Source organism: Pseudochaenichthys georgianus, chromosome 14 (assembly GCF_902827115.2).
Source record: "Pseudochaenichthys georgianus chromosome 14, fPseGeo1.2, whole genome shotgun sequence".
In the NCBI taxonomy this organism is placed as follows: domain Eukaryota; kingdom Metazoa; phylum Chordata; class Actinopteri; order Perciformes; family Channichthyidae; genus Pseudochaenichthys; species Pseudochaenichthys georgianus.
Window position 1 is genome coordinate 11,606,832 of NC_047516.1, and position 288,358 is coordinate 11,895,189.

Consider the following 288,358-nt stretch of genomic DNA (forward strand, 5'->3'; position numbering starts at 1 on the left):
ACACACACACACACACACACACACACACACACACACACACACACACACACACACACACACACACACACACACACACACACAGACACACACACACACACACACTCTTCTGAAATCTAGAACTTGTTATCGTTAATCCATCTGAAATGTTCCACCAGGCCTCACAGTGAAACCAAAGCCATTCTCACCCAGGCTGAACTGCATTATGCTTTTAACCTATAATCCAGAGCACAATTCTAACTGTGTTTTTGTATCAGTACAAAAAGGCAATGATTTTGAATCATAATGCGAATCTTAAAAGCTAATTCATGTCATACTTGATAACATGAGGCACATGTATAATGTAGTAATGTTATGTCTTTCTAGCTGGTTTCTATTGGAGCAACATCCAGAGAAATGCCATACCTCTTCTCTTGTCCTCACCTTAATTACTACTATCTGGAAACAGTGTATTTTCTGGAACACAAAGAAAAGACAAAGAAAGACTGAGGCTGTTTTGACCCAACTAACAACTCAGCCATTAAGAAGCCATTATAATGGACAATAAATTAGCCTTAATCTGAATATGGCTGTTCCATAATTGCATCCCTGTTAACAGAGTGATGCTGTTGAGTTTTTTTCCCTCCTCTCTCAGTTTGAGACCAGCTGCCTGAAAACTGCTCTTCTCCCACTGCTGACAATTTCCTGTATCATTTGTGAGTATCAGCCTGGGGAGCATGTCGACAATGAAAGCCCAGACTTGCACTTGCAGAAACGTCAGCTTTAGTTTACTTTGACTGCTTCATTTTCAGCTGAGAGGTTTGGCCGCAGGTATTGTTACACAGTGGTGCTGAAAGGACAGCGACCTAGAGTACAGCTCCGTCACCTTGGGAACCTGTGTTACCTGCACACCTGCATCCAATCAGTTGATTAGGATATCAGATTGCAGATGATTGGATCTGCTAAACATTGGCCACTTATTATCGTTGTATTGTTTAATTTCAAGCTGCAACACAATATTGTATGTTACTAGGCTTTTTACTCGGTATTCTGACACGTTTGTTTTTTCAAAGAGTCAACCTACTCTCTTATTCTAAGGCCTTTGTGTTTTTGCTTGCTAATTAAAGTACAGCCAAAAACACAAGTTTATTTAGGTCCACTTATTTTTTAAATCTGACATAAACCATATGTTACCCTTGCATCAGGAACCACAGTGCCACTTTTGGCTTTGACTCAACTGCTGAGTACTTGTCTGCTCACGCTTCCTTACACACACACACACACACACACACACACACACACACACACACACACACACACACACACACACACACACACACACACACACACACACACACACACACACACACACACACACACACACACACACACACACACACACACACACACACACACACACACACACACACACACACATGCCTAACCCTAACCCTAACCCTTACCCTTAACCTTACCCTTACCCTAACCCTAATCCTAAACCTAACCAAGTCTTCACCCTAAAATTAATGATTCCCCTTATGGGGACCTCCATATGGGGACCTCCATAAGGGAAGCCAGTCCCCACACGTGACTATGTAAACAGATTTAGGTCCCCACAAGTATAGTAATGCTAGACCACACACACACACACGCGCGCGCGCACACGCACACGCACCTTACCACTTCAGCGCTAGTTTAGCCGTCTTTATCGGTCACTTGTGCAGGCTCCACCATGGCAGAGCGTAGGGGAAACTGGGACAAGGCAGAGGACGACCTGCCGGTTTACCTCGCCCGGCCTGGCACGGCTGACCAGGTGCCCCGGCAGAAATACGGAGGCTTGTTTTGCAATATTGAGGGCGCATTTGAGAGTAAAACCATTGACTTTGATGCCCTGAGCGTCGGCCAGAGGGGGTCCCGCACCCCGAGGACCGCCCGACGGGAGACCGGTCAGGAGGCGCGGAGCCCGGACAGTGACAGGAAGATCTCCCCTGTGGAGGAAAGCCCCGCAGCCAGCAAGCAGGGAGGGAAACACTCACCTCGGGTTGAGTTCAGTACCAATGGCAGTAATGAAGTGCTGCAGAACCTGGGGGATGAAAAGGTAAGAAAGTTTTTGCGTGAATGGCAACAGACATGACGCAGCATGTGTCAATGACAGGAGTGGTTTCTGAAGTGTGTATCACTGTTAGTATGCTTATTTTCTCATCCTGTACCCTTTTCTTCGTTGTTGCTGCAAAACATATTCCATATGAATTATAAAACAATACTATGAAGATAATAAAAAATGGAGACTGTAGAGTATGTATACTTAAAACATTTTTGCAATCGCAGCCCTAGCACATCCACCTTTTTAAAGCCTGTAATACCGTATACGGCTAGATATATGCTTAATGCATTTTATGAACTGATGAGATACTAAATTGTTATTTGTAAATTTGTCACAACTCACACACCGCCCCATCACTATATTACATCAAAATACTGATGGATAAAAATAAATCTGAAAAACAGCATTTTGGAATAAATTCAGCCCCTTAACAGTTCATCATCATACATGTATAATGTATATACATTGCAACCCAAAGAGTATGAACAAAAGATTCAAACAGCTACAAGTGGAGCTGAAGTGTTGTTCACACATTTTGGGATGTGTCACTATAGGCCAATTAAAGCAAGAAGCCACACATATGAACAAGTGATATCATCATAAGGTACTGAGAGAAATCATAGTAGTATACATTCTAATTAGTAGTTTATTGCAATGTGCACACATATGATTGCTAGTAATACTTATCCAATGCAATAGGTAAATATGAGCATTTCCTTTCTCTAAAAAAAAAATACACTTCTAAAATGCGTCTGGCGGCTAACAACCTGGTGCTGCCGAAGAAATCTATTAAAAGTTAAACCCATGCCACAAACCTTCTACTTAATTATAAAGAGCATTACAACATTTGTATAATATGTTGCATACAACAAACTGTTTTTTAAATGTTTTTGAACAATTTTGAAGGAAAAGTTGCAAAACGATACTGAACTGATTTAGGGCAGCAAAGTTGGAAATGTTGATACACTTAATTATTTACGTACAAAAAAGCTATACCATATAACTTATTCAACCTGATCTCACCAGAATGCGTGACTCCACCACGACTCCTTAACACCACAATGCGTGGTGGAGTCACGAACTTTGTTACATTTGCTGTCGGCACCACGCAAACAACCCCAATGTAAAGTGAATGAGGCTCCTTTGTCGTGGTGCACACACGCATTTCTACAACGTGCATTGTGTGTAATGCAACTGTTATTTTTATTAAATTAGTTAGTTTTTAAGGAAGGCCAGAGCTGCAGCTGTGTCAAATAGATTGTTCCCTTCAGTTAACGTTATTTAAAAGATAATGATCATGTCCCCTGTATTGTATTCTTTACGAGCGTCCATTCCCATTGGATAACGGAGAATTTTACACCCGGAAGTAAGTAGCCTATTCTCCTTACTGTCGATTGATTTTACAGTGATATCTGCACTACTCATCGACTAAAAAACACCAAATTGTCCTTGTTAATTACACAACATTGATTGGTTTGAATTGTGTACAATGCTTTTGTATTTTCCCCCTTCGATTCGGAGAAACAAATATATTTTCGGAGTTTTTGGACGGCAGAAGACACTACACTACCCAGAATCCTCAGCTATCGTTTGGGACTACACCATGTGCTTAGCTTGACAAACCCCGTGATCAGTCCTCAACCTCTGTGATTGGATGCGCGACGTTTACACAGAGCGTCCAAAAGGACTTTGAAATGGAATGAAACCCATCTACGGCACACTATTCAAAACAGGAATCGAACGTGTCCTACCCCCCTCCCCCCCTTAGGTCACAGGCTCCTCCAACAGTGCTACGCAATAAAACAGATGCACAGAAAAAATAGTGAAATAGTGCAATAAGAGTCTATATACAAGTGATTGGAATATGATATATTAGATAAATAATTTCTAAGTAGCAGCCAGATGAATGTTATTTCTAAGTTCAGGTGTTTAATAGTCTTCTGGCCTGTGGGATGAAGCTGTCTCTATATCTGGTGGTTTTAGTCCGAATGCTGTGGTACCGCCTGCCAGACTGCAGCAGACAGAACCGTTTGTGGCTGGGGTGATGGTGGTCTTTTATAATCCTGAGGGCTTTCTTTAAGGTTAACCTGGTATTTTTAATCCACTACATTTATTTTAGTTACTTTACAGATTTGGATTAATGATGTGAAATATAAACAACCCTTAAATCAGACTTTAGTTACACCTGAATGAAATTCAGTGAAGGTGATTGTCAAGTGCCAACAATCAGGCGAGATATTTGATAGTTGGTGCTTGAGAAGACTAAATATTTATCTGCAGATCCGTTTAAAGCATATTCATTACTCGTTATTCTCTAATACTTCATTAAAGACTGTATATAATTGCTATTTTGCACATCCCTTTCAAGATTTCAAGATTTTCTAAGGTTTATTGACATATCATATACACAACAGTGTAGTTATGCAATGAATGAACAACTTGGGTCACAGGTTCATCAACAGTGCATTACAAGACATCTATCAATGTGTGTATACTTCCACCATTACACTGTCGTATTCTGCACGTTTCTTTAATTAAAGCCTTATTAGTTAGCACATCCTCCTATCAGGCACTAAACTGTTTTACTCTAGATATCATTTGAGTATCTTCTTGATATTTTCTATTCTATATTTATATAATTGACCTTCTACTTTCCCACTATTTTGTATGTACTCTTAATATTTGAATGTTTTCATAAAATATAACACATTCAAAAGTGCGTTACAAAAATGAAAGACATTAAGAAAAAGGCATTTTAAACAGTCAATCTTCCTGCATTACAATTACTCTAAACGTGTAATAACGTGCTTTAACCAGTAGGTGGTTTGGGTTAAAAGCTATGGTTAAAAGCATAGGTTAAAAGGCTGTCAAGTGTACAGTGTTAACAAAATAAAATATACTGCTGTTTCCGGTTTAGTTTACGACGAATATTATTTTGTTATTGTTTTGATATTTGTAACACAAAAGCCATGGAAAAAACCCATAGCAACCAAAAAAAGATGGTCTTAACATGACCCAGTCGTCTAGTAGTTAATAAAAAACAATAATATCAAAACAAAATATTACTACTAACTTTATTGTGAAATTAAAACAGAACGGTAAAAGAATAGTTTCCGGTGTATTCTGATGCCCGATCTCTGTAGATAAATAAAGAACTAAGACAGATGTGTAATATTTAATGCAGCCAAACCATTTATTACAATGCATTCATGTGATGACTATCAAAGAGTAAAGCAAGCACTGCTGAATAAAGTATGATTTTCTCTTTTACGAAACGTTTTTTTTCATATGGAATGCAGTTGGAGGTCAACCAATCAAAGAACTTGAGGACTGATCACGGGGTTCATGGTGTAGTCCCAAACGATAGCTGAGGATTCTGGGTAGTGTAGTGTCTTCTGCCGTCCAAAAAACTCCGAAAAAATATTTGTTTCTCCGAATCGAAGGGGGAAAATACAAAAGCATTGCACACAATTCAAACCAATCAATGTTGTGTAATTAACAAGGACAATTTGGTGTTTTTTAGTCGATGAGTAGTGCAGATATCACTGTAAAATCAATCGACAGTAAGGAGAATAGGCTACTTACTTCCGGGTGTAAAATTCTCCGTTATCCAATGGGAATGGACGCTCGTAATACAAGACATGATCATTATCTTTTAAATAACGTTAACTAAAGGGAACAATCTATTTGACACAGCTGAAGCTCTGGCCTTCCTTAAAAACAAACTAATTTAATAAAATGAACAGTTGCATTACACACAATGCACGTTGTAGAAATGCGTGTGTGCACCACGACAAAGGAGCCTCATTCACTTTACATTGGGGTTGTTTGCGTGGTGCCGACAAGCAAATGTAACAAAGTTCGTGACTCCACCACGCATTGTGGTGTTAAGGGGTCGTGGTGGAGTCACGCATTCTGGTGAGATCAGGTTGAACTTATTAGTATGCCACCTGTTTTGATTAATTATATTCACATAGGGATACACTTTATTTTGCCTGAGGGTGAATTTGTCCTGGGCACAGTGTTTGAATCCATTGCCTTACTTAAAAAACATCACTCAAACTGAACATTAAAGACATTTACATCGTGAATCTTTAAACCTTGTGCATTTATTGCACTATTCACTGGGATGATTTTATTTGTATGTGTTGTCAAGCTGGCACACTAAATATTTACTACACCGGCTGCTAAATGATATTTGTGTTGAGCAGGAACGTTTTCTCTTCTAATGCCAGAGTGAGATCACTTTCTGGGCACAGAAAGATGATGATTCATGTCTCTCTTTCTCTCCCTCTGGCTCTGACACACACAAACACACTCACAGTTTTGGCTCAGAGAGAAAAGACGACATTAGACAAAGTGAGGATAATTACAAGTTAGTCATTGGGCTGGCCACACATAAATCCTGTACTCATTTTATCACATGAATGGAGCTAATATATTTTTTATAAATAACAGGAAAGAGTTAAATATATTTGAATTATCTGACGTATTACAGATTGTATTTATTTAAAGGCAGCTGAATCTATAATTTCGAAAAACCTACAAAAAGGTGAAACATTATATCAAATACATATACCATCATTATAACTAACACCCTATATTTCAAAGCCCACTTTGTGTTTCTACAACCTTTTGCTTTATCCAAGTCTAATATTAGAACAAAAATGTCTGCTGCTGTTTCTGCTGTCGACAAGATTTATTAGGAGACTGTATGAAAATAGTTGTTAATTTGTGCAAAATAAGCCTTAACTGGCATAGTCTATCATGATCTAAACTGTTTAAAAGATTTTTTTAAGTATGTACTGTACTGTAGGCATCTTCAAAATGGCATGGAACAAATGTCCCCCCTCATGTGGCCTGACAGTGAACTGCAAAACTGTGACTCCTGACTCCTGAGGGACAGATGATTCAGCAGAATCAACAGTTTTTTGCTTTGTATTAAAAGTGTTTGAGAACATCAGACTGACAACAGAGTCAGGACATGCTTTCTCTTCTGACTGTCTGGATGTTCGTCATGGCTAACCTGAAATAGTTTATGCAAACTAATCAAACGCTGACTGATGTCTGACCCTCATAGTGTTCCAAGCTTCAAGATGATTTTAATGAATTCAACATGATTTTACATCATAAGGCTGCAGTCTTTTTAAAAGCCTGTTAATTGTTAGGGTTCATATGGGAATATTTGTTGGCTTTGTTATATAATAAAAATTGGTTTCCTGTCCGGTAAGGTAATTAGTGCAATCAGCTGCTCTAATGGTGTGAAGAATGGGGAGTGGGTAGCCAGATGTCCGGATGCCCCCCCCCCCCCCTCCTTTGTTATCCTGCGGGGTGGCGGTCAGACTGGGAGGAGCAGAAAAATCGATAATACTATCGTGTAATATTGGAAAAACCTGCGTTTAACCAGTAAAACAAAGAGTGGTTGTTGAGCTGCATTATGGGATATGTAGGCTACAGGGACAAAGGATATCTATGCTTCAGTGTTGAGTATAAGGAACACTTTAATTGCTTACCCATGTATAGGGTTAGGGTTAGGGTTAGGGTTAGGGTTAGGGTTAGGGTTGCTCTTTCAATTCAACCAGAGCAGAGAAAGTAATTGCATAATGTAAAATTCAAAAACATCCTATTGCTCGCTGTTCATGCTAATGTGATTAGTTAATGATGTAATTCAATGTGATCGCTGGTTATTTAAGGGAATGAGTACCTTTTCCTCTGGGGACATCAGGGTGCTGAGTCTGCTGGCGCCGTTATGATGACCTGACAGTGTTTTCTGCATCGTTGATCTGTCTGCGCCCTGTCTGTCTATCTGTGTCAGCTGCTTAATGTGGGCTGCAGCGGTAGCAGGTCTGCAATCTTGAAGTGTGTTGTTAATGCATTCTCAAAGTCCTGTGAATGCTGAGGTAATGCCTTACTAACTCCCCGCCGTAAAAGGACATGTCAGTATGCAGTTGTCATCTTGCAGCCAAATGCAGGAGGAAAACACGGGTTATTAAGCCATATTGAAAAATAATATTGAATCTCCTCCTAACATTTGTAATTGATTATGCACACACACTTAAAGCATTGCCACAAGTACATATTTGATCAAATGACGGACAAATCATGAAACGTTTCTGTTTTGATTTGAGGCCTTAGCCCTATATTTGTGAATATATTATCATAATGTTAAACTATAAGGTCAAATACGCTGCATCCTGAAAGTAACACAGATTTATTTAGTGTTTGTTGAATGTTTGTAACTGATAATGATTTCTGAAATATATGCATCTGATAAATACGGTTGGTTTTTACTTCAAAATGTACAAAATAAATCATTAGCTTACACATAAATCAACTATACTTGCTAAACTTATGTTGTTTATATTTTGCTTAAAAACCTTGAAATGTATGAAATTAATTAGCGTATCTAAGTGATGGTAGTACACAAGACTAACACACACACACACGCACGTGCACACACACACACACACACACACACACACACACACACACACACACACACACACACACACACACACACACACACACACACACACACACAGGCAGGCAGGCAGGCACACCCTGAGTCACGTGCGTGTCTTGAACCTCATTATGTGTGCATTAGTGCTGAGAGAAGGAGTGGTGGGGCAAATGACTAGAGTGAAGGGGGGGTCCACTTTAGGTCCAAACAATAGAGACACATGGCTGGGTGGGGACATGCAGTGTGTGTGGTGAGTAGACATGTGGGGTGTGTAATGCGGTGGGCAGGCTCTGTGACAGCTGCTACACCATTTCTGCCCCTCCTTTATGTTCAGAAAAACTAAATCTGTAGGTAATCATTTGTAAAAATGAATTTATCAATTGAATTATTGCAAACATTTTACAATTTCAAAATCCCTTTAAGACATAAATGTAGTCATTTATTGTCCGTCTTATTATACACAGCCTATTCATTCAGTACCTGACTTAATATAGTAATTTTATAAATAATTCCACCTACTCAATAACTAGAATGATGATGGTGATTTACTGCAGAGTTTAGAGAGTCCTGCTTGTGGTACTTCCTATGAACATAGTGCAAATTCTCTTCTAACACATCTTTATTTATTCTATTCTGATTAATTAACTCCTTAAGGGCTTTCACACTGATGAACTTATAAAGAATAGAGCACACACTGGTAAATGTAAACCTTAGTTCAGATACAAAATTGCAGATGATGTCACATATATGTGCAAGAAAAATGTGTGACAGCCCAGTAATGCAGACAACTGGATGCAGACTGTTGAGCAGCTGCTCCACTGCGCCCTCCAGTGGAAAGATTGTGACACAGCTTCTCCCCAATTGATCATTTGAGGGAGGGGCCGGTGACTGAAGAACAGACGCTCCAATAGCACTCTGCGAGGCACTTTACATCGCACTTACACAGGGGCGACCATTCCCTGCAGCATCCGAAGAGGGGGAATACCGTTTTTCAAAGCTTGATTTTGAAGGTGGAATCGGACGAAACATGTCTTACCAAGGAAAAAAGAACATCCCAAAGATCACAGTGAGTAAAAGCGCTTATTTATGCTTCATTAAATGGCACACTTTAAACCCATCTGCTGCAAATCACTGCGTTTCAGTGTCTCGCGCTGCCGTTTCACAGCGATGTATCATAAACATAAATACAGCTACCAGCACGACTCGGGTCTTGACATTTTAATTTTTATTGTCAGACTTGACCGCATGAATCCGCAGGAAAAAATACGCACCGTGAAATGGCACGAGTGGCTGCCATAGTGACAGGCAGGCGGAGAGATGAGGCGTTTCCTTAAAGGTGTCCTGCATCTTCTTTGTTGAGAGGATCCATGCGTGGGGCCGAGCCGGCTCGCCCATAAAAACCCTTGTAGTGTTTGTGCAGTGACTTCTGTGCATAGCTGTTAATTATGCAGTAGGCCTATACAGTTGGGTGGCATGTCATTAATGTGCATATTGCATTATTGTGGAACTACATTAATTATATCCCACCTACATCCCAATTACATTTTCACAGAAAAAAGACAAGGTTGATATAAAGATTATCATTATGTATTATTTCCTTAATCCTGCTGTAGCCTTTTTGACAAAAATGTGTTTCACATTTAAGGAGATTGTTTAGGGCCTTACATGCATGGGAGACAATTGATCAGTAATGGGACTATCATTTTCAGTTAGCTTCTCTGCCATTCTGATGTTTTATGTTTTTAGTGATGTACTGAAGTATTCTTATAATAGACTTCATTAGCCTTATTATACTCTCCTGTAGCTATGAGCTGGCAAACAAAGACACACACATGGGTTGTGCGAAATTACTTTGCAATTCTTGGGCTTCAGATAACTGTTTCCACAAAGTGTCCTATTTATTTTAATGAAAATAACTAAACGTGTTCCACCTACAGACAAGGCCTACTGTTCATATTGCACGCTGGTGCAGAGGAGAGTGAGAGGAGAAAAAAATTCACGCCCATTTGCAATGAGCTGGGATAAGCTGGCCTTGTGATGGGGCGCTTGTATTTCTGCATCATGGGAAGAAGGGATATTCAAACTGGAGGCAGAGCATCAGGTTGAATATGCAGGTTGGTGTAACACAGCCAGCCGGGAGCTGGTGTGTGTTACAACTGCGGAGAAACCTCTCCCTCTCTCCTCTCTCTCTCTCTCTGTGTGTGTGTGCGTGTGTCATGCATGCCTTCCAGTTTCATTGTTGCAGCACAGGCTGCAGTCTGGGGTGTGTTGCCTGGATGTGGGAGACAGCCTTTGTCTCGCCTCCTCAGCTGATATTACACCAAAGGGGGTGTTTTTGGTAAAACCTGGGTAGCTTGAGCCTGTAGAGGTCCTGCATCTATATTCTGAGAACAGTATCTGTATATCATTAGTCTTAAAGTAGGCCATGGCCCTATAACATGCTAAAGTGGGCCAGATTTTTCCATGGCAGGTTTTACACAGTCATTAGGGATGGACATTTTAACAACCCCCTACAGAGGTTGCTTTTTTTCTCAAGCCTTCCTTTATGGTAGAATTGAAGGATGGTTACATGCAAATGGCATGCAATTTAGGCCAACACTCCCATATTCACAGAGTGAGGGATGCTGCAGCAGAAAGAAATAGGCTCACCACGAAAAGATAATGTGAACTCGCCATAGATATTTGGATATATACCTGTGTACTGTGGCAAAAACCAGAAAAGAGACATTTGTAATATGAGGGAATGATGTTTGATGGCCTTGGGATACATGCCTCTGGTTACAGAAGTAAAAAACGTCAGTACATTTTGTCCTGGTCTTATTTAGTTTTGGCTGTTTGGGTGTCCCTGTACTTGTTGTACTATCACTTAAATACAGATAAAAAAAAAGATATCAGTGGGGAGATTGTTGTAAGATTTACTTCATTCCTTTATAACCAACATGTGAATTAGACTGCAATTTAGCTGTTACCAAATACGAAGTATCTCATTGATGAGCAGCGATAAAGCGGCTTAACATTGACCGCTCAGTGCAGAGGGAACTATTTCATTGGCTTTCAAACATGATCTGATGACAGAGGCCATTTTATTTTGGCTTTACCAACTAAATCAGTATTTTCCCATCATATCATTGTATCCCGTATTTTTCCTACGAGTTATAATCCTTGACATAATTCCTTGTTGAGTTTATGATACCTGTGGACTGGTTTCTAATGGTCATGGCAAGTGTGTTTAAATAGACATACAAATAGCAGATTGCTCTCTTATCATCACATTTGGAGGACTTATCATCCACCTGGAGTTACTAAAAAATACACCATAATAACTATATCATGGGTGTGCCCAACGAACTGAAAGGATTAGGAACGTTGGTTCAGTAATAAAGACAGCAATGTCATAAACATTACTTAAATTACAACATCACCAACTGTTGTCTTCTACATCACATTGAGTATGTGCATTAATCCTCTCTGTAAATCCCTTGTGCGTCAAAACGCAATTTGAATCCTGCGCAGGAATGCAGTCTCTGCCACTAACAGTGAAAACCACTATATAAAGAAGCAAAACCAGAATAGAGAGAATGCTGCTTGCTCCATCACTGGAAATCAGATATAGTATTTCTTTATTCATGTTAAATTCAACAAGATACCAGTATGTATTGCAATACACCCCAGTAAGTAAAACAGTGGTGGTGTTATAACCTATTTACACTGCACCAACAACCTAATATCTGCTCATAACCCCGCTCCCCAGATTTTCCTTCTGTATTTCCATGCCTGCCCGTTCTATTCCAGCTGTTTCCTTACATCTGCTCTCTGCCAGTGGCTCTGTCAGATTTCTAGGCGTGGTTCCTCCTTTCCCTCATAGCCACTCGCAGCAGCCTCGGTGTTGTTCCAGGCCAGTACATGTCATCAGTAATCCCTCCAGCTGGAAAGAGCATCTGCGGGCATGAAACAGTGCCGGCAGACGGCGGCTCTGCACGGGAAATGAAACCGGTTCCCCCTGTTGAATCACCACAAAACAGAGCCCCGCCACACCACAGTGTGGCATTACCACGTCGCGCGGTGCAGCAAAGTGGGCTTGAGTGCAAACAAAATACCCCGTGGCTGTCCAGGCGTTGCCGTGCGACTCACCATGGCGACCAACATACAGTTGCGATGGCAGGAAAATACAACCTCTGTTTGTTTGGTTGTGTGGGGATGTGATCTGACACACATTTCAGTCACACTCACACACTTCTCCGGGAGTTTATAATTCAACCTGGCTGGCTCAATCAGATCCATATGGAGTTTTCGTTTTCATGTTGCCATGGTAACATGGTTAAAACTATACTCTAGCCCTATCACATGAACAACAACATTCCAGACAAGCAGGATTTTTATATGACCCCGGCTGGCTGGCCTCCAAAGAATAATTTAGATTGATAAGCCTCATTGTTTTCACTTTTCCAGAATGTGAAAAAAAACCTTGTGCAGTTTTGGGTAAAGAGTAAATATTTTTGCTCGCTAGGCAACAGGCCTGAAGCAAAGCAACTGGTGCACATTCAGGATGACTTCCCTCTTCCACTGGTCCGCCGTCTGCCTCCCCACGGCTCTCCCCACGGCTCTCCCCACCCACACAAGGGTCTCGGTCAGAGCTCATGGAGGTTCTCTAAACCCCTGTTTCGTAGACACACACTTTTACAGGACTGCTTATTAAGCACTGAGGAGTGGCTACTTATAATTTGCATCATAGTTTATGAGCTTCTCTCTCCAGTCTGGTTGGAGTGGAAAAAAGTTGTCAGCATTCAGTAGTCGTACAAGAATAACATCCTGTCTTCTATTTTAGATTATTGGCTTTTGTAGCAGAAAATGACAGCTTCCTGTGCAGCGAGAGTTGTTTTCTTTTTGGTTCTTTGTTCTCCCTAAGTGTTGAAAGACATAATTTTTTCTTCCACCAGTCCCGTATTCTCCTTTGTTGTGAGACATTTATAAGACGAGGTGGTCAGCAGTAGAGGGATCAGAAGCAGAAAGTGAAAATACTTTTTTCCAATAAGTTTATATTTTAAAATGCATCAGAGGGGTAAAGCAGGTGGCAGCACACACTTTACTAAACCACTTAGATGTAAAGTGTCATTAAATATTAACGACACACGCTAGCTTTTATAAGCATTTGTGATTAACCTCAGTTGGGATGACTGCGTGACGTGTGTTAAAGCTAATCCTCAGACTGTCCGAATTTGACAAAACACCAAATCCTCTCTCCTTACCCGGCGCCAACAAACTGTCACCCACGCACACCCATGGAAAGGAAGATAAGTAAGAAACAATTGTGATGGATAGAGCCATAACAGTCTGCGTAAAGTTACTGTTTTACATTGTTTTCCCCGAACACACATACATACATTAGTTTAGTGTTTATTACCCATACAAAATATAACAACACAAAAACCCCTCTTGAGCTGTCTCAATGCTGCATTTATTTTCCATGCTACCACCATTCAGGTGGAACAAAGGCACGATTGCATTATAATTCAATTGGAAGGTGCAAACGAAATGTTTCACTTTATAACTCGGCTTCATAGCACAAATGTAGAGTTTGTCCCAGGTGGATATTTGTTTGTACAGCTGGTACACAACATATTTGTATAGATATGCACAGAGCAAAACAGCAACACACAGCGACAACACAGACCTTTGAAGAGAAATTAGAGAGACTGAAGGAAAGTAAAAGACTCAAAGTTCATAGTGAGTCCTTAGTCTACTGCCACACAGACACTCAACAACACATCTGTTGTTAGATAGCCGACTAGCGACTTACCTACTGCTAATGCCTGTACATTCGATATATTGGCTGTTTTTGGCAAACAAACACAGCACAAACTACAATGACCTCATTGTGCTTCTCATCATGGGAGTTTATTTCTCCCTTCCAAAAACTGGGCGCTGTTACAGCGACATGATTGATAGAAGAGGACATTGTCATTGACCATGGTAGGTCAGAGCAAATCAGGATCAACATCTTGTGGGAATATTCTATCCCGTTAGCTTATAGCAATCTTTGTGTTGTAGAATACTACACAGTGTACAAACTATTAAAATGAAGTTTTTTAGAAAGAAAAATATGTCAGCTCTTCATTTGACCTTGATATGCTATTTGGCAATACACAACCATCTTCCTGATGTTAATGTAGGAGCTCAACTGGTTGAAATCAATGTCCAAGTAGGATGAAGGAGAAAGAGTGGACAACAATTAACTGAAATCAATATCTATTAGGGTTAAATGGCTAGAGACCATGGTCAGATCATGCATTTGCCACATCCTGTATACACGTAAGAATGCAACATTACAAAACAAAGTAGAATATCATTTTTGCCATTACATTTTCATTGCCAACATTAGGGCTGAAACTATTGAGGTAACTCCAAAAACCGCATGATATCACCATGAATTTAACTTCCAAAACTCAAGTTGAGAGGGTTTCCTGGTGGTATGATTTCCAACACATGCACAGGAAGACCCATTTTACTATGTGTCATATCCCTGATTTTATTTTATTTATAGTCGAAATAAGGCTGAAATGCTGACCTATCATTTTCAGAAGAAATTACATAATCGTGAATACATTATGAAACAATAAACAGTCTCTTGGCACATATTAATAATTAAACCATGGTAAATTGGGGAAAAGCATGCTGTCACTTGTTATATTATCTAATAAATGTTGGAAGTGTAACATTTTGCTGTTTGTGGTCAAATTCCATGAACACTCGGACAATTAGCAGCCTTTTTGTCATAGATTCATGGAAAAGCCACAATTGAAATGTTCAGTCTGTATATAGTGATATATTTATGAAGTGAGATAAAGTAGGGATAATGAAAAAAACTCCTCTTAGATTATGTGTCTTTGAAAAGCTTGACAGTTTGGTGCCGCATACTGCCTTGACAAATACTACTAACACTTCAATTTAAGTTAAGTGTTAAGTGTTTTTGAAATGTCTCGACATCTAGTTTTCAACTGACTGGCAAAACTCACGTCTGGTATCACAGTCATAACATTTCATTATTCATGTCACTGTCGGATGCTCTAATTGAGAAAAACTTAAATCAGCAGAGTGACAGATGCTGGGATGTAATGGAAATGGAAAGCTATTGATTGTCAAATGATTGTCTTCTCTTGCATGCTGTCATGGGCTAGCGGGGAGAGTAGGCACAAATGGACAAAGTGTGCTTGTGTGTGTGTGTGTGTGTGTGTGTGTGTGTGTGTGTGTGTGTGTGACGTGTGTGTGTGTGTGTGTGTGTGTGTGTGTGTGTGTGTGTGTGTGAGAGAGTGTGAGGGAGAGAAAATGCAGAGGCACTTGAGTTAGGCACCCATGCATGAGGGCACACCCCCTTGCTGCAGTACATCAGAAACACATCTTTACATGTCTGATGCCAGTAATCCATCTCTTGATTTTTTTTCTGAAAAACATTTAAAATTTACAATTATTAAATAACACAGAGAAAAGCAACAATTCAACAAATCTTCGAAACTGGCAACAGTGGACATTAGGTATCTTTACTTGGTTTATTTATTAATTTCTAAACTTAACTAATTAATAATTCATTTCCAAGTATTGGCACTTATAATTTTAAATACTGACTTATTTTTGTATCCAAAGGGTTTATTTTATTCAGTCAGACTTCAACATCTATAAGTGTTTCCCTAAAAGAGATGAAGTCAGGCGAATGCACTCCATATTCAAATCCAAAAACTGGATTATAAAGAAATAATCTCTGAGATTCTGTAATAGGCGACCGTTTCAGGGCTCTACAGTATGATCTCTGCTGTGCTCCAGCCACTGATGACTGTGCGTTGTAATGTGTTGCTTCAGGGTGTGGTTTCCAGGGAAAGCTAGGCTCTGTTTCATACTACTCCATCACCATCTCTATCACACACACACTAACACAGAGACACCAGAATACACACACACATGGTGTATGATTATGAGCTCAGCAGATATCATTACATTTGAATCATTACAAAACCATATTGTGCTTTTTCTTCCAGTTTCTGTTGTTTGAGGGAGTGGCTGCAGTTTGTTATAGTGATGAAACAGCGGTTGCAAAGCCAGGCTGTAAATCACTGCACACATGTGCTGTTGGGAAAATATGGAAGTGTGTCCCTCTTAGCAGGGTGCAACCTGAGCCCTGCTGTCTCAGAGTCTGTACATGTATTACAGAGACTATTGTCAGTGAATAACAATATTATTTAAAAAAACGAGTTATTCCATAAAGGTGGACTTACATTTCAGACAGACGTTTGTTTCTCCATAATGAAGCAAGTTTAATTTTGCTTTGAATGAATTGTCTTCTTTATATGTGCAGATCATAGATATTCTTCATATTGGGCTCTAAAGAAAGATTCGACTGTAAACCAAAAAGCATTTAACTCAAAATGACGTGACAGAGATTTTCTACGGTTAATTGTTTGGTTTAGGAGATATAAAAGACGGAAAAAAACAAAAGATCAAAAGCTTTAGGTGACGTCTTCAAGTATCTTTTTTTGGCCTAACCCTATCCTATTACCCAAAGCAAATCAGCTTGAGTCGATTACTGAATCGATTAATGGACATAATGGTTTAATCTCTAGACACTTTTGTCCTCTGAATTATTATTTTATCTTCACGTTGAACCAACCCTCTATATCTGCATCCCTTCTCATCGTTCAACAGCCTGAGGGAGCTGTCCAACCAGTCAGTAATACCGGCCGCCCAGCCTCCCCTCCTCTTTAGTCTGTCTTCCTGCAGTCAACACGTCGTCATGACAACGCCCTGCTAGAGTCAGCCCTTGGTGCAGCAGCAGAAGATTCGATGTCTGACTGTGTGGCGTCATGACTACGCCCATATCACACCACATTACGAAATGTTAGGTTGAAAAGCCGATCAGATGTGACAACGTTTTGTAGTTTAATTTTAGCGCTGCAAACACACTCAGTGATAGAGATTGCTCTTTTCTAATGCAGATTATAAAATATCCTGCTTCATAAAATAATGAATTTTGGCGAATGCATTTGTCTGTTGGATAAAAGGATCGGATATAGAAAATGACATCCATGGCACAGTTGTTGCATAACTAAATCAGGATATACTTGGTTAAGATGTTAATCCATGATCAGTCCTTAAAAGCAGCTTCAGTTTCCTTCCAACAGCAAAATGTCATCCTGCCAAATGTTATCACCATGAAGGACCCAGGTCATTTTACTGCAGAATGTAGGTTAAAGTTGAAGCTGCACGGTCTATCTTTATGAATACCTTCTCCTGAAATTAGATGTAATACTCATAATTCCATCAGTAAATATTGTATAGTTGTCCAAATAATCGATATATTATTTTTTATTGGAATAAAACTAATGATTTACACCCCTGAAAACAACTATAAGTCACTGCATTGGTTATAGACATACTACACATTGTCTGTTGTGGAACCGAGCTTGATGGGGCAATGCTTTTATTTGATAGACTCTCTACACAACAATGTAGGAGAATGTCGAAGCAAATACGGGTCACTTGCAGGGGGGCATCAAATCACGTTACTGCACAAGACCAGTGGGAGCCGGACAGGCAGACCCTCAGGGTTCATAGCTCAACTGTACATGGTGTGTTTACATGGGACAAGACTGAGACACATGTCTCTTCCTAGATATGAATGAGTTAGACATGGTTCATCTCTTCAAGCTGGCAAAAAGGACATAATCTAGCAACAGAGAAATGGAAAAGCTCTGAATTATCAACAGAAATTATCTGGTTTAGTAGACTGTCCTCTAATTAGACTCGCTCACTTGAAAGTGTCTAAGCCAAACTCAGTCTATCTCATTGATTTAAAATATTTGTGTTTCTTCTTGTCCCTCCCCAATCTTTCCTCTACAGAGCGAGAGGCTTCTGGTCAAAGGAGGGAGGATCGTGAATGATGACCAGTCCTTCCATGCCGATATCTACATGGAAGATGGCATCATTAAGTGAGTCCTCCTTTCCACTCTGCCTTTATTCATTCCCATTTTCTTTCATCCCCCCACTCACTATGAGGTTCTTGATCTGTTTTCTACCTTTCATTCAAGTTATTTGGAATGTAATTGTTACTTCCGTCATTTAGCTGTTTCCTTCTTATGAGAATGCAGATTGTGGTTGAAAATGTTTTAACGTACACAAAATCCTTATTGTCCAGTTTGAGTTTTCCAAAATCAATCAAAACATTTGAGGAGATTTGGGACATCAATAGCAGTTCAAGTAAACAGCTTTCCAACATCTTTACAATCACAGTTTATTTTAATTTGTCAGTAAATTAACCACAGAAAGTATTTATTAAAAAAAACCAACCTAAATGTAGCAGTCTAATAACTCCCCCAGCAGAATCCGTGATCTGGAGACTTTAATGAATAAATGCATGAGCACAAGCTGCTTGATCATGCACTCTATGTCCTGCACTCCTTTTTCCATTGGGTCAAAGACATGGTGACAACAGCCAGTCTAGTCCACAATTCCATGTGCTAATATGAGCCTGTCTTCGTCCCACCAGACAAGGCGAGGGTAGTGTGGGTGAATTCCTCTCTGTGTCTCCCTCACTCTCATTCCCCCCAGTTATTTTCTCACTTAATTATCCAGCTATAGGGCTTTTGTCCCCTGCTTCCCCTTAGTCAGGCAGCTCAGGGAGAGACACCCATGGAGGGCCTGGTGTTGCATAATAATCACCCAGATGCCTGCTAGACCATTGGGCTGTTGGCAAACTCACAGAGGCTTTGGCTTGTTCCCGCCTCTCTGTCCGTCTAGCACGTCCCCTCTATGAAATACAAAAAACAGGATTTTGTTTAGCAGGGGTGAAATGTTGATGGGACAATGTGCTGTGTCAAGCATGGCCAATGTTTGGGGTCAGTCATAGTGAACACATTTTGAAAGTCATTTTGTGACATCCCAGATTCAGATTAAATGAATTCTCTTTGCATAGCACCAACAGTGATAGGATAAGACAAAACATATATTTTAAAGGTCCCCTATTATACTATTTTTCATCAATATATTATAGTTCTCAGATATATACAGAACATGTCTCTGAAGTTTTTGGCTCAAAATAGCAAACAGATCGTTCATTGCAGCATCCCATAAACCCCTCTGTTTCAGCCCTGTTTCAAAAGTGCTGATTCTCTGTCTGTTACTTTAGATGAAAATAAGGAGCCACGCCCCTCTGCGAGATATTTGGTTAAAAAGAACACAATGGTGCTCTAGGTCTAGGAGGAGATTCAGGTGATAAGGTGGGCAGGTGTTACCTTGGTTGGTTATTGGCTAATGGTAACAAGCCAAAACATCGTTATGAAATCATAAAGTGGCCAAAATCTGATCAGCTCATTTTCAGAGTTTTTATATAAATGGATCAGGAGAAAAAGAGAGCGAAACTTTTTTCCTGAAACGTTCAGAATCTCTTAATGCATTAAAATGCGGACACACATTTATGTATAAAAGACATGAAAAGTGGATTTTGCATATAGGTGACCTTTAAACTTTATTTTGTGGATGCAACATCCTATCATCCAATAATTGTGACACCATCCTTTTTGTTCCACAGGCAGATCGGCGACAACCTGATCGTGCCTGGTGGGGTGAAGACCATCGAGGCCAACGGAAAGATGGTGATCCCTGGTGGCATTGACATCCACACCCACTTCCAGATGCCGTACCGTGGAACCACAACCGTGGATGACTTTGCTCAGGGATCCAAGGCTGCTCTTGCCGGTGGCACCACCATGATCGGTAAGCGCTGTAGGAAACTGTTGTGCCCACAAAAAGTTAAAGGTTAGATAGAGACTGGAGCTAAAAAGAAGAACAAAAAGAGAAGGAGGGCCGGGACCAGAACAAAGGACGAGAGAGGGGAAGCGATTTTGGTCCGCTTTTGGGCAGCTTTTCAAAAGAGGACCACACAAAAGACTGACTATAAGGGGGTAGGATCAGGAGGGGGGGGGGGGGCGGCTAGATTGAAACACTGCTCCCAGGGAAATACAGCACCAGTGTCTGCATGCTTCTTGTCTTTGTACAGCATGGGGGTGTATGTATGTTTCATGTAGCTAACAGACCAGACGCTATCACGGCTAACAGCTGCTAGGCCCCACAGTCTGATTCATACTATCAACTTATTTTGAGCCGGCTGCTGCTCTGCTGCTTGTCTGGCAGTGCGTCGCTGTGTTTAAACGGACACATTCACTAACAGACGTGCTACTGTAGTAAGCCCTTTTCAGGGGCTCCATTCATTTAGCGATTATATTCCAGGGGGTGATGAGCGATAGAGAAAGTGAAGACTGTGTTTTGTATCCGCCTGTGTGTATTGTATACTTACGTCTGTCATCACCATCAAATTATGTTGTGTTTGTGTGACGGTGAACAAAAAACGCCAGTGTTTTTTTTTAACTGCCGTTTCTAGCTTTACCCTATTAACATGCAAAGGCCAGATAAGGAGATTGGCCCATCTTTAATAAGATAAAGATGGCAGTCAGCTGGTGAGCCAGCGGGCCGTTTTATTTTTTTTACGAGTCAAATTAAGAGGGATTTTGTGCACAATGATACTGTTGTGCTCCATGGGGATAAACCTTCAATGAATGATTTAATTTAAAACCGACAAAAGATGTTATAAAAATAAACAACACTGACATTTATAGAATAAAACCTGTATTCACTGTATTTTTAATATACACAGTAAATTATTAAAATGTTCACACATTATAAACTTTTTTCTTGTACTTTATGTGTTGTTATTGTAATCTTATGTGCTTGAGCATATTTCTTATCAATCATTTTGATCTTCTGTGAAGAATTGTCTTTGAATCTGTGACGGATAAGAGTTGTAATCAATTTAAGTTCTATATCTATTAAACTATTGTAATAAAAATGTCAGGCGGTAGGTTTGTTCTTGGAGGATTATTAGTTTTAAAGTGTTCACTTAATCCTACTGCAATAGACCAAAACTGTAACACAAGAACTCCCATATGTTTCAGAAACCAAAAGAGTGGGTGGTCCCGTTGGAAAAAATCCACTTAACTTGTGTGCCAAATTCTAATCTAACAAAAAATGATCATGGTGACATAACAAAAACAAAAGTCTAAAAGTATCCACAGTTGGAGCCACCCCACATTTGTCAAGGACACCAGCACCCAGACAAAGATGATGAAAATGTAATGTGACATCTGACAAGGTCAACCCCAATGGCTGAGCGCTGCAGGAACACACAGCTGATTATGCAAGATAAACAATCCAGGAATAAAGTAGAAACACAAGCAAAGACAAATCCTGACAACACCCTGTCACAAATGACATTCCCCACCCCACTCTATCACGTGTTTACCATGAATTCAATTTCACCTGCTTCTCTCCTCTCCACTTCCATCACACCCCCCCCCCCCCCCCCCCCCCCCTCCTCCAGTGGACCACGTAATCCCAGATCCCGGTTGCAGCCTGATGGAGGCCTATGACCAGTGGAGGCAGTGGGCCGATGAGAAGTCCTGCTGTGACTACGCTCTCCACGTAGACATCACCCACTGGAACGACAGCGTGAAGCAGGAAGTGGAAAGCCTCATCAAGGAGAAGGGTAGGGTGTGATGGTGTACCTTAACATCTGCGTATCAGTTTTATATCCACCTTTCAACTTTTCAGGTAGCATTTTTCTCATGTTTGTTTCTATGTGTTGATTTCTTTGGTACAGGTGTGAACTCTTTCCAGGTCTACATGGCTTACAAGGACTACTACCAGATGAGCAACAGTGAGGTAAAATAGGCTACTTGATGTATTTTTTGTTTAAGATATTATATATTAAAGATGGGCACAAAATCCAAAGGTCTTCTTTTGTGAATAAAAGCACAACATACAACAATTAGAGGCTTCTACACTCAGATTTAGTTGTACGACAAAATTCCTTTTTGGTTTCAATAAAACTCTCACTTGCAGCTCAGCAAGGAAACAGTCAGTAAAGACACACAGCAGACTAATTTTGGAAGATGTCCTCTTAATTTAGCTATGTAAGGGAGCTGAAGCCCTAACATTAAACATGGAACACGTGGAACAAAGAGTTTGTTCTAGTGTTATTAATGGATCTCTTCATGGACAGCATGAACAGGGAAATTATTACAGCGTCCAAAATCTCTTTAAAAGTAGATAAACCGTTCATATAAGTATTTTTTAAGACAGACCTATGAAATCCTTTACTTTAACATCTTCAGTTAAGTGTTTATGTTCACTTCAGCATTTGAGGCTGCACCAGAAATCCAAAACATGGGTTCACATTATCTTGGTTTCCCCCTTATCCTTTTTAAGTAATCCAATAAGAGCAATTGAGAAGGAAAGACTGCATAGTCAGGAAGCATGAAAACATAGCAATAGCTTAACACAGTGTCTAAAAAGTGTGTAATAATGACCTTTAGTTTGTGTCCACCATAATACACAATATGTCCAGCTTAGTGCAAAGTTAAAGAAAAACATGAATAATTGTTCTCCCTTCAAACACACTGTCCTTACTGTATGTAACTCGTAGCCTGTGACGCTTGTGAGTTCGAATACTGTATGTTCATACTGTAATCTAGCTGGAAAATGTAGAAAAACAAAGTCCAGACGGTGTGAGGGAAGACTCTTCGTGTTTCTCATGCAGCCATAGCTAATTTGATCGTTTAGTGGCGCGCATTAGGTAACTGAAACAGTCCAGCTTGAAAAACTGATGTCATGCAGCTCACTAAAAACTGTGGCGGAGAAACATTACAGCAACTGCAGCTCATCCCACATGAGTTTCACCTTTTCTAGAGACCACACACAGTCATTACAGCGTGTCATGGACATCATGTTAATTGTGCGCTTACTTACTTGATATAGTGGATTGAAGGGTGACCCCCAGAAAGAAAAGGAGTGTCTTATTATTGTGTAAACAGCCAGGCAGGATTTGAATAGTGTCACTGTACATTTTAACTTTTTCTCTGTTTTTTCTCCAGCTTTATGATATCTTTTCCTTCTTGGCTGAGAGGGGAGGCATTGCTGAGGTCCATGCTGAAAATGGCGAGATCATCGCTGAGGTAAACATAAAGATAAATACACAGACAGATACAGCTCCTCCTCCCATTTCTCCCCTACTATAACCCTCTCTTTAATTACTAAACTGATGTCCAACTCAGTGATCTGTTTTGATTTAGTTCACTTGAGTTCACCTTTCTGGCTGAGCATTATCTCCACCACCTACACAGACTAAACACACTGCCACTGATGAGAGGGGGAATATGATTTCTGCAGGACAGTAATGTGTGGGTGTAGTTTACACAGGGCTCTGCTTTGGACAAATGAAAGTGAATGAACCGTAATAGTTGGTGGATTGAGAGGGTTGGTTATAGTCAGAGTTCCAGACCATGCCTGGATTCTGTCACTGGGTGTGCATTTGTGTGTGTTGGCTCGGATTCATCCCAAATCCCAGATCTCCTATCCAGTCTTAAACTAGGATGTTGTGGGAGTCTGATTTACATCAGCTTTAAAACCAAAATTGTCTAAATACCCAGATTATGTCATGACCTGATTTTTAAGATAAAGAAGCCTTGTTGAAACCTATGTGCGATAAATAATGTTAGTGCTGGCACAGAGGACATGTTGTAACCAAGTTACAATCACCATGGATACATGCGGAAAACATTGACAACGTTTCTGAAAGTACAGTTCCTCTCAGGATCATCAGATGCACGCTTTAAGAAATCTCTGACTTTCGCTACACTTTCTCCATGAGTTTACACAACTCTAGTACCATTATTTTTAACCAGCGTTCTATTTTTATAACTATGGCTTTTACAATTGGTCATGCTTACTTTCTTTAGAAATTCGAAAAATGTAGAGGGAGTTATTGTGGGCAAACAGTTAAATACAACTGAAGAAGGGGTGTCATTATAAGAGGTTGAAAATACCGTCATTTACTTTCTGGCAAAGCGTGTCATTGTGAAGCGTCCATGAGGACCTGACCGTTTTTTAAAGGTAGATAAACAGTCAGGTTCCCACAGTCCTCTGTGTGTGGCCTGATGTAGATGATAAGACTGTTGCTCATATCTTTCACACAGGCAAGGAATAGAAAAAACTTCATAATATTTTGGAGTGTGACCAAGACAAATCAGCCCGAGGACTGAAACCGCTGAACAATAAAAAAAACATTACCGATGAGCTAACAGCCTCCTTTGTGCTTGTTTTTTCAACAGGAGCAGGCCCGCATGCTGCAGATGGGAATCACTGGACCGGAGGGACACGTGTTGAGCAGGCCAGAAGAGGTACGATTCCCACGCTGTATACATCTTTGCACTAATACAAATAAATGATTGTTATGATTGAAATAGTCAAGTTGGAATTGATACTTATCCTTACCATTCTTTTTTAGATATCACACTCACATTGTCCATGATACCGTTCTTGGACTTGCCTTCACACACATTGTTTTAATTTCACACATGTGGTTTAGGGAGAAAATGTTCTGGTTTCTCCCAATTCTTGCAGCTTATGTTCCTTTAACAAACAGTGACATAAAAGCCACGTTCTTATCTCAGCAGCTCGTCTGCCTTTAAGTAGACTGGGTTTAGTAGTTTAGTGGAGTCTTAGGAACAAACATCTTCGGAAGTGAGCCGAGACCAAGATGGATTAGTGTTTTCTCTGTGTTCGGTTTAGTTTTATGTTATTGCTAATTGGACCCAGGTTGAGGTTGTGGTCTAGAACACAATAACACAAGTGTGGGGCATTAAGGAAACCCTCTCAACATCTGTATCTGTAATCATTGGCCCTCTACTGGCAGCTTCTTCACCATTTTATGTTGGATGTTCTTGCTCAATCACAAATAATATAAGATATAATTGGACATCTGAGACATCTAATATTAACAATACATTACCCCAAAACAATTAAGCATGATGCATTACGACCTCAACTAAGATTGTCTTTGCAGTTGTTTCCTAATATAACAGACTTAAACTGATTTTAACTCAATGTAAATAAATCCCTAGCCTCTCCAATTTGATGTTAACATTATAAGCTTCCACTTTCATTTTTGACTCCAACAATAGATTGTCTGCTGAGGTTAACATATTTGAACTATTTTTGTAAACCACATATCCTGTCCTTTCTGTAGCTGGAGGCAGAGGCGGTGTTTCGTGCCATCACCATCGCCAGCCAGACCAACTGCCCTCTCTACGTTACCCGCGTCATGAGCAAAAGTGCTGCTGACATCATCTCACAGGCCCGGAAAAGAGGTAAACATCAACTTTAAATGTCAACACACATTGCAAAACATATCTAAACCCGGTGTTTATATCCAAATGTGATAATCTAAAAATTATACTTTACTTTCTTGTTTTATTTAGCATGATATTTACATCCATGTTTTGTAGAAAGTTACTTTACTCATACCATGTGAACGACATCATCACTAACAGCAGATTAGGCAATACAAATTGGAAAATGAAGGAGCACATGTGAGAAGCCCTTAGTTCAGTGTATATTGCTTAATGCTGATCATCATTTCCGATTTATATTTGGGTATTGGCCATGTTATTTTGTGACAGCGGTGCTTTATTCCATTGTGTATTTCAGTAAATCACTAATAGAGTAGTGTTCATCTATCTCCAAATAATTTTCAATGCACGTTTCCCCTTAAAATCAAACAAAACCATCCATCCTTCCATACCTTCTCATGAATTGTTTTACATCATGTATTTCTTGTATTGTACAGCTTAAATGATGTGAAATATTGGCAGTCCAATCAATTAAAAAACATAAAGAAGCTTCTCTTTAAAATAATATAAATCTAAAAAAAGGACATTCAGTCTGCTCATTGGTTTCTGTCTTTCTGTCTGATTTCTGAGACATTTGGAATTCTTCCCTTATTAGATGATTTTACTATCCTTCCTGAAGCTGCTGAGATACACAGAGCTTGGCTCTGTTTGACATCATGAAAAAAGATGCTATTCTCAGTGGAATTTTCAGATGTGTCATTCAAGTCTTTTTTAGTGGTTGAGCTGTCACACAGGCCATTCCTCACAGCCCCAGGAAAGAGCAGAGGTGAACCGAGAAGCTGCCTGGCTCTGAGGGTTGTGAAATATACAATATTTGAGAATGGAACAGGAAAGCGTGAGAGGGAAGAGAAGAAGAATGTGTGTTTGGATGTCTTTGGCGAAAGGCCACATGAGGTTTTAACAGGCTGACCTTAGAACGACTTGAAGTCATGACATGTACACCCTTTATGGGCTCGACTCCTTTGTTTGAAACTTTTCCAAAGCATGTTTCCTTACATTTAAACCAGAAAGGACATCAGCAAGGTGTGAGAGCAAAAGGCAATGCAGAAACACAAAGATGTTAGTGACAGGAATCCAACCGACACTCATTCATCGAAGACCAAGCTTGACCACAAGAGAATATACAAAGGGAAATCTGTATATTGAAAGATGATGTTTGACTTTTTAGAAAGGCATGGTTTATCTCCTGCAAACCCAATTTCACACACTTTGAATTTGATACTTTGAACACATTTGACCGTTATCACTTTTCCAGGAAATGTTGTGTTTGGGGAGCCAATCACAGCCAGCCTGGGGACTGATGGGACACATTACTGGAGCAAGAACTGGGCCAAGGCGGCTTCTTTTGTAACATCACCTCCTCTTAGCCCTGATCCCACCACTCCAGACTATCTGAACACAATGCTGTCCAGGTGCGTATCACAGCTGCTCTTGCTAAAATCTTTTAGCAAGAGCCATATTGGAATATGTTCATACTTGTTCTGTTTGTTCTGTCTATGCTAAAGTAAATGAACGTTGTTGCTCAAATATACTTGTGTACACATATTGGGTGGTGCTGGTGTAATTCCCTCATCCTAACTCTATATTTACGTGTTTCTTTGTCCCGCAGTGGAGACCTGAGCGTGACTGGCAGTGCTCACTGTACCTTCAGCGTGGCCCAGAAGGCCATCGGCAAGGATGACTTCACTCAGATACCAGAAGGTGTTAACGGAGTTGAGGAGAGGATGAGCCTCATCTGGGATAAAGCTGTGGTGATTTTTTTTTCTTTTTTCATAGACTACAGAAGAGAGTGAAAGACAAAAATCTATCAAACAATGTCAAATGAAAATGAAGACTTACACCAGAGCAAAACTCCTGTGTTCTCTTTTGCTTCTTTTATCTCTTTATTTATGTCTTTTTTGTTACTATTCATTCCTCTCTTTCCAACTCTTTCCCACTTTGATTCTTCGCCTTGTTGTCTCTGCCTTGCTTTATCATTTCCTTTTCTATCTGCACATCTGTCCTTTCCTTCACCTCTGGATACATAACTCTAGTACCATTATTTTTAACCAGCGTTCTATTTTTATAACTATGGCTTTTACAATTGGTCATGCTTACTTTCTTTAGTAATTCGAAAAATGTAGAGGGAGTTAAAGTGGGCAAACAGTTAAATACAACTCAAGAAGGGGTGTCATTATAAGAGGTTGAAAATAACGTAATTTACTTTCTGGCAAAGCATGTCATCGTGAAGCGTCTCTCTTGTTATCATGGGATCAGCAGTACAGACACATAGAATGTAGCTTGAGATAGCCTCTGGAGTGCTGTGCTTCCTGTACTGTATAGTGATGATGGGTTTTGAAATGTTGCACTGAATCTTTTTCCTTAGGGAAGTCACTTAAAGTCAAAGCTAGCACCAACATTTATTTGTCTCTCTTTTGTACAACACTGATGTAGCTATTACCCTATTTGCCTCATTATTCTTAGCTTGGATGCCAGCTTTCTGAGAAGAGCAAGAATCCTCAGATACATTATTTCTTTAATATTGTATTCTATTTTCTGATGTCAGGTTATTAGTTCTCCATTTTATCAATGGGATAAAGGAAAGATTGTTGAACAGAAAATGACGTCCAACCCGAGTTACATGTATCCATTTCCATCCGGGGTTAATGGATACTAAAGAATATGATAACAAGTGAAACTATTTATGAAGAATGCTAACTATTTCCTGCGTATGCTTGTTTCCCTCCCAGACTACAGGTAAGATGGACGAGAACATGTTTGTGGCAGTCACCAGCACCAACGCCGCTAAGATCCTGAACCTGTACCCTCGTAAGGGTCGGATCGCCGTGGGCTCTGATGCTGACCTGGTCATCTGGGACACAGACTCCATCCGCACCATCACTGCCAAGACACACAACTCTGTATGTTGTATTTCATGTGTTGGGTCATACAGTATCAGCTCATTATGTACATATCAGTGAAAATAACTTTAACTCAAACCCAGCATTTAGGCTTGTCTTAGTTGGCTCAGTCGGTTTTACCTGGCCAGAGTGGATTCATTCAGAGCAAGACAAGCACAGCAAGACTCATGGGACTTTTTTTGTGTAATGCCAATGTGATTGGCTGTATAAACAGTAAATGCGTGGGTGAACAAAGAGAAAGAAAAGGAACAAGGGATAAATGAAAAAATAGATTAAAGTGTTAGATTTATTGTGGAAACAAAACAATCAAACACATGAGATAAAACGACACATGAGATACACAGAAAACAAGATAAAAGATAATTGTGTACATCTGTGTGAGAGAGTGAATAAGAGCATAAGGGAGAGAGAGAGAGAGAGCACAAGTGTCTAGAGACCTCTCAGTTCCTCGGAGAATGTTCACTACTAACAACACACATACTGTGCTCGTCACATGACTAGAACCATATCAAGTTGAGCCACACTACATATATTAACCCTCAGCCTTGACTGAGGTAATGTGTAGGAGAATAATATGGGTTATTCAAATTCACAGGACTATCCAAATACCATACAATGATGTCAGTAATGCAAAGGTTTTCCAAAATGGCCATAACAGTCCACTACATTCTCCTCTTCAAAATCATCTCAAATATCTTCATGATTGTAAAACCACAGTGGGTTCAAAGAATGTAATTCATTACACAGGACTATGAAACAGTAACAATCAATAGATTTAGAATCTGTGTACACATTGCTTCACATCTCATGATTACAAACTGCTCTAGTTATTAGGCTTTTGATCTCATGGGAAACATCTCCTGCAATCTGATTCAGAACTGTGTCGCATGACGACCATCTACTCCATCCCCCGCCTGCAATTTTGAGGATCAACTAATATTTGGAAACATTGATTTACCTGGCAGTAATTTAAAAGTGTCACCAAATCTATTGCCTGCTAGCACTGATTTCTTTTGACATTGTACTTCATAGTGACAATCAATGCATCCTCCTGTAGTGCAGTTTCTTTAAAAAAAGTTAAGCTACATTACATATTTTATATTTGTACGCGCTCAATCATTTGCAAGGGCCTCATACACATTCTTTCTGACTCTCTTTTTTAACACATTTACATAATGAGGGTTCTACTATTACACTCGCATCAGAGGATCCCAGGCATGCCACCCGGCAGCAGAGGAAGTGTCCGCACAGGAAATGAAGGCTTCACCAGCCTAGCATTAATCCTGCTTGCAGAAATACAAGAGTGAGGGAAGAATGCTTTTACTACATATGTGTGTGGATTGGATTTAGGAATAATGAAGTGGAGTGTTTAGATGTTGTATATGCTAAAGAGCTAACAGTGGCTGTTTATTATGAGAGAAAGAAAGTTGTCTCCAGGTGGAGGAATGGAAAGAGACAGAGAGACTAATAATACGCCTTCTCCAAATGTGGAGTACATCCACTGAGGATCCTTGGGTTCTTACATAATGATGTCACCCTCTCATTTCCTGCTCGTCATCCTTCCAGATAAAACAGCAGGGAGCAGAGCACGGCAGTTTACAGCATAAATCTACCTTAATGGATAGTGTGACGCAAGGCCAAACAGGAGCGACCCTGTTTACCAGCATGTTGTGTTATAATACAAAGTAAATAGATAAACATTAGGAATCGAGTAAAGCAGGCAGCAAAACACACACACACACACACACACACACACACACACACACACACACACACACACACACACACACACACACACACACACACACACACACACACACACACACACACACACACACACACACACACACACACACACACACACACACACACACACACACACACACACACACTCAGTAATGACATCATGTTTGGCATGTTGTGGGTCTTAGTTATGTCCTGTTCTGGCCTGAATTTGGACGGCAGCAGAAAACAGGGCCGTGTGCAGAGGAAATAAGCAACAATGGAATGAGGGGAGGGAACCATTACAGATCACAAACATGTAGAGAAAAGAAAGCTTGCACTCGAGAAATCAGACTAGGAGGAAAAGTTATCAGGTTGAACAAAATACTAAAGTTAAACAAGAATGGATGAGGGCGATAAAGACCGAGAGAAAGGGGGATAAATGAATGAAGGAGACAGACAACTGGTATGAGAGAAGGAGAGAACGAGGTAGAGAGTGAGAGTAATGGAAAGAGAGTGAGAAGTACTATAAAGGCATTAAGCACCAGCTGGATGGTGGCAGCTGTTGGTGCATGCCAAACAGACAGTGTAAGAAACAAGGTGATGAAAGATAAAGTATGGGAGAAAGTGAGCATGAGGGAATAACAGAGTTGAGCAGACATAAAGTTGATGCTTCAACTTCCTGTCTCCTATTCGATCCTTTCATAACTCGCCCTGTTGTGTCTTCCAAATCTCCTCAGCCCCTTCATCAGTCCCTAGGGAGAAGCTTACAGGAGTTTTATTTTGGACGGTTTGTTTAAAATTATATTAAATTGAACACATTTGATTTCATTTAATCAAAAATGATCCTTAAGCCCCATGATAGACTAATTTAATTCTTACTTTCAGTGGAGTTATTTGTTCAAACTTTTGCTTCAGATATGAAAGATAGGCCTCTATCGTCCCAGTCATTATAGACCGTGTGTTGACTGTTAAAACTTTGATTTATGAGATGAATGGGATTTTGGATTGTTCTTCTTCTTCAGCGTATGCACATGTCTCTTACTACGAATATGGTTCACATTTACAAATCATATGTATTAGTGTCAATGTACCTGCTTTTGATCATTTTACATAATTCTATAACTGTAAATATAGTTATTGTGTATACATGTTTTGCATAATTTCTCCTAAGTTATAATGAGTACTGCTTCAGTATGTGATGTATTACCTTTTGTTTCAAGTATCTAATAGCTGTGTATCTGTTCTTCAGGCTGCTGAGTACAATATATTTGAGGGCATGGAGCTGCGTGGAGCCCCACAAGCGGTGATCTGCCAGGGGAAGATTGTCGTGGAAGACGGGACCCTCCATGTTGTCTCCGGCGTGGGTCGCTTCATCCCCTGCTCTGCCTTCCCTGACTTTGCCTACAAGCGCATTAAAGCCAGGAAGCAGGTAAACACTGGCTCTTCTTCTGAACATGTTAACATTTTGTTAAGAACGTGTGACACACACAATGCAGTGAGAGAAAATTATAAAATAACTGTGGAAGGTAGGAGTCAGGTTCTTTGGTTTGGGAGTGAGGATTTATTGGGGTTTGGGCTCAAGTAAAAGTTACAATGGTGGGGAGAATATAGGGCAGTGAAGTGGGATGCAGGGGAGGTACAATAAGTCTGACATCAGCCTCCAAGGTTCAGCCACAGGGCGCTGGCTGCTTCTACACTGTAGAACAAAATGTCAATGCAGTGAGGGTGGTCTAGGCTTAATCGTCGTGGTTTAAAAAAAGGATGCATTGAGTTTGGCCTTTCCAGAGAGACCTATCACATATAGCAGAGTCAACATTGTTAACAAAGTCTACAATTAGATTTAGTTCCAAACTAGTGCGGAGCCCCTTTAAAATGTACTGATTGCTTGACATTTGTGCATACTACTTATACTAAGTCGATCCAATGAACGGTTGTCGAAAGAAATCCAAGATCTCACATACATGTACAGACAGATACAGATTTACAACTTACTGTAGTTTAACAAGACTTATTTGATTCTTAAACTATTTAGGAATGCCACTTTTAAATCAGTAAAAGCTACAGGAAATGGGTTTGGAAAATGCTTTCCCTGCAACAGATACATTCAAATATGAGAAGAGGAATAACATTGTGGGCTTGAAGTGTGTCATTAAATATGACTGATGCATTCATAGCAGTCATATTTCTGTTACCACAAAAGCCTCTTTAAAACACTTTCAGTTCATAATGGTCCATCCATCCATCTTCTCCCGCTTATCCGTGGTCGGGTCGCGGGGGTATCAGTTCCAGCAGAGAGCCCCAAACTTTCTTTTCCCTGGCGACATCAACCAGCTCTGACTGGGGGATCCCAAGGCGTTCCAAGGCCAGCGAAGAGCTATAATCCCTCCTAGGTCCTAGGTCTACCCCTTGGTCTCTTCCCAGCTGGACGTGCTTGGAACACCTCCCTAGGGAGGCGCCCAGGTGGCATCCTAACTAGGTGCCCGAACCACCTCAACTGGCTCCTTTCGACGCGAAGGAGGAGCGGCTCAACTCCGAGTCCCTCCCTGATGACCGAACTTCTCACCTTATCCCTAAGGGAGACACCAGCCACCCTGCGGAGAAAACCCATCTCGGCCGCTTGTATCCGCGATCTCGTTCTTTCGGTCATGTTCATAATGGTGGCGCCCACAAATAAAGACTCTCAGCTTTACCTCAACAGTATAAAAGGAATAAAAAGGATATTCCTACCACCTTCATTACATCAACTGGTTAACAGTTACAGTTGATTTAAAACTATTTAAACTCAAAGCAAACCCTGCTGTCTGCTCTCTTGCCTTCTTATTTCATGGGCCAAAAATCTCATTGTTTAACAATTTCCTAATTTGCAGCTGGCTGTCGATGAAAAGAAATGAGCTGTATTAACAGTGTGCTGTTTATCTTGGTAGCAGTCACTGTTATGCTTTCTTCATTCACAGATGTCTCTTTTTAACTTTTTAGCTTCCAAGATCCAAGAAGAGTCATGCCACTGAAAGACAGACTGTCATGTACAATGGCTTGTTTATTAGCAGCCTCAAATTTGAATTTGCTTGAAAAACAAACAAATAGTGTATAGTTAGCTTTTTTTTTGCACTAGTCTATAAAAGGGTTTGCTTACTTGTGCTAGTATGTCTATGTTTGTGCGGTGATGTGTAAATCTGAAAGTGGTTGTGTGCAGGAAAAAGGCTCTGAATATATAATTCAGAGACAATCTGTTACACAAACAACTATATAATGCGAAACACATTTAAATAAATGTCTCTCTGTGTTTCAACCCATCTCTTCTGTTATTATTTCTCCTGTAGCTGGCGGTCCTGAGAGCAGTGCCCAGAGGAATGTATGATGGCCCGGTGTCTGAGTTCTCCATGTCCCGTGGTGGCACTCCCTCAGCTTCAGCACGCACCTCTCCCACCAAACAGCCTTCCAGAAACCTTCACCATTCTGGATTTAGTCTAGCAGGTAACCCTGCACAATGTGGTGAGCTCCACTTCTCAAAACACACCCAGCTCTATCACCCAGTCCTTCTTTCATCTGTTTATGGTCTGAACTGATTTATACTGCATATAGAAACATCAAAGGAGCATGTGCATCAGTCAATCCACCATCCTGCCTAGCCTTTATCTTCTAGACCTTTTCTGCTACGTCATGCTGTGAAGTACAACAATCATGTGATTTTTAGCATGCTTTTGCTCTGTATGATGCATTCACAACCCTGGGCGATAATCATCAAGCCTATGAAGTAACCTAATAATCTCTTACTATCCTGTTTCATACTTTATGATGCGCAAAGAATGACATGCATTTTTGTTACCGTGTTTATATGGCAATGTGTCTGTTCATGCAAGGCATTAAGTGGCCAGCTTGAGCTCCTCAGAGTTGTAATGAGGCACACAGTGCACACAGCATTGAGTTAGATTTATGTACACAATCAGTTAGCTATATTTTTGCTTTACTGTGGTTTGACATGAAGTTTTATTCCAAATTAAAACCACACAAAAAGTACAAAAAAGTACTTTTGTATTTCTGTATTATGCACATTGTACTAAGCAAATGATGGCTTCTATTATCATGCATTCTCAATAGGAAAGTCACAATATCAGATTTTCACTACAAGGGAAAAGTAATCCAAATAACTGTTCTTTGTCTTCTTCTGGCAAAATGTTGCCTTTAGTATTTGGAGAGGCAGTCTGTAATCATTTATAAGGCAGATGATTAATTACACAGTATTATTATTGTGTATTTTTAACACGATATAAACATCATTTTTTTAACATCACAGTTATCGTTAACATCGGTATAATCCAACACCCATAATTCACATGAACATATTATGTGCACTAATCTTATTTGTTTTATCATCCTAACTCTGTTAGATCATATCTTCTCTTTAAGGAATCATCTCCAAAAAATGCACCAAAGATCCCTCTGTTGGAGTATATCAAGAAGAATATTTGTTAATGCTCTTTAGGACACTGTGACCCCTAACTTCAGCCTTCTTGTAATGTCGAGCTACATTACAAATTAAGTGTTTTCTACAGTTACACTTACTGTAAGACTTGCTGGATATGAATATTGGCTGAAGGCCCAAAACATACTGCATACAAGATTTTGGGCCAGGCATCTGGACACGGCCTATTAAAAAGCCTATCTAATGTGAGAGGTCATAACACTATGTATTCACATTCAACATCTGTTCCGTTAGGCAGAGCTGCTGAGGGACAGCCTGATTGTGCCCATATGTATGTTCAGCTTTGGGTTAGCGTTTTAGAAAACAAGTGTGGGATTGATTTAGTCAGGCTACTATGCAGTGACACGTTGTACATTATGTTAAAGTCCTGAACCAGTTAGTCAGTGTTTCCACTGTTTAATAATCAAACAGAGACAGCATACAGTAGCTATTACTGTAGCAGTCATTATGTCCTCCAGTCACATTGAATGTGTAAATCAATGGGAGCAAATCTCTCACCAGCTGTACTCACCCAGGTATTGGCTGTCTTCGTAAATGCATGTAGTATTTTGAGTGGTTGATAACTCATTTTGAAGGACCACAGAATGGTGTTTGGTCTTAGGATGTATTAAGCAACCTGTCTTTACACGTTTAGCTCATGGCTGATACCTCATTGATGACAAAAGATGATGACCTTCTCTGGAAAGAATTTCCACTTTTAAGTCCTTGAATTTATATGGGAGTAAGGCTGCTCCTGGTTTCCCAGGCTTTGTAATGGTTGTGTGTGTTTACTCGTAAGCGTGCATGCATATGTGTACATATTTGGAGTTTTTCCAGGGACACCACCTGCAGAGTTGATTTACTGAGATGGGAAGGCTTGTTTGCCTGGATACAGTGTTTCATAGTCTAACATCCTTCTACTTTCCATTTATATACTCGCTGATAAATTGCTGCAACAGGCGCCATGGCTCATCCTTTGGAAACAATTGATGTCAAACTGTAGCTCCTTTTGTTAATGATTCAGCAGCACTCACAAAGGACACGGTCTGCTGAAACTGTAATTCCCCTATCATCTCAGTGATACATGCCATATATCATAGACAACAATAATGTGACTTGAAAAACCTCTAGTGACTGGAAAGTAATAATGTGAGTGTATGACGACAATTACTTGTGGGCTATGACAGAATAAAAGGAGTAAGTAATAAGTGGATTGACAAATAGGACAATTTCTAGCTTTAAGAGCAGGGATGATTTACAGTAGAATAAATGTTTAGCTACGTTAGTTCAAACACAATTTCGACGTTTGTTTACATGTCGGTGAATACATCAATTAATTGGGGAAATATCAATCATCGTTTGTTATAAATTGTGTGCATGGAAATCCTGTCTTTATTAATTCCTTGTGATTGTGTATTCTGCAAAGATAAGAAATATATGGAAACCCCTCAGACCAGCATGAATACAAACCACAGTTTTTTTTTTAAATGCCTCCAATTAATTATCTCCTTTTCCTGGTTTTCAATTTGCATGACTTTTTCTTTCTCCCCAATTACTTCTGCCCAACATGTTACATGCCTTTTTCTCTTTTTCCATGTAACTCACTTTATCTTTCTCTCCTTTTTTCTCTGCTCAGGTCCCACCATCCCAGATGACATCCCCATCAGGCCTGCTGGCCGCCGTATTGTAGTGCCCCCTGGTGGTCGTTCCAACATCACATCCCTCAGCTAAACAGCAGAAAGACAAGGGGAGGCATCTGGAAAACAACAGCAGCCAGAGAGCAGGATTGAGGGTGGGAGGGATGAAAAAGGGGAGGGGGGAGCAGATGCAGAGGACCATAATTAGTTACAAGTAAAATAAAAAGCAAAACATTGAATCCTCATGCCTTACCTGTCGCTAATTGACCATGCTCAGATGAACTATATCCATTTCCCTGGGTAAATTGAATTGAATTGGTTAGACATGGTTACTAATAGTTAAAGTTACCCCCATCCCACAGCGCAATTCACATCACTAGTATTTAGCCTTCTTACCTCTCAGTTTAGAATATACCACAAATGGTTTCATAATGGGAACACACGACAGTCATACCATCACATCGAACCAACTGTGTTCCCAAAGGGAAATGGATACTGATTTTTCTCACAATGATGCTATGGTTCTTTCATCCTGTTTGGCTTTTAATGTCACCCCCTTTTTACTTGTCTGCTTTCTCATTTGTCAGCAAAACACTAGATCCCACATTAGCCATGTATTATCATGCAGTACCATTGATTAGCTCTAGGTGGCATTGTGTATACAGTAGATGTAATGTAGCTTTGTGAATGATGTTGCTGCAGCCTGTTGGTGTTTACTGGACCAAGTCAAAGGTATTTATCAAGTCTCAGAGCAGGAGTGCTGTTGGACATGGAGCTGCCTGGGCCACAATAATACGAGTGATGTGATTCATGTCCCCCCCCCCTCCTACTCTGAGGTTACTTGATGAATACCATCCCCATGATGTATTGATTGAATAATTATGGATGTTAAAAAAATAAAATAAAACAGACTTGTCTGCTTAAGAAAAGATTTTGCGAAACAACAAATGTAAAAGTTTGACATTTTAGGAAGGGTTTTATAATCTTTATCCCTGAAAAGTTTGTGTGAGTTTTTATTTTACCTGCGTTCCATGATGGCTGTGTAAAACTAAATATTGTAAGAAACCGTCCTTTGCATTTGCTTCTAGCTAATTGGCTGCTACTGTTATCCTAAAACCATCATGACAAAGATAAACGAAGAGAACGAAGGAAGGGTAAAAAAAAACAAAAAAAACAACCTGATCACAAGAAGTACGAAACATGCAACTGTCTCTGCAGCCCACCTGCAACTTTTAACTATGAGCTTTGCAATTGAGGGAAACAAGGAAAACCAGATGCAATTAAATGAATACGCAACAAATGCCTGCTTTCAGATAACAGCACTTCACCTTGCTTTACTTTTTCATTCCTAACAAACTGGGCTCTGATTTTAAGACAAGAGGAATACCATCATTCCTTTGTCCCCCCAACAAAGTCCCTTTAATGTAATCCTGACCAATAGTTATTTATCACCAGCCTGATTATATCTAGGGCCTAAGTGAGTTGACCTGAAACACTCTGATGCTGTTGGGGGACCTTAGAGCCTTTTATGTCTGTGCTATTTGTTGACAAGGCAGAGGATTGCCGTGCAGTAAGGGAAGCTTTTTCTTCACTGTCCCACTGTGGGGGAGGGAGGGGAGGAGATCGTGTTTTTTTATTTGACAGTGGTAGGGCAGACTCTGAGGCAGGCACGAGTAGTGGTTTGTTGTATTTATGTTAGTTTGACAACCTTTGTTATTGTTTTTACGTTGTTTCTTTTTTACTGTTGTATCAAAATCCAGAGATGGCAGGTCAAAACTAAGGTGTGTTGTGGAGGTATGATTTGTTTTCTGAATAAACATGAGTTGCAACTGAGTGACTGAAATATCTCATTTACATTATTACATTTAACAACAAGGCATATGCACTAAGGATGGACATACGCAAATAACAGTCGGGCTGTCATCCAAAAAAGAACCCATTAGTCAAAAAACACTCATACAGATGTGTCGATATCAATCTCAATCAATGTGTTATCTCTCCATAAATAATCATGTGAAAGCACTACATACATCTTATACAGAATGTGCTCATAAGTGTCCTGGAAAAAATACATTTTAAATGAATCCATAGCATTTTAGAATACCTTTTTAAACTAACGATTAATTTGCAGATGCAGCCGTGAAAGTGTAAGTGGATACACTATATAAACACCATCTAGGCTGAATAACTTGACATATTTAGTCTATAACAACCTAATTGTAATTTTTTCAATAAACCAGAGTTTCCACTTATTGGGCTCTATATCCCTCTTCATATTTGTATGATGACTTGTCACTTTATTCAGACAATGAGTTACTGACAGAAATATACACATGAAATGTTGAATCAGCAGAATGTGCAATATAAGCAACATCATGCTTTATTTAAAAGCTCTGACACATCCATAATCTCAGGCACAATTGACCTCATATGTCCGAGCCACAGGGTTGTCAAAATTAGGGTGACCATGCAAGATGTATCTGTATTTTAATAGACAAGTAAAATAAGTATATAAGAATATTCTTTAAAATAAACACTGGGTCATTGACTCCTTTTTGCTGCATTAAATAACATTAGCTAAAGTGTAGTATTGCTATGTTGATGCAATCCATACTATGGTTAGACTCAGCATTGAGCTAGACATTCACTGCTTCAGAAACACTTAAGTGATAGTTTACACCTCATTGGTACGTGGTTGAATCACATTTAAAAAATGTTTCCAATAAGCCACTTTATTCGCCTCCCTCAGGAAGCCTACAGGATTGTGCTACTTATAACAGTCTTGAAAACTAGCTCAACCTAAATAAGCTAGTTTATTTGGTAGTGTTAGCTAACTAAAATCACATTAGCACACATCTACTAGCAAACAATTTCCTCCGACTGAGGAATTTGACTTCAAGGTAATTGCATTCATTTTGTGACATGTGTTGTTTTAATTTGTCAAAAACAACATTCATGCCAATAATCATAAAACTTTCAAAAACGATTACATAATTCTTGGATTAGGAAGATAGTCTACCAACATTGTCATGGCTTGCAGTTTGCCCTGTTGATAGTGTTTTCCTTGGATACGTTTTAATTTGAAATGATTCATAAAACACTTCCTGGGGCCTATACTACGAACCTGGTTCAACCTAACCTGGATATGTTTGAGTTAGCCGGTTGGCCTAATCCTAATCCAAAACATACGCGCTGTCGCTAAACTGTACTACGACGCGGGTTATCAAGTGGATCGCTCAAGCCAGCCGTGTCCTATCTAGTTTGGTGCGCGTTCACATGAAAGGGGTGGTATTTGGAGCATTCGACCAATCACAAACATGGAGAAGCGCACTGACAGCGCAGCGTACTTCCTGAATGAAAAGTGAACTTTAATACTAGTCAAAAATGAAGAAGTTAAACTTTAAACATCCATGACTTAAACACTTTATCCAGGATCAAAGCCACATAGCTGCACCTGCAAGGTGAATGCTCTGGCAAAAGAAAAAGTGTTTGAATGCGTACATTAAACTCCGCACACTGAGCTCTGATTGGTCAGCAGGCGGTGCTTTCACTGAGTTGAGCTCTTAGCCTGCAACCTAACCTGGTCCCGACCAGGTTAGCTGCTTAGCATATATTACCATGGAGATCTAGCCTGCTAAAAAGAGAACCAGCTTCGGATGACCGGAAAGCCGGAGTTTTCCCTGAATTTAGCCGGCTAAGCGAAAATCCTGCTTCGCAGTATACCCCCCTGCTGTTGCTGTTTAACAATACACAGCTTAGGCCTTCTTGTGCAAAGCCTCTTCGGCCTACTGTATATAGCTTTTGTGAACATAATGATCAATTAATAAATGTTCTGGGTATAAAAGAACAGTAAGGTTAAGGTTATTTTTGCCAACATTTCAGGAAGACATTTCAAAATAACCTAGTGTGAAGATACAAGATGAAGCTGTGTTCAAACACATACTTATGGCAGTTTGGGTGAAGGCCAAAACAGCAGTTCACAAAGGTAAGTCACATGTCTTACCTTTTCCTGTTGTATGGATAATCATTAGGGCTGAGATGGGAGAGGGATCATATTTGTCACGAGATGTTATTGTCGTATCTGAACTATGTATATCTTTCAATATAAGCTACTGATAAGAAAGGGTGTACATTTTAAAACAAATAAATGTATGACTATCCTGTGTGGTCTAATGACTAATGTATCCACTCAGTCCTTTTGTGTTTCTTAGTAGTGGGAGTTACACATAGTGTGGTCCAACAGTAAAACTGCTGCAAGGTCCCTCAGGCATTGTTCAATGTTGAATAGAAAGTTGATGACAATAATGACAATATGTCATCCTGTCCGATCGCAGAGTGGACAACCAGTAAATGCAGACTATCTGGATGAAGAGATGAGTCAGCAACTTTATTATAAACAGTGATGTGTGCGTGTCGATTACTTGTTGGCATTGGTTACAGAATGAGAGTGTATGACTGTTATGAGAAACATTTTCAGAAGAGGATAAGTGTATAGGCTATGTATGTATGTGTGTGAAGCAAATGTATATCAGAATATATTAACTTTCATGTGATAAACCAAGGTTTGCTGCTTTTATCTGTTGTGATTCTAAGCAGAATGGGGACGCACTTATCAACTGGAGTCACCCCTCAGATCAGATATTAATGTGCAAATGTGCTGCCTCATCACAGCCCACTGTGTCTAAAAGAGGACTTTGCCTTCTAGATGACCTAAGTAAGTGATGGACGAAAATCGGTTGTGTGTGTGTGTGTGAAAGAGAGAATAGGAAAAGCATATGGTGCATTTCTGATGCTGAGCGTGCATTATCTAAGAATGCCCTTGGACACATTGGAAAAGAGAGTGCTTTCTAATCCTTTGCTAAATTAGAACCAATTACATTTGAAGATAAACAGCAGCCATTACAGTTGAAGATTACACATCAATTTTGTTTCCATTTGTATTCACTTGTATTTAGAATGTGTTCAATGCTCGTCTTTGAGGCTTACTTACAAATTGACTATGGATTGGTATGCCTACTTCTTTATGATACTAACTGTAGTACTCTTCAGTAGCCTTTGGGGGGCAGCATTATCTTAAAGATAGTGGTGAGCAACCAACACAAGCAGTAAATCCACATTTCTTTGAGCCTCATTCAGACATATTTTCTCTTTTTACACCCTTTCACTGTTTTTGATTTTGATGAAAATTGGTATATCAGTGATGTCATCCTTTGTTCAATTTAACTTGTAATCGTTGTTCAATGTAATATGATCATTCAAAAAGACATGAAGTGAAATAAAGCACAAGGCATAGTCAGTTTGTTTCAGAAAAAGAAAGTTATTATTTAAGGCACACCTTAATAGTTTGCAACTCCATCACATTTGAATACAATAAACACACAGTGACAACTGAAGGACAACAAAACCTTAATAGGAATGAGATTCACAGGTGTGGAACAAAGCTGTTCCCAGACCTTTTTTTTAGGTAGGCCAGTTTTGTTGAAAAATGGTTTTAATTAGGTCAATACTATTTCTATTAAATTATTATTGTATACTTTAATTTTTTTTGAAGGGTTGAATCTGTCACATCATTTGATTTTCGCAATGACCCCATCCGATCGATTCCTGTTACATAACAAAAAGTAAGATAATTATTCCCAAATAAAATACCCCAAGAATCTCGGATCACTCCATCTGTTATCCTATCTCACTAAATGTAACATCTTATACAAGAACTTAATTTTGGTTCTGTAAAATGACATCAATGACAACAACAACATCAAACACAACAATACACAGTTTAGTCAAAACATTGTACTAATTCTCAATAGAAAAGTGCCAACAGTAATGAATTGAATAGAGTGAAATATGTTTTAAATGTAATCAAGTATAGAATTGAAGGATTGAGTTGTATTGCAGATAGATAAATCAGACTCAATAGAATGACTAGACATTTGTATAAATCACATTTACTTACTGATTGTGAAAAAGCTCAGGTTTGTACTACTTAGCTACTTACACATAGTTTTAGGGATCAAACTGTGTGCCATATGGTATAAGGCTTCCCTCTGAAAGATTCAGGGGCAGGTTTGGTTTGTCGGACATTGTTTTAGCCTGGGGTATTATTTGTTTCTGTCAATGTTTTCTTATTTACCACTTTGAATGTGAAAATCGAAATTAAGTTTTTTCTCCCGCCGTCAGCTGGTGCTACATTTCCTGTTTTATACCATCTGCACAACAATATTGTCACAGAATGTATTCTTCTATTAATTGCAAATACAAATGTACAGTACAGGCTTATCCGGGGGTACATGTAATTGGTTGTATTCAACACAAAAGAGGAAGGACATAGACACATTATTTGACAACAATTTCAATGCAGACAGTGACTGAAAAATAAATGTTATCTAGGTCTCAGCTTGTCTATAAAAAACATCCCTAAGGGAATAAGTAGTCACTCACAGCTTTAGATTTTTTTTGTCTCTGTGCATAAATGCTACAGTTGATGAAGAAGCATGTGCAAAGCAAGGTTCAGTGCAGAACATATAACATCTACCAGTTACCTTTTCTACGTTTTCATAGCGATAAACCTTTATTTGGAGACGCCGCTGGTCATTTGCAAATTGAGGCAAAGCTTAGCCAACGATGTCAGTGTTTTTAAAGAGTTTAAAACCTCTTTTACAAAATAAATAATCGAAAGGTCCAGTCGTTGTGCCCAGAGCTTTCAACCACATCTGATGGCTTACACTTCATATAGACTTCCAAGGTCAAGAATAGACCTTCAAGGTTAAAGCTACAATCACCATTGTGTTACCTTATTCAGCGATATATTCTTGCCTTAAAAGACTTTTGTTTGAATGAAAATGTTTGAGATTATTTTATGTTAACTGCATTTCAAATTTCAGCATATTAAAGTGAATTCGACCTGTAGCAGCTGTTGCTGATATCTTCAGCTGATGGAGCTGGGACATTGTACCAATGTTGCAGTCCTACCATCTTTTTTAAGCTTTACTAGCAAAGCTAAGCATAATGACTACTACAACCGTGTTTCTGCTGATAAAGTGAGCCATTCGGGCTCAAGTAAACTCTTCATTTTCAATAAGATGAATCTGAGGTTGCTCTGTTAAAAAGAAAGGCCTCATTTGACCTTATTGACCTCTCTGTTTTAAACGTTGTACTAGTGTCATGCTCGGATCTCAAGTCCTGTAAATAACAAGGGAAAAAGCTGTCAAAGTGTTTGTTTTTCAATATAGGGTGCCAACCCAGTTCCTTATGCCAATTATTATTAGGTTCATGTAGCACTGGGAAACCATTGTTGTTTAAATAACTATTATTAACCAGCATATGCACTGCTGATATTACAAATCTGAGTGTCACACCCAAGGAAGCAGCAGCTTGGGCAGGTGTGCCATTGTCTCCTTTTTTTTTGACAGGGCAGTGACTTCCTTTTCACTTCAGCACAGCGCCCAGAGTTGATGTTGAGCAGGCCTCAGAGCACCAGAGTGATGTTAGGGAGCAGGATATGAGCGACACTCTGCTGAGAGACCATTTCTCTCTCATTCTTGTTTGTGAAGCGATGCAGTGGTGCAGGAACATTGAAGGGACGGCCTGTGAGTGCCTGTGCTGATAGAACATAGGTGGCAATTGCTGATCTACAAGCTGTGGGAAGGTGCAGGTGATAAGGGACTACGTAGGGGTCTCAGGTCTTGAGACCTATCCTGATAAGAAGGCCACCGGCTCCACATTGTTGTTCTGTCCATCCTCTATTGCCTTGTTCTTCTCAGTCATTGTCAGCCCAGAGGAGTCTGAGTCCACGGCTTTCTTTGACCTATTGCGTAAAGAACATCATCATTAAAAACACGTGATTTTTTTATTCTAGCATTTTAATTTATCCGTTGGCCTGGGATAGGCAAAGATAGTGGTTAATATTAGACATTATTTTTTTACCTTTTCCAAATACTTGTGTTAGCTAAAGATAGCCATTTAACTGTCATGACATTTGACCTACCTTTGTTTGTATTGTTAAGCTATTACTTTAAAGTGGCAAAAAAGGGGCAAAAGTATAAAGTACCCAAATCTTGCTTCCCAACTCCTCAAATCTTATATTTATTTCCATAACCTTGAGGATCTACTTGGTATGGCTTTGGTGTCTCCTCTGTTTAAACATTTCCTCATGCAAATCAACAGCGTTATATCCTTAACTTGACCGTTTTTGGATTAACTTCCAGAAACTCTACCCGTTGCAGAGTTTCTGCTTTAATCACACACCCACATACATGTGCCGGATCTTATGCCACACTTATCTAAATCTAATCAAAAAACAATATAAAGTTATCTAAATCCTATCAAACATAGTATTTATTAAATAATATATATAGTAGATTATATATTCCTTTGATTTAAAAAAAAATGTATCACAGTTGTTTTGGGTTTCACAACAAAGAAAGTTGAAACGTTAAGTTTAGACTACAATGCCAACTAATCAAAATGCAGAGTATTGTGGGAAATGGAGGTTCCTTACTTTTCTCTGTTGAAGATAAGGAAGTCTCTCTGGACGTTATCCATTCTCTGTTGCAACTGACCGTTCTGGAGGAGAGACAAACATAAAACATCAGCAACTCAATGATCAATGCTGTGAAAAAAAACAAAACACAAATTCTGGGCTGATTATTCGTCATTATTGTTCTCGGCTACAATCTCTGAATCATTTACATTGAATGTAAAAATAAAAACTCCTGGCGACAGCGGATAGTGAATAAAAGCTTTGTCTTATAGGCAGTAGACTGTACACACTTTCTTTCCTTATATGACTCTTTTGTTATTTAAAAAAAAATAATAAAGCTTCATGCATTCACACATGTTTGGCTCATTTGTTCATGAGAGAACATCCAGCTCTGTCATGCCAGTGTGTCCTCACACTGCTGAAGGGCCAAGACAAGTACACAGGTGCTTTCTCATTCTCCCAAGGAGACAGTGAGGAGAGGATCATTGACATACGTCATCATTAGGACACTATACCGTGTGTGTGTGTCTGACAGAGAAAAACCAGCAGAGACTCAAGAACACAAAAAGAAAAAATGAACAAAATGGTTCTTTAATTTTCTTGTGCAGATAACGATTCACGATTAACCATACTTTGTGTTTACAGCTTATACTAACCTAAATGAGGTACAACTGTAACATTTAAACTCCAAATCGTACACTTGGGCCCTCCATATGCTTCACTAAGGGCATCCAAGGGCATTCTCCTTATCCTCAAGGAAAATGGTCACATGCAAACGCAAACACACATGGCTCATTATTCCCGAAACACTAGATTGGCACTCAAAACTCCAAGTTCCTGGAAAGCTCTTCAGGAGGCTGACTTCCTTTCAGAGCAGTCAGTCACTCAGAGAGAGGCTGTGTACAGGTGCTGTCACAGTGGGGGGCAGACACTGGCAGACCAAAAGCCATAAACCCAATTAGGGCGGGAGAAAAGAAAATGTAAAGAACAGGAAGTGTAGACTGAGTTGTGTAATAGTTTTGCATGCATGAAGTAAGCGTTTTCCTGTGAGTTCCCGGTTGATGGACCCTTTCACAGCAGTGTCACACAGGACAATTACACATTTTTATGGACACTGTAGCAACACACAACTACACAACCACTAGACACTTAGTCAAGGACAGGGAGATCAGGCTGTCCTTGAGTGTGGGGGATGAAGCCTACCGGAAGGTCAACAAACAACAACAGGCAGACAGAGACAGAGGAGGACTACTATATATCATTTGTCAAACCTCAGTGATAAATGTGATACATAAGTTGTATGGCGAATGAGAGAAATGGTCTGATTTCTCTCTGACGGGGTCATAATGATATATTCTTTGACGGAACCTGATGAAAAAAAGAAAAAATACCACCATTGTCTAACCTTTCCCTATAGACCAGTTCATTTTAAAAGCCAATCTGGTTTCCTGTCACTTCCCTCCAGACTTCAGTAAAATAACTATTTTTTAACCTGCATGCCAGCTAAACAATAACGAGTATTTTTTTTTATAAAAGGGCCTAAAATAAAGAAGAGGTGAGGGAAGAAAAGAAGGAAGGTGATGATGATGATGATGAAGAAAATAAGGAAGTAAACAAGAAACAAAATAAAGAAGGACTTAAGGAAGGGAAAACAAGAAGCAATCAAGGACTTAAAAAAAGCAAGAAGGAAAGGAAGGACACAAATAAGGATAGAAGGACTGGGACTAGGAAGCAATGAGTAAAAATAACAAAAGAGGTGAGAAAGACATTAAAGGTCTTTTTTATTCCTGATATTTCCTATGATATTCTTTCCTTGTTTCATTACCTTATTTGTTGCTTTCCTGGAATAGAGGGATACAACTAGCCGAGAGATGTTATTCTCTCGGCTAGATGTTATTCCTCACTTGTTCCTCCCCCTCTCTCTCTTTCCATTTCCAGCCTTTAAAAAGGCAGTTCAGAAGCTAATTGCTTCAGCTGCGTGATTACACTTTCCATTTAATGAGACAAACCAACAGGGAGTGCTCTGCTGGACGGAAGCCTAACAGGGACTTTTCTCATTGCTGTTATCTTCGCTTTCTGCCCAAACTTAGGATCAGCTTTTGTTTTATTGTGACATCTGAAAATGATTGTAGGTGATCAAGAATTACATGTGGTATTTAAACAATCTATAATACATCTCCAGCTGATCCTGTCACAAATTTGAGCTACAATTGTGACTTCTTCTGGTGATATTTCAGCATTTAGAACTAAAACGAAAACAAGCTCTGACTTATTTTCTTTAAAAAGTGGCACACATGTAGGTTGGATCGGATTTCGAGGCGTAGTCATGGGGGAGGGAGTCTGCAGTTCGGTGGACTAAGGATTGCACCACTGCTTTTTGCAGATGATGTGGTTCTGATGGCTTCATCGGTCTGCGACCTTCAGCACTCAGTGGATCGGTTCGCAACAGAGTGTGAAGCGGCTGGGATGAGGATCAGCACCTCCAAATCTGAGGCCATGGTTCTCAGCAGGAAACCGATGGACTGTCCACTCCAAGTAGGGAATTAGTCCTTACCCCAAGTGAAGGAGTTCAAGTATCTCGGGGTCTTGTTCTCGAGTGAGGGAACAATGGAGCGTGAGATGGGCCGGAGAATCGGAGCAGCGGGAGCGGTACTGCAGTCGCTTTACCGCACCGTTGTGACGAAAAGGGAGCTGAGCCAGAAGGCAAAGCTCTCTGTCTACCGGGCCATTTTCGTTCCTACCCTCACCTATGGTCATGAAGGATGGGTCATGACCGAAAGAACAAGATCGCGGATATAAGCGGCCGAGATGGGTTTTCTCCGCAGGGTGGCTGGTGTCTCCCTTAGGGATAAGGTGAGAAGTTCGGTCATCAGGGAGGGACTCGGAGTTGAGCCGCTCCTCCTTCGCGTCGAAAGGAGCCAGTTGAGGTGGTTCGGACACCTAATTAGGATGCCACCTGGGCGCCTCCCTAGGGAGGTGTTCCAGGCACGTCCAGCTGGGAAGAGACCAAGGGGTAGACCTAGGACCAGGTGGAGGGATTATATCTCTTCGCTGGCCTGGGAGCGCCTTGGGATCCCCCAGTCAGAGCTGGTTGATGTCGCCAGGGAAAAGAAAGTTTGGGGCTCTCTGCTGGAACTGCTACCCCCGCGACCCGACCACGGATAAGCGGGAGAAGATGGATGGATGGACACATGAATCTGTACATACAGCAGCTGGAAACACCCTAACAATAACTGCATACAACAATGAAGCAGCACACTCAAAACATCATAGCAACATCCCAGTGACACACCAGCTACACCTAATCCAAGAAAGTAGTCCTTAACCTTTATTAGAAGAATTAGAAATGATAAACATTTGCATTATTATTGTTATTAGTATTATGGTCATATCTGTTCTTAACTGCTCTGATATGCAAACATATTTTTACTAACCCTAACTTTAACTTTTAACAGCCTTATGGAAGGAGTGTAAGACAAGGCGAGTGTATTTATTTTTGAAGGATAAGAGAAGAGAAATAAGGTTGGAGAGCAGCGGAGGAATGCACAAAGAATGGAGAGCAGCTTTAGGGTAATGAGTGAAAGATGCCCGGGACAGGCATTAGGGCAACTGGCTGACTTCATTCAATATTGATCTGCTATGCTTCATAAATGCTGCACATCTCCTGCCCTCTTTCTCATGCATGCATGCATGGACAAAGACATATCACTATATTTCTTAGCCTCTCTCTTACTTGCACCCATCACAAGTGGCCCCACTGGTACCTTTGTAAAAGGATATTGAAAACAAACCAAAAAACTCACATTTACTACACAGACATTGAAGAGAATATTATCCCAGACAGACCAGGCAGGTCAAATATCACTAGTTGGAATGAATAATATGCACATTAAACAATGTTGAAAGGACATTTCAGTACTAAATGTATATATTGAGTTAATTTTCCCTCTAATAAGTGAAGGAATGAAGCATCATTTAGCTAATTAGCTTGGTGCCATTCACTGGAATTTTAACATGCGTTCCAATACTCAACACATTGCTTTACTAAACAATTACTGACCTTTCCGAGAATACATAACAACATTAATATTTCTTATAATGAGACTCATATAGTCATTTATTGTCAGAAATAATTGAATGGAGTTGCTTTCTCCGTTGTCATGTGAAAGACCTGTACAGCTGAATAACATTAACCCTGGTTGCAACTAAAACTGCATAAATCAAACATTAGCTTGAATAAGGTGATTTCATTAGGAAATGCAAGACAAAAGAGTGGAAAGCCATTTCATTGATTTAATGTTAGAATCCTTTAGTCTGACCATACCCTGTTCCAGTACTTCATCTGTGTCCATAAAAATAAATGTTTCCCTAAAAGGTTTACCATCATTATTTCATTAGAATAGAGACCTTCTCTTTGTCTGAACGGGCGTGGGGATGACGAATGTTGCTTGGCTGCACAGTAAGATACCACTGATATAAACACACAGGCAGGTCTCCACAAGCAGCTGTCAGCCTTCATAAAACATGGAACACTTTGGGCCAGTGCTGAATTCTTACTGCAAGCTGTCTAGACAGCACAAATTGCTTTACTTCTATTAGAAAACAGTCCCATAAACTGTTGTAATGTGCCATCGAGTGGGAGAGGGTCCAAACTTATTAACTTTGTAATGACATAGGTTGTATCTGCAATAGGTTAGGTTGTGTGCAGAGATTTAATGTATGTGTGGAGTGCTAATGGTTGGGCAAAATGTTGTTGGATAGCAGGCAGGCGCTCACAATAGCACAAATACTGATAAAGCACACAAATGAAACCATGATCTGTTTCTTTCTAATCACTGCCGGATCTCTGGGGTCTCACTGTCTCCATGGAAAATAAGATTTAAAATTGGACAGGAGCCCAGAAGTCAGGGTGGTTCTTCCCGCTGTAACAATCAATGGACTCCTGTACTGTAAATACATTTCTTCTGATAAACAAACCTGACTTTCTGTTTTAAAGGTTCATTTCTGGAATCAGTCTTGGGCAAGGTAATAATTCATGAGCATTTAAAGCTGTTAAGTACGTAATTGTATAAGAGAAAGACTATTGAATGGACAGGTGGTGAAACAACTCTCTGTACTACAGAGGTGCCCAGTACATCGACCTCGGTCGACCATGCTGGTAAAGCAAACAGTCATTCATAAAAAAAAAAAATCCAGCTCTGTTAAAATAGACAAAACAGGTTTTGATCCCTCCTCCCTTGGCCTCCCTGCCACTTAATTCAGGAGTTTACTTGATTGACAGAAAAAGCGACCTATCGCTTTCCAGTCTGTTAACCCAGAATGCAAAGCGATACAAAATCAGTCAAATGCCGGGAAAACTCAAATTAAGTTAAAGAGACTAACAAGAGACAAACAACAAAATGAGTGCGGGACCGAGCAAAAAGCTAAAAACATACCACTTCCACCCAGAATGGGAGGAAGAATATTTGTTTGTGATGTCACATTCAAAGGTTATTTGCCTTATTTGTAAAGCAAGCGTCGCTCTGCCAAAGAAAGGTAACGTGAGAAAACTGAAATCACTACAGCATAACTATAGGTTACTTACGTAACCCCAGTTCTAGAGTAACATGTAGTGAGATGTCTCACTATGGGATGCGCCTCATCGCGGAGCAAACAGAAGCATCAATCTCATTACGCCAATCCTAATTGGCTGGTGATCTTAACGTCAGCGTCAGGGGAAATCACCCCCTATAAGTAGCTTGCGCCACGACGCATGCGTCATTCAAAATAAGCACCTCTTCTCGCTTCACCATAGCAAGGAGGGCCGTCTGGTGAGACATCTCACTTCATGTTACTCTGAGTGCTGGGGTTACGTAAGTAACCTATAGTTCTCATTCATAACACTCCAGTCGATGTCTCACTATGGGATATTGTAGCTCCCGTATTGCCAGACGAGCTTATCTCGAAAATCACCGATCAACCAGAATTTAAGGTAGAGTCCCGACTCAACAAGGTGCCCAGCACTGCTCGGGCCACGCTTGGAGCGGAGACGTCTAGCCTGTAAAAGCGGACAAAAGTGAGCGGCGAGGACCAGCTCGCCGCTGCACAGATGTCTTGGATGGAAACACCCTTGAACAAAGCCCAGGATGTAGCCAGGCCCCGAGTCGAGTGAGCCCGCAGACCCGAAGGTGCTTGCAAATTCTGACTCGTATAGGCCAAAGCAATTGCCTCCACGATCCAGTGGGATAGTCGTTGCTTAGTAACAGGCTTACCCTTGTGAGGGTTAGCCCAGGACACGAAGAGTTGGTCATTAAGACGAAGCTCCTTTGATCTGTCCATATATGTGTGTAAAGCCCGGACTGGACACAACAGATCCTGCTGCTGCTCCCCGGAGGAAACCAGCGGCGGAGGAAATGCCTCAATGTCAATCGGGGTACACGAACCAACCACCTTTGGTGTAAAGGCAGGGTTGGGTTTCAACAACACTCTCGTTTGCCCTGGGGCGAACTGAGTGCATGAGGGATGTACAGACAGTGCATGAATATCGCTGACCCGCTTGGCGGATGCCAGGGCCAGTAACAGCACTGTCTGGAGTGTTTCATGTCAGCTCCTTCCAGGGGTTCAAATGGGGTCATTTTGAGCCCATTTAAAACCACTGCCAGGTCCCATAAGAGCACCAGCGACCTGGAGACAGGGAGGAGCCTGCGAGCTCCCTTCATAAAACGGCAAACCAAAGGATGTTGGCTAGCCGTCTTACCCTCAAAGCCCACATGGCATGCAGCAATAGCAGCCAGGTACACCTTGATCATGGAGAAAGCTCTGTGTTTATCGATCAAGTCCTGTAGGAATGATAAAATCACCCCGACAGGACATTGAAAAGAGATGTGTCCTTCTTGAAGGCACCACTCCCAAACACCCTCCACGTACAGTCGTAAAGAGACCTGGTGGAGGAAGCTCTCGCACTCTGAATAGTGCTTATCACCTTCTGAGGGAGTCCCACTGTATTCAGATTGTACCACTCACGGGTCAGGCCCATAGTGCCCCGCGCTCTGGGCGTGGGTGAAGGTTCGCCCCCCCCCCGCCTGAGACAATCTGTCCCTGCGTGGTGGGGGCTGCCATGACTGCCCGCACAACAGCTGATATATCTCCGCCAGCCCGTATATTGCGGGCTAGGGTGGAAACATCAGAGTAAGTGTGTGGCGTTGCTCCTTCACTCTGGCCAGAGTTGGGGGTAACAGAGCCTGGGGTGGGAACGCGTACAGAGGTCCCGGAGGTCAATCGTGTACAAGTGCGTCCCCGCCTAACGGTGCGTTTAAATCGTGCATTAAAGAGAACAGCTGTCATTGAGCATTTTTTCTTTATGCGAACAGATTTGACGCGGCTCCGCCGTAACGCACCCACAGCGGACTCACAATCCTTGGATGAGGAGTCCAGTCTGCATAGAGTGGTGCACCTCTGGACAGTAGTTCTGTCCCGAGGTGCATTACTCCCGGTACCTGTGTCGCTCTCAGAGAGAGGAGACGTCTGGTCTGCCGCTCCAAGGGATCAGTTTGTGTGCCAGTGTGTGTGACTGAGGACCACGCAACCTCCCTTGGCGGTTCATACAACACGATATTGTGTTGTCTGTCCTCACGAGGACATGGTGTCCTCTGAGAGAAGGCAGGAAGCGTTTTAGGGTGGGGAACACCGCTAAAAGCTCCGGGTAATTTACGTGCGCCCGCTGGAGGTCTCTGCTCTAGAGACCTCTCACCGGGCGACCTTCGTAAATACCCTATCAGCCTGTCTGACATGCGTCCGTGGTGACCACCTTCCGTGAAAGGACAGCACCCGTAGGCGCGTCCCGTACTAGAAAAGTTGGGTGTAGTGCCACTACGCATTACATAATAACCAATACTCTCCGCACGCCGTGGCGCGTGGGGGTGCTTTACGAGGACATTTGTCTGCGTAATCTGACTCTGCTCGGCGGGCATTATAGATAAAACCCTTCTTTCTAGGAGAGAGAGGGCCTCTCTCTCCAGAATATGGGTTGACTCTCCGGGCTTGTGAAAACAGATAAAGTATAACTGTTTTGAGAAGCCCAGGCAGATGTCGTGAGTATCTCCTGCTGTATGCTCCTTAGAGCCAGCTGAGATGTCACGCTTACGGCTCCAGCCGGCACTGCGCATGCGCGTGACGGTGGTGCCCTTAAAGCCCCAGCCGGCACTGCGCGTGCGCGTGGCGGTGGTGCCTTCACAGACCCGTCAATAATCCGCCTTTTGAGAGATGCCGTAGCTGCTCTCAAAAGGGGAAGAATTGGCTGGCTGTTTATTGGTTTTATTGATTTTCTTTTCATTTTTTTTGAGCTGCGCCCTCGGCCTGAAGCCTGGATGCGTCAGCGGCAAATGTTTTATGACAGAGGAATCAATCAGCATGTGACATGTGTTTGTGCGGACTTGAGGATGGTGTTTAGGCATCTCTCTAGGCGGTGGGAACACATTCACGGAGGGGAGAAGGAGGGGCTGTCACACCGCTCGCTTCTTCTTCCTCGACTGCTGGCCGAAATTCTGGGTTGGCTGAGCCTGAGCTGCGGCCGGAACCGGAGATTTTCTCGGCCAACTTGCCCTTGTCTCCAGCCTGGGCTGGGGACTCAGGGTGGGCTGCGACCTCTGCGTCTTCGGTGTTTTAAACCGAGGAGAGTTCGAGGCAGCTTGGGCAGAGGACTGCTGCTGCGAGAGCTCCCTCGTCCTCCCTCTTCTTCGTCTCACACCTCCTTTGCATGGCGGCGAGAGCGGAGCCAAAAATTCCCTCGGGAACGATGGGCATATCCAGCACATCCTCCTTTTCCCGGTCTGGGAGGTTGGTGAGGTTGAGCCATCTCGCTCTTTCCTGCACCACCATGATCCCAATTGCCTTGCCCGTGGCCTGGACGGCGCAGCGTTGGACACGGAGACACATGTCCGTGACCACTGCCATCTCGTCCAGAGTGGCTGCCCCCGGGTTACCCGACAGGTCCTCGCAGAGCTCCGCTTGGTAGGCGGTTAGCAGCGAGGACACGTTCAGGGCCCTGGCGGACAACGCTGCCGCTTTGTAGGCCTTTTCAGTCATTGCTGACTGAAAACGGTCCGACTTTGCTGGCAGCGTGGGGTTCCTGCTTGGTGACGGGCCCACCTTTGGTAGAAGGTGAGCCGCTACCAGCGGTTCCATGGGCGGCATGCAGAGCAGGCCGAGCTTCTCCATTCCGTCACAGTCTAGGGAGGAGGCACCCTGGATTGGGACCTTGTTGCTGAAGGGCCGGTCTCTCCATGAGACCGACACCTCATCCAACATCTCCGGGAAGACTGGAAGGAGTTGTCTCTTTTTCCCCGCTGCTTGGGGAAGATGTTTTCCCTCGTAGCGGGACCTGGAGGTCTCCTTGGCCATTTCGGGCCACGGGACGTTGAGTCTGGCCGCAGCACGTTTACACACGACCTGCAGGTCCATGCTCAGACTGGGCGAAGCTGGTGTGCTATCGCCCGGGAGAACAGCACTTGCCTCAGGCTTTGCAGCCTGAGCCGGTGACATGAAGGTGTCCTCTTCCTGTTCATCCGATTCGGACAGGAGGAACGCCAGGGCGTCCTCCTCTTCGTCCTCCTCGTAGTCAGGCCCGAGGACATCCTCCGCGGGTGAGACCATGGTGAGGTCTAACCGGGAGCCCCAGCTTGGTGGAGCGCGGGAAACCGTTCCCGCGTGTCTTGCCGTCACCGGGTCCCGGCCTGCCAGGGCGCGGGATTCCGGTTCTATAGCCATAGCAGATAATGAGGCCCAGACCGACACGGAGAGGGGCTCACTCTCTGTGGCGGACGCCCCCGTGTCCTGACTGCCGGTCGGCGGGTCCGTGGACATGGGGGGGTCCTGTTCCGACACGCTAGCTTGTCGAGCTAACCGTCGGCGGAGGCTCTTAACTGTGAAGCGGACGCAATGTCCGCATGAGCCGGGGTTGTCGATAGCGCCTCGGGCGTGTTCCAGCCCGAGGCAGGACGAACAGACCTGGTGTGTGTCTGTGCCCGATATCTTCAACCCGCAGCCGCAGAGTCGAGCCACCGAGTCCCTGACTCCTCTGGTGTGAGGGAGAGGGGCGTCCATCTTGGCCGCCTCGTGGCGTGGAGAGGGCCCGCTCTCGACAGGTGGGACGGGAGAAAAGATAAAACCACCTTGTCCTTAATCCGGAGAAAAGGACAGTGTGGGTCTTTTATTCCCAGAGAATACTGACTGGTGTGGCAGTATGCTCCTTTTTAATCCTTTTCCCCTCCGTGGAGGAGAGAAAAGAAAAACGTCCTCGCTACCGTGGTGTTGTTAGAGAGGGAGCGAGCTAGCAACAGGTGTGCTGCTAGCTTAAAAAAATCGGACCTACCTTACTTTCCGGGGAAGAGAAGGGCGAGGTCGATTTTAATACTAACTGGTGTTAGTACTTCGTACAGAAGGAGTAGCCGGCGAGCGCCCGTCGACCGAAATGGGTATTTGGGTTCAGTCTGTGGACAGTGAAGCTTGCCTGGCTACTGTAGAGATGTGCTCTGAAGCGAGAAGAGGTGTTTGAATGACGCATGCGTTGTGGCGCAAGCTACTTTATAGGGGGTGATTTCCCCTGACGCTGACGTCAAGATCACCAGCCAATCAGGATTGGCGTAATGAGATTGATGCTTCTGTTTGCTCCGCGATGAGGCGCATCCCATAGTGAGACATCGAACGGAGTGTTATGAATGAGAACTGCTTTCACTATGACAGTGTTTATGAGTGTGAAATGTGTGTGTGTGTGTGTGTGTGTGCGCGTGCGTGCGTGCTGTTCCCTCGCTCGTCGCACTTGGCCGGGTGATCAAATTAACCTTTCAGTGATTTCCTCTCTGTTTTGTATAAACACCCAGACAGCTGATTTATGTGGATGGGGGGGGGAAAGACTCCAGCTAGGAGATTGCATTCTTTGCCTTCCCCATACACACATCAGGTAGGGGGCCCATTTATTCTGATGAAGGTGAGGCAGGACAGAGCTCTAAAATGTGTCCTTAACGTTCTTAATAGCACCCCAGACCCATTTAAAAGACAAACTGAGGAGACACTTGTCACCCTTAACTGGGTCAAATGGAACCAGCGTTCAGCTTTCTCCAAATGAATGATCACGAACACTGAGAGGGAGAGACACCTTTTTAAAAGACATATGCGATCCACAGAGGACAGGATACACATCATAAATTGTGTTGAAATTAAACCATTTCAGTTGTACTGAATTACTGATTTTAGTGTTTCTAGTTGAACGCCGTATGTTAGGAAAAATATCACTCGTCACCGGCTTGGTCTTCAATATCAAGATACATGTATTTATTATCCTTGCAAGAATGGAAGTAGTCATCACACACAGAGCTGCGTGGTAAAACTAGTTCCCAGTAAAGTGTCCTTGACATGCATATACAAGAGAGGGTATTACACAGTCACAAGATGAAGAATACCGGTTCAAAGCAGTATTCAATGTTTACTTCAGATTAGCTAAGGCCTGCGTAAGCAATACACATGCCAGTCATATGTCTAACTCCGTAGAGGCTGAATCATCATGTTAATGGTTGTCACATAGCTATCATGCCTACAAAAGTGTGTTCTGACGCTCTTCTCATACATCCTGTTACGTACACAGCTACGTAGGGCCTTTGTTATCATGTGCTACTCTGGTATTAGAAGAGAACATTCAGTATTTTCCCAACACCTTACCTGTGGGGAGCCATCAGATCCCTGGTCCTTGGTTTTTCTAGCAAGCCTTTTCTTCTTCTTGTGAAGCGGTTTGGACTCCAGGATCATTTCCTCCAGCTCAAATGTGGGGTCACAGTTTAATCTCCGCCTCTACAGAAGCACAGAACCATGCAGGCAGACATTAAAACCAACAGATCAATGGGTCCAAATATTGAATCTCATTCAAACGTAAGGACAAACTCTAAATGCCAAAATATTTCAATGACGGTTATTATAACTGTGTTTCTGCAGTGCACTGTCAATAAGTCAGTATATGAACTATGACTGTAAAGTGCAGTTCATTTTGCTTGGGTATTCTGTTAAAGTAATAGGATCATTGTTGTTGTTTCTGAAAATACACACTTTTGACATTGACAGCAGCAATTTTAAGTGCTTTAATGAGCTGTGTATTGCTTACATTTGTCTTACAGAAGTGTGTACAGTACAAGATGTATGCTTACTGTATGTGATCAAAGCAAAGGGAATACAGAATAATGTGCACCTTTTTAATTCTACACAAAAAGACAAGGCTCAGACAGCAAGCAGGTCAAATCAGACTTAATGCTGGGAAGTTAGGAAACACAGCATCAGGAGAGAGTTCTCCCTTTCTGTTCCGGCATTATAATAGTCTATAAAGGACTAAAGACAGAGGATAGGCCTATAATTAGATAGACACTGTCAATTCCCTATCGATCCTCTGTACTGTTCGTCTGATGTGCCAGCCAGCCCGCTGGGGATGTCCGCTACTCTGCACAGTCACACTCAAAATGTGATAAATTCATTTAGTCATCTTTTCCTTTTCAGAGTCATTATTCTGCATGTATTCAACCCTGGCACTAAAGAGTGACAGTTATGGTCACCTTGCTGCTTCACTAAAACAATTCAGTTTTTGTATTGCTCGATCATTGCTATAATTATCAGTCAGTAAAGTAATCTTCCAACCAAAACTCTGTTTTGGGTTTTTTTTTAAATGTATGTTCATAAAAACAAGATCCAAGATGTTATTTTACACTTAAAGGTGGGGTAGGTACGTTTGAGAAACCAGCTCGAGATACACTTTTTGTTATATTCCATGGAATGCTCTTAACATCCCGATAGCGCTTTGACAAAAAATCCACAAAAAAATGTCATCTGTGGAAGCCGTAGTACTGTAAAAAGCACGACCAATCATTTTAGCCGGGCCAGCTAAAGTAACTGGATGGCCTACCTGCCTGTCAGCCTTCCATCTGTGCACAAACTTATCTCGTGCCCTCATTGGTCATGTGCGCGTTCGTGTGTGTTGGAGGAGGGGCTCTGTAAGGAAGTAGCAGATTTCTTCCGGCTGTGTATTTTCAAATTCCAGTGCACTCAAGCTGGTTTCTCCAAAATTACCTACCCCACCTTTAAGGAAACTGTGATGGGCACTTTATAGTACAGACTGTTTTTTTATTTGTCAAGAAAACAATTAGTAGATTGTAAGTATAATCATTAGATGGAGGCATAGCCATAATGACTGTATCTACTATAATGAATATCTGTGCCCATAATTAAGGAACATTGGTTAGCTCCATGGATACAGTATTTCACAGGAGGTATACATGCAGGGTGATTCAGTATTCCAGTGACATCTGTATTTTTTGTTTATTTCTTAAGGCAGTTGTCAAACTGAATGAAATGAACTGGCCTTTTTACTAGTGTAACCTTTCATTCAGATGTTGTGTCACACCTTCAGAGTTTGCACAGTTACCAGATTTAACTGGGGACATTTAATCAGTGCAGCTAATTTAAAGAGCTGACACTACAGAGAAAGCACAGCCGAGCAGCTACACTCACAGCATGTTGATGTATCGGGCAAACACTATCTTCCCCTTACTCATCATAACAATCCAGAGACCGACCGCAGAGCTGCGGGTAGACATGCAGAGGCTTTCTCTGAGGCGTTTAGCTGTCTTTTTTAATTGTCTTTGTCTCTGAAACCGGATGTTTACACACTCAGTGGGAGATCTATCTAAGCCCAGCAGAGGGGGGTGTCTACAGCCCAAATAGAACATATTAGATGGGGAGTGGGTAGCTCTGGCTTCTTAAAATTCTGAAAAATGAAAAAGAAAATCATGCCTTCATAGTCAAAGATGTAATTTATCGTATTTCTTAATTTTTTGCGAGTGTGGTTTTGTTTTGAAAGCATTGACAGTGCTGTACTTTTTGCCGACGTCAGAAAAACACTCTTCAGATTTGAACATTTTGTTGGGTAGAACACTGAGTTGTAGCTCAGTTTATTTCTGATACTCACATTGGGAATAAAGCCTGGAGGAAGCAGTTTGCTGAGCACAGCGTCCCAGTTGACATCTGACATGTAGTCCAGATCCTGCAGCTCTGCTAGACAGGAAATGCGAATCTGGACATCTATGCACAGCAACTGAGGGAGACAAAAGGATTAGAGTAATAACAATTGTCCACGGGGAGGCATGGCAGAAAAGTTGGAGACTTAGTCCCACTGAGACAAAAGCACATGTTTGCCCTAAAGCATGTGAATGAGGATACAGCGATGAAGAGGATGGGGGTGGAATACTTTAAAGGAAAGGAGAATAGAGGATGGAGAGAGAGGGAGGGAGGGGAAAGCAAAGGAGGAAAAGTTAATGACGAACATATAGGAAGGAAATGGTGTTGAGGAAGATTGAAGGGGTCGTGAAGTGTGAAGGACAAATATATGGAGCATGGAATTCTCCCCTTACATTATCACTTTCTTTACATCTCCCTCTTTTTCTTTAACTCTCCTTTTTCACACACTCTCTCTTTCACTCTCTCACACACACACACACACACACACACACACACACACACACACACACACACACACACACACACACACACACACACACACACACACACACACACACACACACACACACACACACACACACACACACACACACACACACACACACACACACACACACACACACACACACACACACACACACACACACACACACACACACACACACGCCACTGGAATGCCAATGAGGTTCAGGGAGTCTGAGCACGAAGCAATGCAACAGTTTGACTGCAGTGGATCGCTGCCAAGACAAAACCCAAATACTACAGCCACAGTGTGTCTGTTAGCTTTGCCAGTGGCTTAATTGAAACAAAAATAACACTCTTTTGCAGTTAATTATGCATAGGCTGTTAAGATCTAAGGATATGCTAATATACAAGCTTAAATGAAAATACTTCTAAATGATTGTAATTAAGGAGTGAAATGAACACTCGCTTTTTCCAGTGCCAAGATTTGTACTGCCCTGTGTGTTCACACTGTACCTTGTTTCCATCATATAACAATAATACAATGAGTCACAGTTCTTCACTAACAATGTCTTTTTTTGAATACTGATTAATCTAGATTTTAATCATTCTAAAGCAGCACTGCCAGACTTGTTTTGCTTACGTGTACAACACTAGAATACACAGTAGGGCTGCAATAATTAAAGTTACCCTAATTAAGATTCTGGAGATGTACTTTGTGTGCCCAAATTAAATGCTGGTGTCAGGTATGGATAGTTATATTCCCACTGGAACTAAAGGATTCAAGCTGAAGAGCAAAATCCCCCCAAAAGTAGCAGAGGGGCCACTTAGAAAAAGCTATACTCATCAAGATTCGCCCATTGCCTCCCTCGTCTGTTAACTATTTATTACAATAGTACAGTTGTCAGATTGGTCAACATTTTCCATGTCATTTTACAGTATTGTAGTATTGAGTAGTGTGGTTTTGGCTTTTTGCCACCAGGCATAATCTATGTGAAAAGTTGGCAAGTGCTGTTTGAAATAAATGACCAGTTCATTGTGGAGGCGTGGTGGACCAAATTCTAAGAACTATCTGTTGTACAATATGACACCCCCACCCACCCAGTTTGGACAGAGATCAGCCCTACACTACAAAATCACGGGGGGGTAGTCACTCCATGTCCTGAGCTTAAGATGGAAGGCACATATTGTACACTGTACACACCATATTTATTATGTAGGAGTAGCGCATAAGTCGTTGTCATTTCACATGGGGAAGACATATTAACAACAACACTGAAAGGCAGACATTTGACATATTACTGAAGGGATGAAGAGAAACGGCATTGACTAATACGTGATAATCAAATAAACTTTTTTTTTTTTAATAAAGCATGTACTGTATTATGGCCATACTCAGATGCTGCTCAGTGTGGTTTTACTAGATGTCAAACAATACTTTTACAGTAATGTATTAACATTTTCGCACACATGGAAAAATCCACCCCCTGCCCTGATTGTACAGATCTTGTTGAGTCCAATGGCCTTTGGGAAGTAATTGTTGTTGTTTTGTTTTGTTCTGTACATGAGTGGTGGTAGGAGGATAAGTATAAAGTGAAAAAAGGAGAGACCCATCTGCTCCTACAGTATATTGTGCGTTATGCATATATGTGACACGCCACTCGGTTACCTTTCTGAGTAGAGACTTCATCTCCAAAGACCAGGCTGCTTGGTAGCTGGGATGGACCTTGTGAAAGGTCTGCAGGATCTCATTAGCCGGTGTACTTGATCTCATCACATATGGTCTCTGAAAAGAGGGGAGGAGAGGAGACAATATGTTACAGAAAGCTTGTGTTTAGTGTCAGGAGGAGTTTGTTTCATAACAGTCTCAAAGTGTGTTAGAGTTAGCCCTATCTACACTCTGTTCCTCTTATGCTGTACCGAGGGCGACCTCTGTGAAGCCATTTCCTGCACTGATGAGAACAAATGATAGAAGAAACAGAGAATAAAGGACCCTTCTCCAAGAACTACAACTCTTTGCTTTTGATTGTGAGTGGGCAATTTGTGGGTCAGAAAACAAGGGTTAGCCTGTTGAAAGTTCTTATCACCAGTCCTTCTCCACTCTCGAGTCTGGGACGGAAAGACTCCTCTAACTCGAGTTGGAGAATGTCAAGACACAGCTGGGTCAGACTGGTTGAAGGTGGACAGTCCTTCCCTTTGCCTGCGTCTCCCACATTGTTTGTTTACAATACAACCCTGACACTGATTAGTGAGAGAAGGGTCCATCTTCTCAGCAGAGCATGAATGAAGTAAGATGTGGTTACTGGAGCTTAGGAAGAAACAAGTTAAAGTAAAGGCTGAGAAGGGATGAAAAGGCTCCTGGAGCTGGGTAACAGTGAGCTAGCACTCCATTTTCTACAGCCAAATAATTCTGCAGGCTGGTATTTAATGCCCTGAGACTGATTTATACTTTATAGATGATACAACATTTGGGGGAGAAAAATAAAAGTCTTGAAAGGTGTAGTAGAAAGTCCCTAGGATACAGAGGGACGAAGTGAACATAAATGTGTTGGGAGACAGTGAGGAGGGGTGAGAGAGAGGGGTGAAAGAAAGTTTAGGAGAGGGAACTTATGAAAAGGGGCTAACGTCTCTGTCACTCTGGTTAATTTCCAGCTGTTTAAGTGTACGCTCGGCAATACTTTCTTGAATGAGTGAAGATTGAAAGTTCTTGAAAAATCACAGGACACAGCTTTGAGATAAGAGAGAAGACTGGTGTAGGTGTGATGCAGCTTTGAGGTTAGAAAGAGGACAGAACGTAAGCTGTTCATTGGAAGGTGTTTGCTCAAATAAAGCTTTTTCAGTGGGAGTAAGATATAACAGAAAGGACAGAATGCATATTAGAAAGAGAGACAGAAAGTCTTTGGGTAAAATAACTGTCAACGGTTTTATGGATGAGGTTGAAAGTGAGAGCACTTCAATGTTGCAATAGGATCATTGATTTTAGGATCACTTGATGATAGCTCCAGATCAGTTTCAGTTGTTCTGGGTCCTTGTCAGTGTAGACAGAGGGTACTGTAGTTTGAGTAATCACCATCCTGAAACATGAGAGAACATTCTGGAGCTGCAGCCTAAGTTGAGTCCTAAATATACAGACTGTTGTCTAAGACTCTGCCAGATATAGCTGGGGTATTGAGTGGAAGCATTATACCCTGTGTTTATTTTCATGACATCAGAATTGAACTTCTTCAAATGTTACCTGCATGAAATAAATAAATAATACGTTAAAAAAATCAATTCCAATTATGTGGCTAGCTCTATTGACTTATTCTCCTGAACCAAATTGTCTCTCACCATGACTAAACATTTGAACATCATCCTCCACAGTAAGGTTAGCTTGAACTTAAAATTCAATTAAAACGTCACCCCTGCTTTATTTTGTCAAGGCTCAGGCAAATGACTCGCGAATCAATAACACTATTTTAGGTGTCATGTATTATTCACTGCAGAAAGTGTGCAAGGCCATGCTGAAGGGAATTGTGATATAAACAACAGGATATTACTCTGGCCTTATTCAGACCTAGCATTAATATCAGTCTTTTGTGATGTGGTCAAAAGTGGACAACTCGGAAGAATGTCAGTTGACAACTAGCAATATAATTGGTTTCCATTTCATGTGATAGTTCCCACATAAACTAAACATTATATACAGTGTTTGTCTGTGTGTCGATAAGGCGTTCTTTTCTTCACTGGACAACGATATATGTTTGGTAAGTTTGGATGTTTGGGTACATTTTGTAATGAAACCAAAGATCTTGGTGGTTTATGTGACATAAGAAATACATCAAATGAACAGAAGAATATTCTACCCCTACCGACGTCATGGACAAAGCCAGCGAGTTGTCGTTTAGTTTTTCCCATGCCTATAACATCAGTTGAGAAGGAAACCCTTTAATGTGGCCGAGGACACATTTACTAGACACTGCTTGAAGAGTGTCGCCCTATGCTGCCTAGACCACCCCAAAACGGGGTCTCTTGGGTGCATTCACACTTGAAAGCTTGTGATCTCTTAAAAAAGGATGCATGTTCATGTCAAATCAGAACAGGGCCTCTGTGTCTCTTAAGCTCCTTTCATTAACACACTCCAACCTTAAAATGATCTAGACATTATCAGAATGTGGGAAAGCAAACGTCAAAAAATCAGTTGAACACTGATGTTTAGCGGATGTAACCGAGCTAACTTCCAAGTACCAAGTCTGTGTAATCGATCGAGCCCATGTGTGAATACAGCTGCTCATTCGCCAGAGAATTTAAAGGTCCCCTATTATACTGTTTTTCATTATTATAGTTCTCAGATATATACAGAACATGTCTCTGAAGAGTTTGGCTCAAAATACTAAACAGATCATTGCAGCATCCCACAAACCCCTCTGTTTCAGCCCTGTTTCAAAAGTGCTGATTCTCTGTCTGTTACTTTAGATGAAAATAAGGAGCCCCTCCCCACGCCCCTCTGAGAGATATTTGGTTAAAAATACACAATGGTGCTCTAGGAGGAGATTCAGGTGATAAGGTGGGCGGGTGTACCTTGGTTGCTGATTGGCTAATGGTTACACAAGCCAAAAAAAAAATCGTTATTACATCATAAAGTGGCCAAAATCTGATCAGCTCATTTTCAGAAATGGATTAGGAGAAAAAGTGAGCGAATATTTTTTCCTGAAACTCTCAGAATCTCTTTACACAGAGGGGACACATGTGTATGTATGAAATACATGAAAAAGTGGATTTTGCATAATAGGTGACCTTTAAAGTGGTTTGATGGTGTTCATATGACAAAATGGCATTAGTTACCTGTCCTCTTAGTAGCTCATAAGCTGTGACGCCCAGCGACCACCAGTCGACCGAGAAGGAGTAGCCGGGATGGGACCCCTCGAAGGTTTGGAACAGCTCAGGAGCTGATGGAAAAAAATATATACCAGAAAGTGAAATGATAGTATATTTCTTAGTGTGTATATTGTGATCCTTTTTTAGTTTTAAGGGGCTTTAGTCAGGGAGAGTGTATTTGAACTATAGCCCTTTCAGACATGGAATACATAACATAGCTGGCTTCACCCCTCTTTTAAAGTCTTGTCTCTTTGTAATTCAGACACAGTCCTTCTTACATAAATGTTCCATAATGTCTATATTCAGGCATACTGTAGCAGAACTGTTGCAGAAGGAGTTATAGTTATAGTTATAGGAGAATAGTGATAGACTTTAAAACCTGCTTTGCAGTTGAAGAAGTCTTAATTAATGACCATCATTACTGCGCTGGACACTCGTTCCCTCTTCTCACAGTGAATGCCCTCATGAATGTTCTCATCAGGTTTATCATCAGATGCAATTGCCATAGATTAAGGCTGAAATAATAGCTTGGGAGTACTTTGGATGTTGGAAGTGTTACAGAAGTGTTACCAGGCCAAACCCAGTCAGATAATCTTTTATGTAAAAAGATATGTGGGTGTTTATTTATACACAAGACTGATGTGTAACGTTGCTGGCACATTTAAATAACAAGTTGCATGTCTTGGGGTTTTTGAAGCAGAATAGCATGAGCTGTACAGAATATGTAAGACCTGTTGTAACTTCAGCTTCTTCTGAAAAGCTGAAGCAAACTGTTACACAGAATAGGAAACATCTGAAATAAAAGTAACATACATTTCTCCCTTTTTGCCACAGGCAGGTACTGATAATCAGTATCTTATCTGAGCCAATGTAGAAATATAATGCATTTTTTATGAATCATTGATGAGACAAGTTTTTCTGGGATTGAGGAGCTATCAACACCTTTAAATTGGCTGGTTAGGTTTTTCTATCTCCTGAGGAAATGAATAATCTATTATAGGGAAAAGGTGGTTCAACTGTAATCTGGTTTTAAATGGCCAAGATGAATTTTCATCACACACAGCACTTCTTCTTTATCTGCATTACACTGTCAACAATCTTAACTGAGAGAAAGCATACATACTCAGGAACACACACACACACACACACACACACACACACACACACACACACACACACACACACACACACACACACACACACACACACACACACACACACACACACACACACACACACACACACACACACACACACACACACACACACACACACACACACACACACACACACACACACACACACACACACACACACACACACACACACACACACACACACACACACACACACACACACACACACACGCCACTGGAATGCCAATGAGGTTCAGGGAGTCTGAGCACGAAAAGTTTAGTTTATTCACTGAAGCTTCTGAAAGAGATTTCCTTCTTCCAAGTGTACCCATAAATGATCTATTGCACTACAGAGTATTTGCCTGAAATCACACTTGGTTACAAAGTCATTTTCTATCATGAACACAGTCAGCACACACTTAACAACATGCGCACGCACACACACGCCCACGCTGTCTCGTCATTCATTTCCCCCTGAAATCCTGTTAAGCTCCTATCTGATCTCTGAGGAGCTGAATCCACATCAACATCACGTCTGTACTTAAGAGTCATGAAGAGGGCGATGCAGCGTTGCTGAAAATGTTGGTTTCGAAAGGCAATATCTAAAATGTTAACACTACCCTAAGGTTTCCGACTCCTGCATTCAAATTCAACAAAGATGCATACTCTGTTTGGGAACAGAAGAAAGGCACACACAAAAGGGGAATGTATCAATATTGTCTTTATCCAAGCTAATAATTGTAACAAAAGGCCTCCTAAGCATTATTTATTCATTAAGCTCCCTAAGCCTTCAACCTTCACTTTGTGCCTCACAACAAAGTACTAGCATTTTGGTTAATAACCAGCCACTTATTTGTAGCTGTGTCTTGTTCCTGGCAATGGGGCGGCAAATATTGACAAAAGTCAAACTCTGTGAACTTGGCTTTATGGTTTTTAAACGGAAAAAATATATCATGCCAAGTTGAACAGGAGCATGTTCTACTTTTCTTCTTCTAGCTCAAAAATATTTCCTATGTGTCTGTCAATCCATCATTCATTCCTTCATTATTTTTAAATGACTCTTGAATCAAACATTTTGTATTTGAAACTGTAGACAGAATCATAACTTGCTTTCCAAAGCATTTGACACCGTTGATCATCGCATTTTAAAGCAGAGGCTACTCAGTATTGGCATATCCAGCAATGCAGTGGGGTGGTTTGTGAACTACCTCTCTGAAAGGTCCCAATGTGTTCATTTTGATGGACTGTCTTCTGAATGGTTAAACATTTCTAATGGTGTACCACAAGGTTCTGTTTTAGGACCACTTTTATTCTCCATATATATTAACAGCGTAGGTGATAATGTGGATGAAGCTACTTTACATTTTTATGCGGATGATACTGTGATGTATTGTGCAGGTCCCTCCATTCAGGAGACTGTTGTTAAATTACAGGCTGTTTTTAACACTATTCAGACTCAGCTCTCTGAATTAAAGCTTCTTTTAAATGTGGATAAAACCAAGGTAATGCTCTTTTCAAGAGCTAAAAAGACACCAGAGCCTGTTTTAGATATTGTAACTACGCAAGGAACAAAACTTGAAGTTGTTGCCTGTTACAAATACCTTGGTATCTGGCTTGATGATTGTCTCTCTTTTAAACTTCATGTCAATAACCTGCTTAAAAAACTGAGGGTTAGGCTAGGTTTCTTTTTCAGAAACAAGTCCTGTTTCTCGCTTGAGGCCAGGAAAAGGCTAGTCACTGTGACCTTTTTACCTGTGCTGGACTATGGTGATTTGATGTATATGAATGCACCTGCCAATTACCTGAGCAAATTGGATGCTGCGTATCACAGTGCTCTGAGATTTGTCACAAATTGTAAAGCGCTTACACATCACTGTACACTGTATACCAAGGCAGGTTTACCATCACTCTCTGTACGGAGGCTCAGTCATTGGTACACGTTTATCTATAAAGCTTTGTTGGGTAAACTCCCGTATTATATCTGCTCTCTGATAACACAGAGAGTTGCAAGCAGCTATTGTCTGAGGGCACATGATGTAGTCTTGTTAGATGTGCCAAGAGCAAGGACTGTCTTAGGTAAGACAGCTTTTATGTGCGCAGCTCCACTTGCTTGGAACAATCTTCAGCAAGAATTGAAACTGAGCAATCTCATTCCTCTGCATGTTTTTAAAGCTAGGGTAAATGAAATGCTTGCTGATACAATGGGCACTTGTAAATGTCTATAACTATGTATCCTGTAAATATAATGTATAATGTCCTTTATTGTTTTATGTTTCATGTGGAACCTATATGCTGCAGGTCTCCCTTGAAAAAGAGATCTATGATCTCAATGGGACCAATCTGGATAAATAAAGGTTTGAAATGAAATGAAATGAAATAACCTGAATCTGTTCTTAGTGTTGGGCGTTGGCCCCTAACATCAAGTGATGAATGAACAGTAAAAAGTCTCAAAACAGCAAAGGGAGGATGCTTCCTCCAGTGAAAGGAAGCTGGGCTCAACAAAGTTAGTCTCCTCGTTGTCATTGGAAACATAAGCATCCTCTGTGGAGTTTATCTTGTTTCTGTACAGCACATTGTTTCAAACTGTTTCCTTTAGCTTCTGTTTTAAATAATGTGTTTTCTTACCCATGTATGGCTTGGTCCCAGCAATGGATGTCGCTTTCAGGTCTTCTTTTACGATGGCTGCGATGTTGAAGTCTGTCAGATGGACGTGCCCTGTAGAACAGAGGGACGATATTAACTCAAAAGAACACAGACCATTCTCCCTAAATCCTAAAGTGTCACAGAGCTCTATACGAACACCATCAGTATGAAGTTTAAGCTTTTTACTTTGCAATTCAATTCAACCCCAGCTTACACATAGCCAGACTTTAGGCTGCTTATATGAGCGTTAGAGATGCAAAACTCAGGATCATAGGATTTTATAACAAAACGTAATCCATTCAAATAATACGTTTGCCTAAAGCTCACCTGCAATCATGACGCTGACACACTGATATCATTAAAGGGCATCGAAGGCAAATCGTCTGTGGCTTTATTTAAATGAAATACAATGTGTGTTGTTGATTATGTTGTGACGGAGCTGAAAAGGTGTTTAAGCAGGAACCTTCTGTGGTTACAAAGTCAAACCATTGACCTGTGTCTCGCCGTGCTGCAATATGGTCTTCTCCATGCACACTGAGCACACACTAATGAGCTCAATGTATGTGTGTGTGTGGGGGGGTTTGAGAGAGTGTGTGTGCTTCATACTGAGTGTTTGCCGCAGAGTGATTGTTTGGATGAAAGGATGTCCCCACTAACCACAGGAACGTGTGCTAAGTCCACACATAGGCTGAACAGACATACTGTACACTTTTTCTTTAAAGGCAGAAACAAACACAAATAACTGTGTGACTATTAAGCAGAGACAAGCTGGCCACAATCTCTACAGATAAGAGGACACCAATCTCCCTTTCCCTCATTCAATGGTTCCTAACTCTCCATTATCAAACCTTTTCTTTATGTTTTTTATATTCCACCATTTCACTATTCCTTGTGGCCTTCCACATCTTCCTCTAGCTTTGTGTTTTCATTTTCTTTTCCCTCCATAAACCCTACATCTAATTCCTGCTACTTTATGCTCATGCCTGCCCCTCTACCCCTCTGTGTCCTTTACCGTTTGAAATACGCCTGCATGCATTACTCAAAGCTGTGGTGTATGGGTGTAGCCGTGCAGTGAGAGGGGGGGTGCTTTGAGGGGACCATTGTTAATGCAGCCTGATGACTGTGTCAAAGGTGCAGCAGGGCTGAAGCGTCCGACTTTAAGTGAAGCTTGAGTAAGAGAAGAATTTATTTTCTGTTTTCATATTTAATAATGTCTCCTGTCTCTGTTGCATACTTATCTTCCTTTTTTTCTGAGATTTGGAGAAGACAGATTTAGGACAGGAGTTTTACACGGTAGTCAGCAGGAGTAAATGAGAAACCATCATCAAAAATGTAGGCTGCTGGGCCAGAAGTATCAAGTAGTAAAATAAAATGCTTAAATGTTTTACCTGGTGTACTGCAACTAGACATACAGCCTCTGGTGATCAATACAAGGCTTTCAGACTCCTGGGTTTGTTCTTGAATAATGAATTGTTCATTTCGAATAGTAAGAATAAGAGTGAGTGTGTAGTGTAGTTTATTTAAAGAGAGGGCATATATGGTTGTAACAGGACACACATTGCGAGTCCGAGAGATGGAATTAGTAAGAGAGAGATTAAGAGATGAGCTATGACACAGTTTTCAAATCTGCAATATGGAAAATGTACATCACAGTGGCGTTCTCAGAATACTTGTTGGCTACAGTAAATGGCTGTTTAGACATTGCTTCCTGACTGGTGGGACCCATTATCATTGAATCAAAGTGGATGACAGGGAGAGTGCTTTGATTTTAAAGTACCAATTCTCACTATAGAGTGACCATCAGCCACTGTCAGCCTTTGTGACGTCAAATATTTAAATGAAGGCTAGAGGCTGAAAATGACTTCTGTGGTTTTAGTTTTTTTGTCTTGTTCCTTTTACCGTTTAGGATATAAACATGTTATTTCGGGTCAAAGCGGTGTTTTAGAGTGCCTGAATATGACTGGATTATCTGCTTTTGAATGATATTAATGTTTTTAAGCCTTAATTACAGTTCTTTGTTGCATTTTAAATTTTAAATCTAAGCTTCTATTTGACTCTTTTTATGGAGACCATTCACTATGTGTGTGCTTTAAATGATAGCGTCACATTGAAATGTGTCAAATAACACATGTAGGTCAGAGTGGTACTATTCTCTAAAATTCCAACTAAAGGTTTTGATTTAAAACCTTTAGTCAGTAAATGAGATTAACCCCTGATTGCCTTGTCTGCAGTCAAACTGTTCCCTGCGTGTGTGATGGCTGAGCGATGGTACAGCAGGTTCCCTGGTGACTGAGTTATCTAATGTGTTCTACTGGGATTACCTACACAACTGTCAGGGGTTTGATCCTTCGGTTATGTCACGCTACTGCATGTCTCTTCTATTTTTAATTCTCTTGTCACTATCTCAAAACACCCGCAGAACTCAGGACAAATGTGTTACATACATGAGTATTTTAAGACTTTTGAACAGGAATACAGAAGCTTTATGTAACATGACTAAAACTACATTGGCGTTTTATATGAAGCAGGATAAAATGAAGCCACAGAACTCTCCAATGCATTGTCAACACCATGTTAGCCTGCATGTATTGTTCCTATGCATTTCCAATTGTTGTTTTTGTTGTTAAAAGCTATACTCCGTATTTCTAAGACTTTTCCCATGAGTGTGTATGAGCCAAACATATGCACTATCACTGCAGTTTATCAGTTAGAGAGTAAAGGACAGAGCTGTGGTTTTACTTACAATATCGACTCAATGTACCGCATGCTTTTAAAGCATACGTACAGGCTCACAGTGGATAACAAACAGCCTCTTGGAGCTTCTCTCAGCAATGTGGGGCCATTACATTTAACAAAGCAACATTGCATGTGCGTGAGTAAATTGTTTTTGTCTCCATAAAGCAGTTCCCAGAGGAACGCCTGAGCAACGGATCGATTTCCAGGTTGCAAAATTGACATGGTTTGCAAAAGCAACCTCCCCCTCCTCCCCCCGTTGTTTTAGCCTTAAGTAGTGAGGTAAACTAAATATCTGCATAGGATGAAAAAGTGCGAGTAGAATGCATGATGAGGAAATAACTGTTTTTTTAGTTTGCAAGGACAGGCAAGCATGCAGAGAGAGAGAGAGAGAGAGAAATAAAGCTAAGGTGAGCGTCTGTTGTCCTGTGGAAATCAGGATGACAAGGCTGCCTTTCTCCATCTTCTCCCTCTTTATCGCTCATATCTCATTCTCTCTGTGTCTACCCTGTTCTCCCTCCTTTGTCAAATCCGTTTTTTCCAGAAATGTTTGCTCATCACTTTCCTCTTTCTTGTCATGTCCTCGTGGCCCTCCCTGTTATTCTCACTCTGTTTTGCATCTCAGCCCTCTCTTCCTCTCTCTCCGTCTGTCGCTCTTTTGTCTGCTTCCATTTTGTAACGACAGCAGGCCTGCCATCCCACATATCCCCTTAGCAGCTGCCCAGTAACCTCCAAGGTCTCAGGACTTTAGTGAGTGTGTTTGTGTGTATGTAAAACATTTCTGAAAACTTTTGGTCTTGGGTTGTTCTTTCAAGGTCAGGCCAAAACAGTTAAGTTCCAACAAACAAATATCTGAATGCTAACTATCACAACATTGTTTATGCATTAGAACACTACACAACGTGATCATGTTGCAACATTTTCAGGAAAGCGCGGAACATAACCTAGACTCTCTTGTCGGAGTAAATATAGATTTGAGACCTTTTCGGTAATACTCAATTACTCTTTTTGACTTTTGACAAACGTCTTCAATTCTTTATGTCAGTGCCGGAAGAGCACAGCTGTTGTTCAGAAGCTGTAGCACACCCTTCTAGTTTAATGTGCACCTATATGTAATTTAAACTTTAAAGTTCATTCTCAAAGAGTCTTTCACTTCTAATGTCTGTATTCAGCATATGGACAGTTAATTTAAGGTTTAGTCTTGTGTTATAAAATTAATGAAATACCATATATGTCAGCGTAAATTGCTGAATTACTGTTTAACCATCTGTTTTATGAAGCGGGGCGTTCCAACCTTTCAACTCAAGTGAATGTTCAAACAGTCAGTTACAGGTTTAGATAACCTTTTCATGTCTTCATTTTGAGATTTGTTGCTATCTGGTTCTGACTAGATTCTGTTTTTTCAGAGAAAAGAGGGCAGAGAGGGTATAACGGGGCTATTGAAAGTGTGCTGTCAAGCTGACACTATATTTTATTAGAAGTGTGGAGTCGGCTTCCTGGTGCTAGTGCCAGTGCTGTAATAAAGTACCTACTTACAGGACAACAGAGATGGTCCATGAGTTTTTCTATCCATTGTAGCCCAACTGATTATCATGAATATCAGGCAATGCTTTGTTACATGTAAGAACTTGGTTCATTATGTTCCTAGTAAAGTGTGTAGTGATGGGAAAAGTTGGCTTTTTTGTGAAATAAGGTTTCTGCTTTCTAGCAAAGCGTTACATGATAAGATTAAGCACCACTCATATCTATACTACAGTAATATACAGCGGCTTAGCTTGGTGAAACAAGACCAGAAACACGGGGACATTTATATTTCTGTACAAAGGTAATAAATCCACCTACCATCACCTATAAAGCTCACTAAGCCAGTAACAGTTTTGCCACGGTATGACGTTACTACATAAACAAGTTGGAATAAAGCCATTATAACCAGTACTCAAGTTGTAAAAAAAAATCAGGGGGGATGGTGGATTTTATCATATGGGGACATAATTTGTGCTGATAACCCGCAGAGGGTGGGAGACCAACCAGCATAAAGATAATTATTATACTCCTAAAACAACATGCATGTTATGGATGTTCAAATACTCCTTTCATTGCTCTTGACCAAGGCACCTCAGAATTAGAGTCGGTCCCCGGGCTGCCATGGCACCACTAACATTTAGGGTCAAATGCAGAGGACAATTAGTGCAAAATCTTTTTTTCACTTTAATTTAAAGGGGGGGAGGGGATACAACCATTTGGTTATAATAGAAGTCTATGGTACAAATCTTGTAGGTTAACAGTCCCTCACTTATTATTCAGATGGATCAGCTGATTATACTAATAATAAAGTCAAAATAGTTTTTAGAATATTGAATTATAGTGTATTTTTTCAAAAAAGCAGTTACTGGTATACGATCAAAACTGGTATCTAAAGGGTTACATTTTTATTGTAATTAATTAAATCATGTAAATAAAACACTTCATGAACAATTTGAGGAAAAAAATTAGAAAAATATTGATCCGTCATCATTTTATTGCAGTTCAAATACAAATATTTTATGTTAACATTCCCAATGTTACTTTTTTTAACAGGGCATTACGTGCAAATTGAAATTGTTTACAAAATATGGAAATATATTAAAAGATTATACAGATAATACAAAATAGGACCAATGTTGTCAATGGCTGCCTACTCCACTCTCCCCCATCTCATAGAAGTTTCCAAAGATTTTCATAATCATGTTTTTTGGTCTCAATTTTTCTGGCTCTTGCTTTCGGATTGTTAGCTAAGCAATGGCTTTGAAGCCAAGTCTTGACATATACCTCTGGTCTGAACTTGTTCAGTGGAGGGCCAACACACTTGATGAAAAGCAAGGCTGATATGCTTTTTACCTCTAGGGAGCTTCTAGTTGTGGTTAAAAATTAATGTTCATCTGACTAAACCATAGACTGTATATATAAATGGACGTAGGGTCCGTGACGTCACCCATAGGAATCTGCAGAGTTGCCGTGAAGCCCTTAGTAGGCGGAGTCGGCCACTAACGGCTCGACAGTGACGTCAGAGTTCAACTCCCGCCTGTTCCAGCCTGCTCCAAATAAGGGCAAAGAGGCGGAGCCGAGGCGGGACCTGCAGCCACCGAGCTGGAAGTTCCAGAGCTAGCTGAAGCTACCAAGCTAAGCTAACATGCTCCCCATCTGCACACTGCCGTCGCATTTTACGTTTCTAAGGTAAGCGGACATAAAACTATTCAGCAAAACTATAAATAATAATCTAAGTTATTGAGTTTTTAGCATAATACTTCAGAATCTTAAAACCCCTTAATGTTTGTATGCAATTGTGCTAAATTCAACACTGGAATCAAGCAAATATTAATATGTTTGCATGACATTAGTTATTTGTATTTTGATATCACTTAATTATACGTTTAAGTCAAGCTAAGGTACATGTGATGGTAGCTAGTTAGTGCTCTTACCTGTGAGGCCTCATCCAAACAGAATAATAACCAGACTGTATCATTAAAACTAAGTACCAGTTCTAGATCCTTGACTTTAGACAAACAATTCAAAAGACAACATGTATTTAAAGACCAATCTTTATTTGAAGGTGCCTCTTAACCTGAGATATTAGTTATACAGTAATAGTATTGACAATCTAAAAAAACTGAGCAACTCAACAGTCAACTTTATGTTTCTTATTGTCTAAAGCATTTATTATTTTCATTTTCCCCCTCTCATATTCAGTGTGGACGGATTGAGACAGCGTGGTGTCCAGAGAGCAGCAGAGACTTCAGGGAGAAACCTCCATGTGATGGACGTCCTGTCTGTTGGCGTGGAGAGGACTGAGGGTCTTTCCTCAGCGAGGAGGACCAGGGCTGATAGAGGGGCCCATGCTGGGCACAGCTCATACCAACTGCACAGGCCTAGTCTGTCATGTTATTTGACTAAATGTGTTTACTTATAAATGTAATAGGTTTACACCTTCTGTCCATATGTGCTTTTTATTTAAAACTAGGGCCGGGACTTTAACGCGTTAATTAATTACACAAAAATTAACGCATTTTAATCGCACTTATTTTTGCACAGCGGAACGTTTCTCACTGGATGAGTTTCAGGCGTACCGATTATACTGGAGCACCAACTAACGTTCATGACTTCAGCATGGGACTTCAAACAACAACAAACCACGGTGATCAATAGTCAAACATGAACGAACAAGCTGATGAGACCGCTTTGGTCGGCCCCGTGGATGGGACATTTTGTTTTAAAAAACGGACGGATGGAAGCGTCGATAAGAGCATGGTTGTGTGAAAATTATGCAAAAAATAATTTGTATATCACCGCAGCACATCGAGCCTAAAGTATCACCTAAATGCAAAGCATGTAGCAGCTAGCGTGGACGTTAGCCCCACTCCGAGTGCAAGGAACCACACCCTGACCCAACCCACACTCAACCAGATGACTGGTTTCAGGGCCAGGATAAGTAAGTCCACGTCTGAGAAAATAACCAACTCCCTGGCTCACTGGATTGTCACTGGGCTCGACATTAAGGACTGCCCGATGGCCCGGGGCCATCTAGTATTTAGCTCCAGCAATGAAGCATCACCTGCTGGTTGCCCGATCGGGCAATCTATTATGCCAGTATCATGCAGCTCGCGGATCTAGTAATGAGTGACCCGACAGTAAAACTAAACATATCTATAACTAGTTTAGGTAGTTTGAGAGGTAATTGAAATAGCTACGTCAGCCTACGTGTGATATTCTAACCTGAAGTGTGTGTTTTGTTCCGCTCACATGTGGTCATGCATGTGGTCATGCAGAGCTGCGTGTCGAGTCTCGACTCGTCAGCAGCAGCTGATGTCTCTCCCGTCAGATTAGACTTCACTCGCGTTTATGTCCATATCGATCAGATCCAGCTAGTTCTAGCTAATGATATGACTACCTGCTTATTAAAAGACAACTACACAATAAGTGTCGCTATGCAACTGGATGAGGCCACAAAGTATAGCGCAGCATTATGCATTTGTTTACATGCCCACCGGAACCCCGAGGCATTACCAACAGATCAACGCACAATCAACCCATACAGGACATCTCTTTCTCCACATTAAGTGTTAGACATTAGAGTTGACTCTTCTTGTCTGTCACATAAGTGGCGCAACTGAAGCGGTATTGCTCTAAAGGGAAATTATTTTGACCGAAGATATTTATATTTGCCGGCTAACGGGAACTCTGACGTGTGCTTCGCGGATGCGCTCGGCTCCTCTCGACTGCTGCTCGGGTCTGCTCGGTCAGCTTCCGGATGAGGAGGCATTCGTTCGACCAATTTACAGTAGTTAACATTACAAACATTTTTAACAGGGGCCATAATAGTGTAAATAATGTTTGTTTTGGCAGTTATAACTGAATGTAATGTTTTCTACTTTTTAAAGTGTTTTGACCAACAACTTAAGTATTTCTTAAAGCTATGCAGGGCATGCAAGCGAGCAAACACAAACAAGAACAAACAAACAAGTGAAATGAAGAATACAATTTAAATTGTACAATATAATATTGTGGTGGTTCATCTTATAATTCAGTCTAGAGAATGCACCAGACAGCATCTAAGACCTGCAAAAATTAAAAAATGTCTAGGGGGACGGAGGCCCCCCAAACCCTTCGTGCCATTTCGTCCGCATGCATTTTCAGGGCAATCTCTATTGGGCTCAGGGCCATCTGTAAATTAGCTTAGATGGCCCTGTGCTTAAAAATGCGATTTTTAAAAATGCGATTAATTTCGATTAATTAATTACAAAGCCTCTAATTAATTAGATTAATTTTTTTAATCGAGTCCCGGCTCTATTTAAAACATTTGATTAACTTTTGGTTCACATTTCAATAAATTGTATTTGTATTTGCATTCCTTTCGTCCATTATTCTTACTGAAAATGTTAGATTACACATTCACATCTGACTGAAGATTGGCCCCATTTATTTGTGATGTTGCAAACTCTGCGGTACAAGGCACAAGTGACGTGAAGCTCATAAAGTGAGGCAAATAGAAATAATCAGCTGATGGAGTGTCTCATAACATCAGCTTTTAATGTTCCTCTTGGATGCTCTTCTTGACCCTCAGAGAAGGAGAAAATGTCGTGTCTTTCAGGCATGTCCTTTCCTAACAAAAATGACAGGAAACATAAAACATATTATTGCAGAACAAGTGTGTTATTTATGAAAGCGTTGTGTTTGTGTGTTTAGGGGCTGTAGATATAATTATTTTGTAATTGTAATGGTTTTTTGTTTTTTTTAACAGTGAGCAATCAGATTATGAATGAACAGTATGAAGTTCATCAACATTGAAATATATGTTATTATCAAAATAATATTTAACTGTTACAAAACGTAGTGCAACTGTAGAAGCTTGCTCTGTTGTCTCACTGAAAGAATAACTTTTACCACGTTTTTACAGACAATATTGAGAGATAAATAGTAGCAGTTCTCACTGTGTTAAATATCTTTGCCTTCAATACATTAAATTAGAAAGCTGACAAAGTCATATTGCTAAATATCTAAAATGTAACTTTTTGCATGGAATAAACCCTCAACTTAACTGATGTGTAGGTGATCTAGTATTTAGTATTGTTTATTGGAATGTATATCAGTGTATTCAAGTCAATACTTCATTCATTTAAACCAATATCTTTCTTGATTCTTTGTACAGTATGACAAAAGAGTCTTTGTACCTGAGCTGAAGTTCACTGCTGTGAGGAGTCCAGTTCTGTCTCTCACTCTCTGGTCCAGCCTGTCTGCATCACCTGGACACCTTAAACAAACAGATATATATATGTAAAGTACCATGTGTACAAACAATATGACTGATTCTCTTCTGTTGAACATGTTGGATAGTGTATTGTCCGAGTCAGGGTCCTTTTTATTTTACTGTAACTTTGGAAGTTGTGTTACCAATGCTTACTGTTTATTTGATACCCATTTGGTAATGCAATTAATAAAAACAATAAGGTTTGGGTTCGTTCTTCAGATGACTGTGACGTTAACGTGTAAGCTCAATAATGAACTCCAGCTCAATCAACCATATTGTAATATCTAAGTAATCATCTTGAAATATGACATTAATAATTGTAATATACACACCTTATTGTGAGGTTGATTTCACATACACGACATTAGCTTGTCTACATACTTGAGCATAGCCAATTTAAATTAACCTTAGATGCATACAGTTCTACCTACATAATAAAATATCTCTAAATTACAAGGATGTAACCTTATTTTATCAACCTCAAACAGAACCCGTTTGTTCAACAGTATTATCCCACTTAACACTTGTCTATTTCGTTTGAACCTTTATATATACAGTCTATGATTTTAACTTGGAGGCTACGATTAGCATCGTTAGCACCGATGTAGCTACCAGTAGCTTACATGCTAACCAAAGCCTTACCATTCATTACGTAGCTGATTAAAATCATTAATACATAAATAAAGGACTCAAATTTTACTTACCGCATTCATGCACCGTCTGTTTTAACCGCAGAGCGAGTCACAATAGTCCGATATATAAGCATGAAGAACAAACAACCACGGCCGGCTACAAGTTGTGTTTCCTGGATGAGCTGAGCAGGCAGAGTCCCTGTAGCTAGCTTCACGGAGCAGCTAGCAGAGACAAGAAGCTAACAGCGGCAGGCACTTGACAGAGCCGTCACTCAATGTGACCACGCCCTAATTGATGCACAAACTTTAAGACCTAATATAAATAAAAGGGTCGCGTTAGAAAACAATTCACTCACAGATCCATAATCATGAAGGTGGAATCTAACTATATCGATAATAAAATGTATGGAGCCAGGGGTAGAAACATGTTTTTTTCTGCTGTAAAATTGGGCATTTTAACATGGGGGTCTATGGAAATTGCTCCTTTCTGCAGCCATCGCCTATCGGCCAATATATGAACTGCAGTGTGTGGCACTTCCGTATTGGCTTCCCGGCTCTTCCCCAGAGTTTGCCGCTTGGACTAAACCCACGTTCACACTCAGCTGTGGAGATGACCAGAGTGTTCACTGCTTGAAGGAGGGGTTTCAGCTCTTCTGGTGCTGGTGGTATCATTTCATCAACAGTTGTGAGTCTTACCAGCTAGCTAACACGAGTGAAAAACGTAGCTAAACTCCAAACTAAGTTGTTATTGTTGCTTATGTCCATAGATTCCACTTTTGGTGAGTAAAGTAATGAGTAATGACTAAGATTACTGACTCTTGACTTACCTGAAATGTTATTTTTAGTATTTTTAAATATGAAGTCCCTCAGATCGCGTTGTCCTCCTGGTCGCTTGGCCATTGTGATGACCGCTACCTGCGCTTCTGGCATCGATCAAATAGGCGCATCACGGCGCTCTGGCGCCCTCTAGGGCACTTGCATCGCATAGCGTCAGTGACTTGGTAAAAATGTCATTGCGTGTGTGCGTGCTCCCTCGCCCACAGTATTTTACTCAAAATGCGCACAATTAAATTTGAAATAGCAGTAATACCAGTGCCACGTTCATTGATACAATTATATAAGGGATGGAAAGGGGGAATGGCAGTTTTAGAAGGGGGATGATTTTGACCGTTTTTATTTCAGGGGGGATGCCATCCCCCCTCAACTCGAGTACTGATTATAACGATATGAATTTGTCCGTGAACGATATCATATAAATACCCCTGCACGCCAGACTATTTCCTACAGTATGTGCAGGAACTTCCTAGAGTGTTTTTGTCTCTGTGACAGCGACGTGCAGTCAGGGGACGCAGAGTCTCACCTGTCATACTCCAATGTACGGAAAAACAACTAAAGAAAAACTAAATAGTAATGATAATAAAATGTCTCCACTGATCTGTGTTGTAAATTTGATTTATGTATGATTCCAATCGCTTTTTATAGTCAAAATCAACAAATTTGATGAGCTCCGCTACAACTACGGGTAGCGATGAGAAGTGAGGCAGGGACGAGCTCTGCGTCTCGTAAGCCCACAGTAACTGGCTGGAGTGCGGGCACTAATTTAACGCGGGCACTTATTTTGTGAGCGCACTCAAGCCAGTTACTGTGGGGTAAAGTGAGGCACAGATGAGATCTGCCTCATCTCAGAATACGTCACCCCACAGAAACTATAGGTTACTTACGTAACCCCAGGGCTCGGAGTAACATGAAGTGAGATGTCTCACTATGGGATGCGCCTCATCGCGGAGCAAACAGAAGCATCAATCTCATTACGCCAATCCTGATTGGCTGGTGATCTTGACGTCAACGTCAGGGGAAATCACCCCCTATAAGTAGCCTGCGCCACGACGCATGCGTCATTGAAAATAAGCACCTCTTCTCGCTTCACCATAGCAAGGAGGGCCGTCTGGTGAGACATCTCACTTCATGTTACTCTGAGTGCTGGGGTTACGTAAGTAACCTATAGTTCTCATTCATAACACTCCGTTCGATGTCTCACTATGGGATATTGTAGCTCCCGTATTGCCAGACGAGCTTATCTCGAAGATCACCGATCAACCAGAATTTAACAGGTGGAGTCCCGACTCAACAAGGTGCCCAGCACTGCTCGGGCCACGCTTGGAGCGGAGACGTCCAGCCTGTAAAAGCGGACAAAAGTGAGCGGCGAAGACCAGCTTGCCGCTGCACAGATATCCTGGATGGAAACACTCTTGAACAAAGCCCAGGATGTAGCCAGGCCCCGAGTCGAGTGAGCCCGCAGACCCGAAGGTGCTTGCAGATTCTGACTCGTATAGGCCAAAGCAATCGCCTCCACGATCCAGTGGGATAGTCGTTGCTTAGTAACAGGCTTACCCTTGTGAGGTTTAGCCCAGGACACGAAGAGTTGGTCATTAAGACGAAGCTCTTTTGATCTGTCCATATATGTGTGCAAAGCCCGGACTGGACACAATAGATCCTGCTGCTGCTCCCCGGAGGAAACCAGCTGCGGAGGAAATGCCTCAATGTCAATCGGGGTACACGAACCAACCACCTTTGGTGTAAAGGCAGGGTTGGGTTTCAACAACACTCTCGTTTGCCCTGGGGCGAACTGAGTGCATGAGGGATGTACAGACAGTGCATGGATATCACTGACCCGTTTGGCGGATGCCAGGGCCAGTAACAGCACTGTCTTGAGTGACAGATGTTTCATGTCAGCTCCTTCCAGGGGTTCAAATGGGGTCATTTTGAGCCCATTTAAAACCACTGCCAGGTCCCATAAGGGCACCAGCGACCTGGAGACAGGGAGGAGCCTGCGCGCTCCCTTCATAAAACGGCAAACCAAAGGATGTTGGCTAGCTGTCTTACCCTCAAAGCCCACATGGCATGCAGCAATAGCAGCCAGGTACACCTTGATCGTGGAAAAAGCTCTGTGTTTATCGATCAAGTCCTGTAGGAATGATAAAATCACCCCGACAGGACATTGAAAAGAGATGTGCCCTTCTTGAAGGCACCACTCCTCAAACACCCTCCACTTACAGTCGTAAAGAGACCTGGTGGAGGAAGCTCTCGCACTCTGAATAGTGTTTATCACCTTCTGAGGGAGTCCCACTGTATTCAGATTGTACCACTCATGGGTCAGGCCCATAGTGCCCCGCGCTCTGGGCGTGGGTGAAGGTTCGCCCCCCCCCCGCCTGAGACAATCTGTCCCTGCGTGGTGGGGGCTGCCACGGCTGCCCGCACAACAGCTGATATATCCCCGCCAGCCCGTATATTGCGGGCTAGGGTGGAAACATCAGAGTAAGTGTGTGGCGTTGCTCTTTCACTCTGGCCGGAGTTAAGGGGAACAGAACCAGGGGTGGGAACGTGTACAGAGGACCCGGAGCATTGAGCATTTTCTCCCCTTGCGAACAGACTTAACGCGGCTCCGCCGTAACGCACCCACAGCGGACTCCCGATCCTTGGATGAGGAGTCCAGTCTGCATAGAGTGGTGCACCCTTTGACAGTAATTCTGTCCCTAGGTGCATAACACCCGGTACTTGTGTCGTTCTCAGAGAGAGGAGACGTCTGCCGCTCCAAGGGATCAGTTTGTGTGCCAGTGTGTGTGACTGGAGACAACGCAATCTCCCCTGGCGGTTCATACACGATATCGTGTTGTCTATCCTCACGGGGACATGAAGTCCTCTGAGAGAAGGCAGGAAGCATTTTTGGGTGGGGAACACCGCTAAAAGCTCCGGGTAATTTACGCGTACCCGCTGGAAGTCTCTGTTCTAGAGACCTCTCACCGGGCGACCTTCGTAAGTCCCCTGTCAGCCCGTCTGACCTGCGTCCGTGGTGACCACCTTCCGTGAAAGGACTGCACCCGTAGGCGCGTCCCGCACTGGAAAAGTCGGGTGTAGTGCCACTACGCATTTCATAATCACCAAAACTCTCCGTAAGCCGTGGCGGGGGTTTAGTTTTATTATGAGGCCCATGTTGAGCGGGTGCTTTACGAGGACATTTTCCCCCGTAATCTGACTCCGCTCGGTGGGCATTATAGATAAAACCCTTCTTTCTAGGAGAGAGAGAACCTTTCTCTCCAGAATGTGGGTTGACTCTCTATGGGTTTGTGTGTTTTGTGTGACATGTGTTTTGTGCAGACTTGAGGATGGCGTTGAGGCATCTCTCGAGGCGGCGGGGACACATTTAGAGCCGGGGAAGGAACTTCCAGCTCCGTCACGGAGGGGAGAAGGAGGGGCTGTCAGGCCGCTCGCTTCTTCTTCCTCGCCTGCTGGCCGAAATTCTGGGTTGGCTGTGCCTGGGCTACAGCCGGAACTGGAGATGTTCTAGACCAACTCGCCCTCGTCTCCTGCCTGGGCTGGGGACTCGGGGCGGGCTGCGCCCTCTGCTGTCCTGGTACTTTGAACCTAGCAGAGCGCGGTGCAGCGTGGGCGAAGGGCCGCCGTTGCAAAGGCCGCGGCTGGACCCTTCGAGGGAGACAAAGGTGGAGGGCCTTGTCTTCCTTCTTTTTCGACTCGCACTTCCTCTGCATGGAAGCGAGAGCGGAGCCGAAAATCCCCTCGGGAACAATGGGCATGTCAAGCACATCTTCCTTTTCCCGGTCTGGGAGGTTGGTGAGGTTGAGCCATCTAGCTCTTTCCTGCACCACCATGATCCCCATTATCTTGCCCGTGGCCTGGACGGCGCAGCGTTGGACACGGAGACAAATGTCTGTGACCACGGCTATCTCGTCGAGTGGCCGGTCCAGGATTGCTCGACATATCCTCACAGAGCTCCGCTTGGTATGCGGTTAGCATCGAGGAAACGTTCAGAGCCCTGGCGGACAATGCTGCAGCTCTGTAGGCCCGTTCCGTCATGGTAGACTGGAATCGGTCCGTTTTTGCTGGCAGCGTGGGGTTCCTGCTTGGTGGCTGGCCCATCCTCAGTAGGAGGTGGGCTGCCACCAGCGGTTCCATAGGTGGTATGTGGAGCAGGCCGAGCCTCTCCATACCGTCACAGTCAAGGGAGTGGGCACCCTGGATTGGGGCCTTGTTGCTAAAGGGCCGGTCTCTCCACGAGACCGACACCTCATCCAACATCTCCGGGAAGACCGGGAGGAGTTGCCTCTTTGCCCTCGTTGTTTGGGAAAAAAGTTTTCCCTCGTAACGGGACCTGGAGGTCTCCTTGGCCACTTCGGGCCATGGGATGTCTAGTTTGGCCGCAGCGCGCTGACACACGGCTTGTAGGTCCATACTGAGACAGGGCGAAGCTGGTGTGCTGTCGCCCGGGGGAGCAGCCATCGCTCCCGGCTTTGCAGCCTGAGTCGATGACATGAAGATGTCGTCTTCCTGCTCATCCGAGTCAGACAGGAGGAACTCAGAGGTGTACTCTTCGTCCTCCATGTAGTCTAACTCCAGGACATCTTCCGCGGGTGAAACCATGGTGAGGTCCAGTCGGGAGCCCCAGCTTGGTATAGCGTGGGGCCCCGTTCCCGCGTTTCTTGCCGCCACCGGATCTCGGCCTGATATGGCGCGGGATTCCGGTTCTGCGGGTGCCGCTGTCGGTGAGCCCCAGACCGCAGTGAGGGGCTCCATCTCTGCGGCAGATGTCCCCGTGTCTTGATTGCCGGTCGGCAGATCAGTGGACATGAGGGGGTCCCGTCCCGACAGGTTAACTTGTTGCGCTAACCTTCGGTGGAGGCTCTTCACGGTGAGGCGGGCACAATGTCCGCACAAGCCGGGGTTGTCGATGGCCTCCTGGGCGTGTTCCAGCCCGAGGCAGGACGAACAGATCTGGTGTGAGTCTGTGCCTGACAGTGATGTACCTGAACGCGTTCAATGAACGATCGTTCATGAACGCGTTCATATTTTGGGCAAACGTGAACTGAACGTACTGTATTTCCGCTAGATGAACGTAATTGAGAACGCGTTCATTCTCAGCGCTGTATAACGGCGTTCAAAAGTGCGTTCATTCTCAGCACTGTATTATAACGGCATTCAAAAGTGTGCCAGATTTCATATGCCTTTCAGCCGAAAACCCAGTTAAAACACACCGTAAACAGGCTTCAAAATAATGCGGAAAACCACCCAATTTGGCAACAGCAAGCTGCCTGTGACGCGTACGCGCCTGTCACCCCTGGCTGTCGCACTAAAATATAAATATACTAAATATATCAGACTCCTCACAACAAACAATGTGGAACCGCGGAACCGGCGAGCATTGAATGAATGAATGAATGAATTAGTATGGACGAAGCCGAGAGCAGCTGCAGCAGCACTCGCTCAGAGTGAGACTCTCCGGCAGGGGTGGGGAATCTCCGGCCTCCGGGCCGTATACGGCCCGTGAGACAATTTGGTACGGCCCTCGAGGTAATTTATAAACACACGCAAAAAATAAAAAAATGAAAGAAATCTAGACCGCAAAATAATTAAACAAGCAAGTGCCTGTTTTTCCTGGCCAAGATCAGGGTCCTTGAACACACCTAACGTGTCATCACGTGGTATATGTCTCGACTGACAGGGGTGCAGTTCTGACGGAGAGCACCAGAACGCCACTCCAGCACTTCAGAAATGGCAGAAAGTCCATACACATGCCGCAGTTTCTGCGTGTCTGTGTCTTTAGTTGAAAGCCCAGTGGCGATCTGCTCATTTGTCATACAGTCAATAACTTTGTTGTTATCATTAGCATCTGGTTAGCTAGCTATGCTAACGAATATAAGAAGCTTTGTCTACAACCAGTGAGGTAAAGGCACATCTTTCTATGATCATTATAGTTATAAAAAAAATAAGAGAATAAAGTAAACAGGTATAAAATACTATATGACAGTTATTAATAAAGAAGAATACAGTTTGAGCCCATTAACATCGTACAGGAGACAAATAATAGCTCGCAGCAACGTATTGAAAAAATAACTATGAACTATGAATTAGTTCATTTTTGAAACCATGAACTTTAGTTCAACATTTTGAATTATGAACTATGAACTGAACTAGTTCATTTTAAAATGTGTGAACTGTGAACTGAACTAGTTCATGTAGAAAGTGAACTTTCCCAACACTGGTGCCTGACACTTTCAACCCGCAACCGCAGCGCCGAGCCTCCGAGTTCCTGACTCCTCTGGTGTGAGGGGGAGAGGCATCCATCTCGTTCGCCGTGAGGCGTGGAGAGGGTCCGCTCATGACAGGTACGTTCGAGAAAAAAGTGTTTACCGATCTGTCTTTAATCCGGGGGGAAAAGGACAGCGTGGGTCTTTTTTTCTCAAGGATAGTACCTGGTATGGTAATATTACAAGTTAGCGACTGGTGTGTTGCTAACTTGAAGTCAAAACCTTACCTTACTCCAGAGGAAGAACGGCGAGGTTGACTATAATACTCCTCTGTGAGAGAATAGGGTAGCCGGCTAACGCCCGTCGACCGAAAATTAGCTTTGGGTTCAGTCTGTGGACTGTTAAGCTAGCCCGGCTACCGTTCGAGATGTGCTCTGAAGCGAGAAGAGGTGTTTGAATGACGCATGCGTCGTGGCGCAGGCTACTTATAGGGGGTGATTTCCCCTGACGTTGACGTCAAGATCACCAGCCAATCAGGATTGGCGTAATGAGATTGATGCTTCTGTTTGCTCCGCGATGAGGCACATCCCATAGTGAGACATCGAACGGAGTGTTATGAATGAGAACTGGCTGGAAAGCGGGCTCTAAGCGCATGCCTGCACCATCTCACTGTATGTCACCAATGTAATGTTTGTAGATCCCTTTATTACATTTATCCTCGCTATCCATAGTCTCTAAATAACTTATTTCACGTATATATGATATTTAGGCTCGCTGGTCTCATCGTACAATGGCAATGAAAAAAGCACCAGGGGAGGCAGCCATAACCTCTGCCGCACTGAAGGGGGCGCAAGTGAGCACACAGGTTCTTGTTGCTACTGTTAATCTACGCAGAGACGGTAGACGCAAACAACAAACTAGACTTTTGAAACTAGAGGAAGATAAGGAGGACGTTTACAAAAAAGTAATAGAGATTGTTGTCCAGAAGGATAGCATGGACTTCATCTTCAAGTCAAGGTAAGACCCCAATTGTAATAAAAATGGGATCTTACTAAGAGAGAACAATCCAATATTTAGATTTTGGGTATCCTTTTGTTGAACGGTGTAGTGCCGAGAGACGGGAGTCGGAGGCGAGGTATCAAAGTAACATGTGTACATTATACAGTCCATACTACATACATAGTGATGTACATACATACTGTTAGAAATTAAAATCAATGTTGATATGGCCTAATTTTGAATTAAATACACTATTTAATTTAAATCAGTTTTATTCTGAAAAAACCGGAAGTTCACACTAAACTTAATACTTTTATTCTGAAAATTCTTCGCATGTGGCGAAATGCTACGTTTTCAAACCGTGAATCGAAGGTGAAATGACATGTGATGTTGTACACTGAGCACACTGGGATTAGCACTCATTTATTGACGCTGAATAACGTTTATCAGGGAATGTTTAAATAACCACAGACACCAGAATATATACGTAAGTGCTAGTTTTTTTGCGAGTCCAAGTACCGGTTCCCGACGTTCCGGTTTTAACTGGACTTGAACCGAAACTTTTTACAAGTCCAGTACCGGTTCGGCGTACCGGTACGCAGCACTAGTTACAAGCTATACTTTTATAGCAGGAAACGGAAGTGGCGAACCGCCAAATAGAGACCAAGGAGTTCTCTGTCGAAAGCGCTGTACTTGCGCTCCCTGGGAGTCAACTGGCGACTGAAAAAGGCGAGCGGTTGCCAGGCGCCGTCGACCCATTGTTCATGCACCGCGCCCACTGCGTAGTCAGACGTGTCGGTGGTGATAGCGATGGGGGCCCTGTGTGACGGGTGAGCCAACATGGCGGGTTCGCTCAGGGCGGCTTTGGTGGCGTTGAAAGCGACCTCCCTTTCAGCCGTCCAGTCTATGGCCTGGCCGGGGGACTTGTCCCTGAGGGCCTCGTACAGCGGGCGCATGGTGTGGGCCGCCCGGCGGATGAACCGGTGATAAAACGTCACCATCCTGAGGAACTCTCGGAGCGCCCGAGCTCTAGGTGGTCGTGGAAAGGCAGACACGGCCTCCACTTTCGACGGGAGGAGGGCGGCCCCATCCTTGCTGATGAGTTGCCCGAGGAAATGGATGGAGGACAACGCGAACTGACACTTCGCCGGGTTGATAATCAGGCCGTGTTGGTTGAGCCTCACGAAAAGGACCCGGAGATGTGCCTGGTGCTCTTCGGAGGAGGAGCTGGCGACCAGGATGTCGTCTAAATAGACGAAGATGAATGGCATGTCTCTGAGCGCTGAATCCATCAGTCGCTGAAAGGACTGAGCTGCGTTCTTAAGTCCAAAAGGCATACGCAGGAACTCGAAAAGCCCAAACGGCGTAATTACCGCAATTTTGGGGACATCCGAGGGGTGCAACGGAACCTGGTGGTAGCCCCGCACCAGATCCACCTTGGAGAAAACCAGCTTGCCCGCCAGGTGTGCAGAGAAGTCCTGGATGTGAGGGACCGGGTAGCGGTCTGGCGTAGTGGCGTCGTTAAGGCGGCGGTAGTCACCACACGGTCTCCAGCCACCGGCTGATTTAGGGACCATGTGAAGCGGCAAAGCCCAAGGGCTGTCTGAGCGGCGGATGATGCCCAGACGCTCCATGTTCACGAACTCCGAATTGGCAACTGCCAGCATGTCAGGGTTGAGCCGCCGGGCCCTAGCGTAGACAGGGGGGCCTTCAGTGTCAATGTGGTGCTCTACCCCGTGTTTGGTAGTGGCAGAGGAAAAGGTGGGCTGCGTCAAGTCGGGAAACTCACTGAGAAGGTGCTGGAACTTGTCGCCCTGTGAGAGTGAGCTGGAGAGCCCGCTGAATGACGCCTCGCCGCGGGTACACGTGAAAGAGGCAAACGTCAGTGCGTCCACCAGGCGGCTGTTCTTGACGTCCACCAGCAGTCCGTGAGCGCACAGGAAGTCTGCGCCGAGGAGAGCGAAGGAGATGTCAGCCGTGACGAAATCCCACTTAAACCGCTGACCCTCGAAGCACAGGTCCACTGTCTTTGTGCCATAGGTGCGAATAGGGGTGTCGTTAGCGGACGTTAACGGTGGGCCGTGGCCTCCATCGGCAGCGTCCTCCACGGTAGCCGGCAGGACGCTCCACTGGGCTCCTGTGTCACAAAGGAGTCTGCGACCAGAGAGGGTGTCCCTGATGACCAGGAGCCGGTTGGATGTGCCCACGCTCGCGGCCACTACCGAGCGCAGGCCTTGGCGTTTCCCGTTACCTTGTAGGTGCAGGGAGGACGGCACATCTTCGCTTTCGCCCCGTAGCGTGCATGGTAATAACACACTGGAGTTGCTGACGTCAGCCCCGGAGCTTCTGCTAGGTGGCATGCCTGTACCAGGGAAGGTGCCGCTGCGTGGCGGGGCCAGCACCTCTGTGGCAAAACGCTGGGTTGCCAGGAAGAACCGGTCGGCTTCTTCGGCCAAAGCGTGGGGCTCAGTAATAGCCGTGTTAGCGAGCGCTGTCTGTACATGCGGCGGCATGTGCCGAAGAAACAGTTCTATGAACAACAAATTAGGTTCTTCCGTACCCAGCAGGCTGAGCATCATCTCCATGTGGTCAGAAGGCTTGTTGTCCCCCAGGCTATGAATAGCGAGCAGGCGTCGGGCCCGTTCCGACCGTGACAGCTCGAAAGTCTTTAGCAGGAAAGCCTTGAACGCTGCATATTTATCCTGGGGAGGAGGAGATGTAATAAAGCTCACCGTCCGGGTCGCAGTGGAGCTCCCCAGCGCCGAAACAACGTGAAAATAGCGTTCTGCGTCGTCAGTCACAACCTGTGAGGTTGCCAGGCAGTCAGCTTAGACTACTTTTAAACAACAAGTATGTGAAGGATTTCCCTCTAAGTAAAAGCCACACGGACAGTTTCAAAGTAGTTGTATTGTTCATAAATACTTTTGGCCATGTAGTGTATGTTCATACTGTACCATCTTTCTAGGATCTCTGTGTTTATCCCAGATTGATCATAACATAAAGTACTTTAACATTATTTTTGATACATATATAAATGAAGGCATTTACTCTTCATGCCGGGCTGTTTCCCTCCCTTTGACATGCATACAAACGCACACTGTTGGTCATTGTATGTGTGGTAATGTGCATTTGTCTGCTGGTTTGATACTGTAACTGACATGAAAGCCTCTGATGAAACCTAATTAATCATTCAGAGCATGATTTTAACTCACAGCAGAGAAGCAGACATCATTAATATCATGCCGTCCTTCTCACACACTGTTACATCACTCTGTCTTATTTCATCCAATATTTCAGTGGGAAAGAACACCATGTTAATGTCACAGTGCTTCAACCCAATGCAGACTGGCAGTGTGGGCATAAAAAAGTCGACTTCTTTCCAATGTTGCAATTCTTAAAATACGGTATAAGGTATTTTTTATGCTGCAAGCCCTATCTGTGTAACCTGCCTCTGAGTGAGCATTGCATCTCTTTTTGATGTTTGCAGAAGTGATCCCATGGATTGGAGGTTCAATAAATTCCATAGTCAGGAGATGTTCAGTCTTGAATTTAGAAAAACAAGTCAGGTCTCTGTGTGTCAGTCAAATGGTATCATGATATGTCAACAGGTACCAAAACTCAAACAAATCTTATTGTCACAGTCTTTAAATTCCAACCCTGACCCCAATATGAGTGAATTGAAAATACAATTAGAGAAGGGATCTTACCATGTTCATCCAAGAGTATGTTGTCAGGTTTGATGTCTCTGAAAGGGAAAACAGTTCAGTTGGATTAGTATGTTTCCCTGTATATTTGTGGTTTTATGTAGAAAGTAAAACCAGAATCAGATTGTATTTGTCATTCATGAACAGATCTTTGAAATTCGTATTCATATTGTTTGGAGAACAAGCAGTACTGGGATTTGCACATTGCTTTTAGTAGAATAGAGTCAGTGCTCGAGTCTTAAGGCTACAGCAGTTAAAATGTGTAAAGTGAGAATATGAAAAAAGCCAGTCTAGTATAATTAGTTAATACTTAAGCGTCCTTGATATGTATCAAGCTTAAACCTTGGTAATCCAATGCAAAGAAGCCCAGTTTGGTCTTTAAGGCTTTTTCTCATGACTCAAAATGGATTATAAACTATTTAGTATGAGGTAACAGTACAATGCTGTTCCTGTGGGCGTGGCAGATTGGTTATCTTTGTTACATAATTACTTTGACATTGTAGACCAGCCCTTTTAGTTAAAGTAGGTAGAAAATGCAAGGTTTTAGTTGCCTAAATATAAGCATGACATGACACATTATAAAACATGCATACAAGTTGTTTTTGGATCATTTGAATGTACTGACAAACAGCCTGCTTATTTGTTTAAGTATGCAAATGTTTAGTGACACCATAAGACAGCCAGAGGAATTATTTAACACGGCAACTAAATATATGAAAATTCTGCCAGTGGTGTCAGACTGAAATGACGCCATTAGTAACACAAGTCTCATCAGATCATCTCACATCTGGTCCCGTGAGATTCATTATGGGAAATGTGCTTTTAGAGTAGTAATCTTCAAGATCCTTCATTTTGGCTTGTGGTAAAATCTATAATGATAAGCACATATTGTTTCAGCAGCGCTCAGTCCACCTGTGACTCAAACCCAGTGGGTGGTACTTCATATCTCATTTACCGCTGATGACGCTTGAGTTTCTCCAGGTGGCACCCTCATCTTTTTCTGTCCTTCCATGGAGGTTACATTGCTCATATCAGTTTAGTTCTTCTTTTACTTGTTCTTAACAAACCACTTTTTATACTGCTGAAGTAAACAAAACTCCTCCTGTGTGTCGAAAGTCTTACCGAAAGAACTACGTGCTCAGATCATCAAATTCAAAAGCTTCCCCGAGGTGAATGTATAAGTAGGCTGACTCATTTTTTATGATGAGTCATTTCACTTCAGGAAAACACAAAAATGGACATAATACAGTAGATCGAACCATTAAATGGTACTCTGCTGCACTACTTCACCAGGTGGGGAAAACAAATGGAAAAAGAGATAGGGCAGCAGGTTAGGCTGTGGGAGTGGATGAGAAACATGAGAAGAGGAGCAGGTGTAGACTGAAGCTCTTACTGAGGGCACAGCTTCTGCGTCATCTTTTTTTTCCAGTTTCTCTCCGTTTTAAACAGATGTTTTGTCTGCACCTATCTTCTTTCTTTAGATTTATACACATCAAATCCAAATGGCATCCGGAACCAAACCATTCTCTCCAAGTTGTTTTTTTCCAAGTTGTTTTTGGAAGCAGAAAACCAGCTGTACATTTGAATATGTATTTGCTCTGTTTTTAAGACTTCAGTAACTACTTACTTGTTCCTTATTGGAAACAGTGTAGGATTAATGGATTACATTTTCAATAAAATGACATTTAGTTTCCTTACAAACATTTACACAGTCTTTTTTAAATTGTCATAGCCCAGTTCGTGTTTGATTTACTGCATTCCTTTTTCCATTTTCCATCTATCTACTTCTGGATGTCTTTTTTTGTTGTTTTGATGACACATTTGTGGATTGTTGTTCAATTCCCTCCTTTCTGAATCCCTCTATCTTCTCATAAATCGAATGCACTAGGGATAGTCTATTGATTTATCTGCTTTGTAGCGGAACCATAAAAAGTGAATAATAGAGACAATACATTTTCTCAACAGATGTCAAAGCCACACATCCTGTGGATTCCCAAATTGTTACAAAGTGTCATAAAGACACCAGTGATAATACAAACGTCCCAGCTGACCTGATCAGCTGATATGAAGAACAGTTCAGAGCTCAGTGACATCCCTCCTGGCTGTTCATTTTTAATTCAAAGCTAAATTATTCTCTTCTTTCTTCTTATTTCCGCTGATCTTTATCTGCCCTTGAAACGTTCTCTTTCTTGTATGACCTAACACTTTCTTTGCCACCCGGGTTATTCCTTATAACATACGCACTTGCAGTTATTTTAACATTTCACCTTTTTAGTCTCCACCACTGCCCACTGACACACACAGACATGCCTTTACCACACAATTCAAGTTTGAGAGACTGTCAGACTCTGATATTTATTATATTTTTAAAGATTTGTATTTAAGAGTTTTTTCATCCTTCAGTAGTTGAAAGGCTCGGTGTGGTTTTCGCTCCTCTTTGTTCTAGCTTATCTGGAACGTGACCCCACAGATGTAAAGATGCTTTGAACTGGAGAGACAATATTTAATATTCAGAGCCCCTCTCAGATGTTCCACTTGTGCATGATGGTCAAATGCAGTGCTCATTTTTAAATTGACATCAACATTAACGAACGATGACAGTTTAAATTGTTAATACATTAGCAGTGAGTGAAATTAATGTGCTTTTTTCAAGATCATGTTTGAAATATGACAGACATTTTAATCAGGCCAGCAGGGGATTCCAGTACACAAAATAATGCGTAATGCAGATACAAAGGTAACAAAATGGGCCTTTAAAAGTAATCATTAACATGCAAAATATAAATTAATATGCTCTCCTCAAGGACACCAGGCTTGAGTCAGACATCAGTAGATTTACATGACATTAAAAAACAAACAAACAAATTCAGACTCGTCAAAACTATTTTTTGTTTGCCTTTCCACTGTTATTACAATCACCAACTCTGGTTTGAATGAGAGACTGATTAAGTGAAAATTACATATTTTTTAAAATCTGCTTGTGGTGTTAGGGTATGTCTTTGTACATCCTCAGTGTTAGACAGTAGGTGTCTCCTCTAATTGAGTCCACTGCCCTGTAGGACCCCAGCAGCATTTAGCATATCAAAGGCCAACCTGCGTTTTGCGTGTCTGTGTGTGCACAGGTGTGTTTCAGCAACACACTCATGGAGACAACCTGTAGCATGGCGCTTGGCTCTGGGCAGCTTTGGCGGGTTGAATGCGCGGGGGCCCAGGTGGTGGGGAGAAAGGTCGACCATGTAACCCTTAATTAGCTGACATTTGCGTCAAAGGCTGGCACTAGGGGAGAGAGGAAGGGCACGTGTCACGGCTAAAAAAGCAGAACAAGGAGGCATCTTTTCTAGCTAAAGGCCATGCTGCCATTGTCAAGCCACAGGACAAGAGGAGACAACTGGCTGTAGAGATAAAGCAAAGCAGAAAGCCTCATTAGGAGGTGGCGAGTTGTAAAAGCCACGCTGCTGAGGTAGAGGAGATGATGATGATGATGATGATGATGATGATGATGATGATGATGATGATGATGATGATGATGATGATGACCGGGTCTCCTGACAGTGGAGATTAATACAAAACGCCCCTTACTCCTTTAAAGAAATGGGTATAGCCATACTAGTTTGAAACACTAACTTGCACCACCAAGGGTGAGACAGATGGAACATGTCACGAGAGCAGATGTGTCTGAGTGCAAGACATCTGCATTTGCATTAAAAATTCAGTGTGGTTCAACACTGTCAGCTACAGCTCTTGATCACATAATCATGACCTCCTGGTGTCTTCAGATTAACACTTAAAACAGGCAAAGTGACTCTGCAGTAAACTGAAAAAGTGAATGTTGAGCACATTTCAATTTAATATTTGTTCTTTCTGCTAAATTATACAAGTATTGTTTCTACTAATTTTACACTTTTGTTATCCATTGAGATTCGAGGAAATGAGGGTTGATCAAAATCGTGTCAGCCTCTCATCAAGGCTCGTTGCATAAGCCTCCTACAGCTTTCTAAACAAACATGGCTTTTCAATGAAATGTTTCACTTGTCTCTGAGTAAACACAGAACAAAGCTGCCTGAAACTGCAATTATTGGCAAACTACAAAGAGATGACAAATGTTTAACAAGATGCACAAAATACGAAAATGAGATTCATTAAAAACATCACAGAAAAAAAACAAATGATTAGTCTAAGAAGCCTTGGATTTAGAATGTGTAGCGGTTTTGCATAAAAAAGTAAATATTTTATAATCCTTATGGAGACTTATGTGGCTTATTCTTACAGTCACAATCAATACTAAGTTTCTCAGTTTAATAATCTATGAATTAAATTATATTAGGAGGTAATTATCCAGCAAAATAAGTCTTTATATCCAAAAAATAAAGACACAGTGAGAAGTATACAGACAGCTCTGTAATGATGTTGTATGGCTAATATGTTTTTGTTCTTTAAAAGACTAAAGTCTTTGGTTTACCCGTGCAATCATTTTTGATGACTCATAAACATTAGAAACACTTTTGAGAAGGTTTCATAGAAAGGAATTCCATTGATCCATTTTCCCATTGATAGAATGAAGTTGTTAAATGCAGTGTGAATTGGAAATAGACTTTCTTTTACTAAAGCGAAGAGAAGAGTACTTAAAGCTGTCACCTGCTCATTTCAGCTGGCAGTTATGCCCTGTGTTTATTAGCTGGTATAAGTGCTCTGCAGCTTCTATAAGTGAGAGAAACAGATGGATGTGTTGCCGCCCCGGTCACACGGAGCTGTGTGGAGACGGCCTGCTTGGCGAGGTGACACCTCAACCATCTGCAAGCATTTACTACTTGGAACGGGATGCTTTCAGAGGTGACACAACAAAATGGCGTCTAGATAACACTGTCAGAGTTGGATGAGATGAAATGTGATGGAAAAAACTATTTGAGGAGATACTTGAATTCAGCTTCTAAACTGAGATCCTGCTCGGGTTCTGACAACCACCAAATCATGACAGCAATTTGTATTATGTCACTGCAATGCTACCTGAAATTGTTCCACTTTAATGTGCACATCTTGCAGTCAGACTTTCTGTTTATAAGACATTACATCTCAAAATAAGGAGGAACTGTTATAATTTACACCGCTCTTTACATTGAAATTGACAGCTTTGTATGAATCACTTGCTGAGAAAAATAAAATAAAAACAGGTAATAAAAAGGTATAACATTTTTGAAGATAAACAGAAAATAATAACATGTTATGTTTATGGCCAAAATAAGAGGGAACAGGTAGACTAAATAATGCAGACATCTATACTCAACACGTATTGAGTAAGAGTTAAAAAGATATAGGAATACATTAGGAGCTAATGGCACTAGAAGGAACATTTTATAGAAAACAGTGTTTAATACCTTTCTGTACTGATGAACTGAGAGAATCAAATGGAGAGTCAATGAGACAAATTAGATTAAAAGTTAAGAGGAGTGAGATATAGAGCGCTGAGGTAAATTACAAGAAAGAGGAAGAGACTTCAAAAAGCAAACTGAGGAATAAAGTGAGTAAAACAGAAAAGGAAGTAATGCAGGTAAACATTTTGGGCTGTTCTGAGTGAGACGAAAGGCCAGGAGAGCTGGATGCAAGCTGATCCCCTCGGCTTTTCTCTCGGTTGACTGACCCTACAAGCTATTAGCAGGATCTAATGGCCTCATTACAGCCTTCTATGAGAGGTGCAGGAGTAACTGAAGCCTGTACCTGGTCATATGATAGTGCACTGATACTGGAGCGGGCCAAAACACCTGAGAACGGAGGCTTACACACACACGCACGCACGCACGCACGCACGCACACACACACACACACACACACACACACACAGGTCAGGCAACCACACACTGAGAGATGAAGGAAGCATACACATGTCCACACTCACATGCAGAGTTAAAATAAGAACACACACACACACACACACACACACACACACACACACACACACACACACACACACACACACACACACACACACACACACACACACACACACACACACACACACACACACACACACACACACACACACACACACACACACACACACACACACACACACACACACACACACACACACACCTGTAAAGTAAATAAGTTATCATACTGTCAACAGGCAGCCGCACAAGATAATTAAATTAAATAAACAAGCTGACGAAAACATTATTTAAACAAGATTACAGGTTCTAGCAGACATTTGATGTTGGCTTTGTAGTAACTTGAATAGAGCTGCAACCTTTTTTTTATAATCCATTATTACTGAATGTTTTTCTATTTATCAAATAATAGTAAATAGTCTGTAAAATAGTCTGTAAAATGTTAAAAATAAAATATTTTATCTTTGAATGTTTCCTCATAATTTTCTCTAAACCATATCACAGTTTAAAACCCAGAAAATAAATCATTAAAAAAAGTGAAAGATAAATAAATTAGAAGGCAGTTTTGTTTACAATTATGAGTTAAACAATGAACCAGCTATCAAACAGATGCATCTAGTAGAAGACACTTTAATGTATCGAATATTTGTTCTAGCTTATCTTTTTTTTAAGTCATGTGCTAGGACACATTTCAAACTGTACCAGAAGAACTAAGGTGTGTTGCACAGCCCCCTTGTTACATTACTTCTGCCATTTTCCTGTTTTCTATCCTGGGGCAAAATGAAATATTAACGTAATGTTCTGTAAAATAAATAATAAAATGTAAAATATTAAATTAGTTGATTTTTACTTTTTAATCCATAGCTGCTGTGAAATTGTTGTCCTGTTTTTCTGGCCGTAGATTGCTGGCAGTTTAATCAGAAACTCTATTATGGCTGTGCTGCTTTAGTAGCCCTCTTCTCAACTCCACAATAAAATGGAGAGCTGTTTGAGATTGTGCCTCTCCCTCTTGGGAACAATAGAGAGTGGAGTTCTGGAAGCCCTAGCCCACAGCAGCTACATCTCAAAACAAGCAATACACACACATACAGTAAACACACACACACACAAACACAGTAACTCACAGTTTGTGCAAATACACACTCACAGATAAGCACAGTTACAGAATCCCTCAGTTCTAAGTACCCACGCCCACCAGCCATTGAATAGCGAGTCAGACAGCCGCTGCCTTTGAACGTGAATTGAAAACTCAACTAGACCCACAGAGGCTAACTGATGCGTGTCCCGCTCACCCTTTCTTCTCACTGTTACAGAAAAGCAGCTTTGACAAGAGTGAGAACAACACAGGTGTACGCGTGCATGTCTGCCACCCTGTTTACGCACTTCGGTAAATATTGTGTGTGTGCGTAGATGAGAGTAGCAACTCCTGAGCTGAGAGATGTTCATCCCTTATTCATTAACAAGGTTACTGAGTGCGTCTGGTTGACAAAAGTTGGCCTTGACAAGTCCCCAGTCTAATTTGGAGCTGATTTTTGGGAGGCGGGAGAGCGCCGAGCAGACACTGAAAGCAGCCAGTCGGCGCTAAAAAGCCAAGGCCAAAACTTACATCACAATTACCAGTGATTAATAATTCACAGAGTCAGAAACACTCGGGAGTGTTACAAAGAATGCCAGCTCTCTCCTCGCTCTTTGACTCGGTATATCTGCCGGTAGATCCTCCTGTCTGTCTGCATGTCTGTCTTTCTGACTGCTGAGATACAATGATTGTAGCCAAAAACCTTCTCCTTCTTTCTCCCACAGGCAGACACGTGAGTTAGATACACAAGCAGGCAATTAGCGATCTTTTTGTTACAGACTAGCGAGTAAACATTCTCAGACCTCAGACCTCCTCCCATCACTAATCTGCTGGGGTGAGCCGAGGGAGATTGTTCACAACGATAATGCTTAATTCACCATTTTGTTGTGGAAATCAGTGAGCTGGCATCAGCTGGCACCTTATTCTGCATTTATGAAATATAAGTGTATAAATTATCTCTACTCTCCCTCCCTCTTTGTTCATATTTTTCTTCTTCTGCTGGAAAATAAAACATTAACACACTCCATGAATAAAGAATACTTCACTTGAAGACATGACAAACGCTCGCCTTTCCCAGCAGCTGATGGAGAGGAAGAGTAATGACGGAGTCTGCCTCCCTGCAATCTGCAGTGTTGTATATTATCTCTTCATTTTAAGAACCATCCATGACAAGACCCACTGAGACTATTTTTTTGTTACTCTTTCACCTTCAATTATCCAGATAGGTGAATTAAGAATATATTCCCTTTTGGCTGCCTGGCAAAAGGCCGCTAGAAGGGGATGAAGGAGCAAATAAATTATTTGAAGCACAGCTACGCTATGTGCCACTCCCTCGGAGACAAAGAAAGATTCTGCAAAACCAAGAAATAAGGATGAGAGAGAAGAACATTGTGAAGAAATGAAATTATAGTACGTAGAGAAAAAAGGACAAATGGGAGTGATAACGAGAGAGATTATGAGGAATAAGCACCGTGTGTGTGTGTGTGTGTGTGTGTGTGTGTGTGTGTGTGTGTGTGTGTGTGTGTGTGTGTGTGTGTGTGTGTGTGTGTGTGTGTGTGTGTGTGTGTGTGTGTGTGTGTGTGTGTGTGTGTGTGTGTGTGTGTGTGTGTGTGTGTGTGTGTGTGTGTGTGTGTGTGTGTGTGTGTGTGTGTGTGTGTGTGTGTGATAGAGATAGAGATAGAGATAGAGATAGAGATAGAGATAAGAGATCATAGCTTGCAGTAGAGAATCCTCCTTGGCTGAAATAGGCGTGCTGCTGCAACAGCTGGGTCTCAGTACGCTTCAGGAAACTGAATAAATACATTGGACAATTTCCATGAAACGAATAAAACCAACAATGTGTTAGTCCGTCTCTCAATACTTTCCAACTTCCAGTAGCACTCAGCCCGAGCTCATTTGTTCCAGCAGCAGATACAAATCTTAAAAAATGTGTCACAAAGTATGCCCATATAGTTCTATATTTACCAAGCATGCCTATAGACTAAGCTGGGCACTGTAGTTCTTTTTAGCACACTTTAAGTAAACCGGTTTAATAGTGTATTTGTTGGGGACTATTTTCAGCTATGGATTAATACACTGCCAGAAAGTGCATGTGGGGATGAAATGGTTTTGAATTTTTTTTTCACTTAAAGCAAAATATAGATAAACATTTTTTGTATGTGATTTGTTGACAATCAGATCATTTTAAAATGTCAAACTTTTTTCTTTTACTCAACAAATACTTCAAAAATAGTCAAACTAAACACCTTATCTGTAATAATAATTCACAAAAAAATTATGAAAGCACGCTTTGCATCGTAGCTGCAGCACTATCTTGTAAACTGTTGGTTTTATTTAATCTATTTTCTTCAGGTTGTTGAATGAGTCTGTTTTCAAGGCTGTTTGACTTTGATGGGAGAATAATTCTACCACCCAATTTACTACATTTGTGCTGTTGTGAATGTTTCACAGTTGGTCTCACAAGATTAACTTCCATCTTACCTGTAGACTAAGGCCTGTCTGCAGTATCTTCATCCATGTCTGTCAGTTTGATAAGAAGCTAATGATTAGTCCCTTAACCACTTTACTGGGCAGAGTGTTTCTGAAATGAAACAGTAAGGGATATTGACTTTTTAAGAGCATCTGCTGGCTGACAACAAGCAAGTCTTTCCATTATGATGAATCAGTTAGGCAACATAATGCACCTGGGGATTCAGCCTGAGATAATTGTTGTTGATGTCAAAGAGGCTGTGGTGAGGTAAATGTATAGACGCACACACATACCTTCTCTGACACACATTTGCCATTTATCTTTCCTGTTGTTTGGAGAGACCCATTACGTCTCTGGAGATGTAATCTAATTGAGACTCATTCTATTGTCAATAAGGCATACTCCTAAAAGAGCTAGGGTTAAACATACTGACTTAACCTCACTGTATTAAGCTAAAACCACATATATGACCCAGCTACTGTCCACAAGAAACAAGTTTAACAATGCCAAATATATAGAACCCTATTCTTAGATGCTATAATTTGCAGATTTTTTAGGAATGACTGAAATATCTCGGTAAAACAAGACACATTTATTTCCGTTCTCCCTTCTCCTCAACTTTTCCTTCGCCAACAGGGATATTTTGCCGGGAAGAGTTTTCAAAGATAATATTAATCCAGTTAGTCCACTACCTCGGGATACTCAAGCTCGTTTGTCGAGTTGCCTGTTAGCAACATGACTTATAGTGAACCAATCTAAACACAGATTATTTCATTATTGTACAACCATTATTCTTGAATCAACATTAAAACCTAATAATGGCAAACAAATAAAAGCTGTTCTCTATTGCTACTTGGTATAGTTGATTTGATTATAACTTTTTATTTAAAAGCAAACATCATTAAACGTTGTAGGCTTCAAAATAAATCAATTTCCCTCTTAACACAGTGTAATTCAATTAGCCACCTTGCATCATACTGCATGTTCTGAGGCTCCTGTATGTCCCATGATGACGCTGCTGTCTCTTTGATTTTCCATCCAGGCTCTGTCAAGATGAGCCTAACTGCTGTTGTTAACCTCACTGCTGCTCTGTCCCAACTGCCTTGAGATTGCTCATATTTGCCATTCAGTGTCATATAATGCAGGAGCTCATTATTGAAAATAATTGGACCAGCTAATCACAGCGATGTCTGTTGTTGTCCCTGCAGCTGTAATGTTATCATGCATCTCAATATGGATACAGAAAGGGAAGTAAACATTACCTGGACTGGACCGCAAAACCTACATTTCAATTTAGCAGTAAGAACACTAATACAATACATTGAATTCATATTCTTGAATTTAAAAATGTTTTCCCTCTGCTACTGTCTTCTACCCATGTGGGATCAATACTCTTGTTGTTGCCATTGGTTTTAAACATGGACTGTATGGTTTTAGTTGAAGTCCTGAATTAGTTAATAAAGGTATCCAGCAGGGATCACAAATAGGCCCCATGCTATTAACTCTGCACTCTGTAGCACAACTTCTATGGACTTCACAAGTGCACAACATTTTAATGTTCCTCCTCCTTATCATTATCATCATTTCAAGTATTTTGTTGTGTTCAAAGTGAATAAACATGACATCACAGAACAGGTTAGCTAAAATATCTTTCATGCTCTGCTATGCAGTGAATGCAACATAACCTGTATCCAGACTGCTTCTAGGTCCTGTCGAATAAAGACATACAAATGAATAACATTTTTTTTAAATAACATAATGTGGAAATCTGGCCATCATACTGAAACAAACTACTCTCAAGCATATTCTGTCTAAGTCATGGTCAAACTCTTGAACAACATCATTACATTGTTGCCATTTCACATAGGATTAATGTCATTATCTCGATTAATCTCCTCATTATAATCAATATCATCACAGACCAATGGTAGAAGAACAATGTATATCCTGCATTTTACCTACATTTACATGTGCACACTGCACATATACACAACCACATTCTGAAGTGCATCACTTGCTGTACTGAAGTCAGCACGTCCACATCTGATGGAGGAAATTATTTATTCAATTTCCATAGAGATGAGCTGAGAGTTACTTTCAGCCCCACTTCCTATTTGAAGCTAATGAATGCAGATTGAAAAGATGTTGATTCCATCCAAACAAACGCCCCCAACACCTGCACATCAAGTCTGTCCTCTTCAGCACTAAAATAGAAATCATCATTTAAATATTCATATCCCTCAATGGACTCAATAAATACATATATTAATAAACCCTTCTATTAATTGTTCTCTCTCTCTCTTCCTATTAAAGTTGGGAGTGTGGACAAGAGCAAGTGGTCTGCTCTATGTTAAATGGTGTAATTTGTTATCTGGGGGTGTTGATAAATTAGTGTTCTCTGTTGCGGTTTTGTTTTCTATTAGTCAAAACCTGAGAAGGACTCTGTGTTTACCTCATGCTCAGTCAACAGAGTAGAGAACAGTGCCTCATAAATAGGAGCAAAGCACTAAGGTTGTACAATTTAGGTCGTATTTGCTAAAAATGTATGCACTTATACTGAACGGGTCATGAAAGGAATAAAATAATTTGTTATATTGTGCTCTTATAGCCTGCAGTTGTCTATATTTTTTTAATTATAATGTCATTCCAGAATTCCTTTTGTTAATGTAATACTCTCCGAACTTACAATAATAAAAAAAAGATGGAAGACTTAAAGGTCCCATGACATGCTTCTCCGGTTATTACCCATCCCCTTGTGTTATGTAGCTTTTTCTGCATGTAAACGGTCTGCAAAGTCACAAACCCTCAAAGTACACCCTGTAGCGAGTAAAACGCTAACACAGAAAAGACCTGTCTATGCTGCCCCAGAACGCCTCGTTGGATATTTTTCTTTTTCCATTTTTTTCTTCCTGGGTATAGTGACGTGACCAAACCCAAATGGACCAATTGGTCCAAATGGACCAATCAGTGGAGCTCGTCACACACCAGGATCCCTTGGCGTCACTATCAAATGCAGTGGGGGGACCTTTCGCGTAGATTTTCAACTATCAGGGAGTCCCATTGACTTGCATGGAGCTCCCTGAACGTTGGTAATAGAAGAGTTGGGATCGCGGAGAAACACTCACTCAGCCTTATCTTTTCTCAGGCTGTGAGTGTGTGGCGAACAGCCTGGCTGTGAGTGTATGTGTGTGCTCAGGCTGAGTATTGCGATGTCTCGCTGTCTCGCAGACCCCACGCAGCAACCAGGAAACGACTCCAGTAATACAGCTCACACTGCACCCAGACCCCACGCAGCATTCTCATCTGTTTGTCATTACTGGTGTCATTTTCTGGTTGCTAACAAACGCCATTGTAACACATACTCACTGATCTTCCGCTGTAACGGTGGTGGACTCATCAGAACAGAGTGGGCGAGCTGACCAATCAGAGCACACTGGGCTCATAGGGAGGGCGGGGGGGCTCCAACAAGCCATTTAGGACAGAGAGTGAATACACATACTATACAGAGATGCTGTATGAGAAACCAATGTGATTTTGGAACATTGAACAATGTAAATCTATTATGATCAGTAGATATGGCCATGTCATGGGACCTTTAACAAATCTGCAGAGATTACAAATCGAAAGACTTAATTGTATTTGCGACCGAGGTAAATATTCCACTTTAACAACAAATGGGATGCTAGATGCAACTCCTTGACTCCATGGTCAAAATGTGTTCCCATATACAACCACCAACACTGAAGATTTTTTTGCAATGACACACTTGAATTTGTAATATATTTGGTAAAGCCAATCAGACAAAATGTGGTTTGAGACCTTGTTTTTCAAGCTGTTTATCTTATCTGCATTGTCCCTCTATGAAAGAGTCATGCGATACCACTGTAAGGATTAAAGTACTTTTGGCAGCATTGTTGGTCGTAACAGGATGTCCTTTGAGTCACTTCAACAACTTAAAATAATAATATTGGGCTGTAGCCATGTCTTTCTTGGCCATGCGAACTGTTGGCTGTGCCATAACAGCAGATATTTCGGCCTAAAAAGCACTTAACCTGCATTTTACAAATTAAATAAGGCATTAACAAAGCAGCCGCGACATAACTAATGCATTTCATGATGGCCATAGTCTGCAATTCATAGTAAACTGTTGTCAGGTGTGACCTTCATGTAGACACTGCTAGACCTTTCTGCTCAATGGTGGAGCAGTCATCTTAGAAAATAATATTAAAGTGGACAGCCAAGGAGAAACGTACACCGGGAAAGATAATACTTAGACTTGGTGGTGAAAAACAATGGAGAGAGGCAGAAGTGGGACATGATTTATATAAGAAAGAGATATTACGGGAAACCAGTAAAAAGCCTATACCTCTCATGTTTTTTGTACAGACTGAGTATCTAACCTGTGTATGATGCGCTTCGTACGGAGGTAACCCAGGGCCAGGGCCAGCTCACAGATGTAGAGTTTGACGGTGCTCTCTGAGAAATGGACGTTCTGCTGGAGGTGATAGCGCAGGTCTCCTCCCAAGAGCAAGTCCACCACCATAAACATGTCCTCCTCATCCTGGAAGGAATACCTGCAGAGGAAAGCAGACTGTCAGGAGTGAAAGGTGACAAGTCCAGAGGGACGCCAGGACAAGGACGGTTGGAGACAAAGGAGATTACAAAATGAGGATGCATACCAGGAGGGGTTGAATGAAGAGAGGTATATGCAATAGGAGTGGGAGAAGAATTCTAAAAAGGAAATGAATATAACACTGGTCACAAAAAGAATGGGAAATAATGAAAGACATATACTTGTTTACTTACATAGATTTGTCACACTCTTTTATAATACAGGTGGGAGCCACTTTGTTGGCTAATGCCTGAGTCAATGCTCATTACCATGTCTTTAAGGCTAATAAGGTAACACACATATTTAAATACATTGTACACAAAAGGCTGGGAGAATGGTTACAGTTTTCCTGTTTAAACATATTTTTGACATCATACAGTAGAAGGACATGCAATTTCACAGGATGTCTTTTTCCCCCCTTTCCTTTTTAAACGTTACAATATTTGTTGATAGTGTTTGGGCATGTTTTAGTTTAGTTTTATTATTTATTCAAAGAAGAAGAAAGCCCACATTTAATACCAGTAATATAGCTGACAAATGAATATTAATAATAGCAAATATAAAGAAAAGAAGAACAAAACTGAGCTACAAAATATCAATTGCTTACCAAACTGTTTGTAACAGTTAAATTAAATCTAATACTTGTTTTTTTAAATATATTCAGGACACAATCATCATTATAGTTTAATCCTTGTTTTGTTGCTCATTGTTTTCTACAGCAAATAAGGTTGACACAGAAAACATAATCTCTGTTGTGATTACATTAGCATTCAGGCTACCCTGGCTATTATTTTTAATATTACATGAAGTGATTGTGTTATTGAAAACGTATACTTCTGCTATTCCATCAGCTTTGGCGGTATGAAAATATTTGAGGTCATATATTGAGCACAATTTTACATCCACTCAGCAACATTGTCTGCTCAGATGGCTCGCTGCCCTGCTCCTATCTCTTCTGAGAGTTAACAGGTTTTCCCATCAGAGTGTCTTGCCATTTCATTAAAGCAGGCCATTACATATATTACATTTCCCTTATGTTAGTGTGTGCTGTAAAGATTTAGCTGGCAACACTGAACTGCTTTGCTCTCTGCTGGAAGAAAAGTGTCAAAGTCACACAAAATGGCACTTCCTCTATTTATGCATAAAATAACATACACTTTAAAACGTTTTTTATTCTCAACTCAATGGCTACCCCCCTTTACACACCAGGAACAAGATTTGGCATTACAAACTTTGAAAGTTGAGATTAAAATGAAGGCTGAGCAAAGATAGATACAGTAGGCTTGGTCCACGCAAAGGCATTGACAGTAGAAGAAGAGGCTCCCCCCCCCCACCACTTTTCACACCCAGACAGATTTAGCACATCGGCTAGCATGACGCTTTTGCCTGATGGTCTGTACTTCTTCATATTTTCTTGTTTAGTTTTTAGTAAGGGTGACCGTACATAGTTTTAGTTAAATATTCCTCAGTCTTCTCTTGCTGTGTGATGTGTGATAGTAGTAATGCTACTTGTGGTCATCCATCTATAAATCCGTCCATCCATTACTGTCATCCACAGCAAGCCTTTATCAGCATGTGGCCCCCTGCTTTGCCATTTGATGAGCTGTTGCACAAATCTCCATTGATTTTAACGTGCTGAGCGTCCCACTGGGGCCACACATTTTTTTCTTCCCTTCTAAACGATGAGCTAATTAGTTTCCCTCCCACAAGGAACTAATTCATGCAAAAACAATATTATATAAAATTGCAGCCAGCAACCAACATTTCCTGGCTTGCCAACAACATTGCCCTGTATGCAAAACAGCGTCCCGCGTCGGCAATTTCTGATATTCCATAATATACTACACTACCACCGCTCTCAAATCCTTCATCATATTCCTGATGGGCTACAATTTCACTGCACACTTTGAGAGGTTGCAGTTTTGTCACCACAGACTCCATTGGGGTTTCCACTTGCAGATACGTCCCTGAAAGGACCATTATCTTGGCTCAAACTCAGTGACCAAGGGTAGTTTTTTCCACGTTGGTGAACTCTCCTCCTAGGGGCCCTTCTCCAATAAACTGGAGGTGGTGCTTTTTCTGCAATGGATGGATGGGGATTGATTGAGCTGACTCAAAACTGTCTGCTAAGGCTCAGATAATGCTGAGACCACTTAACATCTAATTGCCAGTGGCCTCAGAGTGTGGAAAGACTAGACATCCGTCCTGAAAATACACAAGCACATTTAGCACAATCACAAAGAGGTGCATGGAGAGGTACACACGCATGCATCACTGTCCTCCTCCCCTTTCTGCTTGGTTTCAGTTAGAACATGCATTAAGTATTATGATGTATTATTCTAAAATATGGCAAATACTAATATGACATCTGGAATATGAATGAGTGCACAGATGCACAATCCACATAGCTTTCAACTAATGAATATCATTTTTAGGGAACAAAAGGAATGAGAAGAGGCCGGTCCTTCTCACTTAAAGTGTGTAATATAGCTGAATGGATGCGACCAGCTGCAATGCTATCAATCACTCAGACGAGCAGAAATGTCTTAGCCACGCCTGCAAACACTAACGTTCTCCAAGTTTTTAGCAAAAGTTTATAATGTGTTTGATACCATAATGGAATGATAATTAGATTTGTGTTGTTCTGTAGAACTTAAAGTGTGTTCTGAGAATAGTTACAGTCCAAAGCTAATGACCAGCTAAGTCAGAATCTGTTATATAACATATACGTTTTAATTTACCCTAAAGAGATCTATAGGGAATGCTATAACTCAGTATTCACAAGTTGTGGCTAACGTCTGTAACGTTTTGGGCTTTGCTGTAATCAATTTACTCATTTATTTAATTGTGAAAAACAGCATATAATGTTTGTATAACCTTTATGGGCTTTGCTGTTATCAATAACACATTTATTTCAAAGTGAAGAACAAAATAAAAAGTAAATCAGTCAATGTGAGATGGATTAAAAAATATTTCAGTATGTGATGTGATGTTTGATAATTGTTTGCCCAAAACCTATTCTAAATGTGACATGCTATTTCCCATCAATCAGCAACAAAGTAATCTAGAGCCTCTTAGTAAGAAGACAACATTACATATGCTTAAAAGAAGGAACTTTCAAGGGGAGTCCATAGCGACTTAGCACACTTTAGATGCGAGGGTAAGAAAACCAAAGCAACAAAGTGGATCAATGTGTGTGTGCATGCATGTGAGAGCGAGAGAGTGTGTGTTGAAAATGATGTGACACTTGAGTCTGGCATGCAGAGAGAAAGCTCAGATCAAGCAGAGATCATATTAAATTCACATTCACTTAGATATCAAAGCATTGCTTCACTTTGATACAGGATTTGTAGTGTTTGAGACTAACACAGTTCTGACTGAGTTCATGGATGGCCACAACATTCAGATTATTAACGATGGGCCTGCTCTGGTTCTGTAAAGCCCCTGTCACACTGTCCCGAAATTGACACCCGATGGACACACGAATATGGAATTGTGAATTTCGCACGAAGATGGCCCCGAACCACACACGAAGGCAACATTTACATTACATTTAAGACATACAGCTGCAACGAAAGTAACACAAACAATTATGTTAAAGTGATATGATACAGTACTGATATTTTCAGACTTTGTTCTTTACTTTATCCGTCTTTATATGTAGAAGATATTAAGTTTTCTCCGTCATGTTGTTTCCATAATAACAACAATTTCCTGTCAACTGTCCTTCTAAATAATATATTATATCCTTTTTAGTTTCACAGAACACAAATTGGGTTATTTACATAATATATTTACATGATTTTGTTGTGCAATAAAACAACCCGATGGACACACGATAAAGGAAATGTTCAAATTCGGCTCTGATCGTAGCAACATCGGGCCATTCGTGAGGGCATCTTAAGACTTCGTGAGCGGAGGCAAAATCTTTGGTATGCCAAAAAATTGCCGAAGGACCTTGCGAAAGTTCATTTTCGTGTTGAATTCGTGTGTCAATTTTGCCCTTCGTAAGGCCATCGTGAGGGCATCTTGTTATCCTCGGTGCCATCGGGCATTCACCCCGATCAGAGTGAGTGTGAATGCACTGATGATAACACGAAGACGAAGACGATTTGACAAGATGAACTCACGAGTGCCTTACGAAGTTGCCGCTCACGAAGTTGCTGCCGGAGCCTGAGAAACTCCACCGGCGCTCATACGATGGCTTAGATGCCCTCACGAATGGCCCGATGTTGCTACGATCACAGCCGAATTTGAACATTTCCTTTATCGTGTGTCCATCGGGTGTCAATTTCGGGACAGTGTGACAGGGGCTTAACACAATGCAGGGATTCCTCTTTAAGTCTGGATATTGGTCATTAAGTTAAAGCTTTCATTTTAGGATACACATAATAGCCATAAAAGAGAAAACATTTAAATAAATGTACAGTGATAAGCCTGCAAGTAAACATTAAGGGCAGTAGTGTGAGATATAGGATGCAAAAATGTGAAAAATATATATTTTTTAAAAGCAAAACTGAATGTTTGTCAAATATTCATAGACCAAAGTCTGGTTAAAAACTGTAAACCAAGGCAAGAGAAACAAGCTTCTTAGTTGAGTGAGAGCTAGACAGCAGTGTGTGTTTGCTAGATGGAGACCATTTAACTCTGTCTATTAATCATTGGATTAACGCACGCACACGCACGCACACGCACACGCACGCACGCACGCGTGCGCACACTCACATTTGCACTCACACTCACAAACCCACACACGCCCAGCAGAAGTAGTTAAGGTGGTAAAAAAGCCAAGAAGCTGCTGTCACAAACATTTAGGGGACACAGACTGAACTATAGGTTACTTACGTAACCCCAGTTCTCATTCATAACACTCCGTTCGATGTCTCACTATGGGATGCGCCTCATCGCGGAGCAAACAGAAGCATCAATCTCATTACGCCAATCCTGATTGGCTGGTGATCTTGACGTCAGCGTCAGGGGAAATCACCCCCTATAAGTAGATTGCGCCACAACGCATGCGTCATTCAAACACCTCTTCTCGCTTCAGAGCACATCTCTACAGTAGCCGGGCAAGCTTCACTGTCCACAGACTGAACCCAAATACCCATTTCGGTCGACGGGCGCTCGCCGGCTACTCCTTCTGCTTCGCAGGAAGACGGTAGTACTAACGCTGTTAGTATTTAAAATCGACCTCGCCCTTCTCTTACCCGAGAAAGTAAGGTAGGTCCGATTTTTTCAAGCTAGCAGCACACCTGTTGCTAGCTCGCTCCCTCTCTCCCGACACCACGGTAGCGGGGAAGTTTTCTATTTTCTCTTCTCCACGGAGGAAGAAAGGATTTAAGGAGCATACTGCCACACCAGTCAGTATTCTCCGGGAATAAAAGACCCACACTGTCATTTTCTCCGGATTAAGGACAAGGTGGTTTTATCTTTTCTCCCGTCCCACCTGTCGAGAGCGGGCCCTCTCCACCCCACGAGGCGACCAAGATGGACGCCCCTCTCCCTCACACCAGAGGTGTCAGGGACTCGGTGGCTCGACTCTGCGGCTGCGGGTTGAAGATCTCGGGCACAGACACACACCAGGTCTGTTCGTCCTGCCTCGGGGTGGAACACGCCCGAGGCGCTATCGACAACCCCGGCTCATGCGGACATTGCGTCCGCTTCACTGTTAAGAGCCTCCGCCAACGGTTAGCTCGACAAGCTAGCCTGTCGGAACAGGACCCCCCCATGTCCACGGACCCGCCGACCGGCAGTCAAGACACGGGGGCATCCGCCACAGAGAGTGAGCCCCTCTCCGTGTCGGTGTGGGGCTCACTATCTGCTATGGCTATAGAACCGGAATCCCGCGCCCTGGCAGGCCGGGACCCGGTGACGGCAAGACACGCGGGAACGGTTTCCCGCGCTCCACCAAGCTGGGGCTCCCGGTTAGACCTCACCATGGTCTCACCCGCGGAGGATGTCCTCGGGCTTGACTACGAGGAGGACGAAGAGGAGGCCGCCTTGGCTTTCCTCCTGTCTGAATCGGATGAACAGGAAGAGGACACCTTCATGTCACCGGCTCAGGCTGCAAAGCCTGAGGCAAGTGCTGCTCTCCCGGGCGATAGCACACCAGCTTCGCCGGTCTGAGCATGGACCTGCAGGCCGTGTGTAAACGCGCTGCGGCCAGACTCAACGTCCCGTGGCCCGAAATGGCCAAGGAGACCTCCAGGTCCCGCTACGAGGGAAAACATCTTCCCCAAGCAGCGGGGAAAAAGAGACAACTCCTTCCAGTCTTCCCGGAGATGTTGGATGAGGTGTCAGTCTCGTGGAGAGACCGGCCCTTCAGCAACAAGGTCCCAATCCAGGGTGCCTCCTCCCTAGACTGTGACGGAATGGAAAAGCTCGGCCTGCTCTGCATGCCGCCCATGGAACCGCTGGTAGCGGCTCACCTTCTACCAAAGGTGGGCCCGTCACCTAGCAGGAACCCCACGCTGCCAGTAAAGTCGGACCGTTTTCAGTCAGCAATGACTGAAAAGGCCTACAAAGCGGCAGCGTTGTCCGCCAGGGCCCTGAATGTGTCCTCGCTGTTAACCGCCTACCAAGCGGAGCTCTGCGAGGACCTGTCGGGTAACCCGGGGGCAGCCATTCTGGACGAGATGGCAGCGGTCACGGACATTTGTCTCCGTGTCCAACGCTGCGCCGTCCAGGCCATGGGCAAGGCAATTGGGATCATGGTGGTGCAGGAAAGAGCGAGATGGCTCAACCTCACCACTCTCCCAGACCGGGAAAAGGAGGATGTGCTGGATATGCCCATCGTTCCAGAGGGAATCTTCGGCTCTGCTCTCGCCTCCATGCAAAGGAGGTGTGAGACGAAGAAGAGGGAGGACGAGGCACTCCACCTCTGCCTCCCTCGTAGGGCCCAGCCGCTGCTCTCGCAGCAGCAGTCCTCTGCCCAAGCTGCCTCGAACTCTGCTCGGTTTAAAACACCGAAGACGCAGAGGTCGCAGCTCGCCCCGAGTCCCCAGCCCAGGCTGGAGACAAGGGCAGGCTGGCCTAGAAATTCTCCGGTTCCGGCTGCAGCTCAGGCTCAGCCAACCCAGAATTTCGGCCAGCAGTCGAGGAAGAAGAAGCGAGCGGCGTGACAGCCCCTCCTTCTCCCCTCCGTGAATGTGTTCCCGCCACCTCGAGAGATGCCTAAACACCATCCTCAAGTCTGCACAAACACATGTCACACATTGGTTGATCATTCTGTCATAAAACATTTGCCGCTGACGCATCCAGGCTTCAGGCCGAGGGCGCAGCTCAAAAAAATGAAAAGAAGATCAATAAAACCAATAAACAGCCCGCCAATTGTTCCCCTTCTGAGAGCAGCTACGGCATCTCTCAAAAGGCGGATTATTGACCACCGCCAAGCGCATGCGCAATGCCGGTTGGGGCTTTAAGGGCACCACCGGCACGCGCATGCGCAATGCCGGTTGGGGCTTTAAGGGCACCACCGCCACACGCATGCGCAGTGTCGGTGGGTATTGTCGATAAGGGGCACCACTATGTTCAGACACTAGAGGGCCCCATAACACAACAAATAGAGACTCAGAGAGGAGGAGATGTGACATCCTCACTGGCTCTAAGGAGCACGCAGTGGGAGATGCTCACATCATCCGCTTGGGTTTTCAAGACAGTAACACGGGGCTACAGACTCCAGTTTGCTGTCACCCCTCCTCGCTTCTCGGGCATTCTGCACTCGCAGGCCCGAGGAGAGTCAGCCCTCATTTTGGAGAAAGAGAGTCTCTCACTCCTAGAAAAGAGGGCTATATCTATTGTACCCGCCGAGCAGAGTCAGGGCGGCTTTTATTCCAAGTACTTCCTCGTTCCCAAACGGGGAGGGAACGGAATTCGGCCAATACTTGATTTAAGGGCTCTGAACAAATATCTAAAAAGATATAAGTTCAGAATGCTCACTCACACATCTCTGCTGCGGCTTGTGCGAAAAGATGACTGGTTTACATCAGTCGACCTGAAAGATGCGTATTTTCACATCCCAGTATATTACCCACACAGGAAATATCTGAGATTCGCATTTCAGGGGATCTGTTATGAATACAGAGTACTCCCCTTTGGTCTGTCTCTCAGTCCAAGGGTGTTTGTACGATGTACGGAAGCCGCGATAGCCCCGTTGAGACAACAGGGCATTCACCTGGCGACCTACCTGGACGACTGGCTGCTTCTCGCACAGTCGGAGCAGGAGGCTGTTACGCAGACAAATGTCCTCGTAAAGCACCTGCTCAACCTGGGTTTCGTAATAAATACAGAGAAGAGCATGTTGTGCCCTGCGCAGACTATACTCTTCCTGGGTTTATGCCTGAACTCGGTGCCCTTTTCAGCTCGCTTGTCAGCGGAAAGAGTGAAAGCTTACAGAGCTTATCTTGCTCTTTTCCAGCTGTGCAAACATGTTCTTTTCAGATCATGCTTGCGATTGCTGGGGCTCATGGCATCAGCCATCCTGGTTGTACGACTGGGACGCTTACACATGAGGGAGTTTCAGCGCTGGGTGGCCGCCCTAAAACTAAACGTAAGTAACCTATAGTTCTCAGAGTAACATGAAGTGAGATGTCTCACTATGGGATGCGCCTCATCGCGGAGCAAACAGAAGCATCAATCTCATTACGCCAATCCTGATTGGCTGGTGATCTTGACGTCAGCGTCAGGGAATTCGCCCCCTATAAGTAGCCTGCGCCACAACGCATGCGTCATTCAAAATAAGCACCTCTTCTCGCTTCACCATAGCAAGGAGGGCCATCTGGTGAAACATCTCACTACATGTTACTCTGAGTACTGGGGTTACGTAAGTAACCTATAGTTCTCATTCATAACACTCCGTTCAATGTCTCACTATGGGAAATTGTAGCTCCCGTATTGCCAGACGAGCTTATCTCGAAAATCACCGATCAACCAGAATTTAACAGGTAGAGTCCCGACTCAACAAGGTGCCCAGCACTGTTCTGGCCACGCTTGGAGCGGAGACGTCTAGCCTGTAAAAGCGGACAAAAGTGAGCGGCGAGGACCAGCTCGCCGCTGCACAGATGTCTTGGATGGAAACACCCTTGAACAAAGCCCAGGATGTAGCCAGGCCCCGAGTCGAGTGAGCCCGCAGACCCGAAGGTGCTTGCAAATTCTGACTCGTATAGGCCAAAGCAATTGCCTCCACAATCCAGTGGGAGAGCTGTTGCTTAGTAACAGGCTTGCCCTTGTGAGGGTTAGCCCAGGACACGAAGAGTTGGTCATTAAGACGAAGCTCCTTTGTTCTGTCCATATATGTGTGTAGAGCCCGGACTGGACACAACAGATCCTGATGCTGCTCCCCGGAGGAAACCAGCGGCGGAGGAAATGCCTTAATGTCAATTGGGGTACACGAACCAACCACCTTTGGTGTAAAGGCAGGGTTGGGCTTCAACAACACTCTCGTTTGCCCTGGGGCGAACTGAGTGCATGAAGGATGTACAGACAGCGCATGAATATCACTGACCTGCTTGGCGGATGCCAGGGCCAGTAACAGCACTGTCTTGAGTGACAGATGTTTCATGTCAGCTCCTTCCAGGGGTTCAAATGGGGTCATTCTGAGCCCATTTAAAACCACTGCCAGGTCCCATAAGGGCACCAGCGACCTGGAGACATGGAGGAGCCTGCGAGCTCCCTTCATAAAACGGCAAACCAAAGGATGTTGGCTAGCCGTCTTACCCTCAAAGCCCACATGGCATGCAGCAATAGCAGCCAGGTACACCTTGATCGTGGAGAAAGCTCTGTGTTTATCGATCAAGTCCTGTAGAAATGATAAAATCACCCCGACAGGACATTGAAAAGAGATGTGTCCTTCTTGAAGGCACCACTCCTCAAACACCCTCCACTTACAGTCGTAAAGAGACCTGGTGGAGGAAGCTCTCGCACTCTGACTAGTGTTTATCACCTTCTGAGGGAGTCCCACTGTATTCAGATTGTACCACTCACGGGTCAGGCCCATAGTGCCCCGCGCTCTGGGCGTGGGTGAAGGATCGCCCCCCCCGCCTGAGACAATCTGTCCCTGCGTGGTGGGGGCTGCCATGGCTGCCCGCACAACAGCTGATATATCTCCGCCAGCCCGTACGTTGCGGGCTATGGCGGAACCATCAGGATAAGTGTGTGGCGTTGCTCCTTCACTCTGGCCAGAGTTGGGGGTATCAGAGCCAGGGGTGGGAACGCGTACAGAGGACCCGGAGGTCAATCGTGTACGAGTGCGTCCCCGCCTAACAGTGCGTTTAAATCGTGCATTAAAGAGAACAGCTGTCATTGAGCATTTTTTCTTTATGCGAACAGATTTAACGCGGCTCTGCCGTAACGCACCCACAGCGGACTCACGATCCTTGGATGTGGAGTCCAGTCTGCATAGAGTGGTGCACCTCTGGACAGTAATTCTGTCCCGCGGTGCATAACTCCCGGTACATGTGTCGCTCTCAGAGAGAGGAGACGTCTGCCGCTCCAAGGGATCAGTTTGTGTGCCAGTGTGTGTGACTGGAGACAACGCAACCTCCCTTGGCGGTTCATACACGATATCGTGTTGTCTGTCCTCACGAGGACATGGTGTCCTCTGAGAGAAGACAGGAAGCGTTTTAGGGTGGGGAACACCGCTAAAAGCTCCGGGTGATTTACGTGCGCCCGCTGGAGGTCTCTGCTCCAGAGACCCCTCACCGGGCGACCTTTGTAAATACCCTATCAGCCTGTCTGACATGCGTCCGTGGTGACCACCTTCCGCGAAAGGACAGCACCCGTAGGCACGCCCCGTACTAGAAAAGTCGGGTGTAGTGCCACTACGCATTACATAATAACCAATACTCTCCGCACGCCGTGGCGCGAGTGGTTTAGTTTTATTATGAGACCCATGTTGAGCAGGTGCTTTACGAGGACATTTGTCTGCGTAATCTGACTCTGCTCGGCGGGCATTATAGATAAAACCCTCCTTTCTAGGAGAGAGATAACCTCTCTCTCCAGAATATGGGTTGACTCTCCGGGCTTGTGAAAACAGATAGTGTGTAACTGTTTTGAGAAGCCCAAGCAGATGTCGTGAGTATCTCCTGCTGTATGCTCCTTAGAGCCAGCTGAGATGTCACGCTTACGGCTCTAGCCGGCACTGCGCATGCGTGGAGTGCCTCGTCCTCCTTCTTCTTCGTCTCACGCTGCCCCCGGGTTACCCGACAGGTCCTCGCAGAGCTCCGCTTGGTAAGCGGTTAGCAGCGAGGACACGTTCAGGGCCCTGGCGGACAACGCTGCAGCTTTGTAGGACTTTTCAGTCATTGTAGACTGAAAGCGGTCCGACTTTGCTGGCTGCGTGGGGTTCCTGCTTGGTGACGGGCCCACCCTTGGTAGAAGGTGGGCCGCTACCAGCGGTTCCATGGGCGGTATGCGGAGCAGGCCGAGCTTCTCCATTCCGTCGCAGTCTAGGGAGGAGGCACCCTGGATTGGGACCTTGTTGCTGAAGGGCCGGTCTCTCCACGAGACAGACACCTCATCCAACATCTCCGGGAAGATCGGAAGGAGTTGCCTCTTTTTGCCCGCTGCTTGGGGAAGATGTTTTCCCTCGTAGCGGGACCTGGAGGTCTCCTTGGCCATTTCAGGCCACGGGACGTTGAGTCTGGCCGCAGCGCGTTTGCACACGGCCTGCAGGTCCATGCTCAGACCGGGCGAAGCTGGTGTGCTATCGCCCGGGAGAGCAGCCCTCGCTCCAGGCTTTGCAGCCTGGGCCGATGACATGAAGGTGTCCTCTTCTTGTTCATCCGACTCGTACAGGAGGAACGCCAAGGCGTCCTCCTCTTCGTCCTCCTCGTAGTCAGGCCCGAGGACATCCTCCGCGGGTGAGACCATGGTGAGGTCTAACCGGGAGCCCCAGCTTGGTAAAGCGCGGGAATCTGTTCCCGCGTGTCTTGTCGTCACCGGGTCCCGGCCTGCCAGGGCGCGGGATTCCGGTTCTGTGGCCATCGCAGATAATGAGCCCCAGACCGACACGGAGAGGGGTTCACTCTCTGTGGCGGACGCCCCCGTGTCTTGACTGCCGGCCGGCGGGTCCGTGGACATGGGGGGGTCCTGTTCCGACACGCTAGCTTGTCGAGCTAACCGTCGGCGGAGGCTCTTAACTGTGAAGCGGACGCAATGTCCGCATGAGCCGGGGTTGTTGATAGCGCCTCGGGCGTGTTCCAGCCCGAGGCAGGACTAACAGACCTGGTGTGTGTCTGTGCCCGAGATCTTCAACCCGCAGCCGCAGAGTCGAGCCACCGAGTCCCTGACTCCTCTGGTGTGAGGGAGAGGGGCGTCCATTTTGTTCGCCTCATGGCGTGGAGAGGGCCCGCTCTCGACAGGTGGGACGGGAGAAAAGATAAAACCACCTTGTCCTTAATCCGGAGAAAATGACAGTGTGGGTCTTTTATTCCCGGAGAATACTGACTGGTGTGGCAGTATGCTCCTTTAATCCTTTCCTCCTCCGTGGAGAAGAGAAAAGTAAAAACTTCCTCGCTACCGTGGTGTCAGTAGAGAGGGAGCGAGCTAGCAACAGGTGTGCTGCTAGCTTGAAAAATCGGACCTACCTTACTTTTAAATACTAACAGCGTTAGTACTACCGTCTTCCTGCGAAGCAGAATGAGTAGCCGGCGAGCGCCCGTCGACCGAAATGGGTATTTGGGTTCAGTCTGTGGACAGTGAAGCTTGCCCGGCTACTGTAGAGATGTGCTCTGAAGCGAGAAGAGGTGTTTGAATGACGCATGCGTTGTGGCGCAAGCTACTTATAGGGGGTGATTTCCCCTGACGCTGACGTTAAGATCACCAGCCAATCAGGATTGGCGTAATGAGATTGATGCTTCTGTTTGCTCCGCGATGAGGCGCATCCCATAGTGAGACATCGAACGGAGTGTTATGAATGAGAACTGTAATTGCTCTTTTTCCTGGTAGACAACCTTGGCTTCTTTCTCAGAAAACTGCCGTTTCCTAGTTGCTACATTATTTAATGTATACAATGGGACTCAATGACTATCTACTTATAATTGTTTGTGAGGTTTAACTTAATTTCTCCTTTTATCATTAATGCCTTGTTTTGTTTTAAGTAGGTATGTATTTATTATTAGATATTCGCTTAAAGGAGCCAGAAAAAAGCCTTATGAGTATCTGCTGACAATCAATACTCAGGTCTATAGATAAATCAACTTATTTATTTTGTCTTGCCTTTTATAGGAGAGAAAAGGGAAAGGGGAGACGACATCGATGGGATTTGACATCTGGCAACTGCAATCATTTATATGCCCTACTACAAAGGAGCCCGTTTTACCAGGTGAGCTACTAGTACACTTAATTTAAAGGAAATATTGCTAATAATCTGAAAAAGCAATGTATTAATTTATAATACATACTACTTCTGCTCAGTGTAAAAGAGGGACAGCAGGTCCTTCAAGTCAATAGCCCACTTGAGCCCTGCGTGAAACCAGTTAAATCGAGTAGAAAACCAGCTCTCATGCTCGACTGAAGCTTCCGTGTTTTCTGTCCCATCGGAAGCTAAGTAGTAAAAACAGAAAAGGGCTTGGCTGCCATTTTTTGGAGGGACTAGTTCTGTCCTCTGAGAAAACTAGACTGACTGATTCACCGCAAACTCTCACATAGTTCCTGCTGAAAAAGCCCCCTTACAGAGGGTCTACAGCCTGGCGTGGTGACACACGCAGTGAGGCACATACAATAAACTCTGATAATGTGAATACACACAGTCACACACACGTGTACCCAGGCATACTATCTCCACTCAACTACCTGTTGTATGAGTGCACATTATTGCACTTATTAATCATTTATTGTGCTATACATACTGTATGTTTGATATCATAGCTGCAAATCAACATCATCCTCATCATCAATTGCTCAATACAACCCCTATTTCTTCTCAAAACAAGTAAGCATGCTTCCTCTCTCTTTCTGTCTCTCCCTCTCTCTCACTCTGATATGTCGACGCAGTATTTAGAAGTTGTTTGAATATGAATGAAGTGACGTGCTGCCACTGCTGTCCAAATGAATTAGACACGGTACCCATTAAGGTTGTTCGTCACAGGGCGGCATTGGGTCACAGAAGTTAACTAAGTTATCGTTAATATGTCAACATATTGTATTTGTGTATGACTAATGTGATTTAAAAGAGCCTGTTTCATCTTGAATACTGTGCCTGAATGCATCCTGTATAGACCGAAATGGAGCAGTGAGCAGTCTTGGAAACAGATAAGTAAGTATGAAGTGGGAAAAATCAGCCAACCAGTGAGTGTTTTTGTCTGTTTGAATTTTGTCTACAGCACTACTTAGCTGTCTTTATTTCAATTGCAATGGGCTGAAAAAGACATAGAGAGACAGAACATGCTCTGAAGCATCATTAGCAGCTGCTGCCTCCACCAGCATTTCGGTGGAGTGTAGAGAACAGCAGATTAGCATCTGTACATTATGTTGGTGCAGACTTTTATTAGCCTCGCTGGCATCTGGTTTCTCTTTACCTTGCTGGTTCGCTCTCGTCTTTTCTCTCTGTCTCTCTTGTCCTCTTTTGCCCCCTCTCTCCTTCTGTCTCCTTCCGTCTTTCTTTCAGAGTCTATATCTGCTGCGCCACACATGCATTTCAATGTGACCTCTTGGTTGCTTCCAGGCAGTCAGTCTGTTGGGAGAGCATCCTGCATGGAGCTTTTAGAGGCTCAGGCCCCAGGCCACTTCAGTAATGGAAGTCTCCAGAAACCACTTGGTCTCAGCAGCTTTTGTTAACATGTCCTTCTCCCTTTCAAAGGTAACATAACATACATGTGTGGACACACTGGTAATTGAAATAATACTTAACCTACAACTAGTATATACATGATAACAAGATAATTATAATAATTAGCCTTTTTTAAACTAGAGTACTGTATTTAAATCCAGAAAGACAGGTATTCTGTCTTTTACAATGTGTGCAAATATTCACTTTTAATTGCAATACTGAAACCTACTTGTCAATTATAGTGTATTTTTTTCTTAAAGAAATGTGAAATAAAAAGATATAGAATCTACAATAATATATAGTCTCATCAAAATTGGCATATTACCCAGCCTTAAATTAGTGTAATGATATTGTTCTCCTGAATAAGGACTTGTATTTCCCGCTCAGTTACACATAACCCATAACCTAAATACCTTTTATATAATAAATGAAACCTCCTTAATGTTAATTATAGTGATTGTGCTACCATTTATGCAATGAATGACTACATGAATCCACACCAATAAATGGCTAGTCATGAATATGTTGTTCTACACAATGTATCGCAATTACACTGAGTAGAAATACTATTCATACATGAGCCCACACACACATTTCCACACACACACTCGGATTAAAGCCCCATGCTGAAACCGACACAGCCGGCCAGCCTCTCAGACTGTGACATGCTGGATCGATGCCGACAGCCCTCCGACCTTCATCCAACCCATCTCCCACATCCTCCTTTGAGTGACAGCTCCCATCAGTCTGTGTCTAATGTTCCACGAGAATACACACATACAGACGCAGCAATGCCAAATTACAGACACTCATCTCTTACTGAAAGCTCAGAAAGTTAATTATGACCTGTAACATATATACTTAAAATCCACACATAGTCAACCAACAATTACTTTTTGTTCCTAACCCAACTGATTGTATGATCTCAAATTTCCCAAAGTCACCTTGACATAAATCCAAATACTTGACATGCTGACATGATGCTTTCTGGTGTTCAGCAATGGCTGCAGCATTTAAAGTGTAATGCATGACTGTAGTGCACATTTGTATAAACACAGGGATAGAGTTTGTACCTTATTTACAATAACATCTTAGCATTACTAACTTGTAATATGGGCTCTGGCTGGGATCAACCTTAGTTTATCTTATGCCATTCATTCTAAATATACCCTATATTTTAGAAAACTATAATGCCAGTGCAATACAACACATAGGGTGAACTAGATCTTTTATGTCAGAATGCTTGGAGGATTTCTTCTCTTGGTTTCTTTAGAAAATCACTGCCTTTGTGAGACATACGTTATTTTTGTTTGAATGGGGATTAATATGTAACATGTATTGTCTGTTAGTACTGACCTGAGAGAAGTAAACTTCCCTTTGTGGTGCAATAAAAGCCATCAATCTATCTATCTAGTGTAACATTGAATGATGTCTTGCTCTGCATAGAAATGGACTGCATTAGTGAGATTGCATAATAACTTAACAAAAAAGAGGGACTCCCTAAAGCAAGTGAAGCCTGTACTCCACAGTAACTCAGACTTTTGTTAATGTTCTTCTTTTCCCTTTGACAGTTATGAAATGACTTATAAAAGCATGTTGCATCATGGCATTACTTTTCACAGAGGTTAGAAATGGCTGATGGGCTGGAATTAAGTGAATTGTACACTGTTAAAAGGCAGATCATTTGTGAATTATTAACCATAATAAAATAAAAAATTGGCAATGATATTTATAACTAAATTATTTCTTTATTCCTAATCCTAGAATCTTAGCATTTTGAAATTCCAACACTTTTCTTGTGTTTTCTTGGTTACTAAATGCTGTACACAAAGATGTTGTTTGTCTCTATTTTCCCCCAACTTCTCCACAAGCATAGTTTCAAGAAGTTCTTCCTCTGTGACATTCCCTACTGCAAACAAACAAATCACCTGCAAAATCTGAAGATAAAGAGGCAGCAAGACTGAAAGCTGAAAACAGCAGCATCTGATGCTGGTAATCTCTCCCTGTCTGTGTCTGTCTCTGGCAGTGCCAGTAAAGGCTCCTCTTACAGAGTGGGACATACTGTAGTGCAGTGCAGGCACAACCGTTGCCCTACCACAGCTGGCACAACAATACACTGACCGGACCACAATGCGGGATGTTAAGATTCTTCAAAATCACCACTTAAAGGTCACCTATTATGCAAAATCCACTTTGTCATGTATTTTATACATAAACATGTGTCCCCTCTGCGTAAAGACATTCTGAAAGTTTCAGGAAAAAATATTCGCTTATCCATTTATATAAAAACCTGAATTAGCTGATCAGATTTTGGCCACTTTATGATGTCATAACGATTTTTTGGCTTGTGTAACCATTAGCCAATCACCAACCAAGGTAACACCCGCCCACCTTATCACCTGAATCTCCTCCTAGAGCACCATGGTGTTCTTTTTAACCAAATATCTCTCAGAGGGGTGTGGGGAGTGGCTCCTTATTTTCATCTAAAGTAACAGACAGAGAATCAGCACTTTTGAAACAGGGCTGAAACAGAGGGGATTATGGGATGCTACAATGCATGATCTGTTTGGTATTTTGAGCCAAACACTTGAGAGACATGTTTTGTATATATCTGAGACCTAGAATATATTGATGAAAAACAGTATAATTGGGGACCTTTAATATCAGGCTAAATAGTTTGGAGGGACAATGACTTGTTTAGAACTTATTTTTATTTGTTCTACTCCTGTCTTCAAAGTGTGAAGTTGCCTGGCTGCACGCAGAGCACAGACACCTGAGGTCATGCCCAGTAGCATTGACAGCAAGAGGAGAGCAAAGGAAGAGAAGCAGGTGGTGAGAGAGGAGAGGAAGAGGTGAAAGAAAAGAGGAGAGAGGAGGAGAGTGACAGAAGAAGAAAAACAAAGCCTGGTTTCCTGCATGCAGGTGGCTCAGTGATGTCCATATGCCTGCGGGTAATCGGCTGACCTTGAATGCTTACCTCGGTACAATCATAACTTATGCCAAGTCAACACAGTAAGAGAGACAGAAAGAGAGAGGGACACAGCGCTGACCCAAGCACATCTCTGGAGGAAATCACCTCCACCCAGGGGGATTTACGCTGCCAAAAGCATTAACTTCCAACAATTTTTTTTTGTCCAACACAGCATGCAATCAAGCAAGAAAGCAAGCGCTGGCGTTGTTTGTCTGATGAGCCTGTACACTACACATCTCTCTATCCTCTGTTCACCTCTTCAGTGGTTTTCCCTCTCTGCTCTGTGCCTGATTTCCCTTTTCCTGCGACTCGCTGTCCTTTGTCTTCCTCTCACTGTTTGTCTTCTCTAATTCATTCCTACTGTGGCAAGAGTTTTGTTTCCCCCAAATTAATTATAAAACAAAGCTTTTAAAAAGATATTAAATGGAAATGGAAGAAAAGGGAAGTAGGTGAATAGAGGACAGAAAAGCGGGACAGAAGACAAAGGTTGGATGGGTTGGAAAATCCTATCCAATGAATATAATCTCTTTTAAGTGTTCACATTTTCAGATTATTTTACAGGGAGCTGCCGGAACCAAAATGGGCAAGAAGTTAACCTGTAAACAAAAAAAAGGAATTATATATAATACTAATAAAAAAAAAAAAAAAGACTACGTCTTTGGAAGTTTCTTTGTCGTACTTGCACAGACATTCCCTCCTCTCTGCCTCTCTGCTTGACAGAAAGAAAACCGCTTCCTCTCAAATGTTGCAGAGTGGGAGTGCTTATCAAGAATTAATGACGCCTTTCAGACTGAAACTTAACAAGCCATACTTATAAGGGATCTCAAAAGTACGATTCCTGGTGCTAAATAAACTCAGGCTTTCAAATTATGATGAATGAGTTTGTTAAATACCTGATGATCTTAGATTAGCACTTGCTTTTTAAATAAGCTTGTACAGTGTTGAGGCTAAGACGTAAGGCAAACAAGAGGCTGCCGACAGAGAAGAGTTGGGCCCATAAAAGTGGAGCTTGGATCAGTGAACAAACTACACTTTCCTTTTAGCAACTTCAAAGAGTGAGATGATGACGCAGAGGCTTGAGAGTGGGCAAATACACCTTTCTGAATGCATCCAGAGACCCAATCCAGAGCTTTCTTTAACAGCACATGGTCTCTCTATGTGTCTGTGCATTCACATGTTTTATGGACACAGTATGGTCCATGGTCACTATAAAAATCATGTGGTTGACACAAAATGAACTACAAAATCATTCAAGTGGCTGCTACGGCTGATGGTAATAACCAGTGTATACAAGCCTTTGTGAAGGCGAATCTGCTGAAGTGGAAACCATTTCTAGTGTGCTTAAAACGTTACACAGCTGCTTTTTATATTCATATTCAAGGGATTGAGAGGCTTATTCTGTCACTCAGTGGATGTCAGTTTGAATACAAAAATAAGCTAGAGTTATTTCTTAAACAGGAAGGATTTAGGGTTATTTGTCATTAACAAAAAAAACTCACAGACCAAAAGGGGACATCTCATGAAAAGCCCCAGTCTGCTCTGATTGGCTTGCGAGAAAAAACATGGTACACCTTTGCATAGGTTGTTCTCATGCTATAGGTGGAGATACTCAGATAGGGGCTGGTATTAATCCACTGAGCCTGCATATGACATAGGAAGGGTTTGTATTTTCTGCAGTTTATGTTGGTTAGTACGCACTCCAAATACCCACATGTCACAGCACAAGCGCTAAATGGTATGTCCCCATGAATTGATAGACAACCCCACATTCACATATTCACTTAAGCACATTGACTTACCAAAAGTTGACCAAAAAAGGGTGCTCAAGGTTCTGCATTATCTGCAGCTCTTTCAAGACGTTCCTCACTTCATTCCGCTCCACACATTTCAGCTTGTTCATGTACTTCATGGCGTACATCTTCTTAGTGTCCTTCTTCTGCACAATGCAGACCTGATGATAAGATCACAAAGGGGTCCATTAATTCACGTCTGTGCTCAACATGGTTGGAATAATTTGTTCGTGTTCTGCCTGTATACTATATGTTAGTCTACGGCTAAGCCTTCAGTACTTTCAAGGCTGTTCAAGGTGACACATACTTGGCTTTCTGCAAACATCCATTCATACAGTAAAGACTGCAGTCCTCACTAACAGTATTGTTACATAGACATTTCTCTTGAATACAAATGTATTGTATTAAAAATGTAATATCAAAATGTCTCACTCTACCCCCATCTGTTATTTGTAGCTAAAGACACATCTCTAACCTCCTGTTTATAAACCGAATGAACAATTATTAATTATAATAATAAATTACATTTTGATAATGGTTTCAACCTATATGTGTCTTTAATATATTTTGTATTGTGTTAGATTGTCCAATGTTACATAATTTAACTTTTTAAAAAATGTTTGAGGCTGCGGTTGCTCACAAGTCTCGCAGCAAATTGTGCTTCCATCTGGAAATAAAAATAAACTCTTGCTTGCTTTCTTGCATAAAATGCTTTCCAACAGCACTTTCAGTGTATTTAAGTCGGTGGAAATAAATTGCAGTACTTATGTGACGCAGCAAAACGGAGAACATAACACCTGGTGCAGTGTTAGCTGTTAATGCATAACATTTCAACCCTTTTAACAATGTGTCTAAGAATGGACACTATTTGTAATATGCAAAGGAGTTTTTCCCCATATTTATTTGTCCTAGTGTTTGTCTGCTACACATGTCAATAAGCCAGTGATTACTGCTATCTAAGGGAATGATCTGTGGAGCAGCTGGCACAGTTAATCAGCCAAACCCTGATCACATCACTCCTCCCATTGAACAGCTTTCCATCCTCTGTGATTAGACTGCTTATCTGTTGTTGGAGTGTGGATGCTTTGTGGGACTGTGTGCATGTGAGTGTGCATCGCTATATGTGCTTACTATAAGTGCTGCTGTGACCTGCTCTGCACCTTATGACTTAAGAGCAAGAGGACACACGACTGCAATCGACTCAGATGTGTTTCTGCAAAGCTGTTGGTTGGTCTGAAGGAAATTAAAATGGAAGGCTATACTAGACTATGTTGGTATTATACTGACAATATGTTGCCCGTTATACACTTAGTTTACACTATATCATTTTTCAAGCGATAATTCTTAATTTCCCCTGCCTACAGCTTCAACGTTGTGAAGCAGCTGCTTATTGTCTAATTTAACTGTAAATTCAACATCTTGAGATTTTGGAATATTGTTCAGACAAAACAATGTATTTGACGATATCAAAGATTAACTGAGTTATATAGAAAATAGGAAAATTAATGCGTGATGAAACAAAAAAGAGTTGCACCCCTAGAATCACGTGAGGATTGTGATATTTAATATACAGTACACGAGATTGAATATGTTTTTAAGGCAACATTGTATACGTATTGCATATTTATTCGTCTAGGGACTGGTCTTTTATGTTGGATGTTTTTTTCACATATTGTTATATGTTTGAGTTTATTGAACTGGCAGGCTCTCCTGAGAAATACTACGGTATGAATTATGTTCTCCTTGAATGTGTGTTTGTTTGTGTGTCAGTACTAGTATGTGCTGTTGTATGTGCTTCATCTGTCTTTGCACATATATAGCTTACTAAACTAGTTTCCCCTTGGGACATTAATACATATATGTTTCATATATGTATCAAGACATAGACTTACTTTTCCAAAGCTTCCTTTTCCTATTGCTCTCAGGATCTGGAAGTGGTCAAAATTCACTGAGAGAAAGAAAAGTAGAAAACAGTTAATTTTATATTTAATACAAAACAGGAAAAGGTTTTTCTCTACAAGATTACTTCACAAGATCAATACCAGATAGGCCTAAATGTATTTGCTGTATGGTAAACGTTTGAAAAATGAACTGTACATGCAAGCTAAAGTAACCCTTTTTTTTCTCTTAAATTAAACTAGGTCATTGCCTTTCTTAAATGGCAATAGATGAAGGTTAAGCTTCAGTACAGTACACTCTGTGAGGTTTCATTGAACTCATTTGAAGAAAGTAGACGGTCAACCTGAGGCAGCAGGGCAACCACAGGTCACCGACAATATAACAGAGATTTCAAATAAGCTTTAGCACAAAGATATATTTTATGATCGTTGCATGTTTTCCCACTGAACAAAAGACCGATAAGCTTCATCTTTTTTGAAGCTCGACATCCTCTCAGCCTGTCCTCAGGACACTTATTGAACAAGATTTCACTCACACACAGAACCTTAAAAAAACAGAGCCTCCAGCCTTTCACTCTCCTCCATCTATCAGCAACTTTTATTACCAATTGGTACCAAATGGGGCTGTTTGTTTTTTTGCTGCCATGACAACCAGGACAAAAGGTTTTTCCCTCTTGTTGTTACCCCGAGCAAGAAACAGCTGCTTCCCACTCTCTGCACTCGTCTGACACACACACTCACAGACAGTTGCACACATTTGTATTCACAATCCGTCATCAAAATACATACATATATTGGACATAAACATGATCTACTTCTCTTGCAACGGTACACACACACACACACACACACACACACACACACACACACACACACACACACACACACACACACACACACACACACACACACACACACACACACACACACACACACACACACACACACACACACACACACACACACACACACACACACACACACACACACACACAACACACACACACACACACACACACACACACACACACACACACACACACACACACACACTTTCTCATTCTGCCTGCAGTCACTAGATCTATTGGATGTGACAGTTAATGTTATGCTCTGTTAGTCATGTATCACTGGCACTTACTTCTCTCACATTATCTATGTTGGAGTGTTTACACAACCAAAGGGACTATGTGAAGCATAGATACATGCATGGACTTACAAATGATGTACACAAAGCATACACACAGTCACACAGTCGGATATACATGAGCTACTTGGAGATTCAACTGTGTTGTTTTTTTTCTTTTCAGATTGACGGACAAAGGGAAAGGGAGAGAGAGCAAGGCCAACACGGAGAGATTGGGAGGGAGTGAGGTGAGGACTCGTATTTTACTAGCAAAACACTGAAGGGTTTAATGCGCAATAATAAATGATGGACACATGAGTAACAGAGCGTGTAATGATTCAATTCTGCACATGATTGGAATTGACACATTGGCAGCTTTTCCATGGCTTAAACTAACTGAGGAAACCATCTGATGGAAGACCTCAGCTGCTAGTCAATTTGAATTTGACTGACACACGCTAATCAGATTGGATTGAAGTAACCACGCTTGTTCAGTTTGGGCTTCACACTATTTCAGGCTCTCTCTATGACTGCACTCTTCTGTAGGGTATACACCTGTCTTGCATATTTGTATTTTAGTATGTCCAAATTAAGCCAACAAAATATAAAAAAAATGTTTTCTGATCTGACCCTTCATCCACACTATATATATAGAAATGTGTATTCATTGGGATAAACCCCTTGAGATGCACCATCTCGTTTTCAAGGGGGTCCCGACAATAGCAACAACTTACAGACATACATAAACAAAAAGACAAAATGCAAAACATGACACACAAGACAAACCACATACAGTCTGTTAAGTAAAATTCAAGCAATGCACACAATCATTACAATTTGAGACAGTCGAGCAAATCAGTTTCATCAATATCAGTTAATAACAAGTACAGACCAGTTGAAAGTGAGATAACAATGCATGTTTAAACATACCCAATGATGCAAGAGATCTAATAGCAGCAGGTAAAGTATTCCAGTCTGTTGGGGCTTTGAAAATGAATGCTCTTCTGCCAATCAATTTTTTTGCAGAGGGGACAGAGAAATACATCTGAACAAAATGTCTAACTTGATGATTTGGTGAGTAGGGTACAAAATACTGCTTTAAATAAGGGGGATAGTTAAGATAAATGCATTTAAATATCAGCTGAAGCCAATGCGTTCTTACATTTAAAGAAGGCCATTTAAGTTGGTTATACATTGTGCAGTGATGTGTATGAAAAGGACAACTAAGAACAAATCTGCATAGTCTGTTGTAGGCTATGTTGAGTGGAGCAAGATCTGATTTATGTGCATTTTGGTAGACAACATCACAATAGTCCATAATCGGAAGAATAAGTTGAGAAGCAATACTCTTTCGGACACTGAGCGTAAAACAATTGCGAGAGCGGTGTAAAACACCGATTCCGTAATTGACTTTTTGTATTACATGCTTTATATGTAGTTTAAATGAAAGTTCAGAGTCTAGCCATACAGCAAGATATTTAAAGCTATCAATTTTATGCAGAGAAGTGCCATCCTTACATGTTATTACTACATTAGGTTTGGATTTGAGCTTCTGCCTGGTACCAAAGACCATGGTATAAGATTTTGTTTTGTTAAGCAGTAGTTTATTGTGTGATAGCCAGTCCTGTAAGATATTAAAATCTGATTGAAGAGAGATCTGAATTTGTGAGAAATCTGATTTGGATGTATATGACAGTGTCATCAGCATAAAGGTGAGTACAACAATTAATGAGACAAGAAGATAAATCATTTATGTAAATAGAGAACAGAAGTGGGCCCAGAGTTGATCCTTGGGGTACACCCTTTTGTTGGATCAACAGGTCAGACTGTTTACCATTAACAACCACACATTGCTAGAATCTTCTTAAAAGAAAAAGAACTGTTGCAGTATGAGTTACTATTAGAAATACCAGTCGTCAAATAGGAGTCAGATAGTAGTGTGGAACATACATTAGTGAAATGCTGATTAAATATTTGGGCAATGGATAATGGGTCATGAATTATTGTATCAGCAGTTTTTATTTTATTAATAGAATGTTTACATGATTTATTTAAAATAAATTTAATTTTAGTCCAAAATTGCTTGGGATTCTTAAAGTCCGATGTGAGAGATTCTTTATAGTAGTTCGATTTAGCATTTCGGGTTTTGGTTTTACTCAGATTTCGAAGATGCCTTTATACTTCCCAATCGGCAATAGTTCTTGAATGACGATATATCGACCATGCTTTATCCCTTTCCCTAAAGAGACTGATGAGTTCAGAATTGATCCAAGGGTGATGTTGACCTTTGACCTTAACCGTTCTCACAGGTGCATGTTTGTTCATGATATCAGTGAGCTCTTTATGCAGAAAATCCCAAGCATCTTGTACAAAAGGTATTAGTTGAAATCTGTCCCAATTAAGGGCAACAACATCATTAATAAATAAATCAACAATCCATTTTTTATATTGTCTGATTTTGACTAGTTTTGGAGGTAGTTTAATTAATTTAATTTTCCATACGCAATACATTACATGTCACTTGTTAGACACTTTTATCCAAAGCGACTTACATGCATTCAGTACTGTGGACAATCCCCACACGAGCAATTTGGGGTGAAGTGTCTTGCCCAGGGACACAACGACATGCTGACTGCAGCGGGGTTTGAACCTGTGACCCCCTGATCCGAACACCTACGGACAACCCACTACGCCACAGGCCTCCGCAATAAACAATTGAATGATCGCTGAAGCAATCCGACATGACACCAGCTTTTAAGATTCTGTCAGGATGTGACACCAGTATCTAGTCAAGCAGATATTGGGTTCTAAGAGTGATACGAGTTGGCTCATTAATTAGCTGTTTAATATTTAGACTACTGAAAAGTTTTTTCTCTCTATCAGATGATTTATCCAACCAATTGTTGTTGAAATCACCAAGCAAGATTAGAGTTGATAGTGTCAATTATATGGTGTGTGTCAATTATATGGTATGTAGGACTAAAGACAGGTGGTTTCTTTTATTCTCATACTTTTTATTGCGTAATTTAAGTCTCTCCAGAGGTCCACACTGACCCCTGCGGAAATGTGAAAATGACCACATTTTCTAATATATGACAATTATAATTAAGAGTTTAAGGCCATGTTTTTTAGATAGTTGATCAAACTGAAAATGCCATATCGAATGTATTTTTGGGCCTTATGGCATAAGCTTGGTTAAGGTTTGTGTGGCAGTAAGGCCAAAGGAAAACTATAGGTTACTTACGTAACCCCAGGCCTCAGAGTAACATGAAGTGAGATGTCTCACTATGGGATGCGCCTCAATGCGTTTGCAAACAGAAGCATCAATGTCATCACGCCAATCCTGATTGGCTGGTGATCTTGACGTCAACGTCAGGGAATCCACCCACCCTTTAAGTAGCTTGCGCTACAACGCAGCGCCATTCAAAATAAGTACCCCTTCTCGCTTCGCCTTAGCAAGAAAGGCCGTCTGGTGAGACATCTCACTTCATGTTACTCTGAGTACTGGGGTTACGTAAGTAACCTATAGTTCTCATTCATAATACTCCGTTCGATGTCTCACTATGGGATATTGAAACTCCCGTATTGCTAGACATGCTTATCTCGAAAATCACCAAAAACAACCAGAACTTAACAGGCAGAACTCTGTCTTAACACTAGTGTTAATTTCGTTGACTAAAACTATGACGAAATATGTTCGTCAACGACCTTCAACGAAAATGTAGTTTACTAAATAAAAACTATGCCAAAATTTCTCTTTACTTTCGTTGACGAAAAATGAGGAGACAAAATATTATCAAAGATAACGTTACATCTCTGATAGTCAGTTTTTCTCCCAGCAGTTCCATTTTCGGTGCTGCGGCAGGGCAGCAGCTGTGTATGTCTGTGCTGCGCGCAGTGGTATATTTGAATTACACCGGGCAGCGGCACAATATGAACTGTCAGGAAGACTCAGGTCTAACTCATGGTCTAACTAACCTTATTTAACAGAAAATAAGATGGCAACAACAGGGCTTGGGAGCAGTGGTCGCACTCGCGTTAACCGAATACCCCCCGTCAGTGCGAGTGAGTGATAAATTGTGCACTCGACGGGTAATAATGGATTATGACGGAAATGTTACAATCCTGTCCGTCAAAATTACAACGAAAAAGTCTAAAGCCACCACTGCTTGGGAGAAAGAAACGATTCCCAATCCCAGTATTGGGCCCATTTTCACTACAATGAGGCGGAGAAAAAAAGCGAATGCATTGTTTTATCAGAAGGGAAGCAATGTGGCCACAGCTGGTAAAAACACCACAAACCTGACCAGATCTCTGCAAAGCTTCTTAATCATTCAACCTGTGTTTTTCATCAAATAAGGACAAGATATAATCTTATTGTGAAATACGTTTGACTAAAATGACAAATTATTGGTTTTGGCTAGACTAGTTTGACTGAAATGTTCTATATAATCTGATGACTAAAAAAGACTCAACAGTTTTCATTGACAAAAAGTAGACTAAAATAATTAGTTTTCTTTGACTAAAATAAGACTAAAATGCTCAGACTTTTAGTCGACTAAATCTTAACTAAACTGTTTTAGTCGACTAAATTAAGACTAAAATGCTCAGACTTTTAGTCGACTAAAACTTGACTAAATAAAAATAGGATGAAGGTGACTAAATATGACTAAAACTAAAAAGGAAATTTAACACAGGACTAAGACTAAAACTAAATTAAATTAACACTACTTAACACAGGACCCAGCACTGCGCGGGCCACACTTGGAGCAGAGACATCTAGCCTGTAAAAGCGGAAAAAAGTGAGCGGCGAGGACCAGCTCGCTGCTGCACAGATGTCTTGGATGAAAACACCCTTGAGCAAAGCCCAGGATGTAGCCAGTCCACGAGTAGAATGAGCACGCAGGCCCGTTGGTGCCTGCAAACCCTGACTCGTATAAGCCAGAGCAATCGCTTCCACAATCCAGTGGGAGAGCCGTTGCCTGGTAACGGGCTTGCCCTTCTGAGGGTTAGCCCAGGATATACAGAGTTGGTCATTACAACAAAACTCTTTTGACCTGTCCATATAGATGCGTAAAGCACAAACTGGACACAGCCAATTCGGCCGTTGTTCCTCAGAGGAACACAGCGGCGGAGGAAATGCCACAATGTCAATTGGGGTACATGAGCCAACCACCTTAGGTATAAAGGCAGGGTTGGGCTTCAGCAACACTCTCGTTTGCCCCGGGGCAAACTGAGTGCACGAAGGATGTACAGAGAGCGCATGAATGTCACTGACTCACTTGGCAGATGCCAGAGCCAGTAACAGCACTGTCTTCAGTGACAGGTGTTTCATGTCAACTTCTTCCAGGGGTTCAAATGGAGGTCGAGTGAGCCCATCTAAAACCACTGCCAGGTCCCATAAGGGCACCAGTGACCTGGAAACCGGGAGGAGCCTGCGAGCCCCTTTCATAAAACGGCAGACCAAAGGATGTTGGCTAGCCGTCTTTCCCTCAAAGCCCACATGGCATGCAGCAATAGCAGCCAGATACACTTTAATCATAGAGAAAGCTCTGTGTTTATCAATTAAGTCCTGTAGAAATGATAAAATCACCCCGACAGGACATTGAAAAGAGATGTGTCCTTTTTGAAGGCACCACTCCTCAAACACCCTCCACTTACAGTCATAGAGAGACCTGGTGGAGGAAGCTCTTGCACTCTGAATAGTGTTTATCACCTTCTGAGGGAGACCCACTGTATTCAGATTGTACCACTCACGGGCCAGGCCCATAGTGCCAAGCGCTCTGGGTGTGGGTGAAAGATCGCCCCCCCCCCCCGCCTGAGACAGTATGTCCCTGCGTAGTGGGAGCTGCCACAGCTGCCCGCACAGCAGCTGATATATCTCCGCCAGCCAGTACATTGCAGGCCAGTGCGGAGCTATCAGGATAAGTGTGTGGCGTTGTTCTCTCACTCTGGCCAGAGTTTGGGGAATCAGAGCCAGGGATGGGAACGTGTACAGAAGGACCGGAGGCCAAACGTGCGCGAGCGCGTCCATGCCTAACGGTGCGTTTAAATCGCTCATTGAAAAGAACAGCTGACATTGAGCATTTTCTTTTGATGCGAACAGATCTACCGTGGCTCGGCCGTAACGCACCAACAGCTGACTCACAATCCTTGGATGTAGAGTCCAGTCTGCATATAGTGGTGCAACTCTGGACAGCAGATCCGCCCCGATGTTCATCACTCCTGGTACGTGCGTCGCTCTCAGAGAGAGGAGACGTCCGCAGCTCCATAAGATCAGTTTGCGTACCAGCATGTGTAACTGGAGAGAACGCAAACCCCCTTGGCGGTTTATATACGTTATTGTGGTCGTGTTGTCTGTCCTCACAAGGACATGATGTTCTCTGAGAAAAGGCAGAAAGCGTTTCAGGGTGAGGAACATCGCTAAAAGCTCCAGATAATGTATGTGTGACCGTTGGAGGTCTCCAGAGACCCCTCACAGGTCGACCTTTGTATATACCCCCCCAGCCCGTCAGACATGCGTCTGTGGTGACCACCTTCCGCGATAGGACAGCACCCATAGGTACGCCCCGTACTAGAAAAGTCGGGTGTAGCCAGTGGCGCAGAGCCATTACGCATTTCATAGTGACCATCACTCTCCGTGCGCCATGACGCGCGGGGTCCAATCTGAGGGCAGCTACCCAGCGCTGAAACTCCCTCATGTGTAAGCGTCCCAGTCGTACCACCAGAATGGCTGACGCCATGAGCCCCAGCAACCACAGACATGATCTGAAGAGAACATATTTGCGTGGCTGGAAATGAGCGAGGCAAGCCTGAAGGCTTTCACTCTCTCTGCTGACAAGCGGGCTGTAAAGGGCACCGAATTCAGGCGTAGGCCCAGGAAGAGTACAGTCTGGGCTGGAGACAACATGCTCTTTTCTGTGTTTATTACAAAACCCAGGTTGAGCAGGTGTTTTACGAGGACATTCGTCTGCGTAATAGCCTCTTGCTCCGACTTGCGAGAAGGAGCCAATCGTCCAGATAAGTTGCCAGGCGAATACCCTGTTGTCTCAACGGGGCTATCGCGGCTTCCGTACACCGTACAAACACTCGCGGGCTGAGAAACAGACCGAAGGGAAGTACTCTGTACTCGTAACAGACACCCTGAAAGGCGAACCTCAGATATTTCCTGTGTGGGTAATATACTGGGATGTGGAAATACGCATCTTTCAGGTCGACTGATGTGAACCAGTGGTTTTGGCGCACGAGACGCAACAGAGATGTGTGAGTGAGCATTCTGAATTTGTATCTTTTGAGATATTTGTTCAGAGCTCTCAAATCTAGTATAGGCCGAATTCCGTTCCCTCCCCATTTGGAAACGAGGAAATACTTGGAATAAAAGCCGCTCTGACTCTTTTCGGCGGGTATTATCGATATAGCCTTCTTTTCTAGCAGCGAGAAAATCTCTTGCTCTAGAATATGGGCCGACTCTCCCCGGGCCTGTGAATACAGAATGCCAGAGAAGTGAGGGGGGTGACAGCGAATTGGAGCCTGTAGCCCCGTGTTACTGTCTTGAAAACCCAAGCAGAATCTGTGAGCATCCTCCACTTGTCGCTTCTCAAAGCGAGCGGAGATGTCACACCTCAGTGTCTCTATTTGTTGTGTTATGGGGCCCTCTAGTGTCTGAACACGGTGGTACCCCAGGTTGACAACCCCGGCCGACACTGCGCATGCGCGTGGCGGTGGTGCCTTCACAATCCCGTCTATTGTCCGCCTTTTGAGAGAGGCCGTAGCCGCTCTCAAAAGAGGGGCAGACGACAGACTGTTTATTGTTTTTCTTTTCATTTTTATTGACTGCACCCTTGGCTTCAAGCCTGGAAACGACAGTGGAAAATGATTTATTTTGAAACAACAATGATGACATGTGTTTGTGTGACTTAAACAGGCAGCGGAACTTGCTGTCTTTGATGTTAAGTCCATTTCCCTGATGGCACGAACTTGAGGATGACGTTCTGGCATCACTCGAGGCGGCGGGAAGATGGGGGCATGGCGGCACCCAGAAAACACATGAGCATCCAACACTGGAACGTGCTCTGTAGCTGGGGAACAGGGAACTTCCAGCTCCTTCATCGAGGAGAGGAGAGGAGGCTGTCAGGCCGCCCGCTTCTTATTCCTCGCCTGGTGGCTGAAAACCTGGGTAGGCTGCGCCTGAGCGGCCGCTGCCGGGACCGGAGATTTTCTTGGCCAGCTCGTGCCTGGGCTGGGGACCCGGGACGGGCTGCGGTCTCTGCTGCTTCGGTATTTTGAACCGGGCAGTACGTGAGACAGCTTGGGTGAAGGCCTGCCGCGGGACCATTGGAGGTGGCGGCTGGACCCTTCGGGGGGACAGAGCTGGAGAGCCTTGTCTCCCTTCCTTTTTGACTCGCACCTCAGCTGCATTAAAGCTAGAGCGGAGCCAAATATGCCCTCGGGAACAATAGGCATGTCCAGAACATCCTCTTTTTCCCGGTCTGGAAGGTTGGTCAGGTTGAGCCACCTGGCTCTCTCCTGTACCACCATCGGAATGATGGTGGTCCAGGAGAGAGCCAGGTGGCTCACGGAGGCAAATGTCCGTAATCGCTGCAATCTCGTCCCACACGGCAGGCTCAGGTCTGCTCGACATGTCCTCGCAAAGCTCTGCCTGGTAGGTGGTCAGCAGCGAGGAGACGTTGAGAGCCCTGGCGGACAAAGCTGCAGCTTTATAGGCCTATTCGGTCATCGCTGACTGGAAACGGTCTGCCTTTGTCGGTAGCATGGGGTTCCTGCTTGGTGTCGAAGCCAGCCTCGGTTGGAGGTGGGCTGCCACCAGCGGTTCTCCACGAGACCGACACCTCGTCCAGCATCTCTGGAAAGACTGGAAGGAGCTGCCTCTTCGTCCTCGCTGCTTGGGGCAAGTTCTTCCCCTCGTAGCGAGATCTGGAGGTCTCCTTGGCCGCTTCAGGCCATGGGATGTCCAGCCTGGACGCAGCGCGGTGACACACGGCCTGCAAGTCCATGCTTAGGACGGGCGAAGCTGGTGTGCTCTCGCCCGGGGGAGCGGACATCACTCCCGGCTTAGCAGCCTGAGCCGATGAAACGAAGATGTCATCCCCATCTGAGTCAGATAGGAGGAACTCAGAGGTATCCTCTTCGTCCTCCATGTAGTCCAACTCCAGGACATCCTCCACGGGTGGAACCATGGTGAGGTCCAATTGGGAGCCCCAGCTTGACACAGCGCGGGGCTCCGCTCTCGCGGCTCTTGCCGCCACCGGGTCCCAGCCTGAAGCGGCGTGGGGCTCCGGTTCAGCGGCTGTCGCTGTTGTTGAGCCCCAGTCTGACACAGCGCGGGGCTCAATCTCTGCAGCGGACGCCACCATGTCTTGATTGCCAGACGGCGAATCAGCGGACATGAGGGAGTCCTTTCCCGACAAGCTAGCTTGGCATGTTAACCGTCGGCGGAGGCTCTTCATGGTGAAGCGGGTACAATGCCCGCACGAGCCGGGGTTATCGATAGCCTCCCGAGGCAGGACGAGCAGACCTGGTGTGAGTCTGTGCCTGAAATGTTAAACCCGCAGCCGCATAGCCGAGCCTCCGAGTCCCTGACTCCTCTGGTGTGAGGGAGAGAAGGGTCCATCTTCGATCGCCGGGGTGTCGGCGTGGAGTGGACGCGCTAGTAACAGGTACGTTACTGAGAAAAAAAATCTAACCTTGCCGTTAGTCCAAAAGGAAAAAAAGCGACGGTGTAGATTTTACTCTTTAAAGAATATTAACTGGTGTGTTAATACCTTTTTTATCTCTGTCTCCTCTGGTGTGAGAGAGAAAAGAGAACATCCTCTTTACCGTGGTGTCGGTGTGGAGGGAAGAACAAACTAGCAACAGGTATGTTACTAGCTTGAAGAAAAAAATCAAACCTTACCGTTATTTCGACAGAAAGAACGGCGAGGCAGATTCCAATATTAACTGGTGTGTTAATATTGCTCAATCTTCTTGCAAAGCAAAAAAGTAACCGGCAAGCGCCCGTCGACCGAATGTTAGCTTGGGTTCAGTCTGTGGACCGTTAAGCTAGCCCGGTTACTGATAAAACGAGATGTGCTCTGAAGCGAGAAGAGGTGTTTGAATGACGCTGCGTCAAAGCGCAAGCTACTTAAAGGGTGGGTGGATTCCCTGACGTTGACGTCAAGATCACCAGCCAATCAGGATTGGCGTAATGAGATTGATGCTTATGTTTGCATACGCGTTGAGGCGCATCCCATAGTGAGACATCGAACGGAGTGTTATGAATGAGAACAATTGTTCTTATTGTCAAAAAATAACATAGAAAAACAACAATTTGTAAGACAGTCCATCGATACAATTTTACTTCTTTACTCTGATTGTTGCACTCCCAGGCACAGACATATCCCTACAGAAGACATACATATTTGAAAACCAACAACAAAAATAACTTTTGGTTTAATTTAGTAAAAGTATCTCAACAGATGTTTTCTATTTTCATTGGTGGAATACACATTTGGTACTTTTTGTTAAGAATGGATCAGCTTTAAGTAAACTAAAGTGTTTTATGTTCATCTTAGTGAAGGACCACTGCAATACGGTGGCTCATGTCTTTGTTTTTATATTTCAAAACTCCTCAATCATAAAGTGATTGACTGACTCGATGCAGCAATGCGTTTGCATGGTTTGAAAGGAAGCTTAATGACCCTTAAAGCACTTGTTCGTGGTAATTCAGATGTACAGAAACAGAAAAATATGTAAATGAAGGGCAAATAAATCATGAGTCCGTATAAAGTAAAGAAAAGGTGATTACAGAAAGCAGAAGGGGACTAAGAAGAGTAAAACTAGCTCAGCCTCAATACCAGAGTTTGACTGTGATGCACGGTGTTGTTGTATAGAACAAAGAAAGGTTGATTTATCCATTATTTTCTTGTTTAAGTGTTTCTGTGCGGTAAACATAAATCACGTCTTCAAAATTAGCCGTCTCATTGTGGACGCACGGTCTCACTCTATTTGCCTCTCTCTTTCTCTCTCTCACCCCCCCCCCCCCCCCCCTCTCTCACTGACGCCTGTAAATCACTTAAGGACCCACCAACATGGGGACATCAGCGCTCATGCTGTTGCTCTGACAACTGAAACAGAGCCCATGGGTCGATGTGCCACGGTGATGTGAATAAAGCATGATCAGCAGTAAACAAGGTCTGTCCATTAACCAGACCCTCCTGCTCACAGGGTGAAAAACGTATGTGGCACATGGGGGAGCACATGTGGGACACACATCATTCTCAGAGGAGATAAACATGTCTTGACAGAGTTCACCTTCATGCACATGCCTCTCTGTAAATCTACTCAGAGTTTGAACCACAACATATGCATCACTGACTCCAGCAAGGAAAGCAGTCTGTCTGTACCATCCAATAGCAATAACTTATTCTAAAAATGTTATTTTTGGATAACTTTTCTGCTGCTGCGTTTACTGTGAAATACATGTCTAGGTGGCATATGACATCAATTTGATTTGTTTACCCCCTTTTAGACACAATTAGATTATACAAACATATATATACATTATTACAAACACGAAAAGTAAGGGGCATAACTAATTTATCAGAATTTCCCACTTATTTATGAAAGAGGAGGGCCAGATGTAATAATCTTTTTTAGATCTGACCCAAAGTGACAGTCAGACTTCTGAGAAGTCAGAAAAATGTATTAAACAAATCGGATTTCTGATGAAAGAATAACAATTCTGACAATAATTAAACCAAAAAAAATCTCTTGTGGTCAGATCTAAAAGAAAAATTAACACGTGGCCTTAATCCTCATCCGTATTTATTCAAGTCATATATGTTCTAAAATCAACACTGATATTTTGAATGTGAAATATGGGAGGGTGCCACATTTTTGCAGACCTGTCCTTTAGTGGAGCTTTGATATGCAACCACAATCTCAACTGCAAGTAAGGGTTGGAGGGCTCAACCATCCTTGTAAATAAGTAAAATGTTTTTAATAGCTTTACCCACAACTGTAATTAAAGCTGTCAGGTGCACAGAAACTTCAGATGAAAATCACCGTGAGCTACCCTCGGAGCATTTACATTTGGTAATAATATATATTTTAAAATGCCATTATTTATTAATGTGCACTGTTGAATTGACAAACAAACGATCCACCACTGTTCCTGAAGTGTAAAGTGAAAACTCAATTTGCATCTTTATTGCTACTCAGAGGGTGATGTCTACGATGTTAACCTGCCCGGTTCCTCTGACCTCACTACGAGAACCCGGCCTGTGTCTGCGGGACTTTCATCAGTGAGGGGAATACTGTGAGAAGGGCTTTTTATAATCTAAACGATGGGTCTGTTTATTATTTTCCTGCCCTCGGTTAAATCACCCACGCTGTTTTTCTTTTAGAGAGAAGTCAGGAAGGTGCACTCACTGTTGCATTAGCTCAGACTTCAGAGACACTGTGTTGTGAGTGACATTTGCAAAACAGCCCGCAAAATTACCAAGCAGCAAGGTTAACCGTGGATAAGGATTTCATAGAGGTTGCCTCCAGTAAAAAAGAGAAAATATGAATTTCCTCACCATGGGATGCTGCTATTTGACACAGTTGTGGTTAAAGAAAATGCCACTAACAATACTAAATCGCTTATTTAAGCAGAAGACCTTTTTTTAAATGAAATATAACACTGCCAAAAACACAGATATTACAACTCTATAAAAAGACACATGCATCAGGTCATTTAGGATACCAGATACAAAGAAAACATATATACAGTAAGGACACACCTGGGGAAGCTATCTCACTCCAGACTAAATCACTGACTCATGTAACACTGACTTATTTGAAGTCCTTGGGGGAAGCCGGTGGAATAAATTTCAGAGACAAAATCGCAAATCAATACATTTCACATTTTATTATCTACTCAGGTCACCAAGAAAAGGGAACATACATGTAAACCAAGAGCTGTGCCAATCAAAGTTATAACTCATTTTAATGCTGACTTAAAAGCTCAAAAAAATTAAAATAATAGCCTCGCAAGATTCATGGCAATTTCAGGAATTATAAAGATGAAGCCAAAAGCTAACATTACTGAAACATGTCCAGAAGCATTTCGTGGATATCTTAATCAACTTTTGATTATATTATATTCTATTGCCTCATATATAATGTTGTGGCCACATCAAAGTCAAACTTTGGCTACAGCAAGGGGTATTCCTTCTTTTCCATTTGCTGAGGAAGAGTAGTGGCAGGCCTCATCAGCATTACATCCGTCAGGAGCATTTACTGTAAGTGCACTTCATTTTGTTAGCTAATAGGAATAGCTTAACACATTGATAAGGCTGCAGAAAAGATGGACAACCTTGGATGAGGCAGTCAACGGTGGAGCTCAAAAGTAGAGCAACAAAGATGCAAAAATGAGGAAAGTCGTATAAGAATATTTAAAGTTACTCACCATCGTCTGATTCCTCGGTGACCGGAGCCTTGCTGGACTGTCCGAGCCCCATGGCTGCTCCTCTTACAGATTCTCCTGTTCTGCTCCCTTAGCTCAACTCAGCATCGAACGGCCTCTCCCTCTGAGACGCAATCATTGCCTGGTCAACAGTAGCCCCTCACACACACACTCACAAACAATCACACAGAGTCTCACGTGCATGGACTGCTCAGCCCTGACACGAACTTGCAGACTTTGCTGACTTGAACAGGTCCTGTCTTCTTAACTCTCCACCTTGACACACACACACCTCATTGCACACACACAGTGGAGGGCTAGAGGGAACACTAGAGGCACTGAGGCGCTGACACACACACTCACACGTAGTTCCACTACTGTGTAAGTTTCCCGTCTGTCCTCACTGCAGTTCAGATGGATGCAGTCAGAAGGAGGACCCTCGCCAGGCAGGAGGTGGGGGGGTGATGTGTTTGTGGCTTTGACCCTCTGATGAGTGAGAGTCTAACCTGTGAGGGGAGGCAGGAAAACATGACACCATCAGCAGGGTGAAGGTGGGAGGGAGGAGGGAAGGGAGGGAGGGAGGACAAGTGGAAAGGTAGAGCCTCTGAGACATTAATGACACAGCTTTTAATGATAAATGGAAAGACTGACACATTATGTTTAATTAAGATACAAAAAGAAAAACACATGCTTGCCAACTTAAAATACCTGTGATAGCAGGTATTTTAATTAATGCAAAGGACTTGATTAGAAATCAACTTGATTAGCAAAGAGGAGGGGAAATTACCCTCATTTCTATTTGTACAGGTCCCCTTCCTTTCCTTCCTTCTTTACTTCATCCGTCATTTATCAATTATTATGTTTTCATATCTTTATCATAATCTCATCCCAGTGGAGCACCTTCTGCAGTGCATGTGTGATGAATGGCATGAACAGTTTTCCCATTAGGGGAACAAAAATGGGAGGCTTTTTGATTTATAGTTTGCTGGCATTGTGTACTGTAAATGGGATCCCTCAGGCTACCCTCTTCAGGACGTGAGATTATGATAGTTACTACGCTTTGTTAGAGACACAAAAATGGAACTCTGCTGCCTCATGAGTCCATTACAAAAAAATACAAAACATACAATTAATAAGAATATAAGAATTCAGGCTGCCACATTTTTTGTTGTTTTTCCAATATCTTATGACAATATGTATAGCTTTGGTTTGTAATGGTATAATTTTAAACTGGATGACATAATAATATCTAACAGGAGAATGAATGACTGCCATGAGTAACTGAGATGCATTTGAGGGTTAAAAAGACAAACTTCAAGTCATCGTTGCAACAATCAATCCGCAAGGGGAAACCCTTCCATGTATGCCTTTCCTAGACTATATGATAAGGTCATTCACCACAGTAATATATGTGTATCGATTTTGGGTTAAATTCAATATTCAAAAAGTAGTGCGTGGAGACGCAGTGCTGAGCTCCATGCAGAGGACATTGTGCTCGGAGCCTCTGTTATCTGATCAAATGGGACAAACATGCATTGACTAGAAAGTATCCCACCTTGTGTGCATGTATGCAGGGGTGCAGCTGTAGGTACCTACCTCTGAATGCCGCCGGAGAGTTGAGCCTGGCACCATTTCCCTATCCGCTTTGCTGCAGAGATGCGAGGCGACAGCGCAGCAACAGCGCAGCTCAGAGCATCACTTGTCCGGTGTGAGGACGACTACGCACCGGGACACCTGCCACCCGAAAAATGAAAACCACACAGCGAGACGTGACTTGCGGGATTGCACCGATGGAGTAAGATGAGAAATCCCGTTTGTTTTCTGGACGACGAGTAGAGATAGGGGTTTAAGGGGGAAACTGCTCGGCACTGATGAGCGACTGACCTCCACATCGCCGCCTGTGTAATGCGCTGCTGGCCAGCACCGTGCGCCTGGAGAGGCACGTTTCACGGGCTGGTCAGGCTGCTCTGCTGTGGGATCGGGCGACTGGGGGTTCCCATGTCGTTATTATACACTTAGCTAAACAATGGTAATCTGTGATGCATTTCTACAAAGATTCCACATATATTACGCCTTATTGTTTATAACTTGAATATTTAATTTTGGAAATAAAGTCAAGTAAACGAGTGTTCCTGTCATAGTTAAAGTTCACTTTAAGGGCCCCAGAGTCACTAAAAATACCCTGTAGTGATTTTTTCTTGCTTACATTAGAGCCCCAAATGAGGGTTGAGTGACATAATCAGATAATGTATGCACTTTTAGCTTAAAAAAAGTATATGCCTGTCACTTTAAAATATGCATTGCCTCAAAAATACTCCACCTTATTTATTTCTGCAGGCAGTTATTTCCTCTCATGGTGTCAGCATGGAGTCAGAGGTCACGATCAGCTTTAGCACAGCACCCCCTACAGCAATACTGTTTTGCCACTCTGCTCGAAGGCTTTTCAGCCAGGCACATTGTTGTCCATGCTGTTTCAACCTCGTGCCCCCCCCCAACATATTACTCGACCGACTAGAAAACTGGGTGGGACTTTCGGAAAGAGTTCTAAATTGGTTTGAATCCTACTTAAAGGACAGAAAAAACGTTGTTTCTATAGGTAAATACACATCTGAGTTGACAAATATGACATGTGGGGTACCTCAAGGCTCCATCTTGGGGCCTCTTCTCTTTAACATCTACATGCTACCACTGGCTCACATAATGAAAAACAACTAAATAAGTTACCATAGCTATGCGGATGACACACAAATTTACGTAACAATTTCACCAGGAGACTATGCTCCAATTCAAACACTGAGTAAGTGCATTGAACAAATCAATGACTGGATGTGTCAGAACTTTCTCCAATTAAACAAAGATAAAACTGAGGTAATGGTTTTTGGAGCCAAAGCAGAACGTATAAAAGTTAGTGCTGAGCTTCAGCCTGCAATGTTCAAAACAACAGATAAAGCCAGAAATCTAGGTGTAGTCATGGACTCTGACCTGAGTTTCAACAGTCACATTAAAACAGTTACTAAATCAGCCTGCTATCACCTAAAGAACATATCTAGGATTAAAAGACTAATGTCACAGCAGGATTTGTAAAAACTTGTCCATGCTTTTATTTTCAGTAGACTGGATTACTGTAATGGTGTCTTTGCAGGTCTCACTAAAAAATCTATTAGAAAGCTGCAGCTGATTCAGAACGCTGCTGCTCGAGTCCTCACTAACACTAAGAAAGTGGATCACATTACTCCTGTTCTGAAGTCTTTACACTGGCTTCCTGTGTGTCAAAGAATAGATTTCAACATACTGCTGCTGGTTTATAAAGCTTTGAATGGTTTAGGCCCAAAATATACATTTCTGACCTACTGCTAAATTATGAACCATCCAGATCTCTCAGGTCTTCAGGGACTGGTCAGCTTTCTGTCCCCAGAGTCAGAACTAAACATGGTAAAGCAGCGTTTAGTTATTATGCTCCAAATATCTGGAACAAACTCCCAGAAAACTGCAGGTCCGCTGCAACTCTGACTACTTTTAAATCCAGACTAAAGACTTTTCTTTCTGCCGCTGATTTTAATTGAACTATTCACATCTTAAACTGCACTGTAACTTTTATCCATGTATTTTTTCTTTTAATGTTTCTTTTATTATCTTTTCTTTTTAATGACTGATTTGCCATTTTCTTAATGTCTTTCGTTTTTTGTAAAGCACTTTGAATTGCCTTGTGTTGAAATGTGCTATATCCATAAACTTGCCTTGCCTTACCATACATTGGGCCTACAATACTTACATAAAATGTAGGATTATATCATTATGACCTATTATTTTGAAAATATGTTATCGAGATAGAGTTCTACAACTTAACAGATGTATTACACCTCAATTATAAGATGATCTCCATACATGAGCCTACATTTTCAAATACAGAGGAAAAGATAAAAAAAACATGTGAGTCACCTGATATATGTAATGAATATCTATGGTCTTAAAAACCATAATATGGATTTGCCGCATTGGAATTCTCTGTCATTAGGGATAGATTCCTGTAGTCCAATCTCTAATAATTCATTACCTTCCATGGCCATTAACTACTAACTGTAAAACACATCCTTCCATTACAAGGACTGTCACCCGTGTCCCCTGTTAATTGAGTAGGCCAAGGTCGAGAGGAGAACGGCTGAGTGGTGGGACTGTGGGACCAGAGATATGCTTACAGCCCACGCTGCACTTTTTCTTCCTCTTAACGCCTCTCCGTCATGCCAGGGCACACTCGGTGTGGGCCATCCATCTTCATACAGAGGAAGGGGACAGACCTCAAACTATCAACACAGGCTGTGAGAGGTGACGAGCATCACTCATCTCCTGTATTGTGCGTTTGGCGGCATCAGGGGGTGTACTCCTCTTTTAGATGAGATGAGTGATGCCAGTGTCATATCACACCTGGAGAGAAACACAGTACAGACACTTAACGTGTGCCAATGTTGTCCTAATTGAGGATATTATTTTGCTTGTAAAAAGAAAATACACTTCTTTGCTAAATTTCAACATGACACTTAAGCATGCTGGACTGCTCATGAAGATGTAAGGTGTTTAACTCTGTGAAATTAGCCCCATCTAGTGAGAAAAAAAGACATAACAGGATATGACAGCACCTGGTGTTTATACAGCAACGGTATTAATGGAACATATTTAACAGCATAAATCACTGCCATGATCAATATTACAGTCGGGGTCTCAACACCACACTCCCCTATCCAATGCAGAGATGATAGATTATGGAGCACGTGTATCAGGGTACAGGCTATTAAAGCTGTTATTTTTCTATATTAAGGTCGAACATTTGAATGATCTGGTCTCTTTTCCGCCTCAGGGCTGTCTGGATCCTTCCTGGCTTGGCAGTTTGGGTAATATGACACATTTAGTTAAAATGTGAAAACTCAATATGCCTCAAATATAAATGCAAACAGCGGCAAATAACATGTCAAAGACACTTAAAACATGCAGCAGTTTCATTTTAAATGTATTTTTAATTTAGAGATTTATCTAGAGACTGGTAAACTACAGTCACTGTCATGTTTTTTTTTATAATTGTGGTACAAATACTAAGAGATCAAATATATGAAACCTAATATTGACTAGTGGAAAGTAACAAAGAGCATTTACTATTCTTGACTATAATCGGAAATGATTGTATTTTTACACAGTCAAATGTATTAAGTTGAGACATTTTAACTTTTCCGATGAAAAATGATAATGTATTTAACACATAAATGCAATTTTTTGACTTTTTTGCATTTGATCATTTTGGGAAAATGTACAAACTACTCAGCTATCTATAAATAATGTAATATTAGGCCCACGTTCACCAAGGTTAAAATGATTTAGACAGTAAAGCATCACTGATGATTATATTACATATTACAATACCACAATAGAAAATATTCTAAAAGGGTCTTTTCTGCATTTCGAGTATGTTTGCGTATACAATTTGACATGTGAAGTAAAAGCATGACTTGGAGCATTTATTTCTACACTGTGGTGTTGATAATCTTACTGTCACACTCCTAGGTTTATGTCACGGTTTTAGTGTTGTCTGTCTGGTTATGGGTTTTGTAGGTCTGTTCATTCGGTGTTTTGTCTTCCTTCTTGTGTTTTGTCTGGTCACACACAAGGGAAACTAACGACAGGGAGGAGCCCTGTCGTTAGTTTCCCTTGTGTGTCTGATTGTCTTATTGTGTTCACCTGTTGCCCTTGTGTTTCTCCCTCCCCTGCCCAGCTGTGTCTTGTCCTGTGATTACCCTTCTGTGTATTTAGTCTAGTCTTCCCCTGTGTTCCATGTCGGTTCATTGTTTCCCCTCCATGTTATTCCACGGTCCATGTTCCTTGTGCTGCTCGTTTGTTTTGGATTTTTTGGATACTGCCTTTTTTGCCACAGCTTTTATTATTTAATAAAGCTCGCTTTTCATTAAATTCTGCATTTGAGTCCTACCTGCTTCACCCATTCATAACATTTACTAAAGTAAATTCAAATTTGACTTCTTATTCAACAACTTACACTCTGAAATAAAAAATAACTTGCCGAATATCCCTTCATTTCTGAGATTATTATGAATGTATGTCTTTCCAGTATAGAGATCTTTGACAAAAATGTACAGCTCACACTACTCTCTAGCCTTTTTTTTTGCTTTCTCCGTCCGTCTCATCTTACACAATGGGTTGTCTCCTGTCAATCCCCTGCAGTTGCATAATTATTTTGGAGTAAACAGAGGGTGTGTTGTAATCTGTCTACAGGCATACGTGGCTGCGTGTGTGCATCAGTTCACAAACAAACATAGTTTCAATTAGTGAAGTAGGTGTCAGGGAGTCATGGCGATCTTTAAACACTTGTTTCTTGTTTCGTCTCTTGTGCCTCTGGTACTAAGCTACCCTTTCTTCCCCCCCCACATGCTACAGTAAGGTGCTGAGCATGGTGCGAGATCTCACCTAGATGCTGCAGATCTGAAGAGGGGCCATGAAAGTAAGTCAGCTGCTGCATGTTTGCTCTATATCGATTACATTGGACACTAAAGTTTGGTTTAGCATATATTCTCAAATTGTTTTGTGTAAACATTTTCTGTGATGTTTTCAGTATAGTGCTTTTTTATTTATTGTACTTTGGACAGATAGTGATAGTATTCCTTCATTTATTTTCTAGATACAAATATGCGTCAATATAGTTTAATCCAATCTAATCAAAACAATAGTGATCTTGTAATTTGTAGACACATTTCAGTTGGGTTTGTTTTGGCAACTGTGATTTCTAAGATAATGGATAGGTTTAAAGAACTATATAATATTATCCTGTCAATGCTGAATTCTTGAATTTTATATGTATTATATGTTTTCCTTGCATCCAGATTTACTGCATGGCACACATGCCAGATCTCTACCTTGATGTCCATGTAAGTATGATTTTAAATTCCCCATGATTGTCACATGTGTTGATGATGCGAGATTGTATTTGTTATTTTACATGATTGGCATGTATAAATGTACTTATTTCAAGGTAAAAAAAATTGTTTTCTTATCTTATACTTTTAGTTGTTGTTCATCCATCACTTTTTGTTTTGAGTAGTATCACTGTCCAACATTTTTCCACACTAACAGCTGTGGTATTTTGTCTGAAAACCTAAGCTGTAAATCACGCACTGAGACACTAATTGCTACTCATGCTGAAGGCAGAATGCCTGTGTGATGCACAAAATGAGGACATACATCTCCCTGGTGGAAGGCCTGCGAGACCGCCGCTGCGCTTACACCAGAGAAGTGATGAAGCTGGGGTACACTCTCAGACAGCTCTTCATCTTCATGTCGGAGAAATGTCACGGGGTAAGATGCGACAAATGGTCCAAATAGATTCAACACAATGAGGCTCAAATAGCAATATATTATATGGGGACACAAAGTAAAACATCTTGCAGAATATAAAGGTATTTATAGTTTGCCATTGGGGCTGTAGCATGAGCATGCAGTGACAGTAGATGTAAGAGGCTTCAAATGAATCGCACTGACATCTGACATATAAAGATACATTTATGCAAACATTAAATAAGATTGCTGAGAAATTATTCTTTTTACATTATCTCTATTTTTAATGGACCTCAACATGTGCCTTTTTTGTTGATACAGGAGGTTTTTGAGTAGTAATAGTTTATATTGTATTGTTAGTAGAAGTTGTGCTGTTTATCTTAAAATAAGGTGAATCCCAATCTTAAAAACATAGGTACATAGGATTTACAGTAATAGGTATTTATATAACATCATTTATTAAATGCCCAATTGTTGTTCCTGTATTCCCAATACTCTACAGTAGTTATATTTTGTTATTGGAACATTATACTTAGAGAAAAAAAAAAAATGGTACAACTGATCCTTTATCTACTGCATGTACACTGAGCCAAAGTCTGCACCACTGCAGCACAACATAAAACAGAAAAGGAAAAAACATTTAATGGGTCACTCAGTGGGTCATATCACGGGATTAAACAGGGTTTATGATTCAGATTATGGAACACATGCAGATCACTCTGGATATTTGAGCCTTCTCTGCTGAACTGTGGAGACAACTCCTGTTGGTTTGTGGTTATTTTTTTATTAACAGCTTTATATCACTTTCACTACGGTCATTTCAGCAAGCTTAATTACCAGAAAAAGGTGGACCTAGAATTAATGTCAACACTAGCCTGAAATTACAATGTGTGGGTATAAGTATACACACGCATATTGGTGATTTTCTGTTTACTAGAATGTTTAATTTCAGATAACAATGCATTCAACTTTAATTGCATTTGAAATTGAGCTACTGCCAACAATAAAAACTTTGCATTCAAATATCTAAATCATATCTTGTTTTAACTAAAAACATCTATTTGATTTTTTTTCAGAACTTGGTGTTCACAATCTATGACTGTGCTGTGCTGGAGCGCTACCCTGGATACTGAGATATTAATATTACTGTCTGACAGCTATACAGTCCTTCCTTAAGCATGGGCAATAACTAAAATACGCAAGACTAAATCTATGGTAACTACCGTGGAATCAGACTGAGGAAACACATAATAAACTTTATGGAAATGCCTTCTATTCTGATATAAGTATATGATAGCATATTGTACAAAAGCTTGTTAGTTGCCTTCAATACAGACTGCAATATTGTCCAGTCTTTCCTTTTTTAAGAGGTGAAAGAGGTCTACTTCAAGATCTCTGCTCTTCATCATCCACTGGTCAAGAATGTTTTTGGCACAAGAGCAGAGTAGTATAGAAAAACATAAGCATATAATTGAAAGCATCAAAAACAAACAAAACAAAAATACTGCATTGTCTTACATCTAACAATAAAATACATATTTGATTTATTCTAATAACTTAAATATGAAATACATTATGTGAATCCAAGGGGTGCTAGAGGAAGAGAAAGTGCATCAAGTTACCACGCTGGAGCTTCATTCACTTTTTGTAGTCATAGGAACTGTACAAAGTACAAACACAATCGCAAGTAATGAGAGTGAAGGGATAAGTAACCTCTGTGGGCCAGTGTGGACTTGCATGAGCTTGTCTCTTTACTGCAGGCTCTAGGGATTTACAGAATGAAATCTCTCTTTCACTTTGTATCAAGAGTGCAAAGTGACATTAAGAGAACGTTTAACAAAGTGATTCATTTTGCATTACGTTGGAAATAAGACAAATTTGCCTAATATATGATGGATAATAATAAAAACAATACATGCAAAATCCTGTTTTCCAACCCATTTAAACCGCTCACTTCAACCAATCTTCATGTCCATAATTGGTCATTCAGCCGTTAATTGGCTAATCTTTTCATATAATAGAATTCAGAGAGAAAATTACTCATGCAAATTAGGTGGTAAATGAAGGTCAATGAGTTTCCTTTAGAAGGGCTTTATGGACTGATAGAATAAGACATCCTCCTTAATGTCAGCATTGATTTGAATTTAATTTCGCTGACAACAATCATTTGTACAGAGAACAGCGGATCAGGCACTCCTCAGAAATTGACTTCCCAGACTTTAACTCACATGTTTTCTTCTTCCACCTGAGGTTGATAACACAAAACTGCACATCGGATACGTTGCTCAAAGATATCAAAACGTACTTCACCCCTCCATTTAATTTTGTTATATACAAATACTAAAGTGTTTAAGTTAAACTGATTAACGAAGACTGAGGGGGGATTAATGTGATGTTAATAAACAAAAGCGCAATAGAATAGACCATTTCTCTCCACTGACTATTTTAGAATGTTTGTTCAAATGCCTTTGCTGATTTGTAATATTATACAGAAGTTCCTCAGTTGCTATAAGGTACAAAAAAAGAAGCTCCAGACTTAAAGAAAACTTATTTAAGTCTGAAGTTCTCTCAATAAAATATTTTATATAATCATATTCCTTTCTATTTAGCAGAAATGCAATTTTAAAAAGATTAGACCAAAAAAACTATTCAAACAGACAATTAGCTGTCAGCATGATGTTGTAATCATATACTGTAGGGCTAATTGATTTTTTTATTATTATCACAAGAACATATTGATATTATTCAAAAGTCTAAGGTAATATCTTGAAATTGGTTGTGCTTTTTTTATTTTTACTATCAAATATGACCCATGAAAACAACAATTCATGACATTTGGGAAGTATAACATTAAGAATGTTGGACATCTTACTTGATTAAAGATTTAAACGATTATTAAGATATGTCTTTCAAAAAATCTGTCAATCATTTTAACAATACTTATGTATTCATCATAAGCAGTCCCTGGTAAAACTGCTATGTCTGTCTGTATCTGTGCAGTTTTCCACACGCACCAGTTCACTGAGCGGACTGCGCCACTAGAGGGAGCCATAGCACTGTCTGTTGAACCAGCATGTCTTCTGAATGAAAAGAGAAAAACAGTGCAGGTAAATTAAAATGAAACAAATTAATCATTCAATCATTTCTTATCTTTTGTTTTAGTTTTTTATTCATTGATATTTTATGAAAAGCCAGAGTTTCACATTTTTGTTATGTAATAAAACCGATAACGTATAGGCCTAACTAATATAGCCTTACACATCAGGCCTGTAGTGATGCAGTGTATATAAGAACAGCACAATTGGATCACTATTAGTCAGTAACTACATTCCACAGTGGTTTATTTGTGTTAATGGAACAGCTGTTTTAGGACACGCCCAGCAACAACCCGGACATGCAGTCCTTTTACCTCATCGGTGCGATAGTGACGACTGCATGTTCTTTGAAAGCAACTACATTTCCATGACGGCAGTGGGAGGGTTGTTGCGTTACAAGGTGGGGCGTTTTCGGCCAGTCGGAAGCAACAAGTTGCCCAGCAGGCTGACAGGCGGGCGGTTACTCCATCGTGTTAGCAGCGGCAGGTGGTCAGCGCGCGTCCTCAGCACTTTGTGAATGGGATTTTAACTGCAGAGCCTTCAGAGCACCTGGTACTCATGGACTGCGTAGAATAACTTCTCTGAATTTGTTTTACCCTTTTTTTCTCTCGGACGCGGGAAGTGCAGACTAGTAATTCTGCGTTTTGACTGTTTTTTGACGGGCTGCGCTTCTCTGTGTGCGTAATGCTCTCTGCGTAGAGCCTGATCATACTTTTTTTTTTAAGGTAGATGTTGTTGCATTGTCAATAATGGCATTCGCTATATTCAGCAAGATACTCCGTCTGCCTACTATTGAGATGAAAAAGAAAGTCAAGCAGTATGAGCACGTTCACCGGGACATCAACCCAAACGATTTATGGGAGATTATTGGCGAGCTGGGAGACGGTGCGTTTGGAAAGGTCTACAAGGTGAGTGTAATTTCAGAGACACGAGGCACCTGTAAAAGGACCATGCCATGATAAACCCTGTTAGATGTTATAATCGCCTCAAACTTCAATGATAAGTCTCTCACCTGTTGCCAAGTTCAGTAACACTGAGTTATGTTTGAAATGTTTCTTGACTATCTACGTTTTAAATGTCACTTGATCACTCGTGTTCTCAAGGAACGGTTACAAGTGTGTCCCTTTTTTAAAATACAGTCCATTTAGGAATACAACATACATTTTCTTTTTTTGTGTTGGTTTTTAGATGTCAATCACACCAAAAGGACTGTATGTATCATATGTCAACATTCTTAGAATATATCCTGATAGAGTTGTGAACAACTCCTGATCACCTGTAGATGCTTCACATTGCTGAGATTGTGTGAACTGAACTACAGTATGTGGTCGATCCTCTGTCAGAGTTATCACATATTTGATTTTATTTCAGATAAAAGGGTCTACCTGTTTATAAAATAATCATTCATTGTACTCGAGGACGGCTGACATCCTCTTGCTGAGATCCACTTTATCCTATGTTCTTCCTATATTCTTTGTTTTCACGCATACCCACACCGTTTTAGTAAAAGAGAGCACTGACTTCTCTTGTGAACAAACATCTGTGGGGTTCAGAACAGTCCTAAACACCCACTCATCGCTGTGAAGCATCCACAGTGACAGTGAAAGCACTCTTCATTAGTTTATCAGCTCTTTTCCAACCTCAGCAGCAGCACTTTTGGCTCAGAGGCGTTATTTAATCTGGATCTGTTAGCCGGTCAGCCCCTCTGTGAAGCATGGCACAGGCACTCAGTGTGCACTACCCAGCTGAGCACAGTGAAGGTCTTTGACGCAGCATGGGCCTCAGTGGAAGAAGTGATGCCTTACCAGAGGTCTGCAAGAGAAAATGAAGTATTTTTTTTAGAGGACTCCACCTTATTTTGGTATTTAATTTTGACAGGACAGTATGGAGAAATTAAACACAAGCGCATACATTGGAAGATACGTCCAGAGGGTGGCTTGTTTACACTAACATTACATGTAAATAGTTCAAATCCTTCCTATGTGCCACAGGTCTGACTTATGTAAGTTGTTGAAGAATGTATCTTTTGAGCAGAGCTAGTATGTGAGGAGTCCTGTGGGTAGCAGAGAGAAACACAAGTGGAGCAACCAATCACGTAAACAAACAATGCTTTCAGTTTAGTTTTAAAGCTGAGGAAAAGAATGAACAGAAGGTGCTTTCCATTTTAAGAAGCCTTTAGACACTGGAATACTAAAGCTGAACATGCAGCACAGACTATTTGTGGTTTATCATTGAGTTGAGCATGATCCCACTTGAGTAATTGGCAAGTTCAGCGACTTGTTATGTGTCCCCACATGTTCTCTTTCTTATACAAATGTCAAGCCTCTGCTTTAGCTTCTGTCTCCTCTCCTTGAGTGGGTTGGAGGAGGACAGCGCCACACCTGCATCTGTCAGATTAAGAGGGGGGAGGCAGAGTGGGAGCAAATGAAGGCCAAGAGAGGAAATCGGGGGACTTCATCAGGGGACAACTTCCTCAAACAGCTCTTGAACTTCAGCATAATCATCTCATGTGTGGGAGAAATATACATCAAGGGGTGTATTGCACATGTTTTCCATTGTTAATCTTTGATAGCGGGGGGGGGCTTAATTCAGCTGTTTATCAGACTGTTGGGGGCATGAGTGGAATAAAAACCTGCTTTCGGGTGTGTGACATGCAGGAGAACAATACTGACTGTCTCTTCATAAAAATATGAATACTTGTCATTTGCAGGTGGCAAGGACCCCGCTTGTAAACGACATGTATCTTTGAGATATAGTTAAGTGTTCATTGAGAGGACAGAGTGCTCCTGTCAAACTGGCTCTCCTAAAGTTTAATGTCATCATTGGGAGAATAACAACTCACTTAGTTACGCAAGAGAAGTGTGTTTATATCACAGGAACACCGCAACAGAAGATCTCGTAAAATGCAATATAACCCTCATCCAACTTTTCTATTGTTGATATTCCACTGCAGATAAGTGGTCAAGAAATGATTGACAAGAGAGGAAAGTGAATTGCTTCACACAATTGTATATTTTTTTACAAGCTTATCCGATCTTTCAACTTGTAATGTAAGATATTGCATAGTTATGTCTTCTAAAAGTTATTAGTTATGTTTCTTATGGTCAAACTGCTGGAAACGGTATTGTTTTTGGAAGACTCGCGTGCCAGAAAGGTCAATAACCTCTGGTTAACTGCATGATGAGTTCACTTCCTGACACCCAATCATAAGTGTGTTGGCATTTCACATACTCACATTTCTTTTTAATTTTCCCTAATTCACAAAGAATTCATGAAACCTAGTAACTTATATATTCACTTGATTGATGGCACAACAACCTTGCTAAACGTTACACATAGTATTTGACAGAATGAACCCATCTATTTCACAGAATTCATTTTTCAAGATCCTAGCAGAAGGAAACGCATGCACACAAACAACCTGTTGTTGACATTCTCTGGATTACTGTGTCACAAGTTCACAGTATAATAATAATAATCCTTATATTTATTATAGCGCTTTATCAATGACTCTCAAAGCGCTTTACAAATACAGTATCAGTATCACTGTTCATAATCATTTGGAGATCATACAATACAGGAATACATTAATGCAATGTTGTGCAGATGTTTGTAAATGCTGACATCCTATGATTATATTGTCGATACCCTTTGGACCCAGTCCAACGACAATATAAGCACTTTGTCGAACAACATTTTAACCTCACTAAAATCAGCTGGTGTTGTGCTCCGAGTCAAGATGTAACTGATTGAAGCACACTTGACACTACTTCATAGATTTAAATTACATTTTGATTTGATTGCATTAGTCATGTTTGATGTCCTTTTGGTTCATTTCCTGACACATTGCATGCAATGCTGCAATATGTTGCACATCCCCAGACATTTCTGCCTGAAGGGTAGAACATAGACCTGCAGTCTCTCAAAAGTCATAACAAGAGAATGTCTCACTGTTTGTGTCATAGGATGTTTTCTTTGTTTTCTGCGCATCTCTATGCACATGCTTGTACTTGTTGGAAAGAGTGAATGCGTGTGAAGGTGTGTGGCCGCAACTCAGGCATGAAACAGAGGAGTGGTGTGGTTCCCCTCACTAATTAATGGGCCACGTGCCACTGAGCGCGCTGCCCTGCTGCTGCTGCTGCTCAACTGTTTCCATAGACACAAGCAGGTTGTAAGGTTACCCTCCCTCAAATTCCCATTGTGGGATTAACCATAGAGCATCTTATCCCTGTTGGTCTGTGATGTAAAAGAAAGTAGACTTAAACTGCGGTGTGTACTTTGCCACACACTGAGGAAGTATTGAGTTTATCGTGATCCAGATTAACAAATGTGGTTTATGAAAACAGTCTCAAAGATGGGATAACATCAGTTGTTTTTAGAATGTGTTCTAAAAGAGTGTGAACTGTGAACTGTCCTTGTGTGAAAAGGAAAGAGGAAAACACACTTTGTATACAGCGTTCTTAAACGTAAGTCGGTCTAACTTGCATTGACAGATGGTGGAACGAGTGAAAGGCTTATAGAAGAATCAGTTGAAACATAATAATCCTCTTCAGACAAGTGAAACAGCAAACACACTGGGTGTCACCAGTGGGGGGGAGGGGGCACAGGTTGCAACATCCTCTCTGCAGAGGAAAGCCACAAGGTCTATGTGAAATGCCATAGTCTTAAGTTAGAAAAACGGAAGTGCCACATAGACGTATGTTGGAGTTTATTCAGTGAGACCATGGTCAGACTCTGGGTCTAATCTCAAAGTACCAGCTGTGCCCACAGCGACTGATAGGAGCCCTGTTGAGTGGGCGTGGGCAGAGCATGCTGGGCGTCCCTGTGATGACATCAGTACTGGCACTTGCATAAAGCCTCCTATGCCTTTCTACATCCATGTACTGCTGCTAGTTAAGGGCCTGAGACAAGCAGGACTTTCATGAGAATGTATTATACTGATTTGAGTGTCAGAGCCATTGCGTATTCTCAGCATATGATGAAAGTAAGGCTAGAAGCAGAATAGCCCACTTAAAGTAACCATATACTGCCTCTTACTCTCAGAGACATGGAGACATTTGGGTTTAACTTTTCTTTATTCGATTTCCCCTCCGTTTCAAAGCCCCTTTTTAACTTTGCCATTTAAACACTTGTTACTTATGCTGTCGTCAGGGATTGGATCTCATCTCTCATAAGTTTCATGCTTTTGACATGTTGTGCAAGGGCTTGCATGAGTATGAATGATTAAATAAAGCAGTGTAGGGTATTTTCTCTCAAGGCTCTTTGTGGTATGTTGTGATTTCCTGCCCCAGCGACCTGCTTTGTACTTGTGACCTTCTTGAATGTGGAACATTTTACCTCGTTTGTCAAAACTTTCACATCCTGAAAAGACTCATTGCTCTATCGGGTGTAACTTTTGAACCCTCGCTTGGTTATGTGCTTTCACGCAGTCAGCAGGTTGTGAAAGAGAGGAAGAACCTCACTGCAGTGTTGCTAGAAAAAAACCACAGACACAACCATGACTTTGTCTTCTCTTGTATAAGTCTTGAGTTGTGCCAAAAGAGTTGTGAAGTTTACTGTTCTATCAAAGCTGTAGGTACACAATAAGTCTGGCTTTGCAGCCTTGACTTTTTTTCAGAACAGGATGTTCAATAAGTAAACAAAGATCATCATCTCTCTTAAAACAACTGAGTTATCTGTTTACTAGTGTATGTCATCTTGCTACAGTAACACCATGGTGTTCTGGGCATTTTCTTGAAAAAAAGTTCACTTGAGAAAACCTCATGTTGCCATAACAATATTTTGACAGCCATGTTTAGCTAACCCTTATTTGGATGAATGGATGCTTTACTGCCACCAGTGTGGAGGTCTTGCTGCTGGTAGTGCTTTTTACTCTGTAACATGTGTCTTAGAAACGATGAAAACAGAGTGACCTGTCTTGTGAAACAAAGGCATACACCCATATAAAGTGAAAGGCCTTGCTGTAGCTGCAGAAAAACATTCTTATCTTCTAGTAGACAAGTGTTGTATTGGTATTGGCAAGGGCCAAGGTCTGATATCAGTGATGCAAGTAATATAAATTGTATTTTAAAAAAACAACTCACTGAATAATCTCCTGATTTCCTTGAGATATACTTGTTGCTAATATTTGTGTTGTATAACAAATATCAAGCTTTGTCTTCTACTGCTTTAATGTATTTGTAATAATCAGTACTAGCGTCTTTGTTTGTAGATGTATCTGTATATTTAAAGTTAAATCATTATTTTACTGGAAAATGTAGATGGGTGTGAGGGGATTTTTACTCAGCATAAAGTAGTGTGTGCAGAAGTCCCTCTCAAGCAGCTCCTACAGTATCAAACTAGTGAATCAATCAATCTGAAACTGTGAAAGTGAGGGGGACATCTGCCCCCATTGCCAGTGGAAATTACGCCTCTTTGTTGTACAAAGATTTTCTCTAAATGACTTTCCGTTCTCTCTTGATCAAGTGGTCACAGTATGCCTCTTCTCAAACAACGGTATTGTAGAATTAAAAATCTAAATGTACATGCAAAGGCATTGCTTGTACAGCTTGTTTATCTGAATGAGAGATTATTACCTCCATAGGCGTCTGCTGTCAAAGGTGAGGTTTTATTAGCTGCTGTCATAATGTAGGAGCTGAGAACCACATTCCTGTTTGCAGACACATGGGAGAGCCCCAGGAGGGGGGGCAGGTCACAGCTTTATGATGGGGCAAAGGTCTAACATACACACATTCCCCTTTGGTACTTGTGCGTGTTTGTAGAAACTATAACGCCGAAAATACACATCAGCATGTGGTGTGTTCTTCCAACCTGGAGGTGACTGACCCCAGGGAAAGTAATGTGTTATTTGTTACAAGAGGTCATCTGGTCCATTACCATTATGATTAACTATTCCTAATTCTTTTCAGCCTACAGTCTTAATGGGCAAAGACTCGAGGAAAATATGTTGAGAAGCTGAAAAGTCTTTTGAAATCTGGTTAATTTAAAGCTTGAAGTTGTTACTTGCCTTGGACTTCCTTTCCCTTTTGAGTGTGATCCAGCGCTTTTCTTTTACACTCTTAGTAATTATTAATGCCACAGTCAACATACACAATACTAAACATTGTTATTCATAGCTTGATTAAATGTATGTGTGTGTTTATTCAGTCTCCCTGTACATACAGTATGTTTGTATGCTGACTCATGGGTCAGTTACATCTGTTTCTTCTAAAGCTGTTCGTCAGTCACGGTTTGTGGCCTTCAGACAGACTGTTGCTGAAAACAGATGGGTAAATATACTTGACAGGTAGGCGGGAGAAATACAGGAAGGGATGACAGACAAAAGATGTGCAGCGGGGCAGGCAGTGAATGATGAGGCAGGAGTGTGGAGAGGTGTGCTGTGCATATGCTGCAGTGTGAACGTTAAAAACAAGATGGAAACAAGTTAGATCATCATACCCAGGTTTATTTAGGCAAAATCTAGACCGCAAAAAGATTAAACAAGCGAGTGCCTGTTTTTCCTCGCCAAGGTCAAGGTCCTTGAACACAACAGGAGCCGTGTCATCACTTGTTATATGTCTCGTCTGACAGGGGTGTAGTTCTGCCGGAGAGCACCAAAGCGCCGCTCCGGCACTTCCAAACATTGCAGTACCCATAAGGAGCCGTACACATGCCGCAGTTTTTGCGTGGCTGTGTCTTTAGTTGAAAGATCTGTTCATCTGTCATACTGATGATCATACACTAAATAACTTTGTTGTTATTAGCATCTGGTTAGCTAGCTATGCTAACGAATATAAGAAGCTTTTTCTCCAACCAGTGAGGTAAAGGCACATCTTTATATGATCATTATAGTTATAAAAAAATAAGAGAATAAGGTAAACGGGTATACAATACTATATGACAGTAAAACAAGTTGTTATAAATAAACAAGAATACAGTTAGAAAGGAGAGTGATTTGTAAAAGATCCATAAAGAAAAAGAAATCTGCTTACAGTTCTGTTTCATATGGGTGTTGAGAGATGTATCTCCAAACATCTGTTGAGGGGGACCCAAGTTCCCATCAGCAAAAACATGATGGTTTGCTATCCTGGCTCCAAAATGGTGGAATGAGCTCCCCATTGACATCAGGACAGCAGATGGCGTGCACATCTTCCGGCGCAGACTGAAAACTCATCTCTTTCGACTCCACTTCGAGCCATAGAATTACTAACAAAGAACTGCTAACAGAGCACTTATATACTGTACTAATAAAGGACTGGCTTATCAATAGCCAGTTGAGTAGCACTTGAAATGCTTTAGCTCTATGAAACCTGATGTACTTATATGATTCTGTTTTCTTCAAGTTTGTATCTTGTTAGTCGAATGCACTTATTGTAAGTCGCTTTGGATAAAAGCGTCAGCTAAATGCAATGTAGTGTCATGTAATCTATCCATAGAGCTCCTAATGTTGCTCTCAAAGAGCACCAGATTGATGCTTTTAACTTCAACATTTAAAGAAAAATCTTCCCGGGGGAGCATGCCCCCGGACCCCCCTAGAGGAGGTTAGCCCCCCCCCTCACTCAAATCATGTCCACATGGATAGGAAACTAAATACATTTGCACACATCTTGTGTCCATATCTATCTGTTTTGGTGGTCATGCCACAACCGTGCACGTGCATGCATGCGCGAGTCATAGTAAGATATCTGGATTAAGAGGTTGATTTTTCTTTGCACAGCATGAAAGAAAGGCCAAATGAATGGGCTGTGATTTTAGTTCTTTTAAGCAGAGGTCAATAATTTGTACGGCCCTCGGAGGATGTTGAAAAAATGTAAATGGCCCTTGAGAGGAAAAAGGTTCCCCACCCCTGATTTAGGCTATAGGCTACATGCAAACAATAAAACCAATGGATCATTAAAATAAAGAAAATGGCAACCAGTGCACAAACATTTGGATGAAGGCGCAAGTCTCTAAATCTTATATTTTCAAATACTGATTATTGATCGACTTCAGTCGTTATTTTGGCCCTAGAACTATAATATTAATGTCAGTTTCCAGTATTTTTATTAAGATAGTAAATACATTTCTCACTGCCAGATACAAAAACATTTTGGCATTTAGATTGAAGTCAGTTGTTACTTTTCTGTTTTTACAGTCTATAATTGTTTTTGTAATTGACTCTAGTTCATTTGCTCAATTCCTATTGTACTTTGTCACAGCTTGTTTGTGGTCTATTAAGATATCGTGGTCTTTTATTGGTCATTTGTTGAAGAGCATGAGTGGGTCCATTAGATAATCCTTTTGCACTTATCCTAAATGAAAGCTAAGACACTAATGAACAGGAAAAGGAACCGGCAGCGGGACTAGTTGAGAGCCGAAGCAGAACCAAGTTCTTCTGATCCCCATGGAAACCAGACCCCAAACAAAGCCAAAGACTGTTGTTGTCCTCCGGAGGAGAGTTAGAGAGAGTGAAGAGTCACTGGGTTAGAAGCAGTGAGGCGTCATTTTCTCTCGGGATGGCTACAGAGTAGCTGACTGTATTCCTGCTTCTTCAGTGCTTTGGTTGTGAACTGTTATTTTGTAACTTAATACAGTGTTTATGTAGATCTTGCTGTCATCTAGCGCCTCGGTGTTCTTGTCAAGTTTCATTTGAAATGTAAATAATATGACCACTATAATCCCTAAAAGACAGATGCTTAATCAATTCCAGGTTAGTGCGATGATACTTGTGCTTTTTTAATTATGCATTAGCTTTTCCCGTGTTCTTTCACACCTTTGGTTTTCTAGAAATGAATGCTATAATACAGTATTTGCATGATGCATACTGTAGGAGCCTGAAAGGTGGGGAAAGTAAATCAGGATGTGAAGTAAGGTTAGCAGACTCTCCATAAACCACAATGGCATAAAGTGTTTAATTAATCTGTCAGATAGTCAGACAGGCATTTGTGTTTGCTGGGAGGAACTGTTACTCGTATTTTCAAGGTTGTTCCGATTAAAGAGGATGATGCCTCCTCTTGCAATTATTCCTCTCTTGTGTACATACCATAGCACACAAACATACACACTTGTGCATTGATGTCACGCCAACTTGTAGAGTCAGGAGGTCCAATGTGAGACACAATGAGGCGTTTCAGGGTAATTTCCTCTCTGGGCAGTGTATATACTTTGTAAGGTGCATGCATAAACAAATATGCATGTTTGCATACTACTTGAGGACCCTTGACGTAACACATTCCCCCCCGCCACGCACCACATAGATGCATGATGAGTTTTTAGTCTACCCTCTTTTTCAACTCCCCAAACCATCTGAAGGCCAGAGGCACATTCCTCAGCTTGGTGCCCACTGAGATGTAAAGGTGCGTGTGTGCAATTGTGAAGCTAGGTCATGGTGTTGCCCGTTGAAAAGTCAAGATGTATTTGTGCACAGTTAATGCTGAGCTTAACAAAAAATGATCACATCTGTCCACTTATTCACTACTTTTGTTTTGATGTGGTGGCAGACATTCATGTCTTTGTGTTTCTGTTAGATCATAGTGTTTTACTAGCAAATATGGTGATGTAAACTGCCCCGGTTACAACATTAAAACACTCCTACTTGATATACAGTGTTTCAGCTATCATGCTATTAGTCTGTACATCTGACTCATGATGAGACAAAAGAGGAGGATATTATGAGGAAGTCACTTGTGTTGTGGAGAAATTGTCAGACTTTATAATATAGCCAGAGTTAAACAATAAACAGCGTATGTCTAGATTGTTGTTGTTTTGAAACTATGACTTAAACATGGCCATATTATATATCACGTTTTCTAAAGATGGAACTGAGAGTATAGAGCTTTTTTTTCTTTGAGAGTTGGCACAACACCAACAAACTAAAATACCAGTAGGTCTGTACCTTCTGCTGTATTTCCACTGTAAATCAGGGCCTAGGCAGTATGCTTCTGGGGGCTGATGGTGTTGGCACAGGAGGGGAGCGAATCACAGGGAGCTGAGATGTTAGCGGAGGAGTGAAAGTGTCTGGTGTCTCCGTGTTTACTGTCGAGGCTTGTTAGCTGGCTGACTGATGGTTTGATGGCAGTAGGCGACGTCCTGTTGACTCGCACTGTAGGTTACCCTGGTGTGGGGTCAGTTCGGCTCCTCTGGAACTTTGTTTGTCACACACACACACACACACACACACTCTCTCTCTCTCTCTCTCTCTCTCTCTCTCTCTCTCTCTCTCTCTCTCTCTCTCTCTCTCTCTCTCTCTCTCTCTCTCAGCAAACTGGGATAAGCTAAAGAGTGTGTGTTGCTTGCTGCTAGTCTGTTCTGTTTATTCAGATGTTGTCCCACAGCCCCTGTAAAAGCGGAGGCTTCAGACCTCCACCGGGCTGTTTAGTCTGCCGTGTTTCTATAGGTCACTGGGTGGACACGTGTACATGCGTCCTCAATTTCTCGACATGACTTTTTAGGCAGATCATTTCATACAAGTACCAACTTTCACACTCTTACTCACTTGGTAATGTTCCTTTGATCACTTAGATATGTCATAACCTTTATGTGCTTCCTTTCAGGAGAGGTGCATCTCTGTCACTTCCTGTGCATAACTGTGGAAGTCATTTGATATGATGATCCGACAGTTTAGGGGTTAATAATGGTGCGCCATTGATCATCATCTCTGTTTTTTTACTCCCTTTTTCAGTGTTTACTCATTTGAAAAAAGTCAGTGAATATTCTGTCTGCAGTACAGGCTAACATCATTGTACCGTTTACCCCAATTCCTATCAACATTCACAACATTCTCTCCTACACAAGGAAGAACATCATGATTTGTACGCCCTCTGAGTCACCCGATTAGTTTGGTTGTTTTGATGCTTTCCATCAAAGTGCTAAACAATCTACTCATGTTTTTTGTTTTCCTGTCTTTATTACTCAGAATTGCAAGGAACTGTGTGTGTGTGTGTCTAAGTTTAGCCACACTGACAATTGACGGCTTTTGTGGTTCCCTTTCCCCCAGTTGCTCAGGGAGGGTGTGGAGTTTCCTTTCCTGTTTTGTCTCTAAATGTTAGTTACTCAACATTTTTAATTGCCGTATTGCAATTTTTTTGATGTTTCGGAGTCCCTTTTCAACTGGGTCCAGCTGGCAGAGTGATACTCACATGCAAGAAACTGGATACATTTGTTCTTACATCATGATATTTTCTACCTTCTACTCACATAATTGGCATAACACAACAAAACAAAAAGAAGAAATAACATCATCATCATCATCATCATCATCCATGTTGTTTACACTCTTGTTAAAGCACAAAGCCACACCCTTTATCTCACCCACTGTGAATATTTTATGAGAATTGAAACTCTGAGTACATAGGGCTATTTTCACAGAAAAAAAGTCATGTTTTACCTTTGCTGTGAAAGACCTTTAGGCCAAAAAGAGTCCATCAAACAGGACCTGCCATAACTCATGAATGTTTAATTAAATGTTCTCTTTCTCTGTTTCTTTAGGCCAGAAACAAGGAGACAGGAGTGCTTGCTGCAGCCAAATTGATCGAGACAAAATGTGAGGAGGAGCTGGAGGACTACATCGTTGAGATCGACATCCTGGCCAAATGTGACCACCGCTATATTGTCAAGCTGCTTGATGCTTTCTACCATGACAACAAACTATGGGTAGGTAACACAGGAATCTGGAGACACAAGCTTTAAGTGTCAACCACAGACTGTTGTTCCACCCTTCTCTCTTTCTATTTCATCTTTCTTTTAGGGGACACTATTACACAAGGCTGATAAAATAATACATGCACATTTTAGCACTTAAAGAAGATATGCTCATTTTCAAAGATCATACTTGTATTTTGTGCCTCTACTTAGAAAACTTTACATGCTTTAATGTAGGCCTGTCACGATAATTAATTTTGTTGGACGATACATTTTCCCAGAAATTATTGCGATAAACGATAATATTGTCGGCACCGTTGTAAGACTATTTTAGACCACTGACATGATGATAATATATAATAATTCAAGTACATCCTTTCAAACAGAACTTTTTTATTGAACATTCAACATTGCAAATGAAATGTGAAATAATATTCAAATATATAAATTATATATAATAAATAAACAATTAAATTATAGAAAATAAATTAAATCACACACAACCAAAACAATAAATTAAATAGATTTCTCTCTCTCTATAAATATATATATATATTATTTTATTTTTTATATATATATTATTTTTTATATATATATATATATATATATATATACAAATAAATAAATATGAGCACACATTGTCTCACAAGCTAAAAAAACTCAACAGGCCATATCCAAATCTGTATCAATCAAAGATTCCCGAGCAAGAAACACCAACATGTTTGCATTGTCGGGCAAATGCATCTTTGATTGCAAACTGTAGGGAAGGGGGGGCTCTCCATCTCCAGCTGCCATGTTTGCCATCAGCTGGGAAAACGGAATGGGTAGGTTGCGTTTCAGGTGCAGTTTAAAGTTGGTCATATTGCTATCTTTTGTTGCTACCTTTTTAAAACAAATGCGACACACCGCCCTGCTCATTCAAGTCCGTAGGTTCGCCTCATTGATTTGGCTTGAATCCAAAATATTCCCACACCGGAGATGGAGTTAGGTTTTGCAACCAATTCCATTTAACTTCAAATTCCCCTCGAGTAAGTCACACGTTGTCTCCTGCTTGTCTCTATATTATTCATTTGGCTGCTACACTGCTTTACGCGGAGTGTCCTGACCTATGGTCCTGACCTGGCTGTGTGTGTGTGAGCCCTGCCCCTCACAGCGCGCCTGGCCGGCAGACATAGCACGCCTGGCTAAAATGCTGGTCACATCCTTATGTAAACTAACACGCATTTAAACGGCAATTTATCGAAGTCAGAAAAGTTATCGAGTTCATTTTTATTTATCGTACGATAAGTCAATTAATTGCTTATCGCGACTACTTTAATGTTCAAAAAGGTCTTTATTTTTCTCATACTGCTTGTGCTGCACCACCTCTTTTCACCCTCTGTCTGAAACCAGAGCACAGTCTGCTCTGATTGGTTAGCTGGCCAGCTTAGAGATGTTCCGCCCCTTAAAATCCCTCACAATGTGCTGTCGGGCTAGCCAATAGAAGCACAAGTGTTACATGGTGATGTCACCTAGCCTTTGCAGACCTCTAACATGCACAAACAATACTTGAAAAAGCATAATAGAGGCTCATTAAGCTGAACAAATGAAATGAAAACTAGACTGTTTAGAAGAAATGGTGCTTGAATAGACATCATGTTGCTGTGTGGGAACACTGTGGTCAAGGCTGCTGGTGTTTTAGAATAGTACTTAATGTACCAAAGGGACCTGATGTGCTGTCTACACTGTTACGTTTCTCACAAGATATATTCTTCTCACTTCGTTGAGGAGTTTGTGTGTCCAAGTTTTCTTTGCAGCACTTCCAAACACACAAACCTGAACCATCAGCAGGGAAGTAGACAAACAGACATTCTAACCATGTATGTTGGCAGGCTCATGGGATGTTGCATTTCAATCCGTGACCGTCTTGTTGTTTTATTGAAACAATATCTCACCCAGAGCATATTTCTGCTACATATGAAAGCTCTGTTGAATAATATAGATATTAGGAAAAGTGGTTTGCCTAAATGGGAATGACAAAAGACCCCTCCAGGGTGACATAATACATCCGATATGAACTAGAGCTCACCCTGATGTTACAGCAAGAAGGAAGATCAATTTCAGTTCAGTGTTTTCTGCTCTCCTGTTATTTTCTCTCTCAACTCTCGCTCACTGGGTCAAGTGTTCAACTCCCCCTGTAATCTTTCAGTGTATCTGGCCAACACAAATAATAGTGACCTCATGCTGCGCACAACCTAGAATATGTGAGGAATTACAAGGCAGCGTTAAGACTAAAGATATCTTAGGCTGGCATTTATTTGACCCCTCTACGTGTATATTATCTACACAAGTTTATAACTGTTCTGTTGTTTTTTCAGTCCTCTTTTTTTTCAGTTTTTAAAACAAACATAATTGTTTAGTACTTGTTTATTTGAAGTAGTTATTTCAGAAATGCAACTCAAGAGCCACTGGTGTATCTATTCACAGCTTAGTCAAATAAAATACTTGATTGCACCTATGATATGATTTAATGCTGTGCACAGCATGAGTAGTCTAGACATAACAGCAGTACTTTGCTGTGAAGTGGAGGGGTCTAACGGCCCCCTTGCGGCTTCCATTACTCCCTTGCAAAAATAAAAAATGATCCGCTGATGAAAATGCCCAAATTACTTCTTTTTTTAAGAGCTTTTTTAATAAACAATCCTTAGCGGTTTCCTGTGACTCCTTCTCATTAAAGGGAGGCAATTCCACAAGTAAGGATGTTCACTATGGAAGATAACTACCATATAGATACATTGAATGGTTATTGTAAAACAAACATGGAATATGTATAGTATAAAAAAGTGATTTCATGACAAACTTAAGCATTAAAATGTTATGTAAATCCAACAAAACATGAATGACCAACACTAACAAACTCCAGGAACAATTACATCTCTTGAGTACCGCACAAAGGTCACATACGTGAGATAACTACTTATGACCTGGCTATACACATACACATACAAATACACAACCACACCAGGCTACGAAACAGCCCCAGAGCTAGTCGTGGTTGTGTGAATTCCTTTGGAGGGTGAACGTCCTCCAGCAGTTTGTGTGGCTTCATAGTGTCAACTTTTACTTGGCTCATATACTGATGTTTATTTTTTATATTACACATAATGACTCTTAATCTGTCCATGATAAGTTTTTTTAAACTGTATTTCAAGATCAACCAAAAAAAGTATAGAAACTGACTACCAAAATTGGAATGAGAGCATCTGACCTGCAGTAAAATAACAATCTACAACATGAAGAAGTGAACTAGCTCTGAACCCCGTTCCTTTTGAATGTGTGCTAGCCTCAGGATCTCAACAATTAGCCCAGTGGTTGGCGGTCAGGCCTCAGTAACCTCCGGTTGGGTGGACCGGGCAGGGGTGAGATGATGCATTCTTGTACCGACCCACTCGTTCTGCTTTCTACTGAGTAAGGGAGAGGAAGAAAGACTAAGACAGAGAGAGAGCGAGAGAAAGAGAGAGAAGGACTGTTTTGTTCCCATCCACAAACAGGTCTTGAGGCTAGAAGGGCATCTAGCCCCAGCGTGAGAAAAAGAGGGCCTTTTAATATGGGGAAGGAATTGCTGACATCAGCACATTGAGAATAACTAAAAAGGAGAGAGAGAGAGAGAAGGGGGAACAGTTAAACTGATGAAAAAGAGACAATAAACACACAAGAGAACATGCACACATCATTTAAAAGCATCGTAAAGGGTATGTCCTTCCAAGTCATAAAAAACACATTCTCTCACTGTCTATTATGAGATAGGGCTTCCTGAAATATGTTGCCACTTAAATACCAATAGAATCCATAGGGACTTTTTCTCCAGCAGAATGTATACAAAAAAAACAATGCATTTTCAAGAGTAATGGGAAGGAAGCGCTACGAAAAAAGGATGTTTCTTATCATATTGTTACAAAATATATTCCATGCTAGGGCCGCACCATAATCAAACTTTCATCTGCCTCTATTGTGTTTGGTCAAAAATCGAAATCTGAGAGACTTTCATCTCATTACTGACGATAAACCACACGTGTCTGCATGGCTAGTTACCACTAGTTGTTTTTTATTTGGAGAAAAACTGTTGCTTTTTAACCATGATTACTGTATATACTGCATCAGAGTTTTGAAAAGCCAAATATATGAACCTATTATAGTTAAAATTATAAACTGAGAATACAAATATGGACAGTTTCTCGATTGAAGATAAGATCTTGTAGTTAATCTAATTACAATTAAATGCTCTTTCACAGTTGGACAGTGTCCCAGTCTAAGTATTTCATTTATATCTGTGTCTGTGTAGTGTGTTCCCAGAGTCTGTATATAAATATTTTAAGAGCCATAATTGTGGCCCTTGTAAAGTAATATTGTGTGGTTCTTTTAAACACACTGAGACAAGGACAAAGCTTTTTATTTCACCTCTGCTATTATTTGCATACAGCGAGGTCTGCATAATGTCACTGGCTGTGGTTGCTAGGATATTGTATGACATTGCAAGTGAATCAATAGTACCACCCCATGCACTCAAATTACTGAAGCATTAGTCACATTCAGAGAGTTACTGAAGTATTAGTCACATTCAGAGAGTTACTGAAGTATTAGTCACATTCAGAGAGTGACAACGTGTGTGTGTGTGTGTGTGTGTGTGTGTGTGTGTGTGTGTGTGTGTGTGTGTGTGTGTGTGTGTGTGTGTGTGTGTGTGTGTGTGTGTGTGTGTGTGTGTGTGTGTGTGTGTGTGTGTGTGTGTGTGTGTGTGTGTGTGTGTGTGTGTGTGTCGTTGGCAAATAGTCTTTTTACATCCTTACAAAATGATGAGACATCGCTGTGAATTGCCTGTTCTGTTTATATTCGGGCTTTTCAGAATTTGTAGACTGTATCTAACTCGGTTCAGCTTGTCTCAAAAGGAAAAAAAGTATTTGCAATTGATTATTGGGTTTTCCTTTTTTGTGTGCGCGAGATAGGTAAAGCATGTATCTGCGTGCTCAGCCCATAGTAGGTATGCGCTGCATGTAGTTTGACCAGTCGGGGCACATTTTTCACATCGCGTCACCCAGAATTGTTCCAGGCAGGGAGAGCAAATCTGGCTTCTGAGACACAGACGGAAACACAAACCAGTTCCTGGTGACACGGTAGTGTGTGATGTACAGCTGTTTAGGTTTGGCAGTACAATGTGCTACTACTGAAGAACGGCTCATTTCAGATAGGCGGTGGTTTTTAAACAGGATAAATAAAAAACTGCGTGTTTGGTTAGTGTTGAGCAGGAAGTACTGTAATAAATATGATACATTTTGTTTTGTTAAATGTATTGCACAATTTCAAAATCAATACTGCATTTGAACTATTTACATTTCAACTTCCAATAAATCACAAATTGACAATTTCCACAAGTACATTTTGTTCAATAAAAAGACATTGAAAACGTTGTTCTACTAGAAGTGATCGAGTACTATACATCAAACATAGCCAAATTGATAATGGCCATTTTTTGAAACTATGCATACCTCCACAGTTTCTCATATTCTTCTTTACCTGGGCTGTTAACACCTTTTGTACCTATACTCCTCAGAATGGCTTTGTCTGAACTGAAACTCCACTCCCTGTCCAGTACCAGGTCAATACTTTGACACTGTTGTCATAGCAGGAGGATTAAACTAAGAATGACATCATATAAGTGCACACCACCTAGGTTTGATCTTTGAGCATGTGGAATGAAAACTGCTCTTAACAGGATTCTTACGAAAGCCTGTGGTGTCTTTATTGTCTTTGGTCCTACTTTTGAAACTTTAGAGGGTTTTCTGACAGCCGGTGTGTCAGAGAGAAACTGACTATGAAAGGAGAGGAAATTAAGTTGATGGAAGTTGCTATTGGCCAACAAGTCACCATTTAGGGAGTGTCTTTTTTCTTGCCCGTCTCCCTCTCGCTTTGTGTGTTTTTACTTCACTGCTGAACTGGTATTATACGTTTTGGCAGTGTGTTCCAGGAAGTGTGTATCATTACAGCCTGACAGGTTATCACACACTTGAGTTGCAATCCAGATGTCCACTTTGTGAAGTGTGTATTCTAGTACTTTCCCCACAGAGAGATATATGGGTTTTTGACTGATGTAGAGCAGGAGGAGCTCTCCAGGTAGTGATGACACAATATAAACATCTCATCTTCTTTGCTTCCGACAATTCACTAACAATTTAACAAATGATAAAAAAAATCCTTCTTTGATGAACATAATGTTGAATTATCAATGTTTACCGTTTTCACTTTTCATTATTAGTGGAGTGTTATCTGTTGGTTGTTAATTAACTTAAGCTTACATATTCTAGTCAGCGAATAATAAACATTATTTAACAGTATTGTTTAACATTTGATAGTAATGTGTTGAGATGTATTGGTATAGTCGAAGGAAATATGCCCTTTGATAATGTATAAATGTAAGTTTGTTCTGCTGATCAAAAGTGACCCGTTGTTCCTGTAGCTCCATATGAATGCCTGAAAAGAATATATCTAGGATTAAAAGACTAATGTCACAGCAGGATTTGGAAAAACTTGTCCATGCCTTTATCTTCAGTCGACTCGACTACTGCAATGGTGTCTTCACAGGTCTCACTAAAAAATCTATTAGAAAGCTGCCGCAGCTCGAGTCCTCACTAACACTAAGAAAGTGGATCACATCACTCCTGTTCTGAAGTCTTTACACTGGCTTCCTGTGTGTCAAAGAATAGATTTCAAAATATTGCTGCTGGTTTATAAAGCTTTGAATGGATTAGGCCCAAAATACATTTCTGACCTCCTGCTAAATGATGAACCATCCAGATCTCTCAGGTCTTCAGGGACTGGCCAGCTTTCTGTCCCCAGAGTCGGAACTAAACATGGTAAAGCAGCGTTCAGTTATTATGCTCCAAATATCTGGAACAAACTCCCAGAAACCTGCAGGTCCGCTGCAACTCTTGACTACTTTTAAATCCAGGCTGAAGACTTTTCTTTTTGTCGCTGCTTTTAATTGAACTATTCATATCTTAAACTGCACTGTAACTTTTATCCATGTATTTTTTCTTTTAATGTTTATTTTATTAGCTTTTCTTTTTTAATGCTTAATGTCTTTCATTTTTTGTAAAGCACTTTGAATTGCCTTGTGTTGAAAAGTGCTATATAAATAAACTTGCCTTGCCTTGAAAAAGTAGAGGTAGTTGTCAAGTGTGTTTATACAGTATATTCATAAAGCTGGGTCAAGTTTAACCTCACCCTTGCTCCCTCCCCTTCATTCCCCAGATCATGATCGAGTTCTGCCCCGGAGGTGCTGTGGATGCCACAATGTTAGGTAAGCCTCTCACTTTTGGCTCTCTGTGTTTTCACAAGCCCTCCACCTTTCTTCATGTCACAGGATTATAGTTTCACACCTGCAACGGTGCTGGGACTACACTTCAGCAGTGACCTATGGAGACAAGATAACAAGGTCGAAGATGTGGTGTTAAGTTGTCTAGTTCATACAGTGAAGACTGATGGTGTTTTTTTTTAGATTTGTCTCGATAGGATTGCTCTGAAAATGGTCATGCACGTTCCTCACCAGTCTAGCCTTGAATGCTCTAGAAAGCAGTCAGACATAGTGGAGTCCTCTGCTGTGGGAAAACCCCCTGGTGTGTTTTTGCTGGGTAATCCGCATCCTCATAACTGTCTGTACCCCCCAGTGCAGCTAACCAAACACAGACACGGTAGAATAAAGTCTGCAGGGCAGGACTAGCTTGGATGTGTGAAAGCTTTTCTGATCTGGGATTAGAAACACTATCTGAGAAACTTCATTGATATCATCGCAGGTTTACCTTTTTCTGTTTTCACTGGCGGAGTTCACACACTACATCAGCACTGGAGACTTTGTCTTGCCATCATTGTACGTACACTGAATATGGAATCTGCTAGGTGTGCATAATGGGGTTTGAACCCTCTCAGCTAATTTGTCTTGACTCTCAATTCGATTTGGTTCTTGTTCTCATCCCTCTACCATACATCCGTTTTAACCTCTCCATTTCTCTCTCACTAAATCTCTTTTGTTGTTATCAGAGTTGGATCGCGGACTGACGGAGCCGCAGATTAAGGTGGTTTGTCGCCAGATGCTGGAAGCTCTGACCTACCTCCACAGCATGAAGATCATCCACAGGGACCTGAAGGCCGGGAACATCCTCCTCATGCTGGATGGGGACATCAAAATGGGTGAGGGTTTAGATAATTAAACACTTTATAAAGTTTGCTTTTAACTCAGAAAGCAAGTTTGCATGCATTGGCCATTAGTCATTGTGTGGACATCATGCTGTCCAGGTGCCTGTTTTTGTTTGATCTCACACAAGCCTTACAATGAAATGGGGTGTGTTCTGAGAAAAGCAGAAGATGAAAGGTTTAAACATATTTCAAATCTATGGGTTGGATTATCAATTTTGTAAGGCCATTTGTTATGTGTCTCAATGTCCCATCATTCATAGAGAAAACCCTTTCAGGGCCAAATATGTTGCAGGTGGAACTAATTCTAAGACAAAACCCTATGTTCCCATTGCACATTACATGTTATCTCTGGAACTCTGGTCCATTGTTTCTTGTCGTATGGGCTGAACGCATAGAAGACACGTGAATACTGTCACACAGCACAGTCAGAGTCCCTCTCTTGTGGCGCAGTAGGAGGATCAAAAGTGACCATTGTGTGGAAATACTGCGCTCTCAGAAGCATTGCATATTTTCATCTTTTGGCTTTTTGAAGAGTTCTCCACATTCTTCACATTGCACAGCTAAGAGGCAGATCCAACACATTTGCCAGCATGTTTTGAGGTGCAGTTTCTAGAAACATGAAAATGGTGTCCTCAAGAGCTTTATGCCAGTGTGCGATAAGGAAGGACAGCTTTTTTTTTAATGGCTGTCCGACATTTGGATCCTGAGACAGACAACTTTAAACGAATCAAGATCTGTTTTGCATGATGTTTTACTACTCCGTTATTTTGCACTCAGTCATGACAGACAAGCCCCAACCACTCAATGGAGAGTAACGATAAGCTGCTTTGAGCTTCATATTTTATTGCTGGTGAACTTTTTTGAAATTAATCTGATTCCAAATTGCCTCAATATTCTTTCTTCAATTTTCAAATGACACAGTTTGCCAGCCACTGTGCTCACCATGGCCTTCCATTCCCCAAAAGACACCACAGTTGGATATAATCACTGGGAGTTGCCTTTTTTAAGCTCATTAAGTCATGACACTGACTCATTTACAGTCTCCCAACTTATCTAACTACATGTTGAATCAAACGAGGCAGCAACATGCACAATATTCAACTATTATACATGGCATTAAACATGAACAGTTGGTTGTCAACTTTTTATATATTTTTTTAAAACTCTTCAGGGTCCTTTGGGTGTGCTACTGTACATACTGTACATATCTAGAAACTGAATATCAAAGACGGCACATTAATACCATTACAAACAAATAAGATATAGCATCCTTGAGTAGTGTAGGCTAGAAATATTTGCGTATAATGATGATAATTATTCTTGAGAGACAGTGCCTTGCTTAAGCGAACATAGTTTGAGTTAAACCCAGTGATGCAGCAGCTTTTACAGCAGTGTGACCACAATTTACGGAAGTGATTTTGACGTCTGGTTTGACTATTAGTATGATATACCAGAACATATCTACAATCTTGGGTGTAAACTTTAATTTGATGTACAATGGAAGCAGTAGTATGATTTATTGTCTTTGTATGATGTTAACGTTTTTTCTTCGATAGTTTAGTCTGCAACTATCTTAAACTATGACCTTTTGAATTGAAATGTGTAAAACACAGACAGTCACTTAACTCCCTGTAATAGAACATGCCAGTTTGTAATTGAAGCAGCCTGCTGCGAGCCACACGTGAAATCTTGCTTGCAGAGGGGAAAAAAAAGATAAACACCCCTATAATCTGAGGGTCATGCCAGGAAATGGGGGCAGCTTGTTTGGAAACTGAACTCCCATAAATTCTCTAATTCTGGCTTTGTGTCTCAATGTCATGACAGATTTACAATTTGTCTACATCAAGGGGGAAACACAAAATGGAAGGTTTTGAAATGCATTCACTCCCTTTTTAAAATGCCTTAGTAAACTCATGTTAACCAACTTCATATTTTGTGTCTCTTTTTTGTTGTTGTAGCTGACTTTGGCGTGTCTGCAAAAAATACCAAAACCTTACAAAGAAGAGACTCTTTCATTGGAACGCCATACTGGTAAGTAAGACATTACTCTACATTCAAAAACATATTCCATGATAAAACATGTTCCTATTTTTTAAGACAGAGAATTAAAGGCTTGGCAAATCAAGATATTTCATCACATTAATGCAACATTTTGTTCACTGATTTGAACAATTGTCTTCAATTCAAACAACCTGAGCTATTAAAAACATATTTAACATATTGAAAAATCTCTACATTTAGATGTATAAACAACCCCTTACATACGCTATACAAGTAGGCGCTTATGGCTTGTTAGAAAGCCATTTCCTGCCCAAAAGAACATGATATATACATACACTTGATGTGCTGTATTGTTTTTGTAACAGCGTGGTTCTCTTCTCTCTACCTGAACACATTGGAAAGATTCCCTGTAAAGTCTCCAAAGCGAACCTTAGTCCATACTGTTATTCCATGTGTTGAAGCCAGTTAACCATTGACTAGAACAAGTTATCAGCCATCATGAATACCCTACCAAGCCTAATGGAAACATGACCTTGCCCTCATGTTGCACAATTCTTAATGTGTCACCTGCTGCAGCTACTCAGATAAAAACATTGTAAAAACCGTAGGTGTATCTTTATGATATCAAAGTGTTGGGCCTGTTGAGACGTATCCCTATTTTACAAGCTGTGTTGATAAATCAGGTTTTTACCACATGATAGTTACAATCTTTACAAGTTGGGTAACTTATTAGTTCTTTCACTTGATGCTTAGAAGTTACACCTGGGAAATATAAACAAAATAAATGAAAGTTTAGATTTAGATGCATTTAGTGTATGTTGCATTACTTTACCTTTCAAGCCAACACAGTCATTTGTGAACCAATCATGGGATGTAGATATTGGCACATTTTTCCTGTTAAATTTAAGACAAACATTATGTCTGTTTAAGTTTTTGCACATTCTATACATTTAAACATTTACACAAGAAAAGTTAATTATGTACTGAATAGCAAGAGAAGGGAGAAAACTCCAAAAGCACATTTTAAGGTTAAATGTAATTAATGGGCACTATACTTTAACTTATTACATTTTAACAAAAGTTGAGCATTCAAGTTCTTATACTATGTAATGGTCCATGATATAAATACCTTACATTTCTGTTTTCTCTGTCAGGATGGCTCCAGAGGTGGTAATGTGTGAGACGATGAAGGATGCTCCATACGACTACAAGGCTGATGTCTGGTCTCTGGGAATCACTCTGATCGAGCTGGCACAGATCGAACCCCCCCACCATGAGCTCAACCCCATGAGGGTGCTGTTGAAGATCGCCAAGTCGGAGCCTCCCACCCTGGAGCAGCCGCACAAATGGTGAGGATTCATAAAAATAATACTCTGAATTCACCTGTTGCACAGTTGGTCAGTGAATTTATCATATCATTTGGGGACATTCTGGAAGATAATTGGAAGGGATGAAAATAAACCCTAATGTGTCCAACATTTTCACACAAATCTTGATTTATAAGTTTCAGGGGCTTATTTATTCTTGTCTAGATTCACTTGGTTGTTTTACATTCTACAGCTAAATGATTTTGATCATCTTCAGTTTCCTGTAATCTACCTCCCCCTCTCTGCCTTAAGCCAATTTTGCACTTTCTAAAACTATAGCAACAACTCGGCATTCAAATGCGTGCCAAACTATACGTTTTTCACTTTAATGAGTCTTGACTGTTTCATAGCTTCAAATGTGGTGCTGCAAAATTGAAGCTATCAGGTGCTGAAGGGACATTTGGGGCAATGAGCCCACTCATCATTCCTCTTGAAAGCTTTTTTACAAAGCACAGCTGTGCACAAAGATGATCCACTTGCACCGACATTGCGTATCTGGAAATGTTTTGTTATGTTGTGTAACTTTCCCTTCATCCTCCCCCTCCCACCACCCCTTTCTTCATACTTATTGTTTTGATTAATTTTTGTTTTCCTGTGTTCACTCAAGGTCACAGGACTTTAAAGATTTCCTGAAGAAATCTTTGGACAAAAACCCAGAGACTCGTCCGACTGTAACACAACTCATTGAGGTAATGCGCTATAATAATACTGCCGATGTTGCACACTGCTGAACTTTGATATACATTGTCCTAGCTCTTTCCTTATCTAGCAACACGCACACAGGAACATTAAGTCTTTTATTTGTAATACCTGAAGGGAGTGATCTTTGCCTGGGAAGTGATCAATGCCCCCGTGGAGGGAACTGGCATGTGAGGGGGAGAGGAATGCAAGGTGTGGGCATAAAAGGAGCCGGCAGAGAAGGAGAAGGATGGCATACAAAGTGAAAAGGAAACGAAAAAAACGAATCTGGAAAAAATAAAGTTTGGTTACCATCAGTTTTAAGATAATTGTTCTATTGATTTTAAAAGAACCCTCTGAGGGCTTCTCCTTAGGGCATTCCCATCCCAAAGACAATTGAGTTTTGTCATGTCAAAGACGATAAACAAATGTCACACAGAAGTAAGTGCACATTAATTCAGCTAGTGACACAGTAGGAAAAGACAAATCCTTACATGTAAAGGCACTTTGGCTCATCTGGGCTATGTCTAAGGGGATTCTGATGACAGACAGTCTGGCAGTAATACATGATTATCAGAGATTGAACTTTTCCCAAAGTCCTGAGCAAGAGAAAATTAGAGAAAAAGTGAACAGGGTGTGGATTAAAGCACGACCACAGCGTCTTTTTAAAATTCAGAGCCACAGTTTCCTGTCTGTATCCCACAGCTGAGGGAATGCCAGTTATTTACATTCCCTCCCTCAGCCAATGGTATGTCTGGATTACCCTGAGCCCGCCACCTCTGGCCAATTAGAGAGAGGCTCAGACCCGGGCCCGCTGGGAATTCTGCATGTGCTCTCCAGTGGGGGGGAGGGAGACGGGCGCGGTCCAGTTTTTGGTGCCTTGCTGGAGGTTTTAGATGTTTATCATGCCTGCTCTTCCCAACGGCTGTCGGATAGTATTTACTGCAGATAATTGTGCAATGATGACATAACATTCTGCTTTGTAAAGGATGTTGAATGAAGTTGGTTTAGTGAGAGTTACATATGTGATTTGTTTAAAGGTGGGGTAGGTAAGTTTGAGAAACCGGCTCGAGATACACTTTTTGTTATATTCCATGGAATGCTCTTAACATCCCGATGGCAACAAATATCTTTAAAAAAAAAATATCCATTAAAAAATGTCATCTGTGGAAGCCGTAATACTGTAAAAAGCACGACCAATCATTGGATGGCCTACCTGCCTGTCAGCCTTCCATCTGTGCACAAATTATCTCGTGCCCTCATTGGTCATGTGCGCGTTCGTGTGTGTTGGAGGAGGGGCTCTGTAAGGAAGTGGCAGATTTTTTCCGGTCGTGTATTTTCAAATTCTAGCGCACTCGAACTGGTTTCTCCAAAATTACCTACCCCACCTTTTTAAGGCGTTTCTTTTTTATTCATTGGCGTGCATGGATGTGGAGAACAGATGAAGTGCAGGAAGTGACAAGAAGATTATAATGAATCCTAGATGGGAGTCTCTGGACTCTAGATGTTAAACTATGCGAGTTGTGTGTGTGTGACTGTTTCAAAAGGAAATAAATGGATAACGTTTCATCAGGCTTCACTAAGATGCTATTAGATCAGTGGTTCTCAAATGGGGGTACGTGGACCCCTAGGGGTACGTTGGAGTACTGCAGGGGGTACGTGAGATTTATTTTATGTTAATGAAAAAACAACATAAGTAATGCATTTAAACAAACTACTAATAGTAGATTAACTACTTTATTCAAAGGATTACAGTAATAATAATAATAATAATAATAATAATAATAACTGAGATTTCTATAGCGCCTTTCAAGGGACCCAAGGTCGCTTTACAGGAATAGGGCAAGCACACACAAAACAAAACAAAGCAAAGGTCAGACAGACAAAACAACAGATCGATTAGGGGCCGAAAGCCTTGGCAAACAGATGGGACTTGAGGGCCCTTTTTGAAGGCGTCCAGTGTGGGGATGTTGCGAATCTCCGCAGGGAGAGCGTTCCAGAGGGTGGGGGCTGCCACACTGAAGGCTCTGTCCCCGAAGGTTCTCAGTTTGGTGCGGGGGGTGGTGAGCAGGCCAGAGTCTGAAGACCGCAGGTTCCGGGGTGGGGCATGCGGGTGAAGGATGTCCGATAGGTACTGGGGGGCAAGGGCATGGAGGGACTTGTAGGTCAGGAGGAGGACTTTATAAGTTATGCGGAACTTGACCGGTAACCAGTGGAGGTGGATGAGGGTGGGAGTGATGTGCTGCTACGGCTTTGTGTGTGTGAGGACCCGAGCTGCACAGTTTTGGACATACTGGAATAATAATTCTGGATAATAAAATGGGGAAAATAAACGGGGTGCTCTCTTTTCCTCTCCCTCTCCTGACAACCCGTCAGTCTCGAGTCGTGCAGCTTGCTGAACCTGACTCGATAGTAAAGAATACACATATTTATAACTAGTTTAGCTAGTTCCAGAGTAGATAAACTAGCTAAGTGTGTTAGGTCTAACTCTTAGTGTATTTTGCTCAACTCAACGGTCCGTCACAGCAGCGGAGCTGTGATCATGCAGAGCTGCGTGTTGTCCGTCAGCAGCAGCTGATCTGATCTCTGATCTCTCTTGTGTCCAGTTAGACTTCACTCGCGTTTATGTCCAAATCTGTCAGATCTAGCTAGTTCTAGTTAATGATATGACTGCCTGCTTTTCAAAGGACAACTAAACAATAAGCGTTGCTTGGCAACGGCGTGTGGCTGCAAGTATAGCGCAGCATTATGCATAATATGAGGGGTCAAAATCCCATGCTCATAAAATGCTCATATATTTGATTCTCTTCATTCCCCACGCCCCAAACATAAATACATAAATAAATAAATATACCAATTTTACGAAAAGTAACGAAGTTTGAGCAGTGTGGGTTTTATATTAACAGTTACACATATTTCAAAACTTGAAGTGTAATAACTGCAGTGGCCTTCCTGTCACTGAGAATAACAAAAGTTCCTCAGTGAAGCACAAGCCCATGTTTCTCACTAAATTGTACAACTTATTAAAAAGATCAGTTCAATGCAACTAATGTCGTCTTAGTGTTATTGCATGATGTTACAATTGGTTTGCCATGAATTTAGTGATGGATTGTAAACATTTTAAATGTAGCATTTAAGTGTTTCTTACTTACAATGTTGTTGTTTTAATAAATGATGGTGCAGCACTGTAGGCCTATGTACCTCTTTATATAGGCATTTGTTCCTTAACAAATTGTTTTTGCGTTGATCAGGGGGTACTTGGCTGAATCTTTTTTTCAAAGGGGGTACATTATTGAAAAAAGTTTGAGAACCACTGTATTAGATAAACAATATGTGAACCTCTTGCCTTGAGTCTGTCGCACATGTGTGCTTGTAAAGACTGTTGACCAAACAACATGACACAGTATCAGTCACTGTGGCTGTGTGCTGGCAGGAGACCATCTGGATGACTTGTACTCATTACACTGAAAATAGCTTCTCCTCTCGCATAGTTTCTCATGGTCAGGATTTCTGCAACAATTTTGGGAGCAGCCTACATTCATGTATCACAAAAGAAGCCTTTCTGTTAAGATCATAGCATGTCTGTCTGTACTGTATATCTGATATTTTATCATACCAATTTAGCTTTTTCTTTTCTCTGAGCAAGGTCTTCGCAGTGGTTGTTCAGTTATTAACATTGTGCAGACACAAATGCACATACATTTATATTTGTGAGAATTCTAATTGACATCATGCATTCCTAAGCCCAAAGCCACAATACTATCAACTATAAGCAAAAGCATTACCCTTACTTTAGTCTCAACCTAATTATAACACTAAAGGGTAATTTCACCCAAATTCAAAGATTAAATTAGTACTTCTTCTTCAAATCATAACTCAATCATATCTGAACAGACATCATACACATATTTGTAGTGACTTACACTTTCCAAAGATATCATTTTACCCATCCCAAAAAACCTCAGCTTAGAACTTGCTTGACACTAACCATCTTTTCAAGTTTTCTCCAGTATCTAAGTTATCCTGTGTTAGTGGTCTGTACATTGTTATATTGCAAACCAAATTTGCTTATAGATAAATGTACATACTTAATGCCAGAGTCCGTTTTGTTTAAAACTGTTAAAAAATACAACATGTGTCTGTTTCTCTGGATAAACCCCACAATATGCTATCAACAGTTTTCACAGGAAGAATTGTTCTGGATCAAACAGAGTAAAGTATTTTTCTCAGACTGATACTTCAAAATGTTTGCAAATAAAAGTCAAATCATTTTATTTACGGAGACCAAAATTACTACTTGCCTAACACCAGCACTTGCCCCCAACTTAACCTAGACTTAATTATAACCTTAAACATAAAACAAGTCTGAACCACCCTTTGAAGGGGACTGAACAAAATTCCCTCACTTTCCCAAAAATGTGCTTTCTCAAGTTCTTAAACTCAAATGTCCCCTCACAAATAACACACACACTTCACTCTCAATGCTTAACAGGTAATTCTGTCCCCCACCTCCGGTCTCCTAATGGGCCATATTGTTCACATTTAACCTTTTCACACCCAGCCATGCACGTAAAAGCCAAAATCTCTCAGTCCCTGGGTCAAACGCAACATGAAACCTATAAGAGAGGACATGAGCTCCAGTGATCCACATCTTGATCCATAATGGCAGTAAGAAAAACATAGTTGGTGCTCTGTAAATCTGGCTGTTTGCCTTGCCTCCCCTTTGATATGCCTCAGAGAACTGGCTTCAGCCTGAGTATGGGAGGTCTTCTTGTTCACTTGTTACAATAAACAGTGGGAAGTTGAAATCTCAGATGTTTGCTACTGTCGGGGTTTCAGTGGTGCCTGAGGGAGAAAGAGATTTTTGTTTCTTACAGTATTACATTTAACTAAAGGCATAGATCAGTCGTGTTGACTGTGCAAAAATCATTCATAATCAGTGGAATAGTTTACTATTATGTGTTTATTTCAAATCAAATATAGTACTAAAGCTGCAAGTGACAGTTTTTTATTGATTTGTTCTACTCACCATTTAGGCTATGTTGTCAATGTCTAAAGTTATTGACCACCATCACTAAGCAAGCATGATTCTGATATTTGTTCCATTTAGTTTTAATCTTAATATTATTCAATAAAGCTTGGGTAAAGTAAAAACAACATGACCTATGAACAGTAGCTGGGTTATTTATTTACCTAACCCTTTAATTGTATGTACCAGCTGCAACACTAGCTGAACTGTCACACCCTATTCCAAGCATCACAAGCTTGTGGAGACTTTTTTAAGAATGAATGGACCAATCGGCATTTACATTTGCCGTGTAGCTGCAAATGTTGTAGTCCCCGCATTTGTTCATCTCAGTCTGTACCACCACAGGATTGTAGGGCTTTAACAGCCGGTGTGTGATCTCTCAGCAAGCCTGTGTGTACTCAGGAAGTGGTAGTGGGGTTATTGGAGTCTGAATGTGTTAAACTTTGTGTCTTGATTGAACTAGTGTGACTTTCTTCTTTATAAGGTGCTGCATTTGAATTGAAATACTTGTTCATAAAGTTACTCTGCTGTGTCGAAGCTAAGTATGATTATTTTTTAAGATTTAGTGAGTTAGCATTCGCAACACAGCGACCCTTAGTATCTTACATTGCAATGGACAATTTATGCATGTGTGTATATTTGTATTCTTACAGTATTTCCAATGTGGTGTAATACATGCTAAGATGGCATTTACAATATCTGACTCACCAGACAATAGCCGACTGTTGTTTGTCACCGGAGATGTTAAGAGCTAAAGCCTAATGCAGTCCTCGAGGACAAGCTACTGCACACGAACAACTGTGGTCAACAAATGTGTACACACACACACACACACACAAACACACACACACACACACCTCGAGTTATGCACACTTCATGGTCCAGCACCACTTGTAGCTTTTTCCCCTTTGTCAGCTGTTCCAATAAAATTACACTGCAGTGCAAAGACTCTGAATAATAGATGATCAGCTGCACTCAACTTTTAATTTAGTTTTTTTATTTCCCTTGCACTCAACTTATTACTGCTCTGTTTGCGCTTCGGCAAAAACACAAATTGTCTCTCCAAGGCTGTAAAAACTAAAGATGGCTCGCTATCTTACGGACATGATGATTGAACACTTCTACAATCAGTGTGCCATTAAACTGCTACATCAGGGAGAGTTGTGTTGTCGAGACACTATTGTTGTAGCTGTTTAGGAACTGGCAGGTGGCAGATAGAGTTTCCTCTGCAGGGAAAGTCTCCTGCAGCCTTGCATCTTGTGTCTTTTGCCTGTCGCAGTCTAATGGGCAACCCATTGTATTTGAATGAAATTGCTTCACATTTTCAACGGACATGTTTATTTTCTAGCCAATCTTCATCTAATTCCTCGTCTTATTCCTTATTGCCTGTGGTTTGTTGTTGTAGGGGTTTTAATTATGTGCTCACATTGGTCTCTTGCCCTCTTTGTACGGGAAGTGTCCACATTATGTGTAAAGGATATATCTGATTTGTACAAGCATTACATGTAATACAAATACTCTTAGTAATTGAACTGCTAATTAATTAACCATTTATCCTCTGTCCTCTGTGCCTACAGCACCCTTTTGTGAGAAAGGTGACGTCCAACCGCCCGCTGCGAGAGCTGGTGGCCGAGGCCAAAGCTGAGGTCATGGAGGAAATCGAGGACAATAGGGAGGAAGGCGAGGAGGACGACGCCATGGAGCTCACTGTGGTACTTTTAATTTCTGTCCCTTCGTTTTTTTTCTGCGTCATTGTTTGTTTCCAAAAGCAGACTGAGCATTTCATGGGTTGGATTGTAAGAGTACATAAGATTCATGTTTACAAGGTCATGTAACTGTTCATTTTAGTTTTGCCCTAACTCATGCACATTATCACACAAAGGCATATGCTCCCATACCCAGAAAAACACACATGTTCTGCTTTAGTCTTTGAAGTCTTTGAACTGCATATTTTGGTAAACATGGCCTTCCTGCCAAAGGACGGACGGTTCATTCTGCAGAAACCATGCATAAATCCACAGAAACTATACAATTTAGAAAGTAACACGCAGTAGTATAAAAGTGCAATTTACCTCCTGCACTTTGCACAAAGAAAGGAACAGAAACCGGGACACTGGCATTCATCCACACCCACACGTAGTTAAATATAGGTTTTGCCCTCGTCCTTGCTCCTGTATAGAAACGCTGTCACTTCGCCTCTGATGGACTACTTTTTTTTAAGGTCCCACATTGTTCTGTTTTGACACTGTGACCCTTAAGTAAAGAAAGACATTTCAATATACTCCACGGACCGACGAGGTGAAAATACCTTTATAAACTCTCCTGCAAACAGGAAGTTGTGACTAGGCAAATGTGATAAACATAGATGTTTTTCTCTCAATGCAAATGAATGTTGATATCATATCTCCTTTTTGTACTTGTCAACAGTTAGTGTGATGAAATCTGAATTTATGTAGGTGAAAATAACTTAGAAACAGGATTTGTTTTTTACTGGATATTATTATTTATATGGTGTGATTGATATGTAAATAGGAAATTATGTTAAAACGGTGTGAATCCAACCATTATATTTCTCATCCTTGTGTTAAGACAACGAAGATATCCTCCATTTGTTCCCTTTTCTCTTCCAGCAAGGACACTAGTGCACACAGAGCAACTTTTTGACACATACAGTAAAAGCCCCTGAATGCCGGCCAAGCAGTTATCTGAGTGTTAATCTCTTTCTATATATCACACACAGCCAGACCGAGATGTTTGCTGAGACATTAGAAAGGCTGAACCGGACCATACAGATGTCTGATAGTGTCATTTGCCTCTGGTTTAAGTCAGCAGAGAGTTTTTTTTAAGTAACGGAATTGCTTAGATTGACATATGGCTGTGCACATAATTATAAAATAACATCTTAATTTGTGTTCATAATTACAGACCATAGAATTCCCATGTCTAGCACACATCCGTCACTTTCTGTAATTACATGTGAAATAGTGAAAATTGCCTCTTTCTGAGAATGTATGTAATTGTTGGAGAAAAGCTATATTTTCCCTTCTGGTTGCTAAAGTTAAAGGGCATTCTAGTCATTAATTCAGTGATTGAGTGCTTTTAATGTTTTTTAGCTGCTACTGGGATGTGATTTCGTTTGATTTGATTATTATTGGTTATTTTATTATTTTGGTTTTATTGTTTCAGTTCTATTATCTCTCATGATAGATGCTTCATTGTGTTTAGGATACCTAAAACATATATGAAAATTATGCCTTTTTTTGTATTTTATATAAACAATTAAAAATTAGTACAGATCATTAATGGAAAGTTGGGTTAGGGTTAATAACCGGACTGTCTTTTTTATTTTCCAACAAAGTTATATTGTATACATTTCAAAGCATTCAAAAGGACAAACGTCAAGGCTGTTCTATTGTCAAAGTGTGAAAACCAAATGTTTTTTGCATTCACGCTTAACAACAATCCTCTCTCCCTCCTCCTCATTCCTAAAGTCTCCAGGAAAGGAACCATGCCAAACCAGTCAGACCAGTTTGGAAGGAGACCAGTCTCTGACCACCCAGACCCCCACCATACCAGTCCCTCTACCCAGGAAGGGGGCTGAGGCAGAAAGACCAGCAGAGGAGCAGCCAGGCATGGTGGTCCCTGTCCCTCTACCGCGACAGATTCTCCCCCCAAAAGATCCGGAGGAGTTGGGCGACAAACTTGCCGATGAAGTCATTCACGAGTCTGAGAAATCTGAAAGCGAAGCCTCAACGAAGACCTCCAACTCAGATTCGGGCATTGAGGATGGGAAGAGTACCCCAACATCTGAGGAAAAGGTGCTTGTCAAAGTTTTAGATTTTGGAATATTAATCTACTTCTCAAGTTTTGACTGTGATTTCATTAAATTACAATCCTAAAATGTATTTGCAGGTTGCTGTGGAGACCCCAGAGACCGAACAGCCACCGTCTCTCACCAAGCCAACATCTGGGGAACATGTTGACATCTTTATGGTCTCAAACGACCCAGAGGTTCCCAAGGTCAAGGTGACAGAGGATGAGAGCATGACTAATGGAGGCTTACCAACTCCAAGCAAAAGTACAAGTGTCACTCCTTCACCCAGTCCCGCTCCCTCCACTGCCCCCACCCTAATGCCTACACCCCGCTCTGAGCCCAATGGGAGCCTCACCAAGGGAACCCCAGACCGGACATCCACAGGAGGAAACGCAGAGGCTGTCTCACCTTTTATCAATGGCGGGATCATCAACAAACGGTACTCTTATTCAGGCAGCATGGCATCGGAGAGCATGGACATGTCCAGCCACAAGGGGAATATCTCAATGTCTGCAAGGGTGAGTCAACACAAAGCAAAACTAATTGAAAAAGCCTGATCTATCTTAGTTCAATATATTTCTTCTGCCTCCTTTTGTAAATGCTAAGATGTACGAACCCAGGATATAGATGTATCCTTTCTTTACTATTTATTGAAGTGTTTCACTAGAGAACATGTCTAAAAGGTAAACAAGACCAGTATTTTACTGTAGAAGAGGCAGCTCCCTCCCTATGAAGGAAAGCCCCTCCTTGGAAAAAGTATTTCTCAGCACCCACAGAGGAACTGAAAGTGCATTGTGTTGTGTTTTGGGGTGTGGGTGTTAACCATCTGAAACAGACGATAGCCTGTCTTCCGATAGGCATGCACTACTGCATTCAGGGAGATTATGGCGAAGGACACTCGTTCATGCTTCAGAAACCCTCCTCTTCTTCTCTTTATTGGTTATGATTTAGGATACATTTTGTGGTGCTAAATTATTGGCAAACACTTTTACTGTATTCAAATACGTCTGTGGAAGATGTTAAAACTCAATCTCCAAAACTGTCACTTCATGACCGTGCATTTGACATAATTACATTTCAATCAAAGACGGAAAAAGGAGTTTTCCCATAATCAATAAAGCAATGACATTCACCAAATGTGTGCATGGCCTGACGGTACCAGCAAGGGAGGGAAGATGGGAAGGCAAAGGGAGAAAAGAGAGAAACCATTTAATCATTTATCACCAAGCCTTTCTGAAGCAAAATATGCAACAATTCCCATTCATCAGGACCAACAGTGCCCTTTGTTTGGGCACAGTTCAGCCTTCACCAGCGTGAATGGAAGTTTCTATACTGCTCATTGTCACTGTGCTGCTTCTGGAGGCTTATAGACTGCCCATCAATATAATCCTATTGACTGTGCGTGGAGTCGTGTCTGTTTGGCATGTTAAGTTTTTCCAGAACGGATTATTCAGCAGCAGCAGACAGTCAGAGTGAATGGGCCATCTTTGTCGGACAGGAGGACACTTACATTTGTGTGTTTTTCGCACAAATGTGTATGATTGAGATTGGCAGTTTGCATGTGCTGATACATTGATGTGTACTCAAGGAGAGCTGCGTGTTTGTCGTTTTGTGAATGACATGAGATGGGAAGTTAAAGCCACAAACAACAAGGCTGAGCTACAGAATGACCCACATGCCCTTTTATTTGAGTGCCATTGTGTACTTGATAATACAGTCCAACACACAATTACATTGATTTACTGCTATCGTAAATGTGTCAGTTTTGTAGAAAGAGATTCAACAGAACAGGAATAATGCTTCCAGCTGCTGCCATCCACGGTAATAGTCTCATCCTATTTGCTCAGCTGTAGAGAGTTCAAGAGGAAGCTTTGTGAGAGTGGACAGAAGTTAACACAAACTAAATGAATTCATGCTTTTTTTGGATCACTTTTCTCCTCGACTCTCCCCACTTTTCCTCTCCTTATATACAAACTATTTATAAACCAGGAAATGACGACGTACAGGGACTTAGCTACCCAGTGTTTTGCAGAGTAAACCCTGCCATATCAAGTCATGTAAATATTGTTCTTGGAGGCTGATTTTAGATTAGCGACGCATGCTTTTGTAAGCCATAACAATGTTTTATGTTCAATTTATAAGGAACAGTTCATGTATTATGCCGACCCCGCTCAAACCTCCTAAATCGGAGAGTTTGTTCAACTTTGATCAGACATTAAAGTATAAGGTCACCGGCCTGTGTTCTTGGTAGGCCTATGATTGGAAATAGACTGCTAGAATTGCTCGTCCTTATGTTAATACAACTACATTTTCTGAATTTCACCTGGCAGTTTTGTAAGAATACAAAAAAAACAAGTCACAGTGATTGATATTCTCCTGTATGAGGTTACTTCCTGCATGGCATTACAGTGACAGATGGAGCATCATGCTGCTTGTTAAAGTAAAACCAGATTGACAGGAATATTAACACACGTCAACACACATTCAGAAACCGCTTTCTCTCCTTCCACCAGATAAAAAAGCTACCTTGAGTCACAAAGGCACGCATACTTAAAGAAGAGCTCAACCCATTTAACACATCAATGTCTTGGGCAGTGCATATGTTAAAAAAAAAACATTGTATAAAGCCTTGATTGGCTGCATGAAATGTGATAATTTGTCTCAGGTGATTTAAAGTCTTAAATCTTAAAGTCTGATTTAATCTAATGTCATCTTCTTTTGTTTGATCTTTGTTCCTCTCTGTCTGCCTCAGGACTTCTCGAGTAAGACTCTGAAGAGAACCAGGAAGTTTATTATTGACGGCGTGGAGGTTAGCGTGACCACCTCCAAGATCATCAAGGATGATGAGAAGAAAGATGAGGAAATGAGATTCCTGCGGTATGTGCATGATTCAATCTGTCTGCACGACATGCATTCCGTTTCAAAATGTCTGATTTAATACATATTAGAATGAGGCGTCCTGTGCTCTTGGGCTCTGGCCCCTTAAGATTTAAATTTCCAAATACCCATACTATGGAAAATATACTTAGGTTGCTTTATGTCATTGAGTGTTTTGAAGGAAAATCTAAAGGTTTCTTTTAGATTAAAGGGGGGATTTGGTTAGCTGTGTTTAGTTTTGTGAGTCTAGATGTTTAAACATAATGATCAATATAACTTTATTTGTTGTAATAAATGATTTGATTTCTGTGCATAGTTAAAACAATCTAAAACACTGAACTGTTTTGTGAAACCCAAGAAGTTACGCACGTGTTACCACTGCCATCTAGTGGTAGAAATATGACATTGCATATGGGACTACAGTTATACCAACAGGCTTATTTCTAATTAATACAAGACTATAGCATGCCCCTTCAGTAGCTGGGAGAAACATTTGAGATTTTAAAGAACAAGCACAGAGTTAGAGTTTTAACTTGTAGTTTCTACTTTTTTTGTTTGTCTGGGGAGTAGTTGAAATCATACACATAAGTGAAAATCTTAAAAAACGGTTTATTGTCATAACATATAGACAACTGCGGTGTAATTGTGTAATGTATAAAACACATAGATCGCAGGTTCCTCAAGAGTGCAATTTACAAGACATAAATAAATGTGTGTTTTTGTGTGTGTTTTAGACGTCAGGAGCTACGTGAGCTCCGGTTGCTGCAGAAGGAAGAGCACCGCGCTCAGGCTGGTCTGAACACCAAACTGGAATCACAGCGAGAACAAATGCAGAGACGTTTTGACCAGGAGATGAATGTGAGTCACAGTTTCTCTAATATACTTTTTTTCAATATACATGGACATTGTCAGTGTACTTTCTCAGCGTGTATGTCATAGTACACACACTGTCACAAAACATTTCATTGTATACATGCCAAATAAAAAGTAGAAACATATTAGAATGTTAATTAACAAAACATCCTTTTTCAATATTTTGTACCTCACACCCGGTTTCATTGATAAACTCTCTTCATCAAATTTAGTGAGATTGCTAAATATTGGTGGTGTGATTCAACATGTTTTAAATCATTCTATTTTTCAACAAAGCTTACTGTGTGCTTGTTTCCTCATGTCGCAAACCCAGGCCAAGAAGAAGCACTACGATGTGGAGCTGGAGAACCTGGAGAAGTTCCAGAAGCAGACTATTGAGAAGATGGAGGGAGATCACCATGTTAAACTCAAGGAAGAAACCAAACGCATCAAATGTGAGCAGGAACGCGACCTCCACAGGTTCCAGGATCAGATAAAACACAAGAAAAAAGAGGTACATTGACTATGAAGATATGGGGAATAAAAAGGTCAAGGAAAGCTTTGTCTCGAGACTTTATCCTTCTTCACATACTTTGCTTGCTTCCTCGTGGGCCTGTGTGTTTCAATCATGCGTCAGACTGTTTGGATATAATCTTTTCCTTATTTTAATACGTTTAGGTGAAACAATCTGTCGATAAGCTGCCCAGAAGTCAGCGTAAAGAATCCTTGAAGCAGAGGATGACGTCCTTCCAAGAAAATAAGTTAAAAGACGTAAGTAGTTTGTCATTTTGGGCTTAAGGTTTTATGATATTAATATTAAACTGAACAGTTTTGACACATGGTAAATGGGGAGGAGTTCATGCATACATTCATGAAATAGGAAATGGGAGCATACAGTGGAGGAAATAAGTATTTGATCCCTTGCCGATTTTGTAAGTTCACCCACTTACAAAGAAATGAACAGTCTATCATTTTGATGGTAGGTTTATTTTAACAGTGAGAGTAAGAATATCAAAAAGAAAATCCAGAAATGTACATTATATAAAAGATACAAATTGATTTGCATTTAACTGTGGGAAATAAGTATTTGATCTCCTTGCAAAACATGTCTTGTACTTGGTGGAGAAACCCATGTTGGACAGCACAGAGGCACAAATACCATTTTAAAAAGAGAGAGAAAAAAAAAAATATTGACTGTTTCTTTGTAAGTGGGCAAACTTACAAAATCTGCAAGAGATCAAATACTTATTTCCTCCACTGTACAACCGTCCAATCAAACATTAGTTTTTTCTCTTGTGGACATAATACTCGATAACTACGGTTTTAGCTTTTTTTTTTAACTATTCCTTCCTTCCCTAAATCCCTGTCTTTTTTTCTTCTGTGATTTAGGAGGACACATTTGTGACGGCTCAAAGGCATCATTTGGACACAACGCTGAACAGAATCATCACCAGCAACAAGAGAGAGATTGCAGAGACGGAGAGGGAATGCCTTAACAAGAAACAACAGCTGATCAGAGGTGCTTTATCTGTTCAGCACAGGAGTTAATTCAAACCCTAATGCATCGCCTGATCAAGTGACCCTTAGGTTTTATTGATCTTAGCCCAGCCTTGATGTAGTAGGATGTCACAGTGTTGACACATTGCCTTTTTAGTAACTCTTGATCATTTCTTCTGTCCCCTCTTTGCTTTGATTAGAGCGTGAAGCTACAATATGGGACATGGAGGAGAAGAACCTTTACGAGAGACACCAGTTATTGAAGCAGCAGCTGAAAGACCAGTACTTCCTCCAGAGGCATCAGCTTCTCAAAAAACACGAAAAGGTAAATCAGTGGATTTCTATACAGTATGTGTGCACATGTAAATGTCAAAATGAAGTTTTATATCTGGTACTAACCTTCCATTTTATGTTCAGCATTTAGCCTGCGTTAGTCACAGCCACCACCTGTGTCACTTGTGTTTTTTAAGTAGCAATGTCAAAGGGTCTTTTTTATATTCCCTGAAAACATATTACATTTAATTGACAATGTGTCTATGTCCTGCGTCACTACAGGAGCAGGAACAGATGCAGTGCTACAACCAGAGAATGATTGAGATCCTGAAAGCTCGGCAGCAGCAGGAGAAGAGCCGCATGCCCAAGATCCAGCGCGGCGAAGCCAAGACCCGCATGGCCATGTTCAAGAAGAGTCTCCGCATCAACTCAACAGGCAGCTCCTCGGAGGACAGAGAGAAGATCAAACAGGTACGGGCAAGCAAGGGTTTACTCACTTTATATTTAAAGGTCACCTATTATGGAAAATCCACTTGTTCATGTCTTTTATACATAATCATGTGTCCCTTCTGTGTAAAGACATTCTGAAAGTTTGAGGAAAAAAGATTCTCTCACTTTTTGTCCTGATCCATTTCTATAAAAACCTGTCTGAAAATGAGCTGATCAGATTTTTGGCCACTTTATGATGTCATAACGATTTTTAGGCTTGTGTAACCATTAGCCAATCAGCAACCAAGGTAACCCCCCCACCTTATCACCTGAATCTCCTCCTAGAGCACCATTGTGTCGCAGAGGGGCGTGGGGAGTGGCTCCTTATTTTTATCTAAAGTAAAAGATACAGAATCAGCACTTTTGAAACAGGGCTGAAACAGAGGGGATTATGGGTAATGCTACAATGCATTATCTGTTTGGTATTTCGAGCCAAACACTTCAGAGACATGTTTTGTATATATCTGAGACCTATACTATATTGATGAAGGACAGTATAATAGGGGACCTTTAAGCATAAAGTAAATGAAGTTACTGACTCCTTCTGTCCCTCTGTAGTTCTCCCAGCAGGAGGAACGACGGCAGAAGGCAGAGAGGCTGAGTCAGCAGCAGAAACACGAGAACCAGATGAGAGAGATGATTGGCCAGTGTGAGAGCAACATCCGAGAGCTGCAGCAGCTTCAGGTGAATGAAACGCTTATCTGTTACACTGCACATCGATTGGTTTGTGTGAGGAACCGGTTTATCGTGTCCATGTTTTTGTCCAGTCTATAGAATGTGCTGAACTAAAAAAAAAAAAACACAATAAATGGGCTGCAGTTGTTAACAAGAGTTTGTTTTGTGCTTCAGAATGAAAAATGTCACCTGTTGATTGAGAACGAGACTCAAAGGCTCAAGCAGCTGGATGAACAGCACAACCAGCTGATGAAAGACTGGAGGGATCAGCTGAAGCCCAGGAAGAAGGTACATGTGTTTTCTGTCACAATGTAATGTAATAGTTTATATGAATGGCTCGTAAACACAAAACTACACTCATTATAGTTGTTTTACAAAGAACATATACAAAATAATTCACATCGCACATGTACTCGAGTTAAGCAACCACTATGACAGACTCCGCATGACCACTTGAGTCTGAAAAAACTCTGATTGTTGCGAAACATACAGGATGTTTAAATAAGGATGTGGCACTGAGAGATAGGACAGTAGAGGCTTATAATGTGAAGCTGTCCTTGCTGAGGTTTAGTATTACAATCAATACAATAGCAGTGGAAAACGGTTAGTTTTTAAAGTCAAATAATCCATGTTTTTGTTGTTCAATTTGTACACAAACGAATAAAACAACAACTTGTAGTTTAACATGCTGTGACCATTTGTTTTCAATCAAACGCCAATGGCATTCTTGGAGTCTTGTCTTTATGCTTAATAAATAACATAAAGCTCCGATATGAGAGTGGTATCAATACGCTTTCCTCTTGGCAAGATAAAGAACAATGTATATTATCATTAGGGTCAAACTATTCATTTACCTTGATTTGAACTTGGATTGGAGCATAAAAGACAAATGTGAATAAAGGTTTAATCCCTCAATGTGAAAGATGATCTAATTCATATTTTGCTTTTCCTCTAATACTTTAGGCCCTTGAAGAGGAGCTCGGCATTAAAAAAAGGGAGCAGGAGGCTTTCTTCAGGATGGGTGAGAGTTCTGATTGCCCAAACCCAAGTTCACCACATAAACTCTCCAAGTTTGTGCCTTACCAAGACTCTTCCACCACTTAAAACACGAAAACGTTGACGTTGCACAATATCTCCTGGCCACCAAAAACACCCATTCAACCACAGGTGTGTCAATGGCCTGCTGCCTTAGTTTGAATTTGCCTTGTCTGTAACGCATACCCATCCCTTTATTAGGTTCTTTTAATGTTTTAGTGAGTTTTTATGTTTTAAGTAATGTTTAAAGTTTATTTTTCTTTCTTTAAAAAAGGGTTGTTGTATTTAATGGGGGTGAAACTCGTTGTGTGCTGCACATGGATCATTGCATAGCATCTGCTTTCACACAGCGTTTGGATTTATTTTCTTTTATCAAACTAATAATCAGTAAATAAGCAAAAGTTGGTTGGGAGGATTAGTTTTTTTCTTAAGGAAGGAAGACCGTTTGTCTTTTATGAAAGCTGGTGAGCCGGTACATAAGCACTTTTTGTTAACAATTGCCTTCTTCCAAATATCATGACCAAAAATGCACCCACATGTACTACTACTTACTAGTAAGTCACATTTTCTGACCTATGTTTTTACTTTTTCTGTATGGCTTTGCTCATTGACCTGTAAATCCATAAGGCAGCCGATGTCATACAGCAGCTAGAGTCTGCTTTTATTTATTTTCACTGAAAAAGAACAACCTTATCAAGACTAATCACTGTAAATGTTAATTTAATTGTTTTTCTTTTTTTAACACCATTGGTATGGAGCATGTGCTTAGTGCTTATAATGTTGTATCTTATTTGAAATGGGGGATGAGGCTTAATCCTGATCAAACTTTTAATTTGTTTCTTTTTAATGATTACTAAAGAATGAGGTTTGACCAGAGTAGGGGAAAATACCTTGTTTCTTTCTACTGTTTTCTTTTTTACTGTAAGTTCAGTCACACTGGATGGGGAAGTGAACTGATGAAGCCAAAGCAAAATACTGTTGTTCAATGAAGGACATTAGATAGGGATTTTAATTTGAATAAAACAATATGTATTAGGTTTATAATTGTTATACCATGCGCAGTGAATGTACTGCCTGCTAACCAAAGTGCAATATTCCATATCTGTCTTTGCTAAGCTTAAAGAGGTTTATTTTGTATTAAACTTTGCCTTCAATTGCACTGAGAGGGGGAAATATATGAAGAGTTAATCTCCAAGAAATAGGTGTAATAAACCTCTTGAAAGAAAGAGCATTGCTAGGAAATTCTCAATTCTTCATAATCATTACTTTATGGAAGGCAATCATTTATATTTTTCACTTAGTTTGGATCATAACTCTTCATATCATGTTGAAGGGAGTGCAACAATTTAGCCTGCTGTTAGATGCGTCTAGATGTTTAATTTTAAACCTAAAGTTTGCAGCTGAGGAAAGTGTTGCATTGTTTAGTGAGAGAAAGTGTTTTTATTTTAAAGCAATTTGACCTAGATATTTACTTTGAACTGGGTCAGCAATCAGGTACAGCTTTATCTCTCTCTCCTCACATTTTCCCAAAAGTATTTAAATTTGTTGTAAAAATGATCTTTTCTGTCATGTTTAATGGCTCCATGTATGCCTTCCTCTCTGTTGCAGTTTGTGATATTATTTGTATTGAAGGGTTGTGAGTGTGAATGAAACTGTATCAGAAGGAACCACTGTTGTAAATAACTCTTAATAAAGGCAGATTTTCTAAATAGTGGACTGTTGCATAGGCTCTTTTATGAGTGGCAGTGAACATTGGAAAAAAGTCATAGTATGTCAAACATTTAAGAAATAGATTAATTCAATACAAATTCATAGTATGTCCGAAAATATGAAAAAAATCCATAGTTTAAATTGGTCAAAAAAAGTCATAGTATGTGGAACATTTTGAAAAAAGTGATATAGTTTGTCGACATTTTTGACAAAAATCATAGTAAAGTATGAAAAAAGTCTTAGTTTAATTAATCGAAAAAGGTCATGTCGTAAAATGTCAAAAAAGTTATAGTACTGTATTTCGAAAAAATAAGTAATAGTTTAGGTGAAAAATGAAATGGGAGTACTCTCTTGCCGACAAAAGATGGCCATATAAACTCTACAGGGATAATATGAGATGTGGAATGGTGCAACAAGAAAGAATAATCTAACAATGTTTTACTCGGAGTAAAAAATGAAACAACTTTAAGCAGTGACCGTTTTTCTTGGGATATTTGAAATATGAATTCTGAGACAGTAAGACAACTGGATTGAAAAATCTGAAACTTTTATTGACTTAAGCAACATGAGACTTTATGTAATGAAAAGTACATAGCAAAAAAAGTATATATGATTACAATACTGAAATGATGACATCAACCCATACATTTTTCTTACCCCGTTCTGTACCTGCCTTTTGTCCTCATGAAATAACCCCCGACAATAAAATGTTCTGTCTGGGAACCTTCAGCATTTTTCTGTATTAAACACGAACGTAAGGTGACAACATTATACTGTAGCGACTAAAAGCGGTGTTACAGCTTGTAGCCTTGTCTGATTGTTTAGCAAACAATTCACTTGTTTTTTATGTTCCAATTTTGCTTATTTATTTAGCAAACCTAACAATGTATGTAGACAATCATTTCTCGACAACCTGGTGAGAAATGAGCATCCAGTTCACATAATTCTTTAGGTTACTTTCAACAAAAACGACACTGCTCTTTATACGTCCTCTTATTAGCAAATCCCATAATTCCAACAACTCAATTCCTTCTTGGCTCTTTCTTCCTCTTCCTCAGTACAGAGTAAAATAGATGACAGAATGACCATCAAAGAAAAAGTGACAACAGCTAAGATATGCCTTTCATTTCTGTACAATAAAAAATATTTAGCTATACTGACCATGCTTGATACCAGTCAAGCATTAATGTCAAACATTATTTTTATACAATGGTCATTCTTTGCTGTTATTTTAGCACCAGACTTTAGTTAAAGAAAGACTTTACACTTACAATATTGTAAATCATTGCACAGATCACTGTAGGTCACCAATTTCTTAGGTCAGACATCTGATACAGATTTGCAGATGTGCTCTTTAAGTCCCATTTCACACTTTTTTTTTTTGGGTGTAATATAACATGATTGTGGTAAAATATGTTCACACAGATTCTTTGAAACGTTTTAGTTTGTTTGCTCTAGCCTCATCTTTACATGGGTGAATATGTGTTACAGTGAGTATAAAAAATACATCGCTAATGTGTGAAATGAAATGCACTGTGGCATTCCTCCCCTTCGTTCAGCGTGTGCAAACCTCAAAATGGTTTTGTGTGAAATGACGGGAAAAGTGCACATCTGTTACAAGTCACTGCAACCACAATTATACAGCCAACAAAATAAAGCAATACATTAGCAGAAAACCTTATATGCATGTTTCTAGTATAACAAACAGTATTCTACTCGGCAACAATGTCTGTTTTAGTCATTTCTGATAGCACTAAAAAGCCCAAATGTAGTCGTGGAACTCCCCCAGTGAGTTCATGTGCAATCTTTGTCTCAGATCTTTTTTGTCTACAGCTGGATTTGAACACCTTGCATTTTCTCCTATGATGTAAAAGTTTGATATTTTTGTCAAACAAGGACTATGTCTACAGTTGCATACAGTCTAATAAGCACTGAAGCACTTTGCATATAATATAGAGGCACGATATCATAGAAGGCATGGGTAAAGATACATTATCTACTTTGTCTGTGTTAGGCTAGACTCTAGAATAGGATCCTAAGTAAAAGCAAGACTGACACAGGCTGGGACTAGAATACTGCAACAAAAGCAAAACACTTACATGTAAAATTGAAATAAGAACGTAAACATCATGGTCAAGTGTTATTGCTGGTTCAGTTTGAGTAATCTTTTTTATCAAAATGAAACAAATGTCACTTAAAACAGTTATTAAAAAAAAAGGTACCTATAAATAAAAAATGCCTATTGGCTACAAAGTAGTGATATTTAGTTTGTTTGTTTAATCATGTGGTCATGGATTTGAGAGCACATCGCACTAAGGTTTCTTGCTCAGGTAATTCGAGGGGATCCAGGTCTCGACTTCCTGTCCTACATTCTTACAGAACCACCAGCCGCTGCTGTTTTTCTCCATCACTTCAAACACCGTACCCACCTTGAAGCTGGATGTTTGGTCATCCCCTTCAAAGTCTGCCACCGCTAAATACAGCTCATCCTTACTGGGCTCCATAAGTAACGGTGGAAGCTTGTCCTTGGGGGGGCCGGGCTTCAACTGAGGCTTGGGAGGAACCGGGACTTTATTACATTTGGGCTCTTCTTTATCTTTATTAGGAGGTGGCAGCATAAACCCCTTTGGTTTAGGTGGAGGGGGTCTGCTGAGGCTGGGTGGGGGGCCTTTGGGATGGTCCTGGATTTCTCTTAGAGCAGGTGGAGGCTTGGACTCGGTCGGGCTGGACGGGTCAGTCTTCTTTGGAGGTGGAGGTCTCCTTGGAAGCATATTGGGGGGTCTCTGTGGGGGTTCCTTGTGGGGAGGCACTGCTGGTTTTGCCGGAGGAGGTGAGATCTCCAGGCTGTGACCATTTATGTGTTTTGGGGGGAGTTTTGGCTCGTCGCAGTGCTTACCATTGCTGAGAGTAGGGATACGATGGGGGGGAGAGCTGGGGGGTGCAGAGGGATGGGAACTTTTTTCTGCTGTTGTGGCACCATTCTGAAAGTTTGCCTCTGAGCTGGGATCTGCAGGTTTTGAAGGCCTCAGTTTGCTTCTCAGGTTAGTGATGTCGAGTTTGTTTTCTGCCGGAGGATCTGGCTTTGCAGCTGGAACCGGTTTAGGTCGGATCGATGGCTTCGGTTTCATAAACACTGCGGGGCCGGCTGCATCTGGTTTCTCCTCCTGTGCTTCTACTTTGGGTTTTGGCGGCTGCCTAGGTACGGGTTTCAGATTAAACTTCTTCACCTCCTTGGCAGAGATCTTGTGGCCACATTCAAGACCCATCTCATTCCGGAGGTGGAGTACTTTGCTCTTATCTTCTTTCTTGTTCTCAGGTGGTTTGTCCGGTTTGAAGGGGGCTGCTTTGGGTGGAACCAGCGGCATGATGACCCCAGGAGCTGGGGGTTTTGGAGGCAAAGGTTTGGAAAGATCAGGCCTCGGTTTCTCCGATACCTCCAAATCAAAACTCTTATTAATGGACTCCCTTCGAGGAGGCAGAGCTGGTTTCTCTTCAGCTGGAGGGGCTGATGGGGCTGGAGGTAAAAGCCCAGTAAGGGTAGGGGGAACTTTGCTGGCACTGGCCTTCCAATCTCTCAGCTTAGGCCGGGCACATGAATCGGGGGCAGTGGTTGGCTCATCTGGTAAAGGCTTGGACCAGCTGTCATCTGTGCCTGAAACATTTGAAGAACCACCATTTTCCAGTCTCAGCTTCTCCATCTCATTGGGCAGAGGGGCAAGGAAGTTAGGGCGCACCGCATTGCTGGTCTTCTTGTACTTGTCGATAAAGGTGGCAGGGGCCCAGCCCTCTTTGTCATCAATCTGGATGTACCACCAACCACCATTATTCTTCTCTATCACCTGGTGGGTAAAAAAAGGATTGACTTCAATTTAATATATAAATTAATTAAAACATTTACAAAACCAATTATTTTGCAATATGGTTTTTTTTTAAGTGCTGCACCCACCTCAACTTTGATTCCAGCTTGGAAGCTTATACCATCAGGGATTGTGGTCTGGAAGTCTGCTATGGTGTAGAACTCTTCCTCAACCAGGGGAGCAACCGGTGGCTTGGGGAGGTGTGTACCACGTGGCTGTGGAATGTGAGAAAGAAGCATAAAAAGGTTAACTTTTACTTTCCTATATAATAAAAATGTGTACATCTGAGATTTTAACTGGATCTCTTACAATAGTAAGATCTCTACGTGGAGGAGGTCGGTGTCTTAATCCCACTTCTGTGGAGGAAAAACATTTAGTCATCAATCATTTGGTCAATAAATAAGGTGTACATTTGCAAAGCAGTTTTATTTGTATTAATTCATATTACACAGGGTTTTTCGGCTTAGAGTACTTGTTATGCTCACTGCAGAAACTGTAAGCTAGAGTTAATCACTACCTTGTCAAATACTTCAATGTATCGTTTAACGTACCATAATATTTTTGTATACTTCTAAGATTGTGTGTACGTTTTTTTTCATTACAGACAAACAGCTATACATCATATCGAGTGATGGAGCAGCAAAAAGTATAAAAAGCAAAGGACAATTTATATTATTTGAAGTTCACTTACTGAGTTTGTTCTCAGAAAAAAAGGACAGTCTGTTTTCTTTTTGGCTGTTGTCTTGGTTCTCTTTGGCTGCATTGTTTTGTTGGTTCTGCTTAGAAAGCCCATCTAAGTCATTGGTGCTGGCATGAGCAGCAGCGCCCGCTGTCTGCTTCTGGCCCTGGAGGTCGGTCTTCTTCAGGTAGGAGGCCGGGGCCCAGCCCTCAAGACCCTGATACCTGAGAGGGGGAAAGATGTGGTTTTAGAAACACTGAAACTGGCTGTGTTGACCTTACAGGCTTGAGGTGGTTTGAGGTTAAGTATTTGTTTTTCCTTTATCATTATCTAAGCTCTGATGTCCCATTTCCAGAGCTTTTCACCCATCATTGATTTATTACCTGATCTTCCACCAGCCCTCCAGGTTCTTTTGAATCACCTCGACAATCATGCCTCTCTCCAGGTCGATCTCATCTTGGTCCCTGGCCGAGTACGGGTAAATCACTGTATACTTCTCATCTGCATTCATAAAAACACAGTTTAGTTAGATATCAGAACTTGAAGTCTGTCTTTCTGTACACAGGTTTACACAAGGCGGAGCAACAATAAATGCAGGATAATGGTATGGGAGACAAGGAACACAGTGGCAGACTCGGATTGCAATGGCTTTAAGCGTTTTGAAGTCTAACTGAGTTTAAAAAATATAAACGTGTTGATATTTGTAGACAGTGAAATTGTCTGTCTGTTTAAAAAGGTTTTAAAATATTTTCTCATACCAACACTGTTACTATGTAATTTAGGATCAAAGTGCTTCAGATTTACATGAGCTAACTGATTTGAATGAGGCAAGGCTTGAGCAGCGAGTAGATACACACATGTGCAACACACAAAACACACAAACATCCTCCACAAATATTAAACACAAACAGGACAAACGTGCTACTTCTATTATGTATTATAGATATTTTTTGTAGAACTGGTTTAATCAGATGTTTACTTCCTGTTAACGCAAACTATATTTTGTTCAATTATCAGAGTGAAATAAACAATCTACTTTACATGCAAGGATTCAATTTGCATGCTCCGATCTGTCATGCAACACACATGTCATGAATACAAATGGACAAACAAACATGCACTCAGTTGAGCATGTGCACACACACATTGAGAATAGGGGGAGAAGAAAGGCGTGCGCTCCACCTTGCCCAAAACCAGTGCCGAATAGATCCCCTAATGTCCTGCGACGACCCATGTGCCTCGGCAGTGACCAGAATCTCCGAGGCACTGACATCCCAGCACAGTAAGTGGGGCAAAATAGGAAGTGAACGTTATACACGCCATCTGAAGGATGTTTCTTTAATCTTAATTGAAAGTATTTTCAGTACTGGCGGGCCTAGTATAACTGACACTCTCTTAGTATATATTTTTAAATATTAGTGTCACTTAATCAATCCATACTTTATGGTATATTTAGTTACCTCTGATTCCCTTTTCCAATCTGTATGAACCAGCACGTTGGTACAACTATTAGACCCTGCTACTGTCACAGAGGGTTTTTATTGTATAACCTGTTCTTTCAAGAATTAGTTAAGATCTGTGAGGCCATCTTAGCCCCTATCATTATTATATTATTATATTGCTTTTATCCAAAGCGACTTACAATAAGTGCGTTCGACCAACAAAATACAAACTTGAAGAAAACGGAATCAAATAAGTACATCAGGTTTCATAGAGCTAAAACATTTCAAGTGCTAATCAACTGGCTTTAGATAAGCCAGCCCTTTATTAGTATATAAGTGCTTTGTTAATAGTTCTATCGCTCGAAGTGGAGTCGAAAGAGATGAGTTTTCAGTCTGCGCCGGAAGGTTTGTATCATTGTCTTAGGAGTATCCTTAAACAATACTTATTATTCCTTGAAGACTTGCTGACCTGACTCAGACTAGCATAAGGACAACGTCATCATACTTTATTGTGCTTTGTACTTGCCCTCATTGCAAATGTATTTGCTTCATATCAGTGAAATAGATGTTGTAAGGATTGACTCAAGGGCTCAGACGGTACAATACAATATATGTCTTAAACAAAGACTATGGTCATTAAACATGACATTTGTTCCCCACATCTGCACATTTTGTAACCTTGACTTCTGCTACTTTTAACATATGGTGTCTTGTGTGTGCCAAAGACGTGGCACTCAAAGTTTTAAAAGGAGTGGGAAAATGACAGAACAAAAAGGTTATTTATTATTGAACTTCTGATAGCTAATTGGTAAGTAAAAGTGTACACATACAGTTGGGTTAGAGAGTTAAATATAGGGTCTCTTTTATCTAATCATCTACTTTAAAGAAAAAACATTATTTGCAACAAACACCACCCGGAAGAAAAAAGTGTGTGTACCTTCTTCCCCTGGAATAGTGAAGTCATCAGGGTCATCCTGTGCCTCAAGACAAGTAGCAGGGACCCAGCCCTGGGCATCATCGGAGCTGATAAACCACCAGCCTAAATGAGAAGAATGGAAAAAATATTGATATACAAGATAGGTTGATTGATATCTACATTACTAAGGATTTTTGGTAATTCACCATTAAAATGTGTGATGGGTCTTTATGTTTTTCCTAATATACTCATTACACAGATGTCACTTTTCCACCCAAATGTACCCCAAATGTTAGACTACTCTCCATAAAGATCAGGGAAAAAATGCAAATGAATACACATTTCCATCCACTACAATATAGTAGTAGTAGTCGGATGCATCAAGATAAACAGTTGGTGGCGATACAGTGCACAATCTAAACTTACCAGACTCATTTTTTTCAATGACCTCCACCACCTGACCCACATGCAGGCTGACCTCAGAGCTCTCCTGCTTCTCATAGTCTGTGACTGCCACATACTGGTCGAGGAGGAGAGGGTCTGCTGCGGAGGAATCTCCTGTTAACGGGAACCAATCGGAACAGAGGCTGGTTAGCTCTTTTTTCCTTTTCTCTCCTTTGTTTTAGGCTTAGGATGATATCTCAAGACTGTAAAAAAGCCTCCACTCAATTCCCTCTGCTTTTCAGGGGGGCTCTTTGGTCATATGTTAATGTGATATTTAATGAATGTCCATTAATTTGGAATCCTATGATTGCATCTGTGCAGCTTTGAGATATTGACCTTTAGAATGTCTTGCATATCACTGACTGAAGGGGATATGACCTTTTTAAAATGTCAGATGTTATACACACTCTCCAATTTAGGCATGATGTTTTCAAACCAGTCAAAATGCATAATAACTACTTTTTGATGATTAACATGAATAATTTCAAGGTCAACATTTCTGCCAAAGCGTTTTAATAAAAAGCTTTAAGTGAGGAGAGGCTTATCTAGATTATGGGGATTCACCCTGGCCTTGACATGTAGCAGACGAGGAAGCGGATGTGATTGGAGAAATGGAGTTAGGGAAACCGACAGAATAAAGAGAGTAGGAGAATAGAAGTGAAGGTTATGGATTTAGTGTAGAGGGTTAAGTCAATCATCAACATAGCTTTGACAGCTTCCACAAAGAATCAAACTCACACCGCTAAGAACCTCCACCAGTGTTAGCACCAACAAAGCCTGGGTAAAATCCAATTTAACACACGCAGACTTAACCAGTAGCACACCTTTACATCACTATGGCTCATTTCTCTTAATTCATATGAAGAAACCCAGATAGATGACATATAATTACAGAATATGTTGGTTGAAACATTTTGTTTACTCAAGGTGCTGATTGACACCTTTTAAAATAATGTGTTTGTAACACACACACCAAAAAAAATCCTTTTATTCCTTTATCACTTGTATATATTTTCAATCAATATGTTGTCAATCAGAAGTTTAATATTAGTATTGCAAAATGTATTCAAAGCTGAACTGGAGGAACACAGGTTAAGTGAAATGTTATGCAAACAACAATTAAAATATGAGGCAAGTTTTTACCTTGAAGATCCACTTGGCTTCCAAAATAACCAAAGTGACCCAAGTAAATTTACACACAATACGTAATACACTAAAGGCTCTTTGGTTTAAACTATTTATATCTAAACCAACCAGTAACAATACTTCTCCCTATAGAGCTCTGCAATGAAGAATTATTGAAAATGACTATCTCTGTACATTTCTCACATGTAAGTGTACAGTTAAAAATGCCATTGTCTTTACTCTTTCCTACCCCTGTCGCATTGCAACATACTTAAATGCATCCAAGAAATGAGCCACCCAGGGTGTGACAATCAAACACTATATACTAAAGTTACTTTACGGAACCATTTCAAGCCCTAAGCCTTTAACCTGCCCAGGCCGGGGAGGAGGGGGGCCACTAGCAGCCTGCTGGGTCACATGACCAAGTGTTTACTACCTCGGTTTAGGAAAGCAGTCGCTCTCTCCACAATCCCTAATGGAAAGGAAAATGAGTGAGAAAAAAAACTGAAAAGAATGACAAGGAAAATTAAATAAATAAAGAGAAGAGAAAATATAAACACAGACAATGGAAAAATTGATTTCCATAAACAACACTCCAGGAAAACATTTCAGACAATTGAGTAGAAATTGTCCACGTAGCAAGAACATTTGGGCTGGTGGAATAGATGTCTTTCCTTTTTGCGTGTGTAAAACAATATGACCACTAGATGGACAGTAATGTCAAATGATAGGGTGAATAACAGATGAATTGTAGAAGACATGCACTCCTTTTTAAAATAATACACGGAAGTTGTGTCCTATCAAATCAGCGAAGTTACTACTGAAGTACATGATCCTATTAATCCAATTGTTTAAAATAAGTTAACAAACCATAGCCAAGGCCACGGCCACCTAACCCCCTTTTTAATTGGAAATACACAAATATAGATGTGTCTTACCTGATTTCTTCTTGCTAATGGGTTCCCTGAAAAAGAAAAGACATCATGCCATTACTAACAGGTAATATCAAATCAGTTTGCAGACTTTAGGAGATACTAATGAACAACAAATACTATTATAAATATGCATAATAATTCACATCAGCTTATGGGTGTAAAAAAAAAGGCTTTAATAATTTGTCAGACTTGTTTTACTTTCAGTGTTTTTCCTTTTAATCCACATGGATTAAATAGGACATTACGTATTATTTTTGACTCCAAAGTTGATACAGTAGGTTGTTGTATACAGTATATGCATTTACATCATTATACTACTAATTTTTTTAACCTTTCCTTTTAATTTTCAGTTTAAATATTTGCATTGAAAATCAGCACTTTTTTTAAACATTTTGAATGGATTGAATTTGATCAGTCGTTGAATTGTTTCATTTGAATTTGTAATGTGTCTTGCTGCCATAGCACAACACTACCCTGACTACAGCAAATCATTACAATTTGCTAACACTATTGTAACAATACACATCTAAAAAGATCTGCCTCTCCCTCCGATGCCGGCCAATGTGAATGAAAAGCCAAGATGAAATGTGATCTCTGAAATGCAGTCTGATGGTAAATTCAATAATCTGCTGTGTCTGGTTTAGACATTAGCCAGATAAATAGACCATCACTCCACTGCAGTATTCAATGTCCAGATGCACTGTAAAGTCAATGGTGGCTAATACTTAGCATGTCCCTCCCTCACTCAGACACTCCCTCTTTGTCATCTTAATATTCATCTGTAACTTAATGGCCTTCCTTTTTCCATCTCACATCTTCCGAGGTAGCAGTCGGATAATCCAAAAATCAGCTCCTAACGTCTAACCCTATCGTCTATTCCTTGACCTCTGAGTGAAACGTCACGGGGTTAAGGGATAGTGGAGGAGAATTCAAAAGGACTTAGGAGAAGAGACTGCGGTACTTTAGAGAATCCGACTGCACTTTCACTATCCGACGTGTTTATGATGCGCCAGCGGACGTCATAAATGTGCGTCTGCTGCTGTGGGGGAACTATGGAAACTACAGTTTTCTATAGCGGACTACAACATGGATGTTCAATAAGAACGAGGGACTACTGTAAACTCATCTAGAGACTCTGCACCGTGCTCTGATGCTGTTGTTTTATGCTTTATGAACGTGGACAACAGAGAAACATATTCTTCATGACCAAAGTTGGAATTGAAATAAAAAAGGAAAGTGAAACTTATGCTCGTCACCCTCTCCTCCGGTCCATATTAATACAAATGATCCCAATACGTATGATTGTATGAAAAGATCTTATAATAAATACAAATGTATTTATTATATACGTTAGTCCTTAACATCTATCACTGTGTATATCACCATTCAAACATCTTTTAAAAGTTGAACAAACCCCAGCTCAGTGAAATGTTGACTTTATTTGATAATTTCAGTAAAAACTAACGTTCATATTTCTCTTTTTGATTATAATACTGATGAACGTTCAAAACAAAGCACTTTGGCAACTTACCACATACGTTTTAAAAAGCTTAATAAGCACCGTAACGTTCATGATATCATTTCTCGGTCATAATCGGTTATTTCCGTGAACGGCCGACTGTTGTGTCACGGGAAAATGCTGCGGCTGCAAGGCATTGTGGGGCAGCATTTTCTCCTCTCCTTTCGGTGAGGGAGGCCCAGTGGTTCCTAAGCTAAAGGAGGTTATAAAGGAAGTTTGAAACCGCCTTTCCTATCATCTAGAGCAGGGGTGTCAAATTCAAGGCCCTGGGGCCAAATCCGGCCCGCCACTTCATTTGATGTGGCCCACAAGAGCTTGCAAATAATATAATACGTTTATTCAGGTCACGTGCCGCTTTACAGGAGCACGTTGCTCATAAACTACATGTCCCACAATGCATCTCATTTTGTGAGATGCGCACTGCAATTACTTACTCGACTTCTGCTTTCAGGCATAGTTAATTATGAAGTTATTACCCTATCCGATAATAATCCAATGCAGAGGAAATATTGTAAAATAATACATTATTTTATATATATATTATTTATATCTATGTATATTTATATAGTCTTAAAGTTACCACCGGCCCTTTGAATGCAACCATAATTCTAATGTGGCCCGCGATGAAATTGAGTTTGACACCCCTGATCTCAAGAATTCGAACGGCACTTATCATGGCTGCCACTGAGGGACTTCCGGGTCATTTCACTCCGTTAGGAAGGTCCCTAAGCTAAATGGACTATTCGACTTCAGCCCATGTCTCCTTAACTCACTCCTTCATCTCCCTTGATCATTTATCTAAGCGACTACTGCATCTCAGTTTCCCTGCGTCAACATGAGCTCTTCCAGCCACATAAAGCTTTGTTCGATCTGCAGACCGTTAATTGCAGAGGCTTAAGTCTCAATAAATCTATACCCATAAGCGTGCCCATTAATGTACAATAAAAAGTAATCCCCAGTAGGCCAAACCAAAGCAACACTAATGTTATGGATCATTACAGAGCAGGGATGTGTGTGTGCACACAGTATGTGTTGTATTCTAGGTATGAACCAAGCTGAAACCACCAATTTTTACAGGCTCCCACTGCCTGTTAGCATCTGGCATCTGTTAGCATCTAGCTTTCCTGCTCACAAACATTTAGCCATCCCCGCTTATACAAGTAGTAGATTTAGTTGTCTGTGGAGGCCAACTCCCACCTGTCGAGTACGGCTGTACTGAGGTGTTTTTCCTCCGGAGACGTCGCGAAGAGACGGAGCGGCTCCACCTGTTGCTGCCTGCAATCTGCGATCTACGGAAGCCTGCTCGTTGCGAAGAGACGGAGCGGCTCCACCTGTTTGCTGCCTGCGATCTGCGATCTATGGAGGCCTGCTCCCGCCTGTGGAGTGCGGCTGCACTGGAGAGGTTTTTGCCCCGGGGTCGTCGCGGAGAGACGGAGCGGCTCTACCTGTTGCTGCCTGCGATCTGCGATCTACGGAGGCCTGCTCGTCGCGAAGAGACGGAGCGGCTCCACCTGTTTGCTGCCTGCGATCTTCAATCTGGGCCTGCTTTCCACCGGTCCTGGTACTGCTGTTGCAGAGGCCTGCTTTCACCCCGGGGATACCACGCTGCTGCTTTCGTCTGTCCTTTGCTGCTGTGCTGATTTTGCTCCAGGAACATCGCGGATTCTGTGTGCTGGTCTGGGAAAATGGCCCATATCGGGATTCTGCTGTGCCTGTTAACTATTTTGGACTATGAGAAGATCTCTAGTCATTCTGAGGAGTCTACTGGATTCAGGTCTGTTCTGCCACCCACAGTGGGCATCCCCTGCAAAGGTTCGGATGTGTTACACAAACAATTACCGGTTGCCTTGTCACAGTCAATCTGCTCGACACAATATGTTTGTCTTTTTTGTTTTCCTGCGATGATGGTTCTTCAGGACTGCTTCTTAAGCTCTAATCACACTCTCGCAGACTTTTCCAGTGATTCTAAAGTAGATGACAATGTATGTGTGTCGCTTAAGAGGAAAAGATGCCTGTTTTTTTTGTTGTTATTACGATCAGGAAATGTACAACCTAACCCTGGTCCGCCCAGTAGTAGTAGTCAGATCGCTACTCCTGCTGATTTTAAAGCTAGATCTGGGTTGGGTTTCATCCACTTGAATGTGCACAGTCTGTTAGGTAAACTAGATTTTGTCCGTATCTGGGCGAGCTCGACTGATGCTGATGTCATTGTTTTATCAGAAACATGGCTAAATAAATCTATTTTGGCCTCTGACATTGCCTTAAATGGTTATAATGTGTATCGTACCGACCGGCCTAATAAAGGTGGTAGCGTTGCCATTTATGTTAAGAATAAGTTCAGTGTAACCACATTAGTTTCCACATCTATCAGTAAGCAATTTGAATTTTTAGCCTTAAATATAGAAGTGGCAAAGGGTCAACAGGTCTTGGTCGTGGGCCGTTACAGACCCCCCTCAGCTGTCAAAGATTCCTTGTCTTCGCTAGCAAATCTTTTATCGCAGCTAGACTACAAGGAACTAGTGCTACTTGGAGATTTTAACTGGGACTGGTTAACTGCAGTGTCAGAGGATTTTAAAACCTTTGTATCTCTTTAAATGTTACTCAGATTGTTGACAGTCCTACTCGCCCTAATATTAAGTCCCCAAATAAATCCTCCCTAATTGATCTCATTCTAACTAATATTCCCTATAAATACTCAGCTGTGGGAGTATTTGCGAATGATCTGAGTGACCACTGTGTTGTAGCCACAATTAGGGACACAAAAGTCCAAAAGGTTAAACCACGTATTATCTTCAAGAGAGATATAAAACATTTTGTGGAGCAGGGTTTTGTACATGATCTGTTTGGGTTTGATTGGGGAAAAATCGATTTGTGTGCTGATGTTGAGACTGCATGGTCTTATTTTTATCTTGGTTTTATGGAAATTATAGATAGACATGCACCCCTGCGTACATTTAGAGTGAAGGGACGAGACAATCCTTGGTTTTCTGCTGAGCTGTCTAGTCTCCTGCATGAGAGAAACAAGGCCTTGGCAAAGGCTAGGAAATCAGGCTTAGAGGTAGAATGGCTGCGTTTTAGGCATCTAAGGAATAGCTTCACTTCACATATCAAAAGTGCTAAATCTAAATATTATCTGTCAGTTACCACAAAGAACCTGAACAACCCTAGACAATTCTGGAAAGCCATAAAATCGATATCCACCGGTGATATCCGTAATGAGCTACCTCCGTGCCTTACCACAGCATCTGGCACTATATCGGATAGGGCTACCATGTTCAATTGTTTTAATGAGCATTTTGTGTCCTGTGGCTCTCGGTTTCATTCTGTTTCTAATTCTGCTTCTGTGAACACCACAGTCGGTGACACAGAACAATGTGGTCTGGAAAACCCTTTCGGTTTTACTCCTTTTACTGTTGATGTTGTTCGTGAAGTCTTAACCAAGCTAGATCCTAAAAAGCCGGCTGGTCCGGACAACGTAGAACCTTTCTTTTTAAAGATAGCTGCAGATTTTATTGCTCCACCTCTTACTACTCTTTTTAACCTCTCTCTCAGCACAAACAAAATCCCAAAAGTATGGAAGTCAGCTTATGTCCTGCCACTACTAAAAGGAGGGGAGGCCACCTTATTAAACAATTTTCGACCCATCTCTAAATTGTCAGTTCTGGCTAAGGTTCTTGAACGCCTAGTGAGTGAACAAGTAAAGGAGTTTTTATGTACAAATGACATCCTGTCTAAACATCAATCAGGCTTCAGAAAGCAACATAGCACCATCACTGCCACAATGAAAGTGGTAAATGATATTACGAGTATTTTAGATAATAAGCAGAGTTGTGCAGCTCTATTTGTTGACCTATCCAAAGCTTTTGATACCGTCGATCATCGCATTTTGAAGCAGAGGCTGGTCAGTATTGGCATATCCAGCCATGCAGTGGGGTGGTTTGTGAACTACCTCTCTGAAAAGTCCCAATGTGTTCAGTTTGATGGGCTGTCTTCTGAGTGGTTAAACATCACTAATGGTGTACCACAAGGTTCAGCCTTAGGTCCGCTATTATTCTCTATCTATATTAATAGTTTAGGTGAAAATGTCGAAGGAGCAACCTTACATTTTTATGCGGACGATACCGTTATGTACTGTGCAGGTCCCTCGATTAACGAGGCTGTTTTTAACATTATTCAGGCTCAGCTCTCTGAGCTTAAGCTTCTTTTAAATGTGGATAAAACCAAGGTAATGCTCTTTTCTAAAGCTAAAGCTAAAAATACACCGGAGACTGCTTTGGATATTGTAACTACGCAAGGAATACAACTTGAAGTGGTTACCTGTTACAAATACTTGGGTATCTGGCTTGATGATTGTCTCACTTTTAAATTGCATGTAAATAACCTGCTTAAAAAGCTGAGTGTTAGGCTAGGCTAAGTCCTGTTTCTCGCTTGAGGCCAGGAAAAGGCTAGTCACTGTGACCTTTTTACCTGTGCTGGATTATGGTGATTTGTTATATATGAATGCACCTGCCAATTACCTGAGCAAGTCAGATGCTGCGTATCACAGTGCACTGAGATTTTTGACAAATTGTAAAGCACTGTACCCTGTATACTAAGGCGGTTTTGCCATCACTTACTGTACGGAGGCTCAGTCACTGGTACTTTTTCATTTACAAAGCCATGTTGGATAAACTACCATCTTATATCTGCTCCCTGATCTCTCTGCGAATTGAAAGTACTTATTGCCTGAGATCGCATGCTGTGGTTTTATTAAATGTGCCAAGTGCTAGGACTGTCTTAGGGAAGAAAGCGTTTAGATGTGCAGCTCCACTAACATGGAACAGTCTGCAAAAAGAATGGAAAATTACCAAGCTAGTACCACTACATGTTTTTAAAGCTCGGTTGGATGCTACAAAATCAGATGCTGTTGGTACCTGTACATGTGGTTAAATATGTAAATTGTAATCCCTGTACATTTTGATGTATGATGTCCTTTTGTTGTTCTGTTGTTTATGTTTTGATGTCTTTTTGTGGAACCTACTGCTGCAGGTCTCCCTTGAAAAAGAGATCATTGATCTCAATGGGATTTTACCTGGATAAATAAAGGTTTTGAATTGAATTGAACCAAGGTGAAACCAGGGTTACGTAATGCACCGGATGCAGCCACGGACCATTTAATCGGCCTAACATAATTACTTCACTATAATTTGTTTAGGATATTAAATAAAATCTCCCAACTCATTCATATTTCTCTGAAGCTAGTTACAAAGAACAATCAAAAATAACCCTTAATGGGAACATTCACATCAGGCAACAGGGTTTGAGTCCTGAGCGGCCAGATAATGTTTTATGTGGATACACATTAACTTCTGGCTCTGATTCCTGCAGACCCATTAAAATGAAATCAATCATGTTTCTGCAGCTGGAGCCAAACCTTACAGGTGCAAACATTAGACGACTCATACAGTATTATTTCAAATGGTAACTTAAATCCGACCACTCATAATTTGTCGCCCTCTATCCCAACTTATCCTTGCTTCGACGACTCCTCCTTCCTCTGCCCTTGTTATTTATAACCTCCTCTTCATTCTATCCATCCACCACTTATTTCATCTAAATCCACCATCTACCTCTATTGCTCCTCCTATGATCTCCCCTACTTTCTCTTTTCCTTTCCTTTCCTTGCCCGATCTATGTTACAACACTTCCTCTCTACAGACTCCTTCCCTTCTCAGACACCAAATCTGGTTCTCTTTGACCCTCTATTTCCTCTTTATATCAAATTACTCTTTTTCCTCTCCTCTGACTTGGCTGCTCTTAAGGAGAAACTCTAATATGTTCCTCTCTGTGCAGTAGATTTATAGGCCATGATAAATCTGCTCGCACAGTGGCTGCTGTGTCTGTACACAAGCCCTGTTGTCAGTCAGCCAAACAACAGGCTGCACTAGCAGAAAGCAGTAATCCAATTTCAATAAAGACAAACCAAGGTCTTTCCTATACAGTATTCATCTGCCTCAAGCTAATGCTCCCCCTCTATCCTACCTCTCCTAACACATGCTTGGGGTATTATAGGAGAGAGGAGGCAAGTGTCCTTGGCAACCTTCTCTGATTTTAATCATATAATGGTAAACAGCTACTGCAGAGTGTTAAAGCTAGTGGTGTAATTTACCCATTCGTAATATCAAAATGTACAAAGCAAGGGATTACACATATATTAAGTTTGTTTTTCAAAGAGATTATCTCTATTATATCAGTGTAGTTCTGAGCAATAGAGCAAACCCAGTAAACCACATGACTGCAATATAAAGCTAACTTCAAAGTGACATGAATCCATCAACATAATGGATGACAATATAGCCGGCTTCTGCAAGCAGCCATTTCATATTCAATCTCCATAACAGCAATGTGTCCTGTTAATTGTCCTTGACCAAGAACTCCCAGATGTTCGCTGAGTAAAAGTCACTCCTGATGGAAATTAACCTAATTACCCCACACTATAATGGAAATATAGAGCTTATACACAACATGTATTCATAATTACATTAAATGCTGTTACACTAATAAACAAGTTAAAATATCTAGTTAAGGTTGTACTAAAAAAAACACTTTAGCAGACAGAAGACATGCCGACTCAGCAACACAGTGAATTATGAGCTGTAATGAACACACGCATGTAAACAATTTTCACAGCCATTGTCTCACGTTTGTGCTAACAAAAAAGGATCACTTTGAAATATGTTATAAATCCAACTATTCTACACACAGTGGCTTTTGGGTTAAAAGCACATGGAGCCACTGTATACAAGACTATATATGAGACTTGCTTGACTAACATTGATAAAAGACTTGACTTGGACGGCCCGTCCACACAGCGGCGTGCGTTGAAGCTTCCAACGCTTCTGCCCATTCACTTTGAATGGGGTGACGTCAATTTTGGCCGAACTGCATCGTGGGAAGCGACGCGGAGCGTTGCTGGCGTGGCTCGCTGCAAAAGTTGAGCAATGTTCAACTTTTGACGCCTCGGCAGAAGCGTCAGCCAATCGAATCATATGCCAGTACAAGCTCTATCCAATCAAACCGCTGCTTGTGTGTCAGGGGCGGGAGATTCATGTGATTGGTTGTTGGTCGAGTGTCAGACACGCCCGCCGGCAAGCGTCAACGCACGCCGCTGTGTGGACGGGCCGTGACTTGGTATTCATGACTTAAGACTTGACTTGAGACAGATGGCTCAAAAGGACTTTTTTTAATTAAATATTTGCATTTGTTTTTGTATTGTACGGAGCCCCTAAAGGGCAATGAAAAAAAAAAAGATACTGTATCTCGTTCGCACGAGAAAGTTACCGGAGCACTAAGTAGGAAGTGGAGCACACAGGAGACAACCATTTAATTGCAGACTGTAATGTTTATGTTGGGAAATGGCAGTGCATACATTATTTTAGATATATTTCAAACTCGGACTCTCATTCCCTTCATGAAATCGCTACAGCACCAGGAGGCAGAGGGACGTGTAACTCCGCCTCTGAGAAGTGCAGCACCAGCGTGCAAAGAGCTGTGCCTTTTACGCAACGCCTTCACTGTGTTTACTTTCATTAGAACAGCTGAAGAGCGACCGCAGGCTGCTACGTTTAACCACACACACCTCTACACACATCGAACTGCCCGATTAATCCCCCTATTACTCGTTTTATGAAGGAGATGTCCGGTCACTAAGGCGAATGATGCGTGTGTGTTTGTGCTCTGCTCAGCTCTGCTCTGTGTGTGTGTTCGGTGTTTGTGTGTGTTCGACAACGGCATTTGTTTTCAAATGACCATGAACAGTAATGTACACACATCTGGCCAACTCCATATGTGGGTGTTCCCAAATGAAAGAAATGTGTTTAATCTTAATGTCGCACTGTCTGCACACAAATCATGCGCCCTGGTACATCCACTATTCCGTTGTATTGGCTTTGATGCAATATTTCTTTGTGCACGGACACAGTTAGGAGAACAATGAGACAGTGTCATATGGGAGCACCTTAGACAGACAATGGAGAAATGCTGTGACCCTGCTGAAGGGGAGCCAGGCAGGAGGCTCAACATGTTGATGTAAAATATTTGTGTTACTCCTGTTATCACTTTAGAGCCCTTTGAGAACTTATAGGGTTATCATTTCAGCGCCCCACTCTCCATTGCTGTTTATGTTGAAAATAAAACGAAACTTTTCATAACCACAATATTTTAACTGATTTAAATGCGGAAACTGGGGGAATTTCGTATGACTTGACTTGTGACTTGCTTGACTCTCACCACAGTGACTTGAGACTTGCTTGAGACATGTAGGTTAAGACTTGAGACTTGCACATGTATGACTTACTCCCACCTCTGCAAATTAATCAAAAGGTAGCAGCAGTTTTAAAGAGCCTAAATGTCAAGGTGACTTTGAGAGACAACACACACTGCTGCCTGAACCTCAGAAAGACCAATGAATGATGTGACCAAAATGAATAAATGATGTGTAAAAAGAAAAATGGATGCAGATTCAGCAGATTTTTTGTCTTGCAAATTGAAACCCCCACTCCCTTGCATGGGCTTCCTCACTGATGTCCCAACATGCACTCATGGAATAAATCGCAGGACTTATCAACTCAATTTCCTGCCGACTGAGGAAACCTCTCAATGCCCGGTGCTTGACATCAGTATGTGACGACAAAGAGGTTAAAGCTAATAACTCAGCTGAAAGCTCTTGGTGTAAAAACCATATCCAGGGTCAACATGTCAGCTGCACATTATGGTCTCTGTGAAAACGACCACCCATAACCTCCACTGCCTAAAGTGGTAACTGTAATAACAACACATTTGTAACTGAGGCTCGTGTGCGTGTCAACGCGTGCTTGTACGTGTCGGATACTGGCATTCATTGCCTGCTGACGTCTACGTTTTGGCACACATTATCTGTCAGCGCTGGATATGACCCTAATGTGCCGAGTGATATTTACAAGAGACAGTCAGAGCAGGTCTACACGCCTTCGGAGCACCCATGCAGCCTCAGCTGTCTGGAGCCTGTTGGCTGAACTGACCTGCTGCTACATGCTAACATGCTAACTCAGCGTTCAAAAAGGACACATTACGTGTGTTTTTGCTTTAAAACTTTGACAGGAAGTAGTGCAAAGATATGAAATCATATCCATTAGAGGGCGTAATGGATGCTCATTATCGGCAGGCTGGAGGTAAATGTTGGCAGGATGTGACTTGACATCATTAAGGGAAAACGTGTGTGTATTTCTTTGTACAGTATGTGAGCCTGAGGGTTGTGTCTGCCCATGTCTGGTACTCACTCTTTGGGTGGGTTGATATCTTCAGGTCTGGTTTCGAAGAACACTCTGACCTCTTCGCACTGGGAGATGTACACTGGAAGCTGAATGAGGGCCTGCAGACACAAAGACAGCAGAAAAGTTAGTTAATCACATAAACTGACGAGTACAATCACTCTAGTGCATACAGAAGTCAAGCAGAGGTTAAATATAGACTGTCTGGGCTCCCTAAAGTCACGGAGCAAGCAATTACTACAGACAGTATTTAAGAGGCATTCTCAGACTTCCCTCCTCACAGGGGAGGAAAACAGTGTTACAGTGTCCAAAAGGCATGATGAAACTTGTTTTATCTAAACGGTCTGATGGTGTTTTGGCTTTAGTTTTTACACAACATAAAAAGTGTCCCCTTGAATGCTTTGACAAAGAATAGTTTTTCTCTATTAAGATTGCATTTCCCAAACAATTATTTGCACCATACATGACATATTTGGATATCCTCAAAATGTTGTTTTTGATAACCCAAGTTGTTTGTCGCCTATTTTACATAAACGCAACAATCATAGGTTCTTATTGTTATGTAATTGACTCCGTTAGTGTTCAATTTCCAGATGAAGAGAACAAACTAGTTATTTTCCGTTGTCTTTATGCAGGGTTTTTCAATCACACCAGCTGGTTTGTTTTCTGTTTTTTCGTTCATTGACCCGTCTCGCCTACCTTCCTCCCTAATCTTTTTTCTCTGTGGAGCATTACTGGTGGCAGAGTGATGGGCCCTGACAACAAGGCTGGAGATGAAAGAAAAACCGCCACATTCAGTTTTCTCTTTATTGTTGTGATCACTCTCTTGCACACACGTCTGATAACATCATGTTATCCCACAGTCTCTGTTTCTTAGCCCTTTCTTTTTTAGTTTTCTCCTGAGTCTGTGTTTTATCTGATTCTCCTACTCTTTCAATCTCTTTCTACCAAACCCCTAAAGGGCAGCAGTGAAACAGATAATCACCTCAAGTTCCTCAACACCCTGATGTCCCAAACCAGGAGACAGAATAACTCCCGCCAACGACCCTGTGGTGACTGTCTCTCTTACAGCGGGGAGCTAAGCCACTCCCTCTTCTTCTTTTGCTGGCAGGCTTAGCTCAATGCTATCCATCACGCTTCCTCTGCCGGCCTATACCTCTGATTTTAATACTCCTAAGTGTTTCAGCCCTGTCCTTTAAAAAGAGCAGAATCTATGTCTACTTCTCTCACTCTCAGACACAGTCATATAACGTCATGACTGACAGAAATAGAAAGGAAGCCAAATACTCAACCAAGGTGCCCTTGTCCCATGCGCCACATTTGCCTTGTCATACTTATGACTATACCTGCATGCCAAAAGCTTGTGTTAGAGAAGAGGAATGGGAATACTGCCATGGAAAAAGTGTTCCATTAGCCGTAGAGTATAGTGCTCACATGTTTGTATGTGATTCATGGCACATACAATATAGCTTGATTAAGATGCACCCACATGACCTCAAAATCTACATTTTCACAGTAGCTTCTTCCATAAATTGAGACTCTAAAGCTAAGTAGCTGGTTTAAAGGTCCCATGTCATGCTTTTCCGGTTATTACCCGTCCCCTTGTGTGTTATGAAGGTTTTTCTGCATGTAAACAGTCTGCAAAGTCACAAACCCTCAAAGTACACCCTGTAGCGAGTAAAACTCTAACACAGAAAATACCTGTCTATGCTGCCCCAGAAAGCCGCACTGGGGGGGGAGGGGTGCTAGTGGAGGCTCGCAGCGGCGAAACTGTGGCGCGCTTACACTGTAGGCGCGCCACGTTTGGGGGTGCGGGTGCTAGTGGAGCCTCGCAGATGGGGGTGCTGCAGCCCCCTCAGCATCCCCTCCTTCCCGCGTCCATTCGCGATGTCTCACAGACCCCACGCAGCAAGCAGGAAATGAACCCAGCTCACACTGTCCGCTCCTCGCAGCAGCGAGCCGCGCAACGTCACGCCAACACGGCACCCAGACCCCACGCAGCATTCTCATCGGTTTGTCATTACTGGTGTCCTTTTCTGGTTGCTAACGCCATTGGGGCAGGAGCTCCAACAAGCCGTGTAGGACAGAGAGTGAATACACATACTATACAGAGATGCTGTGTGAGAAACCAATGTGAGTTTGGAAAATTGCACAATATAAATCTATTCTAGTAGACCTCAACAATGGAATTATGATCAGTAGAAATGGCCATGACATGGGACCTTTAAGAGTTTTTATGAGTGACCTCCAATGTGTATTCCCTCAGCCGACACTGTTGCACTGTGTCTGAGGTCAGAGTGCATCCTAAACTGGCCATCCTCTCCTTGGATTTATTCCTCCCCTCATGTCAGCCTGTGGGCCGTCTTCTCATTATAATTCTCCCTTAGGAGGAGACGCGAGGGAGGCTCAGGGTACATTACAGCAAATGGACTTTATGGGTGTTCTTTACAGCAGGCAGCATTAAGGTAATTGTGTGTGCTTGTGCTTGTGCTTGCTTGTGTGTGCGTGTGTTTTTTTTCTCCAAGGAAAAAAGGTAATGGAAATGAGAGATCTATTTGTGCACTCCAATAAGGTACAGTGCATTGTGAATGCATCTGAGCACAATAACTTTGCACTTGTACAGAGCTAGTAGATCTCCTCAGTTGTAAGGTTATATTTTTCCCTCTGATACATCTCAAATAAATCAATACAAAATTGTGGCGACTCTTTTGAAAAAAAGAAATAAACTAAAGACTTTTTGAGGAAATAGACTTCCTTTAATTGTAGTCTTTCAGTTATAGAACTCTTTTTTATATATATTTTAATTACTAGCAAATTAAATTGATGTTGATGCATTTCAAGATGTGTGACCTTCCAAGTCATCCTAGCTCAGCAGTCTTACTCTTGGTTTATGCAAACAGTCCCTGACTCCATATTCTTTCTTTCTTCTCTCCGACTGCGTTTCCTGAGCTGAATAAAAACACACAACTTAACAACCGGGGAAATTCCATATGAGTCAGGTTAAAGCCTCAGCTGTACAACAAAAGGGCTGAATCAGCTCTTCTCTAGAGAAAAACATGAATGTTCACGTTGTCAACCTGGATGCATGTGGGGGTGGATGAAAGTGCCATGTTTGTGCTTACGGACAAGTTCAGATTTGTTTGAGAAGTTACTGTAATACCCTGAAGTCACTTCATCCTGACCGATATGATGCAAATGTGGGACATGTTTTTCCACTATATGCTCTCACATACATTGTTAATGTAAATGATTTCTTACTAAAAATCTGAATCCTGTACACTGTCACTTTGTTACTTATTCCCAGACCTTCATTAGGTCAACCCGTACATCTTTATTTCTTTAGCAAAATCATTATTTGAAAATATAAACATCACTAAGCTTAAACCCTCAATAATGTTGAAGAAATGTGGATGTCAATCAAAGACCCAACCTAACAAAACAATCAACATTAAATGTGTTTTTCAGACATTTCCATAACAAGACCCTCAAATACAGCAAGAAAAACTGGTGTAAAAACTTCTCAGCTATTCCCATACACATCCACACCCATCGACATGAACAAACAACTTTACCCATTACTCCCCCAAACTTTTATTTTTCACATATGTGTTTAAAGTAGTGCTGTCAAAATTATCGCGTTAACGGCGGTAATTAATTTTTTGAATTAATTGCGTTAAAATATTTAACGCATTTAACGCATGTGCAGAATGGCCCGCCCCATACGTGCCACCAGTGGCAGCGCCAGGGTATGGCTGGGGTAGGCTACACCCATACCAAGAAAGGGCTTAGCCCCACCATGAAAAATGATGTTAAAGTAAGCAAAATAAAGTCTGCCAACTCGCGCGGAGTAAATTGCACAGACAGCAGTTAGTAAGACTGATTTCAGTAGCCACGGTTTTGAAAACTTTTGTCACGTAGTGATCGTCTTCTCAATAGAACATCTTTGATAACGGCGTGGTGTTGTTGCAGGAAGTCCCGACGCAGAATACTCTTGCTGTAGTACAGGGCAGAGCCATATAATAGTAATAATATGGCTCTGGTACAGGGGTGCACATAACTGGAACGCAGGTTATGTGCGTAATCTGAAATGCGTACCGTCACTTGTGTCACAAAGCGCATTTGCGTACCGACGTACTTGTGAAGCTTTTCCAGAAGGCGGTTAGATCACCGGACAGAGTCGGTCTCCGTGTGCACAGACAGGGCTGCTGTTAACGTCGGTCTGTACAACGGAACTGTGCTAAAACTACGCCAACCGGCTGCGGAGGAAGACTTCCCCCTTCACTGGAGAACTGCGCTAAAACAGCTGATCACAACGTTCACACTCTGTGGTCACGAAGTACTCCACTAGCCGCCGCCCCCTCCCCTCTGTCGACTTTCCTGAAGTACTCCCCCGTTGATAGAAATCAACACGTAATGAATTAAGACCCCACGGTTTGATGATTGATAGGTCTGTGGGTTGTCTTTCATTTTGACATGCAGACATTTTTTATAATAAACATAGATACTGTATGTTAAATTGATATATCCGCCTTCTTTCATTTATCTTTCCATTCCCACAACAATATACATAAATAAATGGCATATTTTGGACATAGTTCGAATGGTGATTAATCATGATTAATTAATTTTTAAGCTGTGATTAATCTGATTAAAAATTGTAATCGTTTGCCTACACTGTACATTCCTTTAACCCCAGACGACATATGGGGAAGTAAAGCTTTATTTTCTCCAGTCCCTCCAGTTTGCACCGATGTTCATCATACATAAAGAGATGTCTTCACTCTGAGGCCTTGTGACCTATCAGCACCATAACAGAAACGAACATGAACAATGATGGTTTCACTAGGCTCTTTATGGAGAAGTGATACAATAATACAGGTGAAAATGCATGAAGGTATGAGTAAGGGCTAAGTCAGAACTAACATCCTCACATTTCCTACCTCAGAGAGACAGATGGAGTTGTGTGTTTGGGTTAGAGACCCAAAGGCAAGCTTGTAAAATAAAGAGAAAAGAACACAACCTAAGGGCTGTGGATGTGCTGACTGGAGCAAACTCAGCAAGCTCTCTGCCTTTGGCACAACTCTCTGCAGAAAGTAACCACGACAACATGCGATCCATTAACAGCTCATCCATCCTAGTGTTTCTGAACATATCTGTTTGGAGTTGCCTGATCATAAAAGGTAATGAACCCATGTTGCAAAACAAACTCACTCAGTGGTTTCTGCAGATAAACAGTTGGCAACTTAATAAAAAAAATGGAAATGTTGTACATTTATTGTTTTCTTTAATGGAAAATGATTCCTTTGATTTAATTTCAAGGGCATCATCTTGGTGCTAAGAAGCTGAACATCAATCACGGTTTATTCACTGATGTTGCCGTAGTTACATTTATGTCAAATTGTAGAAATTAGTTGCTTGCTATTGGCAGTTGTGTGGGTGCAGTTCTGCTACAGTGGAGCCTGAGAATGTACATTTTCTCTGGATGCCAAGTGATTAATCTCTTTGGTAAAAGCCGTGTAATAGGGTGGATAATGCACAGATTTTACATTCTCTGTATTAACTGGTGGAAATGGCTGCAGTATTTTTAAAAAGGATAAAACTGACACCACAAACACATTACACGCTCTTTAGAAGCGGAGTTCATCATGTTTTTGTATCGCTGACAGCAATTTAACAGCGGAAACATATTAAGGACATTTCTAAATGTCTTCTGGAGGTTAATCGTACATTTGGGAGGAGATAGGACGTCTTATTCGCATTTCGCCACACACAAACCAATTTTTGCCCTTTCAATATGGATCCCTTGAGATAGACTCTTTGAGTTTGTCTCCTTTAGCAGGGAGGTCAGAGTCAGCTACAGAGCACCTGGGGAGATTTTAGGACACCTCAGCAGGCTGAATGCCTTCTGTCACAAAGGCATGACACACAGAGCACAGTGCACATTTTCAAAGCAAGGGCAATGGCATAATTCATACAGCTGTTCTTGGAACACTGTAATCCTAGAAAAACGTTTGTTATGCATCTCCAGTAGTGTGGCTACGACCTCAATATAACTACATCTTTCAATTGGAATATCTGACAGATAAATGTCTCAAATGTGTAATCCAAGACATATCCAACCATAAAAGAGCTACTCCTGAAATCAGATGGTAGGGTTGTTTAGTGTAATCCTGAATGTGCTAAAAATAAACTGGACTTGTGGATCTCCTGTATACACAGAGGGCATGAAAAGATTATTTTCCATTTTCCATGTGGGTGGGATAATTTGTTCCTAGCCCTGGACCCACTGTACTTTCTATCTTGCTTTTAGTACTTTGTATTAAAGATTTAAATGGTCTCTGGATAGCTTTTCATATGACTATTGGAGATTTCCACATAAAGAAACAGTATGGTTAATACTCACCCTGCAGTACTCGTTGATGGGCCTTAGCCTTTTCATGGCCACATCTCTGATATGGCTCCTCCTAAACAGGATCTTCCCTGTAACAAAGTATGAAAAAGTGACTTAGAATTCAGGAAAGCCAAACTTATAAACACATATTCATCAGCAACAAAAGGAAATAATTTCTAATTATTGCTCTTGCTGTAATCGGAAAGTATGTATATGTTACATAAATAAAAGTAATACTATATTAAAACATGAAATGTTTTACTTCGTCAAGAGCAACTTTGAATAGGTAGTGATCCACTGAGGGACAACAAGGACACTGTGGCTTTTTAAAAGAATGGTTAGTGAATTAGCATGCAGACACAATACAGTCGTGTCATCAATAACTCTGACAGCACAATGAGGTGGGTAAGGAGCTAGGTGAATAGCTGGCCTTTTCAAAATGAGGTGGGTAAGGAGCTAGGTGAATAGCTGGCCTTTTCAAGTCATGAATAAATGATTTTGGGAAAGCAAATTACGTGTGCATGGCAGCTTAAATCATATTCTCCTGCTCTTATCTCTAGGCCCAAATATACCCACTGGCACCGAGCCTGGTCGCCATAACAATACCAGAAATGGCTTCAAATAGGCCTCTCAAAACACTATTATAACTTGAAAGCAGGACATTTCAGAGCCAGCATCTATTTTCCCTACCAAGACGGCTCTAATGCAAACATATGAAATGGGCAGGAAGTCAAGGCTGCAACGAGATCCTGAATAGAGAACAGGACATGTTTTGAGAAGTTACTGTATCCCCTCCATCAAGGAGTTATGGTATTTATTTAAAACAGACTTGCTGAAACAAGAATCTATCTCACAGAAGATCGCCACTGGGCAGTCAGCCCCCCTACAGCGCCACCCTTTTACCCATGTTACTAAAAATGCCTTTCTGCGTCTTTGACCCATACAGCTCGAAACCACATGTGTTTGTTTTGTGTATTTGAGTGAATGACATATTGATGAAATGACACAGAGATTGTTTGTGATCATACCAGTATCTGATTATGAATATGTATGCCCATATGTTGTCTTGCAAATCAAGATTGCATAAAATGATCCATGGAGGAAAGGACTATATAAAGAAAAAAGGGAGAATGTGTAATGAGGCTGCTCAGTGGATTGAGGTGCGGTGACTTCCTCAAAAAGATCTCACACATGTTACACAAAAAACACAAACACCCAACTCCCTAAAACACAACCTCTGTACTCTGTCCAAGCATCACATATCTGCCCTTAACCTACTAGCTGACTCAGATGCACGACGAAACCAAAGGCAAAAACCAAAAAAAATCTAATTCATATAGAAGCACTGGAGGGGGAGCGTCCCAGGGAAAATGAGTGATCTCCAATAAAATATTGATTGTTTTTAGTTAAACTCATGTTTGATGTTATATGGTCATAATAATGTTTGTATCGATGTTACCGACGTTAGAAATGTACAAATTCAATCCAAATTCTTAAATCGTTATGTACAAAAATAAACCACTGAAATGTGATACAATAAGATAGACATGGATTTAGTCATAAGATTTTATATGAAACCTTTGTCTCAAATGTGAAACTTGACATACACAGAAGTCAAAAGCTATCCTTTAAGGTTGTTGTTCTCAAATGCTGGAAAAAATGTCTGGCTGCTGTAATGAGTGTGTGGATAAGCGACAGGGAGTTTTTATACTTCACCACACTCACTAGGGATCTAAAACAAAAATTGGACCTCAATTTGTTTCTACGTTACAATTAGATACATGAGCATTACAGTTTCCACAGTGCCACCAGCATGGCTGTAGACTATTTCGTCTTGTTGACATGGTCTAAATGGCCTGACCAGCCCAATTTCTTACCACATTTATCAGAGAGAGATTAAGTAGATGAAGAATGAGAGAAGACACTTTAAATCACTAAGGAGTTGGCAACAACTTGCCAGAGCCGACGAAAGGACACACTGTCAGGACAGCTCACGGAAAAAGAGATTTGAAAGTCAACCCCTCAATGCCTTCAGTACTTCTCCTCCTCCCTTCCTCTCTCTCCGTGTTTCTTCCTCTCCTCCACTAGTCACTCCTCAAACAGAAAGCTTTCTTGACGGTTTTCCAAAGCTCTCAGGGGTCAGCACTGACTCAACACTGCCCACTCTGTATGCAGGGCAGCTCATGGGTGCAGCTGAGAAAAAAGGCTTGTTTAGGGAAGGAGGCGGGAGGAAAGTAAAGCTGCTGCCTTGGAGCCATGGCAGAGGCAGGGCAGACTTTATGGTACAACTCAGAGCTAGCAGTGACCAGAGTCTCAAACAACTCTTGTTTCCTGGGGTCAGGAAGTTGGATGGACAGAAGAGACAGAAATATATTTGAACACAGAGGCTCTTCATTATACACTTCAGACACAGAAAGCTGTTACAACACTCACCTCTTAATCGCTGGACATAATCACACATCAATTCCTCCCATTTAACTGCCCTAAAGTTGCTATTAAAAAAGATTTTGAGTAGCTAAAACCTTCAAATAACACCAAGGCCGTAGACTTAATACATGGACTTCAGTCAGATTTCAGTCACAAAATTGAGGACAGTAAATTGACTGCTTTGAAATTCGACAACAACTCCATAAGACATGTCTGCTGCTCCTAATTTCAGTAGACAAGCACAGTAATTGCTTTCCCTTCAGGCAAAGGATGAACATGATTTGAATGACGCATAAGCAACTAGAACACTAACTGTTCGGTTTGTCCTTCATAGAGATCCGACTGTGGAATGTGTTATTCATACCAACAGAAACATATTTGACCTGCCTGACATACTGTGCCTCCTACAGTGGCAGGCAGAGAGATCCATTCCCCAAGCAAACAGATGAGGCTGAAAAAAGAAGGTACTGTATATATATCATTGATAGGAGAAGAGAACCCAACAAAACTAAATCAGAGTTGTGGAATAAGAATTCATGAAAAGAATAAAACTCCTTTATCATGCAGGGGCCCTGAGAAAAAAAGACCCACATTCCATCTTAGGTTTTGACTCAGTTTAACAACACCAACTTTGGATAATTGGTATCAGCTCTTGTTCAAAGGCTGACCTGCTGGGACCCCCTTAAAGTGCGTCGCTCAGGGGTCACCGGATCAAATGTATCACTTGTATCTAAATGTCAAGATCCTTTCAAAAGGAAACAAATTGAACACCATAAGAGAACTGGCGTATAGATACTCTGCACATGGGATGCAATCTTGAAATAAAAAAATAGTCTACCTCCTATCCTATACTTGTTTCACTAGTTTTTGTTTGTGTAATCATGTAGTGTAACAATATAGAAGCCAAGCTCTTTGGTGTGTAAAGCAAAGCATATATTCTGCACTATCCACATATGCAGACTAGCCACTTTGCTGATGTGGCAATACTAAAGAAGTAAAAACAGCTCGCGGCCTTGAACAAACCAAACCGAGAAGAGAAAACCACGTCCTTGCCTTGTTAGGTTAGTCTCAGCCCACAGTCCAGACTTCTGCTTTGTAAGTGAAGGATTTTCTAGGCTGTCAGGAAAATTCCTGTTCATATTAGATCTTCAAAATATTAGCTTGGAATCTGTCTCAGAGAGGTGTATGACCTGATCTGGCATTAGAGACTAGTAATGATCATTCTCTTAAACCTCAATTCATGCAGGCAATAAGCATAAATAATGTATGTCACACATTGTGTCACAAAATAACTGTTTCCAACATGGCACCATTTAGTCTTTAACTTCTTTTTTTATATAGAAGTTAAAGCCTCTACCACCAATCAGAGCGTCAGTAGACAGGGATTGGTATGGGAACATTTTTAATTTTAAAGGCCTAAAAAGGTAAAAAAAGGAAAGAAGTAGAGTTTATTGAAGATGAGAATTGCAAATACTATCCATGGCCAATATGATTCATCTGACTGTGGTAATCTATCTCTCTTCCCCTCCTCCTACTCAGAGTCCATCAAACAGTCTGCTAGTGTGTGTGTGTGTGTGCGCGCGTGCGTGCGTGCGTGCGTGCGTGCGTGTGTGTGTGTGTGTGTGTGTGTGTGTGTATTCTCTCAATGAGTTCCAGACCTGCGTAGCCACAAAACATATCCTATCCCCCCACCCGGGGAGATGTGGGTGGGGTCTTTGGGTGAGGCTTTCTTCCAAACTCTCATAAAGGATTACTTTCAGCAGTCACTAAATCTTCAACTATTTCAAAAGTTGGACTAGCACACCCGAAGCCTTTATTCCAAACAAACCTTGTTGGCCATGTTTACTTAAAATAAGAAAGCATTATTTGGCCAGCAGATTTGACTCTGATATAGGTGCAGTTGAGCAAGACAAAAGCTCATAATTACTGCCAAACTAGTTTATAAAATAGTTTAATATGTCTATGGGCAATATGCTTAAGGATAAGCTGAGTCAGCTGATAGTGAGTAGATGATAAACATATTCTTTTGATTCACAGAAGCAGTGAGGTTCTGGCCAAACATGGCTGTAGCATATTTTTCTGGTTGGTAACTTAGAAAAGCTGTACATTTTGCACACAAAAGTGTGCAAAATGTACAGCTTTTCTAAGTTCATTCACAGCCAGACTCACAGTGAGTCATCATTGTACACATCTTAACCCATTGTGTGCACATGATGGAGAATTCAAAATGAGCAGGGATAAGGAAAAGACACAATACAGGGAGCGGTAAATACAGAGTGATTCATGAGATAATACATGAGGTCACTCTTCTCTGTTTATTGTCTTGCAACATTTTGTGCCAAAAAAACAATTTCCATGATACGTTTCCAGATAAATTGAATCATTTTTTAATGTTTGTCTCAGTTACAGTCAATTTATTTTAATATAATTAAAAACCACATCGTCACATTTTAGAATCTTTGAAGAGTGATTGGCGTTTCTCTTCTCTTCTTTATCAATAAGCCACAGTTGTGTGCGTGCATGCATTTGTATGTGTGTTAGGGCCTTGGGTGACACTGTGTGTTTAACTCTTACCTGGTAGGAATGGAATGATCCTGCGCTTAGGGTCTTTTTGGCCTCCTTCCACCGGGAATTTGTCCAGCAATTCCATCTGAAACACCGCAATTAATTAAGATTTATTAGCACACAAAGTATTTACAGTCACGCATAAGCATAAACATGCCCTTTACATTTCACACAACAGGATAGCTGAGGCTGGAGAGGAAAGGTTCATATTTATACAAATCAGCAGTTCCTATAAGGAATTCAGCCAATAAAGGAAGGTCTGCCAATGATTAGCAATGTCCTGAGCAGATGGTATGGTTTTCCCCTCTACTTTATATGGTGTTGCAGCAAAGGGGCTGTTAGCGGCAAAGGCACCACACTGACATAGTGGAACATTTGTTTCTATGATTTTCAAAGGCCAGGGATGAGAAATTCTTCAGATCTGCTGATCAACACTTCTTTTGATTCTGTTCCTTTTCTTTAAAATCCACCGCCTATGATAGTCTATTTTTTGTCTCCGTTTCCACACTTTTTACCTTTCTCCCTCTGTACAATATACTGGACACTATGACAGGGCTTTCAAATAGTGAGAACAATACATTTTCTGTCTGTGGTCTGTTCAATGTCAACCTGATTCAATGATATCTATGAAGACTGAGCTCCGTAGAGGCTTTTAAGTGTCAAAACAAACTTGCTTTCAAATATCCAAATTTTTTGCATTTTTTACATTGACAAAATATGACTGTATATTGAGTGGTAAGAAACACTTATTTCTAGATTATGTATGCAACACTGGCAATACCCAATAGGACATTTCTAGAGATAATGCTTTGGTTCGTTTACCCTCAATGGCTAATTATCAGATCTCAGGTGCCAATACAATTGCTATCATTAAAGGTGGGGTATGTCATTTATTTCAGAAACACTTTATATTATATTCCATGGAATGCTCTTAACATCCCGATAGCAATTAATATATTAAATGATTTGACAATAAATACATACAAAAATGTCATCTGTGGAAGCTGTGGCGTTGTAAAAAGCACGACCAATCATTTTAGCCGGCCCGGCTAAAGTAACTGGATGGCCTACCTGCCTGTCAGCCTTCCATCTGTGCACAAACTTATCTCGTGCCCTCATTGGTCATGTGCACGTTCGTGTGTGTTGGAGGAGGGGCTCTGTGAGGAAGTGGCAGATTTTTTCCGGCTGTGTATTTTCAAATTATAGCGCACTCGAGCTGGTTACTCCAAAATTACCTACCCACCTTTAAGATTTAAAAAAAAGTTAGTATGAAGAGTAGTATTTCTTTAGACCTGCCAATCTCATTCCGAATTGTATGGATTTGATTATTTCTGTATTACAATGTGAATATATTATATATCAGATATGTTAATCTATCGATAATTGGTCTTTTCTGGGATGAAATGTTTCAACTAAAATGTCGACTTTTGATACATGTAGGGCAGATCTGTATTTGGTTTGGTAACCCCACTCATCCAGTATTTTATAATGAGAAGCATCAAGGTTGATGTCAAAATGAAATATTACTGAAACAAAATATCAAGTTAATAATTGTCTCCTCAGAACCACCTACTCTTAAGTCCAATTTTCAACATGTTGATAATGAAAAATGGAACATGCGCATCACACTGTAGAGGATTTAAGTTGTAGGGTGCTCACTCCATTCATTCACCAGAACTTTTTTTAATTGAGCTTTGATAATTCATCAAAGGTTATGTTTGGGATATGTGATAAAAAAAATTGCCCTGATACCAGTACTCATTTGTATATTACTTTTGTAACAGGGCAATCATGTGGTTTCTACAGCAAGTATTCTTGTAATACATGTCTTAATAAAGCTGCCTCATGTCCTCTGGTAAATTGGAAAGAAACAATAATCTGCATCGTGCCAATAATACAGACATACTGTAGGGGAGGTATAATATGAGGTGGTATGATAGAGAGGTTATGGGAAAGGCAGAGACAAGTGCCAAATAGTATTTTCTATTAGTTGTATATGGACTGTCTCAGTCTGGTCTGGTGCCTAAGAGATGTTGTTGCCATAAACAATGAGTGACATAAATATAAAACAGCCTCAGATCACTTAGGCAGATATGACTTGATTCTGTTCTATTTTGAGGACAGAGAGAATATCTGTATGACTGTTTACTCCCATGCCGCTGTGCTTCTGACAAACACAGCTAGAAAAATACATTTAAGGGAAAGTTGAAAAATACACTGCCTTTGATTGCTAAACTTAATTTTAAATTGTTTTGAACAGATTCTTCTTCCACTAGATTACCTTTGATATGGCCTTTTTGGCCAAGCAATAATAACAGGCAGTTTATTGTGACAAATCCAATAAATGAATTGCAAAACAAATAACCCAATAACAGTCTTAGGCTGCGGCCCCACGAGGACGAAAACGGCTAAACGCATAGGATTAACGCAAACGCAATCGCAAACGGCTTCCGTCCACACGCAATAATTATCCGGATAGTGTCTGCCCACACGAGACCGCTCCGTTTAGCTCCAACCGCTGGAGAAGCTGCAGTACATATGCAGGAGCCTGTACGTGGCGCTGTAACTTCCTCCACAAAAGCAGCGAAGAAGCATGGTTGTCATGGTTGCCCTTCTGTTTATTCTCCGCGGTGGGGGCCGAGGGAACCGGGCAGAGTTTTTCGCCAGTCAGCGTGTATTAAAGTTTAAATCTTCCGGACACAATTATAAAAGTGCCGGTCAAAGGTCTTCTTTGTTATTTATTGAGCTTTAAAACAAATGAATAACGACTCTATATTATATAATAATAAAATACACGGAGCCTCTCTTTTTCCTCCCTCTCTTCGGACAGCGCCAGTGTCTGTCTCATGCAGCAGCTGGTCCAGTAATCAGTGACCCGGCCGACTGTAAAAATAAACATATTTATAACTAGTTTAGGGAGTTTGAGAGGTAATTAAAATAGCTAAGGGCGATGATCTGACTTGAAGTGTGTGTTTTGCTGCAGAGGGAGGAGCTGCAGGTGAGCAGAGCTGCGTGTCTCCGTCCTGTCAGAGTAGACTTCACTCGCGAGAGAAAGATAAATAATCTGAATTCAGGGTGCAGTTTACTTTGACGTGGGGGTGAGCAGCAGAGGTGGGGAGAAGCGGGGCTATTGCCTCATCATTATTGCTGTAGATGTTGCACAAACAACTGTAGCATGGTCAATAGCGTCCGGAGCACGATAGCAACTCTGCGATCCGCCATTGTTGTTGTTGTTGGTGGCGAAACACTTCAGCAATGGCGCGGGGTAAGCGGAGGTGAGCAGAAGAGGTGGGGAGAGGCGGGGCTATTGCGCAATCACTATCAGTGATCTGAAAATGTCCGTATAGGGCGCACACACGGAGCTGTTTGACCCCCCAGAGAGTGGCGTATGCATTTCTATCCACCTTGGGACCCGTTGTCGTTTCCTCAGTCGTTTAGTGCCGTATTCGGTCGTCCTCGTGTGGCCGAACGGTCTATATGACACTAAACAGTAACGCAATTCGTCCTCGTGGGGCCGCAGCCTTAGCTTTCATATTTCAAAAACATGAGCTTTGGTATTATTTGGATCGCAAACTAACTCAAACCAACTAAAGATAACATGAATCACAACTTAATCCTGCATTTGGCTGTAAAATATATTGAATACTGTATCAAACTAAATATAAGTGCACTGCAACTACTTTTCTTTGGCTATGTGAGACAAAAACATTAAAAGGAATGGAGTGAGCCATAAACCCTCTTTGTCTGCTAAAGAAAGTCCAAAAAGAGGTGAGTCATTCCACATTGGTTGGGTTGTTGAGATACAACAGAGTCAAATAAAGAATTTGGAAAAGGACAAAAACAAACTAAGTACGGTAACAAAGCAACAATCTGCTTGTCTTAAAAGTCAGATGCTTCATCATTGACACAGTAGAAGAGAGACAGTATGAGGAAAGAGATGGGCAGACAGAGACAGAAGAGCCAATACCCCACACACTGTAATTGTTCCCATGTGTCTGACTGTGAGTGCAGACACACCCAGTCTCTGTGTCTGCTCTAAACCTTGTATCTTCTCTGTAATCAGAGCCACTCAAAAAAGAAAAGGCATCTGGAGAGAGTAAAGACGTCCCTTCAAAATACCAATAACATCATGTGCCCAACATCAAATATTCATGCTCTACAGGCATGACAGGCCAAGGTGGAGCGTAGTTAAGCTCCACATGGCGTTCCAAGGCTACTCTGAAGTATGTTATTGTAAACTGTATCCTGCTGAGTTCATTTCAGAGGAAGAAGCATGCCACATTAGTACGATAGTCATTTGTGGACATCACACACTGATTACATTAAATGATAACATGAGCTTATCATCTCTGGATATATCTCTGAAGGTATGCCAATGCTGTCAGAATATATGAAATTGTTAGTTAAACTAAAAACCTAGCTGCAATGCTACATTCAAGAAAGCTAATTGATTTGGAAGTACCACTGGCTCATAGATGCATTCTCTCATTCAACATGGCCTGATGAGGAGATATTGTTTTTATTTAAAACAAATATATCAATATTCAGCAAAGCTATCATCTGTCATGGAAATGTAAAAAAATGTAAAAGCACTTTGAAGATAAACTGTTAAGGCAAGAGGGTAATTCTTGACATTGTCCCCAAACATTAACATTAACATAATGAGAAAGTCAACTCGATTGCATTTGCACATACAAGCGGCAGGGTAAATCAATCACAACCATTATAAAATTGCACTTAAATGTGCTTTAATGTGTCTATGTAGATTCTGCCACTAATAAAAACAATGTTGAGACTGGAACATTTTAGTAATTGATTGATTACAGTTAGACCAACGAACCAAGTACAGGGATGTAATGAAGATAGGAAAACCCTTTTCATTATCACTAGATTTTTCATTTCCCCAGTAATGCTATAAACTTGAATACACTGTTTATTTGATGTATACACCAACTTGTAGATTCAAGAATATAATCTTCCAAGGGGGCTTTAATTTGTCTAGTCTATATCCGCTATATCACATCATCAGTCTCAAATAAACGCGTAGTAAAGAAGATCTAAGATGAACAAGACACCATTTAATGAGTATAAAAGAACAATGGCTGCTCTCTTTGCAACATGCCTATCTTAGTCGTCCTCTGAAGCTTTCACCCAGTCCACTGTACATTCATGATTGAGGTCATTTTTAACCCTTTACAGACAACCATACAGTTATGCAGTACATCACATTAATGGCAGGCTAAGTTGTTAGTCCACCAATGAGGTAAGTAGTATAAATAACTCCTCATTATCCCATTGATAGACTGATAAACATATTTATTTACTTTAACCAATAGTATATGCAAATGTTAGCAAATAGTAAACCCCAAGGCTATGGAGAATATTGGTGCATAGTGTGGTCAGTCTAGATATGTTATAAATAATTTGACTTGTGCTTAGTCCCTGTAGGGCTGTTTTCTTTTTACATTGCCACCTCCAGAGGTCACAGCCAAAGGTCAGCTAAACAGGACACCTCAAGGGTCTGGTTGTAGTTCGGTGTTTCACAAGTACAAATAAACTTGCTTGACCCTGGTTTCTCAATTTGGAAATAGTCTCCCTGTTTACTTAATAAAGGTGGGCATAACTGGTTTAAGGATATTCCTCCCACCATGACAGTTGTGTCATACTGAGTTGTGGCTACTCAGAAAAAAAGGTGCAATCCAGTCTGGTTTACTGGAAAAAACTCAAACACTGGGAAAATATACTTAGCCTATTTCTACATTTTCAAATAGGCATATTAGTTGCTTGCTGTGACATAATCCCTGCAGCTGTAAAGAAGAGCATTGATTTAATCTGTGCAGTTATTTTGTCCACAGTAACTAAAGTCAGAATATTTCTCCCATACAAGTACTCTAAACAGAATTTCAGAAACATACCAACATTTTAACATTCTCTCAATAAAAAAAACACATGTTTTGGGTTATGGAATAAAAAATACTTTAAGTACATCATATTTTGAAAAGACTGAAAATGTGTACAAGAAGGAATGGAGCACATTGTTGCTGCTTGATGGAATGAGCCCAACAAGCATCCCCATAGTTCAAGCAAAATGACCTCCGCCCTTTAATACGTTTTGTTACTTTATTATTGCAGATGGAAAATGTGTCACAGCTGTGTAGCCCTGAATAAGAAAGTAGCAATATATTGGATTTTTTCCTACAGCTGAAAATCTAAAAAGTACCATTTATCCAAAGTGACTGCTGGAAGACTGAGCTTGTGAAGTTGAGTGGACACGTGTGCAGCATGGAAACTATTCTTAGTGACATGGAAATAAAATTGATAAACCCATGGCAAAAATATCTCTGCCCTTTCCATCTTTCTTAAGAAACAGCTTAGTCAGTCTATTTTTGTTCACAATTTACCAGACTTAAACTAGGAAGAAAAAATACTTTATGTTGAAAAGCTCACTGCTTAATTAATTATCTCGGTATTCAAATGCTTGGAAGAATTCACACACATTTTGCATTAAAGACATTTATGCACAAGTGCGGGCAATCATTATTTCCTACCACAGAATATTTCACCTACGTAACTCTCAGATGCTATTTAAGGGTAGCAGCTACATTAAGACACTGATGTGGGTGTTGCAGGAAAAAGGTGCGTGTGAATTAAAAATGTTTTGGGTGGAGGATTGTCTGACTGATTAGTCTAAAAATATATCTAGACATGTATAGTCTGCTTGTAGATAGTTTTTTTTTTTTTTTTTAAATGGTAAAGGATCACTCAGCTTACTCCAACTTGGTCTTGATTTTATCTGTTTATAAAACTGATATAATGCCATCCAAATCCAAAAAATGCTTGTGGATTTATAGAAAATGCGGACTGAGTACAGACTCCCTTGAAAATCCAAAAATCCTATTCCCTTCAGACTGAGAGCATTAAAACACATACTGTGGTCAGTGATCACATACAAAGCACATGTTGCAGCATGGTTGAGCATCAGCTGCTTGGTCCAGCTGTGTTGACGGGATGTGGTGAATAACACTTCCTGTCTGGCTCTGAGGTTTCCGTATGACGATTGAAACTTCATTTGAAGCAGCAAACAGCATAGACACCGAATTAGAGATGATGACCAGAGAAGACGGGAAATGCGACGAGGATGAGAGGATATGAAGGAGCTGAATGACTCAGCCTTAAGTCACTAGCCTTGCTACTTGGGATGACTGCTGATGATGCCACACAACTTCCTTAGTTCTCCGAATAGAACACATTGTGCCAGGTTAAAATTATTAACTATTATGTTAAAAAATATCTTTAAAATAAATCCCTTTATCATAGTGAAGAAGCTGAAGTGATGTTTAGCATTCCAACAGGCCACTTTTTTGTCATGCCAAATCTAACACAAGATAAGACATTGGCTTGTATTCTCCGCAGTTGGGTTTAACTAAAATTCCCTCACTGGTGAGAGCCCACCCACAGCCAGTCAGCTCTGCAGGAAGCAGCTGCAAAGCATGGCAGGGTGAACACCAGCGGGGAATGCCCCTGCTGAAAATATCTCACATATGGTCATTTGGTTCAATGCCATTGATTCAATTGCTGTTTAAAAGACCTAGCGTAAGTAGTCATTCATGCTGGTTCTATAGATGAAACAAACATGGAATGATATTGTTAATAGTCATTGGTGACAGTTAGCATAAAACTGGCAACATGTCATTGATCCATTCTGAAGCAGCAATTATTAATCAGCTGCTTTGATTTCTGGCTTTAAATCTCACTTTCCAGCACTTGCAAAGAAAACTTCCCTCTTATTGATGTTTGGAGGCCATCTCCTCCTCTTATTCGAAAGTTTACCAATGTTCTCATCTTATAGTCATAGCACTATCAGAGTCTTGAAGCCCTCATTAAGCCAGAGACATCAAAAGCAAATCAATGCTATGACTGGACAAAATGTATTGAATTATCAACACTGTGAATGTTTACCAAATCTGAATTGCTTAAGGTTATATTTAAATAAATGAAAAAAATTATTATATTTATGTAAGTGAAAGAATGATACAGAAGCCAATGACAAAACTGTTCTGCCTAAATTCCAGTCCAAAAGTCGCACATTTTGAATTGGTTATAGTTGTTGTGTCAGAAGAATCAAGTTCTTTAATTCTTGGTGCAGGTCTTAATGATTGAAAGTTATTCTACTGTGGGCATGGATGATTGAATACCTCTTAAATGTGTATCATTAAAGAGCACATTACAGCACTTAACATGATTTCAACAATCGATGGATGCTAGAATTAAAAAAATAATCATGAGTGTGGTATCAGTCGATTTATAAGTAAGACTGTTGGCAGCTTCAGAAGCCTTAAATCAAACTTTAATGAAATTAGTAATGAAACCTTTTATATTCCTCTGGTTAACATGACACTTCAGAGAAAGCTTGGTAGAGCATTGTAATTGTTGAATTCATTGCTCATGCTTTGACCATCTTAATCAATTAAAAGGAATTTAATCCAATTTGGATTGACAGTATGCTTTGCCTTTATTGACTTTGTGCTCATTAGAAACGGTTGCCTTTCCGCGTTTCCTTAAATCTATGTTCTCTAAGCTTAGATGCGGCCAGGGTCTCAGATCCATTACCTTTGAAAGAGGAAGGGAAACTAGTATACTAATGAGATTCCCTCCTTGTGCAACACACACTGCCAGTGTGACGTTCGAGAATGATTCAGACATTTCTGTGGTCATCAGTGCAGTGGAAACATTCATCACTGTCCTCTATTAACTTCATTGGGACATTTTCCGACTCCTCACGCACAATATAATTACCAGTGTTGTTAGGGTGGAGCAGGGATAGCTTGGCTACCAGCACTAGGTCTACATGGGGACAGTGTTGAATGTAGAAAGTACCTCCATTCACTTCCTGTTTTATGCGAGACTTCAATGATGGAAAATATAGAACTTGTCTCCTTGTCTTTATACATGCAACAGCACACACGACTACAGCCAATAGCATACCAAGACACACTGCCAAACAGTGACACATGCACTCTTACTCACCTGGAGGTCAAAGAACTTGCTGTAGCGTCTGAAAATGCTTTCTGTACTGCCATCGCTCCAGGACACTTTGATGATGTAAACCTGTAAAAACAAAAGAGACAAATTAGTGGAACATTTAAACTAACAGACCGCTATTATTGTCAACCACTTGACAATGCAAACCCCCCGGAGCATCAGTCATGACTCATGGTGCCAGTAATTGGCAGTGCTGTGACTCTAAGAGAGGATGGCATGACGAAAGGCTGCAGTCACTATCAACATCTGTTCACACAAAGGCATCTGGGATATCCGATAATTTCATTTCCTTATTTGTGTCGCTTCCTGCTGAAGAGGAAGTCCTTATCCTTGATGCAGCAGATTTGACTTTGCCTTGTGTTCAATATTGCTCATTTTTAGGTACATTGCAAAATGCTTTAAGTCCATTGGGATACAGATATTAGTTGTTGCTACCTAAGTGGAACTAAGTGAATGAAAGCAAAGTTATTTTGTGCAAATCCCATCAGCCCTATGCTATTAACAACAGTATACCAGGTCAAATTAAATATCCAATGAAAAGCATCTAGCCTGGGACTCCATTGGGATACAGATATTAGTTGTTGCTACCTATGTGGAACTAAGTGAATTAAAACAGTTATTTTGTGCAAATTCCATCAGCAACAGTATACCAGGTTAAACTAAATATCCAGAGAAAAGCATCTAGCCTAATCATTGCAGTATACAGGGAACAGACACAGTTCTTTATTTTGATTTCCAAAGAAGACTAGGGGAGAAGCAGGGAGGTGATTGGAAACTCCCTGGTGGCTTGCTGTGTCTGGCTGAATTGTGTTGGCCCCTCTCCCAGACCTTCTCTGGCCTCGCTCACTCTCTTTCAGGGCACTTTTGTTAGATATGTCCATGGATGGATCCACTACAGAAGCTATGCAGACCAGCCTGTATTCATTAATTAAAGAATTATGTATTGGTGTGTTTAACCTTAAGCCAATGGATACATCTGTATCCAACATGAGAACATTTTACTTTCAGGGCATTTTCTTTGGCTAAAAACTGTTTGCTACATAAGAGAGAGAACAATTATATACAAAAAAAAGGTATCCTTAGCTCAGTATATCCAAATATAAAAAGGCTCTCTAATTTACCAGAACAACATCTACAATGGCAAATATAAGCCATAGGCTATAGCTCTATGGAGGAAAGGGGTGGCTATAACCTAAACTATATAAACGTCTCTGGTCAATAAAATACTAATACCGGAAATGCAATGTTCATAATATTAATCTGTATGTCTCTTAGGAGTTAGATTTTCAAGCTGATGAGCAGAAGAGCTATAAGCTGCTTTTTGTAAACTTTAACCACACCTCCAGGGTTCTGGAAGATTTAATATGTCCCGCTTGCATGTGTGGAGAGAGAGAGAACCAGAAGCACAAAACAACATGGGCTGCACCACAGAGCAAACAGACAGATGGAGAGGACACAGGACCTCGAGAACTCCGTGTCCTTGACCACTAACATTCACAGCGGTATAATGCATCATTTACACACATATATGGAGGCAAACCCACATTACAGAACACACACCATGCACATAGAACTAACACCTGCTATGGCCTTGGTAGTGGCTCTCACGATTGGCCTTCTAGATCATGATGTCATGTGTGTTACTTCCAACTAACTGCGTGCATTTCTGTAGACAAATTCACCCACTTTTAAACAGCAAAAATAATGAGACCAACATTGTTTCAAAATTGCAGAAAGCAAGAAGACGGTCTTTGTCTTTTAGACATTCTTGTCCCCCACACAATTGGGGTTGCAGTTCCAATGGGGAATTACTGTTGAAACAGGAAAAGTATCAACAGACTCTTATTGTACTTTCTTATTGTGACCCCACACAAAGTTTTGGGAAGAACCATAGCCTGTGTATAAGAATTGGACATAGTCGACTTGTTTGGCGTATTGGCCTTCGCCATTTCGTTTTTTTAGAACTGTAAGAGGCATGTGAGGGTGGAGCTCAGAACCACTGAACAACACTAAACAAGACATGTAAGGGACGGAAATGTAACAATTAACTTCAATAAACTGAAAACACATGGTGAAAGTTGAAACATGAACAACACCCAAACCAGAAATCTTCATAAGTAGCCTATCAATAAAAGTGACTAGCAGACATGCCCTAGACCTAAAACACACATAAAATAAAAAGTGCAAGAAAGCCTACTGCACTGTAACACTGAGGTAATGAAATTACAAATGCCACATGGCATATGGTTTTTGCATTTTAGGCCCGATCCTTTTTTAAACATTGCTTTGTGTTCACTGTGATGCCCGAAGAAACTCTGTTAGCCTACTTCCTGGTTCGCCAGTGCCTGAAGGCATGTTTTTCTGAGTAAATTGGAGGTGGCTGAGGCATGACAAAGCTGTTGCTCAATTTAAACTCATGGGGATTAATCTGGATGTCTGTGGACTGGTCTGGTTTGCCTATTCAAATGTTTTCTGGTGGCACACCAGTGGCAGCAGGACCTAGACATTACATTGTTTTGTTGATCGAGGCTGCAGACTCTGGCAGAATTAATACAATACCTACATTCAGGTAAACATGTGATAGGCAACTGAACTGTTGATAGTTAATTGAATGTATACATGCAGACAGAGAGAGTCAAATGTCACATGAGTTTAACGTTACTCAAAACAACATCATTGTTTCCTGAATTAAGAAGTTGCTGGTTACATTTCAAACTCAAACAAAGAAGTGATTAACCCATTAGATGTAAGATACATGTCAACTTGAAAAAAAGCCAAAGCTATAAGCAAGACCATAACGGTTTACGACTATCAAACTTGTTTAAATGTCTTATGGGTTGTAGGAATGTAACACATCTGTTTGGTACTGTGGTGTTTTCTTTATGAATCATGATATGTCTAAAGATTAAACAACAGATCGCTTCGGCTGGCTAGGTAAACTGTAATTTGACACTCTCTTTGTTTTTACTCTACCGGGTAGGAGAGGGAGAAAAGCAGAAAAATAACCTCTTTCTGTCGCTCACTTTAGCAGCAAATCAGTGTGGTTGTGATAAATAATTTACGCTTACGTAGTGTTTGTTCGGATTTCTCCTTTTCTGGACATCTTGCACTGTTACTTCTTGCACGGTGCGCCTAGGCATGATGTCCTCTTCTTTACTCCTCCGATACAAATAAAAGAATTCCCGGTTGGGTTTTAACAGCGATCACACCCGGTTGAGAAAGTTTGCACGGGGACGCTTCTTTGTCATCCGCGCCGCTCAGACCCGGACCTCTGAATGCAACAAATGGTATTTTCCGTAAAGCTGTCTACGTCAAATTTCCTGTCCAACATTCAGCCGCTGAGAAGGCAGAAGTTAATAGTCGGTCGGTTCTTCGTTTGCCCCCCTTCTTGTGCCTTGTCCCGTCCCGCTGACGGCTCCGACCAAACTACCAGCCTATCCCAGCTCGCCCACTCCCATTCGAGCAACTGCACGCTCCAGTATACTCCATGGACCAGCCCTCCAGCCCTCAGCGTCACAGACCATAGGGCTGCAGATCACTCAGCCTGGGGGTCAACCCATGGGTTCGACTTCAATCCATGCCCTCATAGCTCTACAAAACATTTTGAGCCACATGCAGTGGTGTAAAGCAACTAAGTAAATTGAGTCAAGTACTGTATTTAAAGTCATTTCGAGGTACTTGAACGTTACTTAAGTTTCAATTGTGTGCTACTTTCTACTTCTACTACTCCACTACTACTCAGAGGTAAATAGTGTACTTTTACTCAACTACAATTCTTTTATATCTTAAGTCACTTTGCATATTTGGATACATGATGTGAAATATAAGCAACACTTAAATAACACTTTAGTTACACCTGGAGTAAACCCACACACTACCCTGCAGTATAATTAAAACGAGCTGCACCTTTACCAGCTTTGATAACACTTTAATTCATCAGTCATTATTATCAAAACATATACAATATTATTCTGAAATTGGCCGGTCTGCATAATGAGTACTTTTCCTTTTGATACTTCAAGTATATTTTGATACCGATACTTTTCAGCTTTACTTAGTAACATTTTGATTGCAGGATATCCTACACTGACACTCTGGTACTTCTTCTACTTGTTCTAAAGTACTTTTCCTCTTCTGTCCACAAGTATGAAACACTGTTAATGTCCTCATACTTAAGACGTAGTTACTATACTAATAGAGTTTTCATAAACTTTTCACAACCTGTTGTGTCTAGGTCTTATAGCTGACTCTATGATCTGTTTCTCAACCTAAATCCCTTAAATGCTATAATAACCATGTGTGTTTGTGATGATTGATTCTTTATTAGTGATGGACTGGTTAAAACTATAATATGATAAACTGTAAATGTGCTAAATGTGTGCTTTGCAAGTACAGATGTGTCATTATTTCCTCCCTGAAATATCATAAAGTACTACAGTTTATAAGAGTATACCTCATGATAATAGGTTTTTAGAAAGACTGATCACCAAGTTTTAAATAACTGACAGTTTTGTTGCAAGACAGCGCCATCTTTTGGTTTGTAGTACTCATTACATTAAAACTGTACATGTGGCAGTTATCTAACTGAGGCAGCAGGGCCCTTCCTCTATCATTACAGCTGATTATTATGCAATTAAGCTTTATTACAGCTACAAAAGGTGAGTAGCCAGAATTTTCCTAGCACCTCACATATTGGAAAACCATTGTTATGACCAGTCCCTACAATATGTGACTCTCCATTTTACTTCCAACTGGGTTATTGGATAGACTAAGAACAGCGTACTGGACTGCTTTTGATTACATTGTCTATTTTAATCAAAAGCAGAAATGAAAGTACATTTTTATCTCGTCATTCAAATATAAAGGTTACATAAATGGGGTTATATGAGTTATCGTGTTGAGGATGGTCACATGTTTTCAGCAGAAAAAGAGAAGTAAAAGGGATGCAAGAGTTATTATACTATCTTTCAGTTAACTTTATAATTATAATCATTGAATAGATTATTACTTTTTTATAAAAACCTAAGTGTACAAATACAAACTCAAACTGGCAGCACGAGAACAGGGGTAATTTTAAAGGTCAAGAGTCAAGGGTAATTTAAGTAGAGGTTACATTACATTACAACAGTTAATAGGCCAGAGCAGAGTGTAAACTATACAATATCTTAGTTTGAAGGGAGCTCACTTTGGGGATAAAATTATAAATGTTGGTAATTTGGTCGAACGTAAGTGAGGTTTTTGATGTTCTAGGTCAGGCTTGGAGGATGATGCATGAATTATAGATCAAAATACCCTAATCGTATTCATGATCCATTATGATGGAGAAGCAAATAAATAGAACTGCATGACATGAAAAGCATATACTGCCAATATTTTAGAGACCCACAACATTTCACAAATAAGGTTATCAGGGTAGCTCATGTCTTATTAAATTAAGAGCAAACAAGCTCCCCTGTGGTCTCCTGAATTTGGCCCCCATGAAGGGTCAGTGCCATCACACATTTGGAGCTCCATGTGAGCTGTGATGCCTGAAAAGCGTTCCTGCATCGGCAACAGATACCCCAAGGCCTCTCCCTAAACCATCGGGCCCATGTAACGGTAAGGATGGATGTTGAAGATCTTCACGCAGTGCACTGGATAAAATAGAAACAACAATTATAGTTTTGTGGATACTATTGCCCTCTTATTTCAGCTTGAACCTATTTAAAATGTATTTATTTATTTACGAGTATGCCCTTTTTCCTTCATGTTTAAGAATACTTCACATATTTGTAACATGAAGAGATGATGCTAAGTTCACTGACACATCTAATTATATTTTTGTCTTATTTATACCTGTAAAGTCAGGTTTTTCTCGTTACTTTACTTTCATTAGGATACATTTGAGATAAATTGGTTGAATGAACTCAGTAGAAAGCTCTTTCTGTGATAATAATTGGGCTTGTTTGAGAGGCAAAGGAGTTAAACAACTTTCAGCATGCCACTTACCTAGGGCAGTGGTTTTCAAAGTGGGGTCCGCGACCCCCCGGGGGTCCGTGGCACTCTGCCAGGGGGTCCGTGAAAAGTTTTCAGATTCATTAATTTAAATTATCATATTATTTAAAAAAAATTTCAACAAATAATATTTTATTTTTTTAATCTAAAATAGTTCATAGATTACGTTCTAATCTAACAAATAGATACATTTAAAAATCAAGCTCGTCACCCATTACCGTGGAAACAACAATAACTGTTACGTCAGTCAGAGAGCGCCGCTGCAAGCATCATAGAGATATAACACGGCTAGCATACTACGAAGATGGACAGATTTTTAAAACGACCGGTTACGGCTACAAATGAAGTAAATGAAAAACAAAAAACAAAAGTAAGGAAATACGATGAGGAGTATCTCCAATATGGATTTATTGAAGTGGAAGGGAAACCGAAATGTCTGATATGCCTGTGGTGTCTTGCCAATGAGGCGATGAAGCCTGCCAAATTGAAGAGGCACCTTGAGACCAAGCATCCAGATTATGTAAAAAAAGACCGGGCTTTTTTTGAGAGGAAGGGTGAGGACTAACGCCAGCAACAACAACGGATGGTTAATGTTACGTCTGTTTCTGCTAAAGCGCAGCGGGCCTCCTACCTGGTAGCGCAGAGGATTGCTAACGGTACGTCCACACAGCAGCTTTACGGTACGTCCACACAGCAGCTTTAGACGAATCTTCCACCACTTCCAACGCTTCTCTGCCCATTGACTTTGAATGGGGATGACGTCACTTTGCCTCGCTTTTCGCCGAACTGCATTGTGGGGGAGCGAAGCGAAGATTTCCAGGATTTCCAGGATTCAAAAGTTGAGCAATGTTCAACTTTTGAAGCTGAGCTTGAAGCGTCAGCCAATCAAATCACGTTTATGCAAATCTGACAGTAGAAGCGCTAGCCAATCAAACCGCGTGTAAGCAGGGAGAACCAGACTGCAGTTCATTTCCTCATATTCCAAACGAGAAATTACGGTAGCAAATCACCCGGTTCTTTACGACCAGAACTATTAACGGGATACAAACCGGAGGAACCAGGCATGGAGGGAGGTGGCAGAGACAGTGGGTGAAACTGGTAGGTTTTCGCCTGTTTGGGGAGTTTATATATATATATATATATATATATATTGCTCATAAAATCCCCGGGGTTTTTGCTTTGTATGTCGGGGGCTGAGATTCATGTGATTGGGTGTTGGTCGCGTTGCTCACAAAAAATCTCCAAGCTTTCAGACACGCCCAGCTCCAAGATTTTCAAGATTTTTGAAAAGCTGCTGTGTGGACGTAACGTAAGGCGCGAAAGCCCCACACAATAGCGGAGGAACTACTGCTCCCTGCTGCGGTGGATCTGTGTGAGGTGATGGTGGGGAAAGATGCGGCTGCCAAATTGAGAAGTGTACCTCTGTCAAATGACACCATCAGACGACGAATTTAGGACATTTCTGCTGATATCAAATCACAACTGCTGGAAAGACTGAGAGGGTCTAAATTCGCGGTTCAATTGGATGAGTCCACTGATGTGTCCGGCTCTGCGCAGCTCATCGCGCTGGTTCGCTACCCGTGGGAAGGAAGGATTCAGGAAGATTTTTTATTTTGTCAAGAGTTGACGAGGCGAGCAACAGGTGAAGAGATTTTCAATGTTATAGATATGTTCATGGAGACTGGCAATGTGAGTTGGGAGAATTGCATTGCGATTTGCACGGATGGGGCAGCTGCCATGACCGGACGCAATAGTGGGGTGGTTGCTCGTGCCAAGGAGCGCAATCCAATGATGATAGCTACCCACTGCATGCTGCACAGGCAGGCTCTGGCGTCAAAATCGTTGAGTCCTGAGCTACAGTCCGTTCTCAGCACGGTGGTATCTGTGGTCAACCACATCAAGTGTAAGCCACAGTCCCGTTTATTCGGCCAGCTCTGCAGGGAGATGGGCGCAGGACAGGACACCCTGCTGTTCCATTCAGAGGTGCGTTGGCTCTCCCGTGGAAAAGTGCTACAGCGTGTGTACGAACTGCGCTCAGAGCTGTGTGAGTTCATCCAGAATGACAAGCCAACCACTGCAGCACTCTTCTCGGACCCCGAATGGATCGCACAGCTCGCCTACCTCGCAGATGTGTTCAACTTATTGAACGATCTCAGTTTGTCCGTTCAAGGCAGATATGCCTCTATCCTGGAGGTAAGCGACAAAATCCAGGCATTCCGTGCCAAAACAGCGATCTGGAGAAGGCAGGTGCAAAATGGCATTACAGACATGTTCCCCCAACTCACAGAGTTTCACATAACTAAGACTATAGAAGTGTAAAAAATAGGCTACGTCAGATTATTCCAAGGGACATACATGTCAAATCAAGTCAATTTTTATTTCTATAGCCCAAAATCACAAATCAGAATGAGGGGGTCCTTGGTGTATTCTCTATCTTGTAAGGGGTCCTTGGCTGAAAAACAATTGAGAACCTCTGACCTAGGGGATACATACATTAATTACATATTTGTATGAATGTATAGCACACCTATAAATCAAAATGTTCTTAGGCCACCTGACAAATATAAAATGTGGAGATAGCTGGCAACTGTTTCCTAAAACCTACAAATCCCTCTTAATTTGCTGTATTAAACTTGTTGTAAGGTATAGACCTTGAGTCTGTAATAAAGTTTTCATTAATTCATTATAGCGCATATGTGCTGATAATATTCTAAGCTATCCAACAAATATGAAATGTGGAAATATGGTTACTTATTATTACTTATAGTTAAACATTTCAAATATATATATGCTGGACCATCTCACTTTTGCCATTCTGCAGACAATCACAAGTAAGATGCCACCTTAGAAACACACATCCTAAAAGTATTCTAGTCTAGAATGTAACACCATCATTAGATCCTCCGAGCTCCTAATGATCAGTGTCTCAGCATTAATGTGGGTACCATGGAAAGGTAATGTGTCTCTGTGATGTCTAATCATGTCTGTGCTTTACCCGGAGATGAAAGGAGCTGTCAGTACATGTGTTCTTCTAATAATAGGCTACAGTTCAATTAGAGGTAGAGGCAGAATGAGGAATAATGATGTTTACTCATCACTCCAGTGCCTTATCAGCTCAGGATGCTCTCAAAATAACTCACACTGATAAACACAGACACAAACATACTGTACACTGTCAAGGCATGTGTGCGTTCTTCTGCACGGCTCCATCGACACAAACACATAAGCGCTGATGCACTGCTTTGTTCTGTAATGATGGCCCTTAGTGGGGGTCATTACTCAACAGCCTTTGATGGGGTTTCACTTGCAGCTGGGTCTTGGTGAGGCTACTGAGAGTTCAATAGAGTCCCAGCTCCCCTCTCCAACACCTTGACTAATTCCACTAAATCTATCCTGCTTTCCATCCCAACCTAACGCCTCCACCATAGTCCTGACATAATTCCAATTTGCCCTAGCCATGGCCCCATAGACTACATATTACATTAATTCACCAGCTGAGGTAACACAACAAGGTTACATTTGCTTGACATTCAGATGGAATTTCTATAAAACTGAGCAAATGTAACCTGCGATATTTAGGTAAAGGTGGCGATATCAGCGCAGTTTGTTGGTCAACCATTTAACCCTCCTGTTGTTTTCGGGTCAAATCTGACCGATTTACTACTTTCATCAATCCTAACTTTTTTGTTTTACATCCAGGCTTTATGATATCCTTCACAGTAGACATTTGAACATATACAATTGCTGACCACCACTTTCATTGAATTTTGGATGATTTAGCCAACTTTGTAACACCCATGGTGTTCCCGGTAAAAAATGGCCGCCATAAAGAAAAGGAATTAGTAACCATTCGGATCAGATAAAACACACACACACACACACACACACACACACACACACACACACACACACACACACACACACACACACACACACACACACACACACACACACACACACACACACACACACACACACACACACACACACACACACACACACACACACACACACACACACACACACACACACACACACACACACACACACACACACACACACACACACACACACACACACAGAACAATTTGATACATCTCCTGCTCTTATGTGCCCATCCCCCCACATGGATCACACCTGGCACAGCAATACATGTTCATTGTCTGTTCTTTGTTTATTTACTGCAGTTTTTCATGTATACCAGTAGTCTGATACAATATGTACAGTTTGAAAGAGTGTTAAATGAAATTTGGTAAGGGGGGCGGGGGGGGGGGGTAAACGAACACAACAGGAGGGTTAAGAATCGACTAAAATCTCAAAAAATATTAGCTCGACTGCCAGAAATTCGGTACGGATATCAAAATGACCTTGGTGCTCCCCCTGATGTTATATCAAACAGCATCATGGGTTATCTAACAGGTTGATTTTCTTTGCCATTAGAACTACTGTCTCACACAGCTTCTTATGTGGCTATAGATTTCTTAACCTGTTTTTTTTCATCGGACATAAAAGTCTTGATTTTTAACATGGTTGATATTATATATCATATGTATTTTTAATATGTTTTTTTCACATTCTCCAGAAGATTATTTGGCTTGTTGCACCCACTTCCGAGTGCTGTTGAAATCTTGTCCTCCTTACCATCATTGAGAAGTTTGACTCCATCGAACTGATTCCCAGCAGACTCTTTACGACTAACTGGACCCGCCAAAGAGCCTGAGAACGGAGCGCCTATAATACCAAAGTCATCACACACCAGGTCCACTGCTTTATGTAGGTCATTACCTCTGTAAGAAGAGCAAGAGGAACGATTGGAATTACACAGACATCGAACAGGGCCTGTTTCAATTTGTCACATTTCAAGGAAATTAATTCTTATGTCTCTCTCTGGATGCAATTCATGTCTGCCCAGTCATGGGGGAAAAGTTGGACTGATCTTCTCTATAAATTTAGACTTTCTGTTCCCTTAGAATAGATCATGATCATAGATGTTATCAGAAATGCTGCATTATCAACTCCTCAGCTTTGATGCTGCAGCATGAGTTATCTTCCGAGGGTTTAGCTCAGGATCTTATCAGGAAGAATCACTTGTGGGAGTTGAATGCTCCACAGCCGTGCACATCACACGTCCTCACTCTATTGTTGTGCTGACCAGCACAGAGGACACTCCAGGCTCCAACTACAGAGATAGGTGAAACAAAAGTGTTTGTAAAGCATGTTAGTCCAACACTTTCTTTCCAAAATGCAACATAGTTAGAGATTTCTGTATTTCATTCCAAAAGGCCAAGCAATAAAGGTCATATTTGAAAAACAACTTGAACATCCTCTGAGTCACCTCATGTTCATTAGAATAAGTCCAATTACAGCAGAACAACACTTTAATGTAATGTATTGATATATTTTAATGCCAGTGTTGTGTCAGACATTGATACAGCCTCAAACCCACAATAACACATGTGCATATCTCACAACCCTTTTAAGCTTATACTTTGCAGAAGAAAACATTCAAACAACCAATCTGTACTCAAAAGTTTTCAGGGCTGTTGGACTGTGTTGACTCATAAAGAGAGGAATTGTGTTATTCAGCCTTCCTTTATTGATATGAATGGGTTGGAGGAAGTCAAATAAACACTTGTCAGTTAACACAATGCAATTCAGCAGCACCAAAAACTGTAGATTCCAAAATAACTGATGAGTCCACACCACTTTGAAATAGTTGCAACCAAACCTGAACTATTATAACCTTCATGGACGCTATTTTGTTTTGTTCTGTTTTATAAAACTATAATGTACTCATTACTTTTATCTATTTAATACATATACATTATGTTTACCCTATTACCTATTTACAGTCAATGCACATTCTTTTAAAACGTAAGTGGTGAGGTCAAATTAAATGGATTCACTTCAGGGCTCAAAAACCAATCACAAGAAATTCGCATGATAAAAAATAAAGAAAACTAAATTACTATTCCCCAAAAATGTGATGGTGTAGCAAATGTGATAAATTCAGAGCAGCCACACTAACTGCCGATTGCTTCAAAATGCCATAATAACCCTGAGATTAAATAAAGAAAGCCGAATAACGGTAATGACTTTGCAAAACTTGTTGGTCCTACATCAGTGCCTGGGCACACGGGAAACTGTGTTACTTGTCCATATAGACCAGGGGTAGCCAACACGGTGCCCGCGGGCACTTAGTCGCCCGCAGGGGCAACGTGAGTCGCCCGCCGGGCATGTTCTAAAAATAGCTCGCCAAGCAAATCCAAAATGTATAAAATACACAAAACAAAAAAGGAAATGTAATTAAAAGAATCTACCCTATGCATAAACGAAACCTAAATCATAGCGAACTCTATCTACTTACTACAACTCTATAACACCCCTCCCCCCACCCCCACAATGAATATCGACCAATCACGTTCTTGCTTGATTTGCGGGACCAGCGTTGCAGTCGGGAAGAAAACCAATGTGGCACCTCCCCGCTGATTTTCCTTCTGGCAGAATCTACACTACACATCAGCCCCATTGAACAGCCTATCATGCCAGCCTATACAACACATGAGGGGCAGAGTTTTACTCTGTGTGTTGTAACTTATATATTTATTGCACTTGACGCACACACACGCATGGCGTAATTTCCACTGGGGACATGTCCCCCGCACTTTTCGAAATCACCTTTGTGTCCCCACTTTACAAATATGTTTATTATTATTTTTTAACGCAAGCCGTCATCGCCACGGAGGAGCACACAGCCTTTGTGAGCGAGCGAGACAGAGAGAGAGAGTGAGCGAGCTAGGGAGGGAGGGAGAGAGAGAGACGGAGAGACGGAGAGAGAGACAGAGAGAAAGAGAGCTAGTGAGAGCACACCTTTATCTATTTAATATAGATAAAGTAAGAAATAATTCCAATGTGTACTATAGGACAGTAAAAAAAACAGTTTAAAAGGGGAGTGGTTAGTAAAATATGCATAAAGAAAAAGAAAGAATGCTAATAGGTAACATAAGATAAGAATAAACAAGTTTAAATGATTTGTTATTGGTTGTGTTACAGGCTTGGCCTGTCACTTTAAGAGTAGCATCCACAAGGGGTTGTGGGTTTTGGAGTCTATGTGTGTGTGAAATGTGATGGCCAAGGCGAAGTGCGGAGTTATGGAGAGAGAGACGAAAGTATAGAGAAAGTGGTCAGAAAAGGAATAGTATCTAGTCTGTATGTATGTAATACAGTGTCAATATAGCTTGAAGGACGTGAATAAATGGAGGTTCTTCCCACGGCACCCGAACGCCTCGTTTCCATCCTCTTTCCCCTCGAAATGTCTGGGCAGCTGGTTACCGGCTGACAATGAGCCAAGTCAGAAACCACCGGTGTGTATTCGAAACTACGGTTTCGGTGCCGAGATACCGTTAATAGTAAAAAGGTAACATTTGGGGCACGTCCGGGATTTTTTTTTTCTACGGGGGAGAAGAGTGGAATGGATTTAATGGCAGCGTTCGGAGCTAACGCTAATGCTAATCACAGACTGAGGCTGCGGCCCCACGAGGACGAATTCGGTTTGCGTTACTGTTTAGTGTCATATAGACCGTTCGGCCACACGAGGACGACCGAATACGGCACTAAACGACTGAGGAAACGACAACGGGTCCCAAGGTGGATAGAAATGCATACGCCACTCTCTGGGGGGTCAAACGGCTCCGTGTGTGCGCCCTATACGGACATTTTCAGATCACTGATAGTGATTGCGCAATAGCCCCGCCTCTCCCCACCTCTTCTGCTCACCTAGCTCCGCTTACCCCGCGCCAGTGCTGAAGTGTTTCGCCACCAACAACAACAACAACAATGGCGGATCGCAGAGTTGCTATCGTGCTCCGGACGCTATTGACCATGCTACAGTTGTTTGTGCAACATCTACAGCAATAATGATGAGGCAATAGCCCCGCCTCTCCCCACCTCTGCTGCTCACCCCCACGTCAAAGTAAACTGCACCCTGAATTCAGATTATTTATCTTTCTCTCGCGAGTGAAGTCTAATCTGACAGGACGGAGACACGCAGCTCTGCTCACCTGCAGCTCCTCCCGCTGCAGCAAAACACACACTTCAAGTCAGATCATCACCCTTAGCTATTTTAATTACCTCTCAAACTCCCTAAACTAGTTATAAATATGTTTATTTTTACAGTCGGCCGGGTCACTGATTACTGGATGAGCTGCTGCATGAGACAGACACTGGCGCTGTCCGAAGAGAGGGAGGAAAAAGAGAGGCTCCGTGTATTTTATCATTATATTATATAGAGTCGTTATTCATTTGTTTTAAAGCTCAATAAATAACAAAGAAGACCTTTGACCGGCACTTTTTTGTCCGGAAGATTTCAACTTTAATACACGCTGACTGGCGAAAAACTCTGCCCGGTTCCCTCAGCCCCCACCGCGGAGAATAAACAGAAGGGCAACCATGACAACCATGCTTCTTCGCTGCTTTTGTGGAGGAAGTTACAGCGCCACGTAGAGGCTCCTGCATATGTACTGCAGCTTCTCCAGCGGTTGGAGCTAAACGGAGCGGTCTCGTGTGGGCAGACACTATCCGGATAATTATTGCATGTGGACGGAAGCCGTTTGCGATTGCGTTTGCGTTAATCCTATGCGTTTAGCCGTTTTCGTCCTCGTGGGGCCGCAGCCTGAGACAAGCTGATGCAGCTAACGGAAAAAGCCCACGGAAAAGCTCTAATCCATTCTGTGTGAATATTGATGAGGCTGGTCGAAGTAAGGTGGACATGTTTGACCAGACAATTATGGATGATACTGGATATGGGGACTGCACCAACCCCTTTCTGACTAGCATGGAGCTAACGCTAACCAGAGCCGCAAGCTACGCCACGCCGCCGGAACCATCACTGGCGCCAACTAACCCTTTCATCATGCCGACAAAGGAGCAAGTACAGCCAAATAGTGAGTTTCTAACCCCCTTTCCACCAAAATGTGACCGTTTAATGAGCATGGCATCAACTTCAGCTAAACCAGCTCATCCTTTCACCTCCATGGACTATAGCCACTCTATGCCAACCATCCCAAGTTACTCAGCTCATTCACAGTGCCTTCAGCCGCCAGTGTCACCATTAACACCCTGTATGCAGCAGCCTGCCACACTGCCTTGTAAAGTACAAGCTCACACATGCTCAGCTGTGCACTGTGGGACCACACCTGGCCAGTGTGAGTGTGATCAGCCTAACATGAGGAGAGCTTGGTCTGAACCACGCAGCTCTGCAGCTCGTGCAGCACACAGAGAGGACTATATGGACACAAGTGATGAAGATGAACACCGTGGACACAGAGAGAGAATACCAACATTACGCCCAAGCCAGTTTGATGGGGCTGGCTCATGGAGAGGCTTCCTCTTCCATTTTGAAGACCACTGGTCAGAGAGGACTATGGCTGTGCATCTCAGATTCAGCTTGACTGGACCCGCTGCTGCCATAATCCACAAGAACCCCAGATCTGCTCGCTGGAGTTATCAGCGGATGGTGAGTGAGATTGAGGCGGCCTATGGACCGTGTTCAGAGCATGCTGCTGCCATAGGCATTGAACTGAGACAGAGAGTCAGAGGACCGGGAGAGGCCCTGCACCTGTTAAGAGACGACATCTATGAAAAAGTTTCAATTGTGTATGCTGACCGTAATGAGTCGGAGCAGGACATCATCAGTGTGGAGATTTTCACCAACGCCCTTGCCGATGCAGAAGTGATCCAAAGACTACTGGAGGATAAGCCGCGCACCTTGGCTAGAGCCTACGAGATAGCCCACAGGTATGAAGCCACCAGACGAGCTGCCAGAGCCGTCACACAGCTAATGCAGTCTGGTTATCGCAATGCTGCAGAGCGGAGACCCAGGGCAGCTATGGTGCACGAAAATGCTAATGTTTCCGCCTGTATGGAGGCTTTCGGGGTGGCTGACGAGTGGGCTGCGGAGCCCGCTAGCACCCAGAGTAAAGCACCGAGATTTAACCAGCAGTGGTCGCCTAACAGAGCTAAACCTGTACAAATGAACTCTAGAGAAGTCATCTGCCACAACTGCTCTGGTGTGGGGCACATACAAAGGAACTGTCCCTCTTCCCGAAAACGCAAACAGCATGCACCTAATAGCACTCCAGCTCCTGACTCAGGTATGGTGGTCACATGCAATAAAGGCTCTGATGATGACATGAGTATCCGGATACTGATACAGGGACATGAACTGTGTGCTCTGCTCGACTCTGGCGCTCGGAGGAATGTACTCCCCCTCCGCCACTTCAACGCCATTCCTGTTGAATCGAGGCCTCAAATCCAGCCATCCATCGTACAAGTGTTACAAGGCATCGGCCCTGAGGGCATCGCTGTCCGAGGGGAAGTCAACCTGCCAGTTCAAGCTGGAAGCAAGGTAACTAATGTGAACTGTATTATGGCAGACACAGCTGAAAATACAGAGGTTATCCTGGGGCACCCTTTTCTGCTGCAGTCACATGCTCACTTGGACTATGGTCGCAGGGAAATCACCCTCTTCAGGGAGAGAGTGCCTCGCTCAAAACCCAGCAGACAGCCTGAAGTGCACCTCGTCAGGGTATCCCGCACAACAGTATTAGAGTCGGGGTGTGAGTATGTGGTGCCTGGTACTGCCCGCCTTCGCTCTGCTGTTAATAAAGATATGATGCTGACCCCCACTAAAGGCTTCATTGAGAGACAGCACGTCCTGGCAGCTCGCGTTGTTGTACACACCCGGCATTCCTCCAACATTCCCATGCGGATTTACAATCCTGGTCCTGCATCTGTTACTCTAAAGAGAGGGGTGGTGGTCGGAGTTCTTCAGCCAGCTGAGGTGTTGGGAGAAGTGGATCTCCATCCGACCAAGTCCCCAGTAACATCAGACCCCAATGACTTTCCTGTTATATCTGTGCCCAGTCATCTACAGGACATGTATGCAGAGAGCTGTGCTCACCTGTCTGAGGAGGACAGAGCTGGGCTAGCTCATGTGCTACGGAGGTTCGGTGATGTGTTCTCCACCGGGCCCACTGACCTTGGCCGCACCAGCTTAGTGCAGCATGACATACAGACTACTCCTGGGCAGCCTGTGAAGCAGCCGCCACACAGAATGGCCAGAGACAAACAGATTGCTGCAGATCTGCAGGTACAGCAGAGCCTGGAGTCTGGTGTAGCTCGTCCAAGCAACAGCAGCTGGGCTGCACCTATCGTCATGGTGAGGAAGAAAGACCAAAGCCCGCGATTATGTGTGGATTACAGACCCCTTAACGAAAGGACTATTAAAGATGCCTATCCCCTGCCACGTATTCAGGACACTCTGGACACACTGTCCACTGCCAGGTACTTCAGTACACTAGACTTGACTTCAGGCTACTGGCAGGTGGAATTGACACCAAGGGCCCGCAAAGCCGCAGCTTTCTGCACTCGCAAGGGACTATTTGAATGGAACGTCATGCCCTTTGGACTTTGCAATGCACCGGCCACATTTCAGAGGCTAATGGACAGAGTATTAGCGGGATTGCAGTGGGAGACCTGCTTGGTGTATCTCGATGACATCATCGTCCTGGGGCGGGACGGTTCCGAAATGCTAAGCCGGCTCAGTGAAGTGTTCGCCAGGCTACGAGGAGCTAACCTGAAGCTGAAACCGTCAAAGTGCTGCCTTTTCCGGGAGAAGGTGGGTTACCTTGGCCACATTGTCTCAGCCCAGGGTGTGTCTACTGATCCAGAGAAGGTGAAGAAAGTGGCAGAGTGGCCTACGCCTCGTAATATCTCTGAAGTACGTCAGTTTGTGGGCCTGGCATCATATTACAGACGCTTTGTGGAAAACTTTGCTACAATAGCTAAACCTCTTCACGAGCTGACCAAAAAGTATGCACGATTTAATTGGACAGAGGAATGCCAGGAGGCATTCACAGAGCTGAAAGGACGACTGTCAACAGCTCCTGTCCTAGGCTACCCCCTTGACAGCGGCGAGATGCTTCTCGACACCGATGCTAGTGACTGGGGAATCGGAGCAGTCCTCTCCCAAATCCAGGGGGGTGAGGAGAGGGTGCTAGCCTATGGAAGCAGGAGGTTGTCAACCACAGAACAAAACTATTGCACCACCAGACGCGAACTTCTGGCAGGCGTGGAGTTTGCCTGTCACTTCAGACAATACCTGCTTGGCAGACCATTCACTCTCCGGACTGATCACAGCAGCCTGCGCTGGTTAACCAGGTTAAAAGAACCAGAGGGACAGCTGGCCCGCTGGCTAGAGAAGCTGGCAGAGTATGATTTTCAGGTGGTTTATCGACCGGGGAGACACCACCAAAATGCAGACGCACTTTCCAGGAGGCCCTGCAGGGAGTCGTGCCCCTGCACAGTGCCAGAGCATGACAGCGAGCGACACCAGCATAAGGGGGTCCAGTGTGACCTGACAGACAGTACAGCTGAAGTTGCCATATGTACTCACACAGAGCATCCTCTAGTGGGGGTAGCTGAGCCGGAGTTTCCTCCAGTGGGGGTAGAGGATGCCTGCAGTGACAACAATAACAGCTATGACCTGCTAAATCCAAGCATCAACTTGGTGAGTGATATTCCCAACACCAGCTTATTCTCTGGTTGGACTCAAGAACAGCTGAGAATGGCTCAGGAATCTGACCCTGACATTGCACCAGTAAAAAAGTGGATGGATGAAGGGAGACGCCGGCTGCCATATGCAGACATAGCACACTTCAGCCCCGCTACCAAATCATACTGGGCACAGTGGAATAGACTTTACCAGAAAGATGGAGTGCTAATGAGGAAATATTATAGCACTGAAGGAACAACGTTTTACCCCCAGATCGTGCTGCCTCATATGTACCGCAGTTCAGTGATGGAGCAGATGCATGATGGTCCTGTGGGAGGCCATTTTGGAGTAGAAAGAACTCTCACACGCCTGCAAACCAGATATTTCTGGTATAACATGAAAGACGATGTCACACTCTGGTGCCGCACCTGCCCCAGCTGTGCTGCTAAAGCTCGCCCGAAGAAAACTCCTCGAGCGGCTATGGGCACGGTGCGAGTCGGTGCCCCCATGGAGAGGATTGCAGTTGATGTGATGGGCCCTTTAAATGAAACAGAGAGACACAATAGCTACATACTAGTAGTGCAAGACTACTTCAGTAAGTGGGTAGAAGCCTATCCAATCCCAGACCAGCAAGCATCCACGGTGGCAGAAAAGATCGCCTCTGAGTGGGTGTGTAGGTACGGAGCTCCCCAGATCTTGCACAGTGACCAGGGCACAAATTTCGAGTCAGCTGTTTTCCAGGGGATGTGCGAGCTGCTGGGGATTGACAAGACTCGAACTACCCCATTTCACCCACAGTCTGATGGACAGGTAGAGCGCTTTAATGCCACTCTGCAGAAAATCCTGGCTACCACTGCAGACAGATGTCACTGGGACTGGGATCTCATGATGCCTTATGCACTCATGGCTTATAGAGCAACTCGACACAGCTCCACCGGATTGACACCAAATATGATGCTTTTTGGAAGAGAAGTCACTGAGCCAGTCGACCTGGTCGCTGGTTTGCCACCTGACAATGACAATATCGACACTAACACCCCCCCTCAATATGTCATGAAACTGAGAGAACGTCTGGAGCTGTCTCACCAGCTGGCACGAGAAGCTCTTGGGAAATCTGTTGAGCGAGCTAAAAAACAGTATGACAAAAACATTTGTCAAACCCAACACAAAGTGGGAGATGCAGTCTGGCACCTGATTAAAGGCACCAAAAGGGTTAAAAACAAGGTACGAAAGTTTCTGCCATCTACGAGGGCCCTTACTTCATTGTAGGCATGTTTGATGACCTGATCTATAGACTCAAAAAGAGCCCCAGAGCCAAAGTCAAAGTTGTCCACCATGACAAGCTCAAGCCTTATTATTCCAGGACCCAATTAGACAACAGCTGGGTGTTCAAAGACACAGAAGCCTGGGCGCCTGTCGAGGTGCCGCCCCCTCAGCCAGACCTCAACTCATCTGACACAGTCATCGGGCCTCTCCACCTGTGGGACCCCCCATCAGACGCAGATGATCTAGCTGTGGAGACCCTCCAGGACCCAGGTTCTTCACCGCCAGTTACGCCGAGCAGCAGCGGGCTTCATGACAGACTTCCTCGGACTCAGCGCCCTTCCAGGGCCCCGGCCAGTGGTCCCCTACGGATTTCTACCCCTCTACAGAGACCCCAACGACTCTGCAGAGCTCCTGACATGTTAGGTGACTGGGTCAGTCACTAGGGTTTGTTAAAGTTTAACCTGAGTCAGGGTGTCAGCAGGTTCCTAACTCAGTAAAAGAAAAAGAAAAAAAAGAGTTCCAGAGTAATTCTATGCTCTTAAGCTAAAGTTATTTAATTATATTGTTATACATCCACAGTTTGTGGTTCTATTTCATTTAGTTGCCTGTGGTAATGAGTAATGTGTTTACTGCTTTGACACTTGATGCAGGATGTAACTGGTTAGAGAAACCAAACAGATGGTAAGATTGCTTGTTGTTGTTTGACAATTGTAATGCCTAAGAGCCACATCATATAGAGTAAAGTCCAGTGTTTATATTTAACCCCCGGGTTGATTAACTACATCACAGTATGTTATGTACATCAGTATGTGTGTTTATACACCTTTGAAAACGTTGAAAAAAAGGATCTATGCAGTATGCTTCGTGGAGATTGTTATGGACATTGCCTCATGATTCAAGCTGTTTCCACAGCAAGGAAGACGCCTTCAAGGACTGTGTGAAATGGTTATTGTGGGGAATGTGTGCCATTAGTGTTTCATGCTTTCCTTTTATAATGTTTATATGCTGAAGTGATGTTAAAGGTTGTTTTATCATCATCCAGAGTGGGGGTAGTGTTACAGGCTTGGCCTGTCACTTTAAGAGTAGCAGCCACAAGGGGTTGTGGGTTTTGGAGTCTATGTGTGTGTGAAATGTGATGGCCAAGGCGAAGTGCGGAGTTATGGTGAGAGAGACGAAAGTATAGAGAAAGTGGTCAGAAAAGGAATAGTATCTAGTCTGTATGTATGTAATACAGTGTCAATATAGCTTGAAGGACGTGAATAAACGGAGGTCTTCCCACGGCAACCCGAACGCCTCGTTTTCCATCCTCTTCCCCTCGAAATGTCTGGGCAAGCTGGTTACCGGCTGACAACGAGCCAAGTCAGAATCCACCGGTGTGTATTCGAAAACTACGGTTGTCGGTGCCGAGATACCGTAATAGTAAAAAGGTAACAGTTTGTGATAATATTCTAAGATGTTTGGATTATTGAAAATACAGCTCCCTTTCATCTGAGTGTTGAGAGCTGTATCCATCAATTCATGTTGTGCTCAAAGTGCACCAGATTGATGCATTTCACTTCAACATTTAAAAAAAATCTTCCATGGCATGCTCATGAGGCGGTGAGGACCCCCCTAGAGGAGGTGAGATCCACCCCCAAATAAAAAACGGTTTACATTAATTAAATTGCAAACATTTTGTTTTAGTAAACACTGCAAACGGGTCCCACAGACCCAAACAGCACACAAAGGTTAAAGGTCAGCATATAATAATGTTAAAATGTGCTAAATATATACACTGCAAAAACAAAAAAAGAGGAGTAAAAGTAGCCCTCGACTTGTTTTATTTTTTGAAAGTAGCCCTCACCCTAAAAAAGGTTGGTGACCCCTGATATAGACAGACAAAGTCATAGTTCAGTTTTTCATGGTGTGTTTTCTTTCTGGGAGAATACTAATCACCCTGCCCAGGCATGAGTCTTTGATCTTCATTAACTCTATTAACCTCAGAGGCATAGAAAATATTTCAATCACGCTGCCCGGGCACGGGAACACATGCTGGGCTGAGTGATTGAAAGAAGCTGCTTATCACGAGACGACCTAATGACAGAGAGACTGTCGGGCTGGATAGCTGGCTGTGGCATAGAAAAGCAATTTTCCTCAGCATGTGAACTAAAATTGAAGTTTACAAAAATGTAAGCATGGAGTAGGATGGTGTTTTGCTAAGGTTGTTAGTGCATTACTCCGGTGTTTGCTACATTATGGGGGTGCTATGGTGCTACATACTTCACCGCTGTCACAGCAGGTTGTTAGAGGGACATTATGTTGGTGAGATGAGTCAAACCTATTCTTGATTTTTGACAATGGTTGCTCGGGTGTTTGGCTTGGTTGTTAGTGCATTTGGAGGCACATACGCTGAATTCAAGCCATTCTCACCTTCTCAATCCAAGGTGACAAACTTAAATTTACAAGACCACATCTGATAATTTTTATTATATTTTGTGTTGAAGTGTGCTTGTCAGGCAACACACACTATGTTCTTACTTAGTGTCTTCACTGTGACAAGCCACAGCTAACATTAGTATACTTATTATGGTTCTACCTTACTGATTTAACAATTATGCCATATAGATTCAGCAAAATTAATCTTCTTTCAAGTGTCCTTCAATTTCAATGTTCACTAGACAAAGTTACATAACAACAACAAAAAAGAGTAGGGGAGAATTATTTTGAGTTTTATGATAAATTGTAAGTGTAATGGAATATGAGTAAAGTAGCAAAAAAAAAAGGAAATTCAACAGTTACTTATCTTAACATATTAAAGCAAAGGGAGATGCAAATAATTCTCCGTTCTGATTGGCTGGCGTGTCATTTTACATGCTGGAGAACTTGAGAGAGTTGTTTTCACTGTGGGGCGTTAATTATTTTATCCCTGCAACAAGATGGTGGTCTCATTTTCATGTTGCTCAACAGTCCCTCAGAGTCAAAGTGTGCCTTAAGCTTTGAAGTTAGGAGCAATTATGTAATGTTGCATTAAGCATTCAATCATGCTTTAAATGTCTAATTTAAATCTACACCATCACACAGTCACTTCAGCAATAGGCCCCACAATGTTTATGTTTACTGGAGTCTCCTAATAGGGCTCAATTCATGGTAATCCCATGGGGCATGCAGATATTTATACTAGGGGTCGACCGATTATCGGGGCCGATATATATTCCGCATTTGACCGACTATCGGTATCGGCCTTTTTTTTATCAAATTGCCGATAAAACTTTGGCTCTGATGCGGCGGTTTCTCTGGCTGCAGTCACCACTCTGTGTACACGAGCAATGTCCCGCCCACAGCGCTATCTGATAGGCTATTACTGAAGATTTTCCGGGCGGGAGCCAGCCAGAGAGGCGGGACCTTCTCAGATTACAGGCAGGTGCGAAAGAGCAGACACAAACTGAAGCAAGCAGCAGCGCTGAGCGGCAGAGCCATACATGTGTTAAATCGAAGTTCAATAAACCTATCCCCTATGCTGAAGTTGCAAAAACACCACGATTTTATGATCCAATTCTATCAGTTTCCCAGTTACACAGGGACGCGGGAAGTCAGTCAGAGTTGGGGGTGCGTGCAGCGTCTCGCAGCGGAGTAACTGTGGTGGGGGGGAGGGGCTGCGAGTGGAGCCTTGCAGTTTTTCAGGTTGATATGTGAAGCTCATTAGCTAGCCAACATGTATCTAGAAAATGTTTAGCAAAATATTAGAAGTGAGGCTACTAGACTAACGTTAGGTCTACTCAGCGCCATATAGATAGAAGAGTTACGACACCGGAAGTCCAAAAACGGTTATCGTCACGTGGTTCATGTAGACGAGGATTGTTCCCCGGAAGTTCATGGCGGGCAATGTGAATGCATTGATAACAGGAGATAGAACTACGACTTTTGGTAATTATTAGTGAATAAAGGTTTTGATTTGCAATATTTATACAACAAATCGATATGTGTATGTATTTACATCAATATGTTTTAAAAATAAAATCGAATTTGCTAATATTAAGTGATAATATTAGGATTAGTGTGAACAACTAGTTTACATGTTACTAACAGTGCCTTGTTAAAGAGCCTGTTGCTGTTTATTTATAGCTTTGAATTCTTTCAAACCAATATTATCTTCTTAAACTTGTATGGTAGTCAGGAGGATCACTTTCTAATGTTTATTGATACATTTAGAGGGAGGGGATCTAAAGTAATGCTTTAAAATTCAGATTGGATTCATTTCTATCATTTTCTTAAATTCATGGTAGTTTCAGTAATCCCCTGGTAATTGAGGACACAAGTTATCTAAATGACTAATGTCATCTTTATGGCTTTCAGAAAGGACAGGAGACCGACAGGTGACTATCAAAGGACTAGCAGCAGCAGCAGGAATAGCAGCATATGATGATAATGATGATGTTAAATGTGTTGTTTTAGGAACATCCATTGCAAATACATGGAATTCAATAAACATTGAATAGCATATCATGCCGTTTGTCGGTGCCTTTTCCTCCGTGTTGTCCTGGTTTGCTGTGCTGCCTCCTAGTCGCCACCATGGTTTGCTGTGCTGCCTGGCGATGCTCAAATCGCTCAGAGAAAGGAGTATGAATGTACGGCTTCCCCACTGACACAGAGCGGAGGAAAAAATGGCTGGCTCAAGTCAGCAGGAGCAATTTCACGACCAACAGCAACACAATATGTGATGTAATTATATACAAACACTGCATTTGCACTTTTTCACAAAACGAAAACCACACCATTGGGAAAGCTTAATGTTTTGTTTAATACAAAAAAACAGGGAAAGGCTTGAAAAACACAGAGTTGAGACTCAGGGTGCAGGGTGAGGGTCTCAGTGCAGGTATTCAGGCTCCATTGAATCCCCCTCTGGTTCTTGTGCTGAAAGAGGGAGTAACAGACAGGAGAAAGGGTTATACACACACAGCACACCTATTGGATGGGAAATGCCTTGGGGAGATAAGGTGTTTACTTATATAAAACAGTAGTATTAAACGTACCTTGTGTTTTCACTCTCACTTAAGTCCCTCTCCCTTTGCCATCAATCCAAAATCAGCTGAGCTGCAACATTATCCAGACAGGTCATAATCAACAGAATCACAAGGACACAATATGGCTCTGCTAAAACACTCACTCTTACACGCACTAAAGTTATATTTATCTAATATTTAACTCCCTCCACCCCCGCATACAATCCCGTTTAGAAGCCCCTCTTCTCTAATTCAACATGTTGGACGAAATGACATTAAGAGAACGGAATTTACAATTAAAAGGCTGTTCAACGTGTGTTGCTAATTTGCTTCGGTATGCTAGCTTAATCTGTTATCTGTAAACGTTCCCTAAATCTACTAATTTAGGGATAATCCACTGACATCCTTTAATACACATGTTAATTTGAATCAGATGTACTGATAATATCCGCAATATAAATCTTTAAACTTCTTCTTACCTTTAAAAGTCCGTCACGAACGGTCTATTATGCTGCAACTCCACAGCTCTGCCAGCCTTGGCGCTAACTTCCGGGGAACGATTGAGAGGCTCCACGATCCGCCATTGCTGTAAAAAAGTAGTCCATTGGAGTGAACGGAGATGTCGTAACTCTTCTATTAAATAGCTCTGGGTCTACTGTAATAGCCTCACTTTTAATAGTTTGCAAAACATTAGCACTAGTGTTTTGCAGTTGCTAGCAGCTTATTGGGATTTTATACTAGATAGACAGATATAATAAATTAAGCATTATTGTTAGTTAAGCATGTCAGCCTGCTGCCCCACTGCTTGTCTCTCTCTAACTCATTGCAGATGACTGCACTAAAGAAAAGGGCACAGAGATGAAACCAGTTGTAAGATGTTTAAAAGTTAATTAAACATAATATAGGCTATGCTTAAATGCATTTCAAAGAAGTTGTGTTGGAGTTTGTTCTACATTTTGACACCAAGATTTTTTTTTACTGCAAATGTATATCGGTTCCAAATATCGGTTATCGGTCTCCTTGATTACTAATAATCGGTATCGGTATCGGCCTTGAAAAAGCCATATCGGTCGATCCCTAATTTATACCCCATTTATTGCTTTTGTAATAGGAATCTTATTAGTCAACACTGGAATGGTAATTTGCTGTTTATGTATGTGTGCCTACATTTGCATGTATGCATGTGCATTTGTCTCTGTTTCTGCAGTAAAAGCTTTAGATTTAATACAGTATTTACTTTAGAAATATACTCCAGGAATACTGTTCATCTTATAATGCATGTTAAACTTGTATAGTATACATTCAGCATAGCATACCTACAGCATACTAGTAGAGCCACAATGAGACAGACCCTCAACAGCATAGGGGTCAGAACTAAAAATTCTGCAGAGATGAAAAACAGAAGAAAGTGTATTTAGTCAGAAAAGTGTCATTCTCATGCATATAAGGGTTCCATTCATGCAAACGACGAGACAGGTGATGGTGGGGCCTCCAACGGAACAGGACAAGGGGTTGGCAGGACCCCCGGCAGAAGAGTTGTCTGCGGGACCCCCAGAGGAACAGGACATAGGATTGGCAGGACCCCCGGCAGGAGAGTAGTCGGCGGGACCTCCAACGGGACAGGACATAGGGTTGGCAGGACCCCCGGCAGGAGTGTAGTCGGCAGGACCTCCAACGGCACAGGAAATAGGGTTGGCAGGACCCCCGGCAGAAGAGTAGTCGGCGGGGCCTCCAACGGCACAGGACACAGGGTTGGCAGGACCCCCGGCAGAAGAGTAGTTGGCGGGACCCCCAACGGGACAGGACATGGAGTTGGCAGAACCCCCGGCAGGAGAGCAGTCGGCGGGATCCCCAACGGGACAGGACATGGAGTTGGAAGAACCCCCGGCAGGAGAGCAGTCGGCGGGATCCCCAACGGGACAGGACATGGAGTTGGCAGAACCCCCGGAAGGAGAGCAGTCGGTGGGATCCCCAACGGGACAGGACATGGAGTTGGCAGGACCCCCAGCGGAACCTCCAACGGCACTTGAGTAGGGACTTGAGTGGGGACTCGAGAGGAGACTCGATAGGGAACTCGAGAGGAGAAGGAACAGGACATAGGATTGGCAGGACCCCCGGCAGGAGAGTAGTCGGCGGGACCTCCAACGGGACAGGACATAGGGTTGGCAGGACCCCCGGCAGGAGTGTAGTCGGCGGGACCTCCAACGGCACAGGAAATAGGGTTGGCAGGACCCCCGGCAGAAGAGTAGTCGGCGGGACCCCCAACGGGACAGGACACGGAGTTGGCAGGACCCCCGGCAGGATAGCAGTCGGCGGGACCTCTAACGGCACAGGACACAGGGTTGGCAGGACCCCCGGCAGAAGAGTAGTTGGCGGGACCTCCAACAGGACAGGACTTAGGGTTGGCAGGACCCCCGGCAGAAGAGTAGTCGGCGGGACCTCCAACGGCACAGGACATGGGGTTAGCAGGACCCCCGGCAGCAGAGTAGTCTGCGGGACCTCCAACGGCACAGGACATAGGGTTGGCAGGACCCCCGGCAGAAGAGTAGTCGGCGGGGCCTCCAACGGCACAGGACACAGGGTTGGCAGGACCCCCGGCAGAAGAGTAGTCGGCGGGACCCCCAACGGGACAGGACATGGAGTTGGCAGAACCCCCGGCAGGAGAGCAGTCGGCGGGATCCCCAACAGGACAGGACATGGAGTTGGAAGAACCCCCGGCAGGAGAGCAGTCGGCGGGATCCCCAACGGGACAGGACATGGAGTTGGCAGAACCCCCAGAAGGAGAGCAGTCGGTGGGATCCCCAACGGGACAGGACATGGAGTTGGCAGGACCCCCAGCGGAACCTCCAACGGCACTTGAGTAGGGACTTGAGTGGGGACTCGAAAGGAGACTCGATAGGGAACTCGAGAGGAGACCCTCGAGAGGGCTTGAGAGGGAACTCGAGAGGGGACTCGAGAGGGGACTCGAGAGGGAACTGGAGAGGAGACTCGAGAGAGGGCTTGAGAGGGAACTCGAGAGGTGACTTGAGAGGGAATTCAAGAGGGAACTCGAGAGGGGACTCGAGAAGGAACTTGAGAGGGAACTTGAGAGGGGACTTGAGAGAGGACTTGAGAGGGGAATTGAGAGAGGACTTGAGAGGGGAGCTGAGAAGGAATCTCGAGAGGAGACTTGAGAGGTAACTCGAGAGGGGACCTGAGAGGGAACTCGAGAGGAAACTTGAGAGGGAACTCGAGAGGGGACTCGAGAGGAGACTTGAGAGGGGACTCGAGAAGAGACTCCGTGGACCTCCAACAGGACAGTAGTCGGATCCCAGGAAAGGGTTAGAAGCTTGTGACAAGTCTTCAGGGCTACTTGTAAAAGTTTGTAGCCACTCAGGCAACAAGCTCCTGAGCCAGGGCTTGCGAGCAACCTCCCGGCGTGCCTCCTTCAAAGCAGCCTCTTTACCACGTCTAGATGAGGCGTTCTTCCAGGTGTAAAAAATGTACTCCAGAGAGTACCCAAGATATTCCGCCTGTGGGGCCAAAACATTAAAATCTTCTGAGTCCAAATTTGGTCGGTTCATTCTGATTGGGTGAAGCAGGTAGGACTCAAATGCAGAATTTAACGAAAAGCGAGCTTTATTAAATAATAAAAGCTGTGGCAAAAAAAGGCAGTATCCAAAATATCTAGGGATGCACGATATTGGTTTTTTGAAACCGATACCGATAACTTCCTGCTTTTCAAGACCGATACCGATAATAATATAATATATATATATATTAAATGTACCTGTAGTTTTTGCACACCTGGTGGTAAAAAAAAGACTAGTAGTGAGCAAATGACATGAGCATTACTACTATGAACAAAACAAAGCCAAGAACAGTTTTGACTCTTCAAAGTGACCATATTTATTTCCCCAAACAAATCTGGCAAACTTCTTGCCTTTTTCAAAAGCCTCGTCGATAGGTAAAAGCCCCGGTGCCTTTGCAGCTGGCTTTGGATTCGCCGCTAGTTTAGCAGCGCAGGCGTCTTCGTACGCTGTTAACACACCATTGTAGCGATGGCGATGTTTCAGGTGACTAATCAGGTTGGAAGTATTATAGCTCGTTGCCTTTTTCCCTCCTCGTGGAACTTCTGCATTGCATTTGTTAATACAAATAGCAAGCGAACTATCTAACTCTGAAACTTTTAAATAGTTCCATACTACCGACGACATGTTTGTTTACTGTCCTGGCTTCACGGCCGCATACCATTTACGTCACAGCCAGGCATGAGAAGGGAGCGCTGGATTTGTGAAAACCTCCCCTCTTCCTAAACCACTATACCACACTACTGGCAAAACGGGAGGAGCCGAGTGAAAAACAAGCGCCCCACATCCCAATCCAACCACACCGCAGTATTTTTCTCTTTTTTTTTACCCAAAAAATATATTGTATATTATCGGGGCTATTAATACTGTTATCGGGATTATCGGGATGACGTCATAATTCCTAATATCGGACCGATAATTATCGGGCCGATAATTATCATGCACCACTAAAAATATCCAAAACAAACGAGCAGCACAAGGAACACAGACCGTGGAATAACATGGAGGAGAAACAATGAACCGACATGGAACACAGGGGAAGACTAGACTAAATACACAGAAGGGTAATCACAGGACAAGACACAGCTGTGCAGGGGAGGGAGAAACACAAGGGCAACAGGTGAACACAATGAGACAATCAGACACACCAGGGGAACTAACGACAGGCAGGAGGACCAGACAAAACACAAGGAGGAAGACAAAACACCGAATTAACAGATTTACACAACCCATAACCAGACAGACAACACTACAACCGTAACATAAACCTGGGAGTGTGACAGAAATAAGACTTTAAATGTCTGTTGGAAGCTGTCAGCTCTCTAAATGTGGAGGTGTTCATCAGTGGCCCTCTACCGCCAGTCAGAAGAGGAGTGGAGAGATTCAGCAGATTGTTTGCACTGAATAATGGCTGAATAATGGCACTGGCTTTCAACTGCCTGTACTGACCATTCTGTCCATTTTATTGACAATTTTAACTTTTTCTGTGACCGCAGACATCTTTTTAAGGCAGATGGAGTTTGCCTGAACAGGTCAGGAGTAAAATTGTGTATCTCTAACATATGCAACTGCCTGCATCATCAATCTGTTCCCTCTGCCAAGGACAATCAACAAGAGGAATCAAAACAAGAGAAAGACACAACACATCATGCAGAAAACCTTGAAGAAGTATCACTGCACCCGCCTGAGGAATGTCTTGATTATGGGAGACCTATGACACAAATGGAGGAGTCTCCACCGCCCTTCACCCCCCCTATCACCTTCGAGGATACTCTTCCTTAACCCCCCAGCTCTCTCTACTCTCCGTTCACCCTTTCACCCTCACCCAGCCTCCTGGAGTTTGACCACATGAAGGAGATACAGAGGGTTGGCACCAAGTCCTTCCTGGAGATCAATGACCGCAAGAAGGCGATACGTTACCCCCGCCCCTCAACGACGCCCACCACAATCACCGAAGCAGAGACGCGCACCATCTCCCCCGTCTTCATCACCGTGCCTACTACGTCAACCACCCTTCAAGACAGCATCTGCGGTGTCCGAAGCCTGATAAGAAAATGTGTGTGTACAAAACACAGCAAACTCTAACTGATATGTGCTGGGTCCAGGCTCAAGGGCGTATGGCACTCTCAACTCTTAACAGGACAAGCCGGGGCCCTGCCTGCCAGTAGCTTTGCTAATATCTGTGTTGATAGGTAATAGATTGAGAGTGGTGAATCAGCTTAGAAACAGGAAGCGCTCAAACGTTTGTATGAGTTTATCAAATTTAGCAGTGATTTCATGTCAGCCACAGCTTGTCACAACAAATCTGACTGATATTTAACGAACTTAAACTAGGCAAGGCAAGGCAAGGCAAGTTTATTTATATAGCACTTTTCGACGCAGGGTAATTCAAAGTGCTTTACAAAAAAAAAAAAAAGACATTAAAGCATTAAAGCATTAAAAAAGAAAAGCTAATAAAATAAACATTAAGGAAAAATACATGGATAAAAGTTACAGTGCAGTCTAAAATATGAATAGTTCAATTAAACATTACAAGAAAAAGTACATGGATAAAAGTTAGTGCAGTTTAAGATATGAATAGTTCAATTAAAAGCAGCGACAAAAAGAAAAGTCTTCAGCCTGGATTTAAAAGTAGTAAGAGTTGCAGCGGACCTGCAGGTTTCTGCGAGTTTGTTCCAGATATTTGGAGCATAATAACTGAACGCTGCTTTACCATGTTTAGTTCTGACTCTGGGGACAGAAAGCTGACCAGTCCCTGAAGACCTGAGAGATCTGGATGGTTCATAGTTTAGCAGGAGGTCAGTAATGTATTTTGGGCCTAAACCATTCAGTGCTTTATAAACCAGCAGCAATATTGAAATCTATTCTTTGACACACAGGAAGCCAGTGTAAAGACTTCAGAACAGGAGTGATGTGATCCACTTTCTTAGTGTTAGTGAGGACTCGAGCAGCGGCGTTCTGAATCAGCTGCAGCTTTCTAATAGATTTTTTAGTGAGACCTGTGAAGACACCATTGCAGTAGTCGAGTCTACTGAAGATAAAGGCATGGACAAGTTTTTCCAAATCCTGCTGTGACATTAGTCTTTTAATCCTAGATATATTCTTTAGGTGATAGTAGGCTGATTTAGTAACTGTTTTAATGACTGTTGAAACTCAGGTCAGAGTCCATGACTACACCTAGATTTCTGGCTTTATCTGTTGGTTTGAACATTGCAGACTGAAGCTCAGCGCTAACTTTTAAACGTTCTGCCTTGGCTCCAAAGACCATTACCTCAGTTTTATCTTTGTTTAATTGGAGAAAGTTCTGACACATCCAGTCATTGATTTGTTCAATGCACTTACTCAGTGTTTGAATTGGAGCATAGTCTCCTGGTGAAATTGTTACGTAAATTTGTGTGTCATCTGCATAGCTATGGTAACTTATTTTGTTGTTCTTCATTATCTGAGCCAGTGGTAGCATGTAGATGTTAAAGAGAAGAGGCCCCAAGATGGAGCCTTGAGGAACCCCACATGTCATATTTGTCAACTCAGATGTGTATTTCCCTATAGAAACAAAGTTATTTCTATCCTTTAAGTAGGATTTAAACCAATTTAGAACTGTTTCCGAAAGTCCCACCCAGTTTTCCAGTCGGTCTAGTAATATGCTGTGGTCAACAGTGTCAAACGCAGCACTGAGATCTAATAATACTAACACTGAAGTTCTGCCACTGTCTGTGTTTAAGTGGATGTCGTTAAAGACCTTTACAAGAGCAGTCTCAGTGCTGTGGTTTGGACGAAAGCCTGACTGGAACACATCGAAACAACTATTTAAATGCAAGAAATTACTCAACTGTTGAAAAACAACTTTTTCAATGATTTTACCTAGAAATGGCAGGTTTGATATGGGCCTGTAATTGTTCATTACTGAAGCATCTAGATTATTCTTTTTTAAGAGCGGTTTAATGACTGCAGTTTTCAGGGCCTGTGGAAAAATACCTGAGTGAAGAGATTTGTTTACTATATGAAGTAGTTCTGAGGCCATGCAAGGCAAAACATCTTTGAAAAATCCTGTTGGAATAATATCAAGGCAGCAGGAGGAGGACTTCAGAAGTTGTATAATGACCTCTAGGTTTTTATCATTAATCTGATGGAATTGTGTCATGATGTCTGAATTGATGTTAAGTGGACACAGAGACAACACATTTGCTGTTCCTGATGCAGAGGCACTGACTGCTTGTCTGATTTTCTGAATTTTGTCAGTGAAAAAGGAGGCAAAATCATTGCACGCCCTGGTGGTTAGAAATTCAGAGGCTACTGACACTGGGGGGTTAGTTAGTCTGTCGACGGTAGCAAACAAGGCACGTGCGTTGTTTTTGTTTTTGGTAATGATGTCAGAGAAGAATGATTGTCGTGCGTTTTTCAATTCCAAATTATAAAGGCCAAGTCTCTCTTTATAAATTTCAAAGTGAACCTGGAGATTTGTTTTTCGCCACCTGCGTTCAGCTTTTCGACATTCTCTTTTTTCTGTTTTAACGGTCATGGCCTTTCTCCATGGAGATATTTTCTTCCCAGTCACTTCCTTTACCTTAATTGGAGCAATGGCATCTATAACATTTTTAATTTTTGAATTAAAATGATCTACTAGCTCATCTACTGAGATGTTAGCAGGGGCAAGTGTGGAAGAAAAATTCTGAGTAAACATTTCCCTAGTATTTTCAGTTAAATATCGCTTTGTGGTTACCTCTTTTTGAACACTTGTGTGAACAGAAATAGAGCTCTCAAAGAAAACACAGGAATGGTCAGAGAGTGCAACATCAGTCACCACAACCTTAGAGATATTCAGACCCTTTGAGATAATTAAGTCCAGAGTGTGCCCCTTATTGTGCGTGGGCTCCGTCACATGCTGAGTCAGTCCATAGCTATCAAGAACACAAAACAGTTCTTTAGCCCCTCTGTCCTGGGGGTTGTCAACATGGATGTTAAAATCACCAACAATGACTAGACGGTCAAAGTCAATACACACTATAGACAGCAGTTCAGTAAAGTCATCAAAAAAGCTTGCACAGTATTTGGGTGGCCTATAGATATTTAGGAACAGAGCTCGAGAGGAGCATTACAACTGAAGGGCCACATATTCAAAAGAATCAAAGTTTCCATACGATGTCTTCCTGCATTGAAGGGAATCATTGAACAGAATAGCAACTCCACCCCCTTTCTTATGCATTCTTTCCTGACTCATAAAACTAAAGTTGGGAGGGGTTGATTCGATAAGAACAGCTGCACTGTTATTTTGTTCAATCCAAGTTTCTGTTAAAAACATAAAATCAAGATTGTGCTCAGTGATAAAATCATTGATTAAAAATGTTTTTCCTGCCAAAGACCTGACATTTAATAAAGCTAGTTTAAGTTTGTTAACTAAACTAGTCTGGTCATTGTTGGTGATTTTAACATCCATGTTGACAACCCCCAGGACAGAGGGGCTAAAGAACTGTGTTGTGTTCTTGATAACTATGGACTGACTTAGCATGTGACGGAGCCCACGCACAATAAGGGGCACACTCTGGACTTAATTATCTCAAAGGGTCTGAATATCTCTAAGGTGGTGACTGATGTTGCACTCTCTGATTATTCCTGTGTTTTCTTTGAGAGCTCTATTTCTGTTCACAAAAATGTTCAAAAAGAGGTAACCACTAGGGGTGTAACGGTATCCGTATTCGTCCCGTACCGTCACGGTTCGGGACGAATACGCACATGCACATGCACATGCAGTCACACGGCGAATACGCCTTTTTTTTTTACGAGTGGGGAAAAAAGTCTGTCACTCAGGGCAGTATTACACTATATATAATCCAGGGGGCGGTATTGCGCCTAAAAGCCAGCCGCCCGTAAATAACCAATGAAGAACAAGAACAAAACACAACAAAACGAACACAACACACGAAGATGAAAACTTAGTAGCTATGGCGAGTTCACACAACACACAGGAGCTAGAAGACCCACCTGCTTCTTTTAAATCAGAAGTGTGGGAACATTTCGGGTTCCCTGTGGAATACAACAATGATGGGGTGCGAGTTGTGGATCGGACGAGGACGGAGTGTCGGCATTGTTCGACAGCGGTGCGGTATGCTAGTGGTAACACGTCGAACATGCTCAATCACATCCGAGTCAGTCTCAGTCCCCAGCGAGAGGGTTTTCTCGACGGCAGGTGACATAGTTTCATTTTAATTTAAAAATTTAAAAAATGTATAGATGCCATTGCTCCAACTAAGATAAAGGAAGTGACTGGCAAGAAAATATCTCCATGGAGAAAGGCCATGACCGTGAAAACAGAAACAAGAGAGTGTAGAAAAGCTGAACGCAGGTGGCGAAAAACAAATCTCCAGGTTCATTTTGAAATCTATAAAGAGAGACTTGGCTTTTATAATTTGAAATTGAAAATTGCACGACAGTCTTTCTTCTCTGACATAATTGCCAAAAACAACGCACGTGCCTTGTTTGCTACCGTTGACAGACTAACAAACCCCCCAATGTCAGTAGCCTCTGAATTTCTATCCACCAGGGCCTGCAATGAATTTGCCTCCTTCTTCACTGACAAAATTCAGAAAATGTGACAAGCAGTCAGTGCCTCTGTATTAGGTACAGCAAATGTTTTGTCCCTGTGTCCGCCGAATATCAATTCAAACACCATGACACAGTTCCATCAGATTAATGATAAAAACCTAGAAGACATTATTCAACTTCTGAAATCCTCCTCCTGCTGCCTTGATATTATTCCAATAGGATTTTTCAAAAATGTTTTTCATTGCATGGCCTCAGATCTACTTCATATAGGAAACAAATCTCTTCACTCAGGTGTTTTTCCACAGGCCCTAAAAACGGAAGTCATTAAACCACTCTTAAAAAAGAATAATCTAGATGCTTCAGTAATGAACAATTACAGGCCCATATCAAATCTCCCATTTCTAGGTAAAATCATTGAAAAAGTAGTTTTTCAACAGTTGAGTAATTTCTTGCATTTAAATAACTGTTTCGATGTGTTCCAGTCAGGCTTTCATCCAAACCACAGCACTGAGACTGCTCATGTAAAGGTCTTCAATGACATCCACTTAAACACAGACAGTGGCAGAAATTCAGTGTTAGTATTATTAGATCTCAGTGCAGCGTTTGACACTGTTGACCACAACATATTACTAGACCGACTGGAAAACTGGGTGGGACTTTTGGCAACAGTTCTAAATTGGTTTGAATCCTACTTAAAGGACAGAAACAACTTTGTTTATATAGGTAAATACACATCTGAGTTGACAAATATGATATGTGGGGTTCCTCAAGGTTCCATCTTGGGGCCTCTTCTCTTTAACACAGTTACCATAGCATACTATGCGGATGACACCCACATTTACATAACCATTTCACCAGGAGACTATGCTCCAATTCAAACCCTGAGTAACTGCATTGAACAAATCAATGACTGGATGTGTCAGAACTTTCTCCAATTAAACAAAGATAAAACTGAGGTAATGGTTTTTGGAGCCAAGGAAGACTGTATAAAAGTTAACGCTGAGCTTCAGTCTGCAATGTTCAAAACAACAGATAAGGCCAGAAATCTAGGTGTAGTCATGGACTCTGACCTGAGTTTCAACAGTCACATTAAAACAACACTAAATCAGCCTACTACCACCTAAAGAACATATCTAGGATTAAAAGACTAATGTCACAGCAGGAAAACCTGCTTTTATCTTCAGTAGACTCGACTACTGTAATGGTGTCTTCACAGGTCTCACTAAAAAATCCATTAGAAAGCTGCAGCTGATTCAGAACGCCGCTGCTCGAGTCTTTACCAACACTAAGAATGTGGATCACATTACTCCTGTTCTGAAGTTTTTACACTGGCTTCCTGTGTGTCAAATAATTGATTTCAAAATACTGCTGCTGGTTTATAAAGCATTGAATGGTTTAGGCCCAAAATACATCTCTGACCTCCTGCTAAATTATGAACCATCCAGAACAGTGAGGTCTTTACCTTTCTGTCCCGAAGTCAGAACTAAACATGGTAAAGCAGCCTTCAGTTATTATGCTCCAAATATCTGGAACAAACTCCCAGAAACCTGCAGGTCTGCTGCAACTATCTTAAACTGCACTGTAATATTATCTTTGCTTTTTATCTTTGCTTTTGTTTTAAATGTCATTTTATAATATGTTTCTTAATGCTCTTAATGTCTTTCATTTTTGTAAAGCACTTTGAATTGCCTTGTGTTGGAAGGTGCTATAAATAAACTTGCCTTGCCTTACTTAAGAATCAAATATGTAGCTTAATTTTGCACAATTACTCAGTTTATGCAATAGTAAACATATCTCAAATCTCAAGAGAACAGAAACAGACCAAATACCAAACTCTGACTTAATACTGGTCTTTCTAGGAAGAGAAAAATATTATTAAAAACTTACGGAGAAGCTGTATTGCCGGCGCAGTCAGTTACATAAAGCAGCGACTGTTGGAAACCCAGCCCGCTGTGGATGCTGTAGTCCCTAAACCACAGGACGTTCCCCCTCTGTCAATATTGATATTGGCCTTTAGAAAACACATCCATTTACTTACTGGAAAAGGCTCACTTTATAGCAGCTGGAAGTAAAGATTGTTGGTGTTCGGATCAGGGGAGCACAGGTTCAAAGTCAAACCCCACTGCAGTCAGCATGTCCTTGTGTCCCTGGGCAAGACACTTCACCCCAAATTGCTCCTGTGGGGATTGCCCACAGTATTGAGTATGTGAGTCGCTTTGGATAAAAGCGTCTAACATGTAATGTAAAAATATCTTTCTGAAACAAGTTATTACCAACTGAGCAACAGCATTGACACATTTCATTTTAATCTTTATTCCAGCTGGTATTGTTTTCACCTTGTGTGGCCCTGGGGACATGTAATAAGTAATTTGCTGAAACAGGGCAAGAAGCACTGAAACAGGGCAAGAAGCAGTCACAACATTATACAAATTGTATAGTTGAGATCGAAATAAAGGGGCAATTTTAAAGATGGGTGTGGTTTGAACACGGGTGAAGTAGGGGTAGAATGTATGTTTTATCATCAAGTTTCATCTCATTGAAGGTTTTTTTTTTACTAAGTTTTTATTTTACAAACCTGTGTAGGGTGGGAGAAAATGCAATTACTGTTACTACTATGGCGGTAAGCACAATATCAACTGCTACAAAGCTGCAATACAATATGTTGAATAATGAAAAGGCAGAATATGTATATTTCTTTTAAATGTTGATATTTCAATTCAGCATTTCTACAGTACACATGAGCTAAAACTGGGACTCCTTTCATAGCAGCCTTCCATTTTTACCCATTAGTATGTGCAGTGCAGTCAGCAGGCATAGAACTGTTGTGTCAAGTCTCACCGCTGTGTGCCCTCACGCTGTCAAATCCTGGCTTCTTCCACTTAACGAGACAAAAAAAACTCATTATTCCCCATGCATGAGCCTGGCATTTATTATGAGATAATTAGCTTTAAGGACTCACACAATGCAATGGAAGTCAATCAATGAATGAATGAATGTATGAATTTGATCCCCTCCTAGTGGAGTGCAAAGTAAGTACATGGATGAATAAAGCATGTGGGTGTAGTATATTAAAGAGCGTGCTTTGTGCAGTATATTATGTGGCAAAAGCCGTAGACAGCAAATCAGATTTCCTCAAGGTTATGTGGACCGTAATCCAGTACAAAGCTTGAGGGAAACTGTGTCAAGGCCATCTTTCTGTTGTTTAACAATGTGAAAGCCTGTATAAATGTGCCTTTATTTCAGAGATTATACACATTTACTGACAAAAGCTGACAAAGAGCAAACTAGCTTTAACTATCATTAGCATAAAGATGATTCATGTCATTCATAATAAAAATTATCAGTAATGCGCAACTCAAACAACTCTGCTTTTGCTCCCTTTTTAATACATTTTAGGAATAAAAGTGTCCGGAAATTACGTATTGTTCGATTCTGGTTCTGTTATTCAAATGTATCTACATCTGTATGGGAAGATGTATCCTTCTCTACTTATGTATTTTGGTGCAGATGAGGTCACTGCAAAATTTAAATGCTTTTATTCTAATACAGAGCTGGTTACTCTCTCTGAATTACAATTGACTGTGTGTAGGGGAATCGGCTCAGTAGTGGTCGGTGAAGAGTTGAGCCTTTTGCAGCCAGAAGGCTTTCATAATCAAATATCTGGGCAGAAGATTACACAGATGGACCATATGGCTGTGAATTTGAAAAGGAAGGAGGGAATTAGGGAGCGAGAGACTTTTAAAAGACAGAGAACAGGGGAAGAATAATAAAAGATGAAGAGTAAGTTAGTGAAGAAAGGGAGAAGGAAATGAGGTAGGGAGAAATTGGCAGAACATTGTTTAAAGACAGAACGAGATGGGAATAAAAAACAAAGACAATGGAAAAAAAAGACAGCCAGCCAGACAAACAGTAGACAAGAACGAAGCAGAGGAAGCTCCTGCCAGCCTGCCTGCATCCTAAACACTCTCTGGGTATACGAAAGGCTTGTGTTGACTCTTTAAGAACCCTTTGATAAACATGGTAATTTTTTTAACTTAAAAGTATCAGCTAGAAATGTCTCCAGTTAATTACTTACAATAAGGCAATTGTTTTTTGTATTACAAGTTTTCTGAAATAGCTTGTTTAAATTATCCATTATCTCATAAAATATACACATATTTTAACAAATTTCAGGAATCGAAATCTGAACTTTGGATAAAGCCAGGTTCAAAATTCTTGTTTCATTTTGTAGTCATATTAGTATCTAAGGCTTTTACAGAAGGGATATTGGATATCTCTTTTTATCACTCCATAAATCAGAAAATACTGTCAACAGCCCTAACATATCAATTTTCACCATGTTTTTAGGTATACAATGTTGTATAATTCAGGCTATGAATGATATATGAACAAACCCTTCTGTGAAAGCCTTCATAATATTGATAGGAATATAACTGGAAGGTTTGGTGTATCTACGTGCTACTGAAGTTGAAATTTCGAACTCAGAGTAGGAGAAAAAACTCATCTTGAGAAAACGACCTTTAAAGATTGCAGTGAGATGCTAGCTGAACCCTCCTGTTCTTTGGATGACAGTTTGCGCCTCGACGCACTCCGTGAAGGTATTTCATGTTCGGGGTCATTTGTTTTTTGTATAACCTTTTTTCTAGTGATGTTATGTATTGCGCCGAGGCTTCGGAGCGTGTGTCGAGTAATCCCCGAAGCTTTTTGTGAAGCATGTACCGAGGCTTGTATCGTTTTGGGCCAGTGACGTCACCGATGACAAACGAAGCCTCGCTGCCTGTCGATACCACGTGACTGCTTCAGGAAGCGATTCAGATCGGTTGAACCGTTGAACCACAACGCTCATAATACCCATAGATGTATACTAAGAACCATATTACCCCTCCTGTACCCGGGCCCGGTGACACGATGGAATCAAGAGAGCTCAGACCCTCACTCATATAGAGGTCGGAACATGTCATAAGTAGGCTATAAATAGATACAAGCATAAATAAATGTAGGAATAAAAACATCAATAAATACAGGAATACATATGTTGCAGTGTTTTCAGGGAGCTTTAGTGTGTGTGATGTGGCTCAGCTGGAAAGCAGTTGACTCATGACCACAGGGTCCCTGGTTCAACGACTGAACAATACGTATTTGTTGTTGTTTATAAAAGCTACAGCTAAATGAGATAATGCAGTTAATAAATGTATTCTTTGATATGTATGGTTTAGCCTTTCTCAGGCTACAACATGGTTAAGTTTACGAATATTATTAAGGAATACAAATCCCTCTTTGCAATGTTTACCAGCCTCCTTAGGATTTTCGTTCACAATCATTAAACTGTAATAAATACAATATTGTTAACATGAAAATATGATTTTATGTTCGTTGTTTAGAGTTATTCTAAGGCTTTACTAATTGGGAACTCGGTATGAGATAGAGCACACCGTTGAGATATCCAATCTGCCTGTTTTACACACTTTGACCAACAGGCGGGTTTGTGTTCAAATGAAGCCCATGATGAAGCCTCATGAGATGAACCCTTTTGCGAACCAATTGGCTGGAAAGCTTCAAAGCTTCATAAGGCTTCATCTCGCCATCACTACTTTTTTCGCCATTCTTTTGCCATTTTGAGATTTCAATTTCTAGCGGAAAGCTAACCAGGAAGTGTTTTAGCACACCACGTGACGCATCTGAACGAATCACGTTGTCAGAAATTGACACCAGCCAATGAGATATCGTTTTTTGGTTTAAGACCCCTTTGTGCTTTCACGATTGGTTGCTGATACAAAGGAAATGACCATATTTGGATCCGATGAGATTGTGAATGTGCAGGAGAGACGGAGCTTTCCAGCGATATCTCTGTTGACATGGTGCATACAGCGGTCGTGGTACTTTATGTTACGTTAGAATGCTAACTTTTGGTGAATTTAGGAGAAATCTACAGACGCAAATAGACAAACTATAGTAAAATAAACACTTAAATGTGTATTGTGTACGTTTTCCTTCCAAAAGCCTGAAAGAAAACATGTTATGGAATCAAAATAGCACAAAATCTCAAAATTGGCCAGTACTTGAAAAACGATGTTTTTGCCTGCCGTGTCTCGCCTTAAATAGAAACACGCGCCTCTTCAAACTCCTGGGAAGAAAACACTGACATTTCACTCCGGCTTTTCTGTTAGTCCTGGCATTTCAATGAGAAGGAGTAGATGCCACAAGTGTTTCCTAGCAACAGTTCACTGCAAAAACCTCCTCCCATACCCCCCCCCCCCCCTTTAAACTCCCTCCTTCCCTGAGATACGAGTTGCAGCAATGCACCACTTGCCTCAGACCTGAAATACATTCTAATTCTCCTGACTCTCCCTCCCTCCCTCTCCCTCCTGTTCCCTTCAGCAAACTGCCAGGCCGGCATCAAATGACTTTCAGGCCCCTGTCAACTGTAAAGAAAAAGCACACAGTGAGGCTTTCCCCCGTGAAGGTTGAAGGCACTGAAACTGTATGCACACAGAATATCGAAAGAACGAAGCTGGGCATGATCCTGACTTTCACCAATTCATTTTAAGTCTTTCTGCTGCCAAGATTACATACATATCTCACAGAAACATGTGTGAAAAGAATCTGTGGTCTGCAGTTCGGAACAGCTCAGCGGGTCTAAATCAGCTTTCTCAGGCCAGTCACACCCACTTGGCTCTGTCGATTGGTAAACATATTCGTGGGGTTTGGGGAGCAGGTGTTTCGCCAGACAAACAGAGAACCATAGGGCAGGAAATAAACTGTGTGATGCTGGTTGCAGCAGACAGGGGGCACCAAAGTCTGAGTAATGCGTGCTACTAAAAGCATTTCCATGTCTGCCAAGGGAGGGCTTTCAAAGGGTGTTAGTGGATGGACTGAAGTCTGGTCACACGTCCATGTCTCTCTCTATAAGTCCACACTCCACAGGGAGCAAAACAACAACATTTAAGCTGCGCATATCCTTTAAAATATACAAATGTCAACCCATGTCCTTCATCCCTCTTGTGAATTTCCATGAACCTACAGTACAAGTTAAAAGCCGACCTGAGCAACAAGCAGAATGTGACTGGAATGTTAAGGCCCATCAGGTCCAAAGGCGTGGGCGAGCATTAAAATAAAGAAACCATTTGCAATACTGACCAGATAATTCAATCTGATATTCCACAGCTTAAGATCCCACAAGTACAAAAACCGTACAATAAGTATAAAGAGAGAAGTAAGAAATAAGTCACATGACTTGAAAACCCCACAATGTTTGTTATGTATATTTTATAGCAATCTTGTTTTCTCTATTTAAAGTTGGCATTTAAACCACTTGAAAAAAAAAAGAAAACTGTTGTGTATCTTATCTTTGGTATTCAAACAAATGGCTCCAGTTGACACTTTAACCTGTAACATTTGCTTCATGCCGCTTCATAATCTTCGATCTGAGAGATTTAAGCCTGTGACACAACAAATACAGGGGTGGAGGAGAGAAAATATGACAAAGATTCTACTAGATTCTTGGCGAGAGCAAAAGAGAACTTGAACTTAGAAAAGGACAAAGCCTTTAACTGTGACGGAGTGGACAGAACCACAGCGATGAAAGTGTAGGCCAAGGCGACGAATGTCACGCATGTCACGGACAATCGTGTGATCAAAGCACGGTTTCATGACTGATGGTTCGGTGCAGAGGAGAGGGATAATATCAAACACAGCGGGGAGGTTGGCTAAAACATATCCCCTCACTTTGATGAAGAAGAAGGCAGAGGTTTGCAGTGGAAGATGAGGTGGAGCAGGGGAATCAATTAATTAAAGGAGAGCAAAGTCACTGAAAACATGGCAGTCAGTATCCATGGGGTTAAGACTAGAGAGAGAAAAGAAGGCATTTAGTGATGGAGTCAAGTTCACTAGTATCTCAGTGTAGTTAAAGCAGGAGCATAAACCACAAAAAACACACATTTCGGCATGAAGTGTGTACAATATTGTGTGTATGTTCAGGATTCATGTGCAGAAAATTAGCTGAGACTAAGGTATTCTGTTCACAAAGCTCATCCCAGGTGTTAAATGTGGAAAGCGCGAACACAGCAGCCACTCGATCGATTAGCCTGCGCTGTGAGGCTGCATTAATGAGTTAACAACACAGATGTCTCCTATTTTCACATCAGAAATTGTTGTTACAAACTCATATGGGAGAAACCCACCTCTGTAAGTGAGGACAATATATTAAAGTAAGTTCACAAAGTCTCACAGTCCTATCTTTCTCCGGCTCTCATCCAAGCAACATCTCATTAAGTCTGTTCATTAAGAAGTACCTAATTACACCCACATTATCTATAATTACGTGTTTTTACATCACACTTTCAAGATAAAACTCCTTCAACACAGCGTTGATGTATAATTAGCCTTAGTAAGCACCTACTACACACATAATGAGAGATACATTGATACTAATACACCTGTCTACCAGTAACAGGAAAATATAGTGTCTACACATTCCCTTCAAAGGGATGATTATTGTTTAACAAAGCACTACAGGTTGATCCTTTTCTGGGATAACAGTGTGGTGTGAGAGAAAAAAGACAGCGTACGTGTCCCGTATCAGTGAAATTAGATTAGCCAAAGGAAGAGGTTGATATGTTCAACGTATGGACAATCAAGGCAGAGCACTATCTTGGGACCCCTAAAAATGTTGAGGCTTTAAAAAAAACAACTAATTTGTCTCCACAACAATTATTAATACAGCAAAAAAGCCTTACTTAGGGTCCACGTTTCACTCAGTTCTACCTGCAACTTCTAGCTGGTTTTGAAACGGAAACTCTAATCATGTCAAACAAAATGAGTCTTTGTACTTCCAGCAGCGACAAAACTAAGAATAATGAAAGAAGTGAAGGAACCAGAAACAGTATAATACTTAGGGTGTCGAGCAGCAGCTGAGCACCAACCAAGAGAGTTTACAGGACACATTTACTGAGCATATAGACAAAAACACAGAGCTGTTGATTTTAAGTAATTTGTACAACCATGGGCTTTATCCTTTTTTTGAAAAGAAACATCTGAACCTCTTCTTATCCTTAGGATAAGAAGAGGTTCAGATGTTTCTTTTCCAACCATAGACAGTTGCAAGATCACCTGTGCATCACTTGCCTGTTCAGGTTTTTATTTGACCAGAAGATGGCAGTAATAATCCACCAGAAGAGGTTGATAATGCAGGCGGGATGCACGTTGCAACAGCAGGAATCTCATAGGTTAATTACATAGCACTCTCATGCTTGGGAATGTGATCATTCAAACCGTGCCTAACTGGAAAGAAGAATGGAGAGAGATGCAGATACAGAGATAAAAAGAAAATGTGTGTGACAAAGATAGCCTGTGAAGAAAATACAGAAATTATTATGCTTGGTAATAAATGTGTTAATTAATATTTGCTTGCGAATAATCTGCAAACATCATCTCAAAGTATCATTGCAGTGTTGAGTGTCTCTTACTATTCCTGTGCATATAATGACAGGTTACTCAGGTTTAATTAGTGATTTTGAGAGGAAAGAGGAAGAACTAAGATATATTTAATAAGTGTGAACGAACACTCATACAGAGAGGTGTTTAATCAGAGATCAGAGTAAAAGGTCAGTCATTGCATGGATTCTGTGACTTGGTCATGGGGATGTTAAACACCAATGTTCAAATTCAACTATTGTGTTCATTGTTATTTAATAAATAGTTATTCTAATGGATTAAGATTAAAATCATCGGAGTGTGATCTTGTTATATTAAAAATGTTGTGCACAAATTAAAAAAAAGATCCCTTCAAAAGTAAGGCTGTGGGAACAAACCAAAGTTCTTGTTATTGTGCAAATATGCATTATTTCGTTGATCCAAGGCTTTAAAAGTCTGATTTAGACAAATCAGTTGATTATAATAATATATTTTAATCTAGCGTGGATGGTGTGGACTCAATCCACTGTTATGGGCAGTTATAGTGATGGAAAAGGTTTTGTTTGGTTGTTGGCATTAGCGTCAGAGGCTGGAAGCAGCTGGCTGGAGGTGCAGTTAAATGGCTGGAAATGGCAACGGGTAATTACCACCTATGTGGGTCAGTGAGAGGATTGATACTTTCAAGGTTGGTTGATTAGATGAAAAAAAAAAAAAAAAAGGAGTTGACTTTTAACTGCCAGACCAAATAAGTCCAACTGCTATTAGCTGCCATAACGGTCCATGTGGATCCATCGTTTTGTAAGTTCAAAGTCTTCCATGGCGGCATCTGTTGGGACTCAGTCATAAGTGAAATAGGTCTCATTAGAGCTTTGTTTCAGCAATAACATGATGGACATTATACAATATGCTCCAATTGTCTCCATGTGTAATTATCTCTGCCAGACGTAAGCCTGTGGGGTGGATCATGTGTTCGGTCATGTGTGTTTATGTCTCTCTGTCTGTCCGTCCACGGCTAATTACACAAATTATTAAACCCATCCGTATGTTGTTTGCTTAAAAACCTCTCATTGTGGTGATTATTGCTGACTAATTCCGTCATTTATTGCTGATTGTTCACTCCTCTTAAAAATACAAATGGACCTAAAGTGATCAACGACTGCGGAATAGTGTTACCACTAGGAAATAGGAATTCTGTTACTATGTCAGTAGGCAGCTGTTGGCACTGAGCACAGAGGGAAGGGTAAGACGTGTAGGTTACAGATGAATAGTGCACATGTATTCATTTCCCAATACATTCTTGTGTGTTGCTAGGCAGAAGTAAAGGGAGAACCTGTGGGATTAATGTAACAGTGTTAAATATAAAATCAGTAGTTTGATCCATGGCACCTGTGATGTTGTTGTTGTTTGTTGAAATGGGCAATATACTGAACCTCAAAGCCCTATGGAGCAATATAAGCAAGCGTACAGCCTCTGCCATCAGTGTATGAAGGGGTGTGTGAATGGGTGAATGCTGGCTTGTGTTGTAAAGCGCTTTGAGTAGCTGGTAGGAATAGAAAAGCTATACTAATTCAGTCCATTTACCATTTAGCATATGCTTGCGGTTTAGACCGGGGGTTAGATAATTGTGTTTTCGACTCATTTAAACAAACATTGCAAGGGTGGCTGTTGTGATCGGCATCGAGTGCACTTTACCAGATTATCAATGTTTTTTTTAAGAAGTAAAGGAGGGTCTATATGTTTGTCTAAGGGTATTGTTTTCGTTTTGTTTCTGACCTTAAAGCCCCTGTCACACTGTCCCGAAATTGACACCCGATGGACACACGATAAAGGAAATGTTCAAATTTGGCTGTGATCGTAGCAACATCGGGCCATTCGTGTGGGCATCTAAGCCATCGTATGACCGTCGGTGGAGTTTCTCAGGCTCCGGCAGCAACTTCGTGAGCGGCAACTTCGTAAGGCACTCGTAAGGGCATCTTGTCAAATCGTGTTATCTTCGTGTTATCATCGGTGCATTCACCCTCACTCTGATCGGGGCGAATGCCTGATGGCACCGAGGATAACAAGATGCCCTCACGATGGCCTTACGAAGGGCAAAATGGACACACAAATTCAACATGGAAATGAACCTTCGCAAGGTCCTTCGGTAATTTTTTGGCATGCCAAAGATTTTGCCACCGCTCACGAAGTTGCTGCCGGAGCCTGAGAAACTCCACCGGCGGTCATACGATGGCTTAAGATGCCCTCATGAATGGCCAGATGTTGCTACGATCAGAGCCGAATTTGAACATTTCCTTTATCGTGTGTCCATCGGGTTGTTTTATTGCACAACAAAATCATGTAAACAACCCAATTTGTGTTCTGTGAAACTAAAAAGGATATAATATATTATTTTGAAGGCGAGTTGACAGAAAGTTGTAGTTGCTATGGAAACAACATGACGGAGAAACCTTAATATCTTCTACATATAAAGACGGATAAAGTAAAGAACAAAGTCTGAACATATCAGTACTGTATCATAGTACTTTAACATAATTGTTTGTGTTACTTCCGTTGCAGTTGTATGTCTTAAATGTAATGTAAATGTTGCCTTTGTGTGTGGTTCGGGGCCATCTTCGTGCGAAATTCACAATTCCATATTCGTGTGTCCATCGGGTGTCAATTTCAGGACAGTGTGACAGGGGCTTTACTGACATCACATTGCTTTTCGCTCGTGCACACAATCTTATTGTGTAAAACCATTTCACTCTAAGATGGCAACTTCATGAATATCAAACTTTGCACCCAGCTAGATCTCTGTGTATAAAATATTAACAGCTCTCCTGCTGAAGCTTTGAGAAAACCTCATGATTGTTTGACAAAACTAACTGCACAGTACGCAGTCTTTCTCTCAGTCTTTGCAAGCATCACCTATAAATGATGCAAAACATTCCCACAAGAAAAAACTCTACATGAAACAAATTGAAGTTTGCAATGGAGTAACAGAAAGGTATCAAACAGGGTCACTTATAAATATCTGGTATTGATCTGTTTTTTTTAACCAATCTTGACGAAAAAATCTAAACGTTTTAGCTGAGCACATCCTTTCAAAGGGTACCAAGGTACCAAAACACTAATGTTTTTATGTCCCTAAATGTTAAGGAAATAATTGTATTCCACAAAAAAAGAAGCCAAAAAAAATTAATCAGGGGATTTTAAAATGACATGCTTGCTCACCTCAGACGAGGCTCCCTAAAGTTATTGGGTTTTGCAGAAACTATTGCAATGAAATATTCAATTGGCATTGGCATTTCCAGTAATGATGAAACCTGTTCACAAAGGGCAAGAAAATGTGTTTATGTTTTGTTTACAAACACATACAATGTGTTTACATTTAAGCAGTAAATTCATGAAGCGGAATTTGATTAGAACATGCAATATTACGATTGCTCTACAATAATACGTGTATTCCTAATATTGTGTTTATTGTGGTCATGTGTGTTTTTTGTGTCTTTGCATATACATATCCAGAGAGATAGACCAAGTGTAAAAGGACTAAAGAGCTAGGAATAGAGAGAGAGCTATGTTTTCTAATAAGCCTCCAAAGTTGGCTGGAAGCATGGACATTGTTAACAGGAGACATTAGTGTCGCCACAGTCCGACATAAATAGTATAAAGAAGGCACCAATGTACCTCTTTCCTATTTAGCACTGACCAACCAAGGAACCCAGCTTGTGAGAATGTATCCCAATTATTCCATACTCCCATGATGGCAATGTTCTTTTCTTATCCCCTTGTAAGACAATTGTTTTCTAACTGGAATCACAATTGTTCACGATAAAACAGTGAGATAGAAAAAGTAAGACAATTGTATGATATGAAAGTATACTGTAGACAGACAAAGGCTTCTTCTTTTATATTTCTCTGTCCCAGTGCTGTGCATTGAGTGCCATGTGATGAAGATTGAGTGTCAAATAAAGAAACTAAAAGCTTGAGAGGAGGGGAAACGTGCAAAGGACAGAAACAAATATGTGACAGGGAAGACAAGGGGATCTGAGGGGACTTCATGGAAAGTCCAAAAAAGAAAGACTGTTTGATGAAAATACAAAAATACGAGGGGGCAGGAGGCGCCGTGTGGAGTCTGATCCTCTTCAGTTAGGAGTGTACGAGTGGATGGGGTGGCGGGGCGAGAGAGACAGCCAATAGGAAGTGACACATATCACCCAACACTACTATTATCTGCAGCAATATGTCAATCCACCCAAACCCCCTTTTCTGCTATCACCTAACTTACTTTAAAAATTATTCTCTTTCACTATCTCTGGGGATCATGATTTGCTGAAGCATTAATAGATTCTCAAAAGATACATCTCTAAAAAATATTGACCCTATCTCTACAAAGAAGAGCATTTGACCTCCAAGCTCAGGGAATAGTTTAAAATATCAAGTTTTAACTTCTCACTGTGACAAGTGTTGTTTTCAAATACATTAATAGTCTTAATCAGGGGTGTCCAAAAAAATGCGGCCCGCGAGCTATTTCGAATCGGCCCTCAGCAAATTAACAAAGTATAATTAAATATGGCCCACAAATGAAACGTGCTTGTCTTGTATTTCTTAAATATAGATGAAAACAAATATTACACAGTAGAATTAATGTGTTACGAAGCCCACTTAAAATACATTCAGTAAAGCTGAAAACAAATATTAGTTCATAAAAAAAAGCCCAATAACTTATTTACATAGCAAGCTTGAAATAAACTCTTCCTATTTCCTCTTATTATAAGCAATCTGAGGCTTCTGTTTTAAGGAATGAAACCCTACGGAGAGCTGTGATAGGCTGTTCAAGTGTTAAGCATAATTGACCTACATTTGATTGATTTTGCTTACTTAACTTATGAGTCAATATACCTCCTCTCTAGTGAATGGCCCAGCCCTTCGTATATTTTTCTGTATGTCGGTCCTCGGTGAAAAAAGTTTGGACACCCCTGGTCTTAATCCTTAAAACTCGTGTTTTGTGGATTATTGTTAAAATATTGTATTTTCTATGTCTATGAACTTTTTGGAGCTATTTAGATATAAAGACAATGAAGGCAGAATTTGCATGCGTTCTGGAAGAGTGTGTGTGAGAGCCCTAGGGGCGAATGGTCATGAAAACCTGTCAGTGATCATTGGAGAGCATTGTGAGAGGAGGTGGAGCTTATATTAATGCAAATAAATTGAAGTTGGCAACTGACCCATATACAAAATAAAAGGTTAGCAGTAATGCACTGTTTAATAACCTTCAACCTACTGGTAAGTGACAGATGGAAAGACAAGCTTGGGACTTCCCAGACACTTAGCTCCCGTTGTGCTACACAGTTTGACAGATAATGACTTTTCCATTCCCAAAACAGTTGAGGTTCTGGAGCGATATATAAAAAAAAATATGAGGTTGCAATTTAGCTTTGACAACAGCATTAACAAATATGTTTATTTCATAGATTAAAGGAGGTTTTTTTTATGAGTGTTTTGTCTTTAAAAACAGGCTAGTTTATTTTTTCTTTTCATAAAAACAGACAAAAGTATTACAACCGGTTAAATTGCACACACTACACTGGATGAACAGCAGGGAAACACCTAAAAGACGTCACCTGTCAATCTTCCTGTCTCTTAACAATCATGTTCTTTGTAAAGCTTCAGGCCATTTGGCCATGAAAAGGATTATGTTGCTCGGAAGAACCAATGACTGAATGAATAAAATAATAGTGAGATATTGAAAGGACAGATTTTAAGCACCATAAGTCTTCAAATCCTTTACAATCGTTCCACAGAGGGAATTGTTAAGTTGATAGTACTACATAAGTGGTTAGCACACTCACAAAAATACACACTCATCAGACATGCATGGGAATGGTGTATGCACCTTTGTCCTCTCTCACTCACACATTGGATGGCACACACACTGCTACACGTTCAATCAGAACCATCATATCTCTGGTGTTCACCTTGACTTATCAGAGGGCTGCCTTCTTAAATCCCCTATTATCTCGGGTCTCAAATGCACCCAGATCTATGACTGTGGGATCTGACTGAAATATGTAACCCTATCTTCAGCTGTGATGCCCCTCCCCCCCCTGTCCTCTGCCACGTGCCAAATTGTTGAGGTTAACATCTCCATTGCAACATAGCCTCTGCGACAAAGACTGCACTGGTTAGATTGTTTCTAAAGAGCCATTGTTGGTGTAGGATTTTTTTGAATAATGTCATCAATTAAGTTATTGAAATAATAATAATAATAGCTGTTATCATTATTAGTATTTAATTTAATTTAAAATCTCAGTTAAAGGTGCAGTGTCAAATATGATATCCTATAGTTCAAAGGCTTTAGTGAGCATCACTTCCTTGTTTGATGATTTGTCACCCCCAGTTGTTTAGCATCACTTTGGACGTCCTGACCTCATAGTGAAGCTGCGGGGTTCACACACCCTTCATCTTTGAAGAAGGAGATTCCTGATAGCAGGCTTATCAGCAGTTAACCTTGGCACCTTAGCCAGCATAGAGCCAGGGGCGCCGTAAGGGGGTGAAAAGTTAGGATGATTCTAAGGGCCGTGACAGGGGCCCCAAAACATTTTAGAACATTAAGAAAAAATGTGTAAGTAACCTTTCATCAATCATCAATAATTAACATTAATATAACGTCATATTGATGATGTACTCACTAAACTTATGATTCATTTAACTTATTTTCTTCCAAAAGTTAATGATCCAAAGCATCGAACACCCCCCTCTATTTACATGTAATGGTTTGGTCATGCCTCCAAACGCTGTGCAGCACCGGCCCTTTCTAGCAGAGAGACTAGTGAGAGCATGTGAGGAGGGATGCTAGTACTTACGTGTGTACGATGTCTCAACGACTAACCAAGTTAGGCTTTCAAGAAAGAAAATAAAGGAGAGAAAGACAAGAGAGAGGGACTAAAGGGTGACAGCTGTGGAAGCCGTGGCGCTGTAAAAGGCACGACCAATCATCTGAGCCGGCCCGGCTAAAATAACTGGATGGCCTACCTGCCTGTCAGCCTTCCATCTGTGCACAAACTTATCTCGTGCCCTCATTGGTCATGTGTGCGTTCGTGTGTGTTGGAGGAGGTGGCAGATTTGTTCCGATTGTGTATTTTCAAATTCTAGCGCACTCGAGCTGGTTTCTCCAAAATTACCTACCCCACCTTTAAGTACTGTTAATATCTTCACAGAAAATTCTGAGGTTTTTCATTTCACTCCTCTTTTAGCTGACATTTAATAAATGCAGGTACATTTTTAGCAGCTATTCATACTAAATCAGTTGTCCCTCCCCCTGGTGCCAGGACCAACAGATCCATCTTTAGGCTCCGCAGCCCTGACCCCCCATAAGGCTTTGCAGTCTTGCCATGCTGTCCATTGAAAGCCAGTTGGCTAGAAAGCTGGACTTCAAGGACTTGATCAGTGACTTTGCCTGTAAGAAGGCTAGGGGCTGGGCTCTTGGTGAGTAAGGCTGAGCCAGGGCTCGTAATAACTGTTAAAGGGCAAGGCTATAACGATATTGGATCACTACACACAAGATGCATGATGAGAAAAAGGCTGAGAACAGGTAATAGGCTCTGATTTAGCACCACCATCAGGCCTTTTCATTTCCATTTCAGTTTTGTTGTACGTTTACGCTTTAATACTCGCTTATTTTGTAGTTGGTATGTATATTTAATAAAAAAATCTGCTGCTTATGTTATTTTTTTTGTTATAGAATTTTATAAATGATAATATTGGTGTTAATGTTCACTTTATTTTAATTTAAGAGGTCATGTATATTTAAGTTATATTTATTTTGATTTTTGAATGTTTCATTCAACATTTGTATTAAAAAGGCATGTACACCATAAAAGATGACTATTGAGGTCTATTGTCAGGAATGTTAGTGTTATATCAAATAGTGCATTCTACTGCAGCAGAATGTTGCACGTCTGCACAGTGTTATATGTTCACCGCTCAGTGTCAGTAAATATTGTGCAGTTAGTATTGGACTACAAGATAGATGCAAGCTTGTACAGGTAGAGTTATTTAAAGCATAAATGAGTCGGTTGGGTTCTGAAGGTGTGGTTGCAGCATTGTGCTTGGTTGGCGTGGCCTGGGCCTGGTGGTGGGGCCCAATGTGATATCTTTTCATGGGGCCCAAAATCCCTTGCGGCGTCCCTGCATAGAGCACACTATACTGTAAGTGCAATTACTTTGGATTCATTCTCTTTTTGTAGTAGTCAGCCTTCTTCCTCATACCTCCATACCAAATCAGTGTTTCAACTAAACAGAGGGACCAAACAGATCAAACCATTTATCAACTCTGTATTTGTATTTAACTAAGTACTTTCCCGCCCAAAACTCTGTATTAAACTGGCCTCATACACCTGCTGTTGTTTGATTTACACTTTTAACATGAATGGCTTCATTGGAGCTCTTTTCCCTAAATTAGAAAACTTTACTCTAAAATGTCTACAGTAACTATTGCTGGGGTAAGCCATGTCTGTATTTAATAGTGCTGGGGGGAAACGATTATTTCGAAAACGATTATTTCGAAAACGATTAATCGGGCGATTATTTGATCGATTAGTCGACTAATCTAACAATTATTTTTCTGTTGTTCAGTTCATAAAAAACGTAATGTAAAGAAAACGTAATGTAAAACGTTTTTTTTTTCACGATACTGTGTCTCAGGGGATCTTAATATTTAACAAACTATTAATGTGTTATACCAGATTAATGGAAATAATCTCAGCTAACTGACGATACAAACCATGTTTACCAAAACAAAACACAAGTCTCATAAGAAGCATCTAAATGAGCGAAAAATGCTAACGGACATTGGCACAGAACTCAAGATAAAAGTACCCTTATTACTTATCGTAGCTGCACATACAAGATATCAGATTAAAGATGAGACTCCACAGATTATGTAGGTATATAGTATCATCACTGAGTGATCCAGACTCGCGACAGGGGAAGCAAATACAGTCATCACAACACGTACCTTTACAGAGCTTCTAGGGAGATCGTCTCACCACCGTAGCTGTCAATCTGATCAAACAACCCAGTCTCACGGCATTTCGTGTTCACCAACACGATTTTTAATCTATTGATTCGTGTTCACCAACACGATTTGCCCCTTTTTTTCGTGTTGCACAGCACGATTTTAAAAGCAATGTATTTCTACTGCCTGCAGCACGTCTTTTTCTCCGGTCGGGTCGTGGAAGACCGGAAGCTGTGTGGTTCATAAAAACATGTTCTTACTCAATATCAAGCCACAATTATTGCTTTTATTTTAAATCGTATAATTTCGGACTTCTGTTAAAATAAAATAAATAAATAAAATAAATGGGGCTCAGAGCCTCAGGATACTGAAATCTGTATTTTTAAATATTTTTTCCTTCTAATTTGTTATTCTTTTCAAAATAACACACTGTTATTTACTCACCAATAACACACAATTATCCTTGCTTTTATTTATTGGTTTAATTCCATAATCTCGGGCTTTTTTGGTGTCCGTCAGGAACTGAATTTCAAAATAAAAATAACCGGAAACAGACGTAGGCCTATAAGGGACATTTCGAGCATCATTGCGATTGTCAACATTTCTGAGTTTAGGATGGCCGAAGACACTACACTACCCATAATCCCCAGCTATCGTTTAGGACTACAGTTCCCGTAAGGTTACGCAGAGCGTCAAACAGCTGTGTGAAATGGAACGAAACCACGCCAGTCTATCCAAAACTGGAATCGAACACCCCCCCAGAACTACACATGCTCGCTATTGTGTTTCGCAAA

At 41.5% G+C, this 288,358-nt stretch overlaps 5 protein-coding genes across 9 annotated transcripts; 3 read left to right on the plus strand and 2 right to left on the minus strand.

Annotated features, from left to right (window-relative positions):
• Positions 1 to 1,708: 1,708 nt before the first annotated feature.
• dpysl3 (dihydropyrimidinase like 3) lies at positions 1,709 to 38,382 on the plus strand. Of its 4 annotated transcripts, none has more exons than XM_034098958.1 (14): positions 1,709 to 2,074; positions 18,426 to 18,514; positions 20,113 to 20,297; positions 21,958 to 22,122; positions 22,237 to 22,298; positions 23,510 to 23,590; positions 24,746 to 24,814; positions 25,663 to 25,783; positions 27,081 to 27,237; positions 27,435 to 27,576; positions 28,555 to 28,725; positions 31,700 to 31,879; positions 33,771 to 33,942; positions 36,549 to 38,382. In XM_034098958.1, the coding sequence occupies exons 1-14, from the start codon at positions 1,709 to 1,711 to the stop codon at positions 36,641 to 36,643; spliced, it is 2,055 nt and encodes a 684-aa protein (XP_033954849.1). In that variant the 3' UTR covers positions 36,644 to 38,382. The 4 variants fall into 4 exon arrangements, with proteins under 4 accessions (XP_033954849.1, XP_033954850.1, XP_033954847.1 ...); XM_034098959.1 differs by having other exon boundaries at positions 33,771 to 33,924; XM_034098956.2 differs by lacking the exon at positions 1,709 to 2,074 and adding an exon at positions 9,430 to 9,606.
• Positions 38,383 to 41,861: 3,479 nt separating this feature from the next.
• Positions 41,862 to 141,965, minus strand: stk32a (serine/threonine kinase 32A). Its single transcript, XM_034098424.1, has 13 exons — positions 141,678 to 141,965; positions 140,085 to 140,587; positions 125,506 to 125,561; positions 123,623 to 123,774; positions 103,874 to 104,047; positions 90,050 to 90,087; positions 68,140 to 68,229; positions 64,346 to 64,449; positions 61,191 to 61,307; positions 59,010 to 59,135; positions 56,723 to 56,851; positions 45,050 to 45,114; positions 41,862 to 44,356 (listed from the first exon to the last, which is right to left on the minus strand). The coding sequence occupies exons 2-13, from the start codon at positions 140,134 to 140,136 to the stop codon at positions 44,242 to 44,244; spliced, it is 1,218 nt and encodes a 405-aa protein (XP_033954315.1). The 5' UTR covers positions 140,137 to 140,587; positions 141,678 to 141,965; the 3' UTR covers positions 41,862 to 44,241.
• A 4,545-nt stretch (positions 141,966 to 146,510) lies between these two features.
• LOC117458233 (cytokine-like protein 1) lies at positions 146,511 to 148,567 on the plus strand. The gene is made up of 4 exons (XM_034098579.1): positions 146,511 to 146,580; positions 146,960 to 147,004; positions 147,285 to 147,431; positions 148,487 to 148,567. Exons 1-4 carry the CDS (start codon positions 146,575 to 146,577, stop codon positions 148,541 to 148,543), a joined length of 255 nt encoding a protein of 84 aa, XP_033954470.1. The 5' UTR covers positions 146,511 to 146,574; the 3' UTR covers positions 148,544 to 148,567.
• Positions 148,568 to 150,831: 2,264 nt separating this feature from the next.
• stk10 (serine/threonine kinase 10) lies at positions 150,832 to 193,626 on the plus strand. Its single transcript, XM_034099118.2, has 20 exons — positions 150,832 to 151,413; positions 162,950 to 163,114; positions 170,384 to 170,432; positions 171,170 to 171,319; positions 173,284 to 173,356; positions 174,481 to 174,675; positions 175,301 to 175,382; positions 181,978 to 182,112; positions 183,892 to 184,218; positions 184,313 to 184,732; positions 186,967 to 187,091; positions 187,826 to 187,949; positions 188,278 to 188,457; positions 188,622 to 188,714; positions 189,333 to 189,462; positions 189,641 to 189,765; positions 189,996 to 190,184; positions 190,761 to 190,886; positions 191,052 to 191,165; positions 191,841 to 193,626. Exons 1-20 carry the CDS (start codon positions 151,255 to 151,257, stop codon positions 191,979 to 191,981), a joined length of 3,102 nt encoding a protein of 1,033 aa, XP_033955009.1. The 5' UTR covers positions 150,832 to 151,254; the 3' UTR covers positions 191,982 to 193,626.
• A 526-nt stretch (positions 193,627 to 194,152) lies between these two features.
• sh3pxd2b (SH3 and PX domains 2B) lies at positions 194,153 to 237,791 on the minus strand. Of its 2 annotated transcripts, XM_034099120.2 has the most exons (14): positions 237,320 to 237,791; positions 234,237 to 234,317; positions 225,219 to 225,294; positions 220,230 to 220,306; positions 213,836 to 213,927; positions 203,024 to 203,049; positions 200,943 to 201,074; positions 200,538 to 200,639; positions 199,341 to 199,424; positions 198,542 to 198,659; positions 198,171 to 198,382; positions 197,789 to 197,835; positions 197,569 to 197,694; positions 194,153 to 197,461 (listed from the first exon to the last, which is right to left on the minus strand). In XM_034099120.2, the coding sequence occupies exons 1-14, from the start codon at positions 237,389 to 237,391 to the stop codon at positions 195,935 to 195,937; spliced, it is 2,772 nt and encodes a 923-aa protein (XP_033955011.1). In that variant the 5' UTR covers positions 237,392 to 237,791; the 3' UTR covers positions 194,153 to 195,934. The 2 variants fall into 2 exon arrangements, with proteins under 2 accessions (XP_033955011.1, XP_033955014.1); XM_034099123.2 differs by lacking the exon at positions 199,341 to 199,424 and having other exon boundaries at positions 237,320 to 237,790.
• Between the last annotated feature and the right edge of the window lie 50,567 nt (positions 237,792 to 288,358).

Coding starts and splice junctions, on each gene's coding strand:
- dpysl3 (XM_034098958.1), top strand. CDS start 1,709: ATGGCAGAGCGTAGGGGAAACTGGGACAAGGCAGAGGACGACCTGCCG. Junction 24,815..25,662: donor TGTTGAGCAGGCCAGAAGAG/GTACGATTCCCA, acceptor TCCTTTCTGTAG/CTGGAGGCAGAGGCGGTGTT. Junction 27,238..27,434: donor CTGAACACAATGCTGTCCAG/GTGCGTATCACA, acceptor TTTGTCCCGCAG/TGGAGACCTGAGCGTGACTG.
- stk32a (XM_034098424.1), bottom strand. CDS start 140,136: ATGGGGCTCGGACAGTCCAGCAAGGCTCCGGTCACCGAGGAATCAGAC. Junction 68,230..90,049: donor CATACTCTTGGATGAACATG/GTAAGATCCCTT, acceptor TCTGTTCTACAG/GGCACGTCCATCTGACAGAC. Junction 64,450..68,139: donor TGGGACCAAGCCATACATGG/GTAAGAAAACAC, acceptor TTTTTCCATCAG/CTCCTGAGCTGTTCCAAACC.
- LOC117458233 (XM_034098579.1), top strand. Junction 147,005..147,284: donor ATCTCTACCTTGATGTCCAT/GTAAGTATGATT, acceptor TGCTGAAGGCAG/AATGCCTGTGTGATGCACAA. Junction 147,432..148,486: donor TGTCGGAGAAATGTCACGGG/GTAAGATGCGAC, acceptor ATTTTTTTTCAG/AACTTGGTGTTCACAATCTA.
- stk10 (XM_034099118.2), top strand. CDS start 151,255: ATGGCATTCGCTATATTCAGCAAGATACTCCGTCTGCCTACTATTGAG. Junction 184,733..186,966: donor ATATCTCAATGTCTGCAAGG/GTGAGTCAACAC, acceptor TGTCTGCCTCAG/GACTTCTCGAGTAAGACTCT. Junction 190,887..191,051: donor GAGAGCTGCAGCAGCTTCAG/GTGAATGAAACG, acceptor TTTGTGCTTCAG/AATGAAAAATGTCACCTGTT.
- sh3pxd2b (XM_034099120.2), bottom strand. CDS start 237,391: ATGCCTAGGCGCACCGTGCAAGAAGTAACAGTGCAAGATGTCCAGAAA. Junction 198,660..199,340: donor CGGCACTGGTTTTGGGCAAG/GTGGAGCGCACG, acceptor TTATGAATGCAG/ATGAGAAGTATACAGTGATT. Junction 197,695..197,788: donor CACGTAGAGATCTTACTATT/GTAAGAGATCCA, acceptor CACATTCCACAG/CCACGTGGTACACACCTCCC.